Raw genomic sequence first — 288,358 nt, 5'->3', positions numbered from 1 at the left:
TCCAAATCCTTAAAGCAGATTCCATCCAGACTACTGCCTTATTACATCCACTTACAACTCATTTTGTAGCCTGTTTAAAAGGACACTGCGGCCATAGATCTTATATTACTTTCCTACTTTTTAAATAAAAAGAATTATAGCCTCATTGATGCCGTAATGGCGTCCTACAGCAGTGTAGCTTTTCCCTTCCTTCAACATATCCAAAACGTTTACCTTTTCGGCAATCGTTAACATCTTCCGTTGGCGCTTGGGCATGGCCCCTGAAACAGTAGCAGGAGCAGATCGTTTTGGAGCCATAATGAAGGGCTTGACTATGCACAAAGATAAAGACAAAAGAGCACAAAAGTTAACTCTTTCCACAGCGAAATACTTTGATGCTGAATGAGCGAGACGAGACTTCCTGGTTAACGCCGCAGAAACGAATTCAGCTCTCCGTCGCTGAGCCATTCAGCACACAGGAACTTAACTGCGTGCTCTGATTGGTTAGCTTCTCAGCCATCCGCCAGTAGTGTCCCTTGTATGAAATCAACTGGGCAAACCAACTGAGGAAGCATGTACAGGAAGTAAAAAGACCCATTGTCCGCAGAACCCGCAAAGCAGTGAAAAATCCGCGTTATATATTTAGGTATGCTTACATATAAAATCCGCGATAGAGTGAAGCCGCGAAAGTCGAAGCGCGATATAGCGAGGGATTACTGTATTAGCCCTTAAGTTCAGTGTTTTGTGAAAAGGCAATGGCAAAAGCACGGGGAAAATAGAAGAATTTCAGCGAATACCAAGTGGAGGCAACTATTTGTTGGTTTAAACAGTGGTATAAACAACAAAATGAAGTTGATCGAGTGACATAGTGTCAGAGAAACTCAAAAGCTCTAGTTCACAAAGTTGCACAGTGCCCGAAATAAAAAAGAAGTTGTCAGATATCAAAGTCGCCATGAAAAGGCGAGTTGTAGCTCACTGTCTGAGTGTCATATGAAAACTTATTATGGTACAGAGAAAAGAAAAAAAAAAAGGGACACAGTAATAAAAAAGCTCAAAATGCCAACTTTAATTTCGAAATTTCCACTTTAATTATGTAGCTTATTTTGTCATTAAAGTAGAACATCATGAACTTAATCTTTAGATCGTTTAATTTACTAGTTTCTCAGATACCATTGTAACTAAAGTAGCACATTAAATGCTTTGTTTTGTATGTGTTCTTCTATGTGCTGAATTTGTGTGAATCACTAGTTGCTTCTTAAACGGACTTTCTCTTCCTCCAACAGGACCCAGAATCCATTACATTTGTGCTATTACAGCTCTCTGAATAATTAAAATACTGAGATGTATACTTGATATAATTTTCATGATGATAGGAGTTAAAGCATGTTATTAAATATGGGAGCACAGTGGCATAGTGATAAGTGACGAGCTGGCGCCCTGTCCAGAGATTGTTCCTGCCTCCTGCAAGATGCTTGCTGCGCCGTGCATGACTTTCAATGAAATAATTTATTTCAGCAATACTGTCTCTTTTAAACATACTAACCTCCAATTCCTGTGCTTCCTTTTCTTTCTCCAAGTAACCAATCGCCACATAATCAGCTCTGTAATAGATTTTAAGCCATCTGTAAGCTAAAAACGCTGATTCTTCAAAACTTTTAAGGAACATTGAAATATCTTTGTAATACATGTTTAATTATTCTATCCATCTATCCTTCCAGTGTCACGCCAGCCCCAGCTAGAATAGATAGATAGATAGATAGATAGATAGATAGATAGATAGATAGATAGATAGATACTGTATTAATACAGCATGAGGCAGGAACAATCCTTGAACCAGCTAGCGCTGCAACACTGTGTCCTCACATGTTTAATTATTAACAATATAGATTATTTAAATGATGTTAACATTTTATCTGTATAATGTAATAAATATATTTTGCTGCATTTCATTTTACAAATGATATCATCATCATGTGTAAATATGCACTTTATAATATGACTGAGGTTGTGTAATATTATAACTGTATCACAAGTTTACAGTGAGGTGATTGTACTAAAAAGTATAAACAGTTCTGCAAGGAGCACTTGATGGACTGATTGAGTGCATTTATAGTTCTTGGGATGAAACTGTTTCTGAACCGCGATGTCCCTACAGGAAAGGCTCTGAAGCATTTGCTGTATGGGAGAAGTTCAATAGACAGTGCGCATGGCAGAGGCAGCATGTGCTTGATGGTGTATACTGATAATTCTCTTCTGATAAAGCCACGTCAGAGATGTGGATCTAAAAAAGAAAAGGGAAACTATACTTGAACAAAAGCACTGCTTTGACGCTGCGTACTACCAGTTTGAAAAACCAAGCAGAGAAATTGCATACAATAAGCATTTAGCTGGCATGAAAATGCGTGTGGCTTTACTCCAAATTTAGGTTTTATACATCACGATTTGAGTGCAGAAATGGGAGTACGCAACATTTTTGTGCATACGCACCTTTTATATATGAGGCCCCAGGACTGTATGCTGGGCTAAAAGATAAGTCAAATCAACTTTTGCTTCCAAGTATGTTTCTGAGAAATGCTTGGATCACTCAAGAACAAACTAGACAATTTAAATCTCAGGTTATCTGTACATAAATAAATTAGGGACTGGTGTATCTTAATTTTAACCAAGACCTAGCTGCATAACAACATTGTAGACTAAACTGTGAACTGTTATCATTTCAGTTATGGGCCTGTGAATGTTCATTAACAGCATCTGGTGTACTGAAATAAAGATTGTAGCAAAACAATTTCATCCGATTTTGAAACATCTAATAATAGAATATTTAAGAGTCTGCCAATCACTACTATTACCATTATTTATGTTGTTCTGGATACTAACGCCAGTGAGGTACTCAAAGAACTGGCTGACACTATGGGTGTACGGAAATAACTTCATCCTAAGGGGGCCTTTATATTGCATGATTTTAATCATGAAAAAGTAAAATCCAGATCTGGAGCCTAGAAAATTCTGTGCCTGAAGTTCTGAAAGGAGGCAGTCAAATTTTAGTTGAATCAGAGCTGTTGCAACTCCTCCGTGTTATGATTTACCTGCATTACACACTTTTCCTGCCTTTAATTTTTGTTTCTTTTCTCCTGATTTTGGGTTTTTGTTAAATGTAGATTTAGTTTCTGTGCTTCTTATTTTTATTTGAATAATAGTTTAGTATGTTGGTTTTGTTTTATGTATGTTCCTAGAACATTGCTATCCTGAAACTCTGTTGCCTGGACATGATGTCATGTTGCTAGGGAGCGTGTTCCAGAAGTCATGTATGACTAGCATGGTGCTTTAAATACTGCCACCACAGATGCATCTAAATCTGAGTTTACAGATAAACTAAACAAAAAACCCTTTGGGCTTGTGTGTTTGGGTTGTGTAGTAGTGTTAGATGTCCTGGTTCCTGGCTTTTGACTTCTATTTCTTACTTTGATTTTTGGCTTATGATTTTGATTAGGTGAAAAATATTCCTGATTCTTGGTTTCAACTTTCTAGTTTGTTTAATGTTTATTTTTAGGGTCACTTTCTTTATTTTTTTATTATATTTCATTTAAAGAAAATAACATTGCCTAAAATCAATTTGAACTTATTTAACAAATGGACTTCATAGTAAGCACACAAACACAAGAAAGCTAAAACTAAAAAAAACAAAATGAAAACAAAAAATATTAGAAAGTTAAAAAAAGAAAGCAACAAAACTGAATTCAATCCCCACCCAAAAGAAACAGAGGAGAGCAACACTGTGTTTTACAATCTGATTGCAGATGTTGATGCTTTGGAGGATATTCTGTAATACTGTAAAAACGCAGGGAGTGTAAGAGATGAAGAAAATCCTCGGCTTCACTGTGTTGTGAATAGCCTCTATACAATGATTGCTGGTGAGTGGCCCTAAAAAGGACCATTTGGCCTTTACAGTGCAGTTTCAGCGATACCAGCATCATGTACTCCGAACAGCTTTGTCTCTTTATTACCGCATGCACTCCACCTGGCTCCAACTCACTTTGCAGGTGATAGGCAACCCGCATGCAAGATTGTTTTCCCAGCTCTCTGGGAGCAGACCTAAGCCCAGGGTCCAAATCTGAGACTCAGCAGCAGCCAAGTATCCAGCCCGACTGGCTGTAGCAGCTTGGTAAGCCAGCTCCTTGGGCAGTCCACTTCCACCTGAGGGGCATATCACTCACAGGTCCAGATTCTGAGGTCACTGCAATACTAATGTCAGGATCTGTGGAGGTTGAGGGCTGGGGATCTTCAAGCTTTGAAAGTCATAATTGCAGATGCTTTAGTTAGAAATATTGTTATAGGAAGCTGTTTCTTACTTCTTTTTGCATCATCAAACAAATCTTGCAATGGTTGTAGGGATGTTGTTTTCCCTCAGGTAGGCGGGAGGCTACAGCAGGGCATGCTTACACATCACTCCATTTGTGTGGATTCAGCATAGTCCTCGGTGTGTGGTAAATTGAACCTTTGCTTTGTAGACCTTTCCGCAGATGCCAAACCTGTGGATACAAAAGGCTCACTGAACCTACTTTTTCCACATACAAAATTTGCATTCATGTTTATTTAAATTTTATGATGGACTACAAAATTTAAATGTGGCATGCTGTTTGTTATATCATCATTATTTGTAGATACTGTTGAAATGAAGATCCTGAGGGTAAATTTTTGTCACAGCTTATTTTAATTTTTTTTTCAAATTGTTCAGTCGCTATTAAAATGATTTAGGTATAATTCATAGTTGAGGGTCAAGCAGTATATTAGTAATAGTTGATCTTAGTTTCATGTACTGTATTTTTACATTTGTTAAATATAATTCAATTCCTCCAGCAGCACTACTTTATATTCCTTATGGGCACAAGGAGTAGGTGATTTTTGTTGATGGTTGCTGTGCCATTGCTAAGCTTTGTGACCAAACATGTGCAACATGTGACATCATTAACGCAATACTAAACAGGTCAGCATCTTACACTTCCTGGTTGTCCAAGATTTTTATTCATTAACAAAAAACAAAAAGAATCTCTCTTATTGTTAAGTTCTGAGTTAATGGTTACAACTATTCCCATTCTCTGACTACAAACTGTGTATTACTTTTTGGGCTCTGGTTACAATTTACTGTTCTCTTCTTTGGACACCTGTGTGAATTCTGATTTGTCCATGCCACCTCCTGATGCAATTCTCTCTCTAACTGATGTCACCTTGTGCAAGCAGTACAATTTTATGTCTCCCCTGAATTATGTATTACAGTATTAGGCTTCTCCTCCTCTGTGTTTGGCTATCTGGGTACAGCCAGAATTAAAGATCTCCTCCAACATTATTTCTGGTAAGATAAGGTGGTCGGGAAATAGATGATTATGCACTGCCATTTGAAGTTGTAATAGGGCACAACCATCTCAGGAATGCCTGATTGAGCAGGTGCAGCCTAATTCATCTTCTAATTGTCCATAGGAGGCAATATCTGTGGACTTCATTAGTGAGTTGCCGAATTCTTAGGCTAGGTTTACACTTAATGCAATGCAATATGTGCAGTTGCAGACACTACTGCTACAAAAGCATTGCACTGTTTATACTTGTGTTCGTAATTTATGTAAATCTGGATGATTCCACCAGGTTGCATTGCGAGATAGCAGGGATGCATCTATTCCAACATGCAACGGGCGTGAGACAGAAACAAACCCTGGACAGGGCATTACAAGGTGAATACAAGCACACACATACACTAGCGTCATTTTAGCATCACCAAATTCCCAAACCTGCATGTCTTTGGAAGGAAACTGGAGCAGACTGTGAAAACTCACCAGAAAAACACAAGGGACGTGACTCTCTGTGAGAGAGCAGAGCTATCGTTCCACCACTGTGCCACCCCCACACGTGTAATTATTAACAGTATTCATTATTTAAATGAAGTTAAGTATTTATCTATAAAATATAATATACATTCTTTAATGCATTTCATCATTTAATGTATTTCTTCAGAAGCATGTAGCGATTAACAATTGAGTCGGTTTTAAAATTACTTTTATGAAGTTCTGTTTTAATGACAAACTACGAGATTAAAGTGGAAATTTCGAGATTAAAGCCAAAATTTCCACTTTAATTACAAAACAGACCTTTTCACTGTGTCCCACTGTACATTCTGATGCTGTTGTGAAGATTTTAAAAAAATGCAAAGAAGATGGTATATGAGACCTTTAAAATGTATCACATCATTATCATGGGAAATGTAAATGCTTGAAAAACACCATGAATACATTTGTATGTCAGCATTTTGCATCATCACATCGAACAATTCATCAAACATTGAAGCACACACATTGATCCTGTAGAATCCGGAAAACGGCTTGCTGTCACATGTTGATAGTAAACAGAGACTCTGACATTATGTTCCAACTTGAATACACTGCATCCCTGCTTTTGTGCTGGTACTGCAACTCACGCATGCGTTGTGTTAATTTCTGTGGACGTGCTCAGAGGACGCGTCAAATGAATACTGGGAAGGCGTGGCAGCCATGATGTGTGCACGTGCATGTCCTGAGCATAAAGTGTAAACCAGCCCAGTGGGTTTTTTGTTATAGTAGATAATTTTTTTTACAGTAAATGTGCCCATTTCATAGTACTGTACTCTAGAAACTTCATTCTGCCAAAGAATTTACTAATACATTCTATGTAGTTGTAGTTCATTTTCATGGTCCCTCCTTCTCTATTGTATAAGATGAAGAATCTCAATTTGTATCTCGCTTCTGACATTTCTTTTGTAACAAGATGGGTCATGTGGTTAATTTAATGGCAAGTTATAATTTCAAGGAAAATGGACAGATAGAAAGAGTACAGTTCTGGTCAAAGCCTGCCTCCCCTCTCTGGTCCCTCTTATCTCTGCTATAATCCACTCTTCTCTCACTACAGGTAGTGTTCCTTCATCTTTTAAAACTGCCACAATAACCCCAATACTGAAAAATCCTGGTAATGATCTGACTAATTTCAGTAATTTTCATCCTATTTCTAATCTACCCTTCATTTCCAAAATTCTTGAAAAAGCAGTGGCTATTCAACTTCATTCTCATTTATCTCAAAATAATCTGAATGAACAGTTCCAGTCTGGTTTTCGTCCCCTCCACAGTACAGAAACGGCACTTATAATAAGGACTAATGACCTCCTTATGGCAGCTGATTCTGGTTTAATTACTGTTCTCATCCTCCTTGATCCGAGTGCAGCCTTTGACACTATTTGCAACACTACTCTTCTTAATAGATTACCTTCGATTGGCATTACCCACACTCCACTAGATTGGTTCAGATCTTATCTCTCTGGACACACTCAGTTCATTCAGCTTAAAACTTTCACATCCCAACTCACCGCTGTTACTTCAGGTGTGCCCCAGTGCTCTGTCATGGGACCCCTCCTTTTCATCATTTACCTCCTTTCCCTTGGTAATATCTTTTGTAAATATAACATTAGCTTCCACTGTTATGCTGATGAAACCCAACAATACCACACTAGCAGATCTACTGTTTCCTTTCCATTCTCCTCACTTATTGATTGCATAGCAGAAATCAAATCCTGGTTTTCTTCTAATTTTCTTAAATTAAATAGTGACAAAACAAAGGTTCTCTTCATTGGTACAAAATCAATATTATCACAAACTGACCATTTTTCCTTTGTTATTGATAATTCCTTTGTCTCCCTTTCCCCACAGGTTAAGAGTCTGGGTGTCATCCTTGACAGTACTTTATCCTTTCAGTCCCACATCAATAACATCTCCCGGTCTGCATATTTCCACTTGTGTAACATTAATCATATTCACCCCTCCTTCACTCCCCACGCCACTGCTATCTTTGTTCATAGCCTTGTCACTTCTCGTCTGAATTATTACAATTCCCTTTTCTTTGGTCTTTCTCGCACATATCTTTATAAGCTTAATCTGGCCCAGAATTCAGTTGCCCACATCCTTACTAGAACCCCCTCTATTCACCATATCACTCCCGTTTTGCAGCAACTTCACTGGCTTCCAGTTAAGTTCCAAATTCAATTCAAAATTCTCCTACTAACTTTTAAGACTATCCACAACCTTGCCCCTCCATATCTGTCTGACCTCCTCCATGTTGCCATTCCCTCCCGTACTCTGAGATCCTCTTCCTCCATCCACATGACTGTCCCCTTCATATGTCTTACTACTATGGGGAGCAGAGCATTCAGTTACTCTGCTCCCTAGCTCTGGAATTCACTACCATCTGAGCTTAGAAAAATTGAATAATTTTCACTTTTCAAATCTAAACTTAAAACTCATTTGTTTAAGACTGCTTCTTCTCTTTGACTACAATTGCTCTGTCTGATTTTAACTTTTATATTTAACTTTTGTTTATAATCTGTGTTTTTGTCTATTGTTCGGTGTCTTGGAATGTTTAGAAAGGCGCCTTTTAATAAATACAATGTATTATTATTATTATTATTATTATTATTATATCAGCATGTGAAGAGGTATTTATATTGTACCATACTGTACATTCTACTCTATCAGCCTGGATGAATGTGCTGCGAATGTCAGAGTTTGCATACAACCTGCTTTAACACAATTTCCAGTAAAGTGTTGCCTTTTGAGAGTCCCTTTTGAGTGTTACCAGCATTGACTGCTCAAGTTTCCTTCACTTACTGTGTATCTTCAGTATCCAATGTATTGGAATATGTACACAGGTTAAAGGTAGTCTGGGAGCTAATAAAGGAGAATTTGAAGGAAACCTTTGTCAAGTGATATGTGGTCCAAAATGTGTAGCATGCACCTAAGAGTCCCATCCTAAAAACTGGCTCATAGGTATAATACATGTGATTCAGAAAAGGGTGAGTGTTTTCTGGCCCATTTTTGGATCGACTCTATATTTCTTGAATTTCAAAATATTTTGGATTCATGACGTAGTAACCTTATATAATATTTGATTCATTGGAGGGTTTATGGTCCCAAGGATTGTTCTTGGGTTAAAGCAGATGTTGTACCAACCCTGCATTATTACAGATGTTACACTTGAGGAATCTAGGTAAACCTGATGGGCACATCTGGAATTCACACCTTTGTAGTGAGAGGGCTGTACTGATCTGATGGTTTTTTTTTTTTAATTTTTTACAATTTCTCCATGACCTTCAACAATAATTGAGATTTCTTTTTGAGTTTTAGAGGTTAGGGACACTGGTCGTCACATTGGGTTTTGAGTCAAATGCAGTTTTAGTGGTATATTTGTTCACCAGCTACACAGTTTTGTTTTTGTTATGGGCTCTGCAATTTTGAGCACCCATAGTTAGGTACACATTCTCCTCTGCCAGAGTTCGCTCCATGGGACTTTATCAGCGTAATGACTTACATGGTGGCACCACAGAGTGCTTACTGTCTATCTTTGTTGATATAACCGAAATGTTAGACCTTTAAAAGTATCTCTGGTTTTGAACTCTTTTCTGCCCCTCAGCTAAGATTTATGTTTAAATTGTTGACTTTGGCTTTATACATTGTAGAAGTTGTGTTTCTGACCTTTCTCTTTGTTACATGTTCAGGGTTGTGCTTACTAAATTATATCTTACAAGTCTGGACATTGGTGCAACCGACTGCAATCTGCCTTTCTCTGCATCATGTAAATGATCGTCAAGTCGGAGGCATGTAGGGTCAAAACAGAAGCTTTTATTTTCCTCTCCAAGAAACTTTCCAAAACAAAAGGAAAAAAAGGAACAGGGCATCACATAAGCGGCTTCTCCCCTATGCGCCCACAGTGTCCACTGTGCTTCTCGCCTTTTATTTACACTATAAACTCATTGCATATAAAACACAGAAATTACTCACATTTTCCAGAGAGAACTATTTACAATACACATAGCTTTATACAAAAAAAAAATCCTAATTTTATAATTAAATATTCTTAACAAAATAGCATACCTTTCCAAAACAAAAGGAAAAAAAGGAACAGGGTGTCACATAAGCAGCTTCTCCCCTATGCCTATTAAATAATAAATTAAGTCAATTACAAATTATTAATACAAAATAAATGAAATAAAAATAAAGAAAATCTTAGGGAGAACTGAAACCACAACCTACCCCACCAGCGTCCACCACGCTTCTGGCGGTAGAGCCAAGGAACATGGTACATGCATGTTGTGAGGTGTAACATCAATTACCGCCCATATTACAATAGATTATATTGTCAGTATGCTGTTAACTGTTTAAAAGGATCAAGTAATTTTGGGGACGTTCATAACTAAAACAAAGTGAAATTATAACTAACATACTACTCTTTGCTACATTGGCAAGAAATGATTTATGGTCCATCTTCTGATTTCATCGCTATTCAAAGCAAATACTGTCGTGTGCAGTCAATACATCATCTTGCTTTGAAATTTACACACTTGATTTATTTTACTTTTAAGAGAGTTACATTTTATTTTGTATGACAATTGTTTTCATTTTCAGCCACTTATACTTTGGTGGATTATAGTAATTATTCTCTGAATTTTTTTTTTTCCTTCTTTATAGGAAGTCAACCTCTGATTCAAAATTCAGGTAAAGTTTCTTCTAATCTTGCAATCTTGCACATTTGTAAAGTACTCCTCTTACTTTTATGACACTTGAAAAAATCTGTTGTCATCTTACCATGGGCTGACCTTCTCCAACCTTGGGAAAATGTAGCTACAATAAGTGTCCACTGGTGGTAGGCAATCTGACACAAACCGCAGACTCAGGTCAAACCTCCCCTTTCAAAATATTCCTATTTTGTTGCTTTGCAGCCTGAAATGAAAGATATAATAACAACAATAAAAAATAAAAAAACAAAACACACACACTTTGTGAAATATTGCTTTGATTACAGCCATGAGTCTGTTGGGATTATTCTCTACCAAATTTATTTGCCCACTCTTCTTTACAGAACTGTTTAAGCTCAGTCAGATTGGATGGTGAAAACTGATGGATTGCCATTAAGTCTGGGCTCTGACTAGGCCATGCAAGGACATTCACCTTTTGCTCCTTCAGCCACTGAAAGATCAACATTTCTGTGTGCTTTGGGTCATTTACTATGCTGGATGGTGACCCTTCTTCTCATTGACAACCTCCTAGTAGAGGGCTGCAGGTTTTCCTCAAGAATTTGCGGTATATTTCCCCATCCATTTTTCCTTCTGTATTGACAAGTGCCATAGTCCCTACTGCAGAGAAACAACCCCACAAAAGGATGCCACCACCTCCATGTTTTACTGAAGGTTTGGTGTGTTCTTAGAATGGTCAGCTGTACTGGCTTTCCATCAGATATATCTTTTGGCGTTGAGGCCAAATAGTTTGAATTTCATCTCATCTGACTATAACATATTTTTCCATTTGGCCTCAGAATCTTCAAGATGCATTTTAGCAAAGCTCAATTGAGACATAATGTGACCTTTCATGAGGAGTGGCTTTTCACTCACAACCCTCCCTTACAAGTCACATTTTTGGAGCATTTGTGACATTGTTGTTCCATGCACACAATGACCAATCTTTGCCAAAAACTCCAGTAACTGCTTCAAAGTTGCCATAGGCATCTTGGTAACTTCTCTGACCAGTTTCCTCCTTGCTCTTCCAGGCTCTTTGGAGGGATGGCCTGATCTGGGAAAGGTCCTTGAAGTACCAAACACTTTCCACTTCTTGATTATGGGCTTTATTGTGTTCCTAGAGATTGATAAAGCCTTTGATTTTTTTTTTGTATCTATCTCCTGACTTGTGCCTGTCCACAACTTTATCCCTGAGATCTTCTGACAGTGCTTTGCCACCCATAGTTGATTGTATGCTTTCAGTTGCACTTCCATGCACTGGAACACTCCAGGAATAGCTAATAACTAATCAGAATGATTGCAATTGATTGGTGTGCAATGAAGAAGGTGATTAGTTACACCTGATTGAGTTTACAAGTATTTTTAGGAGGGGACGATCCTTTAAAAATCTTGGTGATTCTGTTTTTTTAATTTATTTATTTTGTTCTGAATTGTTGCTGTTAAGTTGCATTGACTAAATAGATGGAAAAATGGAAAAATATTTTTTATTTGTGTCTTCATTTAGAAATATTAATATTTTGAAGGGGGTGATTCTTTTATATACCCACTGTAAATCGACCAATTGCAAGGTTTGCTTATTTATTATGGGAACGAACAACACACAATTTTAGAAAAGTTGGGAGAATAGTTAATTAGGAAAACAATTCCTCGAAGTCTGATATGCTAAACCAAACCAATGAAGCAAAATGAGTCACTTAGTGTGCTTTTCTTAACTCACTAAACTATGCAACAGCGAAGCCTTTTCACATAGTAAAGTAATTTCTTTCTCATCAATATTATTGTAAAGTGCCATTTGAAGAAGAAGCTAACACAGACAGGTGCTAACAGTTGTGTGATTTCATCAGTGAGTTTCCTCCTTAAAATGGGTAAATGTTAAACGATTCTTATTAATCCCTACTTAATAGTGCTGAGTAATAGATCTATGTGTATAGTGTCATAGTGTTCCTGGGATGTCTATTGTTTAGTCATTCTTTTTTATTTTGAAGCACTATTTTTTACCATTTATGCAATGCCACATGGTGTCTCTTTGGGCAAAAAACACTCAAAATGATAGCCTGATGTCTTTTCCCAAAGGTATAAATGATGGCCATGCAAATTATTCATTGTTCAAGCTGTTGGCTAAAAAACAAAAAACAAATTCTTCATGTCTTGTTAGATTCTTTTTTATTAGTTATCAGCTCTTGGATTCCTGGCCATCTCCTGAACTAAGTCTTAGCTGAATAAATTTCATTTAAATAAGCCTTGTTCTAAAATGAAGGCTCAGTGGGTTCCACTAGTGCAAATTGTGTCTCGTAATATTTAAGGAGACTGGAGAAACGTTTGTCAAGAACATCGGTCATGACTGAATTGACTTGGAGAACAGTGTAAAATTAACAGATTGAGTACCTGAGATTTTATGTGTGAAGCTAATGCAATATATGGCTAATTATGGGATAGCTAGAAAATGTAAAGTATATTACTGCAATTACAGGCTATCCTGTTGTTTGCTGCTTTATTTAGTTTTATTTAAATAAAAAATATAACAAAGACAGCCACAGTCTTTTCAGCAACTTAAAAAAGTACCACTTGAGCAGTATGAATGATCCATGCTTGTAATAATACATTGTACAAATAGGAAACATGGCTGGAATTAAGAAAGAGAGATTTGCCACTTGTTAACTATAGCAGACTAATTAAATATCAAAGTATGTTAAGGTGCTGAATATGTACATTACATAATTAATATACAGTTTTTGCAAATGCTATTGGCATTATTCAAGTTCATTTTATTCAGTTTCCCAGATTAACAGTAACTAATGGTTGCAGTAATAATTATGTATTATATACTTAATAGTAATGTGAGTGGTCTGAAACACACTTAGACTCCAATGAAGTTATATGGAAGAAGATACTTCAGAATGGTAACTGTAAAATATTTTTATTAATTTTTATTTTAACATCTTTCTATTATAAATAGAAATCCTGAGACGAGACTTTTTTGGAGATAATTTCAAGTCCTGCAAGAGATAATTTCAGGTCCCGCGAGACAAGACTTTTTGCCAAGAGATTTTGACAAGTCCTGCCCTCCTCTCAAACATTTACAACCACACCCACAGTCCAATCACTTCTCATTTGTGTGAATACTATTGTCAGACACAGTTCCTGTGTTCTCAGCTTCAAGCTGGGTTGGAAATAAAAGACAAAGAGTAGAAGACAAAGTAGAACATCGTAAAGAGGTTCAGAAACGTTGGCGCGATACACGTGCAGAGCAGGTTAGAGATTTTGAAAGTACTAAAATTCGAAAGTCTCAAAAAACTGATAGTAAAGATCACATTAGCACTAACAAACAGAAATTTTTAGTCGGTGAAATAACGGAACAGCAAAACGAGATTGAATATATGGACATAGGTGATATGACAGAAGTATGTAGATCTTGTTCGGCCTTAAACTTTAAGTCGGAAACTTGTAGATCATCTAATTTGTGTTGCCTTCATGGAAAAGTAGTTTTTATTCCCAAAGAAGAGGCGTATCCAAGAGAATTTAAAGATTTGTTGTTTGGTGAAAGTGAAATCTACATACGCGAGTGGCAAAGATGCGAAGTGGCTGGTGCATAGCGCCTGCCCGGGGGTTAACGAGTGAAGCGAACAGAGGGCAGAGCCCCCTAGTATATTTATATGTAAAAATATATTGTACTTTTATCAACTGAAAAGAAAGCTGCAGCTTCTGTCACTGGTGAGAGGCCCTAAACATTGAACTTCATTCAGATCATCAGAATGACTGATGGCTCAGTATGACTGCTGTCACAAAGATGAGACATACTCAGATGAAGGTTTGGGGCAGCCATCCATATATTCTGGTATCCTGGCTGCAAAAGTTGTTATTTCTCACAATAAACAGCATTGATGTGCATACCATTGAGTCCAAAACAAGACTGAGGGAAAAGGGAAAAAGGGCAGGCTTTTAAAGGGGAAGACAGGAAGTGAGGTCATAAGGATTGGGCACGTGTTCTTCAATCATTGGATCAAGCCTGGGCGTGACATCAGAGGGGCCGGAGCTGGTAAGGTCTACTTCCATTGGCTCGGTCCCGGAAGTGACGTCAAGAGAGCCAGGTGGAATCTCCCGGAATGGTCTACAGGAAGGGAGAAAAGAGTCAGTGCACTCTGCCACATCCCGGCATGCCTCAGAACTGCCTTCACTCAAGCCCTTTAGCTGCCTCACAAGCGCACGTGTGTGACAAGGCCCCCCCCTTAGCCCAAACCCGTTGGGTCGGGCGACCCTAACCGAGAGGTCGTGAACCCGAGAAAGAGCATCAGCGTTGGCATGGAGAGCACCTCGGCGATGAACGAGCGAAAACTTATACGGCTGTAGGTCAAGAAACCACCGGGTGACCCGCGGATTCGACTCCTTGTGCAGGGCCATCCACTGTAGAGGTGCATGGTCCGTGACAAGGGTGAATTCCCGGCCCAACAGGTAGTACCTAAGCTGAGTAATCGCCCATTTAATCGCCAAAGCCATCTCCACCTCTGCATACCTGGTATTCCGGTCCAACAGTTTCCGGCTCAGGAACATGATGGGGTGTTCCACACTATCAACACTTTGGCTCAGCACGGCCCCAGGCCTGTGTCCAAGCGTCCGCCTGGAGGATGAAAGGCAAAGAAAAGTTAGGTGCCATCAAAATAGGTGCGGACGTAAGGGCCTGCTTTAAGTCACCAAATGCAGCGCCTGTCTTCTCAGTCCATACCACAATGTTCGGGGCCCTCTTCTTTGTTAAATCAGTCAAGGGCGCCGCTCTCTCCGAAAACCGGGGTACAAACCGGCGGTAGTACCCGCTAACCGAAAGGCTTGGACCTGCCGCTTGGTTCATGGACGGGCCATTTCAGAATGGCATCAATTTTGGAGCACTGTGGCCTTACGGTACCCGACCCACCAGGTAGCCTAAATATTTGGCCTCGCTCAATCCAAAGAAGCATTTCTTGGGATTAATCCGGAGCCCGGCCTCACCAAGTGTCCGCAATACCGCTCGGACATGCTGTAGGTGTTCCCTCCATGTGCTGGAATAGATGACCACGTCATCCAGGTAGGCAGCACTGTATGAGTTATGAGGCCGAAGCACTTTGTCCACCAGACGCTGGAAGGTTGCTGGAGCCCCGTGTAACCCAAATGGAAGGACACGATACTGCCAGTGTCCGCTAGGGGTACTAAACGCGGTTTTTCCTTCAGGAGTCCGTTAAAGGAACCTGCCAGTACCCTTTGTCATGTCAAGTGTGGTCATATTGAGCCTGTCCAAGCCTCTCGAGGAGGATGTCCACTCGTGGCATTGGATAGGCATCAAATTGGGAGACTTGATTAAGCCGACGGAAGTCATTGCAGAACCTCCAACTCCCGTCAGGCTTACCGACGAGCACAATGGGGCTGGACCAGGGACTATAACTTTCCTCAATCACACCTAGTTCCAGCATGCGCTTGATCTCAAGCTCCACTTCAGCCCTTTTGCCTCGAGAAGACGATACAGGCGTTCTCGGACAATAACCCCGGGCTCTGTCACAATGTTGTGCTCAACCAGAGAGGTCCTTCCGGGGTTCTCACTGACTACCTCCCGAACGGCCCGGATAACTGTTTCCAGCTCCTGCCGTTGTCTGGGACTTAAGTCCGTACTGAAGTTAAGGCTGTGTGTGTGAGCGAAGAGTGAGGAGGGATCGGGGTCCCTGTCCTTCCACGGTTTCAGCAGGTTCACATGATAAACCCGGTCCTTTGGCCCGCATTGGGATTGACTCACCAAATAGTCGACCAGTCCCTTCCTCTCCTTAACTTCGTAGGGGCCTTGCCAATGGGCAAGCAACTTAGAGTGGGAGGTAGGCACTAGGACCATGACCCGATCTCTCGGTTGGAACTCCCAAAGAGACGTGCGCGGTTGTAGTAGGGCCTGTGCTGCTTGAGCCTCTTCCATGTGACTTTTAAAGAGAGGCGAATCTTTCCAAATCTATCACGTAACTGCGATATACTCTAATATGTTTGTAGAGGGAAGAGCCTCTTCTTCCCATCCTTATTTTAGAATATCTAATATGCCCCGAGGTTGTCGCCCATACAGTAATTCAAAAGGGGAGAACCCCGTGGAGGCTTGTGGGACTTCCTGATAGGCAAAAAGGACGAGGGGAAGGAGCTGATCCCAGTTCCTTCCATCCTCGCTGACCACCTTACACAGCATTTGTTTGAGAGTCTGATTAAACCTCTCCACTAATCCGTCGGTTTGAGGATGATACACCGCAGTCTTTAAATGCTTTATTTTCAGTAACTTGGCAGTCTCCTTGAACTTCTCCAAGGTGAAAGGTGTCCCTTGGTCTGTCAAGACTTCCTTGGGGATACCCACGTGCGCAAAGACCCCTAGTAATTCCCGTGCGATGGCTTTAGAGGTAGCTGAGCGCATCGGAACAGCTTCGGGGATTTTGTAGCATAATCCACGAGGACTAAAATGTACTTGTGTCCTCAGGCTGAGGGCTCTAGGGTCCGACCAAATCGACCCCAATTCTGTGGAAGGGAATGTCAATTAAGGGTATAGGAACAAGAGGAGCACGGTTCCTTTCTAGGAATTTGTCGCAGTTGACACTCCGGGCAGGAAGCGCAAAAGCAACAAACCTCCTCATTGATCCCTGGCCAGTTGAAACAGAGCTTGATCCGCTCCACGGTTTTCTCGATGCCCAAGTGGCCACCTACGAGGTGGGCGTGTGCTAGCTCGCAGACCTGCCGCCAGAAGGTACGTGGAATTAGAAGTAGCCTTCTCTCCTGCCCATCATGCATTGCTACACGATAAAGGTCATTGTCTAAGACAAAGTGAGGGCCCTGTGGCATCGACTGGTTAGTGCGCTGGCCATTGACAAGGACCACTGCATTTTTAGCAAACTTCAGGGAGTCATCATTCCATTGCTCCCTTCTAAAAGACGCCGGCGTCTCTTTAAATTGGAACCACAAAAGAAGAGTTTCCTCCCGTTCTGTCTCGGCGTCGGTGGATGACGGATCAGCACGCGACGGCCCGGGAGTTGCCACGTCACTCAGGGAAGCCGCTTCGTCTCTCTCTGCCGGCTGATTACACGGCGTGGAGGCAGCCTGAGACGGCTCATTCCCGTCTATAACGAGGCCCAAATTAATCCTGGGAGTGGTATGTGTCTCACAGCTTTTAATTTCAGGCCAGTCCCGCCCCAGTATCACTGGGTGTGGAGGATCAGGGAGGATTGCCACGGTTAATTACCGAACTGATCCTCCGTAGCTGATGACACAAGCGGCGGTCCTGTACCAGCGGGTTTCCCCGTGGACACAGGTTATACTGGCCTTAAGTTTCAACCACTGTTGCGGTAGCACAAATCGGCGGGCAACAATGGAAATGTTGCTGCCGGTATCGAACAGAGCAGACGTTTTGTACCCGTTAACGATCATCGCGCCTGTGTGTGGGACCGCCAACGGGTTTATCAGAGCACACCAACCCCTCCTCCCCTTCCACCTACATTCCACCTTATTCCCAAGCGGTTTGCGCGCCCGCGGCCCTGGGGACGCCGGCACAAGCTCTGGGTTGTACAGGGGGGGGGGCTAGGTTTTGGGACGTACCCCGGTTGAGTTCGGTCAAAGGACGGTTCAGCTCCCCTAGATTGTGAGGCCATCCTTTGTCTTTCTATGAGCTGTATGAGCTCTGCCATGTTTTTAAATTCTCTACCCCAGACCGGCTGGGTGAAGCCCCGGGGTAGTGTGTCCAGAAGCAGGTAGCAAGCCACCTGCTCTATTATTTGAGAGGGCTTCTGTTCCTGTGGCTGTAGCCACCGCCCTACCTTTGCCCTTAGGGACCAGGCTTGTTGATGGGTCGGCCGCTCTGGGTCGAGCCTCCAGTTTTTCAGGATACCCACCTGCCAGTCTGGGGCACCCCAGGTGGAAATTGGGGTTCTGGCTTCACAGGGATGTGGGCACTCTCCTCCGAGAGAGCATAAACAGCCCTCCTTGCCTCCCCCTTCCAAAGCAGCACGTCTTTGAGCCCCTCCCGAACACTCCCATGCCTGTCTAGGTTGCCTAGTGGAGCATGCCGGGAGTACAGCCTGTACCGGGCCACTTCGAAACACGGGACACCCTCCCCACCTAGAAACTCGGCCCCGGTACGCTCCCACCTGGATGGGTTGCAGGTCCCGTCCCTTTCTCTTCCAGGACTCCTCGATCCTGCCGACTACGCCAATGTCTCAAAGATGAGACATACTCAGATGAAGGTTTGGGGCAGCCACTCGTATATTCTGGTATCCTGGCTGCAAAAGTCGTTATTTCTCACAATAAACAGGACTGATGTGCATACCATTGAGTCCAAAACAAGACTGAGGGAAAAGGGAAAAAGGGCAGGCTTTTAAAGGGGAAGACAGTAAGTGAGGTCATAAGGATCGGGCACGTGTTCTTCAATCATTGGATCAAGCCCGGACGTGACATCAGAGGGGCCGGAGCTGGTAAGGTCTACTTCCATTGGCTCGGTCCCGAAGTGACGTCAAGAGAGCCAGGTAGAATCTCCCGGGAATGGTCTACAGGAAAGGGAGAAAAAGAGTCAGTGCAGTCTGCCACATCCTGGCATGCCTCAGAACTGCCTTCACTCAAGCCCTTTAGCTGCCTCCCATGCGCACGTGTGTGACACTGGACATACACATGAATGACATATAAAAGGTCTTTTCTGTATGTTGACACTATGAAGTAATTCACAGTTTACATAGTGCTGCTGGACCTGTCAGTTCTCTTATTTGAAATGAATGCAGTCTATTAAATCTTTCACCTTTGGTAAGTCAAAGAAGCATTATCTAGTATCTGTGACACTTTGGCTAAGGATGAATACATTTTATATAGTTTCACCTATCAGCAAATTAAAAAATACTCCCTGATTTCACAGATATCATTACGGCCAGAAAACACTATTAGAATAATCTCTTCCTGGAAATGTGACATTATTCACATTTGATTGGCCAGCTGTCTTCATAATGGATGGCTCTGCTCAAAGGCTTTCATTATGTATGTATCTGTATGCATATGTACTGTTTCCATTCTTTTTTACCATTAGGTTAAAATGGATTATTTTAGACCATAAATTAACAAAAAATTAACAAAACAAATACATTAAAGTTACACATTACAGGTACAATATAGAAAGAATGCTAGAGAAGCTTTTATCTGTGGCACCTCTGTACGAGAACCACCTTTTTCCACCCTCTCAAACATAAACAGTTTTTAATGTCTGGAAAACATTTGGGATTAAATCACTTAGAGATCTGTACATAGACAACATCTTTGCATCTTATCAACAATTACACTCCAAATTTAACTTTCCAGCAACACATTTCTTTCACTACCTTCAAATTCGAAACTTTGTTAAACAGAACTTGCCCAATTTTACTCACCTCCCACCATCCACTATGCTGGAAAATATATTGCTCAGTCTTGAGGACTCAAACAGCATCTCTGTAATATATAAATACATTTTGCAGTCCTTCCCTTTCAAAGGTCCAAGAGTACAGTGGAAAAAGAATCTCTCACTCAACATCTCCCCTTGAAATTGTTCAGTTTAAAATATTTTATCATTATTTTTAATGCAATGCCATTTTTAACTCTAGTTGGCAGTGCCATTTTGTCTCCATGGCTTTCTGTGTTGCTATGTTAGTTTATAGTCATGTGACCTGCATTTTGTTATATGTGACATTATTCCACCGTTGATAAAAAAAAACATGGCAGCACTGTTTCACAAGTATCATAACTAGTATTGGAATAATAAATAAAACTCTGCATTGTAGTTTCTTTGAATTTTGACTTTTTGAATCCTGATTTTTGATGCCTGATCATTTAGAGTCCTTGATAATGACTTTACCAGTGGTTTGGCAATTCTTTTATTATTTTCCCTCTTACCATTTCCTGGACCATTTTGGTTATTTCACATGTATCGTTTATTGCTAAATGGTGCTGTGCAGTCAGTCCTGCTTTTCCAAATGGTAGTTTAATTCATGACTGTTTTTTGAAAAATTATATAAATTACATTACTAACTGGGAAATGTCCAGATTTGAAATAGGCAATAAATAAAAATAGTAGTAAGTCAAGCAACCATCAGAACATGTTTAAAGTGTGGAAATCAAATAGCAATATCAAAACATGTAATCAGAATAATCATCCATAAGTCAATACCCTAATTCAAAGCAGTTATCATTTCCTTCACTAGCATGATCACTTGTTTAAGATTTTCAAATCAAAGATTGGACAAACTTTTGAGTGTTCTACAATCTTAGAGGAAGTGTAATAAAATCATAGGTCACAAATCCCATGTCAAGCAACATGTTGCTACAAACAAAATGACAGTACCCTTTACAATCAACCTCTGAATTGGCAATACTCATAGAAATAGAAGAAAAAAATGCATTGCAACAAACACACAAATGTACAAGAAAATCACAAATGAAATAGCAATACCAACACAACCACAAATAGTACAAATTAACAGCAAATATTTTTTTAACACAATCTTTCTCCAAGAAGTGAGCTTTGAATGTACACATCCAGCTTATTATGGAAATGTGAATCAAACTAGTGCAGCAAAGTATAAACATCTGTATCTCTAAATAGATCTCAGTAATAAGCTTCAGGTCCAATTCCCTTCCAATGAACCAAATGTAACAGTTGTGACAAGGATGAGACTTCAGACATTACAAAAGTTTGGGGCAACCACTCGTATATTATATTCCGGCTGCAAAAGTTTCAAAAAAGTTTGAACAGAGATGTTCACATGACTTGAGTCCAAAATAGAACTGATGAGGTGGAGGTAAGATGGCGGCTTTAAAGGCCCAGAGAGGAAGTGGCATCATCAAAAGTCCCAGAACTGGAAGTGACATCATCGGGGGTGAAACCGGAAGTGATGTCATCAATAGCACAGGAACCTGGTGGGATTTCCTGGGAACGGTCTGCAAGGAACTGAGAAAGACAGTTAGTACACCCTGCCGCCCCCTGGTCTCATATGGTATTACCAATACTTAAGCCCTTTAGGTGCCTCCTACTCGCACATGTGTGACACAGCATTAAACCTGTGCATTGATTGCCCAAAATCTATCTGTACTTCATATTTTTGTTCACCATTAACCACCACTGGAGATGAGGGAGATACAGATTTTTGTTAACTAGTGTCTGTATTTGATAGACATTGAGAAAGATGACCAGTATTGTAATATGTGCTGTTTATTAGCATGAGCATGGTGGTGTCATTTCTTACTGATATGTTGGTTGATCTTAGACTTGAAGGTTGTCATGAAATACAATATGTCATAACCTCATTGATCAATTAAAACATTCTCTTATGTCTGTCAAATAGAAGTTGTTCCTTTTAATTAGTATAAGTTAAATATCCAGGAGAGATCTCAGGGTCAGGGAAGGTAGATCCAGCCTCTGGAGTTTTTTTTTTTCTGTCCCCTGGGAACCTTACTCTTATTCGATGTTAATTAATGTTGATTTATTTTGTTTTATAATTGTGTCTTTCATTTTCTATTCTTTAATTTAAAGCACTTTGAGCTACTGTTTGTATGAAAATGTGCTATATAAATAAATGTTGTTGTTGTTGTTGTAGATTTAAACTTGTGTGGTGCAATCTTTTGAATCCTGGATGTAGAAAGAGCTGGTTCCTATAAGGCTAATGGGCAAGTAGAAAACAGAACCAAGGTTGTTGACATCTTGTTAGAATTGTAGGCAGTTCAAAAAATCTTTCATTTTTTTCTGCATTTGGCTGGCTTAACAGATGCAATAAAAACAAGGCTGTGCTTTTTAAGTGTTACATCAACCAACAGCACATGCAAGAGAAAATGAGGCAGCAGCTGCTTGATTGTGAGTTAGCTATCTATACAGACAGGATGAAAACCAGGCAGAAAAAAACTAGCAGGGATTTGCTGGCTGTGAATTTTAAAAATAAAAAGATAAGGCAATCTTAAGTCAGCTGATGGCACACGTGAGACATATCCCTTCATTACAGGCCAGCTATACAAATAACTGTCCTGTAATGAAGACCACCATTGAAAAGATTAACAACAGACATTGTCTTATGAGAAAACCAACCAAACTGAAATAAACATTCCTCTCCAGACTGAACAGCTTGCTTAGGTATGGCAGGCGAGGTATGGAACATGCGAGGATAGTCAACTCTAAATATAAAATGGACACCTGATACTGAGTAAGATAGCGGCAACTGGACAAGAACAAGATAGCTGCCACTGAGTATGATCCCAGCAACTTCAAAATACTGACAATATATATCTTAGTATTTCAAGTATGGCGCAGTGGTAGTGCTGCTGCTTTGTAGTAAGGAGACTGTGGAGCATTGTGGGTTCGCTTCCCTGTGTGGATAGCACTTTGAGTACTGAGAAAAGCGCTATATAAATGTAATGAATTATTATTAAGTATTATAAGAGTTAGCTCAGGTGTGCAATTTTTGCTGCTTTTTCTGTGCATTGCAAACATAGGTTTCTAAATAAAACGTTTTTCCTCTAATAATTCAAATTATAAATTATTGAACATCAACTTGAAATTTTATGCAAGATCAAGAAATAATCTTGCTTAAAGCTGTAAAAATAATGTAAGCATTTTGTGATTTCTAATGAGCGCAATTATTTATTAAAATAACGGATTAAAAATTAAAAAGTTATATTTTTATTAGCCTTGGTATAATGTCTAAATGACTACTTTAACAATAACTTTATGAACTTGAATATTTCCCCTTTTCTATAAAAAAAGTGTTTAAAGATGAAAAAAAGTATGCTCATCAAAATAAACATTTTTCACACTAATGGACATATGAAAGTTTAGCTACTGAAGGAGAGAATATGCAGATAATAAAATTTGGATATTCATGGCATGTGGTGTGTGGACTGTGGTCAACTATCAAGGTGTTCTTTAAGGAGTAGATGGTTTTTAGAATAAAAATGTTGCTACTAATATGAAAGCATTTGATGATGTCTCTTTCTTCAGTGATAAATATAATCTGACCTACTTTATAATCATGAAATGATGCTGCTTTTCTTGTTTTTAATAATATGTTTTCCTTATGTAATCATTAACTGCTAGAAGAAATAATAGAATTATTATACTTTTCATAGCAAATTTCCATTTAAATAAAATGTGACTGAATAATAATGGTCATCTGTTTTTTCTTGTTTTTTTCTTTTAGAATTAAAGGAAGTTCTAAGTAAGCCAGGTAAGATAATTTGGGATCTGTCCTGCATGCACCTGTCACTGTAGGTTTGACCCTGCCTTTATTTACACTTATTTAATTTATGCTTGTAATTTTTGTATATTGTTTGATGAAGGCAATCATAATTAACTGCTTGTAGCTTTTTTCACAAGCTACCCAATGATATCCAGGATTATGAATGAAATGCACAAGGCTTCCAAAGACAAAATTTATCTACTTATTTCAAATCCACAAGGAGGTAGCAATGAAAAAATAAAAATAGTAGCTGCTCAACTGCAGTGTACCCTACCTACAATTGTTCAAACCATTTTCCTTTCCTGTTCACACAAATTTCAGTTTGTTTTCCCCAAGTCTCACTTGTCTTTGTTTGCTACATTTTTTCATTATTCTGTGGTGGGCTGCAGCCATTATATTATCTGGCATTCTTTACCTGTATGGTACCACCCAAAGATTCCTTGAATGAATTAAAAAAAAAACAAGCAAAAGTAGCATTTTTCCCAATTCTCTGTAGTTGAGTGGGAGAGGTAAAGTAATTGAATGGTAAGAAAAACCAGTAAGTAACAAACCAAGAGGTTGTGATCAAGGAATTCTTCACACATAGACAATATTTATCAGAAAAATCTAGGACTCTTACTCAGGGATGTACAAAAGTCAGGACACATTTACACAAAGGACTCTCAGCCATGGAGTATGCCACGGTTATGATCAGTATTCTAGCAGCTATTTAAATGGAGCTATTTGAAAGGTGCTGCTGGCTGCAGAGATACAGCTGCTCTCAAACAGCAGCAAGCTGTTGGAAGAAGGAAAAAAAACTAGTTGCTGTGAGACAGAGATGGCAATGATGTTTTAAAAGACAACAAATATCACAAGAGGAGGAAAAAGCTGACAGACAATTGAAACTTAGGTTGGTGACTTAGCTGCATAGAGGATTAAGAAACTGAGGCAAAAAGGGCAAAGCATCACTTTCTGTAGAAACTGGCTCACTGATCAAATGTATCTAACTATAGGACAAGCCATTTAACACCAGATTATAACCCACTAGCTGGGAAGATTACTTCTTCTTCCTTCAGCTGCTCCCGTTAGGGGTGGGCACAGCGGATGATTTTCTTCCATATCGTCCTGTCTTCTGCATCTTGTTCTGTTACACCCACCACCTGCATGTCTTCTCTCAGCACATCCATAAACCTCCTCTTAGGCCTTCCTCTTTTCCTCTTGCCTGACAGCTGGGAAGATTACTACTGGGATTAAAATGACTGCAATCAAACAAATTGTTAGGAATGGCAAAAGTTAATCTAGAGTGCTTTGCACGTATTTGAGTCACCATTACTGATGACCAGAACACATCTCAGATACAGTCAAGAATGCCTATCAGTGTTTTTACTTACTTAGATTTCACCTTTTAGAGATGTCCAGTGGAATTAAGATTCACTAGTTTCTTTACATCCAGTACCACACCAGCTAATTTTACTACTGCAACACTGCAGAAGATGACAAAGGTGGATAAGAACATTGTGAACACACAGAACATATTTTATCTTACACAGCTAACTTGGAAATGCAAACTGTATTACTGAAATATGTCCTGCACGGTTTATTTTATCCCTCCTTTAGTAAGACTTTTGATCCACAAGTGACAAATGCATGTCCTTTTATATATGATAAAAGTATGAGATATATATATATATATATATATATATATATATATATATATATATATATATATATATATATATACGGTAAGCTTATACTTTATCAAATGTAAATTAATGGAATGACTTTTAAAAGAAAAGACTGATAGAATATTTGTGAACAGTTAACTAGCTTAGAGGTCTTGTTTCACTAATATGCTGAAATTAAAAAATGAAAATGGAGTGAAAATTAAAAAGATACAGTGTTATTTAAGCAGATTTTCAAAAAGCTCATAAGATTGATAGGATGAAGCATGAGAAGACAGATCACACTGAAATGTGGATGTTTAAATTGAATTGATAGCAAAGGCTTATTGTTCAAGGAACTGTTTCAGAATTAGCTATGTTAACAACAATAACAAAATAATTTATTTTAATAGCACATTTTCATACAAATGTTGTTGTTCAAAGTGCTTTACAAGATGAAGAAAGAAAAAAGAAAAATATAAAAATAAAATTAGGCAATGCTAATTTACAAAGAATAAAGTAAGGTCTGACAGCCAGGAGGACAGAAAAAACAAAACAAAACAAAACAAAAAAACTCCATACATCATTGTATCATTTTTGCTCATTTTTTTCTACATTTATCTGCACTTGTTTTGTCTTTTTTACCAACAACAACTCAATGTTGACCATTCATTCAATAAACATCTGACTTTTCTAATGCCTTGTGCCACGTCTTTGCTTTGGGGTACCTTGAGTACCATCCACTTATTAACACGAGCAGGCACTGACTTTTGCCAGTGTAAAAATTTTATTGAATGTTTGCCAGTGTAAAAATTTTATTGAATGCCTTATTTGTTGGAAGTGGCAATCCATCGACATAGGTAAAATGTGAAGATGCCTAGCAGACTGTTTTAGAGGTTCAAGACCTTACAAAGCCTGTTGTGGAGCATTTCACATCTCTTGATCGTTGCCACACTGATCTCTCTCTTTATGTTCTTTCACAGAGCTTCAAATACACTTTTCAAAGAAAAGCAGATAAAGCTAATCTTATTCTTGCCCTGTAATTACATTTTTCTCCAGGTCATAATGAATGATTAACTTTTAAAATGTTTTTCCTTCATCTTCCTCCCTTCATCTTCTGTAATGAAAGCATTTTCTCACCTACTCTTGCATTTTCTCTTATTCCCTTCTTCCTTATTATGTTAACAAGTCTTTCCTTTTCAATTGAACACCTAGTGAAGACTATACAACCTAAACATGCATTTTACCTTCTTTACTTTTCAGTATGGAAATGACTTGTAATGTTTTTTTCCATTGTAGTGTCTTTCTTTTTGTCTATCTCCTGCTGTAATTAGGGTGTGGTAAAGAATATCATAAAATACATGACACATTCTGGGCATATATCATTTTTGCAATTGATTTGATTCCTTTGCAAAGATTCAAAATGAAAATGCCATTAACATACTTGTGCTCCTAGAGACACAAACCCTTATCTGACTGCTGAGGGATGATGTAGCGTGTAAGGGTAGCAGTAATGCCTACCTTTTGTATTCGGTTGTCTTATGAAGGGACTGGCCAAAAGTCAAAGGCAAGGAACTGACACTCACATCTCCCCCATCTGCTAAGCAGGTAACACCTATTAGAGCTGTGGCATCACAGACACAAAGCAGGTAAAGCCAGCAATGCATATGCTTGGTTCAAGAAGAAGCCTTCTAAAGGCATAGCAATGCAGGTAGATTCACTGGATATCACCATCAAAGCCTCACAGACACTTCTGCTCCAATTGTGTCCATGCAGGAGACATCAGTAAAATAACGTGGGAGACATCTCTCTAGACAGGCACCATATGACCAAGTGGGCCTTCCCAATCTCAACACAAGACCATTTCTCAATTCTAAGAATCTCCCTTTGTGGTTTGAACATGAACAATGAAATTATGGTTTAATAAAAAAAATACCAGGAAGACGGTGTTCTCTGTAAGCAATGTGCATAATTTTAACTTGTCCTCCTCTGCAAATTAATCAACTTATGGAATTGATATAAGAATCAGTTTTGAAGCTATGTGCAATCTCGATTGTTAGACAAAAGACAATTACTCCATATCTTTTGAATAAACTTCATCTTCTTTTTAAACAAAAAAGGATCAAAATAATCAACTCAAACATTGGTGAAAGGTGGTCGGTCAAGTAACAAGCAATCATCTGGCAAATCTGTCATTTTTGGCTCACCTGCATTAGCACTATATCTTAATGTTGTGCAATTTGAAATGATTTTCCTGATAATTGAGTTAGCTTGAGACATTCAATATTTCTGAAACAACTGTGCAAGCATATAATTGAGCCCACATTGACTGATTGTCTTGTGGATGTGCTGCAATATAAGAGGGGCAAAATGTAAATGTTTATGGAGAATTGCAGGAAATTTAGCATCAGAGAATGACGTTTTCTTTAGAATATACCACAAGGGCCAATTTTCATGTTAGAAAATGATTTATTATAGCAACTGTGAATGTACAGGCATCTCCTCGTCTGCTCGCTGGCTCTGAAAGGAAAGAGTGCGTTACTAACTGCTGAACGGTGAACTTCATTGCACTGCAATTCACTTCACTTGGATTTAGTGCAGTTGCATTAAGGTGCTATTATTACAAATCTCTTATTGTTCCTGCAGCTTTGTGATCCTCTTAAATAAGATATTTAAGATATACAAATTGAAGCTTTGGGATAAAAAATGTTGCTACATTGTAGAGCATGTTGATAGGAGTTTTATGCTGAACAATTTGCTGACAAGTTCTTTTAGACAATGCAATATCTGATTCTAAATCAGTCATTGTATCTTTGAATGGTTTCAGAAAACATTTATGAGTTTCTTTTTATGATGTGTCCAGTCATCAAATTTCTACAACACTGAATCCAGTATATTCAAATTAGAGTTTCATCTTTTCCCCACAGACTGTTCGAGTTACCTTGTAAGCTTGCCTTTTTGTCCAGCATGTTTAACGTACCTGACTAACTTTTTTTTTACATTAGCCAGAAGCTGTGCAACTTTGGGCCCTTTCTTCATCACTGTTGGTGCAAAAGCACTTGAGAGAATCGTGTTACAAATGTAGACACTACAGTTTAATCTGGTGTAGCCACTGACGTGTTTAAGCCTCGCTCAATAACAGCCAATTCTGAAAACTCTTATGTTTTTCAAACAGTAAAGCAGGATTTTTTTTCACCTGTTTTAATCGTGCTTGCTTTGAATGTATCATCAATACAATGGATGGTTTTCTCTAAGTTTTTGGTCCAAATATTAGTTGTGGCAGCACACCTATAATTATTGACGGTCATTAGCATGTCATATACAATATCCTTTCTAGGTCTTTTTCTGCCATGATATAGTCATCAGATAGGACAATATCTCTTCAAGCTTCAGACATTCCAATTTTGGCTGCTGTGTCAACCAGGTACTGCTAAAATTGAATATAGCCCAGTTCAGATACTGTGTGGTAGGGCTTTATGCTTACAAACAAAATCTGCACATTTATCCAGTGCTTCCCTTTTAGTGGTAGCTGTTACTTGTGACAGGTTTGGCAAGAATGTCAGTTTAGTTTGACCTTTCGTTACTGCACACTGTTTTAAAACCAAGGTGTCTATCCACTGTATGTTAGCACATTTATTGCAGCAAGCAAACGGCAGTCGTTTGTTATTGCCATCGATAACAATTGAAAATGATTACCAAATGTCAGACCCCTTTACTGAGTTTAGCAGTCTTCTACTCTACTTTGTTAATGCTGTTTGCACCATTGTGGATGTAAGGCTGTCTCCGAGCTCTGCAATCTTGAGAATGCACACAAGACAGTATATATAGCATGTGTCCAAACTGCTTATATAATTGTATATACTGTATACCAGTATTTAACCCTAACTATGCACACAAATTATTTTATTGTAATCCTCAGAGACATGTTCCCAAACCAACCACCCATCATCTTATTAAGTAATAAGAAATAGGAAATAAGTCAATGTTTTAATAAAAAATAAGGAAATTAAGTATAAATGTTTTATAGTGAATTTCAAAAGTTACAAAACCTCAGGAAAAACAACATTCTGAGAATATATGTGGGTCAGACCTGTTTATGGTTCTGACCAAAAAAAACATATATCTCTGGCCCTATAAGAGTTAGGGACTTGGGGCTGCCCTTAATCATTGCATGTGCAGAAGATATGTGCAGAAATAGGACAAAAAACATGGTTTTGGAAAAGGTCACCATTTTGAAAGTTGGGGGTTCAGATGGGGGTCAGACTCCTTTATGGTTCTGACCAAAATACCAGAAATGAAGCACCTATTCCAGATTAAGATCCTTCTATCCTTTCTTTATATATATATATATATATATATAGTATATATATATATATATATATATATATATATTGTGCTAGAATAAACATCACAAATACAAAAATAAAGTTTTGGGGACCATCCCCGTATATTGTCATCCAGACAATATGAGAAAATGCAGTGATTCAAAGTCTTGAAAGTACAATGAATGAATTTACTGATACAAAATGCCGGTTATATAGCAGAACAAAACATGTGACAGGAAATGGTTGGCATTGCAGCAGGAACCGGAAACAATGTCATTCTGATCAGTCGGAAGTGAGGTGGTTTGTGGGTGCCGGAAGTGACGTCATAGAAGTTGGCCGGAAGTGACGTCATTGCAGCCATTTTGGAACCCGGAAGTTGCTGGATTATTTCTCTTTTTGTTTTCTGTTGATGAAAGAGAGTTCAGGTAAGCACCACGTGACAACCCCTTATCCCACGATGTTTTACTCACCTTTAGGCTCTTTGACTGCCTCCTAATCGCACATGTGTGACAATATATATATATATATATATATATATATATATAAACTGGTCAAAAAATTAAAGGAACACTTTGAAAACACATCAGATCTCAATGGGAAAAAGAAATCCTCCTGGATATCTATACTGATATAGACTGGGTAATGTGTTAGGAACGAAAGGATGCCACATCGTTTGATGGAAATGAAAATGATCAACCTACAGAGCCCTGAATTCAAAGACGCCCCAAAAATCTGAGTGAAAAATTATGTGGCAGGCTAGTCCATTTTGCCAAAATTTAATTGCAGCAACTCAAAATTGTACGCAGCACTTTGTATGGCCCCTGTGTTCTTGTATACATGCCTGACAACATCGGTGCATGCTTCTAATGAGATGACAGATGGTGTTGTGGGGGATCTCCTCCCAGATCTGGACCAGGGCATCACTGAGCTCCTGGACAATCTGAGGTGCAACCTGGTGGCATTGGATGGACCAAAACATAATGTCCCAGAGGTGTTCTATTGGATTTAGGTCAGGAAAGTGTGGTGGCCAGTCAATGGTATCAATTTCTTCATCCTCCAGGAACTGCCTGCATACTCTCACCACATGAGGCCAGGAATTGTCGTGCACCAGGAGCCACTGTACCAGCATAGGGTCTGACAATGGGTCCAAGGATTTCATCCTGATACCTAATGGTAGCCAAGGTGCCTTTGTCAAGCCTGTAGTGGTCTGTGTGACAATCATTAACCCACCACCAAACTGCTCATGCTGAATGATGTTACAGGCAGCATAATGTTCTCCATGGCTTCTCCAGACCCTTTCACTTCTGTCACGTGCTCAGGGTGAACCTTCTCTCATCTGTGAAAAGCACAGGGCACCAGTGGTGCATCTGCCAATTCTGGTATTCTATGGCGAATGCCAATCGAGCTGCATGCTGCTGGGCAGTGAGCTCAGGGCCCATTAGAGGACATGGGGCCCTTGGGTCACCCTCATGAAGTCTTTCTGGTTGTTTGGTCAGAGACATTCACACCAGTGGCCTGCTGGAGGTCATTTTGTAGGGCTCTGGCAGTGCTCATCCTGTTCCTCCTTGCCCAAAGGAGCAGATACTGGTCCTGCTGATGGGTTATGGACCTTCTATGGCCCTCTCCAGCTCTCCTAGAGTAACTGCTTGTCTCCTAGAATCTCCTCCATGCCTTTGAGACAGTGCAGGGAGACACAGGAAACCTTCTGGCAATGACACGTATTGATGTGCCATCTTGGAGAAGTTGGACTACCTGTGCAACCTCTGTAGGGTCCAGGTATTGCCTCATGCTACCAGTAGTGACACTGACTGTAGCCAAATGCAAAACTAGTGAAGAAACAGTCAGAAAAGATGAGGAGGAAAAAATGTCAGTGGCCTCCACCTGTTAAACCATTCCTGTTTTGGGGGTCATCTCATTGTTGCCCCTCTAGTGCATCTGTTGTTAATTTCATTAACACCACAGCAGCTGAAACTGATTAACAACCCCCTCTGCTACTTAACTGACCAGATTAATATCCCATAAGTTTCATTGACTTTATGCTATACTCTGATTAAAAAGTGTTCCTTTAATTCTTTTGAGCAGTATATATATATATATAGTACTAGCTAACATAGCTGAAATACCTGCCATTGCCCAGAAAGAAAATTTAGTGGGTTTTTTTTTTGATTTAAAAAAAACACTTTAAAAATGAAAATAAATTAACAAACAATAAAGACTCACTAATGTGCTTGTCTTGTGGTCTTGTATATATATTTTAATCCTGTTGATGCTCAGAACTGGCCAACTCCATTTAATTTCAAAAGCAACAGGGGCACTGTGGTGCTCAAACATAAAGAATGCTGGCAGTCACCTCCAGTTCGCCCTCTGGTGGTTGTTCCGAGTGTCAACTGGATTTTAACATGCAGACAAGACGGCAAGATCACCTCCCACCCTACCAGAAGGGGCGTGTTTAGGGTTGATTTCACCCTATTTTTCACTGTATTTTTAGTCAAACAATGAGAAACATGTATGACAAGTTTCATGTAAATCGTTCCAGCCATTCGGAAGTGATGCTGGAACATACATCCATACACATACATTGACTTTTATATATAGAGATAGATATATAAAATGAATGTATGTACTGTTTTAAATTTAATTTTAATTTTCCAGACTCTACCTCCTATCCACACACAGGTACCAACTGCCCGCAATACTGAAAGTTAGTCCCGCATCACATGCAATTGCACTGGGTCCCGTGAATCCCCCTGCGGTAATCCCATGTGAGTGCACACCTCTGCCTGGAGATTTCCTCCTAGATCTGGATCAGAGCATCGGTGAGCTCCTGGACAGCCTGTGGCACTACTTGGTATCATCTGATGCACCAATGTCCCAGAGGTTTTCAATTGGATTCAGGTCTTTGGAACATGTGAGCCAGTCAATGGCATGAATGTCTTCATCATCCAGGAACTGCCTACACATTCTGACCACATAAGGCTGGGCATTGTCCTGCACCAAGAGGAACCCAGGGCCCAGTGTAAAGTCTGATAATGGCTTTGAGGATCTCATCCCGGTACCTAACAGCAGTCATGGTACCATTGCCTAGCATATGAAGGTCTACCACCAAGGGTATACCCTCCCAGACCATCACTGACCCATGGCCAAACCGGTCTGGATAATGTTACAGGCTATATAATGTTCATCACGGTGTCACCAGACTCTTTCATGCTTGTCACTTGTGCTCAGGGTGAACCTGCTCTCGTTTGTGAAGAGAACGGGCACTAAGGGTGAAGGCAGCCAACTGTGGTATTCTCTGGCGAATGCAGGTTGAACTGCTTGATGATGGATTGTGAGCACAGGTTACTACTCGTTGGACCCTCATGCCCCCTTCCTAGAGGCTGTTTCTTGCAGTTTGGTCAGAAATATGCACACCAGTAGATCAGCTGGAGGTCATTTGGATGGCTCTGGCAGTGCCCCTCCTGTTTCTCCTCTCACAAAAGAGCAGATACTTAACCTGCTGCTGGGTTGATGCCCTTGTACAAATTTTCCAGCTCTCCTCATGTAACGGCCCGTCTTTTGGTATTTCCTCCGTGCTTTGAGACTTTGCTGGGAGACACAGCAAACCTTCTTATGATGGCACTTATGAATATGCCATCATGGAGGTGCTAGACTATCTGTGCAACCTGAATCAGCTGCAGGTACCACCTCAGGCTACCAGTAGTGATAAGGGTATTAGCAAAATGCAAAACTAGAGAAAAAACAGTCAAGAAGGATAAGGAGAGAGCAACTGTCTGTGGCCACCACCTGCAAAACCATTCTCTTTTTGGGGATTGTCTTGCTGTTGCCTCACCAGTGCAACTGTTGTCAAATTTTATTTGCAAAGCAGGTGAAGTTCATTCACAATCACTTATGCTTCTTAAGTGGACACATTGATATCCCTGAAGCTTACTTAACTTGATAATAGACTGCGATGATTAAGTGTTCCCTTCACCTTCTTGTGCACTGTATATAAATATTCTGTCATGCCTTCTAAACAGTACAGTATATGTTATCCTTGAGTGTCAGAAGTTAAATATACCACAGATAAACAAAATCAATGTCAAGCAACAGAGAAAGTGCTTATAACCGGTAACTGCAATACATTTCGACACAATTATTTTAGAGTTGTAAGCTAGGACTGATTTGGGAAGGGTGGTTTAAGATTTGTTTAGTGCAGCCCTTTAAATGGCTGCTTCACAAAAGAAGCAGGCAAGTAGAAAACAGAATCAAAGCAGCTGAAGTCTGGTTGGGATTGTTAGCAGCTCAAAAAACCGTCACTTTACTGTGAATATACTGGTTTCATTGACAATATAAAAACAAGGCAGCTACCAGCTAGCTGTAGTTTGGCTTAATATATGTAAGAAAAAAACAAAAATAAGGTGACCTGGACCTCAGCTGCCAGTACAGGTGAAGCAGATACATTGGATTTGGGTGAACACCACCAACTTCTGGCTGGATGGGTGACTGGGCAGACTGAAGACATCCAATATCTTAACTGGACAGCTTTGCCTAAAACTGCAGTAGGGCCACAGCTCGGTGAAGGATAGGTGGCTAACATGTGATTTTCTACTTTGGCATGTAACTTTACTACTTTTTCTACTGATGGCAAAATTTAGTTTCCATATGTGACTTTCCTCCAACAAGCATTTTTGCATTTTCTAATTAGAATCTTAATATTTATTAAAATAACAAGGAATGTCTTTATGTTTGTTTTCTTGTCATGTAAAGAGTTTTATTTCAGTGTTCAGATATTCAAATGACTTACTGAACAATGCTTTCTTTAATTTGAATATTTACCCTTTTTCAGATCATAATTGTACAAAGAGCTTAAAGCTACAAGAAGGTACGTATTTAAATATTTTCCATTCTTATTTATCTAAAGATGCTTGCTACTGAAATTAAAGCAGATAATAATAGCATGTTGTGTCTGGACTGATGTAAAGTCAATTCCCAAGGTGTTCTTAACATAATGAGCATTTTTAAAACAACATTTTCATTTACACCTGAAAATGTCTACATGAGTCAGAAATATGGTGGAAGTCACCTCCTGTACATCTTCTCAATTCAAACTGAACCAAGAAAGAAATGCAGAGATATGCAATAAATTTATGAGCTCTTCTGATGTAAGCTAGGGTTTAATACTCAAGAAGGTGTATTTCTGAATGGGGAGAGGCCAACGCTGTTGAACGACAGAGGGCACAGGCCCAAATGATGGAGTAAAACTAAATCATTGATATAACCTAACAGTTGGATCCAGTTGGAACAGACCAATTCTTAGAAAAATTAACAATTTGATTTTTGCATTTCGTATTTGGAACTTCTTTGGTTAGGATTGTCTTTTAGGTGTCTCCTTGTGTTTCTTTTGCTCCTTTGAGCTTTTCTTCATATATGTTTTTAATAAATATTTTATAAAGACTGTTTGCTTACCCTGTTTTGCAGAATCTTTGCAGGCCTCAATCTGTTTTGCTTTGGAAAACAACTTCATATCATAAAACTATGCTGTGCTGTTACCACCAGTTGCCCTCATGCCAAGCCCAGGTCTTTGACGTTTGTGTCGAGGCCTTTCTTTCCAAGTGTTTCTCAGTCATCCTTACTTATGGGTCCCCTGCAGTTTACAAGTTAAGGCCTGTGTGGTGATGTTGGGGTCCAGCTTTCTCAGAGCTGTGACCAAGCTAACCCCTTCTCCACTTGAGGATGTCCTCCACTGTAGGGCACTCCCGGGTTTTCTACCACAGCTCCACATTGCTCATGGTCTCTGGCCAGTGAATCCACAGGATATGACATAAGTCATAACTGATGAAGGTCTGCCACACTGCCACAGCACATAATTTATTATTTTTCTTTGAGATTTAAGTCATATCCCCACAAAAATCCAAATTCAAAGAATGAGTTTACTAAGTTGACTCATTTACATGGAAAATGTGACCTTAAACACCAGTATGCACATGCATGCTTCTTGTATTATCGTAGTATTTCCCTCTACTTACCCTTTACCTGTTTTCTCAAGGGTAAATGTTCTCGTCAAGTTCGTTATCGGGTTAGTCTACTGTTGCACTTTAAGATGAACACACACACATAGATAAACACACACACACAGAGACCCTAACCACAACAGTACCCTATGAATGACACACACACGCTGATTAACTCTTAGCAATTTAAACCACACAAATGCTATAGGAATAACAGCCTGTCATTCAACACTTCAAGAGACTTACTTATTTTTGGCACGAACAACATATGATATCTCAGACCTAAATATTACTTTTGGTCTACAAGAATAAATTTAAACATACAAAGACTCAGCACTCTTTACTATAGGTAATTTATCAGCCAAAAAAACCTTCTTTATCATATTGTCCCTAACTATTGAGTGGCGCCCTCACTCTCAGCCTTATAAACCCCACAGCACAGAAATAATGGCAAAAATCCAGCTGTCACCAGGTGCTCAAAGAAATATAATTTATTACTTCGATCACTCTAGACATTAAGACAAAGCATAGAACGTTAAAAGCAGCATGGTATTTATTACAAGAATAAGAAAAATACCACTGGAACAAAGAATAATAGAAAAATAGGTACTGATAGGAAAGTCTGAATATATATAGTCTTTAGAAAAAGCTTACGAAAAAAAGGTAGAGATGACAAGGATGAATGTCCCAGGGAGGCATTTGATTTAGCAATCAATGTTCATGATGCCTTTCTGACGACCAGTGCCATCTTCGTGAGTTCCTCTTCTTCTTCTGTGCTTTCTTCTTCTCCTTTGCTTTTTCTCTGTCTCAAACCAAGGCATATTTATTATGAAATGTCATGCCTTGGTTTCACAACACATGCATCTGATTGGCTGGCTGTCAATATGATGGATGAATTTTGCTCCCCAGGTAATAAAGTTCTTTGATATTGCCTCAGTTTTTCCTTTCCCAGGCCGTAAACCGAATTGATGTCCCAGCTGTCCATCCGTAAAGTAATCAATAGCCTGAGGTATCAGCTCAGCATCCTTTCCCAGGCTGTAAACCAAATTATCGCTAAGCTATGAACAACTGTTATAAAAGTGTGGTATAAGGAAGAAAACCTGCTTTAATTTGTCTTAGTTCATCTGTTGTCTTGTCTCGAACAAAATATAATGGAAACCAAAATGTATTTGAATGTATGAATTCTCTTGTGGCCATACAAAAAGAAAAAAAGAAAAATAAATCAAGAAACTAAGCATTGCACATTGGTGTTGGTTTAGCATGTATGTTTAACCCGCAGGCCCACAGCATTTTGGAGATTTTTTTTTGTTGTTGTTGAAAAGATGTATGTACTGTGCATATAAACCGGGGTAATTTGGCTTGATATTGTCTGGGCATAGGTGTCTACAGAGAGATGCTGTAAGGGTCTCTGAAACCAGCAATGGGCTGTTAACTCTTTGGGAGCTCAGTTCTCATGTTATTAATGCTTAAATACTTTAACTTTGGCAAAAAGAGAGTCATTTAAAATAGCTTGTTTTAATGATAATGACTTTGTACTTTACAGTAGGCATAGCTGTAAGAAGCCTTTGGGAAAACAGTAATTGTTATAATGTGATCACTTTGTTAACTTTTTTAAGTTCCTGGTTACCTTTAAAAGTACATGTGTGATGTATTTTGGGGTTTAGGACTATGGAGGATTCATTTCCACCATTTAAATTTACTATAACCTTTGTTTTAATTGGGTTAATTTTTATTTTTACGTCTTTCCACTGCACTGTTTTTTGTCGTCTGTGAGTGCCACCTTGGTAGGGTACGATTACTGGCATTTGCTATGAAGGGACAATGAGAGCATGTGACGAGTGACATCACTGTTGCAATTGTACCAAGGTCATTCATTTCACAGCATTTTGTTTTCATTTTGCGGTTTAATAATATAGGATTGGTACATACTGTATTGCTCAACTAGGGTTTGGTGATTGACTTTCTTAGTTGAAATACTAAAAGAGCACTTGACAACGTTTCATGACTTCATGATTTGGGTTTGCAACATTTAGTTTCTCTGATTTTTGACCAAAACCTGTTTAATTGCTATTTACATATGTTGCCAACTACTTTTGGAATTTTTCTTTCTGTTTTATAATGTCTATAGTTATTTTTTTCTGATATCTGCTAGTCAAACAAAGATACAATTCCTGGTATTCCTGGTGAGAATATTTGCTTTCCTCTTTCAGGCCGTTAGAATTCCTTGCAATTGAGGAGACAGCCCACATTTTGATGTAATGACATTAAATGCTAATGTCCAGGATTTGTGTCATTTCAATGTTCAGTCCCTTTCACATAACTAAATCTAACATGTGGCATCCCTTATGTGTTTCATTGGTGATATGTTCACAGAGATCACATCTAGCTTAGTATTTATAGTTAGATGGTCATGAGAACTGCATTACCTAATGTTTTCAGAGAGGACAATGGTGTTGAATCTGTTGGAGTGCAGGTTATTTCATCTGAAGATCTGTCTTTACCTGATGCAATCCCAGATGTTCACAAAATTGATGTCGTTCCTCCTACCAGAAGGATATCAGCCAATTGTTCAGGGCTAGAAGTCTGCTGAAGGCTTGGACAATTTTTTAAACATCAGTCAGGATATGGAAAAGACAATCTTTCAACAATCAATCACTGTTTCTGACTGGCAGTAGAAAATATTATTATTATTATTTTAATAATATTAAAATATTCTTTTACCTCAGTAAGCATCACTTTTGTCCCAAAAATCCTACTCCTGTACTTCTCAAAGACTGACAATATTCTCCTTCTAATATATATAAAAACAGGCATTAGGGAAGCCAACAGAAAAGTTTTACAGTCAGGGCTGGGTTAACCATTAAGCAAAATAAGCATGTCCTTAGGGCATCAAGGGAAGGGGGGCACCACAGAAATTTTACATTGCTAAATTTACCACAGACCTTATCGTGCTAAACTGTAGCAGTTGAACCAGGTTCCACAATAAGGAGATCACACATTAAATTAATAAAATTACATACATATACGAGGTGTGGCAGAAAAGTAATGAGACTGATTTTTTATTTACCAAAGTTTTATTTTTTCAAACATCAATGTTATCCCCTTCAAAGTAGTTCCCTTGGGCAGCTACACACCGATGGAGACGTTGTTCCCACTGTTGGTAGCAGCGCTGGAAGTCTTCAATTGGTATGGTCTTCAGCATGTCCGTTACACTCTTTTGGATGTTTTCTAAAGTCCCGAAATGAATTTTTCAGTTTAGGAAAAAGGAAAAGGTCACACGAACTGAGGTCAGGTGAATAAGGGGGCTGGGGAACCACAGGAATGCCTTTTGAGGTCAAAAATTCTGTTATGGAGAGGGCAGTTTTTCGGCACCATTTTGGCACAGACCTTTCGCATGTGCAAATGTTCAGTCAAAATTTGATGAACGGTAAATCTGTTCAAATTTGATTGTTCACTCAACATTCTTAATGTTAAACGACGGTCTGATCTCACAAGAGCGTTCACACGTTCAATGTTTTCATTGGTTTTCGAAGTTGAAGTCCTCCCTGAACGGTGTTCATCTTCAACGTGTTTTCTGCCTTCCAAAAATGATTTGTGCCAGCGAAAAACTTGAGCTTGGGATAAAGAATGTTCCCCATAGGCCTGTTTTAACTTTTCAAACGTTACACTTGCCGTTTAATGGCACAACGTTGCTCCAAATTCCGCTGTTCCATTTTGCGTGATGCACAACCAAAAACACAACTTCGCTAATAGCAGTCTTAACGGAAGGAGTTGAAACTCGCACTGAGCTATGGGAGGGTACTGATACCGTGCTCTATCAAGGACAACAGCGCAGCATTGCCAGATCGCTTGCAGTGTTGCCAGTCTCATTACTTTTCTGCCACACGTCGTTTATATATATATATATATATATATATATATATATATATATATATATATACATATTGTAAGAAAGGTACTATTGTGCCTGACCTGACACAGATTTGACATGGGATGCGTGTATAAAATAAAGAATCTTTTATTTTTCTTCAGCTGGAGGGTACATCTTCCCCATAATCCCTCCAGCTACAACACAGTCCCAAGCACCAAAACAACACTGTAACACTCCTTTCTCTATTCCACCACCAGCACCACCACCACCTCCACTTGTCCACAAACTTTGTCCTCCTCCTTCCGACTTTGGCTGTTAAGTGGTGGTTGCTGGCTCCTTTTATGGCCCACCCGGAAGTGCTCCAGGTGCTTGATCACCGGTTGCACTCTCAGGTGGGGCTGAAGATAAGTTAGGGTTAGGGTTGCTCCCTGGAGCCACCCCAGATCCCAACATGGATGTGAAGGACTCCAACCCAGGGGGGTGGCCATCCTGTGTCCAGTGGGAGGTACTGCACCCTCCAGGGCTGCTCTTCCTGAATACCCATCGAAGGGGTGTCCTGGCTGGGCATATATATACTGTAATGATATATATATATATTAATCCTGGGAATACAACATAATTAGAATGTGGGGGGCACCAAAATCTTATAAGTACTTAGAACCTCTAAAGGTCTTAATCTGCCCCTGAGTCAGATAGTGAAAAGTTTATGTTGTGAACAATGAAGTCTTGATAAGAAGAATATCTCAACAATTTGCCGGCAGGGTAATGGAAGCAGAGAGCCTCAGATTAGTTGTCAGTTGTTAGGTCAAGCTGAATAGATGGAAGTGGCCTAGGCCTGGACATCAGGCTGAAGTGCTGATCTTCCTACACTTTATTGTGGATGTGAGCAGGAGTAAATCTGACAAAATGTTGTCAGCTCCCTTCTGAAGAAATCTTCATGGGCTGATTACAGGTGAGCTTTCTGTTTCCCAAGTTCAGTCATAAGTAACAGTATATCTGCTGGTATAGACATGGGTTCAACAGCAATTTAGGTGGACACATATAACCTGGAGTTTTTTTTTTTAATATTTATTTAGTTTTCCTTTGTGTTTTCCTCTATGTGGTTATTTATGTGTAATAAATGTACCATTATTAGTTCCTTTTTGATTCCTTGATATTATTTTGGAAGTGGATGATTTCCCATAAGACCCCTTCTTCTATCAAAACAAATGTAGCTATTTCAGTAGGCACAGTACAAACAACTGACATTTAATTTTAATATTCAATCATTCTGGAACAAAAAAAGAAGACTGTGAAACAGAAACAATGCTCCTTTTCCTTTTTAAATAACAACATAATAATAATTTACAGATATCTGAAATAGTTTTATTTTTTATTCTAATCAATAGCTATTTAAGTAAAATATAAATGAAAGATAATGAACAACTGTTTGTTAAAATTGTGAATTAAATAGGTAAGATAATTTTGGCCTGTTTTCTGTTTGGCCACTGAATCTGTTACTGCAGGTTTGAGCTTGTATTATCTATGCATTTTTAAATTAATTGGATTGTCCACATATCAGTTCAATTTAAAGTATATTCAACATAAAAATTAAAAGGACAGAACCATATTACTTGTCTATAAATGCTTATTGTCTAATGTATACAGTTCAGAACTGTGTTTACTCACATGAAAAATGGTAGTCATATCTTTTGGAAAGTACATGTCTTGTGCCGGCGGCATGGTGGTGCAGTGGGTAGCGCTGCTGCCTCACAGTTAGGAGACCGAGTTTACCTCCGGGTCCTCCCTGCGTGCAGTTTGCATGTTCTCCCCGTGTCTGCATGGGTTTCCTCCCACAGTCCAAAGACATGCAGGTTAGGTGCATTGGCAATTCTAAATTGTCCCTAGTGTGTCAGTGTATGTGTGTGTGCCCTGTGGTGGGCTAGCACCCTGCCCAGGTTTTGTTTCCTGCCTTGCACACTGTGTTGGCTGGGATTGGCTCCAGCAGACCCCTGTGACCCTGTAGTTAGGATATAGTGGGTTGGATAATGGATGGATAGATGTCTGGTGCCGTCCATGATGAAGAATAAAAGATGCTAGACCTCCAAGTTCAAAATTAATGTGACAGCAAGGGAAAAAGTTATATACTCTGGTCCAGGATGTTTTATCTACTCATTAGGCAGCTTGTTTACTCCATTTTTGTTTTTATTTTACATAAATTTAAGGCTGCTTTCCCTTTTTCATTGAGAATATACTATTTGTTTTCTACACTTTTGTCCTGTTCCAATACATTTTATTTTCAAAAAGCAAAATATTATAATGGTATTCAACTCAATCAAATAAATAATAGTAATATAACAGATACAAATACCATGTTTCCCCAAAAATAAGTCCTGGTCTTATATTAATTTTTGCTCCAAAAGATGCACTAGGGCTTATTTTCAGAGGATATCTTATATTTATTCATGTACAACAATATACATTTATCCAAATAAGTCATGTCATCTTCTCGAATATCGTCATAACTCTCCACATTCAAAGCCTGAAATCCAGCTTGAATTTTTTTCTACTCTAGCCACTTAGGATCCTCCAGGCTCATTGTGTGTGCTTCGATGTTTGATGAATGGTTCAATGTGGTGAAGCAAAATGCCGACATACAAATGTATTTATGTCGCTTTTATATTCAAGTGTCACATATTCCCTAAAGTAATGACATTTTAAAAGTCTCACATCTTCTTTGCCGTCCATGTACAGCGGTGTATTTGAACCATGGAGAAAAAAAAATAAGGACTGTGGCAGTAGGGGGCGCTAGTGCTCCCTTGAATCCTCAGGTACCATGCTAGACACTGGATACAAGTCCAAGACTTTTTATTATTTATCAATACTGTGCACAAAGCACACTCCACACTACTCATATATCAAAACCACAATAATATTCTCTCTCCTCCTCGCCCAGACACTTCGCCCCATCTACCTCCCAGCTCAGCTCAGTGTCTGGACTGGCCCGTAGTCCTTTTATAGCCCCTGACCCGGAGGTGTTCCTGCCTAATTACTCCACAGTTCCTTATTACTTCCGGGTCAGGGTAAACAGTCCTTTTCTTCAATCCGGGAGCACGTTGTTCCTTCCTGCCACGTGACCGTGACGTACTCCCGGGTTATAGGGCACACAGAGCCCACGAGCCCCCCTACAGTGACTCCTGGTGGCCCCCAAGGCATCCAGCAGGGCTGTGTAAAAACACTACATAGTCCATAAGGCCCTGCTGGAACTCAGGGCACGATCCTGCTGTCGGGAGAGCTCCTCCTGGCGGCCTGGGGGTGAGGGCCGGAACACGAAGCCGGAAGTCCTCCACAATCCACCCCCCTTAGCGACGACTTCTGGGCGGGCGTCCAGCCCAGCGTGGGATGTCCTCCTCCAGGAGGGGCGTCAGCCAGACCCTGGCTGCGTTGTCCCTGTCCCCCAGCGAACCTTGGGGGAACAGTGTATCTCCTGTCCCCCCGGGGACAATGGCGCCACTTGTGGCCCGGCCAACGGCAGTTGTAACACCGGCGATGTCCTCCTGGTTGTTTCCCTCTGCGAGACCAGAAACACCTTGGGAATTCCGTCCGTGTCACCCCCGCCCCTTTCTCTGCCAAGGGGGGCATTACAGCCGCTTGGCTGCTCTCAGCCCTTCTCTCTGTTATGTCGGGAGACCCACATTTTCTTAATCTGGGGCATCTTTGCTGTTTGCACACCCGTTGTCCTACATTTACCAGGAGGCGGCGTCATTAGCACCGCATCGCTCCAATGAACAGCACTGTTCATCTGCACCAGCACGATCGGCGCACCCCCCGGCCCTCCTGTCACCGGCGTTACCTCGCACTTAAGACCGGTCGGGTCCTGGAGCTCTGCACTGCTCCAGAAAGCCACGTCACATGCATGCCCCGGGCTGTTTGCTTTGTTCCCCAACCATTCGGTCATCGTGCCACACTCTTCTGTCTGGCACACGGTGCTTTGACAACCGCTACTTATTACCTGCGGTGCCAGATCGCACTGTGTCCCCTTATATCCTACGATACGGGTCAGACTCACCTGCAGTCCCGCATCGATCACCTCTGGAGCTTCCTGGCCCAGCCGCTGCACGAAGTCCCTCAGACCATTCAACGGTGCTGCAGCCGTCGCTCACAATTCCTCCACATGTTTCTTCAGCTCCTGTAAATCCTGTAAGAATTGGTGTAGGGGCTTGAGGTATTTCTCGAGACCCTGCAAATCCATACAGTTAGTTAATATGGCCAGTGGTACTTGCACTTCCGCGTTTTCCTTACCTTCCGGCCGGGAACCAATGAACACGTCCCTCCCTGGCACGTGTTCAGCTGGGTCGCGCAAAGGCTCTTGGGTCTTGGAGTCCACCGAGGATCAGGAGGCCATAACCGGCCGACTGCACTCCTCCTGTCCTTTTGTAGCGGAGAAGCGTTCGGTCACGTCCCGCTCCTTGCTAACTTTTACTTGTGTTGGCGCTGCTTCGCTCGCCATCCCCTTCCCTTTCAGGAGGCTCATGTCCGTTGGGGAATGTGCGACCTCATCAGAGGACCCAAAGTGACCTTCTCCGTCCCGGCGTCCGCCGCGCGAGGTCACGCGGTTTTTGTCCGCGAATGGGGTCGTCGCTTGCCGACAGCTAGCCTGACTTGCCTTCTGGGAATCGCGGCCATCTTGCCGAGGTATGAGGCAGGCATCCGATGCACCGCTTGCTTTCTGGAAGTGGGCTTCTGCAAAACAGGAATAGTAACACCCCCGACACTTCGGGCGTTTTCCCGGCACCTACCTCCAGACTCGGCAGCGGTCTCCCCAGTCTGATTAGGGAGTCTGGCGCGCTCGATGGCTGACCACGTTCCTGATCTCGAGCTCTTTCAGCCTTTATCAGTGCCTGGTCCTCCTCGCTTCCAGTCAGGTAAGCCCAGGTCATTTCAGCCTCGGTCATGTTCTGTACCCTGCTGGTACTGACCTTCTTTTTCCCGGACTTCTTCCCCATCACGGTCCGAAGTAGCAGAAGTCTCACCGACGCAGCGCTCTCCGTAGGGGTTGGTGTTTGCACCTCCGTGCTTTGAAGCATGGCCTTCCTAGGGTTGTGTACCCACACAATATTTGTTTGAAATGCAGGTCCCCTGCCAACAGACGGCCAGAGAATCCTGACGACTATGCCAGTGTGGCAGTAGGGGGCGCTAGTGCTCCCTTGAACCCTCAGGTACCACGCTAGACACTGGATACAAGTCCAGGACTTTTTATTATTTATCAATACTGTGCACAAAGCACACTCCACACTACTCATATATCAAAACCACAATAATATTCTCTCTCCTCCTCGCCCAGACACTTCGCCTCTACCTCCCAGCTCAGCTCAGTGTCTGGACTGGCCCGTAGTCCTTTTATAGCCCCTGACCCGGAGGTGTTCCTGCCTAATTAGTCCACAGTTCCTTATTACTTCCGGGTCAGGGTAAACAGTCTTTTTCTTCAACCCGGGAGCACATCGTTCCTTCCTGTCATGTGACCGTGACGTACTCCCGGGTTATAGGGCACACAAGAGCCCACGAGCCCCCCTACAGCAACTCCCGGTGGCTCTCAAGGTATCCAGCAGGGCTGTGTAAAAACACTACATAGTCCATAAGGCCCTGCTGGAACTCGGGGCACGATCCTGCTGTCGGGAGAGCTCCTCCTGGTGGCTTGGGGGTGAGGGCCGGAACACGAAGCCGGCAGTCCTCCACAGGACAAAATGAAAACGTCTATTTTGTGATTAAAGTGGAAATTTTGGATCTAAACTCAAAATGTCCACTTTAATCTCGTAGTTTACTTTATCATTAAAGTAGACCGTCATAAACGTCATCTTAAAACCGACCCAGTTGTTAATCAATTAGGCGCTTCTGGGGCTTCCTCCTGACCTGACAGCAGCAGCAAGCAGCAATAGATCGCTGCACAGAACACATTAAATTTACCTCGTCCAGGAATTTTGTTTCTGTCTTGCGCCCGATGCTTGCTGGAATGGGCGCATCCCCGAATTGATGAATGCAATCATTAAACATCCTTTTCAGAGATTTTGTGGCAAGGTGTCCTCAGAATTTAATGGATGTTTTAGGCACACATGTCACATTGCGTGAAGTATAAACCTGGCCATAGGCACCTTACATTTCCTCCTATTTCAGCTATGTTAGCTAGTATGTATATATATATATATATATATATATATATATATATATATATATATATATTGTGAGCTGGAGGGCTGATCGCACACCAGATAGATATAACATAGGATATTACATATCCTTGGACGGAAAAGATGGCTTGTTGATCCCGGTGAAATTGGGGGGAAGAGAAATCTCAGCATTGTTAGACTCGGGAAGTAACCTTTGTATTGTGAAACGAGACTGTCTTAATGAACAATGCCTTAGAGACTGTGAGACTGTAAAAATACGCTGTGTACATGGTGATGTTAAAGATTATCAGACTTTACTTCTTCCTTTAACTTATAGGGGTCGCCACTTTAAGGTTTGGTCTGCCATTTCAGACTCGTGCCCTTGGCCATTACTCATAGGGACGGAGAAATGCCCTTTTTACGAAACTGATTAATAAATGTAAGGGACCAGTAGTCCAGTCCACTAATGAACTTAGTGGGGGGGGGAGAAGAAGAAGAAAACCAAGACGAAGAACTGGTAGCGGCCGGGGAAAATCTAGAGCCCTACTTAGATATTGAACCCGATCTCTCCAGCGAGACGGAGGAGGTCACCCCCGACAATCTTCCAGAATGGGCTGGTCCTTCTACATCTTCCCAGATTGCAAACGCCTCCGAACACAAACCGAAAGTTAACGAACAATCAGATTTTGTTCGTTTGCAGCATACTGATAGCTCATTAGAATATGAATTTAAACAGGCTCGCCTGCTAATGACTCTTATTACCAAAAGCGTAATTCCGGGGGTGTAAAACCTCACACTTTATAGAAAAGGACGGTTGCCTTTTCAGAGTGATCTCAGATCATTTGGAGGGGTAATTTATTGAACAACTGGTGGTACCTGAAGCACATAGGGAAACTGTTTTGCATCTGGCACATTCACACATCTTGGGGGGGCACCTCGGTGCCGACAAAACTAGAGACCGGTTATCAAAATGATTTTATTGGCTTAATATGGGAAAAATAGGTTTTGTACTTCATGTCCAGACTGCCAGATCGTCTCTGCTTATAAGCCTCCTCGGGCTCCCCTTTGTCCTATGCCCATATTGGAAGTTCCCTTTCAGCGTGTGGGATTAGATATTGTGGGACCATTACCTAAGACTAAGGATGGGTACCAATATTTGCTGGTGTTGGTTGATTATGACACGATATCCAGAAATGATTGCGCTGAAAAGGCCAACTCTTCAACTGTAGCCAAAGCACTATGTGAAACTTTTACTCGTATTGGTATCCCTAGAGAAATCTTAACTGATCAAGGCACACCTTTCACTTCTCGCGTGATGAAACAATTGTGTGACAGCTTTGCTATTAAGAAATTGAGTACTACTGTTTACCATCCTCAAACGAATGGTTTAACCGGCGATTTAACAAAACATTGAAACAGATGATCAGGCGAGTTGCTCATAATGATCCCACAACATGGAACACTGTCCTACCTTTTGTTTTGTACGCGGTGCGAGAATCACCACAGGCGTCCACTGGCTTGAGTCCCTTGAAGTTGTTATTGGCAGGCGGCGCGCAGGCATCCTGGATGTGGTGCGTGAGGAATGGATAGGAACGAGAGAGCAGCTAAGGTCCAAGCTTTGCAGATCGACTAATTTCGTTGCAAGACAGAATTTCTATGCTTTCCTCTATTGCTGTGGAACACCAACAACGAGAACAGGAAACTCAGAAGCGTCTTTACGATAGGCGCAGTAAGCTCCGTGAGTTCAAACCTGGCGATCGTGTTTTGGTACTGGTTCCCTCGGATCCACACAAATTCTTAGCTAAATGGCAGGGCCCGCCATTATTGAGGAGCGTATGAGTCCCGTAAATTACAAGGTTAGAATACCAGGCCGGCGCAAACCATTCCAGATTTTACACATTAACCTCTTGAAGGAATGGCACGACCGACAAAAGGTTAACACTTCCTTGGCTGCTGTTTCTCAGACCGATGTTACCATTGGTAACGATCTTACTGACACGCAAAAGACAGAACTGTTATCTTTGATAGAACGGAACACTGATGTCTTTTCAGATTTACCAGGCAAGACTAACATTACAAAACATAAAATTACCACTGAACCTGATGTTCGCATACAGATGCGGCCGTTCGGATACGGAAGCGCGAAATATTGTGTGAAGAGGTAAAAAGATGCTGACACTGGGTGTAATTCGTGAAAGTAAAGTGACTGGTGCAGCCCAGTCGTATTAGTCCCAAAGCAAGACGGTTCGGTTCGGTTCTGTATCGATTTCAGGCTTGAATAAGGTCTCTAAATTGATGCTTATCCCATGCCCGTGTCGATGAACTGTTGGAAAAACTGGGTCAGGCGAGCTATATCTCCACGCTAGATCTCACGAAAGGCTATTGGCAGGTGCCTTTAGAGGCTAGCAGTTGTGAGAAAAGGCATTTGCGACTCCTGACGGACTCTATGAATTTACAAGACTCCGTTTGGTCTTCACGGGCACCTCTAACTTTTCAGCATGATGGATCAGATCCTCGTCCTCACTCTGAATATGCTGGGGCATATCTTGGATGTGATTTTTAGCAATGATTGGAAAACACACTTAGAGCGGCTTCAAGCCGTTCTTGAAAGCTTGAACAGGCTGGCCTTACTGCTAACCCTAAGAAATGTAAACTAGGCATGTCCGAGACTCATTACTTAGGCTATTCTATGGGCAAGGGTTTACTTAGGCCACAATTAAGGAAAATAGAAGAAATGCTTGCTTATCCGAGACCTGGTACACAGAAACAAGTCCGCGCCTTTCTGGGGCTTGCTGGTTACTACAGAAAATTCATTCCAAATTTTGCACATAGAGCTGCTCCTCTTACAGAACTTACTAGAGGCAGAAAAACCGACCTATCTTGTGGACAGAAAATTGCAACGTTCTTTCAACAATTTAAAAAGCATAGTCTTCTTACCCGGTTCTAAGGAACCCGGATTTCACAAAAGATTTTATCTTGCAAACAGACGCAAGTGCATTTGGTGTGGGCAGTCCTGTCACAATTTTTGATGGAGAAGAACATCCAATCACATATTTGAGTAGGAAATTACTTCCTAGGGAGCGTAATTATTCTACAATTGAGAAAGAATGCTTGGCAATTAGGTGGGCTGTGGAAGCGCTTCGCTATTACTTGTGGGGACGAAACTTCACTTTGGTAACTGATCATGCTCCACTCCAGTGGTTGTACCGACAGAAAGATACAAACTCTCGTCTAATGAGATGGTTTCTGGGTTTACAACCTTACAGTTTCACAGTAAAGCACCGACCAGGTTCTGAACACGTCAACGCAGATGTATTATCACGACTACATGAACATGAACTTGGTACAGAGAGTCACTTGATTCACACGAATGTGAATAAAGCTGAGGGGGAGGGTGTGAGCTGGAGGGCTGATCGCACCCCAAATAGAGACAAACGCCCCGGGAAAACCACAAAACCTGAAACACTGACTCACATTGCTCCTTATCCTTGCACTATAACGCGTAATACAAGCCTCGCGCGGTACTCCGCCGACTTAAAAGCCGTGCGCAGCCTGTCAGTTTGGAATTGATTGTTTGCTTTTATCTCTCTCTGCTCCTAGCGGAACTGTCATCTCTGACTTGTCATGGAGCACGTTTAAGCTCATGTGTTTGCAGTGTTTGAATAAAAATCCTTCTTGTTTCTACGACCTCCTGTGTCTCTGTGCAAATCTGTGACCCAAGCGTGACAATATATATATATATATATATATATATATATATATATATATATATATATATATATATATACATAAAGGAGTCTGACCCCCATTTGTTTCTTGCAGTTTGGTCAGACATGTGCACACCAGTAGATCAGCTGGAGGTCATTTGGAGGGCTCTGGCAGTGCTTCTCCTGTTTCTTCTCTCACAAAGGAGCAGATACTGAACCTGCTGCTGGGTTGATGCCCTTGTACAGATTGTCCAGCTCTCCTCATGTAACGACCCATCTCTTGGTATTTCCTTCATGCGTTTAGACTTCTTATGATGGCACTTATGAATATGCCATCCTGGAGGTGCTAGACTATCTGTACAACCTGAATCAGCTGCAGGTACCATCCCATGCTACCAGTAGTGACAAGGGTATTAGCCAAATGCAAAACTAGAGAAAAATCAGTCAAGAAGGATAAGGAGAGAGCAACTCTGTGGCCACCACCTGCAAAACCATTCTCTTTTTAGGGATTGTCTAGCTGTTGCCTCACCAGTGCACCTGCTGTCACATTTCATTTGCAAAATAGGTGAAGTTCATTCACAATCGCTTATGCTTCTTAAGTGGACACATTGATATCCCTGAAGCTTAATTAACCTGATTAGACTGTGATGATTAAGTGTTCCCTTAATTTTCTTGTGCACTGTATATAAACATTCTGTCATGCCTTCTAAATAGTATATGTTATCCTTGAGTGTCAGAAGTTAAATATACCACAGATAAACAAAATCATGGTCAAGCAACAGAGCAAGTGGTTATAACTGGTAACTGCAATACATTTTAACATAATTATTTTAGAGTTGTAAGCTGGGACTGATTTGGGAAGGGTGGTTTCAGACTTGTTTAGTGCAGCCCTTTAAAACAGCTGCTTCACAAAAGAAGCAGGCAAGTAGAAAACAGAATCAAAGCAGCTGAAGTCTGGTTGTGATTGCTAGCAGCTCAAAAAAGTCACATTACTGTGAATATACTGGTTTCATTGACAATATAAAAACAAGGCATCTACCTGCTAGCTGTAGTTTGGCTGAATATACATTAGAAAAAAACCAAAAATAAGGCAACCTGGACCTCAGCTGCCAATACAGGTGAAGCAAATACCTTGGGTTTTGTTGAACACCACCACCTTCTGGCTGGATGGGTGACTGGGCAGACTGAAGACATCCAGTATCCTACTAGAAAAACAGCTAGACAAAAATAAGCCGACCTCACCAGACTGGACAGCTTTGCCTAAAACTGCAGTAGGGCCACAGCTCAGTGAGGGATGGGTGGCTAACACGGTGCAGGAAAGTCTCAGATGTACACGAAATGGACAACCACTGCGCAATCTGACAAAGCCAACTGGAAGTATGTGTTCAGCACCCTCTAAAAATTGGTGATTTGCTGCTTTGGCATGTAACTTTACTACTTTTTCTATTGATGGCAAAATTTAGTTTCCATATGTGACTTTCCTCCAACAATTCAAAGTTGTTGTTTACTTAAAGTCAAGTTGAAATTTTTACAGCAGTTCTAAAACGACATCCTGCCAAAATGTTTTACATTAATGTAAGCATTTTCTAATTAGAATCTACTATTTAATATTTATTAAAATAACAAAGAATGTCTTTATGTTTGTTTTCTGGTCATGTAAAGAGTTGGAAGGAAAAGGGTTTAGTTTTATTTCAGTGTTCAGATATTCAAATGACTTACTGAACAATAACTTTAATTTGAATATTTACCCTTTTTCAGATTATAAATGTACAAAGTGCTTAAACCTACAAGAAGGTACGTATTTAAATATTTTCCATTCTTTTTTATCTAAAGATGCTTGCTACTGAAATTAAAGCAGATAATAATAGCATGGTGTGTCTGGACTGTGGCACTGATGTAAAGTCGACTCCCAAGGTGTTCTTAACATAATGAGCATTTTTAAAATAACATTTTCATTTACACCTGAAAATGTCTACATAAGTCAGAAATGTGGTCAGTGGAGTCACCTGTGCATCTTCTCAATTCAAACTGAACCAAGAAAGAAATGCAGAGATATGCAATAAATTTGAGAGCTCTTCTGATGTAAGCTAGGGTTTAATACTCAAGAAGGTGTATTTCTGAATGGGGAGAGGCCAACGCTGTTGAACGACAGAGGGCACAGGCCCAAACAATGAAGCAAAACTAAATCATTGGTGTAACCTAAAAGTTGGATCCAGTTGGAACAGACCAATTCTTAGAAAAATTAGCAGTTTGATTTTTGTATTTCGTATTTGGAACTTCTTTGGTTAGGATTGTCTTTTAGGTGTCTCCTTGTGTTTCTTTTGCTCCTTTGAACTTTACTTCATATATGTTTTTAATAAATCTTTTATAAAGACTGTTTGCTTACCTTGTTTATACAAGCAAAAGATTAGAGGTCATCTTTCCTGTTTTGGGGCTTTTATTATATATTTTAAGACTTTTAAGTTTATTGTGAGGCCACCACTGGATCTGTGATTAGACCCCTTTAGGTTATGCCTTTTGCCAGACAGGAAAAGGAGGCCTGGTCTGACCTGTGAGGCGTTTTGCAGAACCTTTGCAGGCTTCAGTCTATTTTACTTTGGAAAACAACTCCATATCATAAAACTATGCTGTGCTGTTACCTCCAGTTGCCCTCATGCCATGTCCAGTTCTTTGACATGTGTAGAGGCCTTTGTTTCCAGGTGTTTCTCAGTCATCCTTACTTATGGGTCCCTGTAGTTTACAAGTTAGGGCCTGCCTGGTGATGTTGGGGTCCAGTTTTCTCAGAGTTGTGACCAAGCTAAACCCTTCTCCACTTGAGGATGTCCTCCACTGTAGGACGCTCCTGGGTTTTCTACCACAGCTCCACATTGCTCATGGTCTCTGGCCAGTGAATCCACAGAATATGACGTAAGCAGTAACTGACCTTTTGTTGTTTTCAGTGTCTCTGCTCCATATAACAGCACAGACTTGACATCTGTGTTGATTAAACAAAGATTGGTGTCTGGGCCAAACCCCCTGGAGTTCCAAATGCTTTTCATTTGGATAAATGCTTGCCTTGCTGATCCAGGTCTTTACATTTGCATCTATTCCACTTTTTGTGTCTACCACACTGCCACTGCACATAATTTATTATTTTTCCTAGACATTTAAGTCATAGCCCCACATAAATCCAAATTCAAAGAATGAGTTTACTAAGCTGACTCATTTACATGGAAAATGTGACCTTAAACACCAGTATGCACATGCATGCTTCTGAATTCTCTTGTAGCCAAAAAAAAAGAAAAGAAGAAAAAGAAATCAGGAAACTAAGCATTGCACATTGGTGTTGGTTTAGCATGTATGTTTAACCCACAGGCCCACAGTATTTTGGAGATTTTTTTTGTTGTTGTTGAAAAGTTGTATGTACTGTGCATATAAACTGGGGTCATTTTGGCTTGATATTGTCTGGGCATTGGTGTCTACAGAGAGATGCTGTGAGGGTCTTTGAATCCAGCAAGGGCTATTAACTCTCTGGGATCTCCGTTCTCATGTCATTAATGCTTAAATACTTTAACTTTAGCAAAAAGAGATTCCTTTAAAATAGCTTGTTTTAATGATAATGACTTTGTACTTTGCAGAAGGTATAGCTGTAAGAAGCCTTTGGGAAAACAGTAATTGTTATAATGTGATCACTTTGTTAACTTTTTTAAGTTAGTGGTTACCTTTACAAGTACATGTGTGATGTATTTTGGGGTTTAGGACTATGGAGGATTCATTTCCACCATTTAAATTTACTTTAACCTTTGTTTTAATTGGGTTAATTTTTATTTTTACGTCTTTCCACTGCACTGTTTTTTGTCGTCTGTGGGTGCCACCTTGGTAGGGTACGATTACTGGCATTTGCTATGAAGGGACAATGAGAGTATATGACGAGTGACATCACTGTTGCAATTGTACCAAGGTCATTCATTTCACAGCATTTTGTTTTCATTTTGCGGTTTAATAATATAGGATTGGTACATACTGTATTGCTCAACTAGGGTTTGGTGATTGACTTTCTTAGTTGAAATATTAAAAGAGCACTTGACAACGTTTCATGACTTCATGATTTGGGTTTGCAACATTTAGTTTCTCTGATTTTTGACCAAAACCTGTTTAATTGCTATGTTTCATCCGTCTGATCCTTTACATACATTGCCAACTACTTTTGGAATTTTTCTTTCTGTTTTATAATGTCTATAGTTATTTTTTTCTGATATCTGCTAGTCAAACAAAGATACAATTCCTGGTATTCCTGGTGAGAATATTTGCTTTCCTCTTTCAGGCCGTTAGAATTCCTTGCAATTGAGGAGACGGTCCACATTTTGAAGTAATGACATTAAATGCTAATGTCCAGGATTTGTGTCATTTCAATGTTCAGTCCCTTTCACATAACTAAATCTAACATGTGGCATCCCTTATGTGTTTAATTGGTGATATGTTCACAGAGATCACATCTAGCTTAGTATTTATAGTTAGATGGTCATGAGAACTGCTTTACCTAATGTTTTCAGAGAGGACAATGGTGTTGAACCTGTTGAGGTGCAGGCTATTTAATCTGAAGAAGATCTGTTTTTTCCTGATGCAATCCCAGCTGTTCACAAAATTGATGCCATTCCTCCTACCAGAAGGATGTCATCCATCTGTTCAGGGCTAGAAGTCTGCTGAAAGCTTTGCCAATTTTTTAAACATCAGTCAGGATTTGGAAATGACAGTCTTTCAACAATCAATCACTGTCTCTGACTGGCAGTAGAAAATATTATTTATCCAAGTAAACATCACTTTTGTCCTAAAAATCCTGCTCCTGTACTTCTCAAAGACTGACAACATTCTCCTTCTAATATCTAAAAAAACAGGCACTAGGGAAGCCAACACAAATGCTTTGCAGTCAGGGCTAGATTAACCATTAAGCAAAATAAGTATGCCCTTAGGGCATCAAGGGAAGGGGGGCACCACAGAAATTTTACATTGCTAAATTTAACACGGACTTTATGGTGCTAAAGTCCAAGGTGCAGTTGAATCAGGTACCACAAAAAGGGGATCGCACATTAAGTGAAAAAAATTACATACATATATACAGTATACACTGTAATGATATACTGTATATTAATCCTGGGAATACAACAAAATTATAATCTGTGGGGCACCAAAATCTTCTAAGTGCTCATGGCCTGTAAAGGTCTTAATCTGGCCCTGAGTCAGATAGTGAAAAGTTTATGTGGTGAACAATGAAGTCTTGATAAGAAGAATATCTCAACAATTTGCTGGCAGGGTAAAGGAAGCAGAGAGCCTCAGATTAGTTGTCAGTTTTTACGTCAATAAATATTTATTTAGTTTTCCTTTTGTGTTTTCCTATATGTGGTTATTTATGTATTATAAATGTACTATTATTAGTTCCTTTTTGATTCCTTGATATTATTTTGGAAGTAGATGATTGCCCATAAGAGCCCTTCTTCTATCAAAACAAATATAGCTATTTCAGTAGGCACAGTACAAACAACTGACATTTAATTTTAATATTCAATCATTCTGGAACAAAAAAAAAAAAAGACTGCGAAACAGAAACAATGCTCCTTTTCTTTTTTAATAATAAAATAATAATAATTAACAGATATCTGAAATAATTTTTATTTTTATTCTAATCAATAGCTATTAAAGTAAAACATAAATGAAAGATAATGAACATGTTTTGTTTTGTTTTGTTTTTTCAGAATTGTTTAAAATTGTGAATGAAGTAGGTAAGATCATTTTGGCCTGTTTTCTGTTTTGCCCCGAATCTGTTACTGCAGGTTTGACCCTGTATTATATATGCATGTTTAAATTAATGGGATTGTCCACCTATCTGTTTAATTTGAAGTATATTCAACATAAAAATTTAAAGGACGTAACCATCTTATTTGCCTATACATGTGTATTGTCTAATGTACACAGTTCAGAACTGTGTTTACTCACATGAAAAATGGTAGTCATATCTTTTGGAAAGTACATGTGTGGTGTCATCCATGAAGTGCTGGACCTTCAAGTTCAAAATTAATGTGATAGAAAGGTGGGAAAAAGTTATATACTCTGGTCCAGGATGTCTTATCTACTCATTAGGCAGCTTGTTTACTCCATTTTATTTTTTATTTTACATAAACTTAAGACTGCTTTCCCCTTTCACTGAGAATATAGCATTTTTTTTCCACACTTTTGCTCCTATACATTTTATTTTCAAAAAATAAAATATTATAACGGCATTCAACTCAATCAAATAAATAATAGTAATATAACAGATACAAATATTTAGTTTGAAATGAATATGGGGAAAATAAAGGAGAAATAGAAATACAAAGAAAAAAAGAACAATTCAAAGCATAAGAAAGTCAATCACAGGCCATGTATGCTAAATTAATATTAATGAATTCTTAATATGTTCTAAAAATTTTGGGCATATCCTCTAAGACAGGATTTGACTTTTTCTATTTGATAAATTTGAGATCACATAGAACATTGCTTACCCACTAAATTATAGAAGGTGGGTTGGGAGTCTTTCAGTTGAGCAAGATAAGTCTGTATGCTAGTAGTGTGGTATTAGCTATTACAATCAATTTCTCACAATGCTCCTCATTTTGTCTAGGAATACACCAACTATTGCCATTAATGGATTAGGAATGATTGTGATACTAAGGCTATTTGAGAAGTGTGTAAAGATTTTTGTCCAAAATTATGTCAATTTGATGCATTTCCAAAAGAGATGGTCTTATGATGCAGGAGCTAGAAGAAGCACTCTCAGGTTGACCCTTGCCCTGGGTACATTTCACACAATTTAAAATAAGATAAATGTGATTGATGGAAGATTTTCAGTTAAATTATAGAATTTTTAGCACATATAGAACTAGAGTGCATTCTCTGTATGGCTGAGTTCCACTTCTTTTCTGAGATGCTGATTGTAAACTCCCTTTCACACTGTTCCCTAGGATCTTTGATGGGTAGGTTCCTCAAAATATTTTTATATATTGTTAAAATGCTCCCTGAGTCTTCATTAAGACTAACCAGAAAGGTATAAGGGGTTAATATGGGTGCAAGATGTGCAAAATTGGGTAGGATTCTTTTAACAAAATTTATAATTTGCATACTTTATTAAAAATGTGTGTAACTGGTAAGCTAAATTTGAAGGATAAGAGTTCATAAGACACAAATATATTGTCTATATAAAGAAAATGATGTCCCAAGGGTGTGAGAGGCAGAGGGAAAATTGCTACTAGGATTAAAAAGACAAAAATTTAAATTTCTTGGAGTAAATATCACCATACTCAAAAGGGCTTACCAACACCTTTTCCTCTTTAGTTATCTGAAGAAATTCTACAGGCCAGGAATAATACAAGAACAAGTTACCAGTTTTTGCACCTACTTTGTTGTTTCATCCACTAGTGTTGATGTTACAAACCAAATATTTTCTAAATGGAAATAGGAAAGTCTGCCATATTTTAGAACCACTTACTTTATCCCCAATGAAAGTAGACACCCATTTAAAATAACATTAATATATTGTAAAATTTCTCTTGCATACATAGGAAAGCCGTCACACCTTTTGCAAATAATATGTCTCTACAGTATTTAAGTTATACTCATCACCATCTCTAGGATCAAGTCAACTTCCTTTTATTGTTCTAACATTACATTTTGGTACATGTGCATATCGCTGCAATTTGCTTGTGTTTATTTATAATGCTTTTAAAGCAAACAATGCTAAATGTTTTACTGATTTTATTTTGGCTTATTCCTTGCAAGTTTCTCATTTCTTTTATGGTTTTTATTCATTACCTTACATGAACGTTCAATAGGAATGCAGTGTCTTAGACTTTTTCTAAATAATATGTCTCTACAGTATTTAAGTTATACTTATCCCCATCTTTAGGATTCAGTCAACTTCCTTTAATTGCGCTAAAATTACATTTACATATAGCTGTTATTTGTTTGATTTACTTCTAACTCTTTTAGAATTAAAGTGAGCAATGCTTAATGTATTACTGATTTTATTTTGGCTTATTCCTTGCAAGCTTGTCATTTCAAAGTTATCTTGTAAACTTTTACAGTTATTATTCTTTACCATTCATGAACTTCCAATAGGAATGCAGTGTCCAATAGATAAATTGTTAAGTTAAACTTGATCTTGACTTTTTTTTCTCTTCTAATCCTTCTTAGAGGAAAAGGGAATCATTCTTAACTCAGGTATGGTTTGACATTCTGCTTTTAACAGTTTGTAGTGACTGCTAATGACATTCCTGCTGAACTAATATTTCACTCTCTTTTAACCAGTGTGGGATTCATATCTGGAAAATAAAGGTAAACTGAGCAATTTTGAACAATATACAGTATTATCTTTTAATTATGATTTGTGTATAAAATAAGTGTTTCTAACTGATTTCTATAATTGCTTTACTTTACAGTGTATTTTTCTGTCTTTCGTTTGTACATTTATTTCCTGGATTTTGCTCCATTCTCTTTACAGCTGACATAAGCCTGCCCGAAGCAGAACACCTTGACATTTTGCAGTCTGCAGATTCATTACATGTTAGGTTGTCACAAAATACACAAGGACAAGACAACTGGCCCTGCATTACAGGCACTGCCTTGTCACCTGGAAGGAGTCACTACTGGGAAGTGGAAGTTGGTGAGAAAAGCAGCTGGGCGATTGGAGTGGCATCTGAGAGCAAAAGAGAAAGCAAATGCATTCCTGATACTCCAGAAGGTGGATTTTGGATCATTCGGCTGTGTAAGGGAAAGAGCCTTGAAGCTGTCTCCAATAAAGTCATTAAACTTCAAAAAGAAAAACCCAGGAAAGTGGGAGTGTACCGGAATGGGAATTACGTGTCCTTTTACAATACAGAGGTCAAACAACGCATTCAAAGATTTGAGATTAAACAGTCTCAAACATTATATCCTGTTTTCAGTCCAGGATTACATGACAGAGGTCCTCTGATCATCAAAAAAAGAGTATAACACAGAGTTGATTAACTTATGAATCTGTTCCTCAGTTTCAGATATTACAATTAATTTAAGCTCTTAAAGGTTGTCAGCCTACGGTAAGGGCCCACTAGTGCACACATCCACACTTGCAATCCACTCATCAGTGTAGAACTGCTAATTAACTAAAATGAATATCTTTTGGAAATGGCAAGGAAAAAAAAATATCCTGAAGAAAGGACATGTAGACATGAAGAGAACATGCAGGCTCCACACACACAGTGATTAGACACACGTAGTTTCCAAACAGAGGATGCTGAATCTGTGAGGCGAAATCTTGTTGCCTCATTTTCAGATAAGCTCTTTAATATTCAGTGGGCATTTGTTTTCATTGTGAAATTAAGTCTATCGAAGCAGTTTTTTTTATTAGACAAACATTTTTTTTATGTAAAGTAAATCTAACACGGTTTATAATTTATGATATTTAATGTTTTTTGGTAACATCTCTAGTAATAATCTGCAGTTTTCATACCAAAGCAGGTTTGAGGCTTATAATATTCATGGATATGAGATTACTTTGAATAATATTTAACAAATATCAACATAGAGTGGTTTTGAATATAATTCTTAATGTTTATTTGCACATACAGTATATACATTTTTATGCCAATGTAAATTCTATAAGACATTATATTTAGAAATCTCTCTATGTGATCTAAGCCTATTCAAGAATAAGAATGCTCTCTAAGAATAAGTTGAACAAAATTAAATTAAAATCATTATTTAGTATTTAGTGTCATCTGATATTTTAGATTAAATTGGCTGTTTCAGTTGATAAGAAGATTTGGTTAGGTTTCTATAGGCATTGCTTAAAATGATCATTTTATCTGCTAAAGTAATGATTCCCTATACTCGGTATATCAAGTTGTCCTTGTTATTCAGAAATATTTGTTTGTTGTAAGGTTTTCCTCTTATTTAGTGCCATAAAGATAGGGCCCTATATTAACTTGTATATAAATAATGTTTTTCATTTTACTATCCCTGTCTAATTTTGTTTTTGAGATAAAGAAATAAAATACCACTAGATATTTCAGACATTAACATCAGTCATGTACCTTGACACCTTTGCTTGTTCATAATTTCAACTAATACCAATGAGGTTAGATAATATCAATATCATATTTTATAGTGCATTCTGAGAAAAAAATTATATGCATAACTATGCAATGAATTTAATTTGGTCGCTTCAGTGCTCATCAAGAAATATTCAGCCATCAGTTTGATGATTTTAACTGTACATAAAGCATCTTTGTAGCACTGCTACAGTAGATTTTATCTTTCCATAACGTCCCTATATACTTTACATCAATGAATCTTTATGAGGTCAGCCTCATTATAAAATTATTTATCTGGAATTCAGAAGAGCCACACATCAAAAATGAGACACGCACACACAGATCCAAAGCACAAAGTGGCCCTGCATTATATAATTTTCAGTTTTACTACTGGGCTGCTACTATAAAGCAGAATAAAATATACAATACCATTTTAGAAATTGGCAGAAATTCAAAAATATACACTGGCTTTATTTGCATTGGAACTGTTCCACCTTTGCTTTGCATGGGTGGCGCAGCGGTAGCGCTGCTGCCTCGCAGTTTGGAGACCTGGGTTCGCTTCCCGGGTCCTCCCTGTGTGGAGTTTGCATGTTCTCCTCGTGTCTCTGCGGGATTCCTCCCACAGTCCAAAGACATGCAGGTTAGGTGCATTGGTGATCCTAAATTGTCGTGTATGTGTGTTTCCTGCCTTGTGCCCTGTGTTGACTGCGATTGATTCCAGCAGACCCCCGTGACCCTGTTTTTGGATTCAGCAGGTTGGAAAATGGATGGATCTTCTTTGCATGGTGTTCAGTGCTGCAGTCAATACAAATAATACCCAATAATTACTAAAAATGCAAAAATAATGTAGGAGACATTTTGGGACAGAGACACTCTCATCCAATAAGAGCCTTTTTCAATGCTTCCTAACATTCTCAGTATTTAACTTATGGAAACACTGAGACACTATACAAACCTGTACATTGAAAATGTATTTACACCTGTTCAACAATTCAACACAAAATGTTATCTTTCATCTGCATGCATTGTTTTTCCTATATGCAAATTAGATATTTTGTTAAAGGCAATCCACTAATTTTTTGTACCTCACTCCCATATCTATTCCTGAGGAGATAGTGGCTAGTTGGGATAAAGATCCAGACAGCAACTCTAAAGTTAAGTAAATAAGGAATTTATCCTTTAATAATAATACAAAAAATTTTAACTCATTTTGAAGCGTGTTATTATTGTTTTTGAAATATCATAGTGCAGCATGAGCTTTAGGTAGCTTTATATGAGAAATCGGGAAATGTTTATATGTTAAAGCACTTGCATTATAAATGTAAATATATTTTCTATTTTATAGTTGGTAATTCGACCACTAATTATTTGATGATTTTATCTTGATCTTTCTATCTTTAACAAGATACTGTATTTGAAGCATGTGAGTGCTTTGGTTGCAAAAGTGATTCTAAAATTGTAATTAGTTAGTCATTTCGCTTAATTTTTTCAAATAAAACTTGAAAAAAATCTCCATTAAAATTTTTCAGATTGTATAAGCATTCAGTAATGATATAAAGAGAACTGTATCCATAACAGATTAGAGCGGTAGGGTGCTTTTATAGATTGATGATACAGATTTCAATATCATTTTGTATTATTCAACATGTTTTTTGTAACCTGTACTACTATTATATTAAATTAATCATGTTTTCTTAAATACTCTTGTCTTTTTTTGATTAAGCAGTGTCACAATAACGAGACATAAACAGAGAAAGGTTTGGGGCAGTCACCCGTATAATATGGTATCCCGGCTGCAAAAGTCGTTTTAATCAAATAATGTGCACTGAAGTGCATACAACTGAGTCCAGAACAAGACTGAGAGAAAAAGGAAAAAGGGCAGGCTTTTAAAGGGGAAGACAGGAAGTAAGGTCATAAGGATAGGACGTGACATCACAGGGACTGGAGCCGGTAAGGTCAACTTCCATTGGCTCGGTCCCGGAAGTGACGTCAAAAGAGCCAGGTGGAATCTCCCGGGAATGGTCTACAGAAAAGGAAGAAAAAGAGTCAGTGCACTCTGCCACATCCCGGCATGCCTCAGAACTGCCTTCACTCAAGCCCTTTAGCTGCCTCCCATGCGCACGTGTGTGACAGCTGTCACACCTGACTGCTAGCATCACTCAATGATAACATACAAAGGACTTATGGATTATAATGGTGTATTGACTGGAATTCCTTTTTTTGCCATTTCAAAATTTAAAAAAATCATAAAAGACCAAAGCAAGAAACACAAAGGTTTATTTTTTGGTTGTAAACATTGAGCAGTATCTTTCCTTTTTCATGGAGTTGAAACTTTTCACTTTTTCTACAGTATCAATTATAATTATATTATTTATTGCAGTGGAAATTATAAATGTTCTGTCAACCTCACAGATGTGCAAACAGAGTTGAAACTGTAAGTAATCATTTCTTGCAGAGTACACAATTACTTGGGTGTGAATAATAGACTCAGGGTGTTACTGTTTGTCTTAGTTTTGTCAATGCCTTTAAAATTTGTTGTTCATTGTTAGTTATTCTTGTGATTATCTCTTGCAAATATGATGTGCAGTGCCAAATGGATTTTGCCAGTTTTTCTGTCTTTAACATGGAACTCTTACTCATTCATCCAGGGCAAGAATTAGACATGGTGAGACCCGGGGCCGGCTCTACGCTGGGGCAAGGGGGGCAATGCCCCCTTAATCAAACGTCCTGCCCCCTTAAATTAAACTTTTAGAAGCTGAGAGAGAAAAATAATAGATTACCCACAAACTGAATATGGACAAGATGTACTACAGTAGCTGAAAAATCCACTGGAAAAGGCACAAATGAGATGATAGGTTTCACTTCTTGTTCGCTCTTTCCCTCCGTGCTCTGTTTGTCCGCAGCTCACACAGCACTCGCAGAGATCCTCCACTCACCCTCCCCCCAGCTAAACATCCAATCACTGTTTAGTATGCAAATGACCCGGTGTCAGGTTTCTCAGTAGGCAGGGCTGCGCAACAGCGGCAGGCTTTGAGGAAGCAGCAAATCTCTGTCGTCAAAATCATAGCGACTTGTGAGATAATTAACAACAACTAAAAAATACATCTATATTTGTACAGTCAATGGGGGACTAGTCCATTGTTCTTCTCACAGTTTCAGTCTGGTAGAGAAGAGCCTGTCTGCTGCATAGTGCAGACTGGAGGACCTGTGTCTGTCTGTCAGACCCCGACACAAAGCCCCGCCCCAGCTTTCAACTCTGCACTCAACAGTTTTCTCGTTTCATATACTGATGAAATCACAGCGATTTTAGTAAAGCTTAATTACTTTCCTCCCCAGCTTCCAGCAGTTCACAAAGGGAAAGTTAATGCTGTGAGATGCATCCTTTTTCCCAAGCTTTTAAAAAGTGTGACGCTGCTCCTGGCTGTACCAATAGCAGTAGCAATGATCAGAGACAGCAACTAGCATGTCTACTCCTGTGGCATCAACAGGCACTGCTTCTCCTGTACCTCTGCCAACAATTGCTGCCCCAAAGCAACCCGCTCAGCTACCCAGTGAGATAAATGGTAATACACCATCCCAGCCAATACTGGGTAGTTACCCCAAACGTGTATTTGGTGGTACAACATTAAGATCGTTCAATCCTGCCTGGTACCACACACGACCATGGCTGGAGTACTCTGTTGTGCGGGACGCATGCTTCTGTTCCCCTGTCGGAAATATGGCAGCACAGTTAATGAAAGGGATGTAGTTTTTACCTTAACTGGTTTTAACAGCTGGAAAGCAGCACTTGATCGAGACAAGGGGCTACAGAGGCATGTGTCCAGCCACAGCCATGTGCATGCTTCAACCATCTGGACTGAGCATAAAAGCAGAGAGGCCACAGGGGGACTGTGGATTCAATGTTGGTTGGTAAAACACAACCTGAAAAAAAACATTATTATGTCAAGAGTATTGGTAGTGCTATAAGGTTTCTCTGTGTAAATGAGTTGGGGCTCAGTGGGACTGCAGAAACCTTGAGACATGATGCAACGGGTAATGATGATGACATTGCTTCAGGTATTTTTCTAAAACTGATGGAATATACCTTAGAGAAGGATGAGAAGCTAGCAAGCATTGCTAAGGGTGTCCCAAAAAATGCAAAATACACATCTAAGGATATCCAAAATGAAATTATCCAAACACTGGCTGACATGGTGCTTGGAAAGGTCAGGAAAAATATGAAAGTGCTGATTCTGCAGGGTTTTGCCTCAAAAGTGATGGGACCAGGGATAGGTGCAATGAGGAAAATTTGTCTGTGATAATACGGTTTGTCAGAAATTCCATGCCAGAGGAGCATCTTATTGGGTTGCTCGACTTGCAACAACTTGATGCAGAGTACATCACCTGTGAGATACTGTTACACCTTTCTGTTGCTGGCTACAGTGCTGACAGTATACTTAACCAGTGTTATGATGGGGTTAGAGGTGGTGTACAAGCTCTGCTCCAAAAGAAGCTTGACAGATATGTCCCATACATCCATTGCTACAACCAACAACTGCACTTAGTGGTTCTGCATGCCATGCAGAGTGAGCCATGTGCAAAAAGATTTTTTTAGCCTACCTAGTTCACTCCACAACTTTTTTCACCACCACTATGTGCTCAATAAACATGATGCACCTTGTCTAAAAAGGCTGCTTGAGACTAGATGGACAAGCCACTATAAGGTGAGGTGACAAGGTGCACTGTGGACAATCAAGAATAAATCCTTAGTATCCTATCTGAGATGACAGAGGATAATGATGCTGCAGTTGACCTGTGCACCGAGGCATGAGGCCTGCTATGCCAAATTAAGAGGCATCACATCTTTGAGATTGGAAAGTTCCCAGTGCGGGTGCTTGGTGTCTTGAAACCAGCAAATGCTATTCTACAGTCTCAATCAGTTGATCTGTGCAGTGCTTCTGAGGTTGTTAGTGCAGCACGGGACTCCTTAAAAAAACATCTGTGAGGATGACTGTTGGGGAGTGTCATCTCCTGCTGAGGATGAGTCACATCCAACAAAGAGAAGGAGAACAATGAGCAAACACCGGGGCAAAGTGTTGTGCTCTCAACTTTGGGCCATACAGACTCTGGTGACCCTACCATTTCCCCCCATCAGTCTCTGAAAAGATCCCTGCTCAACATCCTTGACAGGGCCATTTCTAGTCTTGCACCCAAATCTAGTGCATTTCTAGATCCCACCCTGTTGCACCCTCTGGCTGTGATGGCTGGCACTGTAGGAGATGTTGTAAGTCTGAAAATTGAAGTTCTTGTGGCAAAACAGATGCTGCTCAAAAAATGTTCAAAGGAAACAGACCTGTCCACTGTGTGTAAACTCCTGCAGGAGTACAAGGAAGCCTCTAAATTGCATAAATTGTGTGTAACAGCCCTGGTCATTGTTGTGTCTTCAGCATCGTGTGAGAGCTCCTTCTCCACTTAGTCACGGGTCCTAAGCCCCTATCGTCGCACCATGTTACATAAAAGAAAGAGGAATTTGGTGATTTTGGCCCATGAGAAGTCCATAACAAATAACTTGAATATGGATGAATTTGTAAGAGTTTTTTGCAAAAGGAAACAGGAGACTGTTGTTGTAGAGTGGATTGAGGAGAAAGGAGAGCGGAGCTGTTCAGTTGCAAATAGAGAGTTCAGTTGCTTGCAAAACAAACAAGCTTAAAACAAGACAAAAAAAGAAGAAAAAGTTCAAATGTTCTGTTCTAAATCTGTTGTGTTCTACAAATTAGTTTGAGAATTGTAGGAAAAGACATGGTGATTTTTTTTTTTTAATTACTATGCCAACCCTTTTTAGTTTTGTAAATATTGGCTATATTGAGAGGTCTTATTTTATTCTTACTTTATTTTGCAAATTTATTTGAGAATTAGGCCATCCAATTAAGATAATTTTTATGTTGTTGGTTGTAAAGATCTGGATGGATATTTTATTTTATTCTTTATTTTATTTTTTTACTTTTCAAGACTTGGTGAATTGATTTTGTTTTTATAACTTGGCCTACCCTTTTTAGTTTTGTTAGTATTGGCAATAGTGAGAAGTGTTATTGCTGGCTTCGAATATAATTGATATAGGCCATAAAATTAAGGTAAATGTCATGTTTTTAGTTGTTATAATCTGATAAGGAATATTTTATTTTACTTTTTGTTGTTTTATTTTTCAGTTTTCCTCCTGAGGGATTGCCACCTTATTGTGGTCAGGGGGTTTGCGTGCCTCAGTGACCCTAAGAGCTACACCAGCAGAAGCTTAGCCTTCAGGTGGGACACCCAAGTTGGACCGGTCTTAGGGTAGAGGCCTGACAAAGTGCAATCCAATTACATGACAAAAACAGTTATCCAGAGCACCCCCACCCCTTTCCCGCCTCCATCGTCACCATGTGCCCCCTTCACATTTCTGTCTGCCCCCTCATATATGCTTGTCTAGAACCGGCCCAGGTGAGACCCTAAACTGCGGGAAGCTGTATAGACCTTATTTGGCACGGCTTTATAGCCATTATTGTCACGTGCACAGAGTTTAGTGAAATTCTTACTTGCCTGTGCTAATCAACATGCAATATCTCACCATTTTCCTGCACCATGATTAGTGAGTAGACATACCTTACCTAGAAGCCTTTATCTTAAAACTTATGTCCTCCTTACCAAAATAATCTTAGAAAAACATATTATTCATTAACACACTAACTAAATAAGTAAATAATAGTCTCCAGTGAGAGAAAAGTGTATTTTATACCACTTTATGTAATTTTGGAGAAATGTGAGGCTGCATTAGCATTCTTTGGTGTGTTCTGTGCTACTAACACAATGTCTACTCCTATACAATGCTTTTGGAACTTTGGTGTCTGGAAATGTCTTCAACTTACAGACTGATGGGGCAAAACATTTGCCAGTTACTCTAATGGACTACTAAACATAGCAAAACCATCTCAAACAAACTTAATGCAATTCAGAGTCGCAGAAGAGCCAGAGGCTATAGTGACAGCACTGGGCACAAAGTCAGCCATGAACCATAGAACAGAGCTGTGTAACACCTCAAGCTGACATCTTTTTCTTTTTTCATTTCAGACAAATTATTGAAAAAGAATGAATTCAATGATGCCTGCTTACCATTCTCACCATAGATACATTAAAGAGCCTTGAACCTTATTCACTCTAAATCATAGTTGCAACCAATTAGAACATTGTTTCATTGTAGTGGCCATTTTCAACATGAAAGTACCCCTGCAAACATAAAGAAACATAAATAGGTAGTGACATTAAAAACAAAGCAACAAAAATAATGAAAACAATTAATATTATTTTTTAAAGAAAGAAAACATGCAAATATTACTAAAACATAATATAAATTTAATCTGTATGTGATTGTTGAAAGTAATCCTTCATCATCTCCTTTTGGGGTAATACATGCATAATGGGCATTTTCTTGTGATAAATTATACTATTCTGTTAGAAATCCATCATACAAAATCTAACATTCCTACTACAGAACAAACAGAAAATATTATCCCATATGATTTAAATTAGAAAAAAATGAATTTGCTTTATGAGGCACATCTGTCAGGCCTGTCAGTGTTTTTCTCCACTAATTGAGCAGCACTGCTGTCAGACTTTGGCTGTTTCAGTATATTTGAACAATTACTTTATTTAGACTCTTCTATTTTCATTTGCTCTGTGTAATGATCTTTTGAAAAAATGACAAGTTTACAGACTTTAGCAAAACAAAAGTCGATATGGTTTCAAGGGCAGATTAAAATAATAGTCTAAAGACAGGCAAAGATAGTTATGCAAAGAACCAAAATTCAAAATAAAAAAAAAGGTCCAAAGTCCTTTCCTTAGTCAAAACCAAACAGAAAACTAAAAGTTTTTTTATTTTTTGTAAATGAAGGTTTGGTAGAATTTTTCAGTATCTTGCATTGTTTGTGCAAAGTTTGGAAATGAGTCGATATGCATGCCATTTTTAATAGAAACAGTGCAGTGAATTCAAAAGGTCACAAATCAACAATTCCCAATAGTTTAATTGCCAAAAACAATGGGGAAGCTTCATTATGAAATATACCACAAAATGGTGGTACACATGAAAGATGCCAAAAAAAATGTCAACACTACAATGTCACAAAAATAACAAAGAAGAAAAATAACAACACAAATAGCAATGATTCAAAAATGACAAAAAACAAATCCATACAACACCACTTAGCGTGTTTGTGGTACTCTGATGCCAACAGTGACTTTTACACTTGTGTAGCAAGTCCTTGCAGCTTGCATCTGGTAAATGAACCCTTGCGGCCTGAGAGTTTAAGTTGTTTAAACGGTGAATAAGTGGGCAGAGACAGGTCAATGGTACTGATCTTCTAAATAATGTTGTGGCAGTGATGTAACTTGCCTGACTCCCAGGAAGCCAACCCTAGTACTGAAGCACAGTGTTTTGATGGCAGCAGCATAAACATAGTGACACCCAGAAGACCCAAAACTGAGTTACAGAAACAATAAACTATGATGATTAAACGAAATAATATACTAGAAAACAAATGTATTCATAAATAAAGAATTGTTGCAGAATATGTTCAAGAACACAAAAATATACTAGAATGTTGAAAAAAGTTCTTTAAATTAAGAAAAAAGGTAACAAAGAAATAACAGATCATCAAAAACATTCTTGTTTTTTTCATACTGGTGATGCTACCGTGTTTCCCTGAAAATAAGCCGTAGCATGATTTTCAGGCTGCTCTGTAATATAAGCCCTACACCAAAAATAAGCCCAAGTCAAGTTCGGTAGCTGAAAAGGAACGCGCCTATATACTTCACGTGATGTGACACATGTGTCCGAAACATCCATTAAATTCTGAGGATACCTTGCTGCAATATCTCTGAAAAGGATGTTTAATGATTAGATCCATCAATTTGGGGATGCGCCAATTCCAGCAAACACTGGCGTAAGACAGAAACAAAATCCTTGGACGGGGCATCAGTCATCGCAAGCTGAACACAAGCACAAACATACACTAACGTCATTGTAGCTTCACCAAATCCCCAAACCTTCATGTCTTTGGATGGAAAACTGAGCCCACTGTGGAAACCCACCAGGAAAAACATGCAAACTCCAGGCAGGGATCACAAGGGACGTGACTCCCTGCGAGAAAATAAGCCCTAGTACATCTTTTGGAATAAAAATTAATATAAGACCCTGTGTTATTTTCAGGGAAACATGGTATTTTGCATTTCTGATACTGCTGTTTTGTTGCTCTCATTCCAAGATGATTGCCATGTTGTTTATGGTTGTTAAGCCCATTGATGGACATGTGACACAGAGGTCACATGGCAGATTGTGCTGTTGCTTTCTGCCTATTTATGATAGTGAAATGCTTGACTTAGTCATCTGAGCATGGACCAAACCTTCTCAAACAAAGCCAAAATCTAGATTTTTGTCATATCTTAACTTGGGTTCCTCTCCTTTCTGAGGTTCAAATTATTGTTTTATGTCTGCTTTTGATTCTTTTGTTTATGCTAATGTTACGTTTTGTAGCTGTTGCAGAATCGGTGTGTATATATATATATATATATATATATATATATATATATATATATACATATATATATATAAATTATATATATACTAGCAAAATACCCACGCTTCGCAGCAGAAAAGTAGTGTGTTAAAGAAGTTACGGAAAAGAAAAGGAAACATTTTAAAAATAACGTAACATGATTGTCAATGTAATTGTTTTGTGACTGTTATGAGTGTTACTGTCATCAAGGATTTGATTATCATTATTTGTGTCAATCAGGTTCGTATTTGGAGGATGTGTTGTGTTCAAGTTACATTCCGTGTTTGTCTAGTCTATGCCTGACCATCTCATCTTCGTTGTCAACCGTTGTAAAGATAACAGGTTTCATTCATCGAAGTGACCACTACCGGTACTCGTGAATCTAAGATGTTCAACAGGCATTCCCAGTATTAAGTTGTGGATTTGCCTGCGAATATTTAGTGGCAGCGTGTCTATGAACGTAAAAAAGGAGTTTGTGCCAAAAACTATTCTATCCCTGACCATCTCATCTTCATTTACATAAGCACAGTCCTCCACCAGAAATTTTGACTCCGTTACAAAGTGATCAAAAGTCTCCTTTATACCCTGCGTCCTCTCAGTAAACTTGTATCTCGCAAATATCGTATTCGGCATGACGAACGCCAGTGACAGCTTGTCTATGAGCTTTGCTATGACCTGAGGTAAAGCTGGCAGCTGACCAGTAGAAATAACCGGCAGTGAGAAATTAAAGTCGATCGATCAGCGGGTGGTGGAAACTTAAAGCCTACAGTCTCTTAGTGATTCAGTTGAACACGGAAAGCGTCGAAGCACCTATAAAAACGGCAAAGATGACTTCAACACTTAACGTAAGTTCTATCTGCTCTCTGCCCGTCGAGAGCACGTTTATATGTTGTGTGTCCTGCAGTATATACAGTTCAGGTTTTCCGGCCGACAGTGTAGATAGCTTCACCTGCCAAAAGTGTTTAGTTAATTTAGAGTTGGTCAGGAAAATACGCGAATTGGAAGACCGTGTTAGGAATCTGATAGCGATTAGGCAAACCGAAAATTGGATCGACTCGGTTTGCTTAGACAATTTTGATTCGGCTTCAGTCTTTCCAGGTCCCACTGTAGTCAGTGCGCGGCCGAAATCAGCAGCACCAATTCAGCCACAGGGCGAGTGGGTAACAGTAAGACAGGGGTCTAAGAATCGAAAATTTAGTCCCCTGGCACCCAGGTCACCAATTAGGACCCAGAACAGATTCTCAGCTCTCCGCAGCGTGCCTGTGGAAACTGAGAATAATAAAGTGCTCATAATTGGAGATTCCATAGCGCGGAATGTTAGAATTCCAAACTATGTTAAACCAGCAGTTAATGTTAAGTGCCTCGCAGGGGCCAAGATTTCTGGCATAGAGGCCGCATTGGACCGTGTCGCTGACGATGAAGTATCTACCTTATTGCTGCATGTCGGCACTAATGATATTTATTTACAGCAATCTGAGGTATTAAAGCGGAACTTCATCTCTCTATGCAACAAAGCTAAAAGAAAATGTCAGAATTTAATTGTATCTGGTCCCTTACCAAAATTATATAGAGGGGATGTGATTTATAGCAGATTGCATTCCTTTCACTGCTGGCTAGAAACCTGGGGCCTCATGTATAACGCTGTGCATAGAACTCGCACTATAACATGGCGTAAGCACAAAAGCCGAAATGTGCTTACGCACAGAAAAATCCAGATGCAGGAATCTGTGCGTACTCCAACTTCCACGTTCTTCCGCTACATAAATCCCAATCAGCGTGAAAACTAACGCTCGTGCACGCACTTTATGTAATTCCCCAACTCCTCCCAGAATTACGCCTCTTTGAATATGCAAATGAATATAAATCGCCCTTAAACTCAGCCTTCTGTGAAAAGACAATGGGAAAAGCACGGGGGAAAATATAAGAATTTCAGCGAATACCAAATGGAGGCAAAGGAAAAACATACTATTTGTTCAAATAAACCGTGGTATAATCAACAAAAGTTAGTTGATCGAGTGACATAGCGTGTTGGAGCAACTTGAAAGCTCACGTTCACAAAATCGCACAGTGCCGGAAATAAAAAAGAAGTCACATATCAAAGTGCGTGAAAAGCCGAGTTGTAGCCCACTGTCTGAGTGTCATATGAAAGCTTATTAGGGTACAGAGAAAAAAAGGCACACAGTAGGAAAAGGGAAAAAGCACGACATGTCAACTTCAATCTCGACATTTCCACTTTAATCACGTAGTTTATTTTGTCATTAAAGTAGAACATCATTAAACTTCATCTTAAAATAGTTTAATTAACCAGTTTTTCAAATCACATCGTAATTAAAGTAGCACGTTAAATGCTTTGTTTTGTATTTGATCTTCTATGTGCCTATGTGTGTGAATCCATTATATTCGTGATATTACAGCTCTCTGAATAACTAAAATACTGAGATGCATACGTGATATCATTTTCATGATGAGAGGAGTTAAAGCACGTTATTAAACATGTGTTTCACTTCAATGAAATAATTTATTGCAGCAGTACTCAGGGGCGGCTCTAGGCTTGTGGTGGCACTGGGCAGAGGAAGAATCGGTGGCTCCTTAGCCGCCAATGTCAGTAAGGTAGCTTATGCACGGTGGATGGCCACGTCCGTTGCAGACACTGCAGAGCCGCCTCGTGCTCATGACACAAGCATTTAACTTTTGCCGAAATTTGTCGCTGTGTTTTTAGCTGTGTTGTTATTTTCTCTTTCTGTGTTATATTCAATATATATTGCGTAGCCGTCCTCCAGTCAGTGCTTTTCTTTCCCCAAGTAACCGATCGCCACACAATCAGCCCTGTAATAGAAGTTAAGCCATCTGTAAGCTTAGCGCCAATTCTTCAAAACGCTTAAGGAACATTGAAATATCTTGTAGTACATGTTTAATTATTCTATCATAACTGACACTCCCAGTGAAGAATATAGATTATTTAAATGAAGTTAAAGTTTTATCTGTATAATTTAATTAACATATTTTGCTGCATTTCACCTTAAAAATGATATCATCATCATATGTAAATACGCGCTTTATAACGTGGCTCAGGTTGTGCGATATTATAACTATAGTGCAAGTTTACAGTGGGGTGAGCAACTCCTAATGGGAGGAGCTGAAAGAAGAAGAACAAGAAGAAGAAAAAGAAGAAGAAGAAAAAGAATTGAGAGTAACAACACTAAAGCAGTTATGGTATTTGGAATACTATGGCTGTTCCCTGGACCATTATATTGTTACAAGTTAATTACAATCAGATGCGTTACACTAATAAACAATATGTGGTTAGTTTCAGTGTATTTATAAAGCCGCGTCAGGAAAATAATGAGTAACCACACAGGAACAGTACCATTGCTTTGACGCTGGGTGCCACCAGTCTGCACAACCGAGCGGAGAACTTGTGTAAGACAAGGCATGAGGTACCGTGGAAAAGTGTGTGGCTTTACGCCAAGTGTAGGTTTTATACATCGATTTGAACGTGGAAAAATTCTTACGCAACATTTCTGTGCGTACGCACCATTTATACATGAGGCCCCTGGTGTGTAAATAAAAGCATAGCATTTGTAAACAATTGGGATGATTTTTGGGAAAGGCCTGGATTTTTCAGAAGAGATGGTCTTCATCCTAACTGGAGGGGATCTTATGTATTATCCCAAAATATGGCAGCAAAACTGCCTGGTTGACTGATTAGAGCACCATCCAGGCCGCAGTCATGTGATCTTAAATCACAGGCTGTTGTTTATCCCACCTGTTATTTTCCTGAAGCTGTTACCCATAATCGCTGTTGTGGGGCATCCAGTAAATTTAGTCTTGATACAAACCTTAAATTAATTGATAACCAAAAAATAAGCTGTATAATTAGACCAAGGGATAAAACCAGACCCTCCACCAGGGGCATCTGTAATAAATAGAAATTTACTTCAAATTAAAACAAAAAATATATCAGCAGTTCAGAAAGAACCATGCAGTTTTAAATGCTGTTTATTGAACATTCACTCTCTTGGCACTAAAGCTGTTTTGGTAAATAACATTATATTAAGTACAAAATCTGATCTGTGTCTTCTTACTGAAACCTGGCTTAGTAAATGTGACACTGTTCCCCTAGCAGAGGCGTCACCAGATGGATACTCGTTCCTTCATAAGTCTAGAGATTCTGGTGAGGAGGAGGCCTTGGAATAATTCATTGTAACAAAATGCAAATCACTTCTAAAAATTTAGGCAACTTTACATCCTTTGAGGCATTCATTTTAAATATTAAAACAGATTCCAACACAATTATAGTGCTAGTCTACAGACCACCAGGGCCATATTCATTGTTCATGACTGAATTTAGCAACCTTCTATCTGATTTGGCTATAAATTATGATCACGTAGTTCTGATGGGGGATTTTAATGTACACATTGATGTGGAAACTTTTAGCAAATGTTTTACTTATTTGTTAAATTCAGTAGGATTTTGTCAGATTGTCAAAGGTCCAACTCATAATAATAACCACACATTAGATTTAATTATAACTTACAAAGTTGAAATTCAAAATTTAAATATTACTCCATTAAATGTAGTTATTTCCGATCACTTCTTAATTACATGTGATTTAGTTCTGCCCATGCCAATGCACTCACAGATTAAAACAAAGACAGTGCGACATCTAGATTGTAATTCTGCTTCAAAATTTATAGATACCTTGAGTAAGTCGAGTGTAATTGTGGAAAACCATTTAGATCAGTTAACATCAAATGTAAATGTGGAAAACAATTTAGATCAGCTAACATCACATTATAATGTGACCTTGAGAGATGCTCTGGACACAGTGGCTCCCCTAAAACAAAAGTGATCAAAGCAAATAGAAACTCTCCCTGGTTTAATGAAAATACTGAGCTCTTAAATTAGAGTGTGAAAACTGGGCGCAGATGGAGAACAACAAAGCTACATGTCTTTCAAATTGCATGGACAGAGAGTGTTAATAAATATAAAAAAGCCCTCTTTAAAGCTCGCTCAGAATACTATTCTACATTAATAGATAGCAATAATAAAAATCCTCGGGTACTGTTTAGAACAGTGGCTAAATTAACAAATGGGAATTCAGATCAACAGTGCAAAATACCAACAGATATTAGCAGTACAGACTTTATGAACTTCTTCAATGAGAAAATTAAAAATATAATGAAATACTAGCTTAGCAGACCCTGCCGCACATTGCATTCAGCACTTTAATAATTTTAATCCTGTAACTGAGCAGGAAGTCTTAACTTTAATTACTAAAATGAAGCCCACTACTTGTTCCCTAGATCCAGTGCCAACAAAACTAGTAAAAAGTGCAATGGATGTTCTTGCAGCCTATTCTAAACATTATCAATAGTTCATTACTGCATGGCACCGTACCTGATGCACTAAAAGTGTCAGTCATTAAACCTTTACTTAAAAAGTCAGACCTAGACCCACACATACTAAATAATTATAGGCCTATTTCAAATTTACCATTTCTCTCTAAAATACTAGAAAAGTAGTCGCCAGTCAGCTTCAGTCACACCTTACGCATTACAATTTATTTGTGAAATTCCAGTCTGGTTTTCGCACTGGTCATAGTACAGAAACTGCACTAACACGGGTTGTAAATGACATTCTGATATCCTCTGATGAAGGAAACTCCACTGTAATTATGTTGTTGGACTTAAGTGCAGCATTTGACACCATTGACCATTCTATTTTACTGCACAGGCTAGAAAACGATGTTGGGCTTACAGGCCGTGCTCGCTTGGTTTAGTTCTTATTTATCAAATCGATTCCAATATGTACAGAAATGTGCTGACAGTACTCCATCATTATACACAGAAGTTCAATATGGTGTCCCACAGGGCTCAGTACTGGGACCTTTACTGTTTTCACTTTACATGCTTCCACTGGGATCTCTCATTAGGAAACATAATGTTAATTTTCACTCGTATGCAGATGACACCCAGTTATACCTTTCATTTAAATCAAATGAAGTTTCTCCGATGTTGTCTTTAATTAGTTGTGTTAGTGAATTAAAGGAATGGATGAATGAGAACTACTTGTCTTTAAATACAGATAAAACAGAGATGTTAATTGTTGGAGGGAATGACTCTGATCACAGCAATATTTTGTCATCATTTATTCATAATTACCAGACCCTACGAAAAAACTCGGAAACCACACAACCCCATCTGACACGGCTCTTTTCACATAAAGACACGCTATAGCTCTGCAATGTACTTGTGACTGCATTCTCGTACCAATGTTTGCGAAATGAAGTGTCTGCGTGCACTTTTCGTGGCATTACACATGTATTTTTTGAGCATGCTCAAACACAGGAACATATGTTGGTGTAAAAGTATAACAAAACAAGTGCACTTTTATTCAAGACTACCTGTATAACCGAAGAAAAAAGAAAGCAAGTTACAGTAGGCGATTGATACGACAGCTTGCATGGTGCAATGCTAAGAAGTGCTGATTTTCATTCCGTGCTATATAAATTCATCACATTCATATATTAACAGTTCCCACACACCCAAGGACCGTCCTTCCTACATTTACGACACGTGTACTTATTGCAGTGTACACACCTCTCTGTGCTATGGTACACCTGACACTGTACTTTCTTCCCTGGGGGAAGGTCCCACATCAGAGAATTTCCAGTTCCTGCATAAATTCACACCCGATCTGACGTTGTTCGTTTTCAAATAATATTGCATTAGTGCGATGATGTTTTCACATATATTGTCTCTTTCTTTCAGGTGTGTAATAGAAACCACAGCATAGAGAGAAGTGGGTACATTGGTTCTTACAGGAAAAGGCGATGGAAAAAGTGCACTTGAATAAAAGTGCACTTTTGTTATACTTTTACACCAACATATGTTCCTGTGTTTGAGCGACACGGGCAGATGGGGAGTGTCTGATGATTGCATATAACGCCGAAGTTACAGCTCTTTACCATGCCCTCCTCTGCATGCCCTGGAGTACAAAGAAACAGCATGCAGCAACATGCGGGGACTGGCAGGAACACTCAATAAAACTGAATAAAAAGAAAATCAAGTGACGGTGAGATACGAAGAAGGCAGCTTCGCCAGCGTTTGTGTGTCAGAACCCTTTGTGCGTTAGTTTGCATCGTGGTACACTGCAGAGCTATAGAGCGTCAGATGGGGTTGTATGGATTGATTCTGAATGCGACTGAGAGAATGAAAAGTGAATAAAAAAACAACAAAGCTAACCTTTATAAGGATCATAAATTACACCGGCTGTTACAGACTGAAATCAAATGTATGTTTTTATTCTAAAATAGTAAGACTAAGAGCAGTTTACTTCTCAAAACAGAGAGGTGCAGGTTCAAACTCATGACCTTTTGATTCCCAGTTGGCAGCTGATTCTATTGCACCACGGAGTCAGTCATAATAAATGGGTGTCAATGTCACATGTTAAGGCAGCTTTTTGTTTCTGCAGTTATATTTTGAATAAAATCGCAATTGTTCTGTTATATTTGTACCTTTTGTGAAAATGTTTCTTTGATATTTGGACTTCAGGCTTCATACATTATATAGTTTATGCCTACATTTTGTCATCTACTACTAGAATACAAAAACGTTTCTGTTTTAACAATGTGTTTACACAGATTACTGTAGAAACGGAATAGACATGAAATGTGTGTGTTCCAAATAACGATCTATTATTTCCACTCTAAAATTCCACTTTACTCCCAGATACTCAATCAAGGCATGAGCTGGGAGAAGTTCGTGTACGTTCTAAATTGGTGGGGGGATGGAACAGCCGGCTGCTTCTAACTTCTCTTTATCAGCACATTTAGAGGACAAAGGACGCTGGTGGAGAGGTGTGAAGGGATTTAAGAAGCGATTTAAGGTGAGACGGATTTACGAGTTTTTTCGTAGGCTCTGGTAATTCTAGTGTTAACTCAGTTGGAATCCCAATTAATTTTACTGAATCAGCCCGCAATCTAGGAGTTATCTTTGATTCTAGAATGTCCTTTAAAGCACATATTACAAAGTTGTCCAAAACATGTTTCCTCCATCTTAAAAATGTTAGGAAATTAAGGTGCTTTCAGGATTCTGAGAAATTAATTCATGCATTTATCTCTAGTAGGATTGACTACTGCAATGCGGTGTTCACTGGCTGTTCAAACTGTTCTTTAAACAGCCTCCAGTTAATCCAAAATGCGACTGCAAGAATTATTACAAGAACAAGAAAATATGAACACATAACTCCAATTCTTAAATCATTACACTGGCTCCCGGTTAAGTTTAGGGCAGATTTCAAAATCCTTCTTTTAACATATAAAGCATTAAATGGCCAAGGCTTACTTGTCTGAACTTATCATGACTTACAAACCTGAGCGCACATTAAGATCTCAAGATGCCGGTCTGTTTATGATTCCAAGGATTAATAAAATAACAGTGGGAGGTTGAGCTTTTAGTTACGGGACCCCTAAACTGTGGAATGGTCTTCCTTCTTCTATAAGAGATGCCCCTTCGGTCCCAGCCTTTAAATCCCAGCTGAAGACTCACTACTTCAGTTTAGTATATCCTGACTAGAGCTGCTGATTAACTGTACATACTGCATCTCTGTTGTTAGTCATTAGCACTAAAACATAAGTAACATGATAGTTATAATTGAATACTAACCCATACCTATTCTGTTTCTGTTCTCTGTACTCAAATGTGGCAGTTGGTGCCACAGCCCACCTGCCAAGTTGTTTGCCTGCCTATGGTAAAGTCATCCCTGATGTAGGATCACAAGAATCATGGGAAAGAGGGGTCATTTCATCGGAATGGCTGGCCAAGCAACGTTTCAGCCGTGGAATGGCCAAACAGGGGAGGCAGCTTGATGGATGAGGTCTCCAGGACTAAAAATATCCAAATCTTATTATGTGATATCATCTACTGTTAAATTCTGCTCCATTACTTCTAAAATTTTTATTTTTATGCAGTATTAAGGATTTGTTCTGTTCTGTGTATTGTATTGTATTGACCCCCTTCTTTTGACACCCACTGCACGCCCAACCTACCTGTAATGGGGTCTCTCTTTGAACTGCCTTTCCCAAGGTTTCTTCCATTTTTCCCTACAAGGTTTTTTTTGGGAGTTTTTTCTTGTCTTCTCAGAGAGTCAAGGCTGGGGGGCTGTCAAGAGGCAGGGCCTGTTAAAGCCCATTGCTGCACTTCCTGTGTGATTTTGGGCTATACAAAAATAAACTGTATTAATTTAAAGTTAAGCTTTACACCTTGCTTTCCTATTCGTTTGCATAAGCACAGTCCTTCACCAGCAATTTTAACTCCGTTACAGCAATTTAACTCTGTTACAAAGTGATCAAAAGTCTTGTTTATACCCTGAATCTTCTCATTAAACTTGTATCTCGTGAATATCGTATTTGTAGTAGGCATGACAAACGCCAGCGGCAGCGTGTCTATGAACTTAATTTAAACTTAAGGTTTACACCATGCTTTGTTTCCGCAGTAGCTGCACTTATGAATATGCTTGTATGCGTCACTCGCTTCATATTCTTTTGCTGCCTTCTCAATTGTGTAATGCATTTTTTGTTCAGCGCTCTTTGGAGCCCTTGCTTGTTCTCTGCGTACTGCGTTCACAGTCAGTTCATGTGAGCCGCTTGGAGTACATGCATCGAAGGTTCTCCGCTCTGCTTGTGCTATCTTGTGTGATCTTGCGATGTCCACGGCTTTATTTAATGTTAGCTAAGACCTGGCACTTAAAAGTTTCTCTCGCACTTTCGCTGAGTTTGTGCCAAACACTAGTCTATCCCTGACCATCTCATCTTCGTTTGCATAAGCACTGACCTTCACCTGCGAATATTTAGCGGCAGCGTGTCTATTGGATTGCTGCTGACTGACGGCCTTATATGGGCAGGCACTCAATTACATGGGTGGCGTGACGATGAGGGACGCAACTCTTTCTCACACAGCGATGGTGCTGCAGGCTATGGCCATATACATGTACGTAAGTAGGTTCCAGTTATGACTGTTACGCGTAAAATTTCGAAATGAAACCTGCCTAACTTTGTAAGTAAACTGCAAGGAATAAGCCTGCCAAATTTCAGCCTTCTACCTACACGGGAAGTTGGAGAATTAGTGATGAGTCAGTGAGTCAGTGAGGGCTTTCCCTTTCATTAGTATAGATATATATATATACAGTAATCCCTCCTCGATCGCAGGGGTTGCGTTACATAACCCCCCGCGATAGGTGAAAATCCGCGAAGTAGAAACCATATGTTTTTATGGTTATTTTTATATATTTTAAGCCCTTATAAACTCTCCCACACTGTTAACATTAGAGCCCTCCAGACATGAAATAACACCCTTTAGTCAAAAGTTTAAACTGTGCCCCATGACAAGACAAAGATGACAGTTCTTTCTCACAATTAAAAGAATGCAAACATATCTTCTCTTCAAAGGAGCGCCGTCAGCAGCAGAGAATGTCAGTGAGAGAGCGCAAGAGAAAAGCAAACAATCAAAAAATCAATACGTGCTGTTGAGCTTTTAAGTATGCACACCGCGATAAAGTAGCTGCAAAGAAGGGAGCAATGTGAAGATAGTCTTTCAACATTTTTTAGAGTAGTGTCCGTATCTTCTAGGCAAACAGCCTCTGTGCAAACAGCCCCTCTGCTCACACCCCTCCGTCAGGCGCAGAGAAAGTCAGAGAGTGAGAGAAAAGCAAACAATCAAGCACCGCTCGGGAAGCACATCGAATATCATTGAGGAGTTTTATTTAATACGTAATACATGCTCTGATTGGGTAGCTTGTAAGCCATCCACCAATAGCGTCCCTTGTATGAAATCAACTGGGCAAACAAACTGAGGAAGCATGCACTTTTAATTAAAAGGCCAATTGCCTGCAGAAATCCGCGAACCAGCAAAAAATCTGTGATATATATTTAGATATGCTTACATTTAAAATCCGTGATGGAGTGAAGCCGCGAAAGTCGAAGCGCGATATAGCGAGGGATCACTGTATATGTATATATATATATGTGTGTGTAAATTTGATACTTTAGTTTGTAGAAAATATTTTTTTTTCTAAATCTAATTTTATTTATTTTTGATCTCGTTTCATTTGTACATAAGTATACAAAGTTAGTCTGAACGGAAGGGCACCGTGGTCGCGTGATAAGGTTCATTAGTGGAGTGGAAATGCACATAGTGACACACTTAATGGATTCAGAGCCAAAGAAAGGTGTTTGTTTTAATAAGATAGACATGACTGCAGTATCAGAGAGACTGTAATGACTCCTGAATTTCTGGCCAGAAGGCACACATGGTATATTTTAATTTTCTTTTTCCTAAACCTGTGTAACTCATTTATTGTTTAATTTACTTGCTTTATTTTATTTTAGTTTTTCATGGTGTTTGAGAGCTGTAAAAAAAGAGAGAGAGAGCAAATAAATACTCTTCAAACAGCAGTCGAAGCGTGGTCTCATCTGTACCAGGAGAAAACTTTCAGGAGCAGCTAGACTTTTGTTTCTATGCGCATTATTCTTTATGTTAGATTTTACTGCAAGCTGCCTATGTTGTGTTCCATGTGTTTTGTGGGTGGTTCCCCAAAAGGCATGGCCACCTGTCAATCACAACCAGGAATTAATTGCCCTCTACTCTATAAATCTGGAGGGTATCCCACAGTTCTTGGAGGTTGATTTTGAATGCTCCCGAGACTGGTGAGTTTACTTGTGTTTTGCTGTGTTATTGTGACTGCGGATTTCTTTTTAACTTTATGCTCTGTTTTTTGACTTTGCCTTTAGATTGTGTTTTTTGAACATTATTCACCTTGTATTACCTAGGCTGGCAACTCATGACACCTCATGACAGGTTCAACATGAGTCTCACCCCTAAGTATAATTTTTGTGTATCTTTTGTACTTAACCATTGCATTTTTCTCTGAGTCATAAAATTTTAGTTTGAATTTTGTTAATTTCAGGATCAAGAGATAAAAACACAGTTAAAAATTAAACCAATCTGTCAAAATCAAATACCATAAGCAAGTTTGTTAATCAGGAAAAAAAAATAACAACAAAAATTATACACAAACATCATTTTTATCCAATTCCATATATCAGGAAGTGTACGGAGCTGACCTTTAAACTTTATAACTCTAATGACCCTGGACGTCATCTATAGCAACTACTACAGTATGTACAAAATGGCAACGTCAAAGCTCAAATAAAAAGGTGCTGAAGCAAAATGATAAATATTTTTTACTTTTCAAACGAATGCCATTTTTAAATTCCTCAATGTTCAAAGCCTCAAAACAGATGTGTACTTTATATTGTGATAAAAGGATCCCAAAATGACACAAAAACATAAAAAAAACAAATCATAACACTAGGGTACTATAAAAAGGAGCATATTGTAATTAGATTTGTTATTTTTTACTTTTTAGTTTTTTTACATGTCTTCAGAATGTTATTTTGGTATTTAATCTTCTGGATTTTGCTATTCAGAAAACTTTTACAAATTCCTTCTAAGAATTTGTCCATCCTCTATGTGAACAGTGCAAAATACCTTTTTGAGTCCAGGTATTTAAATATTGCATTTTTACCAACCAGATAAAACAAATCAGTCTCATGCTTTTGCCAAGGCTTCTCAGGTACAGCAAATAAATAAATACATAAATAAATAAATGACTAGAAATAAAAACACAACAGCAGGATTTTGCCAGTTTGGCTCTTTTGTCAAGCTACCAATAAACTTAATCTGTTGTTCATCAGACATACAGCCAACTCAATAATTGTTTCAAGGTGCTTGCTTCATTGGCAAACTTTACAAAGTTAAAGCAATTAATCAACATCAAAATTCATGTTTGTAAAATGCAGAGCATATTTCTCTATCTATTAGTGACAAAAGAAAAGGTTGATTTTCAAAAAGGATTTCTCACTGCTGTGCGAAGTGACAGGTAAAATAATCTGAAAAGTGATCTGAATGTTTTTAATTTCACAATCTGCTGTACATAAGGTGTTTAGGTAAAGTTTTTTTTAACCATTTCAATTTCAGGTTTTTGAATTATATACAATAAATGCAAAGAAAACCATCAGCACATCACAACTTACATCAGACCACATGTGCAGCCTGAAGTGTGTGCTGCTGTATCATTGAGCTGCACATCACTTGTGAACAGGCTGAAATTCTCTTAAACATTCCATCTGTCTTATACTCTGTCGATCCTGTGAAAGCAGCTTTGGAAGTTGCCTGACACTCTTGCGATATCATGTACATTCAGAGTGGTATGGTAAGAAATTTTAATAAGGTCACACCCTCAACCAGAAGTTGTTTCCTATTCCCAAGAGACTTTGCTTTCTGCCATACTGGTTTACCTAAGCCTGTTTGTTTGTTTATTGTTGTTAATTGTTTGTTACACTGAATAAAATATAAAATACTGGAATTTACCAGTCTCTCATCTCTAGCCATCTGACCGTGAATCCTGAATTTGGCTTTCTGTTGGCTAAACCCTGCAAATTAGCACATTTACAGAGGTCCTGAAACCCCTGTTTTACAGATATCATAGTTTATCCTTTGAGCAAAATCATAACTGTGTTTGTTTTACTTTCACTAGAATTGGACACTATCATGCTATTCTTTGCTATTTCTGAAGAGCTGTTACTAAAGTGCTACTTAATCTAACAGTCCTTTTCTACTCATCCTGCTGCCACAATACAGTGTTAACAGCCAAACTGGGGGTGATGGTGTGTGTTTTGAATATTCAGTTGTCCTGTCTAGTGGCAGCAATATCTTTATCAAAAATAGAAAATACTTATGCATATATTTTTGTGGCCTAAAATCTAGGCTAGTATGTGCACAAGTCTAACTCCACCTGTGAAGTCTTGCTTGGTACTGCAAATCAGTTAACCCAATGCGGCTATACTCACTTTCCTCTACTTGCAGAAATGCTCATCATGCCCACCTGAGAATGTCCATAACTTGCACTGGTACTCTTCTTATTCTAAGTACACAAAGACAGCATTTCGGCAGTAGCTGCTGCTGGCACATCTTTGGATTCTGTGGTCTCATGGAGACAAAAAGCCAAAGAAAGAGCTGTGCACCATTTCAGGTACCAGTTAAAGTATTATGGTATGCTGAAAAATGGGTGGACATAACTCGAAGGATGAGAACTGAAACCAGGGAATAATAATAGAGAGTGATTGAATACTAGTCTCTCTCTCTCTCTCTCTCTCGCTTTCTCGTTTGGATCAATAAGAATGAAGAGCAGTCAGGAGCTTATGATTAAGAGAGCGGAAATGGAAATATCCAAAATCTGTTTCCAGCTCTTAAAGTTTTGAAATACTGGTGGTGTTCACAGAGAGTGGAGTTTACAACAAGTTCTGCACCCTTTGCATTCAGCAGAAAAAAAAGTGTGCAAACAGAAGCAATAAAGGACCATAAAGAATTTTAAATGTTCACACCATTAAATAGCACTGTATCAAATCTACAATATTAGAAGAGTAAATAAGGTGCAAGGTCTGGAAGAAAGGAAAAGTGAGGGGTGTAAGAAAAGTTAGGACAAAGGTGGTTGTACTTTTTCACATGGTACTCCATGAACCAGGCAATAGAGCAAATATTGTATCATTTTTACTGGACAGCTGAAATGTTTCTCCCAGAGTACTGAGTTCAAATCCAGACATGAGCAGTGTGTTCCTCACACTTCCCAAAGACCTGCATTTTAGGTTAATATTTCATTGTGACGTAATTTTTCAAACACATTTAATCCCATTTTGAGTCATAGGGATGCTGAAGCCCATTTCGGCAGTAATGGGTCCAAGTCTGAAAGCATCCACAAACAGGGGCGTCCCAAACGAGAGCTTGGGGTGGTTTACCCCTCCCTCAATCTTGTAGGATTCAGTTTGATTTGGGAAAATGGAGGTGGCTAAGATTGCTTACAATTCCCTTCCCCCAGGTGTATCCAAAATATCTGCAACAGCAACAAAAAAATGTCTTCATTTTTATCTGTGTTAGAATATATCTTGTTATTTAGCTTCAGTTCACCAAGCTTTGTGTACTCGTAGTTATACAATCCACAGAACTAAGTCGACTGCTAGGAACAAGTGGCTTTAAGCTCACCTAATCAAATGCAAAAAACATTAGTTCAGAACCAACCCCATTAATGAATGATTAATTAACCAAGTAACAAATCCAAGCATTCTGCTCAACAAGTCGGAGTTTGCATTTGAGTTTTGCAATGTGAACCATAACAATTGCCTGAGTTTTGATGCATGGGTTCCCATTTAGTGTGTGAGGAAAACAAGCACTTAGCCAGCTGATCAAAAACAAGGCTCTTTTAGCAGACGGGGAGAAGATAAGTGGAAGGTATCAGTACAGTAAGATTATGCTCTGAAAGTAATGAAAAATATTGATAAATGAATTTAAGTTAAATAGAGAGACAGAGAGGACGCAGGCGTTGTTTGTTCGCCGCTTCTCTGCCTCTGATTTAGTGGTGTTTGTTGGTATTGCTGAGTTAGTGTTTGTCTTAAAATTGCTTTAAATCCGCGGCTGTGTTTCGGTGTTCGACAGGCTGGTTAACCTTACTACCTTGCCACACAAACGGTTTGGGCCAAGACGGCAAATATCAGCTGGATAGCCACTGCTGGAGCTGTGAAATGACGTCTGGGAGCATTTTAAAATACTCTATCTCTCAGCTGCTGAGCTTCAATCGGTGGCTACCTCCGCCTTGTCTTCGAACCATTGAAAAGCTCGGACTTCTACGTCGGCCTCGCTACATCCATAGAAGTTCCCGCAGAAAGTTTTCTACCGCCAGCGTGATGCCGCTTCGATTCCCTCCGTCTGGTCGTCGGCTGTACATCACGCACCAGCGGACGTCATCTGAGCACTGGCGCATCTGGACTATGTAGCAGCTACCCTCCCTCCTTCCTCTGAGAGCCTCTAGTGCTGGGCGAAATGGAAATCACGGAGTGGATCACAGTGTCTTGCGGAGTTTAAAGAGACTCACATCTAAAGAACTGCCCTCCGCTACAATGGAACTATTTAATACTCAATCTCTCACTAATAAATCCCTCCTTATTTGTGATCATATTCTGGACATTTTGACTTTGCCTTTAGATTGTGTTTTTTGAACATTATTCACCTTGTATTACCTAGGCTGGCAACTCATGACACCTCATGACAGGTTCAACATGAGTCTCACCCCTAAGTATAATTTTTGTGTATCTTTTGTACTTAACCATTGCATTTTTCTCTGAGTCATAAAATTTTAGTTTGAATTTTGTTAATTTCAGGATCAAGAGATAAAAACACAGTTAAAAATTAAACCAATCTGTCAAAATCAAATACCATAAGCAAGTTTGTTAATCAGGAAAAAAAAACAACAAAAATTATACACAAACATCATTTTTATCCAATTCCATATATCAGGAAGTGTACGGAGCTGACCTTTAAACTTTATAACTCTAATGACCCTGGACGTCATCTATAGCAACTACTACAGTATGTACAAAATGGCAACGTCAAAGCTCAAATAAAAAGGTGCTGAAGCAAAATGATAAATATTTTTTACTTTTCAAACGAATGCCATTTTTAAATTCCTCAATGTTCAAAGCCTCAAAACAGATGTGTACTTTATATTGTGATAAAAGGATCCCAAAATGACACAAAAAAACATAAAAAAAACAAATCATAACACTAGGGTACTATAAAAAGGAGCATATTGTAATTAGATTTGTTATTTTTTACTTTTTAGTTTTTTTACATGTCTTCAGAATGTTATTTTGGTATTTAATCTTCTGGATTTTGCTATTCAGAAAACTTTTACAAATTCCTTCTAAGAATTTGTCCATCCTCTATGTGAACAGTGCAAAATACCTTTTTGAGTCCAGGTATTTAAATATTGCATTTTTACCAACCAGATGAAACAAATCAGTCTCATGCTTTTGCCAAGGCTTCTCAGGTACAGCAAATAAATAAATACATAAATAAATAAATGACTAGAAATAAAAACACAACAGCAGGATTTTGCCAGTTTGGCTCTTTTGTCAAGCTACCAATAAACTTAATCTGTTGTTCATCAGACAGCCAACTCAATAATTGTTTCAAGGTGCTTGCTTCATTGGCAAACTTTACAAAGTTAAAGCAATTAATCAACATCAAAATTCATGTTTGTAAAATGCAGAACATATTTCTCTATCTATCAGTGACAAAAAGAAAAGTTTGATTTTCAAAAAGGATTTCTCACTGCTGTGCGAAGTGACAGGTAAAATAATCTGAAAAGTGATCTGAATGTTTTTAATTTCACAATCTGCTGTACATAAGGTGTTTAGGTAAAGTTTTTTTTAACCATTTCAATTTCAGGTTTTTGAATTATATACAATAAATGCAAAGAAAACCATCAGCACATCACAACTTACATCAGACCACATGTGCAGCCTGAAGTGTGTGCTGCTGTATCATTTGTGCTGCACATCACTTGTGAACAGGCTGAAATTCTCTTAAACATTCCATCTGTCTTATACTCTGTCGATCCTGTGAAAGCAGCTTTGGAAGTTGCCCGACACTCTTGCGATATCATGTACATTCAGAAGTGGTATGGTAAGAAATTTTAATAAGGTCACACCCTCAACCAGAAGTTGTTTCCTATTCCCAAGAGACTTTGCTTTCTGCCATACTGGTTTACCTAAGCCTGTTTGTTTGTTTATTGTTGTTAATTGTTTGTTACACTGAATAAAATATAAAATACTGGAATTTACCAGTCTCTCATCTCTAGCCATCTGACCGTGAATCCTGAATTTGGCTTTCTGTTGGCTAAACCCTGCAAATTAGCACATTTACAGAGGTCCTGAAACCCCTGTTTTACAGATATCATAGTTTATCCTTTGAGCAAAATCATAACTGTGTTTGTTTTACTTTCACTAGAATTGGACACTATCATGCTATTCTTCACTATTTCTGAAGAGCTGTTACTAAAGTGCTACTTAATCTAACAGTCCTTTTCTACTCATCCTGCTGCCACAATACAGTGTTAACAGCCAAACTGGGGGTGATGGTGTGTGTTTTGAATATTCAGTTGTCCTGTCTAGTGGCAGCAATATCTTTATCAAAAATAGAAAATACTTATGCATATATTTTTGTGGCCTAAAATCTAGGCCAGTATGTGCACAAGTCTAACTCCACCTGTCAAGTCTTGCTTGGTACTGCAAATCAGTTAACCCAGTACGGCTATACTCACTTTCCTCTACTTGCAGAAATGCTCATCATGCCCACCTGAGAATGTCCATAACTTGCACAGGTACTCTTCTTATTCCCAGTACACAAAGACAGCATTTCGGCAGTAGCTGCTGCTGGCACATCTTTGGATTCTGTGGTCTCATGGAGACAAAAAGCCAAAGAAAGAGCTGTGCACCATTTCAGGTGCCAGTTAAAGTATTATGGTATGCTGAAAAATGGGTGGACATAACTCGAAGGATGAGAACTGAAACCAGGGAATAATAATAGAGAGTGATTGAATACTAGTCTCTCTCTCTCTCTCTCGCTTTCTCGTTTGGATCAATAAGAATGAAGAGCAGTCAGGAGCTTATGATTAAGAGAGACGGAAATGGAAATATCCAAAAATCTGTTTCCAGCTCTTAAAGTTTTGAAATACTGGTGGTGTTCACAGAGAGTGGAGTTTACAACAAGTTCTGCACCCTTTGCATTCAGCAGAAAAAAAAGTGTGCAAACAGAAGCAATAAAGGACCATAAAGAATTTTAAATGTTCACACCATTAAATAGCACTGTATCAAATCTACAATATTAGAAGAGTAAATAAGGTGCAAGGTCTGGAAGAAAGGAAAAGTGAGGGGTGTAAGAAAAGTTAGGACAAAGGTGGTTGTACTTTTTCACATGGTACTCCATGAACCAGGCAATAGAGCAAATATTGTATCATTTTTACTGGACAGCTGAAATGTTTCTCCCAGAGTACTGAGTTCAAATCCAGACATGAGCAGTGTGTTCCTCTCACTTCCCAAAGACCTGCATTTTAGGTTAATATTTCATTGTGACGTAATTTTTTCAAACACATTTAATCCCATTTTGAGTCATAGGGATGCTGAAGCCCATTTCGGCAGTAATGGGTCCAAGTCTGAAAGCATCCACAAACAGGGGCGTCCCAAACGAGAGCTTGGGGTGGTTTACCCCTCCCTCAATCTTGTAGGATTCAGTTTGATTTGGGAAAATGGAGGTGGCTAAGATTGCTTACAATTCCCTTCCCCCAGGTGTATCCAAAATATCTGCAACAGCAACAAAAAAATGTCTTCATTTTTATCTGTGTTAGAATATATCTTGTTATTTAGCTTCAGTTCACCAAGCTTTGTGTACTCGTAGTTATACAATCCACAGAACTAAGTCGACTGCTAGGAACAAGTGGCCTTAAGCTCACCTAATCAAATGCAAAAAAACATTAGTTCAGAACCAACCCCATTAATGAATGATTAATTAACCAAGTAACAAATCCAAGCATTCTGCTCAACTCTTGAGCACTTGCTCAACAAGTCGGGAGTTTGCATTTGAGTTTTGCAATGTGAACCATAACAATTGCCTGAGTTTTGATGCATGGGTTCCCATTTAGTGTGTGAGGAAAACAAGCACTTAGCCAGCTGATCAAAAACAAGGCTCTTTTAGCAGACGGGGAGAAGATAAGTGGAAGGTATCAGTACAGTAAGATTATGCTCTGAAAGTAATGAAAAAATATTGATAAATATTTTAAAAATAAAATGACACTTGAATGGGTGTGACAAACGGGGCTTACATTTGCCTTATAGCATTATGCAGTTTGGGCTTTACATTATCTTCATGTCGAATCCATTTGCCTTTTATATATATGGCATGAATTCTGATTCAATACATCATTCTCTATTTCATGTGGTGCTTCTTAACATGAAATTTTCATCACAAGATGTGTTACACAGTAACAGATCATAACAATGGTAATACTACTGTATAATAAAACGGTAAGGTCTGTGTGTTCAGTCCCCCTGAGCAATCTAATTGGTCAGTCTGGCTTTGGCGATGTTTATAATTCCAAATCAAATAATTCAAATACAGTTCACTGTAGTTAATCTAATAATAGCCAAATTAGTTACTTTAACAGAATTGAAATTAGGTTATCAACACTTTTATGTATTCCTTCAAACCTATTTTAATTGATAACTGAAAAACAGACAGGTTTGTTAATCCAAATTACTTAATGTTAAATACACAAAATTTATTTGTGTTGATTGCATACTCTCATATTAAGCAGTAACCTCCTACCTATTAAATAAACATAAAACACAGTTTAGATTTTAGAAACTTTATTTCCACAAATCCAGCCAGTCCTGACCTGCTTATCAAGGGCAAGGTAGCAGGGCAGCTGAAGCCAATCCCAGCAATCATTGGACGCAAGGCAGGAACAACACATGGACAGGGCTCCAGCCCATCACAGGGTGAACAGACACATGGGCCAGTTTAGCAATGGCAATTCACCTAACATCCATGTCTTTGGACAGTGGGAGATGAACACAGAGAAAACATGCAAACTCTGCACCAGAAGCAAGTCCAGGTCTCCCTATTTTGAGGTAGCAACACTACTACTGGGCTCTCCCTCCATTTCTACAAATAATTAAATAAAATTACTGAGTAACAAATTACACCAAAAAATAAAATTCATATATTACATAGTAATACATATGTATAGCAGGCTCTTGAGTTGTAGTGTGTTTGTTAGATCTGCCAAATTTAGGAAGACAAATATGCCAAGGCCAGTTTTATAACCACAACTATCTTTACAAAAACTGTTTATCCTTCTCTGATGCTGTATAAATGCATGGAGATCAGCAACAATCCTTGAAATATTGTTACTAAAAGTGGTCCCCTTAATAGAAATTGGACATATTTATGCTAAAAGGCATTTCTTTCTAAGAACAAATACTGAAAAATTATACAAACATTCTAGAAAATATCCCAAAAATAGCTCCCCACCAAAGCTAATTTTTTCCTTTGAAAAATTAAAAACAAATCACTTGATTATGGAGAATCTGTCCACTTGGCTGCGTAGAATTCTAACATGAATGGCGATTCTATGATAATAATATTAATTTGCAGATACAGAATTATAACTATCAATCAAACAAACCAGCCACATTATCAGAGACTTTGAATCAAACATCCAGTGACAGAACAGATTATTTAGTATAAGGCTGAACGTATGTGTGCTCTGGATTAACCTGCATGTTGTTAGCCATGGAGCAATGAAAAATGATCCAAGAAGAGAATTACAGGAAGATATAGCAAAATGGATAAGACAGCATTTTTATGACCAAGAATTAGAAGGATTTTTGAAGGGCTTCAGTTGTGATACCAGATCAACACACGGAGCAACACACCATCAAAGAGAACTAAATGTGCAAAGCATAGCCACAAAAGGCCTCGGACAGAACACATGCAGCACAAAAACAAAAGAAGAAACTGCTGAAGTTTGGGCTGATATCAGATAAGTACATTACATATATATTTCTACAGAGGTACACAGTTGTGTCCAATCAGAAGCCTTATGAAAGCTGGTCTGTCCCATATAAAATAAGTTGGGAATGCTAGTTACTATCTTATTTCCCTACAAACAAGTTCAACAAAGTTTAGCGTACCAATGCATTCAACACTGATTTTTTAAGTAATTCCATCCATCCATCCATTTTCTAACCCGCTGAACGAATAGGGTATCGGAGCCAATCCCAGCCAACACAGGGCACAAGGCAGGAACCAATCCTGGGCAGGGTGCCAACCTACCGCAGGACACACACAAACACACCCACACACACAATCAACAAGGGCCAATTCAGAATCAATCCACCTAACCTACATGTCTTTGGATTGTAGGAAACCGTGCCAGGAGGAAACCCACGAGACACGAGGAGAACATGCAATGCATTCAACACTGATTTTTTAAGTAATTGTAGCAACTAATTGAAACATTTGAAATATTTAAAAAAGTAATAATTTGGATAAAATGCAGCTTTGTTTTGTGTCTTTATGAAGTCATGAGGAACCTTCATTGCATTGTTTTTCTTTGTCTACGAATCCATCACATGCAACTATAGCCTTAGATTAAACTTTATTTAAATGGAATTACAGAAAAGTAACATTGGAAGTTTTTTATTTTGCAACACCCAAACTAAATGGAAAGCCCCGGCCACACTCTTAAAAATAAAGGTCCCAAAACCCTTCTTCAGCGCAATGCTATCCACATGAAGGTTCCAGAAAGAAACATTACTTAGTTGGATATGTAACAGGCTCCATACAGTATACCAATGGCTCACGATTTTAAAAGGAACCTTACTGCACACATACAATAACCCGTGCTAAATCCAGATTATTTTAGTGTATTGATAAGTAGCCTATTATGCATTAAAGATTTCTTTTCCTTTTTTTCTGCATATAAGGAAGTTTTTAAAGTACAAATAACCAACTTCATATGCAACAATGGCTTGCCAGAAAGAACTGGTGCTTTGTCAGGCAATGGTCCTGGAACCACACAACCCAGTAAAGAACCCTAAAGTGCCACTAAAGAACTGTTATTTTTAAGAGTTCACAGACGCTACTTCAGTTTTCATTTTTCTTGACCCTGGTCAAAGAAGTCTACAACTTTCTCATTTTTATTTTGCATCCTTACACTTGTAGTTTGTTTTAAGGTTTAATGCTTCAGGACGCAGTGCTCGTGAATAGAAATAAAAATACGCACTATTGGTCCTAGCCTCACTGCCACTGAGATACCATGACAGAAGTTTTCATTCGCTTTACATTTTGGTGTATGTCCAGACGAAAGTGTGTGTGAATATTTGTTTGTTTAAATACTTACCGACCTATTTACAGTACGTGTTTATTTATTTAAAGGGCTTCTGTAAAACGCCACATTTCCCCCTGGGGTCCAATCAAGCTCTTTATGTGTCTAGCTTGCGTGTCATAACGAACTTGGCTGCAGCTGCTTCGGCGGTAACTTGACTGCTGCACAGTAAGCATGCGTTTGAATGGGAAAGTGAAAGTCAAATGACACCAGAGTATACCTAACTGGCGTTGTTGTGTCGACTGATCCGATTTTTAAAATAGCTAGGTTAAATATATGTGTGAAGACGAGGCGGATTCAGCTACTGACCCGTAAAATACTGCCTAGACATCCAGAAGGACGTAAGTCGATTACGCAATTTGTTTTCTCCTGCGATTAATAATGTAAACTGAGCACGTTTCTTTGATTATAGGGTCATATGGTGAGAGAGAATGCTGTTTGGAAAGGTCAAAGTTAATCGACATATTTAAAATGTACAACTCGCCTAACTCTATTTGGGCTTGGGTAAAATGTATTAGGTTTTGTAAATATGCATAACGTAACATACTTAATCCTGAATAATTGTTTTGTCTTTGATTTTATTAACATGAAAAGTAACTATATGTAACTAACTAACTGTATATTTGAAACGTGTTTCGATGTAATCATTTAGGATTTGTTGCAGCATTCAAAACGCGTCTCATCAACTGGTGTTGTAATGCCAATAACCGTTTTTCATTTCAGTTAGCTTTACTCAGACTGCCACTCTCTGAAGATCGATTGGCTAAGTCTAAATATGCACTCTAGACCACTGATTATTACTGTCTGAATGGGGCGCAACCAAAAACAAGCTAATGATGCAACGTAGGGGATAGGTGGTTGTGCTCGCTTGCTTTATATTAAACTAGCCACGGTACCTGTAGAAGATAGGTAATAATAATTTTTTAAATAGTTAATTACTCCTGCCCTACGTGAACTTTCAGTGCCTTTTCTCCGTATTGGCGTGTGTCCAAACTTCTCTTTATCGGCGCTCCCTTTCTCGACTGTGTTCCCTCACAGCCTGCTTCTCAGACTCTAGCAATTATTTTGAAGGAGCCCTACTTACCGCCTGTACGTTTTTATACTTTCCATGTAAGGCGTCTCGTTTTCTTGCGTGTGCTATGCTTCACACTCGCCAAACTGACCAATCGGATTACTCAGGAGGACTGGACACACAAACCTTTGTGTTTTATTATGCAGTACAAGTCGTATAGTAGAAGTAGATAGAGCGATACAATGCTCTATTCTAATCTAACCACTATTTCGCATAGCGCTGTGCCATAATATTTTCAGTGCATTATATATTGTAACGATCTGGGAAAGAAATTGCTGCTAGGCAGTGTTTTCTAAATAGTTAAAAGAAAAAAAGGGGCTGGCAGAGACACAACTGCCACTCTTAATAAAACGGCCTCTGAGGTGCTGGGGCGCAGGGACTTTGGAAAAAAAAAAAGTGTGTTTTAACTCGTGTGTGGGTTGGGTTTTTGAGTAGAGTGTTGTTTGTCCTGACTACAGTACGTTTGTTTTCGGCTTGTTGAAGTCAGAAGAAAAGTGAATAAAAAACACAAAGATTTGATAATTAATTACCACCACTTGCCTTAGAGATTCATTTTCCCGTCTGGGAAGGGATATTACAATGTTATTTACCATGTGTCTCATTACTGCAATGTCAGAATCCTAATTATTTTCTTGTTTTTAGAGTTTCAATGTAATTAATCTCGTAAACTAGTGCGGGCTCGAGGAGACTGCGATCAAAATGACTCTTGCCATATACATTATAAGATTTAACGTACAGAGAATTAACGGATATCTATGCATGTCAAAACAACGCTGTACTGTATACTTTTTGCTTTTAGGATAATAAACTACAGAGAGGAGAAAGTTAAGTAAAATGTACAAGAGCACAGGGTTAGATTTAGCTTTATATCGTGAACACACTGCCATGATTGTAACTGCTTTTTATTTAAATAGGGAGAGATTGTGTTTGAATAATGTTTTATTTCCTTAATAAAAATTGTAAAATGAAGTTTCCTATCGCATATTTGCATCTGTGAATGTGAAATGTTCATAAAAATGTTTTTCATTATTCTTCATAGTGACCAAATATAATATTTCTAAATTAAAGTCCATCCATCCATTTTCTAACCCGCTGAATCCAAATGCAGGGTCAAGGGGGTCTGCTGGAGCCAATCCCAGCCAACACAGGGCACAAGGCAGGAACCAATCCTGGGCAGGGTACCAACCCACCACAGGACACACACCCACACGCCAGGGCCAATTTAGAATCACCAATCCACCTAACCTGCATGTCTTTGGATTGTGGGAGGAAAGAGTGCCCGGAGGAAACCCACACAGACACGGGAGAACATGCAAACTCCACGCAGGGAGGACCCGGGAAGCGAACCCGGGTCTCCTAACTGCGAGGCAGCAGTGCTACCACTGTGCCACCGTGCCGCCCCTAAATGAAAGTGAAAAACCTAATAAAATATTGTCAGCGAAGGTGTTGATGTATTTTCAAAGTGAATAATTGCAATGAAGAGTAGTTTCTGGTTGCAATTTATCATAAACAACATTTAATGCCAGTGTCACTTTTGTATTTCTGCATGAAGTTCAAGTTCAAGCACTTTACTGTCATTGTGTAACACAACGAAATTACTTTTTGACAACGAAATTACTTTTTGTGACAGTCCCAAGGTGCAGTTAAAGAAAAGTCAGATAATTCAAATATGTCATATACAGTGTTAAGTGATCAAGTAACCAGAGCAAATTATTATTGCTCAAAGTACAGGATCATAAATTGTTATTGCACCTGTTAATGAATAGTACATTACATATTCTATATTGTATTACATTAGTATATTGCACATGTTCAATTAAAAATGATATCAGAATGAGATTCAGAGTTCAGTAAGTTTATGGCAGATGGTAAAAAGCTATTTTTAGTCTGTGCGTACACGGATTGACCTAAAGCATCTTCCTGATGGGAGGAGCTCAAAGAAAGAATTTCCAGGATGAGTTTTGTCCTTGAGAATGTTTTTGGCCCTTCTCACACAGCGAGTCTTATACGTGAGTTTGAGTGATGGCAGTTCAGTCCCAATAATGGCCTCTTCTGTTTTTACGACCCGCTGCAGGACTTCTTTAGCAGCCTTGGTGCAACTGTTGTACCTGCAGGCCATCATGCTCTCCTTAGCTTCCTGAAAAAATAGAGGCGTTGTTGTGCTTTGTCTGTTGTAGCCAAGTTGTTGTCAGCCCAGGACAGGTCCTAAAGTCCAGAATAACTTCTTTGGTCTTTTTGGTATTTAAGACCAGGTTGTTGGCATTGCACCATTCTGTCAGATTCTGAACCTCTTCTCTATATGCAGCTTCACTATTGTCTGTTACAAGCCCAATGAAAGTTGTATCATCTGCAAATTTAACAATAATGTTTGATTGGTGGATGGGTTGACAGTCATGGGTGAAGAGTGCATAGAGAAGGGGACTTAGTACACATCCTTGCAGCACACCAGTGCTCAGGGTAAGGGTGGAGGATGTGTGTTTGCCCATCCTGACAGACTGGGAGGCGGTTGGTGAGAAAATCCAGTAACCAGTTGCATATGGACGGTGCTAGTCCTAGTGCATAGAGTTTTTGGATCAGCTGGTTGGGTATGATGGTATTAAATGCAGAGGTGTAGTCAATGAAGAGCATCCTAACATAGGTGTTGGGCTTTTCCAAGTGCGAGAGAGCAGCATGTAGAGCCACACAGATGGTGTCCTCAGTTGATCTGTTTGACCGATAGTCAAACTGGTGTTGGTCTAGATCAGCTGGAATGGAGGCTTTGATGTGGGTGATTACCAGTCGTTCAAAGCACTTTGCAATGACAGGGGTGAGAGCAACTGGTCGATAGTCATTAAGAGAGGTTATCCTTGGTTTTTTGGGAACAGGTACAATGGTTGTGGATTTCAAGTCTTTAACAGTCTTTAACAAGGTTAAACTTATGAATTATCTTTAAAGATAGTCATATGAAAAAGTTTGGGAACCCCTCTTAATTCTTTGGATTTTTGTTTATCATTGGCTGAGCTTTCAAAGTAGCAACTTCCCTTTAATATAAGCACATGCCTTATGGAAAAAGTAGTATTTCAGCAGTGACATTAAGTTTATTGGATTAACAAAAAATATGCAATATGCATCATAACAAAATTAGACAGGTGCATAACTTTGGGCACCCTAACAGAGATATGACATCGATACTTAGTTGAGCCTCCTCTTCCAAATATAACAGCCTCTAGACGCCCCCAATAGCCTTTGATGAGTGTCTGGATTCTGGATGGAGGTATTTTTGGCCATTCTTCCATACAAAATCTCTCCAGTTCAGTTAAAGTTGATGGCTGCTGAGCATGGACAGCCTGTTTCAAATCATCCCATAGATTTTCGCTGATATTCAAGTCAGGGGACTGTGGTGGCCATTCCAGAACATTGTACTTCTCCCTCTGCATGAATGCCTTTGTAGATTTCGAACTGTGTTTTGGGTCATTGTCTTGTTAAAATATCAAACCGTGTGTAACTTCAACTTTGTGACTGATACTTGAACATTATCCTGAAGAATTTGTTGATATTGGGTTGAATTCATCCGACTTTCAACTTTAAAAAGGGCCCCAGTCCCTGAATTAGCCACACAGCCCCACAGCATGATGGAACCTCCACCCAATTTGACCGTAGGTAGCAGGTGTTTTTCTTGGAATGCTGTGTTCTTATTCCACCATCCAAAGCGTTTTCCATTATGACCACATAACTCAATTTTTGCCTCATCAGTCCAAAGCACTTTCTTCCAAAATGAATCTGACTCGTCTAAATGAGCATTTGCAAACAACAAGCAACTCTGTTTGTGGTGTGAGTGCAGAAAGGGATTCTTTCTCATCATCCTGCCATACATATGTTCTTTGTGCAAATTGCACTGAATTGCAGAACGATGTACAGATGCACCATCTGCAGCGAGATGTTCTGGCAGGTCTTTGGAGGTGATCTGTGGGATGTCTGTAACCATTCTAACAATCCTGCGCATATGCCGCTCCTTTAATTTTCTTGGCCTGCCAGACCTGCTGGTTTAACAGCAACTGTGCCTGTGGCCTTCCATTTCCAGATTCCATTCCTTATAGTTGAAACTGACAGTTTAAACCTCTGAGATAGCTTTTTGTAGCCTTCCCCTAATCCATGATACTGAACAATCTTTGTTTTCAGATCTTTTGAGAGTTGCTTTGAGGATCCCATGCTGTCACTCTTAAGAGGAGAGTCAAAGGGAAGCACAACTTGCAATTGACCACCTTAAATACCTTTTCTCATGATTGGACACACCTGTCTATGAAGTTCAAGGCTTAATGAGCTAATCCAACCAATTTGGTTTTGCAAGTAATCAGTGTTGAGAAGTTACATGCATTCAAATCAGCAAAATTACAAGGGGACCTAGTTTTTCACATTTGATTTAATCTCATACAACTAAATACTGCTTCACTAAAAATCTTTGTTCAAAAAACACCCCAGTACTCAGATGTTCCTAGCAAATGAAAGACATACTACTGTTATTTTATTTGTTCAAAGTAGAGTAAATTATTATGCAGGCTGAGAGGGGTTCCCAAACTTTTTCATATGACTTTATTTGTTGTATTATTCAGAAAAAATGCTATATTAACCAAACTCTTCCAATTTATGTTTTGGAGTAAATTGTTCTAAGAAGAATGTATTGAAGGGAGAGAAAAGGTATTCTTAAGAAATAAGGCTCCTTTTTGATCATTCTTTCCACCAGAAGCTGAAAAACAAATTCCACCAACAGCAGAATTAGTTTGATAAGAAAGGGACACTGAGGTTGGGTGCATTGTGGCCTCCCTTTCTAAAGAAAAGACAGGTCAGATGGAACAGTGCCAAAGACCATTGCAAATTCTCTGGGAGTTACAGGTATATTGTATCTTGATAAGAACTCTCTGCACTGTAACTGTAAAAGAGGCCTTGTTTATTAAATTGAACTGATTCACCTGCAATACACTATTCATTAACCAATGTTCACAAAATAAAGACATTTCTGAATAGACTATTACTGTTGGTCCAAATAAAGCATATTTGTGGAGAAAACATATGCTTGTATATACAAACCGGATTCCAAAAAAGTTGGGACACTAAACAAATTGTGAATAAAAACTGAATGCAATGATGTGGAGATGGCAAATGTCAATATTTTATTTGTAATAGAACGTAGATGACAGATCAAAGGTTTAATCCGAGTAAATGTATCATTTTAAAGGAAAAATATGTTGATTCAAAATTTCACGGTGTCAACAAATCCCAAAAAAGTTGGGACAAGTAGCAATAAGAGGCTGGAAAAAGTAAATTTGAGCATAACAAAGAGCCGGAAGACCAATTAACACTAATTAGGTCAATTGGCAACATGATTGGGTATAAAAAGAGCTTCTCAGAGTGGCAGTGTCTCTCAGAAGCCAAGATGGGTAGAGGATCACCAATTCTCACAATGTTGCGCAGAAAGATAGTGGAGCAATATCAGAAAGGTGTTACCCAGCGAAAAATTGCAAAGACTTTGCATCTATCATCATCAACTGTGCATAACATCATCTGAAGATTCAGAGAATCTGGAACAATCTCTGTGCGTAAGGGTCAAGGCCGTAAAACCATACTGGATGCTTGTGATCTCCGGGCCCTTAAACGACACTGCACCACAACCAGGAATGCTACTGTAAAGGAAATCACAGACTGGGCTCAGGAATACTTCCAGAAACCATTGTCAGTGAACTCAATCCACCGTTCCATCCGGCGTTGCCAGCTGAAACTCTACAGTGCAAAGAAGAAGCCATTTCTAAGCAAGATCCACAAGCTCAGGCGTTTTCACTGGGCCAGGGATCATTTAAAATGGAGTGTGGCAAAATGGAAGACTGTTCTGTGGTCAGACGAGTCACGATTCAAAGTTCTTTTTGGAAATCTGGGACGCCATGTCATCCGGACCAAAGAGGACAAGGACAACCCAAGTTGTTATCAATGCTCAGTTCAGAAGCCTGCATCTCTGATTGTATGGGGTTGCATGAGTGCGTGTGGCATGGGCAGCTTGCATGTCTGGAAAGGCACCATTAATGCAGAAAAATATATTCAGGTTCTAGAACAACATATGCTCCCATCCAGATGTCATCTCTTTCAGGGAAGACCCTGCATTTTTCAACAAGATAATGCCAGACCACATTCTGCATCAATCACAACATCATGGCTGCGTAGGAGAAGGATCCGGTACTGAAATGGCCAGTCTGCAGTCCAGATCTTTCACCTATAGAGAACATTTGGCGCATCATAAAGAGGAAGGTGCGACAAAGAAGGCCCAAGACGATTGAACAGTTAGAGGCCTGTATTAGACAAGAATGGGAGAGCATTCCTATTTCTAAACTTGAGCAACTGGTCTCCTCGGTCCCCAGACGTCTGTTGAGTGTTGTAAGAAGAAGGGGAGATGCCACACAGTGGTGAAAATGGCCTTGTCCCAACTTTTTTGGGATTTGTTGACACCATGAATTCTGAATCAACATATTTTTCCCTTAAAATGATACATTTTGTCAGTTTAAACTTTTGTTCCGTGATTTATGTTCTATTCTGAATAAAATATTAGAAGTTGGCACCTCCACATCATTGCATTCAGTTTTTATTCACGATTTGTATAGTGTCCCAACTTTTTTGGAATCCGGTTTGTAAAAGCCCATACCAAAAAGGTCTATTGTAATACTATATTTACACATTAAGATAAAATTAACACCTCCAAGGTGTGAGAAGACATATTGAGGGATTGCAGTATTCACAATATGTCTATGCCAATTTATTTTGAAAGTGGTGTAATGAGAATTGAAGTAAAAAAAAATAGTATCTTCAATACAAACATGGAATTACAGTTTTTTTTTGTATAATGAGTCTTATTTTTCCACAATAAATCAGATAGTGTTCTATTAAGTGAATTACAAATTGAGCAATCATCATACAGTGATTGAGCAGCATATGAGAAGTTAGACAGGACCACTGGCTTGGTAAACAGAAATATGCCCTTCCTTTTCCTTGTATATGCCTTGGGATTTCTCCAGGTATATCAGTTTTTCTTTCCACTATGTGTTTCTTTGACTGGCAGCCCTACAGTATGCTGACTGTGTCCTGCTGTCTAGTAATACCCTGCTTTGTGGCTTGTGATCACGTGGTCCAACCAAAAGGGAAAATGTATTCTTTTGCGGCAAGACAGCCTGCTGTAGTTTGTCACTGTTCCTGCAACAACCAAAACATCTGTTTCTGTAAAATATAAAATAAACTAAGCAAAATACAAGATATATTTTTGTAAAGGTGGGAACTACATTAGACAATGCTTGAAGCCCAGTTTGATTTAGAGTTGAGGTGCATTCACACACTTACCAGTACTACAGTGTGTATGTGCTCTTTGTGTTTTTTCAGTCTGTTCCTGTGTGCCTGCTGTGGACAGCCGGTGTTTCACTGGTTTATCACAATTCTTCACATAATTTATAGATAATATAACTGACTGTATATTTTAATGTTTTAAAAATAATAAACAATGTCTTACTCATATCAACAGGATAAAATACATAAACTAGTATGTTTTAGTAATTAACACAATGTCTTTAATCATGTGTTTAAACCATGATTTTGATTGAATTTAAAGTTCACATAATTAACTATGGCAAATTATCATTCAAAAAAGTACAAAGACATTATCTATCTATCTATCTATCTATCTATCTATCTATCTATCTATCTATCTATCTATCTATCTATCTATTGTCACACACGCGCGCATGGGAGGCAGCTAAAGGGCTTGAGTGAAGGCAGTTCGAGGCATGCCGGGTGTGGCAGAGTGCACTGACTCTTTTCTCCCTTGCCTGTAGACCATCCCCGGGGATTTCACCTGGATCACCTGACATCACTTCCGGGACTGAGCCAATGGAAGTCGGCCACACCAGCTCCAGTCCCTCTGATGTCACCTCCGCTCTGAGCCAATGGTGGAAGACCACGTGCGGATCCATACGACCTCACTTCCTGTCTCCCCCTTTAAAACCTGCCCCTTTTTCCTTTGTTTCTTCAGTCTTGTTTTGGACTCGGTTGTGTGCACTTCAGTGCTCTGTATCTTTGTTAAAGAAAACGACTTTTGCAGCCAGGATACCACAATATACGGGTGGCTGCCCCAACTCTTTATCTGTCAATGTCTCGTTCTTGTGACAGTGGCGTAGTCGGCAGGATGGAGAAGTCCCGAGGAGAAGGGGACAGGACCTGCAATATACCCAGGTGGGAGCGTGCGGGCCGAGTATTCAGGCGGGAGGGTGCCCGTGGTTCGGCGTGACCGGTGCGGGCTCCGCCCGCACTCATAACTAGCCCATCTGGAGTGGCCAGGAGTGTGCGGGTGGGGCTCACAGAATTGGGCTGCCCTGGAGGGGGAGGCAAAGGGACTCAGTATGCTCTCTTGGGGAGAGTGCCTGCCTCCCTCGAAACCAAAGCCCCATTTACCACCTAGGGGTGCCCCAGACTGGCAGGTGAATAAAATAAAAAATGGAGGTTGGACCCTGAGCGCCAACCAACAAACAAGCCTGGTCCTTATGGGCAATGGTAGGGCATTGGCTACGGCCATTTGAAAACACGCCCTACCAAATAATAGAGCAGGTAGCTTGCTATCTGCTCCTGGAAGCGCTTCCCGTGGCTTCAACCAGCCGGTTTGGGGCGGCGGTTCAAGAACATGCTGAGCTCATAGAGCTTATGGAGACGCAGAGGGCGGCCTCACACTCTGGGGAGCAGAACCGTCCTCATGTCAAACTCAGCCGGGTATGTTCCAAGACCTAGCCCCACCCTGTACAATCCGGAGCCAGATTGGCGTCCGGGCGCGGCGCGCAAACCGCTTGGAGGCAAGGAGGAATGCAGGTGGAGGGTGAGGAGGGTTGGTGTGCTCTGGCTAATCCGTTGGCGGTCCCACATACTGGCGTGGTGATCGCCAACGGACACAAGACCACAGGTTTGTTCGACCGCAGCAACATTTCATTGTTGCCCGCCGCTTTGTGCAACCGCAACAGTGGCTAAATTTAAGACCGGTATAACCTGTGTCCACGGAGACATCCGCTGGTACAGGTCCGCCGCTGTGTCATCAGTTACGGAGGGTCAGTTCAGTAAGCTCACCGTAGCGTCCTACCTGATCCTCCACACCCGGTGATACTAGGGCGGACTGGTCTAAAATCAAAAGCGGTGAGACACATACCACTCCGGGTTAATTTGGGCCTCGTTATGGACGGAGATAACCCGTCTCAAGCTGCCTCCACGCCGTGTAATCAGCCGGCAGAGAGAGACGAAGCAGTCGCCCTGACTGACGTGGCAACTCCGGCCGCCGCTGGCTAACACGCCATCCACCAACGCCGCGCGGAGCGGGAGGAAACCACGCCCATTGAGGTCGACGCTGACCCTCTCTCCGTGTTGCGGTTCCAATTTAAAGAAACGCCGGCTTCTTTTAGAAGGGAGCAATGGAATGATGACTCCCTGAAGTTTGTAAAAAATGCAGTGGTCCTTGTCAATGGCCAGCGCACTAATCAGTCGATGCCACAGGGCCCCTACTTTGTGCTAGATAATGACCTCCTTTACCGTGTAGCAATGCATGACGGGCAGGAGACGAGGCTGCTGCTAGTGCCGCGCACCTTCCGCGGCAGGTCTGTGAGCTAGCACACGCCCACCTCCTAGGTGGCCACCTGGGCACCGAAAAAACTCTGGAGCGGATCAAGCTCCGTTTCTACTGGCCAGGAATTAATGAGGAGGTTCGCCGCTTTGGCGCTTCCTGCCCGGAGTGTCAACTGCGACAAATTCCTAGGAGGGACCGTGCTCCTCTCATTCCTATTCCACTGATTGACGTTCCCTTCCACAGAATCGGGGTCGACCTGGTGGGACCCTGGAGCCCTCAGCCCGAGGACACAAGTACATTTTAGTCCTCGTGGATTACGCTACACGATACCCGAAGCTGTTCCGTTGCGCCAGCTACCTCTAAAGCCATCGCACGGAATTACTAGGGGTATTGCGTGGGGATCCCCAAAGAAGTCTTGACAGACCAGGGGACCCCCTTCACCTCGGAAACGTTCAAGGAGACTGCCAGATTACTGAAAATAAAGCATTTAAAGACCTCGGTGTATCATCCTCAAACCGACGGATTAGTAGAGAGGTTTAATCAAACTCTCAAGCAAATGCTGCGTAAGGTGGTCAGCGAGGATGGAAGGAACTGGGATCAGCTCCTCCCCTCGTCCTTTTTGCCTATCGGAAGTCCCACAAGCCTCCACGGGTTCTCCCCTTTGAACTACTATACGGGCGACAACCTCGGGCATATTAGATATTTTGAAAGAAGGCTGGGAAGAAGAGGCTCTTCCCTCCACAAACATACTGGATATATCGCGCAGTTACGCGATAGATTTGGAAAAATTCGCCTGTCCTTAAAAGTCACATGGAGGAGGCTCAAGCAGCACAGGCCGGTACTACAACCGCTGCACGCCTCTTGGGAGTTCCGCCCGGAGATCGGGTCATGGTCCTAGTGCCTACCTCCCACTCTAAATTGCTTGCCCACTGGCAGGGCCCCTCTGGTTAAGGAGAGGAAGGGACTGGTCGACTATTTGGTGAGTCAACCCAATCGCCGGCCAAAGGAGCGGGTTTATCATGTGAACCTGCTGAAACCGTGGAAGGACAGGGACCCCGATCCCTCCTCCGGCCAGCCCGCTCACTCTTGCGCCACACACACGACCTTAACCGGCACGGACTTAAGTCCCAGACAGCGGCAGGAGCTGGAAACAGTTATCCGGACCGTCGGGAGGTAGTCAGTGAGAACCCGGAAGGACCTCTCTGATTGAGCACAACATCGTGACAGAGCCGGGGTTGTTGTCCGAGAACGCCGTGATCGTCTTCCCGAGGCAAAAAGGCTGAAGTGGAGCTTGAGATCAAGCGCATGCTGGAGCTAGGTGTGATTGAGGAAAGTTATAGTCCCTGGTCCAGCCCCATTGTGCTCGTCGGTAAGCCTGGCGGAAGTTGGAGGTTCTGCAATGACTTCCGTCGGCTTAATCAAGTCTCCCAATTTGATGCTTATCCAATGCCACGCGTGGGCGACCTCCTCGAGAGGCTTGGACAGGCTCAATACCTGACCACACTTGACATGACGAAAGGGTACTGGCAGGTTCCTTTAACGGACTCAGCGAAGGAAAAACGCGTTTAGTACCCCTAGCGGACACTGGCAGTATCGTGTCCTTCCATTTGGGTTACACGGGCTCCAGCAACCTTTCAGCGTCTGGTGGACAAAGTGCTTCGCCTCATAACTCATACAGTGCTGCCTACCTGGATGACGTGGTCATCTATTCCAGCACATGGAAGGAACACCTACAGCATGTCCAAGCGGTATTACGGACACTTGGTGAGGCGGGCTCGGATTAATCCCAAGAAATGCTTCTTGGATTAAGCGAAGCCAAATATTTAGGCTACCTGGTGGGTCGGGTACCGTAAGGCCACAGTGCTCCAAAATTGATGCCATTCTGAAATGGCCCGTCCATGAACCAAGCGGCAAGTCCAAGCCTTTCGGTTAGCGGGTACTACCGCCGGTTTGTACCCGGTTTTCGGAGAGAGCGCGCCTTGACTGATTTAACAAAGAAGAGGGCCCGAACATTGTGGTATGGACTGAAAAACAAGCGCTGCATTTGGTGACTTAAAGCAGGCCCTTACGTCCACACCTGTTTTGATGGCACCTAACTTTTCTTTGCCTTTCATCCTCCAGACGGACGCTTCGGACACAGGCCTGGGCGCCGTGCTGAGCCAAAGCGTCGATGGTGTGGAGCACCCCATCATGTTCCTGAGCGGAAACTGTTGGACCGGGAGACCAGGTATGCTGCGGTGGAGAGGGAGGCTCTGGCGATTAAATGGGCGATTACTCAGCTGAGGTACTACCTGTTGGGCGGAATTCACCCTTGTCACGGACCATGCACCCTACAGTGGATGGCCCTCCACAAGGAGTCGAATCCGCGGGTCACCCGGTGGTTTCTTGACCTGCAGCCGTACAAGTTTTCGCTCGTTCATCGCCGGGCGCTCCACGCCAACGCTGATGCTTTCGGGTTCACGACCTCTCGGTTAGTCGCCCGACCCGTCGGGTCTGGGCTAAGGGGGCCTTGTCACACACGCGCATGGGAGGCAGCTAAAGGGCTTGAGTGAAGGCAGTTCGAGGCATGCCGGGTGTGGCAGAGTGCACTGACTCTTTTCTCCCTTGCCTGTAGACCATCCCGGGGATTTCACCTGGATCACCTGACATCACTTCGGGACTGAGCCAATGGAAGTCGGCCACACCAGCTCCAGTCCCTCTGATGTCACCTCCGCTCTGAGCCAATGGTGGAAGACCATACGACCTCACTTCCTGTCTCCCCCTTTAAAACCCTGCCCCTTTTCCTTTGTTTCTTCAGTCTTGTTTTGGACTCGGTTGTGTGCACTTCAGTGCTCTGTATTTTGTTAAAAGAAAACGACTTTTGCAGCCAGGATACCACAATATACGGGTGGCTGCCCCAACTCTTTATCTGTCAATGTCTCGTTCTTGTGACACTATCTATCTATCTATCTATCTATTCATTTTAAGTGTGGAGATGAGTCTTTCATATGTAACCCCCTTTGTTTGCTGGTGCCAAACTCTCTTTTCTTTCTAAATCAGAGAACAAAAAGGCAAAATAAATTAATGAAAAATTGCTTGTGTGTTTGACGTATTAGAGTATATTAGTTATTAATTTTACACTGAAAATACCTATACAATCTATACTGCCATTATAAAGATGCATTAATAACAAGTTTCACAGTCTGTCTTTCAAATATCAACTCTTTGGTATCCTTTTTTGCTTTTGCCACTTTTTTTATCTCTTCTTCTTGTATACATGTGTCTTTTTTCTTCCCAGTTTCCTTTCCTGCTTTCTCTTTTCTGCATAATCCCTTGCTGTACTTCTGATATTTCTCTGCAGCATCTTCGTTAACTCTGTTTATCTTCTATTGCTGTTCTGCATTTACCATTATACCATTCATTTCTACCTCTTTCCATTCTCATTGTCCCTAATTTAATCTCTACAACTTCAACCTTAAAACTGGCATGAAATACTTGCGATTTCCTTTTTTTTGTAGTCAGGTTATTATTCTCCAGCTGTTCAATCATCTTCATAGACACTTCACTACCATAAGCCATCACCTTATCTTTATTCTTAACTCATCAAAATTGTACTTCTTATTTGTTCTTCTTTTTTGTGGTGGTAGTCAGAATTACAAACAGCTCTTTTGTACCTACAGACACTGTACGTATCCAAAGCACTTTTTTTTTTATCTATCACAATATGGTGGATCTGGTTTTGTGTCTCCCCATCTGAAGGCACCCATGGTTCATTATAAATATGCTTTCTGGGAATGGATGTACTTTTAAATATCAGCTTTCTACTTAAGGCGAGTTTTAAAAAAATACAGGAAAGGGATCTTGAGTCTATATATTATGTGTATTTAAATACTCCTGTTATACTGCATGGTGACTTGACTTGTAATGGCAGTGTTCTCTCTAAGTTATTTTTTTTCTGAAATGTATTACCTGCGTTTTATATGCAATACAAATAGTAAAAAAGTATTTTTCTTTTGTCTTAACATATACTAATAAAAGCATTAATTTGTTTGCTATTAAATACACTGCACAGGTTTATGAAGTGTGAAACAAAATTGGCCATAACCTCTTATGGCAAATGCTGTAAAGTGTAATTCTTATATTAACTAACCAAAAACCTTATAACCAAATAGGGTGGCAATAGTAACAATTCTTTGCATTTATATAGCGCTTTTCTCACTACTCAAAGCACTCAGCAATTGCAGGTTAAAGGCCTTACTCAAGGCCCCAACAGAGCAGAGTCCCTATTGGCAATTACGGGATTTGAACCGACTACCTTTCGATTGCTATTGCAGATCCCTAGCCTCAGAGCCACCACTCCACCACTGATGGTCCGCACTGGTGGTCCAGTAGTTATTGAAATCACCTGACAGCTCCAGTAGGCTAGGTTAGATAAGCCCTGTCTATGAGTCTGTATATTTTTCTCATGCTTGCCTGGGTATTCCTTCCAAAGACATTCAGAATATGTAAATTGGCCCAGTATGAGAGCGTTGCCATGTGATAGACTAGCACTTCCTCTTGGGTTGCTTATCACCTTGTGCTCGATGCTCCTGGAATAGGCACCAGCTCCCTACAACTTTGACATAGGTAAGTGGGTTAGAAAATGGATGGATGAATTATATGAAAATAATGACATTTTTGGCTGTAGTTGACATATTTACATAATGTCTCCTTGACATAGAGAGATTTGACTTGGAAAATGGATGGTACAGTATATGAAATTATTAATAGGAGTGCACCATATGTGCAGCATATGATTTAAAGTGTGGGTTGAACATGACAACAGATTATAGTTATGTTATCTTCAATTTTATATTCTAAAAATCTTCCTTCCAGTTTGTAAAAGAAAAAGAATGATCTTAAAGTACCAGACTATGATGCAAGGTAGATTTAAGTAAAGGTGGGAAAGGGTCTCTGTCTATGGCTGTAGGTGCCACAAAATATTCTCCAAGAAAGATGCAATTTATGGCCCTGAAAAAATGGTTCTTTATCTTTGTGCAATTGTGTAGAAACATTATGTGGTTCTGTGGACTGGAATGAAAGTCTGGGCTGGCTGACATTATGCTTCAGACCTTCTTGCTTCGAAGGCCTTAGTTAGAGTGACTCCCATGTTGATGCATAGTGACATTTTTTATGAAAATGTTACGTTCATGTAGCTTGATGTAGACACAAAGTAACACCATGGCTCAATCAAATTGAAGAGAATACTGGAGTATAACGCATGTTTTAGAGGCAGATGGATAGTCTGCTTAAACTAATAATAATAAGATTGAAAAACAAAACAGCTTGCCAAGTTGCATGATACATTTTTAGCATGGAAAACAAATATATTTTTAAACTATAGTAATTGAAGGAAAGAAATGACATTGGAAGTATATCAGTGCTCATTTTTACAGGGGTTGTACAAATAAAAGTAAATCATGCATGCATGTATGTATGTGTATATATCTATATATTGTGGCAGATTGCCGGGGTCGTTACCTGGCCGGGATGCCTGGAGGAACCAGAAAGAGACATGTATAGCTTCCGGGTCATGAGAGGGCAACCGCCCTGGATAAAAAGAGGACCACGGGAAAGGGACAAAAAGATTTTAACCCGTTGGGACCCGTGGCCACCGCCAGGGGTCGCCTTAAGCCTCATCAGACCTGGAGAATTGTCACTTCCACCACACCAGGCAAGATGGCGGATGAACCTGCTCGGAATGTTCTATGCAACAACCTTCTTCATTAAGTAATAATGTTTGTGTTTTTGTTTGTGTTGTCAGCACAGTGAGTTGCAATGTACAGGAGTCTGAGCATGTGTGGTTGCATTCCCAAAATGAAGATTCTGACAATCCAACACAGTATAATAGCTGGCTTTTTGGTTCATCTGTTTATTTGTGCTTGCTGGACAGGTGAGTAAAATAAGGTAGGAGGAAATAAGATGACCTGAGCTTTTAAGTGTAAATATCTTTTGCGCGAAGAACTGAATTGTTTCTCTGATTGTACAGACAGTTTACTTTGAAATTACTAATATATTACACTGAGACAAGAACACAGAACACTGTAGTTAGTATACTTAATTATGAAGAGTATGTGTAAAATAATGACACATTCATCAAAACATGAAGTTATGAAATATGTAATCAGTATTTATTTACTGGAATGGACTATTGTTTTACATTTGATGATTCTATTATTAAAATAAAATGATTGCCCATTCAATAAATAATGTTTATTTTACAGATGCATTTGAGATTACAATTCCACAAGCTACTGTATCATCCAGTATTGGCCACTCAGTTGTGTTGCCTTGCCACCTGTCCCAACCAGATGATTTTAAACAAATGGAAGTGAGATGGCATGAAGTAAAAGATGGAATTCCTGTGATCATATACTATAGAGGAAACTTGGCGAACAGTGCTACAAGCCCAGTATACAAGGGAAGGGTCAGACTCTTCTTAGAGAAAGTATCGGAAGGGAATTTATCCCTTGAACTGACCAATGTGAAATTTTCAGACATGAAGAAGTACAGGTGCTCTGTCATATCCTCTGATCTCAAATACACAGCTGGTGTGACAGAGCTTCAAGTGACAGGTGAGAAAGAGATTTCATTCATTATTATATATTTATTTCTCCAATCATAATTTTAATCATTTTTAATTTGGTGCTGTGATTTTTTGCTTCTGTTGAATGAAAGTTTCAGTGACGTAAGGTGGAAGATTACAAGTGCCATTTTATTAAAGAGTGGTCTCTGATTTACGTACTTCCACAATTTTATGCATAAGAATATTTATTTTATGTAATCAGCTGGAAGGAGTTTCTGCAACTGCCTTTTTAGCAATGATAGACTGATACTATTTATTTTATATTAAGAATATATAGGTAAAATTCCGTTTTTTGTTGTAATGAGATTCTGTATTTGTTACTATAGTGCTTTCTTTAACTTGCGCCCAGGCATTTGCAATCATTTCAATAGCTTCTTTCGCGTTAATTTTAATCTCCTCCTGCCTACAAGTTATGCTGACAAGAATTTTTCTCAGCATTTCCTTGCGATAATACACTTTCAGGGTGCAAATGATGCCCAAATCCAATGGCTGAAGCACTGCTGTGCAATTGGGTGGGAGGAATTCAACGTAAACATTATCTAAATGTGAAAGTATGTTGTGGGCAGCACAGTTATCAATCAGGAGCTGAATAATTTTTTTCTTCTTCATATTGTGAGGTTTCTGAACTCTTTTGAGACCCCCACCCCCACTCCCACTCCCCACCCAACAGGAACGACACACTGAAGTGTGTCCCGAAGCGTTATTGCAGCATCTGTGGAAGACAATTAAAGATCGGGGTCACGCTATAAGTACCTGTCTTACACCCCAAAACATGAGGCTGAGTCTCAGTACTTTAGCAAAACCAGCTTTATTCAGTGTGATCTGCCACTATACACAGACACAGCATTCAGGCAGGGTCGTGGCAAGATCAGTGATCAAGTAATCCTGTTACCTGCATTTACAATGTTCCATGCATCACCCATTGATATCTTTTCTGTTTGCTTTGGCGGAGAGACGCAGCATAGTTTTGAGCCTGCTGTTGCGCCGGCAACAGATAAACAGTCTTCCATAGACGCGGAGATCAGACTTCGGGACACTCTTTGGCGTGCTATCTAGTTGGGGGAGGTCCCAAGAGAGTTTACAAACCTCACATTTTCTTGAATGAATGCCGCATTAATAGGAATGTTTCTTGAACGAGCATCACTGAACCACATAAAAACTGCTTCTTCAACGTGTTCAAATTCAGCAGTTCACATACGTTTGCAAACCGAGATTTTTCTTCTTTTTTTGCTCTGCCTTTCAAGAAAGTTGACAGCGGCGATGGCGAAATTCCGAATTCACTGGCAACGTCTTTTTTCTTTTTTCCGCAATCGAGAGCTGCAAAAATGTAAAGTTTTTTTTTTTCTAATATAAACTGTTATTGTTTTTTCATGTCTACTGTTTCTATAGGAGGGTAACAATGAGTTAAATTCCAATGGATGATTTTCAAATGTTGACGAGCAATAAGCAAAGGTGCAAAAAGAAAAAAAAACAGTACAAGGAAAGTTTGAAGAAAGAAAAAAAATTACAATGTTTTTGTTTGGGGGATCGTTGTGCACAACTGAGCTGCGGCCACAGAATTAGCTGCTCTGTGGATGATTCATTAAGGCATTTCAAGGTCTTTTGGGCACTTTGTTGTAATGAAAGTATCTGCTGATTGTACTTCATAGTAACAAGATTTCTATAGACTCGCATCATATGGGGAAAATGTCGGGATCATAAAAATACTTCGCTGTAATGAAAATTTAGTTGTAAAGATATTTGTTGTGACAGAATTTTACCGGTATTTATATTAGCTTTAGACTTAAAATCACAGTTTGGAACATTACCTCTATTTATATCTTCCAGTTTTTGTCAGTGGCATAGCTGCCTGATGTTAGTAGTAGGTGACAGTTGAGAAAGTGTGAAAGAAGGAGTAAAAATCCTAAAGTTACTTTAGAAGAACACTGTAGAACAGGGAAGTAGTGATTCTGTATTAGGTTTGTAATCCTCTTAACTTTGCAATTGCTGTAAGAATGGTAATAATAACTAGTTTAGAAAATTACTAGGGGGTCGTGCCTCCCTGGCCACCTCTGACAGCCTAACTCACCCTCAAAAGTTTGCTTCGCTCACTAATGGACCACGATTATATTCCAACATGGTCAAAACTCTGACCTTGAGATTTACTTAAAGTTATAGCAAATGCTAAAACTATTGGAAATTATCATCTCTGCAAGATGAATGGGAATCAACTTTTTGAAGTATGGCCAGTATCTAACCTAATACATGGAAGGAATAGGACTTCTCCTGCATGATCACATTGCTGTCTTAACAGCATCATATGCCCTCGGGCAAAGTATTGTGCTGTGGCCCCTGTTTTGACCTCAAAACAGAAACATACATAGGTATTAGAAACATCATGGACCCCTATGCTCCTGGGGCCCCCCAGCCAGTGCCCATACGTTAAGATGGCCCTAATCATGTCATGATTCTGCTGGCAATTGAATGTTTATGCAGTTTTACAGTTTGTAAGTGTGCACCATTACATAGGCTTTCTTTGTCGAGTGCTAACACACAACTGAACTTATGCTGTTCTTAGCGGAGTTAATGTATATAAGGTATTTTGTTTGATGTATATGCTCATTAAATTGGTTTTATTGATATAAGAGTGTCATTGTTGTACTGTATTCTCTTAATACAGACAAAAAAAATATACTAAATGATGTATACTATATAACGTATGATTTTGAAGAGAAATGAGTGTTGCATGAAAACGTCACATGATTTCACTAATCTTTTTATATTAAATTTAGAAAATGTAAAATGATGAATTATGGTTGGCTTAATATGCAAATTGCTTTCTATAATCTTGAAAATGTTTATTAATGTCCTCAGTAACTTTCATACCTCTAGGCATGTCATCAAACTACCTAAAGATTTTTGGCCTGTAGTCTTTTGACTGCTCAGCTTAGAAATCTTGGTGACCAAGGTAGTAACAGTAATTTATTTTTTTAGATTTGGCATAATCTTACACAAGAGAACAGTTAAACAGGAAAGAAATTATTTGAGAAAGCTGCTTTCTGGGGTCTCCTTGACATGTCAGTCACCACCATCACCTTGTAGGTCTTGAGCAAGAGTAAGGAATTTTAGCTTGAGCTGTTCTGCACTCCATCTTTGCTGTTGTGGCTATATTCTGCTTAGGAGGTGTATTTCAAAACAATTGCATAAGTACAATGTTATTTTTGGATGCCTAATCCAATTCTGAAATTAATCTTTTGTTTCACTTTCATTTTGATATTATTTGAATATTTGAATATTTCCTTGTTTTTCTGACACCATTTTGTTTTTTACAGGCAACACCATTTTGTGATACTGTTGTTACAGTGTCACCATATTCATGTATTTAGAGGTTGTCACACATCATGTCAGTAGTGCAATGTTTGTGCCATTTCCTTTCTCTTTATCTGAGTTTTATGCATAATCACTGTGCAGTCTTAGCATCAAGATAGCACACAGTTTCCTGTTATTGTATTCTTTAGCAAATTTGGATTTTGTTTTGGTTTGATGATAGATTGGATGGATTTAGTGGTTTAAGAACTTTGTGTGTTTTCTGACTTATGATTAATCTTCTGATCCTCAAGTCAAATTATTTCCACCATTTTTAGCAGAACATTTGTAATATTTGTTATATTTTCCAATAGCATTTACTTTTTTATGTTTCACATTATCATTATTGTATTTACATTTTAGGTAAAATCCATTTAACTGATTGACTTGCAGGTATTGGTCAATAAGTACTTGCAAGATTACTCTTGCACTTGGGGCCTACTGTTTCATTAAAGATGACAGGAAAGGTTATTGTCATAACTTCAGGGTTTTTAATGTGCCTATTTTACAGGTTTTGCAATAATTTGGAGTTTGTTTTTTTTTTACTTGTTAGCTTCCCAAAGATCTTAATAATTCTAAGGATTTGGCATGTTCTCCTTTGACTATATATTTTGTTATGCCTCGGCAAACATATTTATGTTGTTTTTGATTTTCTGACTTTATGGCTACACTATCTCTTCTTCCAGTCCAAAATCTCAACTTGCCATACTTTTGTAGGGTTTCGTAGATTTAAGTTATCTTGGGATTATTGCTGTGAAAAATAACATTATTTGCACCTTATCATAATACATTAAACAGTAAAACAAGCTACTAGTGTGATAGATAGTACTGTACCAATCCAATCAGATAAATTTGCCAGAGAGTGGGCAGATTTTTGTACGACTGTTAAATCAAAATGTCAGTAAACCTTGCACAACATAGTATGAACTCATAATGCTAATCATTTTGCAAATGCCGCTTATGGTCATATTCTGTAGATATACGTACCATTTCTAATCAAATTAATGAATTTAAGAACAATACATTTTAATAGGGACACCATGGAGACACTCTGCCGATCTTTGCTGAATTACAGTTTCATTATACTTGGGTCAAATTCCATGTGTCCATATTTCATGTGTTTGCAAGACGTTTCGTTTCCTCCCTTAACTTCAGCTCTTCCCACATCTTAAAGATGTGCTAGTTAGTTTAAGAATTGTTTAAAATTATCCCAGTATACGCATATGGGCATGTGAGTGTACTGTATCCTGTCTAATGTAACATTAGACTAGAATTATCTAAATTTCATCAACAGTATTGACTACAAATTATGACTATAACATGTTAAACCCTGAGTCAAGTATATTTTATTTGTGTATTTTGATATATATATATATATATATGTTTTAGTCTTATACACGTTATTATAGAAAACTGAATCCTTTTACACTTAAGAGTCCAGAACTCTGATTATATCAGAAACATCATTAGAAAGTAAATCATCTCATTTGTCTTCTATTATTTTTCCTACCAACTAACTAGAGTACAGATACACCACTACAAATTAAAAAAGAAAAAAATGTTGCATATCTCACAATGAATATCTGCCATAATTTTTTCTTCCTTTTTAGCTACTGGTTCTAAACCAGTCATATCTCTCAGACAAACTGAACCTGAAGGGGCCCAGCTAACTTGTGAAACTTCTGGGTGGTACCCAGAGCCCAAGTTAATGTGGCAAGATGTCAACAGTGAAGACCTAACTGCTAACTCTGAAACTTCAGCAAAACGTGACAGTGGGGATCTGTTTACAGTGACAAGCCACCTGAGACTAGCTGACAGATCTTCTGAAGGTATTTCGTGCATTGTTAAACTTGATGAGGGACTCGAAGAGAAGAAGACTATTTACAAAGGTAAGGAAGTTTTTGGTGTTAGTTTAGAAATTGTGCTATGAAATTCACGTACTCCAGTCACCTTCCCATTATAATAAAGCAGACTTGAGACATAAAAAGGTTTGGGGATGGCCACCCCATATATTCAGATATATGCAAAAAAATAAACACGTCTTTAAAGGAGTCCACAACAGAACTGACTAACATTCTGATGGCTGTTCTATTTATATGGAGTAGATAGGAAGAGGCGGGATATCATGAACCTGGACCGGAAGTGATGTCACCAAGAGGAGAGTTTTGGGAGGCAGAAGTGATATCATCAGGAGACTGGATTTGTAGTCTTACTGGAGCAGGGGGTTATTTGGCTGGTCTACAGAGGGATAAATGGAGAAAGCTTCAGACAACAGTGCCAACCTCTGGTTTGGCTGAGAAATGACATTATTTGAGCCCATAAACCATATACACACTTATGTAAAACCATATACAACATAACTACATAGTTCCATCCTTCTTTTACTGAATTTGTTTAATCCAGTTTAGAGTTGTTGGAGGGTAGAGCTATTTCAGCAGAATAAGGTGAAAAGCATTGCACAAATCCATCTCAGCCTCTCACTGTTGTGATTATTTCCACAACTTGTAAAAACCATCCCAGAGCTCAAAAAATCATCAGTTGATTCATATTCAAATTAAGAATATAATAATAAATGGATTAATAACACCAAAATGAATTAAACACCAATACATTAAAAGATAAACTAAACAGAATAATATAGAAAACAAGCCAAAAAGAAGAAAATATGAATAAAAAACTCTTAAAACATCATAAAAACAAAAGAAAAAATGTAACTGTAACTCAAAAAGAAGAAACTCATAAAGAACAAAGATTGAAAGGAAACCAAATGAGAAATCTAAAACTCAAAAGTGACCAATCCTTGAAATGCAAAAGTCTAAATTTGAATGCCAATTTCAGAAAAACAAACTGAAAGCTAGTGAAAAGTTGAAGTCTAAACTACAAGAAACTCAAAAGAACAAAGAGCTGAGACCTAATTGATCACACATGGTCAGGGACTTTGAAAGGACTGACTAAACAAAGAAATGGGAATGGAGTAAAATGACAAGTATAAATAATCATGAATGCAGGGCACTGCAGCAGTCCTAACATCTGTATACATTAAGGTATAATTTCAGAGTTATTTCTGTAAGCAATTGTTTGTATCATGGACTGTGATTTGTTTAATTTACTGTGTCTCTCTCATTATTCTGCAGAAAAGGACCAGTATCTTGACTATAAGTTATTACTTTTGATTCTGGCAGGAGCCATTTTACTAGTTGCATTCTTGTGCGTTATATTCATGAAGTATCGCTCAAAAGGTAATTTATTCTGTTATTCTTCTCTAATTTAAGTGTTTAATTATGCTTAAGAAGCCATAATTGTTTAGGTAGAAATGTGTAATTATTTAAAATAAGGGTGGATTCCCCAATTACCAACTTTTATTTTTCAATCTGTTTTAGTATAAAACATTGCCATTCATCTGTTAGATGTCAGAGTATATGCAAAAATGTATTAATAAATGTGAAGAGGTTGTAGAACAAAATGTGCTGTCATAGTTATGTAGATTTTGCATTTTACAGACATTTCTGGCAAGATTATATATAGTAGGTACTTACTTTTTATATCAATCATTATCTCAGTCTGATGAGGATCAAGAATACTCAGTAATTTCATAGCTTGTTGTGTGGTTACAGTTGTCGTATACATAAAACACAAGCTTTCCTTCTAACAAAACAGATTACTATACATTCTATGTAAATGATATAATTAATATTTGATGGGTTATAGTGGTATTATTAAAACAGACCATGAAACCCATAGAGGAAAGCCTGTGAAATAAGCCAGTGCAAGTAAGTATACAGTTCTGCTATGGATAGACTGTGATATGAGAGTAAAATGATCTCCATTGGTTTGGTTATTAGAAAGCAAGATGGCAGACTTGGTTAACAATGACAAGAAGATAGATGCAGAGAGAATAAACCAGTGGAAAGTTTTCTAGCATCACAAAGACACTGAATTTATCTCTTGTTTTAGGCAATCAAAATACCATTAAAGAGCAAAAAGCTTCAAAGACTCCAAAGAAGACGACTAACGTATTATTTTCTGGTATGTTTTTTTTCTTTTTTTGATCATCTGCTCCTATTTTCTCATTAGAAAACATGCTTACACTCTCTTCATACTATACTTTGTAGAAAATATAGTGACAATAAACAAAGTATTAACATAAAATTAAAACCCTGTAGTAAAAATGATGCAATTAAGAATCAGATGTACCGTATACAGTTATTCACTTGATGACACATCATACTTTTTAGTTTGCATCTGAGAGACTGTATAAAGACGCCCTCCGTCAGATCAGAATCAAGAATATTTAGTATAATAAAATGTTACTCATTTGAAGACATTGTGAAGCCACTAGTTTAATGTTACCTAATTAGATTAAATTATATAAACTCTTTATTAATCCCAAGGGGAATTTCAGAGTGTCCACCCAAAATGCCATAAGTGGCTAATAAAGGATTTTAGTACTTTCTTATACTTTAGATAATGTAATACTGTACCTCATACATAACATTACTAAAGCATTTATAATTTTCTTGGGATTTAGACAATAAAACACAATACAATCTTATAAGTGGTTAATATAGGATTTTAGTATTGTTATACTATAGATAATGCAATATATTATACATTATATTATTAAAGGATTTATTATTTTCTTATATTGCAAATAATAAAACACCTCTCATATTATGTCAGTTTAAAATAATATCTTTATCTGTTATTATTTCCTCATTTGTTGCCAGAATCAGATATGTTAAGATGCCTTCCAAAGTTAGCTGCTGAAATAGATCAACTAGAGTTTACTCTCATAGTTGGATGTGGATGAGATAGATATTATTGTGCAATGCTCTTCAATCAGAAAGCACATTGAATATTTTTTCATTGTGATGAACTTTTCTCAAAACTTATAAACAATAAGCAATGAAAAAATGAGAGAATATTATAAGGCAGCAAGAAATTCTGTGTGCTTAGTGTTGACATGAGACATGAGTAGCTAGTTTGCAGAGAATAGACGCTCCAAATCAACTGGGTTACATAGCAGCAAGTTAAAATTTAAAGAATCTCACATAGATCCGCAGGAATAAGCAGCATATGCAGTTATGATGGTGTGCTAGCCATTTATATTTGAACAGAATGGTTTTGAAAATACAGGAGAGCCGACGTAATGTATAGTATATGAACAAAACTTTTCCTGAATTTTCTTCTTTTGCCACAAATCTGTAATTTGCACCGTTGCAGACATTGTTGAGATTCTTCCAGTTAAGCAAGATAAGTGTATGTGCTAAGACTGTGGTATCAGCAATTGCAATCAATTTGTCTTTCTCTAATTTAAGCCCATCTGGGAGTACACCAAACACAGCTGTTAATTGGTTAGGAGTGATTGTGACCCCAGGGATGTCTGATAAGCAGTCAAAGATTTTTGTTAAAATTATGTTAATTTGGTACACCCTAATTCAGTTGTTTTGGACTTTTATTTCCATTTACATGTATTAGAAGTCACACTTCTTTTCTTCCTTTTGTGTGTTTGCTTCTAAAACAGATGCAGAAGATGATGAAAAGGAATACATCCAAAAGAAAGGTACACATTAGGATTTACTTCCATTGTATGTTTCAGTTTTGTTTTAAAATATAATATGCAGGTGTACACATTATTTTTAGTAAAAACACATTTCTGATTGTAAACAATTTTAAATCTTGCCTTATTGGTAAATTATTTATTAAGTTGCTCATTGCAAAGGTTCCACATCTGTTGGTTAGGCTGTAGCATAACCCAGAAATACTTCCCAGCTACAGCTTCGGGACACTGGAATGTACTTACAGATATTACATAAAAGGAGCTGCCTGCCTCTATTCCAGTATCTATAGTTGGGAGGAGGAAGAGGACGAAGTTTACTGGGAGTAGCAGAAGAGGCAGGGAGAGGAAGAAGAGACTTGCAGAGTGTTTTATTATTGTGTGCTTTGGAACTGTGTTTGTGGTGTGAGAAACTCTTATAAGTAAGAGTTTCCCACAAATGAAAGCCTTTATTTACTGCAATTGTGTACGGACCTGTGTTGTGTCGGGTGTTGGGGAGCTGGAACGCTCTCTGGTGGCCATTTATTTATTTATATATATTTATATTTATCAGGGCTTCGAAATGATTAAAAAAATAAGTAATTATTCACAAAAATATATGTAATTTATCGCCATTATTCACATCTAATATTAAAAAATGTAATTATAAAATTAATGCATAAATCATGAAGTAAATGCATACTGAATCATAAAAATAATGTAAAATCAACACAAAGGAGTTTAAAAAAAGAATACCATTGGTTAAACTTAAACAATGACCTTAAACCTTAACTCTTAACAAAATACTACTTGAGCAAGTATAATCTTGAATTTGTTTGCCTTTCTGAAAGGCAAGTTGAAAAGAAAGCAATAAGAAAATGAAGCCAATGTATTAATTCTAAAATTGGCATAACATACGAGACACAGACACGCATTGTAGAAATGGTGTAATGCCCCTGGGTCCTGACCTGACAGAGACACCCTCCCCAGGTGGTCGAGACCTGTCTGAAGAGGACAGGACGATCTGGAGGAGCTGATGTAAAAGCAGCTCTGTGATTACCATTTGCAGACACAGCACTTAAAGTGCACTTTAGCAACCAGGAGACGTGTCAGGGGTCCAGATGGCTGAGTGTGTGTTTGTGAGTGACTCCCGAAGAGATGAGGGACAGTGGGCATAGGAGTTGCCTCTGACAGAATGAAGCAGCTGGGAAATGCGTCAGATCTGGGGTGGGGGCATGGGGCATTGAACGTTATGTCATGATCGTGACTGAGAAAATAAGAGTGAAAAAAAAAAGCTAACTTTTACAAGTTCTATGAATTTACACCGGCAGTTACAGACTCTAATGAAATGTATGTTTTTATTGTATAATAGTAACAATAAGAGCAGCTCACTACTCAAAACAGTAAACTTGCAGGGAGCTGGTTTCAAACTCCCGACCTTTGGATTATAAATCGACAGCTCTAACCACTACACCACGGAAGCTGTTGTATTGTAGTTGCCCTTTTTATGGAAGTGTTTATTTGATATTTGGACATCAGCCTTTATATATTATATAGTTCATGTGTACATTTTGTCATTTATTATTAAAGCATGAAAAAGGTTTCTGTTTTAACGATTTGTTTACATAGATTGTTTAGCCACAAAATGCACATCAAGTTATTTCCCCTTACAATTCTGAGTAGTTCACTCCCAGATAATCAATCAAGGCAGGAACTGGGAGAACTTTTTGGCCGTTCTGAGGTGATGGGGGGGATGGTATAAGGCTGGTTGCTGCTTGGGCTTATTGACACATTTAGAAGACAAAAGAGGCTGACGGAGTGGTGCGAAGGGATTTAAGGTGGGCCCGGAATTACGAGTTTTTTCGTTGGCTCTGGTAATTCTAGTGTTAATGCTTTTTTAATTCAGGAATGAAATCCAGATCTGAGGAGTTCTGTGAGAGCGGGTGTAATTCTATTTATGAATTTTTACATTTATTTTTAAATATTACAATACAAGTTTCTAAAGAGATGGAAAGTTTTCTAGCATCACAAAGACACTGAATTTATCTCTCGTTTTAGGCAATCAAAATACCATTAAAGAGCAAAAAGCTTCAAAGTGTCCAAAGAAGACGACTAACGTATTATTTTCTGGTATGATTTTTTTTTTCGTTTTTTGATCATCTGCTCCCATTTTCTCATTAGAAAACATGCTTACACTCTCTTCATACTACACTTTGTAGAGAATAAAGTGAAAATAAACAAAGTATTAACATCAAATTAAAACCCTGTAGTAAAAATGATGCAATTAAGAATAAGATGTACCGTATACAGTTATTCACTTGATGACACATCATACTTTTTAGTTTGCATCTGAGAGACTGTATAAAGACGCCCTCAGTCAGATCAGAATAAAGAATATTTAGTTTAATAAAATGTTACTCATTTGAAGACATTGTGAAGCCATTAGTTTAATGTTACCTAATTAGATTAAATTATATAAACTCTTTATTAATCCCAAGGGGAATTTCAGAGTGTCCACCCAAAATGCCATAAGTGGCATTTAGATAATTTAATACTGTACCTCATACATAACATTACTAAAGCATTTATAATTTTCTTGGCTTTTAGATAATAAAACACAATACAATTTTATAATTGGTTAATATAGGATTTTAGTATTGTTATACTATAGATAATGCAATACATTATACATTATATTATTAAAGGATTTATTATTTTCTTATATTGCAAATAATAAAACACCTCTCATATTATGTCAGTTTAAAATAATATCTTTATCTGTTATTATTTCCTCATTTGTTGCCAGAATCAGATATGTTAAGATGCCTTCCAAAGTTAGCTGCTGAAATAGATCAACTAGAGTTTACTCTCATAGTTGGATGTGGATGAGATAGATATTATTGTGCAATGCTCTTCAATCAGAAAGCACATTGAATATTTTTTCATTGTGATGAACTTTTCTCAAAACATATAAACAATAAGTAATGAAAAAATGAGAGAATATTATAAGGCAGCAAGAAAGTCTATGTGCTTAGTGTTGAGTAGCTAGTTTGCAGAGAATAGACGCTCCAAATCAACTGCAAATCAACTGGGTTACATAGCAGCAAGTTAAAATTTAAAGAATCTTACATAGATCCGCAGGGATAAGCAGCATATGCAGTTATGATGGTGTGCTAGCCATTTATATTTGAACAGAATGGTTTTGAAAATACAGGAGAGCCGACATAATGTATAGTATATGAACAAAACTTTTCCTGAATTTTCTTCTTTTGCCACAAATCTGCAATTTGCACCGTTGCAGAGAAAAGATGTTTAGATATTTTATAGTACTGATGATGAAAAACTCCATCAATTGTCTGTCACTTTTTGTAAAAGGAGCTCCTGTTGAAAATTTCATCAGATAGTTTGTTCTTTTTTGACTAATTACACTTTTGCATCATTTTTCACTGTATTACAGTGCATTTTAATTGTAGGAAAAGTACCACTTTAAAACCACCAAGGGTGCTTTAACTCTTCTAGGGATAAAGCATTGATATGCAACAATGAAGCAAGTTATTCCCTTTGGTCCCATTCTCCATTAATTTCATCTCTCTCTTTTTCCAACAGGGTTAGTTCCCCTGTCAAAACCCTATATCATTTGAGACAATGATATAAAAGCAGGTGCACCTTTTATGTTAATGCACTTTATGTGGTTAGCCCTCAAAGGTTCCTTTACTGGAAAAAAAAAGTAACACTGCAGTAAGACTTCAACGGATTGCTTTGCCTATTTCTGTATAGCAGTGAAATATTTCCCTATAACAAAACCTTGTTGAACACTCTTATGATGGCTTCTTATTTCAGTACAACAATATGAAATATGAGGTTGTCATTATGTAAGAACATAACCTGAACTGGTGTTACTATTGGCATTTTTTTAAATTTTATTTGAAGAAAATAACATTGCATACAATCAAGTCGAACTTATACAACAAATGACTTCATAGTGAGCACACAAATGCAAGAAAGGTAAAACTAGAAAAACAAAAGTGAAAAGTGAAAAAAAATCAGATAGTTAAAATAGGAAAGCAACAAACCAGAATCCAAGCCCCACTCGAAAGAAAGAGAGGAGAACCAACAGCATGGGCAGTATAAGAAAAAAAACGTCCTTTTGTCCCTATGTAAGCGCTAATTCTAAAATTGTATTAATTGAATCTTGCCATATTTTAAAAAAAGTTTTGAACAGATCTTCTAAGTGCAAATTAGATTTTTTCCAATTTCAAGTAATACAGAAAATCAATTTGCCACTGACTTATAAAAGGTTGCTTGAGATTCTTCCAGTTAAGCAAGATAAGTGTATGTGCTAAGACTGTGGTATCAGCAATTGCAATCAATTTGTCTTTCTCTAATTTAAGCCCATCTGGGAGTACACCAAACACAGCTGTTAATTGGTTAGGAGTGATTGTGACCCCAGGGCTGTCTGATAAGCAGTCAAAGATTTTTGTTAAAATTATGTTAATTTGGTACACCCTAATTCAGTTGTTTTGGACTTTTATTTCCATTTACATGTATTAGAAGTCACACTTCTTTTCTTCCTTATTGTGTGTTTGCTTCTAAAACAGATGCAGAAGATGATGAAAAGGAATACATTCAAAATAAAGGTACAGATCAAATTTCAGATCAAAGATGGCAGTGATAAAGTCATGTGGTAATAGAGTAAGATATTTTTGTTTTTCTTATTTATGTTCTACTTGTTTGCTATTTTTGTTCATTCCTTCATTGTTTTCTCTAATAAAACTGCTGTTTTTGAATATTTTGGCCTCTTTGACATTACTTTGTGTAAGTGAGTTTTTACAATAGTGTTCCCAATTTATGATTATATTAAAAAATACTTAAAGACAAAACATTAAATATTTATTAAATGTTTTTGTTTATCAGGTTATAAGCCTCAAACAAAGAAGAGACAGACAGAAGAGAAGTTAAATGTTTGTAAGTGTTCATAAATTTTATTTTCAGTTACTGTAATGTCAGCAGTAATTTTGATGTTCTTGTTTTTAAAATATAACATTATGCATAAATTCCTTAAGTTTAAAAAAGTATTCCCAAATAGTATTTTAAGTATATGCAGCTGAGTTGTTTTTCTGTCATGTAAAGATGCAATCAAGAGATTATTATAGAGATGTTTTAAATTCAGTATATCTACAATAATTTATTATTTTCTATGGTGAAACATATTTCCTCAGTTTATTACTGAGGAAAAAACTACTTGTTAAACTACTTGTTAAAACTACTTGTTTATTTGCTAAGTTATAAAAAAGACAGTAGTAATATGCAAATCACATAAATATTATGAAGTAACACTATTTGTTTTGCATTAACAGCTACCAAGTCCTCTTTCAGGAAGGCTCATGATTCAGAGAACGATAACGGTGATAAAATTTATAGCGGTGAGTTATCTTAATGTATTTCATTAGAAAACATTTGGGAGTTATTCTTTCATTACTGTTAAAAACAATGCAGTTATTCTGTACATGCTTCTTCTACGGTGACCCTGAAGTGCAATGCACAAAAACAAATTAGATTATGCAAAAACAAATCAGGAAACACAAACACAAATCAGAAAATGCAAAAACAAGCTGAATATGAAAAAACAAATCAGAAAATGCAAAAACAAATGAAAACACAAAAAAAAAAAACGGAATATGCAAAAACAAATCAGATAAAGAAAAAGCAAATTAAATACACAAAAGAAAATCAAAATATGCAAAAACAAATTGGAAACACAAAATGGTCTGTGTACTTTTTGGTATTTGAAATTTTGTTTCAGAAAATATCATTTAAAAAAGAAAAAGAGACACTTATTTGATTTTCAACTTAAAAGGAAAAAATGTTTTTTCACCTATCAGAAAAGAAAATGCAAGAAACGAGAATGAGAAAAAGCCCTTTATGTATTTTGTCTGAACCGGATGTTTTTGTAGGTCAAGTAAGCTGTGGGCTGTTCCACGAAGCGCGCTAACCTCAAAATCCAGGCTTATTTCTATAATCCCGGCTTAATTTCTCCAAATTCGGTTCCACGAACGAGGCTAACCTGAAGCTCCGCTTAATTACTATGCCAACATATGCTCTTGGACAAGCCTGCTCTGTGGCAGGTTAGTTGTGAAGCTTAGCTTAGCTTGATGAATATGATTGGACAAGCCATGTGATGTCACAGCACGACATTCTGCGGGGCTGGGATTATTCTGCTGCTGTTCTCTCCCTCTTTCGCACACATCGACCCTCCAATATAAAATTATTACAGATTACATGCAGGCGATTCTAATTACTTAGAAAGTATAAAATGACAAGGAGTGCATTGAAGGCTTTTACATGAATAACCATGGCGTGCCCATTTATTCATAATCCAGTTGATGAGGGAGCGAGGCTCATTCGTAGAGCTTTAAGGCAACAGGTTCCACAATTACTTTGGCCCAGGATAGATCCGTTGCATTTTGGATGATTATTTATCTGGCTATAGATTTAGTAGACACAGTATTGCATATTTGTGTCAGTTATTGGAACCTTACATTTCTAAAAACACACATCGCTCTAAAGCCCTTACGGTTGCACAGTCTTTGTGTATCGCTTTGTGTTATTTTGCCAGTGGTTCATTTCTGTACAGTGTGGGGGATGCTGAACATTTAAGCAAAGCTACAGTGTGCCGTGAAATCAGGAAGGTTTGCGTTGCATTAAAGTCCTTTTAAATATATTCATTACCTTTCCTGGCCACCGAGGAATTCTTGCCATTAAGGAAACTTTCTTTGGAATTAATGGTGCTTAATCTTTAAACATCTACTCATTTACAGCACATAAATCATTACCTGATAAGTAACTGAATTTAATTTGTCAGGCTTTCCTAACGTCATTGGAGCCATTGACTGTACACACGTGAGGATAAAGGCTCCAGCAGGTCCAACAGAGCCTGATTACATAAACCGCAAATCATATCACAGTATTAATGTACAGGTAAGTACTGATAATATCTCACATTTATATACAAGAGGTGAAAGTGTAGTCGTCCAACATTAGCAATGTATGTCATTACCATTTCCTAAAATGTTTCAGATGGTATGCACTGCTGAACATCTAATTTCAAACATTGTGGCAAAATGGCCAGGATCAGTACATGATGCCAGAATTTTTCATGAGTCTTCACTGGCTCAAAGCCTCAGACAAGACAAGTCAACTAAAATTCACAAATATACTATAGTTTATTATACTACAGTCTAATGTGTCTACTTTCCATTATAGGAATTTTTCCTGGTGTGCTGCTTGGTGACAGAGGATACCCATGTCTACCGTTTCTTCTCACACCATATACAGATCCTGCAACACAAGCAGAAAGACATTTCAACCATGCCCATTGTAAGACAAGGGCACGCATTGAAATGACATTTGGACAGTTAAAATCCAGGTTTAACTGCCTGCGGCATCTCCGAGTTACACCAGACAGAGCGTGTGACATTGTAGTAGCCTGTGCAGTTTTGCATAATGTGGCAATACTGCAGCAGGAGCGTATGCCAATAATGACGCATTCTTCACTTGCTGCCAGGACCTTTTCGTTCCACTCATGTTGCTCCTGAAACCAAGCATTATTAATAATTATATTAATAATTACAATTATATATCACTTTTTATCCAGGATGAACCCATATAATTAACATGCTGTCCTGTTTATCAATGTGTTAAAATAACCTTAAAGTACCTTACAACTGGTAACAAAATGCATATGTAAAAGGAAATTTTAATGACTATACATTTTGAAGGCTTGAAACTGTTCTCATTTAGTTGTTAAATAGTTTGACATCCTTAACACAAAAGTTACTAAAATCATGTTCTTACGCATTTAACTTGTCAGCTATTTTCTGCCATGCAGCCTCACGAGCTTTGATAATACAGCTTGTGTTCCCCTTTCTAGTTATTATAGCTTTGTAGTCCTCATAGGCTTGTAATAAAATTCTTGCTCCCTGTAAAAAACGCAGCTCTTTCCTTAGTTTCCATTCTTACTTATCCAGCATCGATTAACAAGGCTGCCTTTTATATCGTGTGGAAGCGCACGAGCCTTGCTTATCAAGCTTGGCTTGAATTAGTGGAGATTAAATACACCTGAATTTTGTTCGTGGAACTCAATGAGCCTGAAGTGAACTGTTAGGCTAACTCAAGCGAGGCTATTACAAATAATCCTCGATTTTATAAGCTCGCTTCGTGGAATAGCCCCCTGGTCAGGTAATGCTCCACTTGCAGCAAACACTGGTCACTGGTGTGTAGACTGGTTTGCAAAGCTTGTATTTTTACCTGAAAGATGAGACTCAGTTTTTCTGCAGTTATGTCCTCGTCCCAGAGTGTCACTCTTTTACTGTTCCGAAAAACAATGTAATGGTCCATCCTCTGCTAATGCCAGTGTAACTTCAAGGCTGTCAATCGATGTGTTGTGAGGAGGACTGTTCGCACGTGTCGTCAAAACTTGCACAGAAGAAGAAGTACTTCCGGTTTCAGACAACAAAAATGTGTCTGTTTTGTTGTTTTTGAGCTATTACACTTTCATTATTTTAATCACAAATAAATCCAGAAGAGTATGTGTAATTATAAGTTAATGACTGCTATTTGTCACCATAGAATTAAAAATACCTTATTTTCTTTCATTTTATTCTTTAATCAAAATCTGAAAATTCCCTTTATTTTCATTTGTTTGTAAAACAAAATTTCAAATACAAAAAAGTACACCGACCAAAAATAAATTGAATGTGCAAAAACAAATGAGAAAATGCAAAAACAAATCAGAAAACGCAAAACACAAATTAAATACACAAAATAAAAATCAGTAACAACAAATGCAAATGGAGCAGCACACAAACTAAACAAAGACTGCACAAACAAATTGAGAAACATGAAAACAGCAGGGCATAACCCAAATCAAGGGAGAGAAAAACAGTGAAAACTAAAGTTCATCATCAGCTTTTCAACGTGTGGTGTGGTGGAAGCAAGAATGCTGTAAGGTAAAAAAGATCTCTTAGCTTTTGTACGTATTTTTATATAAACTGTACTTTGGCAGAAATTATAACGCTTGCGTAAGTTTGAGCACTCTCTGCCAGAGCAGTGTTTAAAGTATTACATATTTCAGTATTTTAATTGGTAGTAAAGCTATAATTTAATGCCAACATCACTCTGCATTGAAAAACTTTTTCTATTGGCATCTTTTTATTGCAAAGTATACAGGCTACCGACATGTTTTATTTAATTTGTGGAATGTAGTGTTTGCATGACAAGATGTATTCCTAGTATTATTAACATTTCATGTCAACACTGTTGTACAGTCATGGCCAAATCTTTGAGAATGATACAAATATTAATTTTCACAAAGTTTGCTGCCTCAGTTTTTATGATGCCAATTTGTATAATACTCCAGAATGTTATGAAGAGTGATCAGATGAATTGCAATTAATTGCAAAATCCCTCTTTGCCATGAAAATTAACTTAAAAAACAATTTCCACTGCTGTTGCAAAGAAGAGTTCAGGGCGCCCAAGAAAGTCCAGCAAGCTCTAGGACCATCTACTAAAGTTGACTCAGCTACGGAATTAGGGCACCACCACTGCAGAGCTTGCTCAGGAATGGCAGCAAGCAGGTATGAGTGCATCTGCACGCACAGTGAGGCGAAGACATTGGAGGATGGCCTGGTGTCAAGAAGGGCAGCAAAGAAGCCACTTCTCTCCAAGAAAAACATCAGGGACAGACTAATATTCTGTAAAACGTGCAGGGATTGGAATGCTGAGGACTGGGGTAAAGTCATTTTCTCTAATGAATCCCCTTTCCAATTGTTTGGGGCATCCGGAAAAAAGATTGTCTAGAGAAGAAAAAGCAAGCAGTATCATCAGTCCTGTGTCATACAAACAGTAAAGCATCTTGATACCATTCATGCGTGGATGTTTCTCAGCCAAGGAAGTGAGGTCACTCACAATTTTGCCTAAGAGCACAGCCATAAATAAAGAATGGTACCAAAATATCCTACGAGAGCAACTTCTCTCAACCATCCAAGAACAGTTTGCTGATGAACAATGCCTTTTCCAGCATGATGGTGCACCATAGCATAAGTCAAAAGTGATAACTGAATGGCTGAGGGAACAAAACATTGAAATGTTGGGTCAATGGCCAGGAAACTCCCAAGACCTTAATCCCATTGAGAACTTGTGGTCAATCCTCAAGAGGCAGGTGGACAAACAAAAACCCACAAATTCTGACAAACTCCAAGCATTGATTATGCAAGAATGGGCTCCCGTTATTCAGGATTTTGCCCAGAAGTTAACTGACAGCATGCCAGGGCGAATCGCAGAGGAATTAAAAAAGAAAGGCCAACATTGCAAATATTGACCCTTGGCATAAACTTAATTTAATTATTAATAAAAGCCTTTGAAACTTATGAAATGCTTGTAATTATACTTCAGTATACCATATAAACATCTGACAAAAAGATCTAAAAACACTGAAGCAGAAAACCTTTTGAAAACCAATATTTGTGTCATTCTCAAAACCTTTGGCCATGACTGTAGTATTAGGTGACAAACCAAATGCATTGTAATGACTTGAGGGTGTGAGAGAAGGAGAAATTGAATCATCGACTTCTGGATGTGGCTGTGAAAAATTTCTGTTAGCTTCTTCAGCTCATACATGCCATCTGGCTTCGTATCAGTTTGCTCGCCCAGGGTCTGAGGCAACCCATTCACCACACTTTCCCCTAGTTCCGTGAGCCAACCCAAGGCCAGAGTCCATATATGATGCTTACTTGAGGCTAAGCATCATAACCGATGAGCTTTAGCTGCCGGTAAAAGCTGGGTCAAAAGTGAGGTGTCTGCACCCCCTTGTACCCATTGTAGCTGCCGGAGTGTAAGGCGAGTTCAAGCACGGGTAAAATGCATGCCGAAAGAAATCTCTCAGTCCAAAAGTTAGTTTTAAAAATATTTAGCAAATATATTCGAAGCAAATAATCCACACAAGAATAAAGATAAAAGTTGTTGCACACTAAGAATAAAATGCAAAAAAAAGGAAAAAATGTGTCTTCTCTAAACTTAGCTTTTCTTGTAAAACTTTAGTTGTTTCAATACTTAAAGATTCTTAACTTCTTCTTTATGCTTTAAACGTACGATGCAGCACTTTCAATTAAGTGCTTTGTCTTACATGTTTCTTAGCACACAAAACATGCATACAAGGTACGCAAGCCTCAAAAGGCACGAGAGGCATGGTTTAAAACCATGTGCCCTCTACACCTTACACATGGCAAGGGTGATCACAAACTGAGAATAATGTTTAGTCAGAGAAGCTAGAAATAGCTAGAATATACCAATTCAGTTCAACTTATGGGGGTTATAGAAACCTCCCATAGATTATGCACTATCATTTAGTAAAACATTTATGAATCTTATGTAACTAGGAAATGGCTTTTACACCCGCTATTCATGAGGTTGTTTTTATAGACGGCTTCATCGATTATTTCCACTTCCTCAGTCAGTGCACGTCCACTGGAGGAGCATTTGGACTGGGGGCACTATAGTATTGTCATTACTGTGTGTTATTTGTGGATGAAATAGAAAACTATTTTAATTTGTGGAGTCTCTCATAAAAGTTTGTTGTAAGAGCACTGTTGATCATTTCAGTCCCAGATCCAGTGTGATTCAGGTACTTTGCTCTATACTTAGTTATATTTCACTTTCAGTATTTGATATCACAATATTTAGAAAGCAAGTATAAAAAGAGACAAGCATTCCTTTAGTGTATGACAATTTTATGTTAAATCCCAAAGTCTTTCATGTCTGTCTTCATATTTTAGTCTGGTCACTCTTTGAAATGTTACCACAAATGCCAGCAAAGCTAGAGGTTAAATAGAAAAGCAAAAAAAAGAAGTGAGGCAGCAGTATGTCAAGAATCAATTACTGGGTCTTAAGGGGTGGTGTGCTGTGGTGAATGTCTATTGTCTATTTAGCTGCTTTTTAATGATTAGAAATAAAATTTTTGCATACCTGCCAGAGATCCATTTAAAGTATTAGGCACACAACTTTGTCAGTCCTGTACTGATTGTTAGAAAATCATAACATAATGATGAGAGTGGGACGGAAAGCAAAAATTCACCTGAGTGTGAGTGTTGCAGGACATACATAACCAACAAAAGCAGTTGTCTGTGACACAAGCGACAATTGATCTTTTTAACATGATTTGTTAGTTGGCTGATTTTAGACCAAATTTTTATATCTGAGGCATCAAATTTGTGCTGCTATGCTTGCAGTATTATGCAAGATTTCTACTGGATATAAACCCATTTACTGGTGAAACCCCAGTTGGCTCTGCCACTGCTTTGGTTGAGAGTGCTCAAAGTTATGCAAATGCTATCTTTTCTGATAAAGTATATAAAATACCTACAAAAGATAAGAGATCTCTTTTACTTTTCAACATTCTCGCTTTCAACACACCACTCATTGAAAAGCTGGAATTGAATCATGATGTATTTGTAGCTCTCACTGTTTTTTCCGTCTTGATTTGAGTTATACATTGCTCTTTTTGTTTTCATGCTCCTCAGTTTGTATGTGCAGTCGTTGTATTGTTTGCCTGCTGCTCCATTTGCATTTGTTGTTTCCGATTTGTTTTTGCATATTAAATTTGTTTTGGCATTTTCTGATTTGTTTTGCGTATTCAGTTTGTTTTTGCATTTTGTGGTTTGTGCTTGTGTTTCCAATTTATTTTTGTGTTTTCTGATTAGTTTTTGAGCATTGCACTTCAGGGCCACAGTATTCTTCACTTTATACTCTGAAAAAATACTACAGTTAAACGTAATAACTTTGCTACATTGCTCCTCACTTCCGGACATTGTACAAGCAGCAGCCTTTTTACAGAAGTTCCGTATTTCTCACTGTTATTGTTTTTTTTCTGAACTGATTTACAACTTACTAGTCTTATTTGAAATTCAAATTGATCTAGCTACAGGCTTCTCCTTAATATTAACTATTAGATATCGGATAAATGGATTTTAAATGGATTTAAATTTACTGACTAACTGCAGTGCATGCAAACCCAGGCACCGGCGTGTCATGCCTGTACTTCAAATGGGCTGCGAACTTGGATGGAGTCATGAAGAGGACCTGAAGGCTGCCTAATGTCTACAACACCTGAAACTGTATAAGAAACTAAAAAAATGAAAGCAGGGTGTATTAAATATGCACATAATCAGCTACTTACACTGCGATTGCAAGTGCCTAAGCAGCTTAGCTACACTTTAACCGCAGGAGCTGTGTGTCAACATACAGCGAGGGGGGATGCCACCGGGAGAGATGAGCAAAACGAAAAGGTTTTAGAACTGGTCTACCATTCATTGTAATGGGAAATGTTTGATCGCTGTCAAATAAAGTGAATGAACTGTCTGCACTTATAGTGCACCATGGAGCATACAAGCATAGTGGCATTTTATGCTTTATGGAAAAGTGGCTTAAATCTGATAGACCGTTTTAATGTGGATGGATTTCATCTTATTTTAGCAGACAGAGACCCAGTGTGGTGTAGAATAAAGACAGGAAGGGGACTGGTCATCTATGTGAATTAAGAATGGTGTAAAAGGAAGCATATCACAGTTAAAAATACAGTTTGTAACTTAGACATTGAAATTCTGGCTGTCTGAATTCGTCCACATTATTTATCCAGGGAGATAAATTACATAATCCTTATTAATATTTATATTCCTCCCTCCATAACTGGGGACCTAGCAATGGATATGATTCATTCTGTCATCAGCACTTTAATGATAACTTACTCTGACCCAGCAGTTATAATATTTGGTGATTTCAACCATATAACTTACGAACAAACAATGCCAAATTTCCATCAGCATGTTACACTCCAGGAAATAACAAGTTGGATCTGCTTTACTCAAATATTAAAGATTACTTTAAATGTAATCTATTGGCTCCGTTAGGCAAATCTGACCACAACCTAATTCATCTTGCTCCCAGCTACAAGCCTGTTACCAGACGACAACCTGTTACCACCAGAACAGTGAGGAAGTGGGGCCTGGAGGCTGAAATTAATCTGAATGCCTGCTTCCAAATGACAGACTTGGAAATGATGTGTGAGTCACCTGGGGACAATATTGAGGGTCTCTGTCATTGCATCACAGACTATATTAACTTCTGTGTCGACACAGTGGTATACACAAAGATGGCGAATTGTTTTCCAAACAACAAGTACTGGATAACTAAGGAACTAAAAGGTCTCCTGAATGAGAAAAAGAGGGCATTCAAATTTGGTGACAAGGTGGCTCTGAAGGACATGCAGCGTGCGCTAAAGAAAAATGCTTAGTGAAGGAAAGGAAATTAAAATAGAAAACAAACTCATACAGAATAACATGAAGGATGTCTGGAATGGAGTTGGTATAATTACAGGACTCAAGCAATCCAGGGCTGAGGTGCTAGAAGGGAATGTGGATAAAGCTAACATCCTGAACCAGTTTCTAATAGATTTTCACACCCTTCTTCCAATATTCAGTCTCCCCACACCATATCTACTACATCAACAACTCCTACCACGTCAACTGAAATGGCCAGTAACAAGTCCACCTCTGACCATCAGTATGGACTGTCCATAACTGAAGAACAAGTAAGGAGATCACTGAGGAATTTACATACAGGAAAAGCTGCAGGACCAGATGGAGTCAGGCCTCAAGTTTTTAAGGCCTATTCTGACCAACTTAGTCCTGTCCACTGTCACCTGTTCAGTCTGTCCCTAAGGCTTCAGAAAGTGCCACTGCTGTGAAAAACATCCTGCATTGTCCCTGTACAAAAGAAGGTAGATGTCTCTTCAACTAATGACTACAGACCAGGGGCACTGACCTCTCACATCATGAAGACCTTTGAGAGACTGGTCCTGGACTATATGAGTCCTCTTGTGGTAGACCGCCTGGACCCTCTGCAGTTTGCCTGTTGGACAAAGATTGGAGTGGAGGATGCAATTATCTTTCTGCTCATGGGGTGTATTGTTATATAGCAAAGAGTACAGGTGGAAAATTGTCTGCATCTTAACATCAAAAATTGTCTGCATCTTAACATCAACAAAACCAAAGAACTGGTTATTGATTTTTGCCACACCAAAGAGCATCTATGTCTGGTCTATATTCAAGGAGTGGATATAAAGGTGGCCCATTTCTACAAGTACTTAGGGGTCCATTTTAATGACAGGTTAGACTAGTCTTGGAACACAGATGAACTATATAAGAAGGCGCAGAGCAGGCTCTTTTTGCTCAGGAGTCTGCATTCAATGTGGGAAGTGACATCCTTCATATCTTCTACAAATCTGTGATGCCCAGTGCAATATTCTATGCTGTGGTTTGCTTGACTGGTAACATCACTTCAAGAGAAGCCCACAAAATCAGTAAGCTAATTAAAAGGGCAAGTTCAGTTATAGGATGCAATCTGGACCCCCTGGAGGTAGTAGCAAAGGTTAGAAGTAAAACAAAACTGAGTGCCATTATGAATAATGCTGTACATCCTCTTTATGACACACTAACACTGTGGACTTTTAGCAGACAAATTATTCAGCAGAAATGTGTCAAGAAACGTTGCTGGGGCTCCTTTATACCAACAGCAATACATCTGGATAATGCCTCACTCTTTTTACATTTTTTGGTTTATAGTATTCCAATGTGTGTCCAAAGTATGTATGTATATTTATTATTTAAATACTTACTTATTTATCTGCCTATTTATGTATTTATTTATTTAAAGAATAAATGGCTTATGTAAAAAGCTAAATTTCCCCTTGGGAAATATCTATCTATCTATCTGTAGGACTTTCTGTTAAAGCATTTATTATAGTATATAGTGAAGCACCTTGGTGCACTAAGGATTTATCTGATTGTTGAAGACATTTATTGAATCAAATATAAATTTCATAATAATTTTTCATTATATCAAGTAGTTTATACTCACAAATGAGGTGAGAAATGCTGTTATTACGGAAAATAGAAGACACACATGTATTTTAAGGAATACATATAATGTTTTTGGCAGAAAAGGAAAAAATCAAACCCTGGGGTTTGGGTGTAGATGATGCCACTAGATAAGAAAAAAAGAAACAAAAATGGGATAGGACAACACAATTCAGTTTATTATAATATAGTTTAGTTCCCATTTTCTGGAAAGTTGTACAAGTTTACAAAAAAGTAAAACCCATTTGTACATTATTGAACACAAAGTCAATATGCAATTTTTATAGGGAAAATTATTTGTAACACATTATTAAAACTAATTATTAAATGTTCAGTAGTTCATATATTAAAGAAATACTCCATAAAAAATATTTTGTATATATTACTTAAAAAATGTTCAATTTCGTCTTGAGTAGAGAAAACAAAGTTTCTGATATAGTATGAGTCAATGGTGAACAACACTGGTCAACAGCAAATTATATCAAAAAGTCATAAAAAATTTTACTTCACTTGTGTCAAATAATATACTATATAATAGTGTCATCCAGTCAAAAGCTGACAATATCCCAAATACATGTACAGTATTTGTATTGAATTATTGGTAAATAAACAACTTCTAGGAAAATGCTTTCATGAAAAAAAAAAAACAGAACACACTTACATTTGAATTGAGAACCTGCCTCCTTGCCTCATTGATTGGTCAGGAATTGTTTTATTTTTGTGTGGTCCTATGGTGACCCTGTTTTCCCCTTTTATACTCATTTTATTGTGTAGACCTTAATAAAATGTCCAAAATCCCATACACTTATCACTCTGTGATCATATAATTTAGCACTTCTTCCTGCGTTCCCTTCTACATCTTCAACCTCAGGCAATTAGACAGAATAAAGAAACAGGTGGGAGTTAAGTTACCTATTTAATTCTACACTATTGATAAAATGCCCATAAATACAGTATTAAGGAAGCAGAATATTATGGGACTATTTGCAAAACCTACCCTTACAGCCTAAGCAGAACTGTTTCTTACGTCTATTGGCAGCTCTCAGCTTATCTCCAGCCTAGCTTGCTTTGCTACCACATGGCCTTTGAATGGAGTAATGAAACAGGCTATTTGCATGTATCAATATGGCTGCCGAAAAGGAGTTGTCTTAATCATGGTCTTCTCTTCATGGCCAATGGTGAGAGATAGGTAAAGTCAAGGTGACCAACTTTATACCATTCTTACCACAAAACACAAGCCACTGAGGCATCGTAGTACAGAATGTCCACCGATTCAAAACCAATCATAAACAGCCATACTGCAGACCAATAGAATTAGTTTATCTGTCCTTTCCAGTTACCAATGAAAGCATTTGGGTACAAATTGTTCCCCTGTTGCTTTGTTTAGTCAGTTTATGGCCTTCCTGCATTGGATGGCTCATGGGCTTCAAGTCCAACACAGTCACCATTGCCAAACTGATCTAATACTCCACCCCCACCCGCCATAAGTTTCACATCCTGAGTCAGTTTTAAAGCCTGGGGGGGTTGGTTAGGTAAATATCAAAGTTCTGTTGCTCTCATCAATAAAGTAAAACTTGTCTTCTGAAACACTAATATTACATTTCCTTATCTATCTTATAAATAAAGTCATACAAAATATTTATCAACTAGATAACATCAGCATGCTAGAAATCACTCCACCACAGGAGTCTAGCCAAGTAACAGTTTATTTCATGAGCTTCACTTCATGTGATAACATCAAAATGAGTGTACTGAGAGATATGTAAAACTAATGATTAAAAGTTAAGGACAAGTGAGTGAAAACCTTATCAGTTAGAGAATATGCCTTGTACTTCTGCATAGGCAGATACTTCAACAAGCAAAAGGTCAAATCACCCTTGCAGTTTCATAGACTACAACAAATGTTGCATCTGTCCTTCCTGATGACATACTTGACATCATTCATTTAGAATGAATACAGTATCAGAAAACAAGTTGCATGGTCCATGTACCATTGGGAAAGGTTAAGGAAGTTTGTCTCATTCATTCTTAATATATCATCAATCTAAATTTTACATCTTGCATGATAACTTTTCCAATCTAATATGTAAATACATGTCTCTCTATTTTAACTCTTATTGTTGCTTACAAGGAATTGTTTTCCTAAATTGTTCTTATTGTGGTGTTTCAGAATTTTTTTAATTGCTGTGTATAATTGTTTCTGTATTTTGTAACAGGATTACGTTCTCAGACAGCAACCCACTATGAGTTACTATTTTTTCAAGTTTCATATTTAAGTACATAATTCCTTTGTAAAGACTATGGAAACCAGGCACCCTTCTAGCCACATTATAATTTTTATCCAAAAAGGTACTAGTAAAGTGTTCATTCAATTTGCACCTACTTTAAATAAATGCATGTTCTTTTGTTTTCTTGATTTTAAAGAGGATGAAGATGAAAGCTCTTCAGAGGTTTCACAGTCTCAGCGATTAAAAAAAGGTGATAACTGTTTTTTCTTTTCTTTTTCTTTGACACTTTGGGTACTTATAATGCAGATGTGCCATAAATTAACACTTATAATGCATTATTCCAGGTTTAAATTTCCCTTCAATTACAGATAAATTTATTATATTTATTCCGATGTGAAAGTGCAACAAATGGCACTCTGCTATGCAGTAGAGCCCCAAAAGCCTCAGAAGTGACTGCTGATCAATGCATACATGGTTACACATTTAATACAAAGCCTTAATAAGTTATCTTTAAGTTTTAATGTACAGAATGAATTTGATAAGATTTATGATTCACAGTTACTTTAAAATAAATTGACTCATATATTACAATTTCAATGGCGCATCTCTGTACTTTGAATATTAATAGTATTGGTCGTTTTTAACACTTTTATTTCCAGTGGCAATAAGGATTTTATTGATCTCAAAAATAAAAAAATTAAAACCAAAGGTTTACATCAATAAAAGGTATTGAAAAGTGCTTTGTTGCTTGCATTAGTTACTGTAGGTGTGAAGTCATAAAACTTTGTTCTGTAAAGATGGCACTACCCAGCAAATAAATCAAAATCAATACTGTTTATAAATATAATAGATAGATCTTTATTGTCATTGTCACTTTTATACTGTAAAAGAACAACGAAATTGAAGGTGCTGTCGACTCAGTGTAAGGCATAAGAGTTAAAAACCAAGAAAAGGAATAGTAATAAAAGTACATTACAAATATATACAAATTACACTTATCATATATATGAATTGCACTGGTTAAATGTACAAATTTTACTGGTTGACTTAAGGTCTATATTGCACATTTAGAGAATGATATGGAGCAGTTTTATTCTGACTTCAGGGCCATGATTGCATTTATATAAAAACTGTTTTTAAGGCAGTTTGTCCTGGTTTTCATTGCTCTGTATCTGTTGCCCGATGGCAAAAACTGGAAGAGGCAATGACCAGGATGTGATGAATCCTGTAAAATGTCTATTGCTTTTTTGTGGCATCGGGAGATGTTGATTTCTTCCAGAGTGGGGAGATTATAGCCAATTGTCCTCTCAGCTGTCCTGTTGACCCTGTGGAGCACTTTCCTTTATGAGTAAGTGCAGCTGCCATGCCACACACACAGTCCATACGTGAGCACACTCTCGATGGAACAGTGATAAAAGGCGAGGATCAGATCTCTGGGGAGATGGTTCTTTCTGAAGATTCTCAGACAATACAGTCTCTGTTGCACCTTCTTCAGCAGCTCCTTGGTGTTTACGCTCCAGGTCAGGTCATCCTCCAGCTCAATGCCCAGAAACCTGAACACTGCTACCCTCTTACAATGCAACGATATAGCGTCCAAGTGCACTGGGGCAGAAATATCAAGAATCCTCGCACCTTACACTACAATGCGCTACACTACATAGACTAACAATAAAGAATGGCGACTAATATCAATAAATATCAAACAGCTAGTTGCCTATATCTTCTCATATGGCATTGACTGTGTTACGGTATGGCTGGCTGACTGATGAGCCAAGAGTTGGTTGCTGAAGTTAGTGGAGTTCTCTTTGGAAATCTGTTGTCATCAGTGTCCTGTGTGGTTGTTCATATGAGTCCGGTTGTGTACTGCAGCACTTCAGCCTCCTGCTGAAGGATCTTGCAGTCCACTATAATACAGTTGCAGCACATGACTGGGATACAGCTAGCCAGTGAGCTCTGACCTGTTAGCTCTAGATGTTAGTAACCAGCCAGGGGGACAGATTGACCTTTTTCAGTCTCCTTAAAAACAGAAGGTGATCCTTAGGCTTTTAAATGTGAAGAACTCCATGAGTTCTCTGACTCTCCTGTAGTCCATAATTAGTTGATCCTGAGGGGCAGATTATTGTTAATTTTAACATAATTTTGTAAATGGTGTCATGCATTCCTGGTAAATATACAGAAAAATGTTGCTAAAAAGTTAGAGTGAATAGCGTCAAAATCCTCTGCTGAAAAGGCTCCACTCACAGAGTTTCTTCTTAAAAACCCGTCCCCAATTTCCCCCAGTCAGTGCACTTTAACAGTTCAGGGATGAAGTGACACATTTCTACTCATGTTTTAGAAATGTACATAATTAACTATGGAAAGACAAAGAGAGAAAAAGAACCGAACAAAATACTTGACATCGAGAGAAAATAGATATGTAAGATTGCCGTTATCACTTCTGTAGCTCAATACTTGAAGTTTAATTATTAATTCATATGCATATAGTATATATGTAGTATAGTATTCTTTGAAGTCTAATTTAATTTTTCCCATTTTATGGCATAATCATTTTCTCTACAAACATATCATTAAGGGAAGCTGCATTTATAAAGTCTAAAATTGGCCTACAGTTGCCATAAAAATAATTATATATTTTGAAGGCAATGTATTCATTCACATCTTTAGATTACCCATATACTGTATCAGAAAATATTTTTATTTTTGTGATGTGCTGCCATTTTGAGGAAGGCACTTAATTTTTTTCTGCATACATAACAGTCTCTCGACCACAGGGGAGTAGTTATGGGTAGTAACGGAAATTGTATTTTTCATTTCATTTTCTCATCCAGGTATGCAGATTTTAGGAGAAAACTAAATAGCGACAGACATGTGATGTACAGTGGAACCTTGGTTCACGAATGTCTCGGAACACGTACAAATCGGTTACGACTAAAAAATTCGCCAAAATTTTGCATTTGTTTATGACCACAGACTCGGTATACGAACAAGCCAGTTTCCCTTTCAGTTTGTGCGTGCCGATGATTTCCGCACGTGTTCAGTCTCTCCCTGTGCAGCGAGAGAGCGAGAGCGACACACACACACACAGGCGCGCGTGCGGGAGAGAGAGACACACACACACACAGGTGCACGAGAGACACACACACACACATGTGCGCAAGAGAGACACACACACACACACACACGCATGCACGCACACACACACACACACACACACACGCACGCACACACACACACACACACACACGCACACACACACACGAGTGCACGAGACAGAGAGACGGCTGGATGCATAAGGCTTGTTTTTAAAGAGACAGATCTGAGCATTGTTTTAACCTTGTTGCATTTAATGAAGACTTTTTTCTATTGGATTTTAACCTCCACTTCACCTCTGTTTACACTGATCGGACCATAGCGTGCATTGTTGCAATGTTACTTTTCTTGGTGTTTTTTTAAATTACGTATTTTTCAAATGTTCATTTTTTTCCCTGTGCTTAAAACTCATTAATAAAAGTGTTTTTAGCAAGCGGTTCGTAGTGCTACAGTGCGAACTCTTGCAGTGTTAGTTTTCTCTGTTGTGCAAGGTTTTCTCAGTGTTATTCAGTGTTTTTACATTTAGTTTACTATTAGCTGTGCATTATATGGTATAATTAACTATATTTGTGCTTAAAAATATTAAAAAAAATATATTTACATACAGTTCGTACGGTCTGGAATGGATTCATTATATTTACATACAATCCTATGGGGAAAATTACTTCGGTTCACGACCAAATCGGTTTACGACCAAAGTTTTGGAAAACAAGCGTGACTTTTAGTCATGGGGCGAGTCAGACTTACTTACTGCAGCTGATCTCATTGGTGGACTTGTCATACTGCATACCAACATTCCAGCACAGTCCTACTCAGCCCTTTTTGTGACAGCCAGTAGTGTGCTACCTGACAGAGCTAGCATCATATGAAGAGTTAACAGTGTGGTGAGTTCAGGTGCAATCTCTGCCCTTTTCATTTCCATTCTGCATGACTGAATTCTATGCATTGTACTTCAGAATGAGCATTCAATGCTTGTCAACTGTCATGGACATATAGTCCACTCCTACAACTATAAATAAAACCAAAACTGTTTGATATTTTCAAGGACCAATTGGAGTGAGTCACTGGGTATGTCACATCGCAATGGGCTTCTCAAGAGTGTGTAGCCGACTCCCTCTGATTCGCTATGATTATGTAATTGAAAGCTATATTTGAAAATCTGTAATTGGGTAATTTGTGTAATGGGATATGGCCTTAACATAAAAACTTTATAATGGCAGATGCTATGAGTCAAGAATGTTCAGGTATATTAATTAATATCTTTAGAATGCACATTCAGTATATCAGAAAAGTGCCTTTTGTTTTCATAAACATACCTATGAACCACAAAAATTTAACATGTTCCTGAAACCAGAACTTGTAATGCTTTGAAACGGTTGTAACTTGTAAGTTTGCATGCTACAGTTGTAAAAAAAAAATAGTTTTGTCTTCACACTTTAACTTACCTTTTAATTTTCTTTTCTTTAGGATTCCTTTTATCCTTATCTGAAACAATGATTTCATTCTTCGGATTTCAACATGTAGAAGGTACTCTATAGCTTTCCTTTCTTTTTTTCCTGGATGGCTCTAATAAAGTACAGAAAAGTAATACTTACATATCTTTAAATTTAACTTTGCTAGTATGTAGAAAATGCTTTTACATGATGAATGAAGTAAAAAAAGAATTTTAATAAAACCTTTCTTTTTGACATTTATTGACTCTAGAAGTTGAACTAGAATGAGCAGGTTTACTGATAGATAAATTTATATCAAGTGAAACTAAATTGAAATTCTTAATTGTAAGGCTGTTTAAGTTCATTGAAAATGCAGTAGGAATTACAACAGTTTAACTGTTGATTTTTAAAACCAATTTTGTTGATGTGTAAAGTATAAAGCATAAATTGCTTTCCTTTTTACCTTACAGAACTTTTTCAGAATGTACACTGTGATAGTAAAATTGCAAGTATTTTTAATCCCTAAGATAATTAATTCTATGGCAGTAGATTGATTAGTTACAGTATAGGATTTGCAAAAACTACAGTGGTCCTACTAATATTATGATACTGGCATCTTTGTTAATTTTTTTTTTTAAATAATACAATTTTCAATGAGCTTTTGTATTCTTCTTTTGTGTTTGTGAACTTTCAGTTTCACTTTTGCTGTGTAGATGCATTTATTTTTTCTTTATCATTATTGTTTTTTTGTTTAGCACAAAATCGTCCTGTTTTTAGTGGGCACCTCCACTTTGTCCTCCCTTTGTCAAAACATGATTGTCCCCTGGTAGGTGCACAGTACCGGAAGTAGCGTTATGTGACATCATCACATTGACCATATACGGTGGGATGCAAAAGTTTGTGCAACCTTGTTAATAGTCATTATTTTCCTGTATAAATCGTTGGTTGTTTTACGATAAAAAATTTCAGTTAAATATATCATATAGGAGACACACACAGTGATATTTGAGAAGTGAAATGAAGTTTATTGGATTTACAGAAAGTGTGTAATAATTGTTCAAACAAAATCAGGCAGGTGCATAAATTTGGGCACCACAAAAAAGAAATGAAATCAATATTTAGTAGATCTGCCTTTTGCAGAAATTACAGCCTCTAAACGGTTCCTGTAGGTTCCAATGAGAGTCTGTATTGTGGTTGAAGGTATTTTGGACCATTCCTCTTTACAAAACATCTCTAGTTCATTCAGGTTTGATGGCTTCCAAGCATGGGCAGCTCTCTTTAACTCACACCACAGATTTTCAGCTTCAGCTTTGTCACTGATTCCTGGACATTGGTCTCCAGAATCTGCTGATACTGAGTGGAATCCATGCGTCCCTCAACTTTGACAAGATTCCCAGTCCCTGCACTGGCCACACAGCCCCACAGCATGATGGAACCACCACCATATTTTACTGTAGGTAGCAGGTGTTTTCTTGGAATGCTGTGTTCTTTTCCTCCATGCATGCCCCTTGTTATGCCCAAATAACTCAATTTTAGTTTCATCAGTCCACAGCACCTTATTCCAAAATGAAGCTGGCTTGTCCAAATGTGCTTGAGCATACCTCAAGCGGCTCTGTTTGTGCTGTGGGTGGAGAAAAGGCTTCCTCTGCATCACTCTCGCATACAGCATCTCCTTGTGTAAAGTGCGCCGAATGGTTGAACGATGCACAGTGACTCCATCTGCTGCAAGATGATGTTGTAGGTCTTTGGTGCTGGTCTGTGGGTTGACTCTGACTGTTCTCACCATTTGTCGCTTCTGTCTATCTGAAATCTTTCTTGGTCTGCCACTTCGAGCCTTAACTTGAACTGAGCCTGTGGTCTTCCATTTCCTCAATATGTTCCTAACTGTGGAAACAGACAGCTTAAATCTCAGGGACAGCTTTCTGTATCCTTCCCCTAAACCATGATGGTGAACAATCTTTGTCTTCAGGTCATTTGAGAGTTGTTTTGTGACCCCATGTTGCTACTCTTCAGAGAAAATTAAAGGAGGAGGGAAACTTACAATTGACTCCCTTAAATACTCTTTCTCATTATAGGATTCACCTGTGTATGTAGGTCAGGGGTCACTGAGCTTACCAAGCCAATTTGAGTTCCAATAATTAGTTCTAAAAGTTTTGGAATCAATAAAATGACAACGGTGCCCAAATTTATGCACCTGCCTGATTTTGTTTGAACAATTATTGCACACTTTCTGTAAATCCAATAAACTTCATTTCACTTCTCAAATATCACTGTGTGTGTCTCCTATATGATATATTTAACTGACATTTTTTATCGTAACAACCAACGATTTATACCGAAAATAATGACTATTAACAAGGTTGCCCAAACTTTTGCATCCCACTGTAAACTACATGTCAACATCATGAGACAATGGCTGTCCAAGTATTTGGATACATTGCTGAAACCACTCAAGAGGGCTTTTTCTTTTAGTTACTGGTGTTTTTGCCTGCTTGCTTTAGATTCTTGACCATTATTTTTGATCATGTTTTGGGCTTTATCGCACATTATTTTGGCTTTCAGGTAATGACCCTCACTGTTATTTAGGATTCCATCTTTTGGTCCTATTTTACTTTGCTCTTGTGACCTGCAGTATCCATCTAGCAGACAGAACAAATAATATTTTACAGGTTTTATTATTTACATTAAGGTTGAAAAAATAATATTTTAACATAATGTATTCATGTTGTAGCTTATAGAAATTGAATATCCTTTTGTACTGAGTGTATTTGTAGCATGATGAGCATAGCAGAGCATGGTGATTGCAGCACTGACAGTAATGCTGATGGCAGACATTCATCATTACTGCAGGGGTTGTTTGTTGCTGCTGTGGGTTTTCCTTTTAATAATTACTCCTGACATAGTTCCTTTGGATATTCTTTATTCAACAAATATAAGAGAGCACTGACAAGTGAACACACCAGTTCACTATGAACTCCTAAACCCGGCGGACATGCCATCCCATCACAAGTCAGCATTTGACAAGTCCATTGGGGGAGATTCCATCATTGTTGTTGAAGTCACTATGGTGGTCCATGTTGGTAAGGCTATGAGGGGGTTGAGATCCAAACAGAGATGTTGAAAGCAATCAAGTTTTATTGGGATGGTGTGGTTAATGTGTCTATTCAATGTTGAATGGAAGGATGGTAAAGTACCCTTTTACTGGCAGACTGATGTGGTAGTCCCTATATTTCAGAAAGGTAGCCAGAGACTGTGCTCCAACTACAGAGGGATCGCACTCCTCAGCCTCCCAGGGAAGGCCTATGCTGGGGTTCTGGACTCCTGGAAAGAATTTCAAGGCACAGTCAAGGTTGTGAGGGTGTCTAGTTGTGGAGGCTAAGGCTAAGATGATGTTGTCCTGTTTTCTTCATCTGACTGAGACCTTTGGCCCACATTCAAGTGATTTACTGTTGTGTGTGAAGTGGCAGGGATGAGGATCAGCACTTCCAAGTCTGAGGTCATGGTTCTATGTTGGTAACGAATTGACTACCACATTGTATTATTTAAGGACCATTCACATTGCTTTACTGCTTTACCAGAACATTCCTAAACTGCTTTAAATGTTTTTTCCCCATTATTTTCAATGACACTATTCACACCTAAGCATTTTAGAAGCAACTACATGCAACAGTTTTTAAGAGTTTTAGGCCAATCACTTGTTTCATTGACATCAATGGTAATGCTCATAAAATGCTGGTAAAAGAAAGCAAAGAGTGTTTGGGAAACTAAAAAAAATGCAAGTGTCATTGTGAATGCGAGTGATTTTGTTATCTATTGACGGTGAGATAGGTAAAGTGTGCACATACTCAAGTGACAAGAATTCAACAAAATTTACAAGTATACATTGTGGAAAAAGGCACTATATCAGCGCCGACCCGACACAAACTGACACCGGAGGCACGTAAAAATAAAACAAAAATTTATTTTTTCTTCAGCCATGGGGCACGTCTTCCCTGTGTCCCACAGACCCTACACAGTCCCCAAAACACAAAAAGAAAATTTCAAACCACACTCTTCTTCCTCCACTCCTCCCAGGCAGCTTAGTCCTCCTCCTCCCGACTCTGGCGCCTCGAGTAGTGGCTGCGGCCTTCTCTTTTAGCCCACCCGGAAGTGCTCCAGGTGATGATTGACCTAATTCAGACTGCACTTCCTGGTGTGGCTGCATCACCACCCACATGAGCTCAGGAAGCCGTGCAGCTCCCCCTGGCAGTGGCCACGGAGCCCAACAGGGCTGAGCTCCGATGTTCCCTGATTGTGACCCTGATGCAACCTAGGGGGGCTGCCAGCAAGTGTTCTGGGAAAAGTAATAAGCCTCCCATGGCTGCTCTCCCGGATTCAGTGCCAAAGCGGCATCCTGGCCAGGCATTGGTCATGGCTATCCGCCACTACATTTAGTTTTAATCATGTTAAAGTTCATTACAGATGTTTTAACATATAGGCAGAGCTGACACTCCTTCCTTACAGTGCCAACTATATGGGGTTTGCATGTTCACACCTCTTGTATTTGTACATCAATTGCTTTTAGCGAGTGTGTTTAACTGTGTAGTATTACCTGTTTTAATAATGAATACTGAAAACATGTCAGTAACACTTTTCAATTGTGAAAATATATTTTGTTCATTCTGTAGTAAATAGCACCCATCCCCTATTTCCATAACCCAATCTGAGCCCCATGCTGAAAAACCATATCACACTGTTTCAAAATATGTTTAGCAAACAACTGAATTAAAACTAAACAGGTACTTTAATAGGTATCTTTTGCTGGATTGCAAGCAGCACACTCTTTTCTGCTTGGCTGTGGAATTGAACCCTGAGAAAGATTGGTACATCGTTCAGCACATTTGTTTTTTGCTTTATTAAAACTAGTGCTGCTGTGATGACCACTGCCACCCTGTGACCCTAAACCGGGCCAATTAAATTTTACTCTCAGCACATGCAGGACTTGAACCCGGACACAGACAGACGGACATCGTTGTGGCACCCAACACACTCATTATTATGTACACTATTTACAATTTGTTTTACGTGCACCCCCAGTGCCTCCAGCACCGATCCCCCAAAGTCCGGGCCTTACAGTCACAATGCCTCTTCTCCTGGCCGCCTCCAGTCCTCTCTCCAGCTCTGTCCACTTCCACCCGACTTCCGCTCTCGACTGAAGGGATGGGCTCCAGCTGCTTCCCGGCACTCCTCCGCAGACACGCCCCAGTGTGGCCGAAGTGCCGGCTGCGCACCCGGAAGCCGTCCGGGTGTCCCCTGTCGTCTTCCCCCCAGCACTTCCTGGTGTGGCGGAAGTGCTGGGGTCCAGGGTTGTTCAGGCACCGGGGCGCCGCCTGGCGGTGGCCACGGGTCCCTACAGGGCTGGGCTTCCAAGCCCTTTACCCGTGGGCCCCAACATAACCAGGGCAGACGCCCCCTCGCGGTCTGGAGGAGGTACAAGCCCTTCTCCGGTCTTCCTGGGCCAGGGCTATATATGTTCAATTCTTTTGAGTTGATTACTGCTGTATAAGATAATTCCCTCTTCACTAACCATTACTAGACAACCAGATGATGTTGCAGTGACAGCAGCGAGCAATTTTTTTTTTTGGTGCAAGGTGAAATAACATTTCTTTTTGTTTGTTTGTTTCCCACATATCACTGTTTACGTGCATACGTGTTTATTGACACCCATGTGTAATCCTGGACTTTTTCAGGATGCTGCCTGTTACATAGAAAGCCCAGAAATGTCCTAGTGACTCCCTTTGCTGCAAAACAGGTAGAACCCAATATGTGCAGTCACAACACTAATGACACTTGCTCTTCAGCACTGTGATCGCCAGACACTAAAGTCATAGAAGTCATTACAATGCCTGGAAAATGCCTATAAAAGCCTTAAAATGCTTGCACGACACATGCAAAAAGCCATTAAAAAGTTTGAAAAACTAAACAAACTCTGGAAATGTACAGCGTGTATAGGCCCTAAAGCTATTTTTAATACGTCACTCTGTTCTGACAAAGGTTCTTACATGTTTGTTCTGTATAGATTGTTGTTTATTTGCACTGCAAGAAAGACGATTCCTTTTAAAATGCAGTTATTTTAGATTGCTCAGTTTGAACATCTTTATGGTTTCAGTGTTTCGGCCTTTAGATTTTTTTGGTGCATCTAGGACTAAGGTACTTCTGTTCCTCTAATGATTTGTTTAAAATGAAACTCTGATTAAAATTCAGTGGCCATCTCTGTATCATGGTACCACCAACATCAGGAAAAGCAATACTTAGTTTCTTCATCAAGCTTTTCTTTTCTTCTTCAGTATTCTCTACTCTTTCTGGTTTTGTCTCGTTTTAGATGGCTTATTTGATTGATGTGTTATAAAGGTTTCATTCTTAAAACAGTACACATGGTAAAAACATAGTTTTTAATACGTTATTAGCACTGTTGACAGCAAATATTTTACTGTTGTCTCATGTACTTGTTATGTATATTTATCTTTAGAAGTAAATCATAAATTAATAAACAATTTTCTTGAATGAGATATATTTTCTGTCCACAATAAATTTAGACCTTTTTACCTATTTAAAATAATTTAATTCTTACAAATTGGAAAAGAACTTGGTTGTATAATCAGAAAAGCAACATAATAAAGTGGAGACAGAAGTTCAAGAAAAAGTGATAGGCAAGATTTGTAAATTAAAGTGACATCTCTGATATTTTTTTTTTAATCTTTTTAGCTGATGTGTTATTTGACACTGAAACAGCACATCCCATGATTGAAGTTTCTGATAATGGTAAAGAGGCATACATTGGACATGGTAATGATACTGGAGATGGAAATCACTTTAACCGTTTGTTTTGCATTCTTGGCAAAGATGGATTCTCATCAGGAAAGCACTACTGGGATGTAATGGTCAAAAATAAGAAATCCTGGGATTTAGGTGTTGCAACAGAAGGGGCTGAAAGACAAGGAAGACCCCATCTAATCCCTGAAAATGGTTACTGGATCATCTCACTTCGAAATACTGAAGACTTAATAGCTCAAACTAATCCTCCTAAAACTTTGATTATCGAGGAGCAGCCTAAGAAAGTTAGAGTTTCAATAGACTACAAAAAAGGGGAAATTTCTTTTACTGATGCCAACAGTGGATTTTGTTTTCACACTTTTAGTGATATTGTATTTAAAGATAAGCTCTATCCATTCTTTAGTCCATGTGGATATGATAATATATGTTACAGTAAGGAGCCAATGATTATTTGCTCCCCTTAGTGATTGTTGTATTCAAGCTTATTTGATTCAGTTTGGCACAGTGGCAGGGTTCATATCCAGGATGCTCCCTGCATGGAGTGTACATGTCTTGCCCATGTCTGGCTGGGCTTTCTATGGGTGCTCTGTTCTCTTCCCTAACTTGTAAAGGTGAATTGGCATTGTCAAATTGGCCCTGATGTGTGTGTGTGTGTGTGCGTGTGTGCCTGTGTGTGTGTGTGTGTGTTCACTTTGCGATGGACTGATGCTCTTTCCGAGTATTATTCCTGCCTTGTGCTCAATGTTTGCTGGTAAAGGCTAATGCTGCCCTGCAACCCTGCTCAGGATAAATGGGTTAAGAAGATGGATGAATAGATGATTCTATCTCCTTTTTATCACTCTGAATGTACAGTAATTGTTTAGTTTTCAGCAGATTTCAACTATTTTTTATATAGTTTTATTTACTTCTATTCAGGCACAGTATATTGACTATTAGTGTTTTTATAAAGATTGTATAGTTTTTACATACCTTGTACTTAGTTGTTGTCTAAAAACTACTTGTTAAGATTTGCAGTTAATATACTTGTTCCTTTATGTGACTACTAGCATTTAAAGTCTTACTTTGTATAGCCATAAAACATTCTGACATTATATCAATAATACAATCTTACTTAGTATATATTTAATTAAAATGCTTTTCTTTTTCAGTCCTAACTAACTTTTCTAGTGTAGGGTCACCGAAATATGAGTGTGTTTAAAATCTCCTTTGTGAGTCAACAGTTTCAAGTGGCGTCTTGCTGAAATATGTTTTATTAATTGTATGTTGCAAGGTCCAAAGTAAAATTCACATTAAAAGCTTCTATATCGGCATCCATCCTATGGAAGAAATGTAGCAATTATACTGATTAAAGCTGATAATATTGATGATTTCTATACAACCTGTTTGCCTTTGATTTTTCTGTCTTGTAACGGTGCTGGTACGTTACATTAACCTGTGGATGGCATGAGTGATAAGTTACCGGCAGTATGAGATGGCATTCCATCACTCAAATTAAGCTGACATCCTGGATCTGAATTGTGAGTTGCAGTATCTGTATAGGAAGAAAGACAACCCACAGTCTGTTACTTAGGCAGCTCCACCACTGCTTCTTCATCCACTAAGGTCAATTGCCCTCGGTATACGGCCACCGGTAGAGCTTCAGAAAGGATCAGTTTGAATCATCTGATGGGGCTAAGGAATTTGTGTCAGATTACACTGGTCTACAAAAAAATATTTTTTGTTTGCTTCTGGGAACTTCAGAGCATCTCTTTATTAAGTTGAACTTGCAACTTGCAAAAAATTCTCTACACCCTCATGCTGTCATTACAAGACTGCACTGTTAACCCCAAACAAGATGTTTCCATGGAATAATGTTACTTGTGCCAAATTCTTTTCATTATTTTAGCATGATGCAAAAAGAACCTGGATTTGTCCGAAAAATCAACTTTTTTTCCCAGGATCACCTACCTATCATAGTGTTTTGCTTTTCACATCATTCTGAGTAAACCCTTTAAACAACAGTGAAGGAAACAAAGATGACAACAGCTGTTTAGGAGATGGAAGAGCCAGCATGCCTAGCGCCAACTATCATGCCATCTTTAAAGTCACCAAGGTCACTTGTTTTGCCAACACCAATGCTCAAATAAATAGCAATGTAAGCTTTTGATATATGACCTATTGGATTTGTGTGAAGGTGGGGGTGTATCTTATAAATTTCAACTGACTGTATGTGAAATAATTCCAAAAATGTGCATCCTAGATTTGTTTGATTGTAAAGAGTATACCTTGCAACTGGAGTGTAAATGTATTGAAAATTATGCGTGTAATTAATATTTTATGCTGACATAATTTAATCATCATTTTATTACAATATGTGTATTTTATTTTAACTATATATAATTAAGGATGGCATGGTAGCACAGTGGTAGTGGAGCTGGAATGGCCTCCTGCTGCCCTGTGACTCTTCCCTAGATAATCGAGTCAGGAAAATGAGTGGAAAGGTGGATATATTATAATGTATATGTGCACAAATCACTGCCTTTGTCAATTAGGAAGACTACTTTAAAACAAAAAATGTATGTATTAATGAATGTAGTAAAACAAAACAACCCAGTGAATACGTTGATATCCTGCTCAGTACAGCCCTGAGTTATTGCATAAACAGGTAATTAATGGTTATCAGTGTTGGGGGCTTGCTTAGCTGTCATAAGCCATATACTTGAATTGTGTAGGGGTATGTACATATTTGAGTGCAGTGACTCAACTGTTTACACAGCTCAATGATGCTGATCAACAAAACAAATAATTCTATATTACAAGAAATTATTAGTAGTTCACAGTAAAAAGGAGAAACTAAAAAATTAAAAGTTACAAGTCTAACCAGCCTGCTGAAGTAAAACATGATGTCAATGAAGATATTGGATGGTTCAGTTATGGCCCATTCATATGGAGAAGTTACATTAACAAGGGTGAATTTGGATGTGGGGCAGTTGTGCTGTCTTTTATTTTTTAATGTAACTGAATAGGGGGCGGCACGGTGGTGCAGTGGGTAGCGCTGCTGCCTCGCATTTAGGAGACCCTGGTTTGCTTCCCGGGTCCTCCCTGCGTGGAGTCTGCATGTTCTCACCGTGTCAGGGTGGGTTTCCTCCCACAGTCCAAAGACATGCAGGTTAGGTGCTTTGGCAAACCTAAATTGTCCCGTGTGTGTGCTTGGTGTGTGGGTGTGTGTGCGTGCCCTGCGGTGGGCTGGTACCCTGCCCGGGGTTTGTTTCCTGCATTGCACCCTGTGTTAGCTGGGATTGGCTCCAGCAGACCCCCGTGACCCTGTGTTAGGATTTTTTTTTCTCCCCAAATAATAAAAACCATCATTTAAAAACTGTATTTTGTGTTTACTTGTGTTATATTTGACTAATGGTTAAATGTGTTTGATGATCAGAAACATTTTTTGTGACAAACATGCAAAAGAATAAGAAATCAGGTAGGGAGCAAATAGTTTTTCACACCACTGTATATTTTAATGTTCTCAAAGTTTTATCGTTATGTTCGGACTATTGTAAGGTTCTGTTTGTACGACTGTTTTTTATTGTTGAAATTTTATGTATTGTCAAAATTTAATAAGAGGATTATTATTAGTAGTAGTATGTGTGAATTATTTTTTTGCTTTTTTATATTGTTTGTATTGTTTGGTCGTTAAAGTCGTTACACTGTCATGATACTATTCTAGATTTTAAACTAGAATATTGCTTACTGTTGTTTTTGAGGTGAACAAATCAGTGATTCAAAGATTCAAATCATGGTTTTGAACTGAAGGAAATGGATCGAAGTAAAAAAATCGTTTTACACAACACTACATCATATACATAGAGAAAGAGAGCGGAGAGCCCCTAATTTATCATGTGACATAAACACGTAATTTAATTGGCTGTTTTCTGGAGCCCCTGAGCTGTGAAAGTCTGCAGGCGGACTCTGCTATTCAGAGCATGGCGGCATAGCTGGTAGAGCAGTTGTAAGACAGCTCAGTAAACCAGCATTAAACTTACTGTTAATGAGTACAGTTTGCACTGGATGCAGTCAGCTTCTTGGTATTTCAAAATGTCGCCTGCTACTTTGATTAGTATTTCTAAATTAACGCGTATATGTTTGCATTAATTTTGCGTCTTAATTGTGAAGAATGCATATCTAAACAATCCACAAACATTATGACAAAACATAAACAATGGTATTTTAATTTTCGTTTTCCATATTGCAGTGTCAGCGTCATATTTAATGAGCCAATTGGAAGCTGACTTTTGAGCTGAACAGTTTCACTTTCCTTTTTAATGGACTGTAAGTGTAAACGTTCGTTAACTAACTTTTTTTAAGTACTAAAACGAAAATAAACTTTCGTGTTTTTTTTGGATAATATCAATTTATTTATAATAAATGGTGCGGGCGATTTCGGGTTGCGGTATTGGATTAGGAGATAATGGACGGGCTGGCTGGTCGGGTCGTGTAACCTTCTACTGTATTTGTCCAAGGACTCTTCTCTCCCACCCTATTGCTTAAAGGATTTTTGTAACATAATATTAATAGCAAATAAATTGATACGCATGAGGCCAAAGCAACATGAGCAGAGCGTTGATTAAGTCGCATTACTGGACTGGTTTTGTGTGGCAGATTTAAGAGCTTTTTACCGTGTAGTATTTTAAAGCCTGCATTTATTTAGTGCATGCGGATGGATGAAAAGTATTTGGCTCTGTAATGTGAAATTATTCTTTGTTTGAACAGCTGTCTGTAATCGTAGTGACAATATCACATAACATTATGAAAACAATGCAGCAGTATTATTAATAATGTAACATGTACAGGGCATAGTGCAATTCTTACGTGTTTGTCTGGCTAGCATGATGTAAACTCATTACTTACTTCTGCACACTGGTGGGAGAGTGAGAATGCTAGACTGACATTAATACTTGTAGTCTCTCTGAAATGCACTTCTATGATACATAAAGAACAGCATTACCTGTCCTTTATTTAGCTGTGTGTAGTGTGCCACTGTAGTGTACATTTTAGTGTACATGATGAGTGTCATTTTTGGAAATGTTTCGAGAGAGAGATCTCTACAGGTATTTTATAGTTATGCTAATGTATATGTAAATATATATGTAGAGTATGTACTGCATTTATAGATCCTTTTAAAAATACAATTATTATATAATTGTTATCCTCTGTACTTCTCATTATATTTTATTCCCTTAACTTTATATACTCTTGTTAACTGTATGAACTGTTTCTGCTTTGGCAAACCAGGGTGATTATTGTCCTGCTAGTAAAACTTCTTTGAATTGAAAGCAAGCAAGAAAGTTGTGCATGTTTGTTAGTACATTTTGGAAGTTTTGATATTAATAAAAATGGCCCTTTCTGGCAAGATACAGTCATCAGCCTTCCTTAACTCATGCTTACAATAGCACATACAACCTCTTTTTATAAATATTTTCTGATTAAAAAACAAGTACACGTTATTTAAAATGTGGATTTCTGTTACAGATTTGACTCCTGTGGTTTATTTTGAAGAAGAACATGATGAATTCCTGTGACATAAGGTATAAGTATTTTATTTTAAACATTAAACAATAATGACATCACACTGGAACAGTCAGTAAACTAAATTAAACTAACCCTTTAAACTGCATATATATTTAATTTATTTTTAATGTTTTAAATTTTAAACTGCCCCATAGCTCTAATAGGTACCCTTTGCTTTGAGAGACAGCTTTTGTTCACTCAAATGATCAATTACAGCCCATTAATAGTGAGCCCAGGATAAAATGTGTTTCACAATGGAGGAAGGAAAATTAAGTAATTTGAAATTAAATAAAAACTAGTGAAAAAAAGAAAGTCTACTGAGCATTTACAGCATTAGTTGTGGGCAAATAGCATACTACTTATATAAACTGGGCTTTGTGATCTGACGCAGGTCACTTTGTGCTGCACTCACCTGCTATTAGGGAATTCCTCACCATCAAGTCACCTTTGTTATAGCATAGTTTATAGGAACAAATGCTTACTGAGCACAGCACTTTTGTTGCCACTTTTGTTGCCATATAGTTTCTGATTCACAGCACAGTGGGTTTAATTCTTGGCATGTTGGATGTGGATGTGAAGTTTGTATGTTCTCTGTGTGTCTATTAAATTCAAGCAATATTGTGTTGTGGTTAAAGTACTATACTTTATATCCTAGTGCTGAATTTCAATTTTGTCTCTGGCTCACTGACCTTAACCTGGCTGTGCTCAAACTAAAAACAGAAAAAGTGAAATATTTTATACTTTCTTTATAATTCCGAAGCACCTTGGGATGGTAATTCACAAAATGATGTTTTTTTAAATAAAGATTGTTTTATTCTGTAATCAAGCACTACTTTTAAAATGAAAATAAATAGTATATTAAAGGCTTAATCTTTGCAGCAGGAAATAGTTGGATGTTTGGTGGTTGTTGTGTCTCTTTTTATTCTTTCATACTTGTAATTTCAATCCTGTTTAATGAAATCTATGATTTAATCAGGCATAAGCACTATAAGCAGGTAGTGAGAGGTGCACAAGAACATAAGTGTCACAAAGGTTGTTACTACAGTGCCCTGATTATAAAAGGGCTTCTTTAAACATTCTTGGGTAAATACTTTATGATCCCAGTATTTTTTTCATTTTTAGACTTTTTATCTCAGTAGATGTTCACTTTCTAATATCTCAGGTTAATTTAGATTCTCCTTGATATTTCTTTGCATGTTCTCATTTTAGTTTTATGAAAAGTATTGCTGTTTTTGAAGCATTGTTCTTCTTTTTGTATGTTCATATTGTACCTCTTATTGAACCAAACTAATCAGTAAATGAATCGATATGTTTTTCAAAGCAACACAAATACGACCAGTTCTTCTTATTTATCAGTGGAAGAGGGCACAGTGCTTCATGCTTCCATTTCACAGATTTACTATCCTGGGTTTGAATCTCATGCCATGTTGTTGTGCATGTGGAGTTTTCATGTTTATCCCGTGTATGTGTGAGTTTCCTCCAGATACTTTCACTTTCCTTCTACATTCCCTAAACATGTAGTTTTGGTCAATCGATGTTTCAAAATTGGCCATATAAGAATGTGGCTTTGCATGGGCCTTGCAATATCCAGGACAACAAAAACAACATTTATTTATATAGCATGTTTTCATACAAATGATGTAGCTCAAAGTGCTTTACAAGATGAAGAAAGAAAAAAGAAAAAAATCTAAGAATAAAATTAGGCAATACTAATTAACAAAGAATAAAGTAAGGTCCGATGACCAGGGAGGACTCAAAAAACAAAAAAAAAAAAAAAAACTCCAAGACGACTGGAGAAAAAAAATCTGCAGGGTTTCCGAGGCCACGAGTCCACCAATCACCCACTGGGCATTCTACCTAACATAAATGATCTAAATCAGTCCTCATGGTTTTCAGGCTTCACATGGAAGAATTAGATAATGACATGTCATGTGGACATCTGGCCTTCAGTCCAGTGTAGGGACTGCATGGTGCTTTGATCAAGTGGTGGTGGCACAAGTCGCCACCACAGAAAAACGGAAAATGAACAGCAGAGAAAGTTGGAGTTAGTACGGATTTTGGAGCCATAATAAAAATGATAATTAAATGCATATAAAAAATATCAGGGTTACACTAAAATGAAGCCACGAGGAAGCCATATTAAAATAATGGGTTTTAGCAGTTTTTTCAAGTGCTCCACTGTATTAGCCTGGCAAATTTCTATTGGTAAGCTATTCCAGATTTTAGGTGCATAACAACAGGAGGCCGCCTCATCACTTCTTCTAAGTTTTGATCTTGGAATTATAAGCAGACGATCATTTGAAGATCTAAGGTTATGTTTTGGAGTGTAAGGTGAGAGGCATTCTGAAATATAAGATGGAAAAAGGTTATTTAAGGCTCTGTAAACCATAAGCAGTATTTTAAAGTCAATTCTAAAAGGAATGGGTAACCAATGTAGTGACATCAGAACTGGAGAGATTGTGCTCGGATTTTCTTTTCCTAGTTAAGATTCTAGGACCTGCATTCCACACCATTTGCAACCAATTGATGTATTTTTTGGGTGGTCCTGAGAGGAATGTGTTACAGTAGTCTAGTCAACTAAAGACAAAAGCAGATTTTCAGCATCTTGCAGAGTTATAAGAGATCTAACTTTTGCTGTATTTCTTAAGTGAAAAAATACTGTCCTGGTAATTTAACATATGTGATTAATGTGTGATTTAAGACTTTGGTCAGAGTCAATAATTACCCCTAAATTTTTTACCTCTGTCTTGACTTTTAAGCCTAATGCATCAAGTTTATTTCTAATACCCTTACTATATCCATTTTTGCCAATCAGTAAGATTTTCGATTCCTCCTTATTTAGTTTGAGAAAATTACTCATCATTCTCATCCACTCAGAAACACAAGTAAGACATTGGGTCAGTGAACCAAGAGAGTCGGGGTCATCAGACGCTATTGATAAATACAGTTGTGTGTCATCAGCATAGTTGTGGTAGCTCACATAATGCTTTGAGATAATCTGACCTGATGGAAGCATGTAGATTGAAAAGAGCGGTGGACCCAGGATAGATCCTTGTGGAACACCATATAGAATATCATGTGTCTTTGAAGTATAATTACCACAACTAAAAAATAAGTTTCTACCCGTTAAGTTAGACTCGAACCAATTTAAGACTTTGCCAGAATGTCCCAGCCACTGACTAAGGCAATTTATAAGAATTTTGTGATCAATGGTATCAAATGCAGCACTCGGATCTAGGAGGATGAGAACAGATAAACAGCCTCTGTCTGCATTTACCCACAGGTCATTTACTACTTTAAGAAGTGCAGTTTCTATACTATGATTTGTTCTCAGTTTGTTTTTAAATATATTTTGACACTGTTTAAATTTAAAAAGAATTATTTTAAACATATTACCCATGTTCATTCCTTGTGTAGATATGTAATGTTTGGTTAGAACAAATAAAAATGTAACAAAACAAAAGTTACATTTTCAATGTATTTTGTTAGTAACATTTTGAGCATGGGTGATGTATTTGACAAGTGTTTTGCGGTCATGTGATTTTTGGGAGTGTTCTTACATGGAGTTACTGCCAAAGTCTGTGTGTGAGCAATGTGAGCTTCACTGTGACCACTAGCTTGGTGGCCTCTGAAAAGATGATCCTATTATGATGGACATTCCTGACTAGGATGGTTAGTGCTTTATTTTCCAGATGGGAGGCGGACATACCAGCAGAGGCAGTTGCTTTTTAATTTCCCATTTCAGAAGCCAGTATATCATAAAGAAAGAGGGAGACTGCTTCACAGGAGCCATATATTCCCTCAGCACATTGGGCGGTGGAATCCCTCTGACGTAGCTAATATTTGGTCACCTTCAGAGCTACCTGGGAGTTGCTGCTGAAGTGGAAAGACCTGTCATGGACCTTAGAGCCTGCTAGAGGGAGATACTAAGAGAAGATTCCTCTGTCAGGTAGCGGTTTAGGCCAGACCTGCAAGTTCTTCCTGGCAACAGCAATGGTGTGTCAGAAGCACTCTTGGGTCCAGTTTAAGATCGACTTGCCTGGCACACACATATATATATACTTTTTGTGTCTTTGCTGGTATTGTGTTTTTGTTTTTGTTCTAAGGAAACATTCAAATCAGATTTTCATCGCACTATGTAAACTGTATGTTCTATGTACACATCCCTAAATTCAACTTAAACATTGACTTACAAATTTCCATCTGTGAGAGGAAAAACTACAGTGATGAAATAATTAATTTGTAAGACAATATTCCTCAAATAGTTTTACTATTAGACTTTATTCTCTGTCTCTTATGGGCCATAATGTGTACTTGCAAAAAATTCTCTACACCCTCGTACTGTCATTATCAGACTGCACTATTGACCCCAATCAAGATGGCTCCATGGAATAACGTTGGTTGTGCCAAATTCTTTTCATTATTTTAGCATGGTGGAAAAAGAACCTGGATTTGTCTAAAAAATCAACTTCTTTTCCCAGGATCACCTACCCCTCATAGTATTTTGCTTTTCACATCATTCTGAGTAAACCCTGTCATAGGCGCTGTATGTACGCCCAACCCAACACAGATTGGACACGGAGGCACACGTATAAAATAAATAAACTTTTATTTTCTTCAGCTGGAGGGCACGTCTTCCCCATGTCCCCCAGCCACAACACAGTCCTAAGCACAATATGGCAATACCAAAACCGCTCCTTCTGTGCCCCACCATTCCTCCCACGCAACCTTGTCCTCCTCCACCCGACTCTGGCCACTGAGTGGTGGTTGCTGGCTCCTTTTATTGGGCACCCGGAAGTGCTGCAGGTGTTTGATTGCTGACATCCGGCTGAACTTCCAGGTGTGGCGAAACTAGTGCCCAGTAGTGTCTAGCAGCTCCTGCTGCAGCACCCCCCGATGGCGCCTGCGGAACCCAACAGGGCTGCACCAAACTCCAACTCCCGTGAAGCCCTGTGGGAGTCCGAGGCACCCCTGCAACCCAGGGAGGCTGCCACCTAGCATCCATGGGGAGTTACTGGGTTTCCCATCCTTGCTCCCTTGGAACATATGCTGCAGGGGCATCCTGGTCGGGCATGGACCCCGGCCGCCTGCCACAACCCTTTAAATGACAGTGAAGGAAACACAGATGACAACAGCTATTTAGGAGTTGGAAGAGCCAGCATGCCTAGCGCCATCTATCATGCCATGTTTAAAGGCACCAAGGTTACTTGTTTTGCCTACGCCAATGCTCAAATAAATAGCACCGTAAGCTTTTGATATATGACCTATTAGATTTGTGTGAAGGTGGGGGTGTATCTTATAAATTTCAACTGACTGTATGTGAAATAATTCCTAAAATTAGTATCCTAGATTTGCTTGCTTGCTTGTAAAGAGTATACCTTGCAACTGGAGTGTAAATGTATTGAAAATTATGTGTTTAATTAATATTTTATGCTGGCATAATTTAATCATCTTTTTATTACAATATGTGTATTTTATTTTAACTATATATAATTAAGGATGGCATGGTAGCACAGTGGTAGTGGTGCTGCATAGCAGTAATAAGACCAGGGTTCATGTCCTCTCTGCATGGAGTTTGCATGTTCTCCCTGTGTCAGTGTGGCCGGAATGGCCTCCTGCTGCCCTGTGACTCTTCCCTAGATAATCGAGTCAGGAAAATGAGTGGAAAGGTGGATATATTATAATGTATATGTGCACAAATCACTGCAACTAAGAAATTAAAAGTTACAAGTCTAACCAGCCTGCTGATGTAAAATATGATGTCAATGAAGATATTGGATGGTGCAGTTATGGCCCATTCATTTTCGAGAAGTTACATTAACAAGGGTGAATTTGGATCTGGGGCAGTTGTGCTGTCTTTTATCTTTGAATGTAACTGAATAGTGTTTGGTAAACATATGCTTAAAAAGTTGGATTTTTAAATGTGAAAGTGTAAAATAAATTGTTCTTTAAAGGTTACTTAACTTTACAAACCTTTCATTGAGTTATTATATTTAGTCCATTTATTTGAATATAACATTGCAGGGAGACAGGACCTGTCACAGTAGCATTGGCACAAGGCAGGATCCAACCCTTGATGCATGGCAGAGCAAATTAACACACACAACAACATTTAATGTAATCAGGAGAAATAAAGAGTTGCCAGACAGTCTAATCTTTACTGTATGTACTGTAAAAAAGTAATTCCAAATAAAAGCCTATACTCAGTATGCAGCAGTTTTTGAACCAAATCTAAAAGAATTTAGTGGTCATAATTTGAAAGTGTTTGGTTGTCTTTTTTGACAGTTTATGCATAACGTTTACTACACACAATAAAATACAACAATCATATTCCACTTTCTAATACTAAATGGACACTCCACTTATGGTGATTTCTTTGCTTGCTGCAAAAACATACACCTCCAGCAACCTTTAAAAGACCGTTATGTTTAGAATAATTCTTCATCTTGCTTGATAATTTTCAATATAATGCTGTTTGCTGAGGTAGAGCATATAATCAATCACTGGATGCAACAATGGCACCAACCTTTGAAAAAAAGCCATACTTTTATTAAGTTCCAAATATATAATGGGCATTCCTGTTTGGAGCTGGGGAAGGAGACAGTTCAACTGCAGAGCCAGAGAACCATACGTCACTGCAGGTCTATGCCAGCAGTTCTGGACCATCACTTATAGGATGGAATTTAAGATTGGGGGTTGGTGTGGTTAATGTTTACGGTAAATGGTTAAGGTTAGGGATTAGTTAATATTAGAAGTTAGTTTTCTTAAGGTTAGGGTTTGATGTGGTTAGTTTGTCAATGAATTTGATTTCTTACGAGCTATAAACATCTATTACCATACTGCTGGTCTAGGCATGAGGTGATGTCACTTCCACCCTGAAACTGCTGGCACAGAACTTGTGGTGACTATGGTGCTGTTGCTCTGCAGGTCAATATTAGCAAAGGAAGAAGAGGCCCGCAGCCAGGTACTCATGGTAGGCGGTGCCCCTTGTGACTGGCTAGTTAGCACTGACTATTCTTATTGACCCGAAGAACAATGCCACATCATGGCTGCTTTCACTCTCATATAATTTTACTACATTTTATAATGCATTCCGTGTCTTGCAACAGTCTGGGACTATCATTAACTTCTCCTAAATGGCTGCTATGCTGTCTTCGGAAAATTGCCAATCAGTAAACTGTAAACAGTAAAAACGGTCATGATGACAACTAGCCAAATAAATTTCATTAAGCACCTCTCATTGAACATTTCACTCCACCAGGGTGACTATGACTGTCTCAGTACACTGACATTAATGAACCTGTATGCCCCATACTGATCTGGAGAACCATTGCAAGTTTGTTCACATACTGAACTGTGGAACAAACTGCTGACAAGTGACTTGCAGTACATTGAATCTCAATTCAGTTTACTGATGATATACTGTATTTATGTATGTAAGGAAGCTGATCCTAATGAGATGTGGGAGACCTTCTGTGACAAGACCCTGAAGGTTGCTGAGGGTTGTGTTGGTGTTACTGGTGTTCCCAGAAGGAGATGTTTCACTTCGCAGGGCACCCTGGATATCATCAAGAGGAGTCGCAGCACACGGCTCGATGGCAACTCTGGTCTGTACCGGGAACTGAGAAGGATGGCTGCGAGGGCTCTGAGGGTAGATAAAGAGGCGTTTGTTAGGGGAATCTGTGAGCAAGTGACACACCATCTGTGATCTAGTGACCCACGTCCTGCTTACAGAGGAATCAAAGCATTACGCACATCTGAATCTGTTCCTCGGAGAGTTGCAGTCAGGGCAGCTGATGGAACGGTCCTTATGGATGACACTGCAGTTGTGACCCGCTGGGCTGGCTACTTTGAGCAGTTGTTCAAAGCTGATCCTCTGGCTAGGACGTTGGATATATCTGGATCCACAGTTCTTGAGGCTGATCCTCCAATTAGCTGTAAACCACCTAATCTCACTGAGATTGCACAGGAGGTGAACCAGCTGAGGGAGGGAAAGGCTGCAGGGATCTGTAGTATCCGAGGTGAACTTCTCCAGGCACGTGGTAAGGCTGTCCTACTGGCATTGCAAGCAATCTTTGCTTCCATTTGGGAGACTGGCATCATCCCAACTGACTGGAAAATGTGACTTGTCGTCCCTATCTGGAAAGGGAAGGGTGATTGTCTGGATTGCAGCAACAACAGAGTAATAACACTGTTCTCGGTGCCGGGTAAGGTCCTTGCTAGGGTCGTCCTCAATAGGATCCGTGATCACTTGCTCACCTGCCAGTGACCGGAACAGTCTGGTTTTATGCCCAAGTAGTCTACCATCGACCGCATCCTGGCACTGAGGGTTCTCATGTAGAGCAAACATGAAAATAGGCAGAGTTTGTTTGCAGCCTTTGTCAATTTTCGCAAATTGTTCGACTCAGTTGATCGAGCTGCCCTGTGGAACATCTTGAGGGTTCACGGGATCCCCTCAAGGTTGCTGGATATCATGGCTGGCCTGTACACTGGTGCTGTGAGTGCTGTGCAGAGTGGATGCAGGATCTCTGCATTTTTCCCAGTTGATTCTGGGGTTCATCAGGGGTTGTGTTCTGCTCCTACTCTGTTCAATGCTTGTATGGACCGGGTGTTGGGCAAGGTCATGGGGTCCAGCAGCTGTGGGGCATCTGTTGGTGAAGAAAGATTGGGAGAGCATGGGGGGTCATGAGTTCGCTGGAAAGGGGTGTGTGGCACTCCAGATATCTATGCAAAAGGATGAAGGTCCAAGTCTTTAGAGTCCTGGTGCTTCCTGTCTTGCTATATGGTTGCGAGACATGGATGCTATCCAGTGACCTGAGATGAAGCCCGGACTCTTTTGGTACAGTGTCTCTCCGGAAGATCCTTGGGTACCGTTGGTTTGACTTTGTCTCGAATGAGCGGTTGCTCATGGAGTCCTGAATGAGGCACATTACCTGCATTGTGAGGGAGCGTCAGTTACGGCACTACGGCCATATGGTGTGTTTCCCCAAGGTTGATCCGGCTCGTAAGATCCTCATTGTTGGGGACCCGAGTGGCTGGACCAGGCCAAGGGGTCGCCCATGTAACACCTGGCTGTGGCAGATAGAGGGTCATTTCCGGAGGGTGGGACTGGACTGCATGTCTGCCTGGGGGGTTGCAAGTTCCCAAGTTGTTGTAGTGGATGCGGCAAAGCACTGTACCAGTGCATGCTCCCCAACTTGACTTGACTTGACTTGACTTGGTGGTTGTTGTGTTTCTTTTTATTCTTTCATACTTGTGATTTCAATCCAGTTTAATTAAATCTATGAGTAATCAGGCATAAGCACAATTATAAGGTAGTGAGAGGTGCACAAGAACATAAGTGACACAAAGGTTGGTACTACAATGCTCTAATTGTAAAAGCACTTCTTTAAACATTCTTGGGTAAATACTTTATGATCCCAGTCATTTTTTCATTTTAAGTCTTTTTATCTCAGTAGCTGTTCACTTTCTAACATCTCAGGTTAATTTAGATTCTCCTTGATATTTCTTCACATGTGTTAATTTTAGTTTTATGAAAAGTATTGTTTTTAAAGCATTGTTCTACTTGTTGTATGTTCATATTGTACCTCGTATTGAACCAAACTAATCACTAAATGTGTACTATTCTCGTCTTTGGTGTTTGAACCAGAAAGTAAACAGCAGCCAAACTGTACTTCACAAAAGATTCATAGAGTCAAGAGATAGCGCCTTGCTCCAATTTTATTTCGATTTTATGAAGTCAGAGTGAAACTGAAAAGAAATAAATTACAAATAATTACCGATATTAATAAACAATATATCTTTGCTATATGCTTATTTAATTAACTTAAAATAATACTTACAGATAGAGATGGGAAAATGATACCGAAGCTTCTGTCAGTCAATCTGAAGCGCAGTGAGTTGAATCATGGTGTCGGAGCTTGTGTCAAAACACCGCTGTCACGTGACCCGTGGCATTTGAAGCTTCGAATGTCATCAGTGCTTCACTGTGTGCTTTATTAGTTTCATGCCGTTTTGTCAGTTTGACAGCTTTGGCGTTAAGTTAACAGGTAGCCTATATGAAGTGCATCGTTCTCATTCAACAATGTTGGGTTGTGAGGTGAGAGAGATTTGGAGAGCTTTGGTGACAGATAACGACTAACAGGGGAAAACAGCGTTCAGAAGTTAAATAGTACAAATGGACAAGGACCTTAGCCACTGGCATAGCAATGGATTGTGCAGATTGTGCAAAGCACCAGGGCCTATGAGCTGGTATAAGTTTTTAAAAATTTAATAACTCATCTAAAACAGCGGTTTCACAGTCTCAATGCAGTGGCTTCAACATTTAATGTGCTGCTTTCCTGATCTTCCACAGCTCCTTCCATGTTGATCCATATTCTCTCATTGATTTTATTCACTACCTGCCTATTCATTTACACTACTGATTCTTCCTCACACTGCTCAGGTCAGAAATCACCATAAGAGGTCATCTCTGCTTGTTTTTCCGCAACTCAATAAGTCAGTCCAAGCCAAGTTCCTTCCACAGACTCACCGGCAGCCATACACCCTGGCCAATGGCCTTTAGCAAAGAAGAAACAGTTCTCTGCTGCTTATAGGTATTTGCTTTCTGTTTCCAGCTTTCTATGGTCTGCACCAGAATAAACCATGCAATGCTTTGGCACATGAAAAAATGAAGACAAGATGAAAATATACACTCCCTTAGCATGTGGCTGCAGTGCAGTGCCTAAAACTTTGCAGGTACAAGTCAGGAGCTTCAGTTAATGTTCACATTAAATAAACCACCATCATGGGGAAGAAATGCGATCTGAGTGATTTCAACAGTGGCATGATTACTGGTGTTAAACAAGCTGGTTAGAGTATTTCTGTAACTGCTGATATCCTAGCATTTTCACATACAACACCAATAGGAGCAGTTCTGCAGATGGAAATACTTTGATGATGTGAGAGGTCAGAGAAAAATTGGCAGATTGGTCTGATCTGACAGAAAGGCTTTGGTAACTCAGATCACCACTCTGTAAAACTGTGATGAGCAGAAAAGCATCTCAGAATGCACAAAACGTCAAGCCTTGAGGTCGATTGGATACAACAGCAGAAGGCCACGTTGGATTCCATCCCTGTCAGCTAAGAGCAAAAAATTTAGGGTGCAGTGAGTAAACATGCTCACCAAAACTGGACAGTTGAAGACTGTAAAAATTCGCAATTTCTGCCGATTTTCTGAGAGAGAAGAGGGCTCCGAATAATGTGGTAATGACTGATAAGACAGCAGCGACATTTAGTGACTTGAAACAGGCCCTCACGTCAGCACCTGGCTTGAAAGCTCCTAACTTTCCTCTGCCTTTCATTCTTTAGACGGACGCTTCAGACACAGGCTTGAGTGGCGTGCTGAGCCAAAATGTCGATGGTGTTGAACACCCCATCATGTTCCTAAGCTAGAAACTGCTGGAACGAGAGGCCAGGTTTGCAGCGGTGGAAAGGGAGGCTTTGGCAATCAAATAGGCGATTACAAAGCTGAGGTACTAGCTCTTGGGCCAGGAGTTCACCCATCTCACGGATCATGTGCCTCTACAGTGGATGGCCCTACACAAGGATGCAAATCCTGGATCACCTGGTGGTTTCTTGCCAGACCAGGGGGAGGCGATATGCTTTGACCCTTCCTCTCACTTCCCTGCAGACCAGTTCTGGGCAATTCCGCCTGGCCATGATGACATCATTTCCAGTTCTGCCTCCGCAGATGATGTCACTTCTGGTTCCGACTCCAATTACGTCATTTTCTCTGGTCTGCCTTAAAACCGGCATCTTTTACACTCCTAATAAATTCTGTTTTGGACTTGACCCTCACCCCAAACCTTTTTCTTTGATTCCTTTTCTTGTCTTGTACTTCCATAAATAAATCATAATGCACAAATAAACGTTCAGACAATTACAGATGTATTATGGACATTCAGTGGTAAAAAAGAAGTACATACATATATAAGTAAAATTAACTTGTAAAGTGCTCACACAGTATTATGATCTTCTGATTTGTAATAAATGTTGCAAATATTTTTTATTACAAAGAAAAGTGTAATATTCAGATAAGGTGTCACTAGTTCAATAAGAATTTTTTCAGAGCTCCAACTTTCTTCATTTTTAAAAAGAAAAAAATGGTAAGTACAAAAAAAAAGCACACTATTCTTAAAATATACAGTACTATGATTTGTTGCTTTCATTGGATAAATCCAGGAAAATAACAGAATTATTTTACAGATTGAACAATATAAGCCATTTAACTAGGGCAAAGTTATTAAGTTCAATTAGTGAGATTTATTTTTTTCTTTCCAGCTACTACAGATACTACTATCCTCGTAATTTCTTCTCAACTAGCATGCTGTGTTTCAAGATCTGTTGGTACAAATATCCATCAGCTGGTTTTTCAGCGAACAAAAATGAAGGTAAAAACTTTTGTTATAAATTATTTTTCCTTCTCATTTCCTGTTCTAAACAATATGCTGCTCTCCAAAACACTAATTTGTTCTAACGTTGGATTAGTAATTTAATGATAAGGTTTGGATCAAATTTACTACTTTTAAATCTGAGGACATAGTATTCTCTCAGAAAAAAGTTGCTTGTTTTCTGCATTTTAGGGGTCAGCAGCTTACTCAAGTGGAGATCAAATACATCATACTGTAGTCTGGTTCACAAAATGAGTTGTTGTGAGAACCTGATTAAATTTTGTGTAAAATGTACATGTAAGTAATATGAGTAATTCAAACTCAGATGACTGTGTTTGATCTAACACTAGCCAAATTAGTAGCTTTGACTTTACTTTTTTTTTAAACCATAATAACAGAACAAAATTCAGATTTGTTGGTTGCATACACTCACATTGCATAGTAATTTTATGTGAATTACGTAAGTCCAAATCACAAACTTTTGTTTTTTGAAACTCTATTTCGATTTATTACTTAAAACTGGCAAATCATCTGATCTATAGATAACCAAAATGCCCATTCACATAATTATTAAACAAGGCTGCCAAATAACCAGTTACACCAGATAATGTCCTTAATATATTACACACCCACCCTTTATTGTACAGAGAGGAAAGCATGTTCTTTTTATGTAGCATATGCAATAGCTTTTCCAGAATTTTAAACTTCCAAAAAACATTTTAATACAAATATTTAGCACCTAAAGTACTGTTGTGTATGATTTTTATCTTTCCCTAAAAGATAAATGGCTGAAAATCACCAAAATCTGCAGTATGTTTACAAAAAGGTGGTCACTTAGTGCAAATTAACTAAAGTTATGCTAATAAAGCATTTTTACCAAGGAAAATAACTGAAACTGTACAAACATTCTACATTATATCTAAAAAATAGTCATCTGTCTAAGCCCCCTTGTATTGGAAAACTGTGAGCATGTTCATTTTAGTTAAATCAACTAAAAGTAACTGAGTAACAGCAAATATTCTTTGTAGGCTTTGAAGCATGTTCATTTTGAGTCAAATGAACCTGATGGCAACATAAAAATATTTGTGAGTGGTGCTGGTATTTAAAGGAATGAAATTCATTAATATACATAAATTATACTTTTAAATATAACACACAAAGAAGTTATTTGTAGTTGAAATGGGATAGGTCAAATTTTGAAAACTGTTAATTTTGAGTGAATTCAATTTAATTTAGCTATGTAATGGGAACATATACCAATAATAATTTTTTGGAGTAGAAGGTTTATTGCTATATTGACACATGAATCGGTGCAGTAGTGACAGTTTTGCAGATGATGCTATGATTAAGCTGGAGCTAAATACTTGGTTTGAGAAATGTGTTCAATTCTTTTTCTGTTAAATGTAGTTCACCAACATTAACGAGGGTTTCAGCACTTTTTCATCACTTGACTAATCTAGTCTGTGATTGTGGAGTCATTATGTGCACTTCTGGTCATTTTAAAAAACCATATACCATGGCCATAAACATTTGTTCCTTGATTGACCCCTCAAAATCTACATATACAGTATGCTTTAACATGGTTTAATTGGTCAGACCCATGGGTAAAGTGGCGACTGGCTTTGCATTTTCTGGCTGTGTTGACAGGACTAATAACCTTTTATTTGTTTATCAATGTTGCTGTAGATTTGAGGCCCACATACAATTTTCTTCATTCTTGCAACACAAGGGTGTCCAGTATAATACTAATCAAACATGATGCAGCTTAGGTTGCACAATAACTCTCATGTCCCATATTGAACAAATTATTATATAGTCAATTCATAGCACCTATTAAGAATGGGGCACAATTTATCTTTTTTAGCAATGACTGTTGCCTAACTTATTTAGTCACCAGTTTTACTACTATAGACAAAATTATATCAGCTTGTATGATCTAAAAACATCAATGGTAGTGCCTTCCTCTTGCTGTTATGACACACCTTTACTGTATCTACATTGCACCTCTTATTCTCTTAGGCTTGTTGGTGTTGGGATGCTGTTGCAGGTGGCAACCCAGACAATGATGCTGAAAAAGTGCTTCCAAATCCTCTTATTTATAAAGTGCCTTGGTGATTGATTGTACAAGAATTAGCTGAAATTGGACAACTGAAAATTTATATACTGCTCAAATAATTAAAAGGAACACCTTTTAATCAGAGTATAGCATCAAGTCTTTGAAACTTTTGGGATATTGACCTGGTCAGTTAAGAAGCAGAGACAGTTGTTAATCAGTTTCAGCTGCTTTGGTGTTAATGAAATTAACAATGGGTGCACTAGAGGGGCAAAAATGAGACGACCCCCAAAACAGGAATGGTGTAACAGGCGGAGGCCACTGACATTTTTCCCTCCTTATTTTTTCTGACTGTTTTTTTCACTACAGTAGTTTTGCATTTGGCTAGTTACTTTGGCAGTTACTGTAGGTGAGCTGGATAGGGCCATTGAAGGTCCTTAACCCATCAGCAGAAGTGGTATTTGCTCCTTTGGGCAAGGAGGAACAGGATGAGCACTGCCAGAGCCCTACAAAATGACCTCCAGCAGACCACTGGTGTGAATGTTTGTCTCACTGCCCGGCACCATGGAGCTTAATTGGCATTTGCCATAGAATACCAGAATTGGCAGGTCCACCACTGGCACCCTGTGCTTTTCACAGATGAGAGCAGGCTTACCCTGAGAAACATGTGACAGATGTGAAAGGGTCTGGAGAAGCTGTGGAGAACGTTATGTAACATCGTTCAGCATGACCGGTTTGGTGGTGGGTCAGTGATAGTCTGTGGAGGCATATACACATGGGATATGGGATGCACAGACCTCTACAGGCTAGACAACGGCAACTTGACTGCCATTAGGAATCAGGATGAAATCCTTGGACCCATTGTCAGACCCTATGCTGGGGCAGTGGGTCCTGGGTTCCTCCTGGTGCATGTCAATGCCCGGCCTCATGTAGCGAGAGTATGCAGGCAGTTCCTGAAAGATGAAAGAATTGATACCATTGACTGGCCCCCACACTCGCCTGACCTCAATCCAATAGAAGACCTCTGGGACATTATGTTTCGGTCCATCCGACGCTGCCAGGTTGCACCTCAGACTGTCTAGGAGCTCAGCGATGCCCTGGTCCAGATCTGGGAGGAGTTCCCCCAGGACACCATCCATTGTCTCATTAGGAGCATGCATAAAAGCACGTGGGGGCTATACAAACTACTGAGAATAATTTTGAGTTACTGCAATGAAATTTTGGCAAAATGGAGTAGCCTACCGCTTCATTTTTTCTCTTTGATTTTTGGGGTGTCTTTGAATTCAGTCCTCTGCAGGTTGATAATTTTTATTTCTATCAAACGATGTGGCATTCTTTCGTTCCTAACACATTACCCAGTCCATATCAGTATAGATATCCAGCATGATTTTTTCCCATTGAGATCTGGTGTGTTTTCATAGTGTTCCTTTAATTTTTTTGAGTAGTTTATATAGCCATCCATCCATCATTCAACCCGCTATATTCCAACTACAGGGTCATGTTGGGTCTGGTGGATCCAATCCCAGCCAACACAGGCCGCAAGGCAGAAACAAATCCCGGGCAGGGCGCCAGCCCACCGCGGGCAGTTTATATATATATACAGGTAAAATTCCATTACAACGAAGTGCCTGGGACCTAAAAAATATTTTGTAGTAATGAGATTCTGTATTTATCGCTATAGTGCTTTCTTTAACTTGCGTCCCAGCGTTTGCTATCATTTCAATAGCTTTTTTCACATTCATTTTATCTCCTCTTGTGTACAAGTTATGTTGATGAGAATTTTTCTTAGCATGTCCTTGGGATAATGCACTTTCAGTGTGCGAATGATGCCCAAATCCAATGGCTGAAGCACTGACGTGCAATTGGGTGGGAGGAATTGCTGTTGCCCCCGCAACGGATAAACAGTCTTCCACAGACACGGTGATCGCATTTCGGGACGTTCTTTGGTGTGTCGTCCCATTGGGGGAGGTTCTAAGAGAGCTTAGAAACTTCACAATAGTGACTTTGCTTTTTCTTGAATGAGTGGCGTACTAATAGGAATGGTTCTTGAATGAGCATCACTGAACCACATAAAAAATGCTTTTTTGATGTCTTCAAATGCCAGAATTTTTCATACATTTGAAACCCGAGACTTTTCTTTTTTTTTTTTTGCTCGACCTAGTGTCGATGGCGAAATTCCAAATTCACTGGCAATGTCTTTTTTCTTTTTGCCGAAATTGAGAGGCGCAAAAAATTTCAAGTTTTTTTTCTAATGTGAACTCTTGTAGTTTTTCCGTGTTTGCCATTTCTGTAGGAGGGTGACAATAATTTAAATTCCAATAGATGTTTTTCAAATGTTGATGAGCAATAAACAAAATGTATCACTGAAAACCACAGAAAACAAACACAGCAAAAATACAGTATGAGGAAAGTTCGAAGAAAGGAAAAAAAATGACAGTGTTTCTGTTTGGGGATCGTTGTGCACAATTGAGCTGCGACCACAGGGATGCCTGGAAGGACCGGAAGGTGGCATTGATAGCTTCTGAGACACAAGGGGGCAACTGCCCTGGGTTAGGAGAGGACCATAGGAGAGGAGCAAGTCGGTTCCAACCCGCCTGGGGCGCCTCAAGCCTCAAGGAACCTGGGATACATTTACTTCCACTACACTCTTCAAGATGGAGGAAGAGCCTTCCAAGGATGCCCGGAGTGCTTCCGGTGCAAAGGGCAGCACTTCCGCCACACCAGAAAGTGCTGCTGGATGGACGTCATCAGACACCTGGAGCACATCCGTGCGGGAATAAAAGGGGCCGCCTTACTACAATCGGGGAGCTTGAATCAGGAGTGGGAGCAGGACAAAGCTCCCAGGAGGAGACGAAAGGCAGGCAAGGACTGAGAGAGAGAAGCCTGAAACAGTGGTGATTAGTGCTGAGTGCACTGTGTTGTATTTGGGACTGTGGTCCTATATTTATTGGTGTTCAATTAACGTGTGCATTTGATAAAGATGTGGTTTCTGACTGGTGGTGTTCGGGCAAGTCTCGCAATATATATATATATATATAACATTCTATTGAATTCATTAAAAGCAATTGACATTCAATACAAATGATTCAAACTTGACAAAACTAAGTTCAAGTCAAATCAACCCCCACCTATGAGAATGACAGCTAGGTCAGCAGACAGAGTAAAACTTTAAGAGTAGGAATAAAATAAAAATAAAAAGGGAAGAAAATCCTTTTCCCCAATTTAAATGCTTATTCTAAAATGTTATTGATGAGATCCTGCCAGGTTTTGTTATGCACAGATCCTTTGAGTGAGAATTAGATTTTTTCCAATTTCAAATAGTATATAACATCAGTTACCCTCTGAATTAAAAGAGGTGAGTTAGGATTCTTCCACTTGAGAAAGATAAGTCTACGTTCTAATAGTTAAGTAAAGGCATTTACAGTTTATTTGTCCTTGTCCTAATTTGGAGGTAGAGAAAGAATTGAATTGATGGAAAGTTAAATTTGGAGTGTAGTTGGTCTGTAGGATTTGAAGATATTATCTACTGAATGTACAAATCTTTAAGTGATTTAATCCTGTATGTTTTCCAAACATTAAGAGCTGTGTACATTTGAGAGGGTGGTTATTGGCAGAGGTGCCAGAGATAAAAGGTTCTCTATCTAAAAATACTTCCTACATTGGTTCCATATTCTGAGTAAATGAAGCACAATTGGGTTGTCAGTATATTGACAATAACTTTTAGTTCCTGGAGTACAAAGCAAGGAATATAAAAAAAAAGTACTGCTGTTTTTATTTCTATTGTGGACCAAGCCTGTGTCTGTTCATCTATTTGTGTCAATGACCAGGTTTTTATAGCTTGTATGTTTGCTGCACAGTAATAAAATTGAAAGTTAGGTAGAGCCATGCCACCTTCTGCCTTAGGTATTGCAGGGTCGCCCTTTGGATATGTGGATGTTTTGAATTAACAATAAATGAGGTTATGATTGAATCTAACTTCTTAAAAATGATTTATTGATGTACTGTATATTGGAAAGCTTTGAAATATTTAAAGAAGCCTAGGAAGGATATTCATCTTGACAGTGTTAATTCTTCCAGCTAAAGTGAGATGAAGAGTAGACCATCTATGTAAGAAACAATATTAAAACCAAATCCACTTCTAAGCAGGTTTGAGTTAGTGATGTGCTAAGTTTAACCATATTTTGTTTAGAGCACAAAATTCCAGTTATCTTTAAGTTTAGCATTGTTAGTTTGTATTAATCTTGCAGAAGCAGAACATTTCAAATCTAAGACTGATCTCAGGTTTTTAGAAATAGCAGAATATAGACTTTAAAGCCTAGGAAGAGGGTCACTCAGAAGCAACAAGCTTTTCACCAAGAAGAAAACTGTAGTCAGATGCTGTAATTGACCCCCACGGCTTCCTGTATAGAGCAACTACTATTCATGTATTACAATTTTTGTTATAACTGATACAATGGAGTATTACATCACTGTCAAAAATGAAAAGATTCCTTTAATTATAATTATTTTTTTAAACTTCAAATTAAAATTCTTATGATTGTTGTGAGGGAAATACAATGATGTAGTACTAAGCGCTTTGACTCATATTTCCAGGAATCTACATTCAGTTCTGAGTACAGAGACAGCACATTTACCTTGTGTTTATAGGTATTTTCTTTTGAATTGGTCTTGAATGAATGTCAATGTATGCCTGTGTGTAATGTCATAGACTGTCTTTCCATAAAAAGGAATAGAACAGTAATTTTATCTTTGAGTTACTCTATGAATCATATTTTTTATTGCTCTGACAAGTCTTTTTAGTTGTATACCATTAGCGTGTATCAGAAGATCAACAGAAGCTTGTGACATATGTGTTGTATTTTTTCCATCTAGGCAAATGGTGTCTGCAGAAAATAAGAAAATATTTCTTGGAAGGAATTTTCAATTATAGAATGGCATTAAGGTATGTGAACAAACAGTTGAGAAATGTGCCAAGGACTGAATCCTAATACAATTTGGAGTTTTGCTTGATATACATAGTCATTAACACTGAGATTAGTTTATTTTGGACATATATAGTTGGTTCACTGTTTTAACAATATTGTGCTCCTCTAAAAACATCAGATAATAAATAGAAGACTTTTTTGTATGTTCATGCTATACCTTGGATATTACTGAGTTATCTAGTAAATAAAGATAGGCTAATTCATGTAAAACTCTGACTTCTACTGAGATGTTGTCCATGAATCTGTCAGAGGTGATGCTACTGCCCATTAATAACAAAAGTAGCATCCAAAAAGAAATTTCCTGACTTGAAAGCAACTGATTTAGTGATCAGCTCCAGAATGGATCATGTATGGCCAGTTAAAAGCTGAACTGTAAAATCAGAACTTATAATTATAATGTAGTTTAGATTTAATTTTGCTTCATGGTATTTTATGTTCCTTTTTGAAAAGTTTCTTTACTTTTAAGGGTTTTCATTCAATTGAAACAATTTTTACTGTTATTTTTGTGTAAAAAATTATTTCTAAACATTTTTTTTTTGTTTTTCCCTGATGCCATGCTGTTTTTTTACTCATTGTTATATTGTAATTACAACTGTACTATGCTCAGTCATATGTGAATCTGACATTATCAATGCAACGACTTTCTCTCTATCTGAGATTACGGATACATCCTTAAAGACTTAGGTGCTATTGTAATTAGTCTCTCTCAAGTTTAAGAACTTCTGCAAATAACTTTGATCAAGATTTTGGGTTTCATTTTGAGTTTGGCTGTTTTCCTGGTTAGAATCTTTTGCATGAACTTGACTGTGTCTCATCTTCTGGTCTTTTCTCATAAAATGCTGTTGGTACAATAATAATCAATAGCTGATTACACAGTTGATCCTGGAGTTGTAATTTTTTGTGTTGTTCCAGGAGGCAGCAGCTAGACCGAATAATTCAAGTTGTGCATGCCATTCGTTTTAGACATTGGGTAAATTATTTCCTACTTGTGTCAGTATTTTGCTAAAATCTAAAAGTATAGCAATCAAAACAAAATTCAAAATGTATGAAACCTGTGTAATTCCAATTATGATGTATGGCTCTGAATGCTGATGCCTGAAGAAAAATACGAATGCAGGAAGGAAGTTGTAGAAATGAACTGGCTACCAGAATACAGAATGATGACATATGAAACACGCTGCAGCAGACAGAAACATTAAGCGATCGAATTTGGAAAACGACGACTCCTGTGGTATGAAAATGTTGCCAGATTGAAAGGAAGAAGGTTGCCACAAAGAATTATGCACTGCCACATCAAAGGGAAAAGAACAAGAGGAAGACAACAGAAATGCGGGAGGAATAACATTAAGGAGGACTTTGAAAAACACAACCTTAGTATTAGACAGTGAATCTGACCACAAAAAGAAAAGAATTGAGACAGCTTGTGACCTCATTGTCAGAAACAAACTGATGGAAGATTAAGAAGAAAGATTCAAAAGACTGTGATACTGAAGCCAAAGCCTTAGCTGCAAAAAGCCTTTGAATATTCTTCCTGTTTAACAAAATTTTGACTACAACTGTTGACATGAATTTCCTATTCCAGTGGTGAAACTTCATCCTGAATTTGAAGAGTTGTTGAGTTCCTATAGTTCCTAAAGTGACTTTGCTATCCCCAATTGCATTCAATAAAAGTAAATGACTTCAGGTTATAAAATATATTGAAAAGTGTATTGATGGAAGTTAATACAGTAACATTACATTCAAAAAGAAGTATGCTCTCCAAAACCCATCACTGTCAAACATCTATTGTCACACAACACATAAGTAAATTGACTAACCCTTGGCATTTGAAGCTAGAAATTTCTGACATTCCCTATTTAAAGAACAGATGTATTTTCCAAAGCCAATTAATATAATATTGCTCATTTTACATGCTGCGGGGAACAGCCCGGACACAGAAAGGTAGACATAAGTGGTTTCAACCTACACACGTTTATTTACAATATTTACACAGTGAAACACACAACCCAGTGCCGCAGCACCAATCACCCTCAATCCAAGCCCTTTCCTCAATGCCTCTCTTCACTGCCTCCACTCCTCTCCTCCAAGCTCCGTCCTCTTCCACCCGTCTCTCGCCCCTGACTGGAGGTGAGGTGAGGCTCGTCGCTGCCACACCTGAATGCCCCTTTTATTCTCACCCGGACATGCTCCAGGTGCTTCCCGACAACCTTCCGCCGGCCATCCCAGGTGTGGCGGAAGTGCCGGCTGTGCACCTGGAAGCACTCCAGGTGTCCCTGGTCTTCTTCTCCCCAACACTTCTGGCTGTGGTGGGAGTGCTGAGGGCCAGGGCTCCTCAGGCATCCGGGCGCCCCCTGGTGGTGACCACGGGCCCCTATAAGGTTGAGCTTCTAAGCTCTGTTCCCGTGGTCCCCAAAGCCACCAGGGCGGTTGCCCCCTCACGGTCTGGAGGAGGTGTAAGCCCTCCTCCGGTCCTTCTGGGCGTCCCGCTGGATACCACCCCAGCCACTTGCCACAATGCGTAGAACCTTTTTATTTTTTTAATTAAATTGGTACAGGTAAATACATGACCTCATACTCTAGAAAGCTCTTAGTGCTATCAATTCAGTACCATTAGCTTTTCAGCACAGTTCATAATGACTTTGCATTGCCCAAATTACAGTATATTACATCATCTCTATATATATAAACAGAGATACGAACAGTAAAAAAAACTAATAATGATAACATAAAATACATTTGTCCACTGGTCTGTGCTATACATTTGTTTTCTGTATGATTCCAATAATTTTGATATTTTTTATGCTCAAAATGGCTGAATTAGCATATTTGTTGTTCAAATACAAAGGAGAAATGTGAGGTGTGGCAAAGATGTACTCATATATTTGTAAATCTGACTCTGAAGGAGTCAGTGCATCACCAGCAATGATCCTCAGCACTCGTCACTGCATATAAAATCCAACGTCTGTCTGTATGTCTGTATGCTTTTCACAAGAGAACTACTTAACGGGTTTAAATCAGTTTTTTTTCTATAATTTGCTTGAACATTCTGGATGATTTTGCAACTTCTCTAATTGCGCTAAGTATCATTGTTTACTTGCGGTACCGATTTATTTGAGCGAATCCGAGAGAGACGCAGCAGGCCGTGGAAAAGAGGAAGAGGGACGTGGCCCTCCTCACTGACATGCCAGCTTTGGAGCATACCTTATTTCTGCTTAAATAGCAAACGAGAACTATTTAAGATAGATAGATAGATAAATAGATAGCTAGATAGATACTTTATTAATCCCCAAGGGGAAATTCACATACTCCAGCAGCAGCATACTGATAAAAACAATATTAATTAAAGAGCAATAAAAGCACAGTGCAAGTTAAAAAATGCAAGGTGGAGAGTGTGAGGCAGGTATAACATAACATAACATAATCTTGTATAATGTTAACGTTTACCCCCCCCCGGGTGGAATTAAAGAGTCGCATAGTGTGGGGGAGGAACGATCTCCTCAATCTGTCAGTGGAGCAGGACAGTGACAGCAGTCTGTCACTGGAGCTGCTCCTCTGTCTGGAGATGATACTTTTCAGTGGATGCATTGGATTCTTCATGAATGTCCGGAGCCTGCTCAGCACCCGTCGCTCTGCCACAGATGTCAAACTGTCCAGCTCCATGCAGGTTTTTTTCTGTAATTTGCTTGAACTTTCCAGTTGATTTTGTGACTTCTCTCATCACACTAAGTATCATAGTTTGCTTGAAGGAGAGATTTATTTGTGCTAATCCAAGACAGAAGCTGCGGGCTGAGGGTAGGGGGAAGCGTAACATCAGGAGTGAGGACTCAGGCGGGGCCCTCCTCACTCATTTGCCAGCCACCGTTCGAATCGGTCTACCTCTGGCCATGTTTTGGAGCATACCTTGCCTCTGTTTAACTAGAAATACCTGTTTGTTTATTCATTTTTAAAGTTTGTCCTGTTTCACTACTATGTGGGCGGAGCCACGGGGGATGGCCAGCCTTTTATAAATATATGAATTATATACAAAATTATTTTTCCTTTCATTTAAGATTTACTATGCTTCTTTTATAAAAAATATCTTAAATTCAAAAGCTAGTTGTCATTTTTTGTATTATGTTGGCTCTTACAGATACCTTCATTTAAAAGATTAACTTTTTACCTGGAGTGTGTCTTTTTGTTATTATTTAGTTTGATTACTACTGATGATGTTTTGATTTTGTAAAAGCATATATAAATATACATTTTTTTAACAATTTTGCCAAAATAACTTTGAATTAGAAAAATATCAATTGTTTTTTTAAACAGGTTACATTTTAATTACAGTAAAAAGAATACTTAATAATTGTACCAAAAGTGAGTTTACTAGTAATTGGTTAAGATGAAACTCAATCAAGTAGGTTATAGAGATTTATTAGATTTGCAAAATTTTTTTGTATCAGTAGAATGCTCTTAATCTTTATTTACAGATCAGTGAAAAACTCAGTTCACATGTTTGAGTTCTTTTCTTCAATCAGTTTAACTAATATTTTATTGACATAATTATAAGAGTATGGTCAGCAGGAGGCGCTGCAACTCCCCATACTCCCAATACACCATCTCAGACACAAGCTTACTATTTACAAAGGGTTTTATTTTGGCGTGAAACTCTTACATAGAATAGTTTCCCATACCACAACCAAAGCAGTCAGAAATACTCTTCTTCATCTCTCTGTCTCTGTCTCCTTGGCTCCTATTACAAGCCGACTTTGGCTTTCCAATCGAAGAGGTGCTGTTCCTTTTATGTAACACCCAGAACCACTTCTAGTGTCTCAATACTGTGGCTTTGAGGCACTTCCAGGTGAAGTTGGAGCCTTGACACAGCAGGGCTTGCCAGTCCCCTCAGTGCCCCCTGGTTGCACTCAACAGGGTTAAAATGACAAACTCCAATTCCCAAGATGCCATGTGGGAATCCATGGTGATGCACAACCCAGGGGAGCTGGCATTTAGCATTCTGGGGGAGACAATGCCCTGAGCAAACTCTGTCCTTCCACGCTGTGGGCGTCCCGGCCCAGTAAGGTTCTCAGTACAGCTCCAGCCAGGTTGCCTGTCCTCATGTGGCACCCTTTACAAGAGTTAGTTTCAAAAGTATTTTTGTCAGTTTGATAACGTTTCTTCTGTTAAACTGTCTGAAGCTGTGTTATTCTTTTTCCTTTTCTTAAGGTACATGTTTTAGAGAGATACATCACTCTTAATCCCTTCTTTTGAACACTCATCCGAGCTAACTGCATATTGTTCCGTGCCATCATTAATTTATGCATTAGTTGTCCTCTCTTCTGAATTTTAATGAGGTCATGTTTCACTAATTTCTGGACATTGCAGGTTAACTGAACACTTGATATTTCTTAGTATTGATCCAAGAAATGTTTGCTTATTTTACTGCTGTTTCAGGTAGCTTGCTATCCTTACAAGGACTACTCATACACTGCATTGCTTTTATCAGACTTGAGTCCTGTTTGTGTAACTGTGACAGCTTCCTTGTTTTTATTGGCTCTTCCTTTGGTGGGAGCTGATGTTGCTCATTCAAATAATGAAATGTCAGGTCATATTGACATAACATACTGTTCTTCTTCCCTGCTTTATTCTGCTGATGTTCTGCCATTACAATATTCTGAAGTCTATAAATGATCAAAAGTTTTCATGCAAGTCTTTTGCAACCAGTAATCATTTGCAGTAGACCTTTGCCTTCAACTTCTTTGAATGTTTTCACTGATTTGCCTGTGTTTATTTCATATATTCCAAAAAATAAATTAAATGATAGTATGATTAAATGATAAATTACTTTTGGGTGTGTTTACTGGTGGTATTTGAGGGAGACATTGTTTATAACAGTAAATGTTTTGTATATTATGAATTTTACTAAATTATGTGCATAATTGTATTCTTGTGATATTTGGATATCTATTGCAGTTATTTTGAGAAATTTAAGTAAAGATGAACATTGTTTTCCTTAAACTTTGGGTACATTGCTATTGTGTTGGGGAACAAGAGATCAAATATCATAAAGTATGTAAGGATAAGAAAGTGAATGGTAAAGATAATCTGTGTGAATGCTGGATGTGTAGACACCATATTAATGAACTTGAAGCCCTGCTCACTGTTTACCAAAATGGAGGGCAGGGGTTACATACATGATGTGTTTTACCTATTGAGGATTTTCTTTTTTATTATTGACGTGCACGATCCTTATGAATGAGGCATGCTGCCTTTTGACACTATGTACAACATGTTCTGTTCCTTTCATTTGTTAAAATAACATGGTTGTTTTATGATGTAGAACTAACTGATAATTTATCTCTTTATTAAATATGTAAATCTTCTTTTTTAATATTACCTTATAGGCTATGCACATTACCTTGTAGGCTGTGCACTCCTCCTTATTTCTTGGACATGGATATCTGCATTTGGTTCTGCCCTTATATGTTCTGTTACAAGATTTGTCAGTGTCTCGGTAAATTCCCGGCAGATTACAAAAATAAAGGTATACATTTTAAATGTAGTATTACAAGTGGATTTCACTCTAATTTCTGTCCTACAAATTCTGTTCTTTTATTGGAGATTCATTCTGTACCTTTTGATTTTACCATTAAATTTCTTTACAGTGGAATCACAAACAAAAAGCGTGGATGTTTCATGGGCCACATGGTGGATGTATTTTCCAGCATTAAGATTATCTGGTGAGTTAAATCATTGATCTTACTGGTCCCTAAAAGAACTTTTTTGTTTTGTGTTATTTGATTTGTTTTGCAGTGGATCTCCTTTAACTGTTGTAAAAATTACTTATTTGTACTATGAAGGATATTCTTGCTTATAAGAGAGCTGTGCATGTGGCTGAGTTAGCAGAGTGCAGGGAAAATAAGTCTGTGCAGAGAGATCTACACTGTCAGCAAGAGAACACGTCTATGGGGTTCAGGATGTTCAGCTGTGCTAGACTCTGTCATGTGTGCCCCAAATGTGAAACAGGAAAATTGAGTCTGACCCCTTAGATAGGAACTGGAGGAAATCTGAGTGCTGAGTGAAAAAGTGAGTGATGACAAGACCATTAGACCATTTTTGGCTGTGAAGGTCTGCACTGAAAAACCAGATCCCTGTACTGGACTTTTCACTACTCATTTGAATTTTATAATTTTATATTTTATAAATATCTGCTTGGGCCTGAATGTAGTTGACAACATCAATCATATTCTCCATTATGTGGTTTAATGTTTTCAATCATATTCTCCTTTATGTGGTTTAATGTTTGGAATTTTGTAAATAATTCTTTTTGATGCTCTATGCCAGGGGTGCCCAATGCGTCGATTGCGATTAACCGGTAGATCGCAAAGGTAGTTCAGGTAGATCGCGTTGCATTCAAAAAAAAATTTTTTTAAACTTTAGTCTATCATATATCCTCCCTATGGCATTTGCCACTTGATTGACATACAGGGTGGCCAGTCTGAGATCTCTTTTCTTCTAACACACTGGTCATCCCACGCATACTATCAAACGCGCGAGCTACTGCAGAACTCCGGCTATCTAAGTGATCTAGTTAGCCTTCCAATTTATATCGACTAAAGAAGGGATTTTAAAAAAATGTTGGGTATGGGCTGGATGTGGAATTGTTAGAGGATTTTTTTCTGTCACAATGTCACAATCGAATTGCGTTTGTCTGATCTGTCAATCTGTCATTGCTATTCCAAAGAAGGAAAATGTGGAAAGGCACTTTCGAACTGTTCATAAAAACTACGAAACTGACTTCCTTCCGAAAAGCGATCTGAGAAAAAGAAAGGAGAGGGAACTAAAATCACAGTTAACCGGACAGCCGTCATATTTCACTCGGCTGAATTCAAAAGCAAAAGTTGCGGGTGAGTCACTCGATCATTAAGCATAAGAGGTGTGCTGCCTCCTTGACTGCATTATTCGGCTCTGCTTATTTATGTGAGTAAACCTTTTCACACATGACGATTATTAAATCCAAATACTGTAGTGACCATAAATGTATTGAATTGTTATTGTGCCATAAAGGTTATTCAGTTATGCAAGGTATGACAACATATATTTTATGTATAAAGTATACTCAGTGTGTATATATCATTTTTAAAGTAGGTAGACAATTTCAACCTGGTCATTTTAAAAGTAGCTCGCAAGCCGAAAACGTGTGGGCACCCCTGCTCTATGTAATGCTATGAAAAAATGTCGTCACTACCCAATATACTGCCTTTGCTTTTGTTTTTTTTACTAATGAACTGGAATAAGTGGAGTCAGGTTACTTGAAAGAAGGTAAAAAAAAATGGGAAACAGATAAGTGACTTTTGTAGCCTGTAAATCATTCCATTGTGTACAATTAAATTCTTCCTAGTTGTTGTGAACATTGGACCCTTGAAATTCAAAAGCAGATTTCAAATATAAAATTTGGTTTCAAAAACTCAAACATGTCCTTGAAACAAAAAAGTAGGTCTTGACTTAGGAACATAAAGCAAGTCTGAGCTATACAATCAACTTCAAAGTAACAAGCATCCTTTTTCATTTCAGATTAGTTAAAGGCACTTCCCTTTTGGAAAAATGTGGTTCAGACTTCCAGCATTACCTTGATATTCCCAGAAATGTTTGAATCAATTCAATATTATAATGATACTTTTATTTATTTCTGTCTAGGTATGGGCTACACAAAAAATTTACAAACTCAGCAGGAACCCCCTGGAAGCTTTGCAGCCAAGGTGAAATGCTTTAATGAAGGTATGTATCAATAGATAGATAGACAGTGCAGCTTGCATTTTTCCTTTGTACCTTCCCTGCACATTTTATTGATAATTTTTCTGTATTTTCAAATATTTGAAGAAATTGATTTATTTTTTGAGTTGGTACGGACACTTCCATTTGCCTCCTTAAATTCTTTATGGTTCAGCTTTAAACATGCCTGCAGCCCATAATGAACAATTATATCCATGGCTGCTTCAAACCACCAGCATCCTCAGTAGAGCTCATCACCAGATATAATGCACATTTTTATCAGGGCATTCTTTGAGTGGTGGGTCCATAATGGTGATCGGAAGCCATGTTCTGGTTATTTGGCTTCCTGACTGGCTGCTCAAAACAGATCCACAGACAGTTAAACAGTTTTCTGAAGCTAATTGGAGACAGCAGGAAGTCACTAACCAAACATATCAAGAATTTCAGTCTGACAGCTTCATCCCACTTAATATCTTGCCAAGATAGGGCCATAGACCCATAGGTCTAATTTGTTCATTCATCTTGTGAGTGAGGGGCAACTGTACGAGCTTGTTTAGATTCCTCCTCTACAGCTTGTATCTCCTTCTCTATCATGCCCCTTCAAGGTGCTTTGTTTGACCCCTTTCATCTTTGTGACTTGGTGAGGCCCAGGTCTTGGTAGTTGACATAAAATAGTAACCATGTGTAAGAGATAAACCTTGGCACTGACAGACACGAACTCCCGATGTACATAAACATGCACTGTTTATTAGACACCACACACAATGCTGTGCAAAAACCACAAACCCAGTCCTTTTTCTCTACCCTTCTTCTGCCACCTCTACTCCACTCCTCACAGCTCTGTCCTCTTCCACTCGACTCCGGCTCCTTGAGTGCAGGCTGCACACTCCTCTCATAGCTTCAGGTGGTAATTAGCCTAATTAGGCTGCACTTCCGGGTGTGGCTGCATCACAGCCCAAACGGGCTCATTAAGTCGTTTCGCTCCCCCTGGCAGTGGCTATGGAGTATGAGTTTCTGTGTTCCACGATTGTGGCCCCAATAAAGCCCAGGGGGGCTACTCTCTTGCACCCAGGGAAACATAGTGCCCCTCTCCCATCCGTCCTTCTTCCAGGCATCCCAGTGAAGCAAGATCCCTGGTCGTCTGCCACACTGCCCCTCCCCCAGATGAAGCCCATAGGGCAAAGTGGCCAATCACGTGAGGGCTGTTCTATGATAGGTTGGGGCGCCGGCATATCCCAGGTCACAGTTCCGCCCTGAAAAAGAGAAAGAAGACAAGGGCGGGGAGACACGGCCACGATGCCATCCAATGTCATCCTCAGTAATAATATACAGATAATGTCTCCACTTATGACCTCAGTGTTGGCAGTTAAAGCACTGGTGCTTCCCTCCATGTCCCTGTGCCCTCCGGACATGGAAACCTGACGGGTATCTTTGTTCCACCTCATCCCCAGCCAGGCTTGGGGCTTCTCTCTGCACCCATAGAAAATGGCTGTCACCTGCAGGTGGGCACACAGGCCCACACTGCACCTTGTCAGGAGACTCGGCCCTTTCTTTCCGAGTCTTCCTCTTTTCGCTCTGGGGCACCCTGACAGTCTGGGTCACCTTATGGAATAAAGAGAGACCCCGTGCCATCTGCACCCCTGTGGACTTCAGCGAGGTTGCCGTCGGCCTGTGGGGCAGTGTGCTTTTGCAACCGGCACTCACTAGCTAGCTCCTCGCACATCCCTCCACCGGATCTGCCCCCATGGCACGATCGGCCACCTGCACTGCATCCACTGTAGGAGGCGTGGCTACTCTGTGACCAGAACAATACAATACCAGCACCCATTCACTCAGCACTCCTCTTTCATTTATGGTACAGGTTCCAGTTACCTGTACCGCCACGTCCCTCTGGCTGGAGAACCCAGCATCAACCTCTATAAGCACTCCAACACCTTCTTCCAGGGTGTGCACGCTTTTTCCTCCAGCGCCTCGATGGCCTCCTGGAGAACACAAAAAATCTGGAAGAATGACCGAACGGGCTGAAAGGCCTCCTCCAGCTCCTATATGGCCGCAAGCACATCTATTAAACCAGCTGGCATGGGACTCGCGTTCCGCTTGCCCTTACCTGCCAGCCATGAGCCACACAGATGCTGCGCCTCATTTGCAGACTCGGTCGGATTCTTCTCCAGAGAGGGGCAGAGGTTCACCACCCATGTCTGCCTTACGCTACCAGCAGAAGGCTGGCACACATCCTCCACCTTCTTACTGCGTCACGAGGGATATCCAGGCACTTCCCTGCTGCCAGTTCCATCAGGCCATTCCCCATGGGGTGGGACTCCAGGCGCTTTGTTATTTAGCCAGGTTTCCGTTATTGCTATAATATCATAATTGTGCTCTGCTACATACAACTCCAACTCACTTACCTTATTTTTGATACTTCTAGCATTAAGGCAAGCTATTTTTAATGTGTTAATCCTTCTATCTTTACGTGTTTGCTTAAAATTTACATTACTATGCATTTTTATTTCTACACCATTGTTTGTTCTTCCATGTATAGATCTAAATCTGGCCTGTCCTAAACTCCCTGCCCCCCCATTCCCTAGTTTAAACAATCCTCGACATTCACAAACCGTGATCTTCTCTGCAACAGCAGGCTCTCATCCTCCTTGGACTTTACCCCACCGTTGGCTCTGGGATGGTGTCTCCCCCTATGAAGTAAGCACCCGGAAAACTGCGACTCACGCCCCTGAGCAATCCTTCCCAGAGTCCAGTACCTACCTCTGGAAAACCTTCTTCCAGAGGTAGTTTCCATGGCCTGGCCTCTTCTTCAGGCATGCTGGTCCTCTCGTCAACGATGGGCTTCTTCAGACCGCCTGCTGTCCGTAGGCCGCACCTGGCCATCTTCATACCCATCGGGGAGGTGCGGTGCCTTTACGGGCCTAGTGCAACTAACAAAAAGCCGCTTGTGCAAAGTGTGTGTCGCGGGAGTGCGCATTTCACACTGCTGCAATGGTGTGTGCTTTGCGCTGCTGTGTCAGGCTGCTCCACAAATTATTTACTGGGTCTCGGCCTTGCACCAGGCAGAGAGTCCCATCTGGGATGCCATTTAAGAGATCAGCCTTGGCACAGACAGACACGGGCTCAGGGGGGCTGCTGTCTTTGCACCCAGGGAAAGACAGTGCCCCTCTCCCGATCCGTCCTTCTTCTAGGCTTCCCGGTGGGGCAAGTTTCCTGGTCGTCTGCCACACATGTCTTTGTGCTTTAGTCTAACTTGTACATCCTCTACACCTTTCATGGCTATCCATTTACAAACAGTTCTTGTAATGATTCCAGTCTTCCTTACTTTTATTTTGGAGGAGTCTGTGAGTTTCCAAGAGCCTTGCTTTAGTGATCTTATACTCTTCAACAACTGATTTAATTAAGAGCTTTAAGTGGTTGGAGTGACTGTAAAGTTCAATCTGCATAAAGCTGGGAAGGATCTATAGTCAATTACACAGATGTGTGATCCAAAACATGTGTGTCAGCTAGGCCAACTACGCCACCTAGTGATAATACAATGAGCACTAGGACTCCACTACATCAAAATATTTTCTTATTTGCTTCTAACCAGATTCTTTTTCAGGTTCCACACACTATGGATTCCCATGTGCAATCTTGGGGGAAAAAAATATTAAAAAAAACAAAGACTGGCAAAAATGTCCAACACTCTTTGAGGCTGAAACTGCTACAGTTACTTCTGCTTCTTCCACACTGGCATCAGGTTCACCAATCTGTGAAGAGAAAAACCATCTCCTTGAGGAACTTGAAAGAGCCCACCATACCCAAGGAACCTTCCACCACTATCTGTGGTCAGGTTCCTACTTCATGAGGCACGTCACTTAAATTAGAAGCTGCCAGGCAGGTTTCACTGAAATTCTTCTCCAGCCAGGTTCCACTTCAGTCCGCTCCACCACCTAGTGCCTAGGCATAGCACAAGAAAATGTCCAAGCCTCCTGAATTCTTGGTAAACCAGGGTCCAACCCATTGTAGGTCACCTTGTCAACCAGAGTCCTTTTCTCAATAAAAACTCAATTTAGGTCACACAAAAGTATCTAGTTTCAGTATGAGTTAAGGTATAAAATCTTAATAGCTAAAACATTAAGTTGAAAACTAAAACAGTATAAAAACTCAAGCACTCCAGCAGCACTCCAAATTCTCTATACTTCTCAATCCGTCAGCCTCATTGTCTGGTCTCCTTTTCCATCCTCCTGCTCAGATGTTATTTATTACCTTAACCCATCAAGAATTAATCAATTAATTAACTAATTAAATAAAAAATACCACTTAGAGATAAAAGAACACGCAATACGGTTAACTGTGTATTAAAGAAAAAATCTATTGTAAAACAAACATGAATACTCTTAGTACAAAATGAATAATTCAAAACAATTGACAAACCATGAATCACTCAATTTACACACAAAAAACTTACTCAGTCTGGTGACCGATGCTTGTTTACAGTCCTCTCCATGCTCTCTATGAGATTGAGATCAGAATGTCATAAACCATCAACAATCACAGTATTCTTGGCAGAGGAGCTAACTGATAAATCCAAACCCTGTATTTCCCTGATAAGTCTGATGAGCCATTCAGTTTCAGATTTTGCTCAATTTGAACCTTGATTTGTTCAGTGCTTGTCTTATTGTACTGAGATGCATCACACCATTTTCCCAGGTATTTAATAGGTTTGGCACCCATCAATGGAACATCTTCCCCTAGGATTTTTAGGCAAACCAGTTGTTTTGGATTTCTTTGTGTTGCATTAAACAACGGGCCCACATTACTACCTTATCTATAGCTTCCAAGTTCTGTCATACTTAAATTAAAAACAGCATTTTATGCATGGTTTGGATAAATCTGAAGTAGGCAAGATTGCAAATTTAAGAGTGGCTATCAAAATCTGGTAAATTGTTTTTCCAAAATACAGTACATCCTTGCAGACCTGAAATATTACATCTGAAAACAGCTGAAAAGAAATAAAACTTACCATATGTACATGTGGTCTTTTAGTCTTTTAACATATTGTAAAACATACAAGCAACCAATAATAAAACATTTTCATGATGCCTTCTTAGATTGTGGATTCTCCAAGGCCATATATATATATATATATATATATATATATATATATATATATATATATATACACTGTGTGCACAATTATTAGGCAAGTGAGTATTTTGACCATATCATCATTTTTAATGCGTATATTCCAACTCCAAGCTGTATTAACTTGAATGCTTATTGGATTTAAGCACGTCAGGTGATGTGTATTTGTGTAATGAGGGAGGGTGTGGCCTAAGGAGATCAACACCCTATATCAAGGTGTGCAGAATTATTAGGCAGCTAGTTTTCCTCAGGCAAAATGGGCCAAAAAGAGATTTAACTGACTCTGAAAAGTCAAAATTGTAAAAAGTCTTTCAGAGGGATGCAGCACTTTTGAAATTGCTAAGATATTGGTGTGTGATCACAGAACCATCAAACATTTTGTTGCAAATAGTCAACAGGGTCGCAAGAAACGTGTTGAGAACAAAAGACGCAAATTAGCTGCCAAAGATTTGAGAAGAATCAAACGTGAAGCTACCAGGAACCCATTATCCTCCAGTACTTTCATATTCCAGAGCTGCAACCTACCTGGAGTGCCCAGAAGTACAAGGTGTTCAGTGCTCAAAGACATGGCCAAGGTAAGGAGGGCTGAAACCCAACCACCACTGAACAAGAAACATAAGTTGAAACGTCAAAACTGGGCCAAGAAATATCTGAAGACAGATTTTTTCAAAGGTTTTATGGACCGATGAGATGAGAGTGACTCTTGATGGACCAGATGGATGGACCTGTGGATCAGTAATGGGCACAGAGCTCCACTCCAACGTGGAGGTGGGGTACTGGTATGAGCTGGTATTTTTAAAGATGAGCTAGTTGGACCTTTTGCATTGAAGATGAACTCAAAATCAACTCCCAAACCTACTGCCAGTTTTTCAAGACACTTTCTTCAAACAGTGATACAGGAAAAGACCATGATTTTTATGCAGGCCAATGCTCCATCACTTGCATCAAGTTCTCACTGCGTGGCCAGCCAGTAAAGGCCTTAAAGATGAAGGAATAATGACATGGCCCCTTCCTCATCTGACCTAAACCCTATCGAGAACTTGTGGGCACTTCTTAAACGCTAGATTTACGGGGAGAAAAACAATACACCTCTCTGAAGAGTGTCTGGGAGGCTGTAGTCACTGCTCCACAAAAGCTGATCGTCAACAGATCAAGAAACTGACAGACTCCATGAATGGAAAGGCTTATGACTGTTATTGGAAAGAAGGGTGGCTATATTGGTCATTGATTGATTGATTTATTTTTTTGAAATGTCAGAGATGTTTATTTGTAAATTTTGAGGTGTTTGTTTATTATTCTCACTATAACAGATGAAAATAAACAAGTGAGATGGGAAAATTTTCATTTTTCCTTTAGTTGCATAATAAATCTGCACACTAATAGTTGCCTAATAATTGTGCACATATGTATTCCCCTGATGATGTTCACACTCACATTTCCGTTGTGAAACATTCAGGTTTCAGGTTTATTAACATTTTGGATTGACTGATAGCACTGTGTTTGTTCCATATTAAAATTAATCCTCAAAAATACAACTTGCCTAATAATTCTGCACTCCCTGTATATATATATATATATATATATATATATATATATATATATATAAACGGCTTTCTTTGTGAATATTAAAGGCTCAATTCCCTTTGAAAAGCATTAATGAATGCTCTAAAGCCTTGCTACTCAATCCATGGGTGTTGTTGCTGCAGATTTTATTCTAATTTCTGTAACAGTTACCGGAGCTCCTATTTCAACTAAATATTATATACTACTACTTCCCTGTTTACACATTTAGTACTTTACCCAGGAACTTATAGTAGAAGTTACTCATTTATTTTGGCAAATGAAATATATTTGACTTGGTTTCCTTACTCATACCATTTTGATCTTTAAGGCATAGCTTTTCAATAAGTATATAGATGAATGAGTGACAAATGTGGTTGGTTTTCCTTTAGCATTCATTATCATTAGGTTGGCTGTCATTTTTTTTTTCTTAATTGCCACTATTTAAAAAAATTCATACCTATTGTTTCCAAATGGGGATGTACGTAATATAGGTGAACTGGTCAGCACTGTTACTTCGTGAACCTTAATTCCCAGCCTAATCAGTATCTATGTCAATTGTTTATTTATTTCATGTGATGTTCAGGTTAGGGCTCAGCGATAAGGAAAAAAATGTTATCACAATTTTTCAGTCGATATTGAAACATATCAAAATATAAATCAAATCACTATTTTTGCCAAGTTTAAAGGTTCCTTTTTACTAGTGAGATATGAAGATATCATGAGGTTAATTTTGCTTTAAATATTATTTATTTTCTGTCAGAAGCTGAACATGACAAATGTACTGTAGAACATTATACATCTGTATTTAAAGTGGCATAGCTAGGATTTTTTTCTTCTGGGGTGGTTTTTGAGTTTGCTACCACTCCCCTTAAAAAATAAAACATAATACATATTATACAAAAAATGAAAATGACAATAATTTTAATTATTCAAACAGTAAATCTACAATACTACTTTTCTTGCTTTTATGTTGGGAAATAGTTGATGACATTATTGATGTCGATTTTGTTCATCAGTTGGTGGTCTATGGAAAGTATGGCAACGTTTCTTAAATGCAAAGTACTCATTGCAGATCTTAAGTAATTTTTTTTTTTTTTTTTTATAAATTTCAGCTTGGAGATGTCTCTCATAGCTAGCAACACTAATAGCAATGGATGAAGAACTACCTGAGCTGCTCTCATTATCATTGGCTTTTAGTGTTGTCTGACAAAACATGGATGGAATGTGTACTAATTCTATCATGTGTTATCCAGCATTTCTCAACCTTCAAGTATTTGCGACCCGAGTTTTCATAACTGTTTTAATCGCGCCCCCCCTAACGTTTTTTTTTTAAAGGAGCCCACTAATACCAATTAGTTCTTTTTTAATTAATGATATATCATAGATGCATATTTTATTATACACACTTAACTTTTATTGACATTTATCTAACTGTCTATTTATTTTTCTAGTATCAGAATGTAGTTTAAGTTAATTTGTTTTGGTTTCAATAGATGTATTTTTCATATTTTTGATTCTTGTTTTCTTTTTTTCACATCTTCGTGCCCCCCTTTTTGTTACTTCGTGACCTCCTAGGGGGGCCCGCTCCACAGTTTGAGAACTACTGTGTTATACCATGACTTTTGGCATGTCTTATATTTCTATCAAGGAAAAGTTATTTCACAATAATTATATTTACCGTTTTATCACCCTGCCCTAGTTCAGGTTAGGTTAATTGGCAGTTCACAATTGTCCCTCTGAGCATGTAAAATGGCCCTGTGATGGGATGACATCAATCCTTCAGATGTTTTTTATTTTGCATACAGTGCTGCAACAGTAGAATCCAAACTCCTTGCCACTGAACCGGATTAAGTTGGTATGATGATGCAATGCTATCATTCTAACTGAATACCTTGTTCACATTGTTGTAGTCTCCTTATGTAGAAGAAAATGCTTTTGTGTTTTGAAGCAATATGGCATCATAATTTGTGGCAATTTTAAATGAACTTGGAATGAATCATCTTTGAATCATGGTAAAAACATGTAGAGCAGCTAATAATTATTTGTAATCCACAAGCATCTCTACATCTGTGTCAATGTTTTGAAATGATTCTAAATTTTAAGACATCACACAGCCCTAGTATGCAGGTGATTATTTTCATTAGGCAAATGTAGAAAAAAACACTGATAACTATGGAAATGCGAACAAGTCTTTAGAGAGAGAAATATTTCTTGTATTCCCTAAAACCTTTAAACCTCCTCAAAAGCAATTTTTAATGAGTTTTGCATTTCATAATTGTGAAATCATCAGCAAAATTATTTTTAGTGTCAGTATCGCTGAACTATGAGCAAACTGAATTTTTCCTATTTTGCACATTACTACTCATAATTACCTTTGTCCACAACATTCCATCTTAATTATTAGATGTAGAAAAGTTTAACCCCGTTTGGTGTTTTAACACATTTTGTTACAATGATTATTGATCACATCTATTAATTCCTTTTGTATGCAGAACTATTTTTGTATTGAAAATATTATCTGCTTTGACAAGACTATAGCATACCTCTGCCCTTGCAGGTATTTTATTTGGATCCAAATATCTTAACTAAGTTGAGGCGGAAAGAAACGTGTATTCAAATTCTCTCCTATTTAAATTACCTCTCCTCCTCCTTTTAGATTGTGCTTGCTTTTGTATAAATTATACTAATCTCCAGGTCAAGGATTTTGCCAGGTTTCGGCCACTGCTACAATACAGTATAACATCATATGTATTTGCAGCTATATATAACTCCAGCTTAACAGTTTTATTTTTATCATATTAGGAGGCATCAAATGAATTGCTATTATTCTGAAATATTATCCAGTATTGTATGTATATTATATTATGAGGGTAATTCAAAAAGTAAAAATGGTTTGAAAATTATGTGGTAACAGCTGTGGACAGAAGCAATACAACACATTTGTGATGGCTTATGGGTATTTTGATGATGCACAGTGCAGTGCTCTGCCATTAGTCTAGGTTAAGGATTGCACCCTTGCTGAGCATCGAGCTGTATTGAGACTTCTTTGGCCAGAGGAAGTTAAACCTGCTGAAATTCAACAAAAGATTTTGGATCAGCACAATAGTGAAAACAGCATGAAAGTTTATGCATGGGTAGAAAGATTCAAAGCAGGAATAACAGGTGTACAGTAACTGATGAATCTTGATTTGGTCAACCATTAACACATACACAAGCCCATGTTGATATGGCAAGTGCATTCATCAGAGAAGAACAATGGATGATGTTGTCTGCTGTTGCTGTACATTTTGATATCAGCTATGGATCCGTACTTGCCATAGTGTATGATGACTTGGGGTATCATAAAGTTTGTACAAGATGAGTACCTAAACAGCTAGTGATCTGCACAAGCATCAGCTTGAAAACTGCAACACAATTACTGAAATGTTATGAAGAAGATATGGGTGTTTTAGAACAGATTGTCACTGTAGATGAGACATGAATCCATCACTGTCAGCCAGAAACCATACAACAGAAACACCTATCTTATCCAGTAAAGAACAAATTCAAATGACAGCCCTCCAAAAGAAAATCATGACCTTTTTTGAGATATGAAGGTCCTATTCTGGTATATTTTCAGGAACATGGACAATCAGTCTCTGCAAAATACTGTGCTTTGCTTACAGAAAAACTGAAACCAGCAATTTGCAGCAAAAGAAGAAGAACAGTCCTACTTCTCCATGACAATGCATGCTCCCATCCGTGTATAGGACAAAAAGTTTTTCCCATATTTTCTCCATTCAGTGTGACAGTTATTTGTGAGTAATTAATAGCCTCTGTCTTCTGCACAGTGAAACAGAATATTACATACCTTGAAGTATTTTTGTTAATTACTACGTATTTTCAGTTTCAGTGAATTTAGAAGAAGAAAATGAAGTTTTGAAGAAAGGTATGTATGCAAATTCCATTACCATCAGCTGCTTGAATCTAAGCAAACATCAAACAGAGGGAAAAAGTTAAAAAGGAGAAAGGAAAAAAAACAGATTTTATTTTTACCATTATATAATGGTCATTAACTCCAAGAAACGTACAAGTAGGTATAGAGCAACAATATAAACATTTTCATATATATTTTCTTAACATTGGAGGACATACAGTATGGCTTAAATGATTTGCTTAGTGTCATGCAGTGCAGTCCAATGCCTTGATAATTTATGCAAAAAATATAATCAATGGCTCAGCCCACTATAACAGACCCATCAATAAATGTGTTCATGCATCGTATGTATCCAGAAATTGTGCAAACCAGCTTATTCCAGTACAAGGTCAAAGTGAGCCATTGTGTACTATTTCAGTAACAATAAGTGCAAGATAGAAAACAAGTTGGAATGGAAGCTTTGATAGTGTGAACTTTAGAGTTTTAAGATGGGTGTAAAATGGTTCAGGGCAACTACTCATAAGATGCTTTGAAACACTTGGATCTTTGGTACAGATCATTTACAACACAAGCAAATGCAGAAGTCTAAATGTTAAGCTTAAGCCTTATAGCATTAAGTAATCGGACACACTGCAAAGCATTATAAAGTAAAATAATACTGAATGATACTAAAACTGAAGAATTAGCATAAACTGAGGAGGCAAGAAAAAATAATTCAAAAAGAGCTGGATAATCCTAAGAACTGGACAAAGTCTTAGAAAATAAAACTTAATGTAGAAAATTGCATAGATCTAAATGTACACAAAAGGAATATTAATTCTACAAATAAGATGGGACACAATGTCTTGAAGGAAGCAAACCCTGGAAATAATGTTTATGTTGAATACATTTCTGATTGTCTCAGCAATGTGAAGAAATGATTAGAAAGGCAAATGAAGTATTGTCCTTTAAGAAGGCCCTTCATTTCCTGGTCTGTAACATGTTAAAAGCCTTGCTTTACTTTAGTTCTACAAAATAGTGGCTGACTTACCATGGAAAAGGTGCTCAAAGGAAACAACTTGATTGACCCTTATTTTGAAGTACTTGTGACATTCATTCATACTAAAAAAATGTAAATGTTATTCCTTCCAAATTTCATTTCCTTGACTCCTGTGTTTTTGCTTCATTTTGCTAAAATCACAATATCATTGACATATGTCTATGAATTATGTGAAACCTAACTATATCTGTTTGGGTTACATTTACAAATTATAGAGAACAAAAAGAACTGTATGGTATGTGCTTCCATTTTTCTTTTCTATTCAGTGATTGTTAAAAGAAAGTAGTAGTCTTTGGTCTGAGTAGATTAAACACAATATCAGTGGTCTTGAAATATATTTTTTAATTATTGCACTAAATAGTTTTTAGCTTTAAAAAATAGGGATGAAGAAAATACAAATTAGAATACAGGTAAATGCACGTTTTTACTCAGTAGTAGATATCAATCTGAAAAAAGATCTTAAAGGAAAGTTATAAATGAAAGCAACAAAAACAACTATACTTTAGTATTTATAATACCTTTCTATGATACTGTGGAAGCTCAGCCCCCGGACACAGACAGACAGACACCAGAATGTCCACAACACACACTTTTATTATTCAACAGTACCACAATGCCTTATTACCAACAGTCTCGTCTCTTTCTCTGTCTCTCTCTCTCTTTCTTCGTCCCCCTCCTCACAAGCTCTGTCTCCTTCCTCCCAACTCGGGCTCGTCTGCTGGAGGGAGGTAACCCCTTTTTTAACTACCTGGAAGGGCTCCAGGTGCTCTGTCCAACTACACTTCCTGGTGTGGCAGAAGTGTCAGGTGAGCAGCCGGAAGCACTCAAGGTGCCCCTGGGATTTCTTCTGGCAGCATTTCCTGGCGTGGCGGAAGTGCTACATTCCAGGGTACTAAAAATGTCCGGGCGCCCCCTGGTGGTTGCCCCATCCTCCCACAGAGTTCAGCTTCCCAGCTCCGTGACCTCCATGCAGTCCAGGGAGGCTGCTTTCCTGTGCTCTGGGGAAAGTACTGTCCAATTTCCGGTCCCCTTCTTCTTCCGGCGTCCCGGTGGGGCAACGTCCTTGGGCATCTGTGACAATACTAACCAACCCAAGACTCTTTACAAGTACAGAGTAAAAAGTGTGTTAAATAACTTGTTGACTTGTTGAGGGTGAGTCAGAGTTGAAATCTGAGCTGACAAACTTAAGTTTTATACCTTAACTAATAGGACAAACTGTATAGCATTTTATGCTAAAATAATAGTAGGTAATACTAAAATTGAAAGGACAGCAGAACGAAGAAGAAAGCAAAAAGCACACGGACAATTGTAAAATGAAGCTTAATGCAAAAAAAGTTCAAAGGCCCCCATGTAGGCAAAAGGAATGTAAATTATAAATAGAAGGTGGAAGACACATGAAGCAACCTCTCCAAATGGATTTTGGAGTTTATGTTGCTGAAACACTCTGATTGTATAAGCAACGTGCAGAAGCAATTAAAAGGTAAATAAAATGTTAGCTTATATTGTAAAAACTATTGAAGGGACATTGTATTTCAACTCCATATTGCGTTAAAGAGGCTGCATCTGGAAAACAGTGAGCAGGTCTAATTGCCACACTACAGAGCAACCAAGTGTATCCCATATCTGTAGGACACGAGGAATCTACATATCCTGATATATAACATTTTTGAAGCCTTTCTCTTCACAGCAATAACACAACCATGTCCACACTTAGAATTTTGTTTTGATTTGTATGTTTTATACTTTGCCCCATCCACTTAAAATATGCATTACTTAATATGCCTTGCATCACCCAGTTTTATCTCTGATACAGCAACATGAAACTTCTTATATTCCTCTGTAGACCATCATGGTTAGTAATCAGGAAAGCAATTTGAACAAAATATAATTTGCATCAATATTTAGTGTTTGGCTTCAAAAAAGAATTTACAAAGAAAATGGCATTTTTCTTACTGCAAAATACAAACCATTTACACAAGATGAAAGATCTTTATTTCCTGTCTGAAAGTGTTTCCCACAATCAACATCCTGTGGTGCCCAATTTGCCAATTATGATGATAACCTTGTCAATCACAATCCTAAAGATGCCTCAGAGACAGAAATGTGCATGCACCTTGCAAATTTCTTTCCTCATGAATTAACAAATAAAAAAGGGTGGTTGCTAGATAACGGGAGATTTTAAAGGGCTAAAAGCGGCTTTTGATATACTAAGTTCTCCCGTTGAGAAAACACTGTAATGTGTATGATAGTGTCTCTTTGTGTAAAAGACTTTCCAGTACGTCACATTTTTTTAAACTTACTGCACCTCCTTGGTGATGTGAAAGAGAGGCATGAATGGAATTAATTTTATAGATATGCAATTATGCAGAAAAATATGGAAGTGTGAACAAGTCTTTTTAGAACAATATTTCTTGTTTTGTATCCCCCAAAAACCTTAAAACCTCCTCCAAAACAATTGTTAATGAGTTTCGCATTTTACAATTGTGAAATCACAAAATTAATTTTAGTGACAATTTCACCAGGCTGTGTACAAACTGAAACTTTGTTTTGTGCACCAACGCTTATGAACCAGTAACCTCTGTACACCAAAATCCATTTTCATTATTACAGAGTATTAATTGTAGAAATGCTTCTTCTCTCTGGTGTTTAAACACATCTGGTTAAAATAATTATTGATTACATCTATTAACTGTTCCATGATACAGAAGTATTTTTGTATTGACAGCACTATCCACATTAGGAGGGCTATAGCATACTACAGTCCTTGCAGCTTTTTATTTGGAGCCAAATATCATAACTAAGATGAGACTGAAAGAAACTTATATTCATTTTCACTCTTATGTAAAAGACCACTTCTCTCCTTTTAGATTCTTCTTGCTTTTTCCTAAATAATAGTAATCCCCAGGGCAAGGATTTAGCCAGGTTTCTGTCACTGCTACAAATTAATATCAAATATATTTGCAGCTATATATAACTCTAGTTCTGTAGTATTATTCTGACCTTATTTGGAGGCATTTCTGCAAAAAACTACTTTCTGAATTGATTATGTTTATTACTAGCAACCTAGTTTACTTTTCGTCATTAATAAACTTAACACGCCCATAACGACTGCATTTTCAACTTTTAAAATTTGTTCAAACTTTTTCCAGTTCTTTATGAGTGAGATTACTTCTCTAAACTTTTAGTCTCATAAGTCTAGTTTTGGTAAAGTTATTAAATTATCATTTATTACTCAATCAAGCTCGATAATAATAATAATAATAATAATAATAATAATAATAATAATAATTTCCATAGTTTTTCTGCTTTTTATCTTGCTGATATTGTTCAAATTAGTGAGGTGATTAAAAGTTGCAAGTTAACGTTATTCCCATGAACTCCATTCAAAAATAAAATATTTCTCCATTCTGTTTCCTTTATGTGTTTTTAAACTTGTATACTTGTAATTTCACTTATTTTAAAAAAGCAGGCCATAATCCCAAATCCTTGATCCTGGGATTTCTCAATTTCCAAGTCTCAAATGCATTTACATGATGTGTTTGATTTATTCCATTTGAGTTTTTGCTTCAGTCGCAGTGAAATGGAAGACGAAAATACTGCCTTTTATGAATTTTATATCATTATTGCAGACATATAAATAGTTACCAAAAATAGTTCTTCTCAAAACCACTTTGAGTTCTTTTTTCACTTCTAACATTTACCTTCCTGTATTTCTTTTGCAGAAAATGTAAAACTACGCAATGCATTTGGTAAGCATTTTATTTTCATACCTTGTATTCATTACACTTTTTTAATTGTGTGTTTGTTATGTTTACAGACAGTACAGGGCAGAAGTAGCATGTTAAGTGTTTTGTATTTCTTCTAAATTAAGCATTACATGAATAACCAACCGACAGTCCGGAAAATGAATAACAACTTTTGTAGTTGTAGTTGTAATATTCCATCAAGTTTTTAGGGTTTGTGTTCTTCCCAAAAATAAATAAATAAATATATAATGTTGTTTTTTCAGTTTTGTATTTTTTTATTTACTGTATTTGTTTCATATGTGGCTTTTTAAGTTTTAAATGAATTGCTATTATTCTGAAATATTATCAAGTATTATGTATTTGTTATATTATGAAGCTAAATTATAAAGTAGAAGTGATTTGAAAATTATATGGTAACTGCAATGGGTAGAAGCTGACACTACAACATTTTTGCAATTGCTTATGGGTAGTTTGATCACACAGAGCACAGTGCTTGGCTATTATTCCAGAAGAAGCCAAGGTCAAATGAACATGCATGCTCTGCTGCAGGATTGCACCATTGTTGAACAACAATCTGTAGTGTGGTTTCTTTGGGCAGAAGGTTTTAAACTGGATGAAATTCACCAAACAATATTGGCTTAGTATGAAAGTGAAAACAGCATGACTAAAAGAAAAGTATATGAATGGGTAGAAAGATTTAAAGCAGGAAGAATAAGTGAAATTCATGAATCTCAATCTTGTTGACCATCAACATCGTGCATAGAAGCCCACATCTTCATAGTGCATGCCTTCATCAGAGACAAATGGTGGATTACGTTTTCCACTATTTCTGCACATTTGGGTATCAGCTATGGATCTGCACATGCCATACATAGTACATAATGACTTCAGGTACCATAAATGTTATGCAAGATAGGTACCCAAACAGCTTTCTTATCTGCACAAACTACAGCATGTGTAGATTTCCACCCAGTTATTGAAATGTTATCAAGAAGATCTGTGTGTTTTGCAGTAGATTGTAACCAGATATGAGACATGAGTCCATCACAGTGATCTGGAAAGCCAGAGACTAAGTATATAGTGGAAACACCCATCTTCTCCATTAAAGAAGAAATTCATACAACAGCTCTCTGCCAAGAAAATCATAATGACCTTCTTTTAGGACATTAAGGGTCCTATTCTGGTGTATTTTCAGGACCATGGGCAACCAATGACCAGTACAATGTACTGTGCTATGCTTAGAGAGAAACTGAAACTTGCAACTTGCAGCAAAGAGGAGAGCTGTCAAAAACAGTCAGTGTAACAGAATACCACAGAAGTTGAAATATTTTTTTTAATTACTACATATTTTCACTTTTAGATAAATTAGAAGAAGAAAATACAGCTTTGAAAAAAGGTATGTATGCATCACCATCAGCTACTTTAACTTAAGCAAACATCTATAAGAGGGACGATAAAATGAAACAAAATGAAAACACAGATTGTTTTTAATATACCGCCATCCTATAATGATCGTCAGCTCCAAGCAACTTACAGGCACAGAGCAACATTATAATCATTTACATATGTGTTTTCTTAACACTGAAGAACAAAATGGTTTAAGTACCATGCTTAGTGCCATACAGTGCAACCCAGTATCTTGATAATTTGTGCACACTGCAAAAAATGTAATCAATGGCTCAGTCCACTGTAACAGGCCCAGCAATCAATATATTAATAAATTCAATGTATCTAGAAAATAAGTCAACTCACTTATTCCATTAAAGGTTTAAAGTGAGTCATTGTCTATTTCAGTAGCGATATGTGCCAGAAAATTAATGAATGTTTTAAAAATTGTTTTTAGTTCTAGTTGTAATATTCAAGCAAGGTTTTTGGGGATTTTGTTCATCCCATCCTGGAGATCTCATTATTATTCGTTCTGTTTTTATAATGTTATTTTGTTTCAAATTAATTATTATGATTCTGAAATGTTGTCCATTTCACCTTGTTGGGTGCCTTCTTTGTCAAGTGTGTGAGAGGTGTGGCCTTCCCTGAGAAGAGGGGAACAAACTGCTGGTAGTGGCCTGCTATTCCGAGGAACGCCTGTGTCTTAACTTGTGACTGGGGCTAGTCCTGTATGGTGGCAACTTTGGAGCACTAAGGTTTGATAGTCCACCACCCACCACGTAGCCTAAATACTTAGCTTCGATCAAATCAAAGTAGATATTTTGGGGTTGATCCAGAGGCTTGTGTTGTGGCTGGTTCTGTGGACATAAGAAACATGTTGTAAGTGTTCTGCCCACCATGTGCTGGAATAATCATGTCATCCAAATATGCAGCACTATCAGTCTTACTGGGCCGTAGCAGTCCATCCACCAGACATTGGAAAGTCACGGGAGCCCTGTGTAGCCCAAAGGGTAAAACACAATACTGTCAGTGCCTGCTGGGGTGCTGAATATAGTATTTTCCTTTGCCAATAGCTCTTCATCGTTTCAAGGGTAGACAGGTACCAGTGTTATCCAGGAGGCTGTCAACCTTCCACATGGGATAGGCATTGAAGCAGGAGACTTGGTTGAACCAGAGGAAGTTATTACAAAATAGCCAACTTCCATCTGGCTTTGGGACCAATATGATCAGGCTGGACCATGTGCTGTGACTGACCTCATTTACCATGAATACCATGATGTATTTCCAACTCAGCCTCTGCCCTCTTCACCTTTGAGAAGAATATGTCCTTTTGTGATTTACCAACCCTGGCTCTATCATGATCTCATGGGCAATCAGCTCTGTACAGCCTGGCCTGGGGTCCATGACTCTGGTGAAGGAGTCAATGACAGTTCCCAACTCTGCTGTGGGCTGAGAGTGTCCCCAAAGTTTAGCTGGCTGGTGTCTACTAACAGTGATAGTGCGGGAGTGGCAGCTGTGTTGCATGGATCACAATCAATCCATAGCTTTAGGAGGTTGGCATGATACATGCACTCCCTGGGATGTCAGTTAGGCTAGAAGACTAGATTGTCCACGAGCCCCTTGCACTCTCGGACTTCATAAATCCAAGAGGTTGAAGAGGGATATAGGGATTAGGACTGTAACCCAAACTGAACTTGTAGAGGTGGGATTCATGGTTGTAGAGTTGGGCCTGCACTTACTGTGCACTTTTGAGGTATTCCTTTACCTAGGGGTGGAGCTGTGTGAACTGTTTGTACAGGCCACTGATGTAATCTGATATGTTTCATGTGGAAGGGGCTTGGCTGCCGGCCGTATAACAGATAAAAAGGGAAAAAAGGCAAATAAGATGAGGGGAAGTAGTTGGTCCCAGTCTTTCTTGTTCTGCTTGGATTACCTTCCTCAGCATCTGTTTCAGTGTCTATTTAAAACACTCAACCAGGCCATATGTTTGGGGATGGTAGATGGATGTCTTGAGGTGTTTTTGTCCATAGCAGTTTGGCAACTTCCTTGAAGGTATATGACGTGAAGGGCATCCCTTCATCCATCAGAACTTCTTTAGAGATGCTGACTTGCAAAAAGACCCCTACAAGTTCCTGGGTGATTGCTGGTCTGTTAGAACTTCCTTAGGGATGTCGATGCACAGACAGACCCCCAATAGTTCCAGGGTGATCATTTTAGAATCAGACACCCTTAGGGGTATAGTCTGTGGGAACCATGTGGCATAATCCACCAGGACTCGGAACTTGATCTGCAACAGCGGGAACCTCCTCATGCACACCTGGCCAAAACAAACGTGCAGTGAACCACTCTAATATATTTTTTGTGTTTAAGTGTGCTCCCAACAGGTGAGCATGGGTAATCTGTCAGCCAATACAACAGATCATTTTCAAGGACAAAGCAAGGCAAAGGGACCATCAACTGACAGGTTGTATATGTATGAAGACAAACATATTTCTAGCATGTTTCAAAGAATTGTCCTTTCACTGCTCATGCTTGAAGGATGTTGACAGGGAATGGAATCAAAGCTGCAGTGCGACAACTGGGTCAGGGACAGCCAGTATTTATGACCCCTAGCCGAGGGCTCTAGGGTCCCACCAGGTTGACCCTGATACGTTCAAAGGGGACATTAATCAGGGGTAAAGGGACTAAAGGAGCCTGATCCCTCCTAGGAATCTGCCATAATTGACACACCGGACAGGACATGCAGAAGCGGCGGACCTCCTCATTAATCCCAGGCCAAAGAAATTGAAACTTGATCTTCTCTAAAGTTTTTTTGGGGCCCAAATTGGCTTCCAGGAGGTATGAGTAATTTCACAGACTTGTCGCCAGTAAGTCATTGGGACTAAGAGCAGGAACCTCACCTCTCCCTTGTTTTTGGCCACCCGATATAAAAGATTATTATTCAAGACAAAGTGGGGACCTTGTGGCATAGGATGTGTTGTGCACTAGCCATCTACTAAAACCACTGCATTTTTTGCAAATTGAAACTGCAGACGGCAGGGGATTTTCAGGTCGGTCCTCATTCTCAGGTGCCCATAATAGGTCTCCACTGTGTTCCCTTCTGAACCAGGCCCTCATCTGTAGGTTCTCTGCCTACAATCCCAGGTTCTCTTTAGGGAGAACTGGGTTGGAACATGCTCCAGATCTCCCAGACACATACCATCAGACCCCAGCTCAGCAACACGAGAACAGTACTCTCCTACCTGATAGGTCTTTAGTTGGTTGGCACGAGAGTGTGTTGATACTTTAGTTTGGTTTGGCTGCCGGTTCCACAAGGAGGCCATCCTGCCGGCTATGCAACTGTAAAAGAATAAGTCTCAACACAGAAAAATGGTTTGGGGCAGCCACCCATATATTATCCCTGGCTGCAAAAGGATTTATTTAAATAAGAAGTTGATGTCTTCAGGCTGAGTTCCAGGATTGAACTGATCAGGTTTTGGGTGGTGGAGTCTTTATATGCCGGCAACTGGAAGTGATGTCATCTGGCCGGAATCGGAAGTGACGTCCTAAGGAATAAAAATGATGCTGTTATGTCTAACAGAAAACCGTGTGTTCACAAATTTCTAAATGAATATCTGTGCAATTGTATCAATAACATTTGTGCAACAAAATCAGTACACCTCTAACATAACAGTGAATTCAGAACATCCCTGGTAAATCATTAATAAATGAAATTAGTGAAACCAGCAAAGGAAAAATGTGATAAACACCAGGGGCCTCAAGCATAACAGCGTGCATAGAATTCACACTAAAACATGGCGTACGGACAAAACTGTGAATGTTCATACGCACAATAAAATCCAGATGCATAAATCTGTGCGAACGGCAACTTCCACGTTCTTCCGCTACATAAATCCCAGTCAGCGTGAAAAGTAATGCACATGCACATGCCTGCTGCCACTCCCCAACTCCTCCCAGAATTACGCCCCTTTGAATATGCAAATCAATAGAAATAGCCCTTCAGCTCAGTGTTCTGTGAAAAGGCAATGGCAAAAGCATGGGGGAAAACAGAAGAATTTCAGTGAATACCATGTGGAGGCAAGGAAAAATGTACTATTTGTTGGTTTTCAACAAAAGGAAGTTGATCGAGTGACATAGAGTGTCGGAGAAACTCGAAAGCTCAAGTTCACAAAGTCACACAGTGCCCGAAATAAAAAACAAGTCAGATATTGCAGTGAAAAAGTGAGTCGTAGCTCACTGTCTGAGTGACATATGAAGGCTTATTAGGGTACAGAGAAAAAAAAAATAGGGACAGAGAGGGAGGTAGTTTATTTTGTCATTAAAGTAGAACATCATAAACATCATCTTAAAATTGTTTAACTTACTAGTTTTTCAAATCTCTTCGTAACTAAAGTAGCACGTTAAATGCTTTGTTTTATATTTGTTTTTCTATGTGCTCTATGTGTATGAATCACTACATGCTTCTTAAACGGGCTTTCTCTTCCTCCAGCAGGACACAGAATCCTTTACATTCGTGATATTACAGCTCTCTGAATAATTAAAATACTGAGATGTATATTTGATATCATTTTCATGATGATAAAAGTTAAAGCACGTTATTAAACATGGGAACACGGTGGCGCAGCAATAGTGACGAGCTTGCACCCTGTTCAGAGATTGTTCCTGCCTCCTGTTTGCTGTGCCATGTGCAACCTTCGATGAAATAATTTATTGCAGCAGTACTGTCTCTTTCAAACGTGCTAACCTCCAATTCCTGTCCTTCCTTTTCTTTCTCCAAATAACCATTTGCCACACAATCAGCTCTGTACTAGATGTTAAGCCATCTGTAAGCTTAGAATGCCGTTTCTTCAAAACATTTAACGAACAATGAAATATCTTTGTAGTACATGTTTAATTATTCTATCTACCTATCCATCCAGTGTCGTGCCAGCTCCAGCAAGAATACAGCGTGAGGCAGGAACAATCCCTGAACTAGGTAGCGCTGCGACACTGTGTCCTCAAAAGTTTAATTATTAACAATATATATTATTTAAATGATGTTAACACTTTATCTGTATAATGTAATAAACATATTTTGCTGCATTTCATCTTTAAAATGATATCGTTATCATATGTAAATACGCGCTTTATAAAGTGGCTCAGGTTGTGCGATATTATAACTGTATCGTAAGTTTACAGTGAAGTAATTGTACTAATAAGCACAAACAGTTCTACAAGGAGCACTTGAAGGACTGATTGAGTGCGTTTATAGTTCTTGGGATGAAACTGTTTTGAACCGTGAGGTCCCTACAGGAAAGGCTCTGAAGCGTTTGTCATATGAGAGCAGTTCAATAGACAGCATGGCTGAAGCAGCATGTGCTTGATGTTGTATACTGATCATTCTCTTTCTGATCAGCTGCTTTAGAGCTGTGATTCCCCACTCAGATACAGTGATATAAATACTCTGAATGGTGCAGTGAGAGTAATATGGAAAAAGATGATCTGCTGTGGACACCCTTAACAGGAGCATCTGAAAGAAGAAGAAGAAGAAGAAGGTGCAGTGAGAGTAACAGTGCTATAGCAGCTATGGTATTTGGAATAGTTTGGCCATTCCGTGGACCGTTATATTGTTACAGGTTAATTACAATCAGATGCCTTAAACTAATAAACAATATGCGGTTAATTTCTGTGTATCTGATAAAGCCGCGTCAGGGATGTGGATCTAAAAAAGAAAGGGAAGCCACACAGGAAGAGTAGCACTGCTTTGACGCTGGGTGCTGCCAGTTTACAAAAACCAAGTGGAGAACCTGCGTATGCCAAGTATTTAGCTGGCGTGAAAATGTGCATGGCTTTACATCATGTTTAGGTTTTATACAACGCGATTTGAGCATGGAAATGTGAGTACACAACATTTTTGTGCATACGCACCATTTATACATAAGGTCCCAGCTCATTTAAAAAACAAATAAACCAATAAATAACAGAAGACCTCAAATGTCGGCATTGAGGTTTTATTAAAATCATCCCAAAGGCATGCACATTAGGATGATTAGTAACTCTGAACTGACCCAGTTTTAATGAGTGTATGAAGGCATGTCTAACTGTATACTACGTTGGCCTGGTGCTCCATTCAGGATTGATTCCAGCAGACTTGATAAAATATCTGGGATGAGCTCAAATTCTTGAAAAATGTATACAGGATTGTTGGTTAAAAAGGTTTCAGTATGCAAAAAGTGGCCAGTTATTACCAGAAATTCCTGCATCTTCTTTACGTTTGCCATTAGATAGATAGATAGATAGATAGATAGATAGATAGATAGATAGATAGATAGATAGATAGATAGATAGATAGATAGATAGATAGATAGATAGATAGATAGATAGATAGATACTTTATTAATCCCAAGGGGATATTCATATACTCCAGCAGCAGCATACTGATAAAAAACAATATTAAATTAAAGATTGATAAAAATGCAGGTATAACAGACAATAACTTTGTATAATATTAACATTTACCCCCCCGGGTAGAATTGAAGAGTCTCATAGTGTGGTCGAGGAACGATCTCCTCAGTCTGTCGCTGAAGCTGCTCCTCTGTCTGGAGATGATACTGTTCAGTGGATGCAGTGGATTCTCCATGATCGACAGGAGCCTGCTCAAAGCTCGTCTTTGGTTGAAGACAAATACGAAATTACTCCTATGGTATTTATAATATAATATCCAAATTCCACTTACTCAAATTGAGTGTCACAGTAGGCTGGAGGCCTAAAACCTACAGAGAAAGATAGGAAATAGCCCTGGACAAGGTAATCCAATATTACCAATTCTACTTAATGTATTCAAATAGGTTGTCAAATGATGCCAGCCTGTTTATTACATTTTCACCAGAAGGGCATAAGAAAGACTAGGACTTTTCTAAGGGGTAAAAGGATGTAAGGTCTAGTAGCTAGTGGATGCAAACTGAAAACAATTTCATACTGCTTATAAAGGAAAGCTTAAACTCTTGAGATATAATCATAAAATTAGCACTATATGCTTTATATTATACATTTTTCATATACAATGCTATTTGAGATGTTAGCACCAGTTGAACAATGTGAGAGACATTATAGTGTAGAGTCATAGTCCTGCTTGGGAGCCATATTTTGGTGTGCTACAATTAACACCAGTTTCTGGCTGCTTGGATAACCACCTACAATGACTGAAACCTAGAGCATGTGATGGATTGAAAGGATCCTTAACCAATGCTAAATGATACGGTAAAAGATGTACAATTCAGGTGTACAGGCAACTGAACAAACACCAAAGTTTCATTCTGTTAAAATAATGACCAAAAGAGAAACCATAGATATTACATTTCTTTTTCTTTTTTGTTTCTGTGATGTCTATTAATACTACTATCAATGTTGCCTACAATATTGGATGTTAATTGTATTGTTGATGTAGGGAACCACAACTGCCAAGACACAAATTAATAAATAAATAAAGCAAACAAATGTAGATAAGTAGCCAAAGGCAGTAAAACACCTGTGGTCCAGAGCCTCCAAAATCTTTACATGCATTTATTCTATAATACAGTGGAATTTCTTCTACAGTACAGTGGAAGAGTACACCATACATCATTAATAAACTAAAAAAAAAGGTGTCTGAGGGTCTGAAATCCCTCCCTTTTCATGGGAGATAATATTTTTCAACTATAAATAACAGTGAATATTATCTTGCAGATGATAAAACTCACCTTCCCCTAAAGGAGAGAATGCCAGCGTGGTTAGAAGTTGTTTGCATTTTTTCAGTGGGAGCCCTGCTGGTCTTCAGTTACAAGAAAGGTATGCACTTTAAAGAACTGCTTGACTACTAATCTTTTTTACTACTCTCCATAGACCTTTCTTTATCAGGAGGATCTGTTTTCGTGTTTGTTTTGCACATAAAATCTTATAATGCTGGTCATTTTGCCACACTAAGCACACTAAGATTTGAAAAAGTCTTTTGGCATGTATTTATTTATTTAAAGTTAAAACCTTTGTTTCAGTTTTGTGCTCTATTTCAGTTTTAATGAGTCTATAAACCTTTTCCAAATGAAGCATGTAAATAAAGCCTGCATTTATTTTTGTAAACTATAGACAATATGCAACCTCCTAATGTTTAAAAGTCACAACCATAAATAGAATATGGTTTTGCAGAAATTAATTGTGATACATTTTTAGTCATATTGAGACACCTTTTGTTCACTTGGAGTTTGGGATGCTACCTATCGTGATAATTATTGAATTTGTGACAAGGAATAAAGTGAAACTGAAGTCTTGGTACACTAAAAATGTTCTGGGTGCTCATATTTTAATAGACATTATCTATAGCACAAGAGCATCAGACTCCAAACCAGAAAGTGGTTAATCACATAGGATCCACAGCTCATGAAGAGAAGCATTTGATTTTCTTCTTATCATGCTTTTATTAACTGCCAAGCAGACTCAATGCCCCTTGAAGAAGTATGCCTTCTTGTTAATTTGAATACCCTGTTCCTCAAAAAAAGAAACTTGTGTCTACACACAACCCCACATTTGCAACATGCAGACATGGTGAAGAGAATGAGTTTTATTCAAGGTATCCTTTTGTTAGCTCTACATGAATCATGTGCAAGGCTTTTAGTCTTTGCATAAACACCTTAGGTTTGCAAACATAAGCCATATTAACTGTTGGTAGGTCACTTTGTCTTTGTACTGCTATTATGCAGATTTTCTTTTTAGGGAATACCAATACCAATATAGCATGGCAGAAAATTGTTTTATGGTATTTCTAAATATAGTGCAGCAGGGCAGTGGAGTATTTAGCACTGTTTCCTCATGGATTCAACATCCTTGGTTTGAATTTCATACCCATTCATTGTCTGAGCAGAGTTTAGACACTTTCCCTGTGACTCCATGGGTATTTCTCTAGGTACTCTGGTTTTACTCTCACAACCTTAAAAGATACACATATTAGTCTATTCCAGTTTACTACTGCATAAGTGGGCCCTGCAGTGGGCTGGTGCCTCATCCAGGGTTTTATCCTGTTCCCAACAAAGATATGTGATGTCATCATACTTCAAACTTTTCTTTTAGAAGAATACTGTATCTCCTGCTTTGCGCCAACTACATTTTTAGTTACTGTCTCTGTTTTTTTTTTATTTGGCTTTTGCTTGATTTCATGGTTTCTGATTTCTGCTCAGAAAACAAAAACTTTTCCTCAGTGCCTACCGACTATTGACGTGTTATTTTGAATAGCATAAATATTGGGAGGATTTGTGGTAAAATAACAAAATAATATTGAATGGAAAAATACAACTCACAACAAACTACATAAAGGACACTGTGATGTTATGGGTGTGATATAAGAATATGTATACCACAGAGGCATAGTTATGGACAAGCAAATAGCAAATTTAAACGTCAACCAAAACAAAGATTAGAGAGGAATACAAAATGCTAAAAGTGACATTAAAACATGTCTTATTTCCCTAACATCCTGAGGCATAAAACTTTCCTTTCAGAAGCCTACACACTCTTTTTGATTAAGCAAGGACTTATTAGTGAGAAAGTAATGTGAGAACTGGAAAAGTGTTGATAGCATTAACCCAGAACGGTATGCTTCTAGCAGAAAAGAGAACAGCACAGATACACAATGTCAGGCACGAATTTTTGTACTATAGTAGAAGCTGATATTTTTTTACCTTTTTGGCCGCAGTTCAAAGCTTATCATAATTTCCAGCAGTCATTGTTAGCTATGTGTCATCTCATTTTGTTAAGTAGTGTTAGCAACAAAAAACTGCATACTGTTGGATCATCCTTTTTCAAAGCTATTTAACCCAATCTATATTTATGGGGCAAAGTGTATCTCTACAACATTAGCCATAAGACACAAATGCCAAAGACAAGGCACCAGTCGATCTCAAGGCCTGTTTACACATTTGTGACTCAACCTGTGTATCTTTGGGGATGTGAAAAGAAAACTCGAGTATTATGAGGTGAACTAACCTGGAAAATAAAAAGAATATGGAAACTCATCAGGGACAACATCTAGGCATGGGTTTCAAATCCAGCTAGAAGCAGTGCTAATTTTGTGTTCACACAAATAAGAACATATACAACAACATTTTTACATTTTAAAGATAATAACTAATATAAAATTAAACTGTAAAACAAAGTTTTTTTTAAAAAAAACCTTTTAGGCTACTGTAGGTCTCAGTGTAGTTTTTTTCCCTATTATTATTGGTGGAAACCTGCATTTTAAACAGCACAGGTTGCTACTAGATGCATACAAGATCTTAAATTGTCCTGAGACTAGAAGAACAGGGACTAATGGTAGGAAGGAACACCACTGAGTTAGATTCAACATTAGACTACTTACAGGATAAGTTGTATTCCAGCATCATTTGGCATAGCATATACTTGCGTGGAGGTCATTAGAGAACCACCTTAGAAGTACCTTATTTCATTACAAGGCAGCACAGCAGGCAGAGATCTTATTTATGGCCTCCCACTGCCCAGTGTAGAAGAAAGACTACCTTGAACTTGTCTATCCATTTAAATGTTAGGAATTGGATATATAGAAGCCTGCAGGGTCATCACTTAGAGCTCTAGATATATAGCCACCAAGCCCCTGCACTGCACACATGAACACAAAAGTGGTCCATGTGTTTGCCTCACAAGGGATTCCATGATGGCTGAATATAGTATGGTCAGTCTGAGCTTGAACTTGAGAATGTTGTATTTGACAAGGGCTCAACAGATGGGGGACGAGAGAGAGAGAGAGAGAGAGAGAGAGAGAGAGAGAGAGAGAGAGATGGTGTATTTTGGGGAATAATTCTTTTGTGATTTGGTACGTTAAATGAACAGTAACTCCAAAGGCTGCATAATCAGCAAGACCTGTTTAGGCAGGCCTAGAGTGTTAAAGTTATTATTTTTTCTTTTTACAAAAGAGATTTATTTCTACTCATTTTGTTTATTTCTCCTCACTTTTATGTCATTATACTTGTTATATATTATAAACTGTATATAATATTTTTCAGATGTTCACCCCCAACCTCTGTCCTCATCTTTGATACTTCATTAAGTCTTATCTGTGAAATTAAGACAGAAATTATCAGGTTGCAACCCACTGACATTATGTCTAACAGTACATTTAGCCCCAGCATGGCACAGTTACAAATCAGTCAGCATCTCAAAGTATTAAGGTTAAGACCTGGCAAAGTGCTTTCTCTTTTATATTTCCATTATCTCCCAGTGTTTATGTTGATTTTCTCTGCATTAGTTATGGTGTGTGAGTGAATGTGCCTAATTATAGACTGATGCTACATGCTATGTGTGCTCCTCAGCACTTGGTCCCGTTCCCCCAGAAACTGTCCTGAAATAAGTGGGTTCACAAAATGGATCAATAAGTTTGTGTTATTCTTTCTAAAAGCCATCCTGACAGCATCACATAGATGACTGGAGTCAACCCGATCGATCAAAGAGAAATCCTAAATCCAACAGTGAACCAAACATGTCTCTGAGATGGTGGTTATATCTATTGTTTGTTAAACACTGCTACCTTAAAGTAACTACTTATTTTTGAAATGTAAGTAGAGTACATTTTCCAAATCAACTTTTCCCCAGGCAATTACTTAATGCACAACTATAGTACAATGCATTTGTGTTAGGTTTCTACAATGTCTAATCCTGGAAAGTTTAAAGTAGATTTATAACTGGTGTGTTCTCATTTCTTTTCTTCCAGGCATATTTAGCATTAAAGGACAGAGCAACAATGGTTTAGTAATTATTTGGATTTTACCTACACTTCCTTTGGCTGCCCTCCTGTATTGCCTAAGAGGTGCACATTTTTTATAAATCCTGTGAATTCTCACTGCTCAGATTTTTACACCTGCACATGGCACAAAACAAGAAATTCAATGATAGCCATTAGTGTTGTGATGATATTTTGCAAAGAAAAATATTTCAATACCCAGTTCTATCAATATTTTTCTTTTTCCACATTTATTAGGAACTACTCACGCCAGCGCTGTTAAATATAACCTCAGGTGTCATGACACCCTAAAGATTTTAGTCTCAAATTTCAGTAAACTAGAAAATTGACACCCAACCTGTAATGTCAAATGGACCTAGGCATACAGGTTCCTACTTTGAGTAGGTCACTTTCAACAACCTTTGAAATATATTCTTTTGTCAGTGTCATATATTCTACTGAATTTCTCATTTTCATTTTTCATTCCATTTTTCCTGTTGAGGGATGCAGTTGTACCCCACTAAGCTAGACCGACCAGGCCTCCCTATCCCCCACTAATTTCTCTTGCTCTTCTTGGGAAATATCCAGATGAAACCAGAACAGTCAAAAGATATAATCCCTCCAATGTGTCATTGGTCTGCTCCTAGGTCTTTTCATGGTGGGGTGTGCCTTGTAATAACACCTGTATTTTTGTATTTTTTCAGCATAAATTCAGTCATTTTCTTTTTAATGAACTCTTTCTGTGGTGTATCCTGTCCTAATTTTATCCAAATACTAACAATTAATGACAAACATATCAAACACTAGAGTAAGCTACACAGAAGGCTGTCAGGCATCTGTTTTAGTGTTACTCACTTTGTGTGCTTATTGTTAAATGTCATAAATAATCAAAAAACAAAAGATTTAAAAACACTAAAAAGCAAAAAAATAATTTCTGCTTATTAAAAAACAGATTAAAATTTGTGAACTTGCTAGTCCATGGCTTTTGGAACACAACCATTGAATTCCCTTTACTGTGAACATTTTTAATGTGAAATCAGATTTATGAAAACTGTGACAAACACTAGTATTTTGGAAAATTATAAAAAGTACAACATAAAAATACAGAAGAATTACCCTACTGATGCTTTACTCACCTCCCCAAATCACTGTACCCCATGAGAGAGTGAAATATATGAGCTTTAGGCCTCTCTCAGGATGGTGGAGAAATTGGGAGAGGAATATTGTATTCACCTCAGACAAACCATAAAACCCCATAAAAGGGAACTTTTTAATGTTATCTTGAGGAGCACAAATAATATAATGGCAGAAAGCTCAAGGAACTATAGACTATAAAAACAGGATTTCCAGAAAGATTGAGAGATGGAGCTGGGAGCCCACCAGTGAAAGTCCAAAGCATGTTTAGCCACAATAGTACCTAAAGGTAAAATTCACTTCTAGAGATACATCAGAAAAATGCAGAAGAAATTTACTAGAACAAAAATGTTTGGCAAACGAAGGATGTTAGTGGCCAGAGATGAAGAAATATTTGTCATTATGAGTCCAATATCAAAAGACCAGTGACAGTCATGAAACACATGGAGAAAGAAGCCATAAGCATTTTAAGAGTGTCGTGGCGAAAAATTCATCATCAGAAGGCTTTTTACTTAAAAATAAAGGCTATTAGGACTCGAGATAGGCAGACAGAGTTTTAAGGCTTTATTGCAATAAATCAACCACATGGACTCAACCCAATTCGGCCGAATGAGATTGAGCCCTGATCATTACAGCCATTGAAGTTTTTATAACAATTTCTTATTTTGGCTCATTCAATTAGCTCATTCTGCACCTGGTGTTACTATCCATTATTCCTCTTGGTGTCTGTTTGGCCTATTTTGATTGGTCTAAGACTAGGTGGATGGTTTCCTCCCAGCCTTTTCTCTGACCCCCTTCTTACTCCTGTCTGGCCAGACCTTGAGATTCCATGGGAACCCTTATTATCTCCTTACTTTTCCTATTACTGGCCCCCTTATGGAATTTGTAATCTGTCTATGCTGTTCCATTTTCTCTAACTGGCCAAGGCTTCAATTCCATATATTCGTTTCCTCTCTTAAGCCTTCCAAACTTTTTACAATAGTGACCTGAAGCTTAAGCTTTAATTAAAAAGAAGTATAGTATGTGCTTTCATTTGATCATTGCTTGGTATGCTTGATTTGTCTTAATTTCTACACTAAAGTTAATTGCTAATATATCCTTATAGTATTTTTGCTAATGCCTGCATTTACTAAGATTTTCTCTTCATGCATTAGGTCAGCGTGACCCTGCTTATAGTAAAAGCCTTTTGTTGCCTTTCTGCTGATTCAGCAGTCCAGCTGCTCTCAGAGGCCTCTTCTCTATGTTATCTCTTCCTAGCCTTGAATTACAGGTGTTCTCAAACTCTTATCCTGTCCAAAACTGGTCTTGGTGTATCAATTAGCTGTTCTTTTCTTTACTTTGGAAATTTTAATGTAAGCCTATAAAATAATGCAATATAACTGATTTTTAGTTAAATATTTGCTAGACCTATCATATTTGCTTCAATATTCTAATTTATGCTTAATCTAATGTTTTAGAAGCTTTTAATTACTTTTTATGGCTCTATATGCTAATTTGCTATTCTCTTATGCTAATAAAAATTTTTCCTTCTACAAGAGCAACACTGATGGAGAGATCTTGGAGAAATGGCCTCAGAGAGCAGTTTATACAATTAAAATGTGCAATTAAGTAAGCAGAGGTTTGGGATTTTATCATCAGGATGTCATGTTTCTAAAAGTGGTATTCCATGCCAGCATGGACATTTTCCCTGCTCATGAGTTTAGACATATATTAAGTTTCAACTCACCCAGTTCAACTATAGCTTCATGTCAACAAGGGAATAGAAACATGGACTGTTCATCTGAATCCAAATTATTGCTTTTAAAAGATTAATTTTATCTTATGATATAAATTAGTTATAAGTTACTTTAATAACTGAGTTAGCTTGACTTACTGTCATTTGTAAAGCCCTGGTCTATATACACCTAGAAAGCAATAATAAATTGTCACTTTGACCAGGAACTTCAGAGGTTAATGCTTTTAAACTAGCATGTGTTCTATAATGAAACGTCGGGGGCTCAGCAGTCATCTTAGCGTATGTTACATAAATAAGGTTTCATATGTAACCTCAGAGGCTTGGTGCCATTCTTAAATTTTTGTTTGAGAATATACCCTCAGAGGCTAGTTAAAATAATGTCTATTACATGTAATTCATATTTTCTAATTATTAAAGCATACTTACCAAATGTGAATATTAAGAATTCCAGCATAGGTCCACAGTAAAAGGGGCCACACCTTTTCATCATTAATTAGCAGGCAGATAATCAGTGCAATAATTAACAATTTAATAATAGCAAATTCAAATGAATATAAAGGCAAAATAATGGATACTAGAAATGCTTTTTTAAAACATAACCCTTTATTATAATAATCAAAACAAATGCAAAGCTGAAAACACAATAATTCACATTTCAACATTAAGGAATAGTTAGAGGGGGCATGCTGTGATCTCACATCCTCAGAAGCGGTTCATGTGAATGCTCCATCCACATAAAGATCACCCACCAAACATGCAGCAGTCTACTGACTGGTGGCTTAACAAGGATCTATCCAATCACTGTACACATCCACAGGCTTTGAGAGATAAGTTATGGGTGTCTTTAATTCTTTAAAGCAAATGTTACAGGAGATAATCTCTGTTTTTCTTGTACATTCCATTCTGACTGCCATCACCGGACTTCTTGTGGTTACAAAAGGGGCACGTAAACTGGGTATCCAGATTGCCAGTCATCTTTTTAGGTGGTGGCTTCCTTTTTGACTTCTTGCAAGCTACTGCAGGGAATCAAAACTTCAGACGCATACAGTATAGACAGCAATATGGAAGTTAAAAATACTTAAATTCTCTTTGGTATTTTGAAGCTTCTCCTTATATATCATGAAAAGCCAAGTTAGTTAGAGATCAAGGTCATCCAATGAGTTAATGTGTAGCAATGAAATCTTCAAATGTTCCATTTACTGCCAAATGATACAAACAAAAGGATGAAGAGGCAGACCCTTTAGATACCACGAAACCCACAGTTTCACTTTGGGAGAACACACCTAGAACATCCTTCATTCATTTGCATAATTATGCAAAGATTTTGTAGAAACATAATAACAGAAACATACCTTTCTGAAAATAGCCCTGAAAATTTCACCATAACATTAGCATTAACTTAAGACTAAACATGGCTATGAAGATATTACACATGATATACATTCTTCAGTTAATTCCAATGAACTGTTAAAACATACGACTGACTGAATGTCCATTTGATGAAGTGATGGAAGACATTTGAGAGCTGTGCTTTTCGGAAAAGCCCATTTGCAGAAGTAATTTTTTTTGTTTGATTTTATTGATTTTAAATAACATTCCATACAAATAAATCAAGTTTTACAAAAATAAATTCAAAACAAATCCCTGAGAAGGAGAGCTAGGCCAGCAGAGTAAAATTTTAAGCTAGTAAAAATAAGTAAATACTGTAGGTAAATTAATAAATGAAGATAAATGAAGTAAAAGAGGGGAGGGAACCTGCTTCCTCAATTTAAATGCTTATTGTAAAATGTTATTAATTAGGTTCTGCCAAGTTTTGAAAAATTTTGTACAGATTATTTAATTTCTTCCAGTTTCAAATAGTATATAACATTAGCTAATCAATGACTTAGAATAGGAGAGTCAGGATTCTTCCAGCTGAGCAAGATATGTTTACGTGCCAGTAGTGTAGTAAAGGCAATTACAGTTTGTTTGTCTTTCTCCACTTTAAGCCCATCTGGGAGTACACCAAACAGCTGTTAGTGGATTAGGAGTGACTGTGACACCAAGGCTGTCTGAGAGGCATTTAAAGATTTTGGTCCAGAATGATGTTAATTTGGTGCAGGCCCAAAACATGTGGCCCAGTGAGGCCGGAACTTGATTGCAGCATTCGCAGGTTGGATCTTTCCCTGGAAACATTTTGGACAATTTTAAAAAAGAGAGATGCGCTGGGTATATAATTTTTAGTTGAATAATTCTATGATTTGCGCATATGGAGCTTGAGTGAATTCTATGCATTTCTACCTTCCACTCCTTTTCTGAGATGTTTAGTGAGAGATACTTTTCCCACTGTACTCTGGAATATTTGAAAGGGAGGGACTGTAAAACATTTGTATATATTACGGAGATGCTGTCCGAGCCCTCAAGACTGATCAATATTTTTTCCGGCATAGAAGTAGGTGGGAGATGAGGAAAATTGGGCAGGTTATGTTTAACAAAGTTTCAAATTTGATGATAGTGAAAGAAATGTGCTGCTGGAAAGTTAAATTTGGAGTGTAGTTGTTCGTAGGATGCAAAGACGTTGTCTATGTACAGATCTCTAAGTGACTTAATCCCGAATGTTTTCCAGAAATTAAAAACTGCATATGTTTGAGAGGGTTGAAAAAGGTTGTTCTCGTGCAGGTGGTCGTGTAGACCTATGCTGAAATTCTTAATATTCTTTAAAATTAATGTTTTTTTTTATATTACGAGGTACATATGATTCTTTATGTCAACAATTCTTTAAATAGTTATATACCAATATTTACCAGTTTGAAGTATATTCTTGTACTTCACTTTAACCTGTTAACTGTTTTATGCTACATTTTTACCATTTGAAGAACACAAAAAAGAACATGGTAAGCATTTCAATTTCATTTTCTATTCACTCGTTAAGTGTACAGAAGATAATTCTCATTATAATGGCCACAAAAAATATATTTTCTTTATTGTAGAGAAATCAACGGAAAAAATTACTTACCTGAAAAGAGGTAAGCATATATATATATATCACTGTCACAGGTCTAGCTTTATCTCATGTTGCTGGCAGTTATACAATCAAATCAGACCTTAAATAAATAGACACAGTGTTACCTGGTTTTTGTGGCAAACGTCAAAGGTTGTGTATGCCCCAAATTGTAAAATTAAAGTGTTCTAGATATTTAACTTCCCTTGTAAGATTCTTGACATCAAAGCACTTTGACAGCTGTAAGACTTACTGATTTGCTTGTGCTACATTTGCAGAATGTGATGAACAAAGAAGTCAGAATGGTAAGCATTAAGTTTAAATTTTTATTTTGTGTTTGATTTCCAGTACTTTTGTAGAGTACTGCACAATTTGTCAATGAGAACAGTTCATTGTCTCAGTTCAAAATTCTGCTTGCTTATACAGTACTTACATGGGTCATAATTTCCTTGGGAAAGTAGAAAAATAGCAGCTAATAAAGGTCACAGATACGCTCATTAAGGTATACTTCTCATTATAAGCAGTGTCTGTCAAAGAGCAAGGAAGGCAGCAGTAAGCAAATGGAAATGTTAAGCAACAGAATGAAAAAAAAGTGATTGAAGATCATTTTGGTAGTTCTGCAAGAGCCAAAGAAGTGGGACTATGATGTGGAAAGCTTTCAAGTTAGGATCCAAACAATTTTTATTAGCAAAGGTGGAGAGGTCTTAAATAAGTCACTACTGTCCTGCAAACTTTCCCTTTCACTCTTGCTGATACTCGTCTGTCACAAATTACACCTGAAACTCTTCACCCATTCCACCCTTCCTGCACTCTCTTTCTCACCTGTTTTATACAATCCCCATTACTCTGTACTGTTAATCCCAAGTATTTAAAGTCATCCACCTTCGGCAACTCTACTCCTGGCATCCTCACCGTTCTACTGACCTCCCTCTCATTTACACACATGTATTCTGTCTTGTTCCTACTGACTTTCATTCCTCTCCTCTCTAGAGCATATCTCCAACTCTCCAGGGTCTCTTCAACCTGCTCCCTACTATCGCTACAGATCACAATGTCATCAGCAAACATCATAGTCCACGGCGACTCCTGTCTAATCTCGTCTGTCAACCTGTCCATCACCATTGCAAATAAGAAATGGCTCAGAGCTGATCCCTGAATAATCCCAGCTCCAACTTGAATGCATCCGTCACTCCTACCGCAGACCTCACCATTGCCACTCTTCCCTCGTACATATCCTGTACAACTCTTACATACTTCTCTGCCATTCCCGACTTCCTCATACAATACCACAGCTCCTCTTAAGGCACCCTATCATATGCTTTCTCCAGGTCCACAAAGATGCAATGCAACTCCTTCTGGCCTTCTCTATACTTCTCTTTCAACATCCTCACAGAAAAAATTACATCTCTGGTGCTCTTTCTTGGCATGAAACCATACTGCTGCTCACTAATCATCACCTTACTTCTTAACCTTCCTTAATCTTCCACTACTCTTTCCGATAACTTCATCCTGTGACTCATCAATTTTATCCCCCTGTAGTTACTACAGTTCTGCACATCCCCCTTATTCTTAAATATCAGAACCAATACACTTCTTCACTCCTCAGGCATTCCCTCACTTTCAATGATTTCATTAAACAGTCTGGTTAAAAACTCTCTCTCTTGTTCTCTTCATTAATCAGCCATCTCAAAGTACTCTTTCCATCTGCTCAACACACTCCTCAATTGTGAGTACATTTCCATCTTTATCCTTTATCACCTGTGACAAATAGGGTGCTCTATCTCGATCAAACGTCAGACACCAAGTAAAAGTCCAAATGTTGACTTTATTTATACGCAACAGTGCACAAAGCACCCTCCTCTCCACTATACTCATTAAATTAATCACAAATACAACAAATCAATCCTCCACACTCCCAGGCGCGTTGCCACTCTTCCACCCTGCTCAGCTCGCCGTCTGGGAGCTGTCACAGTCCTTTTATAGCCCCTGACCTGGAAGTGTTCCAATCCCCAATCCATGTGATTCCTTATCACTTCCAGGTCAGATAAAAAGTCCTTTTCTTCACCCCGGAAGCACGTCATTTCCCTTGTCCATGTGACTCGGATGTACTTCCAGGGCGTTGGGTAAATAAGCATCGTTCCTCCCTGCAGCGTCTCCTAAAGGCCCCCATGGTATCCAGCAGGGCTGTGGATACAGACTCCAATGTCCATGATGCCCTGCTGGTCTTCAGTGCACCTCCATGCTGCAGGGAGAGCTCCAACTGGCGGCTTGGGGGTATTGGCCAGGATAAACGGCTGGCCATACACCACACACCCTAACCTACTGCACATTTTTCCCAGCTGTGTCCCTCTGTCCAGCCAATCAGTACAGGTCCTTTTCTCCCTCCTTAATGTCCAAACTCTCATACAACTCATTATACACCTTTTCTTTAACCTTCACTACCTCTCTCTTCAACTTGTGTCTGATCTTCTTGGACTCTTGTCTACTATCTGCATCTCTCTGACTATCCCACTTTTTCTTCACCATCCTCTTCCTCTTTATATTCTCCTGTACTTTCCCATTCCATCCTCCTTCCTCTGTCCAGATGTCATGCCAAGCACCCTTCTTGCTGTCACCCTTACTACATCTGCTGCAGTTGTCCAACTGTCTGGTAACTAACTCTTCACTGCCTTTCAGTGCCTGTCCCCCCCTCCCTAAACTCAACCTTGCAGTCTTCCTTTTTCAACTTCCACCATTGGATCTTTGGCTCTGCCCTCACTCTCTTCCTCTTCTCGATCTCCAGCATCATCCTACAGACCACCATCCTATGCTGTGTGATAATCGTCTTCTTGAATAAAAAAGAAATGTCACAGAAACAAAGTTTTGGGGACCGCCCACATATATTGTCCATAGGACAAGAAGAAACCATAAAAAAAAGTTGTTTAGTTTGATCAAAAGCGATTGTACACTCACATAAAGGATTATTAGGAACACCTGTTCAATTTCTCGTTAATGCAATTATCTAATCAACTAATCACATGGCAGTTGCTTCAGTGCATTTAGGGGTGTGGTCCTGGTCAAGATAATCTCCTGAAATCCAAACTGAATGTCAAAATGGGAAAGAAAGGTGATTTAAGCAATTTTGAGCGTGGAATGGTTGTTGGTGCCAGACGGGCCGGTCTGAGTATTTCACAATCTGCTCAGTTACTGGGATTTTTACGCACAACCATTTCCTGGGTTTACAAAGAATGGTGTGAAAAGGGAAAAACATCCAGTATGCAGCAGTCCTGTGGGCAAAAATGCCTTGTTGATGCTAGAGGTCAGAGGAGAATGGGCCGACTGATTCAAGCTAATAGAAGAGCAACTTTGACTGAAATAACCACTCGTTACAACCGAGATATGCAGCAAAGCATTTGTGAAGCCACAACACAAACAACCTTGAGGCGGATGGGCTACAACAGCAGAAGACCCCACCGGGTACCACTCATCTCCACTACAAATAGGAAAAAGAGGCTACAATTTGCACAAGCTTACCAAAATTGGACAGTTGAAGACTGGAAAAATGTTGCCTGGTCTGATGAGTCTCAATTTCTGTTGAGACATTCAAATGGTAGAGTCAGAATTTGGCGTAAACAGAATGAGAACATTGATCCATCATGCCTTTTTACCACTGTGCAGGCTGGTAGTGGTGGTGTAATGGTGTGGGGGATGTTTCCTTGGCACACTTTAGAACCCCTTAGTGCCAAATGGGCATCGTTTAAATGCCATGGGCTACCTGAGCATTGTTTCTGACCATGTCCATCCCTTCACGACCACCATTTACCCATCCTCTGATGGCTACTTCCAGCAGGATAATGCACCATATCACAAAGCTCGAATCATTTCAAATTGGTTTCTTGAACATGACAATGAGTTCACTGTACTAAAATGGACCCCACAGTCACCAGATCTCAAACCAATAGAACATCTTTGGGATGTGGTGGAATGGGAGCTTCGTGCCCTGGATGTGCATCTCACAAATCTCCATCAACTGCAAGATGCTATCCTATCAATATGGGCCAACATTTCTAAAGAATGCTTTCAGCACCTTGTTGAATCAATGCCACGTAGAATTAAGGCAGTTCTGAAGGTGAAAGGGGGTCAAACACCGTATTAGTATGGTGTTCCTAATAATCCTTTAGGTGAGTGTATATAGCAGGCAATAAATGGTACATGACAAGATGGCGTTTATATACAGAAAACAAAATGGAGACAGGAAATGGTTGGCAGGAAATGACGTCAATGCTGTGAGACGGAACCAACATCATCAACAGAGGACCAGAAAGTGATGTCATCAGGGGGCACCAGAAGTGACGTCTTGGTGGCCATTTTGGAACCCGGAAATCCAATCTTTATTTTTCTTCGGATTTCCTTCTGAGAAGAACGAAAGAATCAGGTTAGTATCATGTGACAACCCCTTGTCTCGCGATGTTTCACTCACCTTTAGGCTTTCTGACTGCATCCTAAGCGCATGTGTGTGACAGCTGCTTAACTACACTTTCCCCTGCCACTACTCTGCAGTCTTCAATCTCCTTCAAATTGACTCTTCTGCATAGAATATAATCTACATGAGTGCATCTTCTTCTACTCTTGTATGTCACCCTATGTTCCTCCCTCTTCTTAAAATACATATTTACCACAGCCATGTCCATCTTTTTCACAAAATCCACTATCATCTGACCTTTCTCATTCCTCTTCTTGACACCATACCTGCCCATCACCTCCTTGTCTCCTCAGTTCTCTTCACCAACATTTCCATTGAAATCTGCTCCAGTCACCACTTTCTGTCCATTGAGTATACTGTTCATCACTTCTTCCAACTCACACCAAAAATCTTCTTTTTCATCCATCGCACACCCAACTTGCAGGGCATATGCACTAACAACATTCATCATCACACCTCCAATTTCCAGCTTCATAATCATTATTCTGTTTGATGCTTTTTTCACCTCCAAAATACTCTTGACATACTGTTCCTTCAGAATAACCCACACCCCATTTCTCCTCCCATCTGTACCATGATAGAACAATTTTACTCCCCTTCCATTTGGTCTCTTGCATGCACAATATATCACAATAACCTTCCTTCTGTCCATCATATCTGCTACCTCTCTTTTCTTACCAGTCATACTGCCAACTTTCAAAGTTCCTAACCTCAGTTCCACTATCTTTACCTCCCTCCTCTCCTCCTGCCTCTGGACACATCTCCCTCCTCCTCCTCTTCTCCTTCTTCGGCTAACAGTAACCCAATATCTGCCAGCACCTATTTGGGTAACAGTACTGGCAGTACTCGGGGCACGACCGATCCGGTATGGAAATTTGTATTGTTGTCCACATATTGATTTGGCAAAATTTTACACCAGATACCTTTTCTGACGTAACCCTCCCCATTTATCTGGGCTTGGGACCGGCACAAAGAAACACATTAGTTTGTGCATCCCCTTCGGCTGGGTTTGGAACTATAGTTCCAAAAAATGGTATTGCTTATGCCAAAAACACACAAAGCAGAAGCATATTGTGCATTTGGTCTTTGCAAGGTGCTTAAAATTAACTCAAGCTTTTGTTTTTTAGCCAACTAGACTATTGTAGGGCACTACCTTTAGGTAAGAAAATATATACATTTACTTCAGTTTGTTCAAAATACAGCAGCCAGAAACCTTAACCAAAAAAATACATTTTGGTCACATTTCTTCAATGTTCACATCATTGCCTTGGATGCTTGTGTATTTTAGTAGGGATTTTAAAATGCCCTTAGATATTTGTAAGGCTCCGTACAAGCAACATTAATACATTCTGAAATGCCTGTGCTGACACATCACCAGCTGTAGTTCTTGTTTTCCCTCTCTTATTTACAGTAGCCATGCGACTATAGCATCTGAAATTAAACCAAATTTTGTCTTTTTCTGTTATAGCTATTAGAGATTTAAAAATTGCCTGTAATCAAGAGTAACTTAATTAATGCTTAATTTCATTTTTAATTTACTTATTTGTATTTGTTATCTTTGTTATTTCTCTTTTTATTCTTTAAAACACTTTAAGCAACACATTTGGTATGAAAGTGCTATAAAAATATATATTGTTGTAGAAGAAGAACAGTATTGTCACAAAGCTGAGACTCATAGAAAGATCACCAGGCAAGCTGCTCTTCTGCATCCAGAAAGGACATCTCTGGGCAAATCAGCGATGCTAGAAGGGATGCTGTGAGTCTTCCGACGAATGAGATAAAGCAAGAATTGCAATGCAAAAGATATTCCCACTGACTAATTCAGAGCTGGTAGTGAGGGCCTTGTATGCATATTGAATACAGGCAAACGCAAAAAACATATTATTCCTGGGAGGTTATCCATTTCCTCATATTTGAAGACTTCAGAAAAGTGCAAATTTAGAGTATTCGTGATTTCACTGTCTATAAATTTTAATTCCCTTTACTATTAATGATACTCTTCACCTCCATTTTGACTGTTCTCTTAATACTAAAATACTGTAGAAAGCAGCCCAGACACAGACAGGCAGACACTGATGGTATACACCGAAGCACACATTTATTCATTTTCCTATTTACAAGCGTATCAAACAACCCAGTGCCCCAGCACCAATCACCCTTTGTCCAGGCATCTTTTCCCAATGCCTCTCCTTCTGACCGCCTCCACTCTTCTCCTCCAGGCTTCGTCCTCTTCCACCCGACTCCAGCTGATGAATGTAGGGAGGCGGCCCCTTTTATGTTCACCCGGGTGCCCATCTATATAAACTTCCACCAGCATTTCCTGGTGTGGCGGAAGTGCTGGTTGAGCACCCGGAAGCACTCCGGGTGTCCCTGGTAATCCTTCCACTAGCACTTCTGGGTGTGAGTGCTGACGTCCAGGGCTCTTCAGGCATCTGGGCGCCCCCTGACAGTTACCACGGGCCCCTATAGGGTTGAGCTTCCATGCTCTGTTCCCATGGTCCCCATACCAACCAGGGCAGCTGCCCACTTGTGGTCCGGAGGAGGCGTAGTCCCTCTTCTGGTCCTTCTGGGCGTCCCGGCTGTCATCTTTTGCCTTATCAGCTATATTCCCTTCCAGCTGCCTTTTATCTTCCCTAATACCATTCTTACTGGTTGCAATCATACTCTAATATACCATACCATATTTATTTGATGAGCGCTTAAAAACACAGCATTACAACTGACCGAAGCGCTGTACAGTTACAACAAGCAGGACTAAAAGCAAAATATTAAAAACAAACATTAAGAGAGAATTAAAACAGAGATACTAAAAACAGGTCAGGGGACCAAATAAAATAGAGAAAATAGCAAAAGGCAAGTGGAAAATGAAACAGGTTAAGAATTAAAAGCCAATGTGAAGAAGTGCGTTTTTAAGCGAGATTTGAATGTGGCGACTGAAGCGGCTTGCCTAACCACTAAGGGCAGGGAGTTCCAGAGCCTGGGTGAACAGATGGAGAAAGCCCTATTACCACGAGCTTTAAAACGTGCCTTGGGAACGGTTAGGAGCAGCTGATCTGCGGATCTAAGAACACGAGGGGGATTGTGACAATGGAGCAAGACACTCAAATAGGTGGGGGCTAGACCGTTTAATGCCTTATAGGTGAGGAGGAGAATCTTAAAATCGATTCTGAATCTAACCGACAGCCAGTGTAGGGTTTTTAAAATCGGTGAAATGTGTTGGATTCTGCTACTTCCAGTTAGAAGCCTTGCAGCCGCATTTTGAGCCAGTTGGAGTCTAGAAAGAGTGGCTTTACTGATACCAAAAGGCAGGAATTAGAGTAGTCAAGCCGGGACGTAATGAATGCATGGATTACTGATTCTAGGAGGTGGTTAGACAGAATAGGCTTGAGTTTGGCGATTCGCCTTAGATGGAAAAAGCAGGATTTTACTGTGCTGTTGACTTGAGCATCCATTTTCAGGAACGTATCCATTTTGATTCCAAGATTGGAGACAGACGAAGTTACTGGAATGGGAAGAGAAACGAGGCCAAGGGGAGCCTGTTTGCAGTCGGGACTAAAAACAATGACCTCGGTTTTTGAATCGTTCAGGTGAAGGAAGTTTCCAGCCAGCCAGTCCTTAATGTCAGCTAGGCAGTCGAGGAGAGGTTTGGTGGAGTCAGTTGGCTTGAGGGAGAAATAAATTTGGCAGTCGTCAGCATATAGGTGATATGAAATTGCATGTTTTCTAAAAATTGCACCTAAAGGCAGGATGTAGATTGAAAAAAGTAGTGGCCCTAAAATGGAACCCTGGGGGACCCCACACGGGAGTGGGACTGATTCAGATGAAAAATCGTCTAGTATGACTCTGAGAGTCCTGTTGCAGAAATATGACCTGAACCAGTGACGCCATGTGGGGTCATATGCTATACAGCTATCCATCCATCCAGTATCCAACCCGCTATATCCTAACTACAGGGTCATGGGGGTCTGCTGGAGCAAATACCAGCCAACACATGGCGCAAGGCAGGAAACAAACCCCGGGCAAGGCGCCAACCCACTGGAGGCTATACAGCTAGCTTTAGAGCTATTACTCTTATACGCCTTATATGGCTATTTTTTATTTTACAGCTTTTTTTTTCAACTCCTTATTAGCCCACTGTGGAGTTTTCTTTAGTTTCTTACTCATTTCAAATTTAGGTATGTACCGGTTTTGCATTATGCAAAACATTTTAATCCCGTTACACTGTTCCTTGACTGTCTCCACACTTAAAAGCTTATCCCAGTTTATCTCTTTTAGACTTTGCTGCATCTGCTTAAAATTAGCCTTTCCATAGTTAAAAAGTTTTGGCCTTTGCATTCACACTTTGCCAAAACACTGAAGACTGTTTTATATTATGGTCACTTGATCTTAGTGATTCAATCTCCTCTACACCCTCAATTCTGCCCTGGTTATTGCATAATACTAAATCTAGACAGGCTTCACCCCGCATTGATGCCTATCATACTGTATTAAAACCTTACTGGTTACATCTAAAAACTCCTGTTCCTGCAAGGTTAGCCTGGTTAGTACTTGGATAGTTAAACTTGCCCATGACTATAATATCCACCTGTAAACTTGCCTTTTAACATTACCAAAAATATGTACATGGAAATTACTGTCTGCACTGGGGAGTCTATAACACACTCCTAAAATAAAGCATCTATCTTTTCAGATGATTCCAGACATCCTCACAAAGATGTTACTCTTCATCCAGCTAAAGAATACATGCATTTAAATTCTGAGAAAAATGCGTACCATCTGTTATATTCATCCTCTACTTTTTTAATTAGCCGGATTTCTGTTAATTCTATAATATCATAATTATGCTCAGATACATACAAGTCCAACTCACTTGTTTTATTTTTGATATTTCTAGCATTAATGTGATTTATTTTTAATATGTTACTTATTTTAATTTTTGCTGTTAAATTTTGGGATAGAATTTGTAAATATGTTAATCTGTTTTTACACCTTTTATATCCTATCATGACCTGTCCTAAGGTCACTGCAGAACCTCTCTCTCATTCCCTAGTTTAAATAATTCTTGACTAACTTACTCACAAACCTTCCACATCACAATGGTGCCCCTCCAGTTCAAATGTAATTGGTTATGGTGCAACAGTTCCCATTTGTTCCAAAAGGAATCCCAATGCCCCATAAGCCTATACTCTTCTACCCTACACCAAGATTTGAGCCACACATTAACCTTTCAAATCTGCTCAGTCTTCCCTGGATTGGCACCTGGAACAGAAAGAACTTTGTGGGAGACTACTTCGTCTGGTTTGCTCCTCAGCCTGGCACTTAACGCTTTAAATTTGGATTGCAGAATTGACAGCTTGCCCTTATGTATACATTTGTTCCAGTGACTTCTGGATTCACCAGCCACTTTGATCAAGAGCCCATCTGCCCTTCCAGGGAGGTCTCCTACCTGTGCACCCTGAAGACAACACATTGTGTGAGACTCTCTGTCTCTGGAGCAAACAAGGGCTTCAGTTCCCCAAAAACTGAGTCCCCTGCAATCACAACCTCTCACTTAGTGGGGACTGGTTTTGAGGTGGCCTGTTGAGGCTCCTCATGCCTGCCTACCACCTTAGAGTTTTCAGACTCACTGTCTACCTCTTCAAAGACCTGAAAACAGTTTGACTCTTCCAATTCTGAGGTTGATGCCCAGCGACAGTGTGCACCCTTTGCCTTGTGCATTTGTTCTACTGTGATCCTGGTTCCATTCCTCCATTCAAAAGAGTGGAACAGAGACTGTATAAATATTCCACTCCCTTATTACATCCTGGGTGTACCCTTAATATAGTTCATGTAGAAGACTCACCATATCTGCATGTGCAACATTAAAAATTTAAGAGGTCTTTGTGAAAGATGACAAATTCTTATTCAGAGTTCAACAGAAGTTTCTGAATTTTCCTATGTTCTTGTCCTGGTGGCAAGAGGCAGTGGAGGGCAGACTATTCTTATGCCACCTAATAGGAACAATCCAGAGTAAGCCACCTAATAAGGTTATTGGCACTAGGATCCAGGAGCAAAAGAAACTTTCTTCACCATATTATTAACCCCGTTTGGTTAGAAATCTTAGACCCAAAGAAGGCACAAACAATAATGCTGTAGCAGCCCGATCAAACCCTTTACAACATTTATTTAAAACATTCAAATGATTAAAAACCATCAGGCAAAACCTCCCTTTACTTCTCTTTTCTGTGTAACTGTGTTGTCCCAAAAACAACAATTACCCCTGGAGTCTTTAGCCTGACTCTTCAGTCATCAGAGATTCCTGAAGACCCACTATGATGTTCCGGGTGTCCACTCGAAAATTGTTCTTCTCTCCAGGATAAAACTGCAACATAAAGTGAAGGAAGCATCTAAATGGCTGAATCAAAGCCGCCAGTACTCAATCGAATGAAATGTCATTTTGGCACTGTCCATGAATTTAATTTCCATGAATTTGATGCTGTCCAGAATTTAATAATACTTCACTTTTAGACTTGCAGCTTCATTCTTCTGCAAGAGAAACCACAAAAGTTTCACTTCACAGATCACTTGGTATCAACCCTCTGCTATAGCCAATCCCACCTCTTCTACAATGTCCTGCAACCATTTATCTCTATATTTTTTCTTCTATTCTTTTCCTTTCATTTCCTCTCATTGAACCAAATCTGACAACCTTCCATCTTCACTTCTGACCCAAATAATCCCTCCTTTTCTTTGTTAACTGCACTTCAATCTTGTCCCCGCCCAATTAAATACAATTACAAAACGCATCAATTAAACAGTGCAGGACAAGTGAAAGCAATTAAATAAGTCCTCAATCAAAGCAAAAAAATAAAGCATAGCACAAAGTGCAATTCTACCTAATCAAACAATTAAATATACTTTTAAAATTAAAAAAAGAATTCTCTGTACTTTATAATGACACTTGTACTTATTGACCCTGAATTAGGTTAGGTTATAAGTGGGTCGAAGAAAATATATAGAACCCTATTGAAGATGCTCTGAAGTCATCTGTAAACCCAAAGATGGCTAAAGAAACACAGAAGATGATAAATGACTAGTTTCATTGTACTGTGCAAAAATAAAGCAAACAAGTAAAAGGAAAACAAATAACCTACACTTCAATTGGCCTTTGTAAACTGTATGGCCAGATATAGATCCAATAAGCTATAAAGATGAATTTGCCTATTGAAAGGAGATTAGGCTCCTGTCAGAGTGGAACCAGGACAATAACCTCTTTCTGAATTTCAGGAATGCTAAGGGGATGATAATTGATTACAGGAAACAGCAGATAAATCACACACCCATTTACATTGGGGGTTACCATCATCAGTTAGGTGGACCATGGCAGTCATCAAAAAGGCTCATCAGTGACTTTACTTTCTCACATGTTTGGGGAAACCCTGAATGTCTCCAGCAGGCTTCATCAACTTTTATAAAGATACTCTAGAGCCATTCTGACAGGTTGCATTGTGTGCTGGTATGGCAGCAGTTCAGCTAATGATCACAAGGAATTGCAGAGGGTGGTGAAAACAGTGCAGATCATCATTGGGAGACAGATACTATCTCTATAGGATTTGGTAAGTGCTGTCTGGGAAAAGCAAAACGAATCATAATGGATCCCACTCACCCTGCGGGGATGTTTTCCCCCCTCATTCCATCAGGCAAGCACTTTAAAACTATTAACACTAGACAGAATGTTGAGTTTTAAGAACAGTTTCTACCTGCAGATAATAAGACTACTCAGTCGTGACACACAATAAACTGTAATCAACTGAGCAAATCAAGTTCCACATCTTCTGTGATTCTAGTGTACATAATGTTGTGTTTAGTGTTACTCACTTTGATTATTATTATTAGATTTAAGCTTTTCTATTCTGATGTTTTATATTGATTTTGTTGTTACATAAAGCATGTGCTAATTGAACCATGTCATCAGACTTGTATAAAACATTGCTGCACAGTTAAACTAGTGTCTAAGTTTAGGTTTAAAAATGACGGAAATATTTTTTTTTTTTGAGTGTTGTTTTGATTTGGATTTTCTAGTTTGGAAAATAGTTTTATTCACAATTACAAATTATGAAATATATGGTATAGAGATCTATTTATATATATATATATATATATATATATATATATATATATATACACAGGGTGGTCCAGATCTAATTATGCAGATCCAGATCGTGTGGATGATTTTAATTTATGCAGGGACGATTCCAGTTTGGTGGGAAGGCGATTCTTTATATCGTCAGTTCGCACACTTCTCGATGGTTCGGAATTTTTCGGGTGATTTTCTATGTAATAAACTTAATAAGTTATAGCGTAATGAAAATTGCATAATTAGATCTGGACCACCCTGTATATATTTGTGACTGTTTCACTGGCTCTATTCAATTGTGCAGTATTTCAATTATGTTTTTCAGTTTTGTGTAGAATATATAGTGCATCTGGAAAGTATTCACAGCTCATCACTTTTTCCACATTTTGTTATGTTACAGCCTTATTCCAAAATGGATTAAATTCATGTTTTTCCTCAGAATTCTACACACAACACCCCATTATGACAATGTGAAAAAAGTTTACTTGTGGTTTTTGCAAATTTATTAAAAATAAAAAAAACTGAGAAATCACATGTACATAAGTATTTACAGCCTTTGCTCAATACTTTGTCGCAGCACCTTTTGGAAGCGTCGGTGCACAGCCATTTTAAGATCTCTCCAGAGATGTTCAATCGGATTCAAGTCTGGGTTCTGGCTGGGCCACTCAAGGACATTCACAGATTTGTCCTGAAGCCACTCCTTTGATATCTTGGCTGTGTGCTTAGGGTCGTTGTCCTGCTGAAAGATGAACCGTCGACTCAGTCTGAGATTAAGAGCGCTCGGGAGCAGGTTTTCATCCAGGATGTCCCTGTACATTGCTGCAGTCATCTTTCCATTTATCCTGACTAGTCTCCCAGTTCCTGCCACTGAAAAACATCCCCACATCATGATGCTGCCAACACCATACTTCACTGTAGGGATGGTATTGGCCTGGTGATGAGCGGTGCCTGGTTTCCTCCAAACGTGACACCTGGCATTCACACCAAAGAGTTCAATCTTTGTCTCATCAGACCAGAGAATTTTGTTTCTCATGATCTGAGAGTCCTTCAGGTGCCTTTTGGCAAACTCCAGGCGGGCTGCCATGTGCCTTTTACTAAGGAGTGGCTTCCGTCTGGCCACTCTACCATACAGGCCTGATTGGTGGATTGCTGCAGAGATGGTTGTCCTTCTGGAAGGTTCTCCTCTCTCCACAGAGGACCTCTGGAGCTCTTACAGAGTGACCATCGGGTTCTTGGTCACCTCCCTGACTAAGGCCCTTCTCCCTACTGATCGTTCAGTTTAGATGGCTGGCCAGCTCTAGGAAGACTCCTGGTGGTTTCGAACGTCATCCATTTACGGATGATGGAGGCCACTGTGCTCATTGGGACCTTCAAAACAACAGAAATGTTTCTGTAACCTTCCCCAGATTTGTGCCTCGAGACAATCCTGTCTCGGAGGTCTACAGATAATTCCTTTGACTTCATGCTTGTATTGTGCTCTGACATGAACTGTCAACTGTGGGACCTTATATAGACAGGAGTGTGCCTTTCCAACTCATGTCCAATCAACTGAATTTACCACAGGTGGACTCCAATTAAGCTGCAGAAACATCTCAAGGATGATCAGGGGAAACAGGATGCATCTGAGCTCAATTTTGGACTTCATGGCAAAGGCTGTAAATACTTATGTACATGTGCTTTCTCAATTTTTTCATTTTTAATAAATTTGCAAAAATCTCAAGTAAACTTTTTTCACGTTGTCATTATGGGGTGTTGTGTATAGAATTCTGAGGAAAAAAATTAATTTAATCCATTTTGGAATAAGGCTGTAACATAACAAAATGTGGAAAAAGTGATGCACTTTGAATACTTTCTGGGTGCACTGTATATATTTTTGGCATTGTTTTAGCAGCTATTGTATAAATCCTAGGCCTGACTCAGGCATGTTCCTGAATGAGATTGTATTTTATTCCTTAATTAAGGCATGCTTCTCCTTTTATGAATGTTTGCTATTGATCTGTACTTGGTTCTGACAAAATGAGTTCTAATATTTGTCACATGAAAAAAGAACACAATCATTTCGGCAGGCTTTTTTTTTTTGACCTACCAGTCCCAATCATGATGTTTTCACTCTGTTGTTGCACCTTAGCACAGGATAACTAACCTTTCTGCTCTGCTCTTTGCATATCTAAAGCTTGTTCAGACCATATCACCATTTAACTAACAGTGCTTTTATTATATTTCCAGTTCATCATTCAGTCCATGTGGTGCACTCCCTGTCGTTGGTTAACTTTGCACTTTCTTGTTAGCAACTGAAATGTATTGTTTTTATTTTGATATTTCTAAATTACATTAAGTAAATGAGTGCAATAAGGAAAGAATAACATTATTAATCATATAGAACTAGCTACAAAATAAAGTTCTTCCACATTTTATATAAGAAAAGTAATTTAATATCATTCTTTTGAAGCATATTATAACCTTCTGTATTTGTTTTTTCTAAAAATATGGAACAGAATTAGCATAATATAAAGTATTTCATTTTTCTTCAGTTCATTGTGTACATTTTCAGTACGTAATTATAAAAATAATCACTGTTAACATAATATCTGTTTATAAAGAATTTTATTAAAGAAAAGGTTAAGTTAAACATACAAAATAGTAAGTATAGCCATTTCAGTTTTATATTCATTGTTTACATTTGCAGTATGTAATTATTATAGATATACTTTGTACATACTTAAAATATTTATCTCCCTGTATTTTTAGACAAATTACAAGAAGAAAAGGCTACCTTAAAAAGAGGTAAATATTCCTAGATAAATTTTTGTGTCAAAAAGTAATATGTTCAGTTTTAAAATATAATTTTTTGAAAGCTAGTACCTTAAAATATGATAATCAAAATAGACAAAATGATTTTTCAGCCACTGAAAACATGCAACTGTTTTTTAAAAAAAAAAAAATAAATGTGTAATATCACACACTTGGAGAGAAATAACAATAATAATGTGCTGTTTGTGTATAGTCTAATAAAGTATAAGAACAGTAAAGAAGTAGTGGTATCTTCCGAAGTGTTTTTAACATTTACCAAACAACAGATTATAATGCTACTCAGAGGTGAATTAAGGAACAGGGTAGCACAGACTGTACCTAAGGGGTAGTAGTTGGCACAAGTATTGTTTAAAGCTAACCTGTTTGCTCCTATTGGTCCATACAAACAAGAAGTAACTTGTGGTTTGGTGCAGAGGGTTTGCATTTCATATTTCATTTGGTGGATTAGCAGATGCAAGGTGTAGGTTTATAGTGGTTAGCTTCAAAAGTGCAATTAAAAAACATGATTGTGAGGCACATAACAAAAAATACAGAGGTGAAAAGAGCAGCATAAATAGAAAATACTGAGAAAAAGGTCTAAATTGATGGGTTATTTCAAGTTTGCTTAGACAAACCTCAATCCCAAATTAATGGCTAATATAGCAGCAAGTTCTTGAAAAACCAGAGCAGATAGATTCACTGCAGTCATCTTTTAGCAGTGCACAGACCATTAAATCTTGTGATTATTGGTCCTATTTAAAAAAAAAAGCAAACGGTGCCATACGGTCATCATTAGCCCCTGCAGATCTTGATGTTGTTGCATATTGTTAGTTTCAAAGCAAGCAGGCAAATGATTCTGGTTGCCAGATTACAGAAAACCTGTAACATTGCAGGATGTGGTAGTACGTGTGTGCTCCCAGAATACAGAAACCTCTAAATATACTAATAAAAGGCAAAGCCCTCACTGAATAACTCACTCATCACTAATTCTCCAACTTCCCATGTAGTTAGAAGGCTGAAATTTGGCAGGCTCATTTCTTACAGCTTACTTACAAAAGTTAAGCAGGTTTCATTTCAAAATTCTACGCGTAACGGTCATAACGGTCAACAACATCCGCCATGTTGAACTTTCTTATTTATGGCCCTATCTTCACGAAATTTGGTAGGCGGCTTCCCTGCGCTAACCGAAACCAATGTACGTACTTATTTCAGTGGTATGACGCCAATATCGGCCGCCATATTGAACTTTTCAACGGTCTTTGTTACTTATGGGCCCATCTTCAAGAAATTTGGTACGTAGGTTCCCAATGCTAACTGATTCCTACTTACATACATATATACGTCCATAGCCTGCAGCTTGGTAACCGTGTGAGGCGGCGTTGGGTCCCACATTCTATATTTAAGGCCATCCGTTGCACCAGTCTCTACATTCCCTTCCTTGCTACGCCACGGGATTCACATCTCCCTGCTGATAGCTACAGCCTTTTAATTTAATCCACAGCTTCTCCGCTGTTTTATTGTTCATTTATTATGATTACAGTTATTGTGTAGGTATTTTAGACTTACTTTACATTGTTCAGGTACCCATTTCCTTTATCAATCCAACCGTACCCCCATTAACATGTCTATCAAGGTGATCACCATCGATCAAAGAACTGTCACTTACTGAGTGGTTTCCATGCCCGGAGATGGCACCTGCCTTTTACATTCTCTTTGTTACATATTGCACGGCCGTATCAGGCACACTCTTGATATCTGGAGGAACATTCTGTCTTTATGTATTGAATGACTGGGACAGGTTCAAGGTGTGGACTCATGACGGTACAGGAGATAATTATACTACACAGGAGCACTATAAGAGTGAAATGCTTAAGCCCTTCACCTATGGATCTTCATGTGAGTTGATGGCTGCCGCTGAATTGTTCAGTTGTTGCTTTCAAGTGTACCGAAATGGCCAAATATTTTACACCTTTCGACAACCGCCAATGCCTCTTAAACATCTTAGATTCACACGTGACGATTTCAGTAGTGGACACTTTGATGTTTATGAATGTTTAAACTCTCAAAAGCTGGATGTGAAGTTATCGATGAAACCGGTTGTATACTTACAACGCTTGACAGATGTCGAATGTCTCTTCAACACAAGTCCTACAAATACTGCCGTAATTGAAACAAACCATGAAACTCAAACCGATTATGACAGCAGCAATCCAAGCTGTGAGATTTGAAACAAGATTACTTTTCACATGGCCAACTGTACGTTGCATGTTCAAGAGTAAGCTCAGCGCACAGCTTGGTCATATTACAACTGGAGGGCCGAACTCACAATGTGGTATACAAAGAGATCCTTAACAAATAATTATTGGTATATTTTCCCTCAGTTTAAAAAGGTTTAATTTTCTTCTTAATAAAAATTTTAAGGCAGTACTTCGCCGCTGCGAAGCACAGATATTTTGCTAGTATATAATATAATACACTACCGTGGCTGTCCATTTGTCTGTCCAGGATTTTAAATCACCTGTAGCTTGCAAACCGTTTGGCCTATAGACCTGAAATTTGGTACACATATACTACATGACCTCTACTGCCCACTTTTGGGGTGATGATTTTTATTACTCTTTTTATTTTTATTTTATTGTAGAATCAAATCTCTACGGTGCATAGCAAGGCGGCCAAGTGGCGCATATGTACCGGCGCCGTTCTCATCCCTACCACCTTTCTTCCTGTACCTCCTCATATCTTAAATCATTCTTGAGGAATCTTAAGTGAAAAACTAAGAAAAACGTACTTAGTAATTGCAACACAAAAGGTGACGTAATCAGTTTTAATGCAAAAAGATGGCGGCAGAAGAAGAGAAGGGCCGCTAAAGTGAAGAAAGCAAGAGCTGCTCACGAAGCAGCTAGCGCATCAACCTCTGAGCAAACAAATGCTAAACATAAAGAGAAAATTATAGGTCAAGTGTATTCACTGCATGTTATTGTTCAGTACGCCGTTGCCGATATAAATATATATTGTACCTCCTCCAGACCGCGAGGGGGCGTCCGTCCTGGTTACGCTGGTGGCCTCGGGTAGAGGGCATGGAAGCCGAGCCCTGTAGGGGCCCGTGGTCACCACCAGGCAGCGCCCCACTTCCAGACCATCATCTGCCACATCCGGCCGAGGCAGGAGCCCGGCCGGGACGCCCAGGAGGACCAGAGGAGGGCCTGTACCTCCACAAGACCACGAGGGGGTGTCCGCCCAGGTTATGTTGGTGGACTCGGGTAAGGGGCATGGAAGCCCAGCCCTGTAGGGGCCCGTGGCCACCACCAGGCGGCACCCCGCTGCCTGAACAGCCCTGGAGCCCAGCACTTCCGCCACACCAGGAAGTGCTGGGGGGAAGATGACAGGGGACACCCGGACGGCTTCCGGGTGCGCAGCCGGCACTTCCGCCACACAAGGGCATGTCAGCGGAGGATGCCGGGAAGCAGCTGGAGCCCATCCGGGTTCCCATAAAAGGGGCCGCCTCCCAGCAGTTGAGACGAGAGTTGTGAGGAAGGAAGACGGAGCTAGAGCGAGGACGAGAGGCGGCCAGGAGAAAGGCACAAAGACTGGAAGAGTGTGGCCTGGACATTGGGGAATCGGTGCTGGAGGCACTGGGGTGTGTGAGTGCACGTAATTGAAAACTGTAAATATTGTAAATAAACAGTGTGTGGTGAAACTATGATGTCCGTCTGTCTGTGTCCGGGCCAGCATTCACAATATATAAATATATATATATATATATATATATATATAAAGTGGAGCTGACCCGGACACAGACAGGCGGACATGTTGTTTTTCAACCACCACACGTTTATTAACAACTATTTACAATAATAATAAATGGTCACTCAGACCCAGTTCGTGCACAATACCCCAAAGTCACATTCCTGGCCACAATATGCCTTTCTTCGGGCCACCTCCACTCTCCTCTCTTGCCTTGTCCTGCCTCCACCCGACTCCAGCTCTGAATGAATGGAGACGGCCCCTTTTAAACAGTCCCCGGATGGGCCTCAGGTGTTCCTGGCATTCCTCCTCTGGCCACGCCCCAGCGTGGCAGAAGTGCCGGCTGTCCTCTCGGCAGCTCTCCAGGTGCCGTCCTAAATCTTCACCCCAGCACTTCCTGGTGGTGACCACGGGCCCCTACAGGGTGGAGCTTCCATGCCCTGTGCCCGTGGCCCCCAGAGCAACCAGGGTGGGCTCTGACCCTCTTCCGGTCCTTCACGGCATCCCGGCCGGGTCGTTGCCCCTTGCATCCCTGACAATATATATAGTGAAGCCCAGGACTCATACAGCTATACCAACCTGATACAGACAGGGAGAGAGACATGTTTTCCATACAACACCCAGTTTATTTGCATAAATCCAGCACACACAGGAAACCAGCACCAACAGTCCCTTTTTCCACCAGTTCTTCCTCCACTCCTCTTCAGGCTTTATCCTTTTCCTCCCGCCTAACTCTGGCCATTGACTTCTGGAGACCAGCCCCTTTTTATGGGACACCCAGAAGGACTCTAGATGCCCAATGAGCTTATTCTGGCCGCACTTCCGGGTGTAGCGGAAGTGTGGTCAAATAGAGCCCTAAAAATGTCCATGTGCCCCTTGCAAGCCAAAGGGGCTGCCTTCTGTCAGTCCATGTGAAAAACATTCTTAAAAATACACTCTCCCCCGGTCCTTCTATTCTCTGGGCATCCGCAACAATATATATAAAAGAACAAAATGTGCTGCTTATTCTTTAAATAATTTATTAGCGATATAAAAGAAAGCATGTGGTGTTTAAAAGCCCTAACTGAACAGGAATCCAAATGGTAGACTTGTGTGTAGCATGTAAAAGTATACTTCACCCTTCTGACTCTGTCCCATTACTTTTAATTAAATCCCAATAGATTCAAACACTATACTTCACTAAACTGTCTTCACCAGAGTGAACATAAAAACATGTAGAAAATGTTATTCTGGCTAACCAAGTTCTTAATTGTAAAAGAGAGCCAAAATTATGAAAATAGAAAGTGTTTAAGGCTCTAATAATTCCTGTCTAACATAAAGGACAAAATAGTAAAAAGGCAGCCCATTATGGAGCTTGCATAACCTTCTTTAAGCCTAAGTCTGCTCACTCAGCATGTGTACCTAACTGTTTTAATTATGTCCTAAAGAGTTAAAAACACAGTATTGGAAAGAAAAAAGGCAAATCACCTTAAATAAACAAGGAAAAGCAAAAGGTGTTAAAAAATAATAAAGATAATTAGTATACTATAGAAGCAGAGATGAAAAAGGTGCTGAAAATTTTTAAGAAGTCAAATTAAAAAAGTAGTCTGGCAGTTCTAAAAGCTCATAAGAGCTGACTGTCTTACCATGTTCCAAACCTTCATTACATAGGGTCTGAAAATATGACTGTGTTCCCTTGCTGTCTTTATTTGGCCAAAGCCTTGGAAGATTACCGGATGAAAGCTATGGGAAATTGACAAGAGGAGAACATATGCACAATTATCTGCCACACCTTACATAAACAAAAGAAAAAACCCACAAAATTATCATTCAGAAAAATAAAAACATAATTTTGTTAAATTCTCCACTCAAAAATTTACAATTTTTAATGTTACTTAGCCCATGTAGTTTGCAATACCGACGAAATTTTTTAATTCATGTTTCCATACAGAATTGAATGAAAAAAGTTTGATATAATAGAAACCAATAATGATCAATGCTGTGGCAAACAATGAAAAATTACCATTAGGATGATTATGATGTGTGCTGATTATTATCTTGGAAATATATACTGTAGTTGACAATATTTTAGGAAAAAAGTGTGTGTTTGCACCTTGTATACAACTGGAAAACTGACATGTGGATTATTTAACACGAGTAACATGAGATTTTCTTTCATAGATGTTTTTCACATCGTTTGCTGTTGTACAGCATTTATCACGGTTAGCTTTTCTTACATCATTAATTGATTCTTCTCCATTCCACATGAAAACATGATAGTAAAATTTTTATTCGGCCACCACTAAAAAGTAAATAGGGTAAGTTAAATATAAAAATTATATAATTTTTTGGGTGGAGTATTCCTTTAATGATCTGAATAAGTATGTTAATAAATGGATGAATTATTATATGCCATTCAGTGCATGTCCTGCAGTTGTTACATACTTTAGGTGCCTTTTGTCAGATTTATTTGGTTATATTTTAAAACTCTAGTGCATTGTCATACTTTGTATATCCATTGCTTCTTCAAAAAGATACACTTGAATAAGCTAAAACTATCCTACTGCCCACACACCTGAGTTGCTCTCTTGACTACAATAGTCCTTGTACAGCAAGCATCAGTATGTTTTTTTCCTAATAAATTATTGTGTGTTGTGTAATTTTTTAAATGTACAATACATTGGGTATTTTCCCATTTGGGAGAGTTATTTGTTAAGCAGATGTATTTTTCCATGAAGTTATCTTAAATGTCTGTCTGATATGTTAACACCCCAATGTTTGGCCACCCCAAGGAGGCCAAAGAACATGAGCAGTGACGCAGACAGGAGGTTCAATAGGTTTGTTTTTTTTACTTCATGATGAGGATAAGGAGTACACTTTTAAAAATCTGACCAGCAGTTATTAAACGTTTTGTGTGTTGTCAGAAGCAACAAAAAGAACAATAAGTTATTGTGTCAAAAGAGTGAATATACCCTTTGAAGTGAATAAAAACTCTGTAACTAAACTTCTGTTTCATTTTCAGAACTAAATGAACTGGAACAGGAATTTGGTAAGGATTGAAGATTTGTAATACATCAACTCTTCTTGTACTTTAATAGCTCTTTAGTTACATACTGTAAATGTTGATAGGCTGACCTAGCCATCACTATGCTCCAAAAGTCAAAGTCAAGACCACTCATTCAGTAATTTAAAATATTTCCAAATTACATAATATGGGTTTATTAAAAATAAACATAACATAAAATTCTCAGATCAGCTCAATGCAGTTCAGACTCACTAAGGTCCAGAACCAGTCTTGGCAGCATTAGGCACAAAGCAGAAACCAGCCCTGGGTGAGGTGCCAGAATATTGTAGTTATTCATAATATTGTTAGAGATTTCCAATGTGAGTTATATCTTTTAAAGAAATGAACAGGTATAGTAAGATGTGAGAATATAACTTTACATGTTTTATTTCACAATTGGAATCAGGCAATTGTATATTTAAGGAACTGATGTTTTTTACAATTAAATTTGTTCACTTGTGTTTGATCCCATGTCATGCAAATCCTGATTCACGCTGCTGTGCAATATTAAATCTTTAGTACCAGATATACCATATCACTTTTAACACAACTCAGATATATTTGATCTTTTAAAGAAAACATTTTAGCTGAGTTGAGTTATGTAAAGAGAGATGTTTCAAAGTGATTGAAGAACTTCTTCAGATGCTGACGTGGTTTTCATGGTACCATAAGGAGGCATCAGTTGGTGAAGAAAGATTCACTGATCTTGACTTTGCTGACAATGCTGTAATATTCATGGAGTCAATGGAGGCTTTGATCCCAGCTCTCGAGAGACTGATTGAGGAATCTGAATGTCTGGGCTTGCAAGTGTCTCGGATAAAAACCAAGATTCAGGCTTTTAATGACCTCTTAGTCACAGCCATCAGCAGTGTGTCTGTCTGAGGAGAGAGTGTCAACCTTGTCAAGAGGTTTACTTACCTCAGCACTGACATTCATGTCTCTGGTAACTCTTCCTATGAAGACATCAGGTGGATTAGGAGAGCATAGTGGGGGTGATGAGGTCACTGGAAAGGGATTTGTGGTGCTTCCGATATCTATGCAAAATGACAAAGGTCCAAGTCTTTAGACTCCTGGTGCTTCCTGTCTTGCTATATGGTTGTGAGATATGGACTCTATCTAGTGACCTGAGATGAAGACTGGACTCCTTCGGTACTGTGTCTCTTCTGAGAATCCTTGGGTAATGTACCGCTGGTTTGACTTTGTATTGATTGAGTGGTTGCCCATGGAGTCCCGAATGAGGTACAATACCTACATTGTGATGGAGCGTCAGTTACAGCACTACGGCCATGTGGCATGATTTCCAGAAAGTGAACCAGCTTACAGGATCCTCATTGTTGACACGTGGCTGCAGTAGATAGAGGGTTATTTCCAGAGGGTGGGACTGGAGGGTGTCTGCCTGGTGGGTTGCCAACCAGGATCCCGAGCTGTTTTGTCATGTGCTGGGTGCAGCAACGAGCGGTACCAGTACATGCTTCCCAAACCTGACCTGATAAGGAATGCTATAGCTTCATTCTATATAAGTGATGTCTTTGAGTTAGATTTATAAAACCTGTGTATGAACTAAGTAAGGCCTGACATGTACATATGTAACTCTCTATGAAAAAATTGGGATTTATAAAAGAAAACTTGACAGGAGACCTTGTGTATATTTACAGCAACTCTGACCCATCCATTTGCAACAATTCGGAGAAAGTGGAAAATGATGACATCCTCAACAGAGTAGGGGAATGCAGGCAAACCAGCTAAATGAGGACTCACACACATAATAATTAGTATCACCAAACCATTATTATAATGTTCGTTGATATCAGAAACACATTAAACCTCAAAAGTAATGAAAATGATGTATAAAGTCTATTTTAGTTTCCTTTGTAGAGGACAACACTGTGAATGTGCACTGAAGAACTACCTTTGGTTTTCCTCAGCTTACATCGGCTGTCTGTTGTCACTTCTCCAGATTAGAAACCAATGCAGCCCCTCTTGTCAATAATTGCATTAAATAAAAACACGGGTGTCATTCACTCTTTGTGTACACAATGCTATACAGTAAATATCATATTCTAAAGCTTATTCATTTGACACAACATGGCCTATTTGGAATTGCTTGAAGACTTAGCAAATTGTCATATACAAAGGGAACAAGATTTTAGGGACTACCATATTTTTTTGACCATGATGAAGACTGACTTATGAGTCGATTTAGGCTTTCAAGAGACATTCGCTTGGAACTATGTGTTGAATTGGGCCTGGCATTAGAAAGACAGATAGTGTAATGTTAGGCTTTACCTGTTCATATACAGGTTTTAACGATGGTTGACTTTCTGGAAAAAGGCACCTACTAGACAGTGCTGGCTGATAAGTCATTAATTTCTCAGCCAAGCTTCACCTCCATCATGCTTGCTGTGCCAGAAGAATATTAACTGATGAGGAGCTACATTCAGTATTCATATGGTGTTGGTATACATGACATTATAAAAACCCAATTTACAGTCTAGTTTTCCTAATGTAACTGTGGCAGTAGGCTGTAACGCATATTGTATTAAGGGCACCTACAGAAAATGAAACTGCTTTTGTTAACCATAATTAGTGACATTTCATTAACATAAAGGTCTCCTCTAATGCCAAGATGAGAACTGACAAACTTTTGATTGGTGTCCTGGGTCATCCCATGATTTATTTATTTTCAGGCAAAGTGGCATTGGCAGACAATACGAGTATAAACATTGTCATTAAAAATCAATCAACTGTAAATAATGCACAAATGTGGTTATTTCACATAAAGGCATAAGTGAAGTGTTTTACCTGATTCCCCTGCAGCTATTGCCAGTGATTCTGTAGTTTTACGATATTTTTCAGTTTTAGTTTTTATTTAGTTTGTTTTTCCCATTTTCCAATTTTCTTTCTTTTGGTTAATTTAGTTATAGTTTTTTGCCATTGCCTAATTTAAATTATGGTTAGTTTTTCTTGCTTTTTATTTTAGTTTTTTTTAGAAATTATTCTAATTTTAGTTTTATGTTCATTTTTGTTTTTATTTAGTTTTGGCTTATCAGTTTTGCATTACTCATCGAAAATACTTACAGAAACAGTTTTGCAAGTGTATAAACGCAGTTTTCTTTACTGTTGTTAAATTATATATCATTCATGTTGTACTAATCAAATTAACATATACAAATTCACTATCTGTAACAGAATTCATTGTCAAAAATGCAGAATCAAATAATAAGTGTGCTCTGATGTTATTTGTTACTTTAATCTGCAACAAGTTTAATGGTTAATTTTGAACACATTTTTTTATTTTTGAGATTCCCTTTGCAAGGAGTAAGGTCACAGCACACATACACTCTTATTTTATATTTATTCTGAAGTTTCTTGACAGTGAACTATACAGTATGTTATCTACCCTTTGAAAGTGTATTTTTTACATAATAACACTATTTGTGTTAATAACTGTGTTAATACCAATAATGACAGAAATAAAGATAAATGTTTTTCCACATATAAAATGCATTTCTACAAGCATACAATTTACATTATATACTGAATGTCTGTTATAGTAAAATGTAATTTCATTACATTAATAAGCATCATACAAAACCTGGGGAGCTCCCTATGTGCCTAAGCTGAGAGGATTTAATTTAACAACACATATAGGAATCAACATATTTTTACAAATGAGTGTTTAATGACCCACTTCTAACATCTACCTATTAAGTAGTACCTGAAGTTATGCACATTAGGTCTATATACAAATGGGGAGAACATGCAAAAACATACAGACACGGACCAGGTTAGCAATCAAATCTTAATTAATAGAACTTAATAATAATAATAATAATAATAATAATGCATTTTATGTGGCATGTTTTGAATGCTCAAAGCACTTCACAAATAGTCAAAGGAATGCAAAAGAAATAAAAGCAACAGCAATATTTATTTATATAGCACTTTCTCATACAAATGATGTAGCTCAAAGTGCTTTACAAAATGAAGAAAAGTATCTAAAAAATAAAAATATAAAAATAAGATTAGACAATACTAAATAACAAGGAATAAAGTAAGGTCCGATTGCTGGGCAGACAGAAAAAACAAAAAAATCTGCCAGAGTTCTGAGGCCATGAGACTGCCCAGCCCCCACTGGGCAGCAAAAAGCAAACATGACATTAATAATAACAACAACATTTATTTATATAGCACATTTTCATACAAATAATGTAGCTCAAAGTGCTTTATATGATGAAGAAAAGAGAAATAAAAGACAAAGTAAGAATTATAATAAGACAACACTGATTAACATAGAATAAGGGTAAGGTCCGCTGGCCAGGGAGGACACAAAAAAAAAAAAGCTCCAGACAGATGAAGAGAAAAAATAAAATCTGCAGGGGTTCCAGGCCACGGGATCGCCCAGTCCCCTCTGGGCATTCTACCTAACACAAATGAAACAGTCGTCTTTGTATCTTAGGGTTCTCATGAAAGGACTTGATGATGGTGGTCATGTAAATTTCTGGCTTTTAAACCATCAATGTAGGACATCGCGGTGCTTTGATTAGGTGGTGATGGTGCAAATCGGCACCACAGAAAACCAAGAAAAGAAACTGAAGAGAGAGCAGGGGTCAGTACGGATTTTATGAATAGTTATTATAATGTATTGAATATACAGAGTATCAGGATTAAATGAAGGTGAAGTTATCAGAAAGCCATGTTAAAGTAATGTGTATTTAGCAGTTTTTTTAAAGTGCTCCACCGTATCGGCCTGGCGAATTCCTATTGGCAGGCTATTCCAGATTTTAGGTGCATAACAGCAGAAGGCCACCTCACCACTTCTTTTAAGTTTTGCTCTTGGAATTCTAAGCAGACACTCATTTGATGATCTAAGGTTACAATTTGGTATACATGGTGTCAGACACTACAATACATAAGATGGAGTGAGATTATTTAAGGCTTTGTACACCATAAGCAGTATTTTAAATTCAATTCTGAATGACACAGGTAACCAGTGTAGTGACATCAACACTGGAGAAATGTGCTCAGATTTTCTTTTCCTAGTTAGGATTCTAGCAGCTGCATTCTGCACTAGTTGCAAACGATTTATGTCTTTTTTTGGGTAATCCTGAGAGGAGTGCGTAACAAGTAATGCAGGATAGATGCTATAAACTCACTTCAGAGTGGGAAAGCAGCAGGCCCTGATGGCTACCCTGCTGAATTTTATAAGGAATTCTACTCTCAGCTAGCTCCCCTTCTATTAGCAACATTTACAGAAGCTAGAGACAATACAATTATATCTCAAACTTTTTGTCAAGCATTAATTGCTGTCTTTCTAAAACAAAATAAGAACTTATTACAATGTGCATCATACAGACCAATTTCACTTTTGAATAATAATGTTAAGATACTCTTGAAAGTCTATAGAAGGATGGAGAAAGTGCTCCCTTCTGTAATATCACAAGACCAAACTGGATTTATTAAAGGCAGACACTTAGCTTCCAATCTTCAATGCCTGTTTCATGTGATATATTCACCCACAAAGTCAAACATTCCAAAGATAATATTGTCATTAGATGCAGAAAAAGCATTTGATATGGTTGAATGGAACTACCTTTTCACTACATTGGAGAAATTTGTGTTTGGCCCAAACATTAGCACATAGATCAAACTACTGTATACCAGTCCAGAAGCTTCAGTCTAAATTAACAACATTAATTCAGACTACTTTAAACTAGAATGTGGTACCAGACATGGATGCCCCTTGTCACCACTGCTTTTTGCAATTACCATTGAGCCACTGGCAATTCACTTGTCGAAATGCTTATGAGATAAAGGGGATTATCAGAGGACTGGAGAAGAAAGTTTCTCTTTATGCAGATGATATGGTACTGTATATATCAGATCCACAAAATACCGTGCCTGCAGTTCTAACAGCACTAATAGATTTTCAAAAGATTTCTGGTCTCAGAATCAATAAGAATAAAAGTGTGCTCTTCCCCGTGAATTCTCAAGCATACAATATTAGATTGGACACCTTCTCTTTTATCATCGCAGATCAGTTTAAATACCTAGGGGTAAACATCATAAGTAAATACAAAGCTCTTTATCAAAATTTTGCCGTCTGTATTGAAAAAATGAAGTAAGACTACATAGGTGGTCAACCCTTCATCTCACTTTAGCTGGAAGAATTAACATTGTTAAGATTAATATCCTTCCTAAGCGTCTCTCTTTATTTCAAAACATTCCAATATACATCAATAAATAATTTTTATGAAATTAGATTCAACCATAATGCCATTTATTTGAAATTCAAAACATCCACATATCCAAAGGGTGACCCTACAAAGACCTAAGGCAGAAGGCAGCATGACTCCAGCTAACTTCAATTTTATTACTGGGCAGCATATATACAAGCTATTAAAAAACGACATGGACACAAATAGATGAACAGACACAGGCTTAGTCCAGAATAGAAACAAAATCCCGCAGTACTTCTTTATATTTCTTTATAATTCCAGATGGGCTTAAAGTGGAGAAGGACAAACTGTAATTGCCTTTACTACACTACTGGCACATAGACTTATCTTGCTCAACTGGAAGAATCCTAACTCACTTATTCTAAGTCAGTGGGTAACTGATGTTATATACCAGGGGTCCCCAACACATTGCTCGCAAATTACCGGTAGCTTGCCACCTCTTTCCAAGTAGCTCGCCAAAGGGTTAATGAATCCTACATAAATTTGAAAACTTGATTAGTCATATTAGGGGTGGGCGATCTTTCCAAAAAATCATATCACAATCCACAATCTGAATTGCAACCTGTCTTTTCAATGCGGCATTCACTCAAGAGAATATCTGGATTCAAACTCATCAAGACCTAAAGTTGAATTCAATTGTTGTCTCGTTCGCTAGCTAAGCCAAGTTAAGGCACACGCCCCAAAGCTGGAGAGTGAGTGAGGAAGGCACCTCCCCCCTCGGCCCGTTGCGTAGATCTCAGATTTGTGCAAATAAATCGATACTGCAAGCGAACTATAATAAATAGCAAAATGAGTGAAGTTGCAAAATCAACTGGAGTGTTGAAGCAAATTATAGAAAAAAACCCAATCTAAATTCATTAAGTAGTTCACTCGTGAAAAGCGGATAGACATATAGACAGAGAGACATTGGATTTTGTATATTATATATTAGTAAACCTTCACAATAATGTGCAGTTGAAGCATTTTCAGAATTTCTGGAGCTTAGTAGAGTCAGATAACTATAAGAATCTTCACCAAGCAGCTCTGAAAATGTCTGCTCTGTTTGGGTCTCCATACCTCTGTGAGTCTGACATGAATGCCAGGAATGTCATGAAATCAAAGTTCAGAACAAGACTGACAGATGAACATTTAAATGACTCCATAAGAGTGAACTTAAGTGGCTACACTCCACTATACACCTGCCTCTGTCATTGACTTCACACAGTGCCAGTCATCTGACTAAGAAACATATCACACATGCAACTGGACATGTGAATACTCTTGTGAAGTGAAACAGTGACATGTAACAAAATGACAAATGAATAAGTAATATCTGTGTATTTGGAATTGCATTGTTTTGTTTTGACAGCATTCATGTTTTAATTCAATAGTGTGAGATACACTAGAAAATGCATGCAGACATACACAATGCACTTGCAGGTGAACTAAATGTTTTTCGTGATCTTTTAATGCAAAATGTGAGTTATGGACACCAACATTTTGTAAATGTTCAGGTAAAACAAGCTTATTCAGTTTGTTTGGGTTGAAATAAGCTATGAGAATAAACTTTAGAAAACATGAGTAGCTCTCAGCCATTTTCATTTTAAAAAAGTAGCTCTCAGGGGAAAAAAGGTTGGAGACCCCTGTTTATATACTATTTGAAACTGGAAAAAATCCAATTTGCACTTAGAGGATCTGTACAAAACTTTTTTAAAACCTGGCAGGATCTAATCAATAACATTTTAGAATAAGCATTTAAATTGAGGAGGCAAGTTCTCTCCCCTCTTTTACTCCATTTATCTTTATTCATTTATCAATTTACCTGTGTACTTATTTTTGCTTGCTTAAAGTTTTGCTCTGCTGGCCTAGCTCTCTTTCTTATAGGGGTGGGGGCTGATTTGTTTTGAATCCATTTTTGTATAACGTGATTTATTTGTATGGAATGTTATTTAAAATTAATAAAATCGAAAAAAAAAATAAACATAAAAATAATGCAGGATTGAATGTAATATCAAACATATCAAATATTTGAAAATCAAAGTTTTGAATTAGATTAGAAACAAGCAGTAAAAAAAGATGAAAGCCTTGAACAGATAACACAAATTTTGTACGCTTACATGTAGGAATATAAATATAGTTGTTACAATCACTGGCAGCAACGTTACATAAAGAAAGTTTGTTACACAACATCCGTCTCCAAAGTTTAATTTAATATAGAGTAGATCTGGTACATTACTCTTGTTAAAATAAACTGAGCATGGTGGCATACTTCAAAATTAAGATTACTAATGAGCTCCCAAGTACAGCATGTCACAATCCCTTGTTAAAAAACGTTTACAACACTGAAACATTCTAAATATATTATGATTATTGCAGTCTATTCTTTTGCTATCAATGAAATATTTAACATAGAGAAGTTCATCATGATAGTGTAGCAGGAATGCACATTACAACACTACACTATGCACACTGAAATATCAGTACTAATAACTAATGATTAAAACTAAATACATATCAATCAGTCAATCAACATTTATTTATATAGCACATATTCATACAAAAAAATGTAGCTCAAAGTGCTTTACAAAATGAATAGAAAAATAGAAGACACAATAAAAAATAAACATAAGTCAACATTAATTAACATAGGATAAGTAAGGTCCGATGGCCAGGGTGGACAGAAAAAACAAAAAAAAAACTACAAAAGCTGGAGAAAAAAAAATAAAATCTGTAGAGGTTCCAGACCACGAGACCGCCCAGTCCCCTCTGGGCAATCTACCTAACATAAGTCAAACAGTCCTCTTTGTATTTAGGGTTTTTATGGAAGGACCTGATGATGATGGTCACGTAGACTTCTGGCTTTCAGTCTATCAATGTTGGTGCATCAATATGTGTAACATCAGCTAGTGTTGAGATTGCATGCCACGCATCTGCTTAATCTGTTACTGCAAAGGTACAGTACTGTCAATAAACAAGCAATACTTGTGGGAAGTAAAATTAAATGGCTAAACTTACTATCTTCTTTGGTGTAAAAATGTAGCCTGTTGGGGGCCTTGCTTAAATTGAGATGCCAGGCTTACCTGTGCCAGTATCACCAACGAGAATAAGGACAAATCAAACTTGGTGACCAAGGCAATTACAGTAAGTGTCATGTCTTGAGCCTGTCATTGTGCACTAGAGCTTTTAAACAAATAGCACAAATAAGCATTAGAAAGGAAGCCCCTTGTCATTTTTGATATATATGTATATTGTAAAATTATAAAGAGTAACATATATTAATAGAGGTGGGTTGGCACCCTGCCCAGGATTGGTTCCTGCCTTGTGCCCTGTGTTCGCTGGGATTGGCTCCAGCAGACCCCCGTGACCCTGTATTCGGATTCAGCGGGTTAGAAAATGGATGGATGGATGGATATATTAATAGATTTAATTGCATACCTTAATAACTGCATTCTACCTTTTTAATATTTTATAATAGTCTATATTGCACTTTTTCCCACTAGTAAAATATTAAAAATATGAAATATTCTTTAATTGAGGATATGCCAGTAAAATAGAAACAAGCATTATGAAATTTGTCCAGTCAGTACTCATTCTGATGATTTTCCTACAGATGTTTTGTGGTTCGATTCAATGCCTAAAAAGTCTGTTTATTTTCAACAACCCTGTTGGATCATCCATGGCATGTATATTCCTTCAGATTGCCTTTAACAAATAGTAAAGTCAGCAAAGATTCTTTGCATTTCCTGAATACTAAAGAATTGCAAAAAACTGCTTCATTATGTCATTAGTTCAAGCCGAAGTCAGCTTGACGCAACAAATGACCGACCAGTGTGCAAACTGTTTGCATCAGTTTTACATTTATTGACGAGTATACTATTGAAAATGTACTGTATTTATTCAAAGTCATATACAGTATGTTATTTAAGCTTCCCAAATATCACCACCACTATAGATTACAGGTGTGTGTGAATAACGACATTGCCAAGCTATTTAAAGACTGAATATGTAAGCTACTGCTACTAATACTTGTTTTAAGTGTTTCAAGCATGACGTTCACAAGCTAATACATTTACATTTTTTTAAGTGTGAATAATGCATTTATTGTTTAATTATGCAATGCACAAATTCAGAACTGTAATATAAGTGGCTTTTGATCTGCTATTGCCTCACAGCCTCAGTAGCTTTCTTAATAGCAGATGTATTTCTTTTTTGTGTTATTATTTACCAACTATTATTTCTTGATCAACTGCTGAAAATACTGTTGCTGTCTGTGTTGTTGACATTTAAATAAAACTCTCATGTATTGTCGAAGCCCATCTTGAGTTAACAAGAAACACTTCTTGTTTGTGGAACCAAGTGAGCCTCAATGGGAAATAGAGGCTTCTTCAAAATAGATTTACTGAACTAAGTCTTGAATTCATAAGTTTGCTTCATGGAATACCCCCAGATCAACAAATAAATCATAAATAAATAGTAAATAAGTAGTTGATAAACAATAGATAAACAGTAACCAGGGCTCTCTCTTAAGTCATATTTCAAACATAGAATGGGCTGCCCAATGTTCACTTAGTCCCAAACTGCAAGGACCCACAGTTTGCCAGCTAGTAACAATGGAGAATTGCTTAGTTCAACTGCAAGGCCTAACTCTTTCTCCACAGCCTTAGTTCCTGGCTTTAAATATCTGCCACAACCCACCCTAAGATATTCCTGGGTCCTTGTGTTTTTTGGATACACAAAAATACATAAGATTGATTAGCATAGTCATGTATTAATTGCCATGTGCATTTTCCAATTTTTTGGTGTACACACGTTTTAATCCTGAAATTCAGAGTTTTATAAATGAGACATTTGGTGCTCAGTTATTTATGGAAAATCTTTGAATTAGATATGAGTTGAGCTTGGAAGATTGATGTTGTAGGACAATAACCAACCCGGAATTTTATTTTCTGTCCAGTTTAAGCCATCAGTGATTAGTTATTTTACCTATTTGGATGGAGTTACAAGTAAATGGAAAGAGGAAGAAGAAGAAAAACAAAAACATTAAAAAGGACAAACCCTTATGAAAGTCTCCCTTACAATTTAATATGAGGATAAGCTCTTCATTTTTGCATTGAGACATCTCAAGGACAGGCATACACAGACATCTTTATATATAATACACTACCTTGGCTGTTCATTTGTCTGTCCAGGATTTTAAGTCACCTGTAGCACGCAAACCTTTTGAACTATTGGTGGCTCTGAGGCTAGGGATCTACACTGGCAATCGGAAGGTTGCCGGTATGAATCTCAAAAAGGGACTCTGCTCTGTTGGACCCTTGAGCAAGGCCCTTAACCTACAATTGCTGAGTGCTTTGAGTAGTGAGAAAAGTGCTATATAAATGCAAAGAATTATTATTGACCTGAAATTTGGTACACATATACTACGTGATGCCTACTATTCACTTTCAGGGTGATGATTGATCTCCAAGGTTATTCCTCTTTTTATTTTTATTTTATTGTAGAATCAACTGTTGGCAGCTGGCAGCAGGGCGCCGTTCTCATTCTCTACTACCTTTGCTGTCACTTCCCCTACCTCTTCATATCTTAAATATTTCTTGAGGCAGATTGAAGGCTTAAGTGCCAGCTTAAGTGAAAAATTAAAGAAAACATACTAAGTATGTTAATAATATATATAATATACTATTTACGAGGGGCAAAAAAAATAGTGCATACACAACAACAAAAAACCAAGTGCACCAAAACCCAATCACCTTCACCAAAATAAATCTAAACTAGGAGATAGCTATAATATATTTATAAGAAACTCACAAAAAATAAGGCACAAGCTGCTGTTTGGGAAACTAAATGAAACAAGTTATTGCAACCACATCACCAAGTCTAAAGACCCCCTTACGTGGCAAGAAGTGCCTGTTATAGTCTGTGCACGAGTATTCACCCAATCCCGCGACATGTTGCTCCCTTTAACTGCACAGGTGCTCCTCTCAGCCTTTGCAACGCTTGTAATAAATAGGGTTAGCGGTCTTGCATGTGTGCACGAGCGCGAACCAGAGCATATCCCAACGCGCGCCCTCAGAGGAGCCGATACGCACAACCAAAGTATTTCTTTTCTTGGGAATTGCCCCATTCGCCCCTAGAAAGATGCTTGCCTTTATGACAGGGTACGCGCAGCGTCCTACAGCAGGCCTGACCTGAAGGTGCGCCTGGCCCGTCGCCGGCATCCCGCTGTGTGAACCTGTCGGACAAAGTTAAAATGACCGCGAAAGCGCACCCTGCACTTAATGCCTAACACAGGTAAGTGCCTTAATTATTGTTTTTAAAAGCTCACTTTACCCTGTTCATAGGACTTTTACATTAAAGTGGTAATGACTGGTAGGCGGATTAACACAGTTGGTTGCTTTAATTTAGTTAATACAGGGTGTTTTCTTTACCCAGTACTTGTCTGGTAAAACACTCTATTAGTCCCAAGTAGTGTTACTACCCAAATCTTCTTACAATGTAAAATAAAATCCTTCTTCACCTCGATTTTATGATTAGGATAGTGACCAAATGTTCTGATAATGAGAACATCAGGTATGACTGAGTGTTCTTGCTGACAGGACAGCTCTGCAATTGTCAAGAACCCTGATGCAGACTCACTGTTAGCAAAAACCCCAAAGGATTTGCTGTAGTGATTTGAGCTTCTAGTGAGGATGCCACCTACAGTGGATACCTATCCTGTGGGACAGAGCCGCAGTACACAATTAATTTAGATAAACTGACTTTAATTTGGCAAAATAATTGTTATTCTTGACTGGTTACATGAAAACTTTATTCAAATCCATCAACTATTTTTTAGGAAGTCACTGAGCACTGGAGAGATTCCGAAGGACTGGAAAATGGCAAATATCATCCCACTATATAAAAAGGGTGACAGGGCAGATCCAAGCAACTATAGGCCAGTAAGCTTAACATGCATCACAGGAAAATTAATGGAAGGAATTATTAAGGATAAGATTGAGCAACACATGTCAAGGACAGGAGTTATTCTGAACAGTCAGCATGGGTTCAGAAGAGGGAGGTTGTGTTTTACTAACATGTTGGAATTTTATGAGGTTGCAACAAAAGGATACGATCAAAGTGGAGCTAATATGATATTATTTATCTGGACTTTCAGAAAGCATTTGATAAAGTGCCACATGAGAGGTTGGACATCAAATTAAAAGACGTGGGAGTTCAGGGTGATGTTTTTAGATGGGTGCAGAATTGGCTCAGACACAGGAAGCAGAGGGTGATGGTGCAATGAACCTCATCAGAACTGGCCGATGTTAAGAATGGTGTTCCACAGGGGTCAGTGCTGGGGCCGCTGCTACAGTATTTTTAATATATACAAATGATTTAGATAGGAATATAAGTAACAAGCTGATTAGCAGATAATTTTCTGTAATATCATTACAGAAGGACTTGGATAGCATACAGGCTTGGGCAGATTTGTGGCAGATGAAATTTAATGTCAGTAAATGTAAAGTATTACACATAGGAAGTAAAGATATTAGGTTTGAATACACAATAGGCGGTCGGAAAATCGAGAATACACCTTATGAGAAGGATTTAGGAGTCATAGTGGACTCTAAGCTATCAACTTCCCAACAGTGTTCAGAAGCCATTAAGAAGGCTAACAGAATGTTAGGATATATAGCACGATCTGTGGAGTACAAGTCCAAGGAGGTTATGCTCAACCTTTATAATGCACTGGTGAGGACTCATCTTGAGTACTGTGTGCAGTTTTGGTCTCCAGGCTACAAAAAGGACATAGCAGCGCTAGAAAAGGTCCAGAGAAGAGCAACTAGACTGATTCCAGGGCTACAGGGGTTGAATTATGAGGGAAGATTAAAAGAGCTGAGCCTTTACAGTTTAAGCAAAAAAAGATTAAGAGGTGACATGATTGAAGTGTTTAAAATTATGAAGGGAATTAGTACAGTGGATCAAGACTGTTATTTTAAAATGAGTTCATCAAGAACACGGGGACACAGTTGGAAACTTGTTAAGGGTAAATTTCGCACAAACATTAAGAAGTTTTTCTTAACACAAAGAACGATAGACACTTGGAATAAGCTACCAAGTAGTGTGGTAGACAGTAAGACGTTAGGGACTTTCAAAACTCGACTTAATGTTATCTTGGAGGAAACAAGTGGATAGGACTGGCGAGCTTTGTTGGGCTGAATGGCCTGTTCTCGTCTAGAGTGTTCTAATGTTCTAACTATGGTATGTAATTGATTATCTCTGTTTTTATCTTCCCAATCTATATCCATTTTCAAAAATACAAAATATACAGCTTTTCACACCAACAATTACCACTTACCTTACTTCCAGGGAAATTTTAATTCATGAATGAAAATAAATGTCTTTCAGTCTTCAATATGTTATGTCACTTTTTTCCATTCTTTCCATAGATTTGCTCGGAGTTGTTCCTGAAAAAGGTATGAAATGGCAATTTAATTATAGTCCCACACAAACTTTACCAAGCATTTTAAAATCCTATTCTCTCTTTCTGTTTACCAGTATGGAATAAAATACGTCAAATGGAAGGTAAATAATCAGAATCAATTAATAAGTTTAATTTTTGATCAAATGTGTAGTGTTTGCCTGTAAGCTTTGATTTTAATTTCATGTATGTGGCTGTATAAACCCCTTATAATAACTAATACATTCATTTTCATTGATCTTCACAACTGTCTTTGCAGCTGGCTTTGTTCTCAACCATAATTCAAGACACCCTGACGTTCTTGTGGATTCTGATGCATCTCAAGTGAGATTTGGGGGAAACACACAGGGGCCAGACAGATGGTACTGTGTTACAGGAAGTCTGGAGCTAAGTCGGAATCACTACTGGGAGGTGGAGGTTGGTGAAAAGAGCAGCTGGGCAATTGGAGTGGTAACCAAAGAAATCAAAGAGAAGAACATCATTCCTGAAAGCACAGATGATGAATTCTGGATCATCCGTTTATGTAGAGGGAAGAAGTTAGAAGCTGTTCAATCCAGTACTGTCACTGAGTTACAAAAAACTCCAAAGAAAGTCGGGGTGTACCTGAAAGGAAATCTGTTGTCCTTTTATGATGTGGAGACCAGACAACGCATCCACAACTTTCACATAGAATGCTCTGGACCACTGTTTTCTGCCTTCAGTCCAGGTTCTCGTGACAAAGGACCCCTGATATTAAAAACAAAAGGTTTCTGCCTGAAGGAATGATTAAAGTATTTTTGTTCCTTTAAAAGATGTTAGTCATTAATCAGCAACCAATGAATTTTTTAATTAAAATTTGCCAGTAAATTAAAAATTGTGATAATCCTCTGTTTCCAGTAAGATGACAGATTTTCAGTTATTTATTCTTTTAAAATACAATTAATTTCAGTAGATTGTAGCAGCTAATGTATAGATCAAAATTCTACAACAATATGTTGAACTTTTATCTCTACCAGAGACATTACTGCTAAACTATTAACATATGAAAGAGTAATTCTCAAGATAAATCAGTCCTTGTAAAATAGCTTTTGCTAAGCTTTCATGAAGCATAAATGAAAAAAAAGAATCTTCTTGACAGTAACATTCACAGACAGATTGTGGGTTTGCTCTAAACCTTTCCTCGACCTGTGCAAGACATGAATCAATAAAGTTCAAAACTGTATACTCTGTTCATCTCTAAGTTTTAATATCTATGCAAGCTACCTTAGCCACAGGTTTTGGCTATGGCAACATCTCCAAATCTATTGGACTTCTGTTGAAAATGTATTTTCATATGAGGTGTTAAAAGCACTGGAAAAATCAAACAAAATTATCCTGACTGTGGTGCTGACTTTGTCCAAGTGTGACTAGGCTGTATGGAGCATGTAGAGCATAGCATACTCCACACCAGTGTGTCTGATAGGCAACTGCAGAAGATCAAGATGTCAATACAGGTCAAGTCAGCTTGGGGCACCCAATACACGATGCAACAACTCGGGATCCCGGTTGGCAACTGGACCAGGCAGACACACGGACCAGTCCCACCCTCCGGAAATGACCCTCTATCTGCTGCAGCCAGGTATTACATGGGCGACCCCTTGGCCTGGTCCAGCCACTCGGGTCCCCAACAATGAAAATCTTACGAGCTGGATCACCCTCAAGGAAATGCACCACATGGCCATAGTGCCGTACCTGATGCTCCCTCACAATGCAGGTAATGTGCCTCATTCGGGAAACAATACAATTCAATTTATTTTTGTATAGCCCAAAATCACACAAGAAGTGCCGCAATGGGCTTTAACAGGCCCTGCCTTTTGACAGCCCCCAGCCTTGTCTCTCTTAGAAGACAAGGAAAAACTTCTAAAAAAAAACCCTAGTAGGGAAAAAATGGATGAAGCCTTGGGAAAGGCAATTCAAAGAGGGACCCCTTGCCAGGTAGGTTGGGTGTGCAGTGGGTGTCAAAAAGAAGGAGGTAAATACAATACAATATACAGAACAGAGCACAAGTAATCCTCAATGCAATATAATAGTAAAATAAAAATATTACAGGTACAGAGCAGAATTTAACAGTAGATGATATCACATAATACAATTTGGACCTCAGCCATCAAGCTGCCTCCCCCTATTGGCCATTCCACATCTGAAACAGCGCTGGGCCACTCATTACAATGAAAAGATCCCTCTACCCGACAATTTCTGCAATCCTCCATTAGAGATGACTTTACCTTAGGCAGGCACTCAGTCCGTAAATGCATGGAGAGAACTGTACATCTGTACAGTTTTTAGACTTCAACCTGAATAAATTTAGATGGACTGGCATTGCTAAAGTGGCCTCAGTGTGTGTGTTCAAATTGCGAACAACCTGCCTTAGTGTTGTTTCTCCCCTTGAACTTTTTTGCAAAATAAAGAAATAACCTTCCATATAGTAAGAGAATATAAGTGATTGTAATTGTGCCTTTTTTCAGTTATTTTTGTCTATGAGCAGTTGTTCAAAGCTGATCCTCCAGCTAGGAAGTTGGATATCTCTTGGTTCACAGTTCTTGAGGCTGATCTTCCAATTAGCTTTGAACCACCCAATCACGCTGAGATTGCACAGGTGATGAACCAGCTAAGGTTGGAGAGGCTGCAGGGATCTGTGGTATCTGGGGTGAACTTCTCTAGGCTGGTGGTAAGGCTGTCCTCCCGACATTGCAAGCAATCTTTGCTTCCATTTAGGAGACTGCCATCATCCCAACTGACTGGAAAACGGGACTTGTTGTCTCTATCTGGAAAGGCAAGGGTGATCGCTTGAATTGCAGGTACAGGGGGATAACACTGCTCTCAGTGCCAGGTAAAGTCCTTGCTAGGGTCATCCTCAATAGGATCCGTGATCATTTGCTCACCTACCAGCAACTGGAACAGTCTGGTTTTACGACCAAGAAGTCTACCATTGACCGCATCCTGGCACTGAGGGTTCTCATGGAGCACGCAGCCTTTGTCGGGTTTTGGAAAGCGTTCAACTCAGTTGATCAAGGTGCTCTGTGGGACATCCTGATGGATTCGTGAGATCCTCTTGAGGTTGCTGGATATCATGGTCGGCCTGTACACTGGTACTTTGAGTGCTGTACAGAGCAGAGGCAGAACCTCTGCGTTTTTCCCAGTTGATTCTGGAGTTCATCAGGGGTGTGTACTTGCTCCTACACTGTTCAATCCTTGTATGGACTGAGTGTTGGGCAAGGTCGTGGGGTCTAGCGGCTATGGGGCATCTGTTAGTGAAGAAAGATTCACGGATCTTGTGATCATTGCGGAGTCAATGGAGGCTCTGATTGGGGTGCTCAAGAGACTGAGCGAGGAGTTGAGTGAGGAATCTGAGTGTCTGGGCTTGTGAGTGTCCTGGATAAAAACCAAGATCCAGGCCTTTAATGACCTCTTGGGCATAGCCATCAGCAGTGCGTCTGTTTGAGGAGGGAGTGTAGACCTTGTTGAGTGGTTTATTTACCTTGGCAGTGACAGTCTGGTGACTCTTCCTTTGAAGTTAGTAGATGGATTGGGAGAGCATGATGGGGGGTCATGAGGTCGCTAGAAAGGGGCGTGTGGCACTCCCGATATCTATGCAAAAGGATGAAAGTCCAAGTCTTTAGAGTCCTGGTGCTTCCTGTCTTGCAGTATGGTTGTGAGACATGGACTCTATCCAGCGACCTGAAACGAAGACTGGACTACTTTGGTACTGCCTCTCTGGAAAATACTTGGGTACCATTGGTTTGACTTTGTGTCGAATGAGCAGTTGCTCATGGAGTCCCGAATGAAGCACATTACCTGCATTGTGAAGGAGGATCAGTTACGGCACTGGCTGCGGCATGCCATGTGGCGTGTTTCCCTGAGGGTGATCCAGCTCGTAAGATCCTCATTGTTGGGGACCAGAGTGGCTGGACCAGGCCAAGGGGTCGCCCATGTAACACCTGGTTGCGGCAGACAGAGGGTAGTTTCTGGAGGGTGGGACTGGACCACGTGTGTGCCTGGGGGGTTGCCTACCAGGATCCTGAGTTGTTTCATCGTGTAGTGGGTGCGGCAATGCACTGTACCAGTTCATGCACCCCAGCTTGACTTGACTTGTTGTCTACAGAACAGAATCACTTCTAAGAATCGACATTTAATCTCAGTAACGGCACTTGGCGATGACTTTCCAAAATGAACCTATGCCCATGGAGCTAAAAGAGACCTGCAAAGGAAGACAAAAAGGGTAGTTGGTAGCTCACAGCTGATCTTTTAAAATTGATGGATCTGACAATAATGTTTTGCATTTGATTTTTTATCTTCTTAAAACAATTTGAGTATGCTGTTTTTAAATATGTGTAACCTCAAGATGCAGTTTAATACTCAATAACATTTTTGGATTAGAAAATGGATGTATTTGATAAGTTTTATGATTATACTTTATAATTGGACTGTGGTATCCATGAGCTTTGTTATAAAATCAAGAAATGGCTAGTTATTTGTCAGTATTTATAAAGTCTGCTTCACTTTAGAACACAATGTCATGCAGCAAACTAATATATACCATAATCATGAAGAAATAATTTTAACTTGAGAAATACTGCACTTATTCTTTATGGTATCTTTACCCTAAGTTATAGCCTTTTTTATTGCTAGTTCAATTATAAACAGGAATTTTCACACTCTGTTCTTATAAATAGTACAAGGTAGACATGACTCATTGGACACACACGTGTATCTTTGAACTTGTCATTACTAGTGTTAGTTATTCTTTCCCCCCTTCCTGTCAGTTGTAATCAACATGTCGGAGCAGGAGGTACACGGTAGTGGTTCGCAGCACATTATTATTCAATTTTTGACAAATGAAGGAGTCATTCCATTTCAGATTCATTCAAGACTTAAAAAAAAGTTTGGGGACGAGTGTCTCTCTCTCTCAGTCTAGTGTGTATAATTGATGCAAGTCATTCAGAGAGGGATTATCGTGTCTTCGATCCACTTAAGGAATTTTTAGAAGGGAAGAAATTCAAGCCAAATGAGGAGGTTATTGACGCTGTGCAAGAATGGGTCAACATGCAGTCAAAAGACTTCTACTCTTTGGGGATTAGGGGCTTCCTGAGTGATGGAACAAATGTATTGCAGTGGCAGAAGACTATATAGAAATATAGTGTGTAAGTCATTTCATTGTATTCAATAAATAAAGCATACCTTATAAAATCTTATTTATATTTGAATGCCCCTCGTATATTCCATTATACCAGGGTAATAAGATTATACTATTCAGCCAAACTGAATCTCTGATTATCTGCTATTATCTGCTGCAATATGCATTTAATGTAGCAAACATACATGTGAACTTGGTGAATAGCTTGAAATGTGAATAAAGTAGGACAAAAAAAAATTTGCTTTGAAAATTGCAGTGATAAGCAAGAAGAAACAACAGTTTCAGCTATGCTGACCTTGTTGGATGAATAGAATAAAAATGAATTTAATAAAAAGCAATATACACTTTAATTGTTTAAGAAGACCTTAAATATAAACATATATACAGAGATATGTACGTGTGTGTACAAAATATATAAACTTTCTCAACAGCTTATAATAAAAGGTAGTAAAATGAAATGAAAGCATATGTAAATGTGAAAATACATAAGGAATTAAGCACTATATACTGCATCAGTGGTATGGAGTGTTGTTTCATCTATACTAATAAAAGGCAAAGCCCTCACTGACTGACTGACTGACTGACTGACTGACTGACTGACTCACTCACTCACTCACTCACTCACTCACTCACTCACTCACTCACTCATCACTAATTCTCCAACTTCCCATGTAGGTGGAAGGCTGAAATTTGGCAGGCTCATTCCTTACAGCTTACTTACAAAAGTTAGGGAGGTTTCATTTCAAAATTCTACGCATAACGGTCATAACTGGAACCTATTTTCATCCATATACTGTATACGGCCATAGCCTGCAGCTCGGTCGCCGTGTGAGGCGGAGTTGCGTCTTGCATCATCACGCCTCCCATGTAATTGAGTGCCTGCCCATATAAGGTAAATATTCGGGGGTGAAGGACTGTGCTTAGCATTATTCATAAGTGCAGATACTGCGGAAACCCTCCCTCAGTGAAAGTGCGAGAGAAATTTTTAAGTGCCTGGTCTGAGCTAAAATTAAATAAAGCCGTGGATATCACAAGATCGCACAAGATATTCACGAGATACAAGTTTAATGAGAAGACACAGGGTATAAAGCCTCGATGCTAAAGACCTGCCGAAGTCATGGAGAACATGGAAGGACGAGTTCACATTATACACAAAACTTGCAATGCCGGAGGCAGAGGAAAACACTAAGGTCAGACTTACGTCACACCATGGTATGTTTAGCATAAGTTAATACCGGGAATGCCTGTTAAACATCTTACATTCACGAGTAGCGATTTGTGTCAGATTATTCCATTATCTTATTGGAGAGAGTGGCAGAGAATTGTGTCAGGCGCTGACCGGTCATGTAAGACCTGATGAGTTAACCATGAGCTTGAGTGGTGGGCCATCAGGGCCTGCAAGGCCTTCTCTGCTGGCCTAAAAAAATATCTGAATCACAAACTGGTGTTAATTATATTTTGTCCATGAATACTTATTAAATAATTCCAAATAGTCTGTCCGCTTCCTTTCATAGCTTTTCCGATGGTTGTGCTGCTTCCAGACATGTATTTTCGTATTAAAGCATTTAACCATCACATTTCAGCCATCATTTGTTGCCAGGCAGAGAGGCCTTCACAATCCGTTCTGCAGGCCCTCTAACACAGAATAAATGTCAATTAAACTGTTGCTTCAACCAATCAGAATTTGAGTTGGTGTCAGTAGGGCCCTCTAGCAGGCGTATGGCAATGTCACCGTATTCAGACCCATTGATTGGATAGAAGCCGATATGAGGAACTCTACGAGGCCACTGAACGCACCGCAGCGCTCGGCGCAAGATCCTCACGCACTACCGCCAACTCCATGGCAGGATTCTGAACAATATTATTTGCCAGACACAGACCAGATTTCAAGACCACGAAAAACTGATGTTTGTCACGCTCCTTGACCCCCAGAAGTTTCGGGAATACAAGAAAAATTTCCCGCATGCAGCCTTCTCCAGTTTAACACAAGAGCCACGAAGCGGTTTTTGATCTGTCTCGCTAAAAACAGAACTGACTGTAATGTATGCCATGGATGATTTTGCAGGAAAATCTCCCACTGATCTCCTTGACTTCCTTCATCGGAAAAATCTGAATGAGAGCATGGGGCAGCTGTACTCATTGGTATATTTGGTGGTGACCATTCCCGTGTACACTGCTTCTGTCGAGCAGACATTTTCAGCCCTAAAGCGAATTAAAACTTATGCCAGAACTACGACAGGGCAGGTTCGACTTTCAGCATTAGCTTCGATGGCGATAGAAAGGGACTTTTTGATGGAACTGAAATGCACGGATAATCTGTACGACAGAGTAATTGAACTGTTTTTGAGGAAAGAGAGGAGGATTTTGTTTACAAATAATCTGAATTTTTGGTGAGTAAAATGTTGCGATTTTCCAAAATAATATTGCAAGTTTATGAGTTATTATTGATGTTTTTTATGTGTGTTGCAGCTGTAGCTGCAGTAGAAAGTAACGTGTTCACCCCTGCTTTGTCTATTCAATAAAGGCATTTATTGTGGCTACAGGAGTTATCTATCTGCGATGCAGCGGCTCTTTATACTGTATTTCTGCATATTAAGAAGGTTTTTATAACCATAAATTAGTTTTTGAGGGGCGGGTTGATTCAGACGGAGCACTACTGAAAGCCTAGGTGTGAAATGCACGATCTGCCACTGGACCAGATGATACGTAAATTTGAAGAACGTTACAACCCGAAAATAAACGAAACTGCAGAGAGGTTCAGATTATACTTCTCCCAGTGCGTCTCTCTAAATCCTCCGTGCAGGAACATTATCATAAGGCTTAACAATCTTATTGTTACACCTTCTACGTGCACCGAACTGTCCTTATTACGAAGACTTCTTTGCTTTACCATTGGCTGCTTCTTTCCATTCACCTTCCTAGCTCTTTATTTAAACAGCTTTTCTCCTCACTTTTCTGCTCCTTCGCTGTCTTCTCCCTCTTCGATCAAAATATGCGCCTCCTTGCCTTTTTTCAGTCAGCTCCCCTTACGTCACACCATGGTACGTTTAGCATAAGTTAATACCGGGAATGCCTGTTAAACATCTTACATTCACGAGTAGCGATTTGCGTAGTGAACACTTCGATGAATGAAACCTGTTATCTTTACAACGGTTGACAAACACGGACTGTAACTTCAAAACAACACGTCCTCCAAATACGAACCTGATTGAAAGAAATAATGGTAATCAAATCCTTGATGACAGTAACACTCATAACAGTGACAAAACAATTACATTGACAATCAAGTTATGTAATTTTTAAAATGTTTCCTTTTCTTTTTCATAACTTCTTTAACACACTACTTCTCCGCTGCGAAGCGCGGGTATTTTGCTAGTTGTTAATATATTTAATTACTGCTGTACTGTCTGTCCAAAACACAATGTTTAAGTGGCAGCTGTAGTTCTTTGTGTTCTTTGTTCTATGTGTTCTGCTAAAATTGCTGCCGTTAATTCCAATCGTGGGATGGTTATGGGTTTTAGTGGCACAACTCTAGCTTTTCCAATGACAAAGACACAATGAAGTTGTTTGCTACTGTTCTGTTGAACGAAGTATGAGACTGTACCATACTCTACTTCACTAGCATCAGAGAAATGATGCAGCTGAGCAGAAACAGCTTCACCAAAGCATGCCATCTTGAAAAATTTGTCGAGTCCAAATTCACATAGCAGATGAGATCTTCCATCCATCTGGACCACTGCTGAGCGAGGTGTTCTGGCACAGTGTCATCCCAACCTATTCTCATGCTGCATAATTCTTGTAAAATGCTTCTTGCAGGCAAAATCACTGGGGCCAAGATTCCTAGTGGATCATATATAGAGCTCACCAATGACAGTAAACCTCTTCTGGTTAGGGACTTTGTGTTGATGTCAACTTTAAACTTAAAGCATTCAGACTGGATACACCACTGTACCCCTAGTGCTCTTTCAATAGGAAGTAAATCTTGATCAAGATCAAGGTCTTTTATTTCCTTTGCCCTATCATCTTCAGGGATGTTTTTTAACACAACTGGTTGTTGTTAACCCATCTTGATAATTTAAAGCCTCCTGTCAAACAGATAGACTGTGATATATCAGACTGTGATATAGAGATACGGCATGTCCCACAGATTCAACTGATTTTAAGCAATCATCAACATAAAAATTGTGCAAAACTGTGCCTACTGCTGTATCATCAAATAAATGCCTATTGTCCTTGGCACATCGCCTGAGAGCATAACTAGCATAGCTTGGTGAAGAGGTGGTTCCAAACAAATGCAGTTGCATCCTACAGTATATTCTTTCAAAATCCGATTAATGTGACCATTTGACCACCATAAGAATTGGAGTAAATTAGCATCCTCTGAAGGAACATTAACCTGGTGGAACATGGCTTCCACATCAGCCATTAATAATAATAATACATTTTATTTATATAGCACCTTTCCCATGCTCAAGACACTGACAGAATATAACAAAGAACGGCAGGGTATACAGTATATAACATTGTACAAACCAAATAAATAAATAAAGAAGATTAAGACAGTAAATTCAGAGAAAGCCTAACAGACAACATAATTAATGGTGTGGCACACAAATACAGGTTACATGAGCATCTTGACAGAGACGTAAACTGAGAGAAGGGTAATAAAGTCAAGTAGAGCTAAAGTGCAACAGATTCCTGGCGAAACCTTGTAATAGCACCAATCAGTGTGTTAGTAAGGTCTGGACCATGAAGAAGTTGGTCATTTAGTGTGGTCCCTTGAAATGAAGCCACACAATCAAATACCACATGAATCTTGTGTTTCTTGGGATGGTATGTGGAATGTACCACACCTTTCCATCTTTGCGACTATGGTCTTTATCTGGAACTTTTACTGCATAGATTTAATAATCATATCATTCATGAAGGTGAGATAGTCTACTGTACATGAAATGAAGAATTTGTAATTAATTTCCTTTTCACATTTAATGGATGTTGCTCAGCTAATGTGCAATTGTTAGGCATAATTACTTCTGCATTAATTAATGGTAAGCCAATACAATAGTGTCTATTTATTAACTGAGATGACTGAGACACTCTGTGCATAAACAGGAGATCTGCCTTTGACATATACAGTTGTTCTTTTAGGCCATCTTCTGGAAAGTCATATTTAAATTGCTGACTCCACAATTCTTCAAGTCTGGCCACAGATATTCGATTTGACAATACATGTCTTATTCCATATTTTGTTCCATTGCTGCTGCCCTCTCTCAGTGGTCCATTCATTGTCCACCCTAATGCAGTCCTCTACACTGCGGATTACCTCCTTTGGTTATAATGTCTTTGGTATGTTTGTACCAGTTAGCAGTCCTATTTCTGTACTGATGCATTAGATTTCCACTCTTCTTAGATGATGCCATTTGACTATATCAATTTGCTGTGGGATGTTATGTTTCTTCACTGGAATTCGTTTTTGGGAGAAAACTTCTTTGAGACCAATGAAGTTGTTATTATTGAGACTTCTCACCTCCAGATCTGTTATTATGCTACTCTGAACAACCTTTTGCTGTCCCATAGTGATCAACAGAATTCTAACTTTTTGTCCATAAATGTTTAGTTCATTCATAAGCTCTTTTATGCAGAAAAAGGTATTTCTACCTGGATCTAAGAATGCATATGAAGTTACCTTGTCTGCGTCCCCGGGCCCCTGTGGCGGCACATGCTTTACTTCCTGCATCCACAAATCTACTGGTCACTGTTGTCTCAGTTTCCTCTCAATCCTCTTCCTTATGTGTTGCTTTATCTTTAATTTTCTGTGCAACAGTATAGGGTGTATCAGTGAACAGAGTTAACAACATAATTTCTCTTCACAGTATTAACTCATATGTCCAGGCTTCCAGCAACTGAAGCAGAAGGCCCTTGCTTCTGAGAAAATCCAGCTTTTCTTTATGAGATGATTTCTAAAATTGTTTACACTGGTCCATTATATGCTTACCTTGACAAAAAAGGCAAGGGTTATTAAACACAACATTTGGAGTGATTTGACTCTTTTGCTTGAGTTTAAACCTGTGCCAACAACCTTGTAGCCACTCACTTGTGTTGCAGCGATGATAAAGTTTCTTTCATTCCCCTTTTCTCTGACTTGATGTCTAATGGAGACTTTGTTTGCCCCTTAAGTCCCCAAACAATGGGTGTGATACAATTTTACATAGTTTATTAACAAACTCAACAATCACTTTAAATGTAGTCCTGCGCTTTTGTTTTTCTTAGATACTGTATATCACAGACCACATTCCTCCCCTTTTCTCTCAACTTATATGGTAACTTAGAAACAATTGCATGCATATTAACAGCATTGTCCATCTCTTCCTTATATTCCATATCTGTCATTGCACTACTGGAACTAGTTAAAAAAAGGGCATACGAATTAAGTGCATCACTGTCTTCTGATTTAATGGTAGGCCAATTTAAGGATTTATCTATGTATGCAACAGAGATTTTATATTCATCTCCAAAATGCTCTTTCAGGAGTCTCTTGGCCTCACAATAACCCTGCTATGGATCTATGTGAAAAAAACATCTCACTCATAATCTCTGGGCTGGCTACTAGTGTATTGCTCCATAAAGTACAGCAAACAAAGCCTCTGAATTCGCAGAGCCTTCCAACTGTCCAGCAGCACCAATATGTGGCCCAGGACTTTCTGCATCCCCTCTCACTGTGTTATTAGGCTGACAAGCCCTAATTCAAACAGGCGGTAAATAAAGTTCATCATACAGTATGAATCCTGCTGTTCACTTTTAACTGTGCCAGAAGCAAACCTTTTCTCTGCATCACTATGTATGTGATGCTGTGTGTAACTCTTCATATTTTTACAAAATCTTAAGTTGTGCATCAGTAGCAGCAAGAGCAACCTGCAGTTCAAGTTGTTCTCTTTCAGCCTTAAGTTTAATTTCCTGCTCCTCTAATGTCTGCCATTTCTTCAGTGCTTCTGCCTTTGCTAACAATGCAGCCTTTTCTAGCTCTGCCATGAAGCACGCAGAGGAATCCACAGATGCTGCAGAATACACAGAACTTGTTTTAGACTTTCTAGATGATACCACTGATATGCTGTCTCTAAGACAGACTTTTTCACTATTTTTCTTGCTTCTTCTATGTGTTGTAATACCTCATTAATCCAAATATTAACTTCCTTCATAAATTCATTGAATGAAATTGCTTTGAGCTAAAACCAATATTGCTGATCTTTATTCATTTCATCCTCTGACACAGCCTGATGTAGTAGTCTGTTAATAGAGGTATTTAAGTCATGAAATCCTTCAAAAAGCTCTTTAAACTCTGCTAACAGTCTGGTTTTGACCACATCTATATTACCATCATCATCCATTAAATTAAGCATTTCATTCCTTTTTCCTGTAAGCTGACCCAATTTAAACCTTATTGAGCCTATTTGCCTTTTTAAAGCCTCCTCCATAGACTTGGCTGTTAATTTTACTTGTCGTTTTCCCCATGACTGAATCCTTTTCTTGTTCCATATTTCCCCTTCTTATATACTTTGTAAATCACAACAGGGTTTCTAATGTCTCTTATTAATACAATAGCAAGTTAAGTCTGTTAAAATGTTCTTTACTCCACTTATTTCCTTCACTAATATTACAGGCAAGTTGGAATACACTTACAAGGGTGCTGGATTGATTTTTTTTTCTTCAACGAACGTTTCTTGACCTTTTAATCCACTCATGTATTTCACATGGAGACGTGTTTTCATGCAATTGAAGGTGCGAAACAAATTGTGGCTATAGCAGGAACTTACACATGTCCAGTCCTTGGTGTTTCACATTAATTCACTCCATTGTTTAATAAATAAACAATCAGCATTTATTTGTTATATTATATAACTTTACAGTCAAAAATGAAACTCAACACAGACACTATAAGAGAACTGTATGTTTCCAAAGCCCTATTAATCCACGCACAAACTTATAATAACTTCCTAGTTCCCATAACTCCCGCCACCCAGCACCCCTTCATAAAGTAACAATACCCCATTAGAACTAAATAATTGTCTACCCTTATTCTTAATATACAAACTAATCTTGAACTACAAATAAATTGAACATATTTTCAAATTAACTGAACATAAAAATGTTAATACAGAACTTGGTTCATACATTTCCTGTCATTGAGGTAAAAGTCAATGATTTGAGTGTTTGATTTGCTTTTTTCTTTTTCTAGAAAAGGGCCATGTTTCATTTGCAGATGCCGACCACAGGCACTAAGTTAATTTTATTAAATATATTTATATATATATATATATATATATATATATATATATATATATATATATATATATATATATATATATATATAGGCAGGTGGCTGGGGCCCATGCCCGGCCAGGACACCCCAACAGCATATCTTCAGGGGAGCACGGATGGGAAACCCAGTATCTCCCCCTGGACGCTAGATGGCAGCCTCCTTGGGTTGCAGCTGTGCCTCTGACTCCTGCAGGACTTCATGGGGGTTGGAGTGTTGTGTAGCCCTGTTGGGTTCCGCAGGTGCTGCCAGGAGGTGCTGCAGCAGGAGTTGCTGGACCCCTCTGGGCACTGGTTTCGCCACACCTGGGTTCCCAATAAAGGGAGCCATCAACCACCACTCAGTGGCCAGAGTCGGGTGGATGAGGATGAGGTTGCCTGGGAGTAGTGGTGGTGCAGAGGAAGAGTGGTTTGCTTTTGTGTATTGTGCTTGGGACTGTGTTGTGGCTGGGGGACACGGGGAAGATGTGGCCTCCAGCTGAAGAAAAATAAATTTGTGTTTTGTTTTTACGTGTGCCTACGTGTCCATCTGTGTCAGGTCGGGTGCTTATATAACGCCTTTATATATGTATATAAGGTTTTTAGAGCTTGTATATTTGCTGCCCAGTAATAAAACTGAATTCCAAATAAACTAGGTTATCATTGAATCTAACTTCTTAAAAAATGATTTATTGATGTATATTAGATTGTTTTGAAATAGAAAAAGAAGCTAAGGAAGAATATTCATCTTGACAGTATTAATTCTTCCAGCCAAAGTGAGATGAAAGTAGATCATCTATGTAAGTCTTGCTTAATTTATTCCATGCAGAAAGCAAAATTTTGTTGATAAAGAGCTTTATGTTTACTTCTGATGTTTACCCCTAGGTATTTAAACTGATCTGTGATGATAAAAAGGAAAGTGTTCAATCTAATATTGTGTGCTTGAGAGATCACTGGAAAAAGCACGCTTTTATTCAAATTAATTCTGAGACCAGAAATCTTTTGAAATTCTGTTAGTGCTGTTAGGACTGCGGGAACAGTATTTTGTGATCTGATATATACAGTACCATATCATCTGCATATAGTGAAATTTTCTTTTTCAAGTCCTTCTCTGATAATCCCATTTATCTCATAAGCATTTTAACAGTGAACTGCTAAATGGCAACTGCCAAAAGCATTGGCGACAAAGGGCATCATTGTATAGTACCACGTTCTAGTTTGAAGGAGTCTGAAATAAAGTTGTTAATACAAACTGAAGCTTCTGGATTGGTATGCAGTAGTTTGATCCATGCACAAATGTTCGGGCCAAACCCAAATTTCTCTAATGTGGTGAAAAGGTAGTTCCATTCAACCATATTAAATGCTTTTTCTGCATCTAACGATAATAATATCTCTGGGGTGTTAGACTTTGTGGGTGAATATATTACATTAAACAGGCATTGAAGATTGGATGCTAAGTGTCTGTCTTTAATAAATCCATTTTGGTCTTGTGATATTACTGAAGGAAGCACTTTCTCAATCCTTCTAGCTAGGACTTTGGAAAGTATCTTAACATCGTTATCAAGGAGTAAGATTGGTCTGTATGATGCACATTGTCCTTATTTTGCTTAGGAAAGACGGTAATTAATGTTTGGTGAAAAGTTTGAGATGAAATTTTATTATCTCTAACTAATATACTTAAAAAAAGTGAGGCAAATTTCTTAAATTGCTTAATAGATATTATCTTTTGTTTGTCTAAAGCAATGTAAAAATTTGCATTATTGAAAGTTGCTCCCTCTGTGCCTTACTTCCATAAACTGTCTTTCATTTATTTTGGAACTGAACTAACACATTGATTCCGATTTTAAACTTAACTTTAAAAATGTTTTGTTTGGGTAGATGCAATAATTACAAATGCATTTTTTTAGTGATTTTAAACCCTTTAATCGTTACATACGATTTCTTGTATTAGGTAGTTTGCGAGCACCAGCAGGTTGCAGCACTGCATGCACTTGATGCTTACAGGGTGACAAAGCTGGAATTCTTCATCTTCCTAACACATAAGCAGTTGTAATTTGCTTCACGCTCAGCAGATGTCACTTCTCCTCTTTTTTCTCTGTGCCATGTCACCTTCTTCATCAGTTTGTTGTCAGAAAGACACAAAACCCTGATAACTGTACAGGGTTACTGTCAGCCACATTGTTTGTTTCACATCATAAGCTTTCAATTAAGACCAAGATTGCAGTTCTAGATCATGTAGTTCTGTATATCTAATGCCTTTATCAAACAAACACTATATCTTCTGCCATACCTCTACAATGATTGTCTTTCTCATTTGCTACATTCTGAAATTGGAATGAAAACGTTTGTATAAATTGGAATGAAAACGTTTACATAAATGAATGAAAATTTGTTTGTATAAACAAATTAAACTCTTTCACTAGGATAGATTTACCTGATTTACAAAAAATAATATCTTAATTAAAACCCTCCACCTGCGTCCTTGACCCGATACCAACAAATTATTTCAAAGAAGTATCGGGCGTGCTAATTGATAATGTTCTTGATATAGTAAATTCGTCATTAGATACGGGGGTCTTCCCAGACTGTCTTAAGACTGCTGTAGTAAACCCCTTCTTAAGAAACATAATCTCGACCCCTCGGCTCTTGAAAATTTTAGACCCATCTTTAACCTGCCTTTCTTAAGTAAAGTTCTAGAGAAGGCAGTCATTATGCAGTTAAATGACCACCTCAATAAACATGCTATTCTTGATAAATTTCAGTCAGGTTTTAGAACAAATCACAGTACAGAAACTGCACTCGTTAAAGTAGTAAATGACTTGCAAGTGAATGCAGACAGAGGCCATTTATCTGTTCTCATCCTCTTAGATCTGAGTGCCGCATTTGACACCATTGATCACAACATTCTTAGAAATCGCCTTAGTCAATGGGCGGGCCTCTCTGGCAGTGTCTTAAATTGGTTTGAATCCTACCTGACAGGGAGAAAATATTTTGTTAGTTGTGGGAATTACAACTCGAAGACACATGATATCCGATATGGTGTTCCACAAGGCTCTATCCTGGGTCCGCTGTTATTCTCAATCTACATGCTGATTCTATTGATTCACTAACAAAATGTCTGACTTGTATCTCAGAATGGATGAATAGTAACTTTTTCAAGTTAAATAAAGAGAAAACTGAAATCTTAGTGATTGGCAATAATGGATACAATGAGGCTATTAGAAATAAACTGGATACATTAGAATTAAAAGTCAAGACGGAGGTAAAAAGCTTAGGGGTGATTGTTGACTGTAATCTGAATTTTAAACCGCATATTAATCAGATCACTAGGACAGCATTTTTTACTTAAGAAACATAAGTAAAGTTAGACCTCTTATATCACTGAAAGATGCTGAGAAATTAGTTCACGCGTTTGTTTTCAGTCGACTAGATTACTGTAAAGCACTCCTCTCAGAACTACCCAAAAAAGACATAAATCGTTTGCAACGAGTGCAAAATGCAGCTGCTAGAATCCTAACTAGGAAAAGAAAATCTGAGCACATCTCTCCAGTATTGATGTCACTACACTGGCTACCTGTGTCATTCAGGATTGACTTTAAAATTCTGCTTATGGTTTACAAAGCCTTAAATAATCTCGCCCCATCTTATATATCGGAATGTCTGACACGTTATATTCCAAATCGTAGCCTTAGATCTTCAAATGAGTGTCTCCTTAGAATTCAAAGAGCAAAACGTAAAAGAAGTGGTGAGGCGGCCTTCTGCTGTTATGCACCTAAAATCTGGAATAGCCTGCCAATAGGAATTCACCAGGCAAATACAGTGGAGCACTTTAAAACACTGCTGAAATCCCATTACTTTAACATGGCCTTTTTATAACTTCATTTTAACTTAATCCTGATACTCTGTATGTTCAATTCATCATAATAACTATTCATGGTGGCTCTAAAATCCGTACTGACCCCTACTCTCTCTTCTGTTTCTTTTTCCGGTTTCTTTGTGGTGACGGCCTGCTCCACCTCCACCTACTCAAAGCATCATGATGCTCCAACAATGATGGATGGATCAAAAGCCAGAAGTCTACGTGACCATCATCATCAAGTCCTTCCGTGAGAACCCTAAATCCAAAGAGGACTGTTTCATTTATGTTAGGTAGAATGCCCAGAGGGGACTGGGCAGTCTAATGGTCTGGAATCCCTACAGATTTTATTTTTTCTCAAACCGTCTGGAGTTTTTGTTTTTTCTGTCCCCCCTGGCCATTGGACCTTGCTCTTATTCTATGTTAATTAATGTTGACTGATTTTATTTTCTTACTGTGTCTTTTATTTTTCTATTCTTCATTATGTAAAGCACTTTGAGCTACTTTTTGTATGAAAATGTGCTATATAAATAAATGTTGTTGTTGTTGTAGATGCCCAGTTGTAGCAGTGGAAACTTGCTCTTAATAAAAGTACTTTATGCAAAAAATAGACAAAAAAGCATTTAGCTCGACACAGTGTAAGAATAAGCATTTAAAAAAAACACCCTTCTTACTGACTTCCACACATTGAAACAAACCATCTAGATGTGAGCAAATCAAAGTGAAGACAGGCAAATGTCAGCCACAAATAGCAAGGTAAACTTTAATTTAAAATAGAAAAAAAAAAACTTCCCTAGAAGAGTACACTGGCTAAATGAAATAAACTGTTACAAAAGATACCTTATTAATCAAGTACGGAAGCCAGAAAGATTATTATAATTTCAGTAAAATACAAGGACTGGGATATGGATGGGACTGTGCTGAGGATAAATGGGTTATTTCTATTTCTAACAAGACATTTTATTTCAATATGATTTTTGTGTACATAGTCATTAAAAAGGTATTTAAGAGATGAGTCTCCAACAAGAAACAGAACATAAAATTCAATGACCTGTTTATGTACAGCCACATTCCATGTCCAAATGTAAGACAAGTTCAGAACTTCAGTGGACAAGCAATGGTAAAGAAGACGATGTGAAGTGGCAAAGCAATATCTTAAGCAGTATTAGAAAGATCAGTTAACAGTTTGCTTTTCTTGATTATTAGAGGTCCTCTGTCACTTGAACCAGGACTGAAAACAGGAAAAAGATGCTCAGAGTATTGCATCTGAAAGGTGTAGATTTTTTTTGTATTCTCTGCATTATAAAAGGACAAGTAATTTTCTCCAAGGAATACCCCAACTTTTTTAGGTTTTTCTTGAAGATCAGTGACAGTGTTGGAAAGAGCTTCAAACTTCTTCCCCCTGCATAAACGGACGAGCCAGAGTCCATCACCTGGGGTTTCAGGAATAATCTTCATCTTTTTAATTTCTGTGGTTACTACTCCAATTGCCCAGCTGCTTTTCTCACCAACTTCCACCTCCCAGTAGTGATTCCTTGTTGGTAGCCCCTCAGCGATGGTAACGCAATACCACCTGTCAGATCCTCATGCATTTCCTACGAATCTTACTTGTAAGGCATCAACATCTACAGAAACATCAGGGTGTGCTGAGTCACAGTCCAGAAAAATATTGACTGCAGGGAAATTCAGGCAAACATAAAAGATAAATGTTAAAAGTCATTGTTTTATATTGTATTAAAGATTAATATTCACATATATTTATACTATATTTAACACTTACCTTCCATTTCTTGCATTTTCCTCCAATCTGGCAAAAATAAAAAGAAAGTAAGACTTGAGAAGAGTTTTCAAAATCAACAAACTATCATTAACAAATCACATATCTTACCTTCCTCAGGGACGATCCCCCGTTTTTCTATGGATGAAGAAAAAAAATAAATATAACATTAGATTAGGTGAATATGTTTTTAGTTTTCTTCATTGATTCTTTTTAACTTTCTTTATTGTTTCATTTTATAATCTTAAGGGAATTTTGTAAAATAAGTGTAGAAATGTATATACCTACCACAAATATAAGTACCCAAGAGCCAGTCTGCTTAAAAATCTCCTGTCTATCTGCATCAAGAGTATCTACAGTAGTCCAAAGTCATCGTTAAATTTCAAACTCCACCCCCAACCCTGCAGTTTATGTCGACTTGCTTTCATAATCTTATATTTTTGTTGCTATATAAATTTTCATGACAATAAGGGAAGGTTATATTTCATGGCTGACAACTGGGAACTATTAGAGAGTGCTGAGGCGGAACACTTCCCATTTCTGCTTATTCCTATCATGGCCGTCACCAGAGCATAAACAATGTAAAAGATAGGAAGAAACAAACCATACCCTAATAAAAATGCATTCACGCATGCATAATAAAAATATATATTAGAACAGGCAACTATCAATATTCTACGCAGTTCAGGCTATTTCTTTGCCATTGAGGGTCTACATTGTTCACATATGCTGGATTTACTGCACCTACAAACTCACTTCAAATAATCTGTCCACAAACTTGCTTTTATTGCTTTTTTACATGATCCATTATATAAATTATATAATTAAGATGATGATATATAAATAAAGGTACATTTAAGTTATTCTATTGCAGTCTCCTGACTCACTTCTCCTAACCTAAATGCTTTACATGACTCATTGATATCTGGTATCTTCACTATTTTATAATAAAGCTACAGTCATCTTCATGGCACTATATTGTTCACAGCAGTAGCTGGGGACACTTTCCTCTTATTTTATGGAACATTTGTTCAAATGGTATAGTATTTTCTGTCCACCCTGGCCATCGGACCTTACTCCTTTTCTATGTTAACTAATGTTGTCTTATTTTAATTTCTTATTTTGTCTTTTATTTTTCTTTTTTCAGTATGTAAAGAACTTTGAGCTACTTTTTGTATGAAAATGTGCTATATAAATAAATGTTGTTGTTGTTGTTATTATCATCATTAACAACATTTTAAAATGTTTTATTTTTAAGTGTGTAACACAAAAAATACAGTTAAGTTGAAAATTATAAGAAAATGATTAAAAAAATATATTAAGAAAATAAAGAAAGAAAGAAAAGAAAAGAAAAAAAATAAAGAAAGAAAAAAAAAATAAATAAAAAGAAAATAAAAACATGGAAATCTATAACTGGAAATCAAAACTGAGTACTCAAGATGAGGCCTCACCAGTGCATTATAAAGGTTGAGCAGAACCTCCTGTGACTTGTACTCCACAGATCGTGCTATATAACCTGACATTCTGTTAGCCTTCTTAATGGCTTCTGAACACTGTTTGGAAGTTGATAGCTTGGAGTCCACTATGACTCCTAAATCCTTCTCATAAGGTGTACTCTCGATTTTTCGACCGCCCATTGTGTATTCAAACCTAATATTTTTACTTCCTATGTGTAATACTTTACATTTACTGACATTAAATTTCATCTGCCACAAATCTGCCCAAGCCTGTATGCTATCCAAGTCCTTCTGTAATGATATAACGGATTCCAAATTATCTGCTAATCCACCTATCTTGGTATCATCTGCAAACTCAACCAGCTTGTTACTTATATTCCAATCTAAATCATTAATATAAATTAAAAATAGCAATGGCCCTAGCACTGACCCTTGTGAAACACCACTCTTAACAGTGGCCAGTTCTGATGAGGTTCCTCGCACCATCACCCTCTGCTTCCTGTGTCTGAGCCAATTCTGCACCCATCTAAAAACATCACCCTGAACTCCCACTTGTTTTAATTTGATGCCCAACCTCTCATGTGGCACATTATCAAATGCTTTCTGAAAGTCCAGATAAATAATATCATATTAGCTCCACTTTGATCGTATCCTTTTGTTGCCTCCTCATAGAATTCCAGCATGTTGGTAAAACACAACCTCCCTCTTCTGAACCCATGTTGACTGTTCAGAATAACTCCTGTCCTTGCCAGATGTTGCTCAATGTTATCCTTAATAATTCCTTCCATTAATTTTCCTGTGATGCATGTTAAGCTTACTGGCCTATAGTTGCTTTTTTTTTGCATTATCTTGGTTTGTCACCACTCACAGCCAATCCTAGTGATGCAGCCTAGATGACAAGGTTGTTAGTCATTGTTTGTAGCACCAGGCCATCCTCAGCAAGCATGGCTATGTCATCAGCAGAGTCGAGGTCAGTCATCTGATCTTGCTCACCCCACTGCATACAAAATTCGGACATATCCATAACGGTAATAAACAAGAAAGGTGAAAGAATGCAACCAGTTTGACTCCAATAAATATTCTGAAACATTCTTTGTAGCCTGTGTGGTTTTGATGCAGCAAACTTGGGTCTGCATGCATTGCTTGGAATATGTTTATAAACTTTTTGGGATACCCTACTGTTTCAGTATTCTGCAATTAAAAAAAAGAGATGTATCGTTTTCATATTTTTAGGTCTTGATTTTGCTGGCATACAAAGCTTGTGCTGTCTCCTGTCCTCCTTTTTGATGTTCAAGATTATACTTGATTAATTTCAAATTTTTTAATCGTCATCAGATGCTCCAAGATATTTTGTTTTTTGCAGTAATGAAGCAGCCAGGAATTACATTTTATTGTTTATTTCCTCTTTAATAGTTTTTTTTTTCTATTTTGCTGTGCTTTTTTCTACACTAAAACAATGTTGAATGTTTGTGTTTGAGAGGCTAAAGTGAGTTTCATAGCTACTTAAACTGAAAATGTGAGTACCTCTTGACATGAAAAAATATAACAGAGATACAGTGGAAAAATTTGTTGGTGCCCTTACAGCTCACTGGAAAAATGCAGTATTCCTCCTGAAAAGTAATTAAATGAAAAACAACTGTCCTGGTAGTACCTGCATGACTTTGATATGTCATCAAGTAAAGCAAAGCAAATGTGAAAAGAAAGCAAGTATTGCTTATTCTATGAAGATATTTTAAAATGGCCTGGACACATTTCTTGGCACCCCTAGAAAAGATAATAAATAATGGATTAGAGTATTATGTTCAAACTAACTGTTTTCTTTAATTAGTATCACACATGTCTCCAATTTAAATGGAGAAAAGTAGTCACTCTGCTCTTTGGTATCACATTGTAACCCACTCAGAACATGGACCAGAGAAAACAAAGGAGAGAGTTGCTGGAAGAGATGAGAAAGAAAACTATAGACAAGCCTGTTAAAGGCAAAGGCTAGAAAACCATCTCCAAGCAGCTTGAAGTTCCAGTGACCACAGGTTTCAAATAATACTAAGATGTTTAAGGTCCATGGGACTGTAGCTAACGTATCTGTACATGGCTACAAGAGGAAAATTAACCCCAAATTGGGCAAAAGACTAGTAAAAATGGTAGATAAAAAACCAAGGATAACTTCTAAGGACAAACGAGCTGAACTCCAAGATCAATGTCCATCAGTGTCTGATTGCACCATCTGTTGCTTTTTGACTTACAGTGGGCTCAATAGAAGAAGACCCAGGAGGATCGCACTGTTGAAAGAAAAACATAAAAAAGCCAGGCTGGAATTAACTAAAATGCACACTGCCAAGCCACTATGCTTCTGGGGGAATGTCCTCTGGATAGATGACGGAAAACTCAAATGACAAGTCACATTAGCTCTATGTCCACAGATGAAAAATTAAGCTTTCAAAGAAAAGGACCCCATACCTACTGTGAAGCATGGAAGAGGCTTGGTTATTTTTTGGGGATGCTTTGCTGCATCTTATATGGGGTGCCTTGCGTCTGTGAGGGAAACAATGAGATCTCAACACTATCAAGACATTCTGGAGTGAAACATACTCCTCAGTATCAGAAAGGTCTGTCTCAGTCGGAGGTCATTGATCCTCCAACAGGATAATGACCCAAAAAACACAGCTAAAAGCACCTTAGAATGGCTAAGAACATATCATTGGTCTATACTATTCATTGGTCTATTACTTCATTTTAATCGTAATTTAACTTAATCCTGATACTCTGTTCAATTCATCATAACAACTATTCATGGTGGCTCTAAAATCGGTACTGACCCCTACTCTCTTTTCTGTTTCTTTTCCGGTTTCTTTGTGGTGGTGGCCTGCCACCTCCACCTACTCAAAGCTTCATGATGCTCCAACAATGATGGACGGATTAAAAGGAAGAAGTCTACGTGACCATCATCATCATCAAGCCCTTCCGTGAGAATCCTAAAGCCAAAGAGGACTGTTTCATTTATGTTAGGTAGAATGCCCAGAGGGGACTGGGCGGTATCATGGTCTGGAATCCCTACAGATTTTATTTTTCTCCAGCCGTCTGGAGTTTTTTTGTTTTTTCTGTCCCCCCTGGCCATTGAACCTTACTCTTATTCGATGTTAATGTTGATTTATTTTTTATAATTATGTCTTTCATTTTTCTATTCTTTAATATGTAAAGCACTTTGAGCTACTGTTTGTATGAAAATGTGCTATATAAATAAATAAATGTTGTTGTTATACTGAAGTGGCCTTCTATGAGCCCTGATCTGAATCCTATCAAACATCTATGGAAAGTACTGAAACAAGCAGTCTGGAGAAGGGACCTTTAAACATGATGCAGCTGGAACAGTTTGCTCAGGAAGAGTGGGCCAAACTACCTGTTGACAGGTGCAGCTATCTCATTGACAGCTTCTGGAATCGCTTGTTTGGATTGATTGCTTTTAACAGTAGTGCAACAAAATATTAGGTTAAAGGTCACATTATATTTTTCCATGCCATTTTTATTTCTGGTATTATTTTAAACATTCTATTGAAACAAAGCTCTAAAGTAAAGTCTGATTTTTCTTAAAAGCAGAATAATGGGTGACAATTGTGGGATCTTCATTTTCATGAAGAGATACCAACAAATGTATCCATGTCTGTACTATTAAATTGAATTATATCTCAAGACCCAATTTCCATTCCTGGAATTTAGGATGCCTTAATCCATTCCAGTCTTCTATGGTACTTGTTGGCATTGCCCTCAACTCTCATTCTTCACCTAACAGATGGTAAGCAAAATGGTGGTGCGCACAAATTTTAGACTGTGCTACATGGGCAACAGGCTTCTGCTTGTGAATACCATTCCCTGGCTTGGCTACAGGATTTGGTCATGGTGCACCTTTTCTAAATGAAGTTCTCCAGTTTTTCATTAGACCTTTAAGGTGTTGTCATTTATGGATGATATAGATGATTATTTGTCTGTTTCATCCAAAAACATCAACTTTGCATTGGAACCTGTTTCAGGAGCACGTATCTCTAACTATGAGGATCCTTCAGACACATAAACCCACTTCAAGTGTGCCACTCCCACAATTCTAGCAAAGGACTAAACAAAACAAATAAATGAAATCCTTACCAAGCTGTTGTCTTAAATCTTTCTTTTCTGGAAAAAGTGGAAAGAAAATAATTAGTCATATATTTTAATTAAAATAATTAGAAAGTAATTGAAACATCTTTTGCTAAATATATACATGAAAACAGTCCTACCTAATCATTTAGGTGTAGTCTATTTTACCCATTTCATTGTCAGAGAAATTATTGAAATAAAAGTTACATAAATGTTTGCTTTGTGCGATACGGTGAAATTTTATTTGTTTTACTTCAGAGTTTTAAGGTTTCTGTGCTGGTTTTAGATTCTGTAAATAATATCAGAGTTCAGTGAAAAAATGTGTCTTTCAGTATTATTGCACTTTTTTTACAATAAATATTAATAAATATCACTAAAATTGAATATAATGTATATTAGAGACAAAAAAAACTGAGCCATGGAAAAAAGATATTTTCATATTTAATCCATTCATTTAATCCAACAACACAAGTGCTAAAGAATACCCTGTCAGAAATAGCTGGAAGGCTGGAAACTTTCCAGAAGATGGTGCCAGGATGGTTAGCATGGTGGTGTAGTGGTTAGCTCCTCTACCTGTCAATTCTAAAGTCATCATTCAAATTTCTGCCTGTACACTAACTGTACGGCATCTGCATGGGTTTTCCTCCCATTTCAAAAAATGTGCATGTTACGTTAACTGCCGAGTTTAATTTGGCCCCAGTATGTGGGTTCTGTGACAGATTGTCACCCTGTCAAGGGCTCGTTCCTGCTTAGTGGATAGAACTTCTGGGATATGCACTGAAACCTGAGTTGTATTATTTGGTGTGTCAAGGCCCCAGCTGGGATGCCTCTATTCTGGAAGGACCTCTCCCAGAATGCTAGAGGGTAGCCCCCCTGGCTTCCAGCAGTGCCACAGGTTTGGAGTATGGAAGCTCAACTCTGTGGCCACTGCCAGGGGGCACCTTGAGAATTACTGAGCCCTTGGTTGCAGCATTTTTGCCACACCCAGAAGTGCTGCCGGAAGAAGGTCATCAAGTACCTGCAGCACTTCCGGGTACACTATAAAGGAAGCCAGATGCCACTACTCTGGGAGCCAGAGTCAGGAGGAAGAGGACAAAGTTTGCCAATGGGGGAATTGGAGGCAGAGCGAAGGAAGGAAGGAAGGAAATAAATAAATAAATGTGAATAAACGTGTGCTGTGTGGCAAGCATGTGCTTGCATTTCTCTGTGTCGGGGTTTTGTCGGCTGGAGCATCCTCTGATGGCCAGAATGGGATTAAGAATGTTACGGTCTTCTTACATTGGGCTTTGAAAGTTTGATTAAATTTAGTCATCCTGTAAAGAAAGACATTGTTTGGATTACTTTTCTTCTAATTTAAAGATGATCAGGCCAAATGGTGGAGCTATCCACTTAACAATTTTTAGGTTGCAGCTGAATCCTACTGAATTTTTTTACATGAAACATAAGTATTTATTACTCACCTTTTTTTAGATTTTGATTTTCTATAATTAGACTGTCTGAAAGAAAAAAAAACTGTTTTGGTTTTTCAGAAACATGTATAGTAAATCATTTATTTCATAGTGTGATGGACGGTCTGTGTTTCAGTCTGGCCAGGAAGTCCCTCAACAAAAGAAGACAGCCTTTTTAGGGCACTACATTCCCCGGGACGCTAGATGGCAGCTCGCCCGGATGGAAATGGTTCCTTGGATTCCCGCAGGGCAGCACGGGACATGGAGTCCATCTCTTCAGCCCTGTTGGGTGCCACCAGGGGGAGTTCACCAAGAACCTGTTGACTTTTATAATTACACCACCCCGGAAGTACTTTGGGGTCACGAGGACGGAAGCCGGTAGTAAATCCGGGACACTTGATGAAGAAAAATGTGGTGTTGACCCGGAGAAGAAATACTTCCTTGTCATGGACTTTAAGAGGACTTTGGGAAACCCCAGCAGACCGAGTTGGAGTTGGGTTGGAGTGTGACGGAGCTGCTGGGAGTGGAGGATTGTGATTACTGTGTTTATTATTGATTATTGATTGAGAATTGTGGATTGTGTGGTGTTTTGTGCACTATATTTGAAGAATATTATTATTAAAATCTTCTAGTGCTTTTACACGTGTGTCTGGGCCGTCTGTTTGGTGGGTTCAACGGGGCAACAGCACCTCTAGCGTCCACAATAGGTATAATTAAAAAAAGAGACGTATTGTTTTCATATTTCTTGGTCTTGATTTTTCTGTCATACAAAGCTTGTGCTGTTTCCTGTCCTCCTTTTTGATGTTCGAGATTGTAGTTGATTCATTTCAAATTTAATTTAATCGTCAGAAGACGTTCCAAACTGTTTTGTTTTCTGCAGTCATGAAGCAGCTAGGAATTACATTTTATTGTTTTTTCCTCTTTAAAAGTTTTTTTTTTTCTATTTTGCTGTGCTTTTTTCTACACTAAAACAATGTTGAACGTTTGTGTTTGAGAGGCTAAAGTGGGTTTCATTGCTACTTAAACTGAATACGTGAGTACCTCTTGACAAGAAAAAATATAACAGAAATACAGATGTGGACAAATTTATTGGTGCCATTACAGCTCACTGAAAGAGTGCTGTAATACTCCTGAAAAGTAATTAAATGAAAAACAACTGTCCTGTGTGTACCTGCATGCCTTTGATATGTCATTGAGTAAAGCAAAGCAAGTGTGAAAAGAAAGCAAGTATTGCTTATTCTATAACTATTTTAAAATGGCCTGGACACAATTGTTGGTACCCCTAGAAAGGATAATAAATAATTGGATCTGAGTGTTTTGTTTTTCAAACTAAATGTTTTTATTTAATTAGTATCACACATATCTCCAATTTAAATGGAGACAATTAGTCACTCTGCTGTTTGGAATCATCATATGACCCTCACTGAATGGTAGACAAAAAAACAAGGATATTTCAATAAGATACGAGCTGAACTCCAAAGTCAAGGTCCATCATTCTCTGATTGCACTGTTGTTTTTTGTCTGACCATGGCTCAATGGAAGAAGACCCAGGAGGATTCCACTGTTGAAACAAAAATATAAAAAGCCAGACTGGAATATGCCAAAATGCCTATTGCCAATCCATAATGCTTCTGGGACAATGTCCTTTGGAAAAATTAGATAAAACTGGAGCTTCAATAATGAAGTTTTCAAAGAAAAGAACACCATACCAACTGCCAAACATGAAAGAGGCTCAGTCATGTTTTGTGTGTGCTTTGCTGCATTTACCACAGGACGTCTTCTGTCTGTGTAGGGAAAATGCAATCTGAAGATTATCAATAGATTCTGGAGTGAAACATACTGCCCAGGGTCAGAAAGCTCTGTCATACTTGCAGGTCATGGATCCTCCAACACGATAATGACCCAAAACACACATTCAATTGTACCAGAGAATGGCCAAGAACAAAACATTGGACTATTGCGAAGTGGCCTTTAATGATTTGAATCATATCAAACATCTATGGAAAAAACTGAATCATGCAGTAAGGAGAAGAGACCCTTCAAACCTGACACAGTTGGAGCAGTTTGCTGAGGAAGAGTGGGAAAAACAATCTACAGACAGGTGTAGATGTCTCACTGAGAGCTACAGGGATTACTTGTTTGCATTGATTCTCATTTATAGGTTTTACAACAAAATATTAGGTGAAGGTTCTCATCATTTTTGTCCACGCCATTTCCAATTATATTATTATTTGAACTATTTTACTAATTCAAACCTCTAAAGCAAAGTCTGATTATTGTTAAATACAAAATAAACAATGATGGCTGACAGATACTTTTGCCAGTTTCAAGTTATTTCAGAGACAATTGCGGGATCTTCTTTTTTCATGCAGGGACACTGGCAAATTTGTCCACGTCTTCGTTATTTAATTGAACTAGGCTCTAGGAACCAGTTATCATCACCAACTTTTAGGATGCCTTAATCCATCCCATTCTTCTGGGGCTCTTGCTGGCATTGCACTCAACTCTCACTCTGCAACTTACAGGATGTAAGCAAAATGGAGGTGCACACAGCTTTTTAAGACTGTGTCAATCTCTGCTACATGGGTGACAAGTTTTTGCTTGTGAATACCAATCCCTGATTTGGCAGCATTTGGTCATATGGTGCACTTGTTCTGAATAAAGTTCTCCAATTTTTTATTAGACCTTTAATGAGGGTCTTTTATGGTTGACTCGTTGTCTTATCCAAAGGCATCAATTTTCTACAGTTAACTCTTTTTAAAGCACATACTCTATCTTGCTCTATATGGACCCTTCAGGTACATAACCCATTTGAAGCACACTAAGGTCACAATCCTAGCCGAGGACTAAACAAAAAAACAAATGAAATCCTCACTTTGACTTTGTTTTAAATCTTCACATTCTAGAAAGAGAGCACAGAAAATAATTAATTATAAATCTTTTTAGTAATTATAAGTACAACCTAACTGACACATCTTTTTCTAAATATACACATGCAAGCAGTCCCTAACTATTCATTTTGGCCCAGTCCATTTTACCCATTTCATATTCACAGAAATAATTAAAATAAAACTTAAATATAAATCTACATTGTCCCTGTTTACTTGTTTTTGTTCAGAGTTTAGATTTGGTAAACAATTTCACACTTTAGTGAAAAAAGTATTTTTCCATTCTGTGCTTTTCAGCACTATTGCACATTATTTTTTACAATAAATACAAATTCATTTTCACAAAACACTTAATGTAATGTATATTAAATAGAAAGAAACCCTGAACAACAGAAAAAAAAAGATTATATCATATTCAATCCATCCATTCAGACTGCTTAATCCAGCAATTTGGATGCTTGGGAATACCCTAGTAGAAAAAGCGGGAAGGCTGGAAACCATCCAGAAGATGATGCCAGAAAGGTTAGCATGGTGATGTAGTGATTAGCTGTGCTACCTGCCGATTCTCATTCATATCCCAGCCTGGGCACTGACTGTGTGGATTATGCACATTCTTCCCATATCTGCATGGATTTTCATCCCATATTCAACAAACATGCATGTTACATTAATTGCAGAGTCTAATTTGGCCCCAATGTGTGTGGGTTCTGTGACAAACTAGCACCCTTTTGAGGACTGGTTCCAGCTTAGTGGCCAGTGCTGCTGGAATAAACTCTGAAGCCTGAATCTGATTATATGGGTTAAGGATTTGTATAATCTTCTCAGACTGGGCTTTGTATTTTTCATTAAATGTAGTATTCCTGTAAATAAAGACAATGTTTAAATATTTCTTCTCCTAATTTTAAGACTAACATGCCAAATGCTGGAGCTTTCCACTCAACAAATTTAGTTTGCAATCCAAGTTTATTGAATTTTTTTATATGAAACATAAACATTTATTACTCACCTATTTCTTTATTTTGTTTTTCTATATTTACATTGTCTGAAAGAAAGAAACAATTGTGGTAAATTGTACAATGTTCCAAGACCCAATTTCCATTTCCACATTTTAGGATACCTGCTTCTGTCCCATTCTTCTCTGGCACCTCCTGGCACTGCCCTCAGGTCTGTCTATGCACCTTACAGGTGTTCAGCAAAATGGTGGATGCACACAGCTTTTCAGGCTGAGCCCATCTCTGCTACATAGGTCACAGGTTTTTGCTGGTGAACACCAATCACTGACTTGGATTCAGGACTTGGTCTTGGTGTACCTGTTCTGGATCAAGTTCTCCTGGATTTTATTAAACCTTTAATGAGGGTCTTTAATGGATGACTATTTGTCTGTCTAATCCAAATACACCAACTTTCCAAAGGCAACCTCTTTCAGGAGCACATTTCTCCAACTATAAGGATCCATCAGAGCACATAAACCCACATTAAACATGCTAAGGTCACAATTCTGATAGAGAACTAAACAAAACAAGCAACTGAAATCCTTACTTAGACGTTGTCTTAACTCTTCATATGCTAGAAATAGAGGATAGAAAATAATTAGTAATGTATCTGAATTATTATAATTATAACCAATCTGACGCATCTTTTGCTAAATATATACATACAAACAGTCCTCCTATTCATTTAGGTGTAGTCCACTTTACCCATTTCATTGTCACAGAAATTACAAAAACACAATTATGTAAAACTCTGCTTTGTGCAAGACATTCAAACTTTATTTGTTTAACTTCAAAGTTTTAAGGTTTCTAAGTTGGATTTAGATTTTGTAAATTGGTGAAAAATGTATTTTTCAATTCTTTACTTTTCAGTATTATTGCACAATTTTTTATAATAAATATTAGTAAATCTCACTAAAGATGTAATATTAGATAAAAAATACTGAAAAATGAAAAAAAAATTCAACTCATCTACTCAATTTAATCCAGTGACATGTATCCTGGAGAATTCCCTGGCAGAAATTTTTAGATGGCAGGACACCATTTATGAAATGGTACCGGAATGGTTTGTAAGGTAGTGTAGTGATTAGTTCTGCTGTCTGCAAGTTCTAGAGTCCTTATTCATATTCCATACCTGGACGCTGGCTGTGTGGAGTACACGTATTCTCCCCATGCCTGCATGGGCTTTCCTCCCATTTCAAAAAACATGCATAGTAGATAATTGCTGAACTTGGCCCCAGTGTGTGTGGGTTGTGTGACAGAATGTCAGCCTGTCGAGGTCCAGCTCCTGCTTAGTGACCAGTGCTGCTGGGATTGGCTCTAAATCCTGAATTGGATTACGTGGGTAAAAGATTTTTAACAGTTTTCTTCAATTGGGCTTTGTAGTTTGGAATAAATGTAGTCTTCCTTTAAGGAAAGGCATTGTTGCATTTCTTCTTCTTCTAATTTAAAGACCATCAAGCCACATGATGCAGCATTCCACTTAACAACTGTAGCTTGCAATCCAAATTAATTGACATTTTTTACATAAATTATAAGCATTTATTACTCACCTTTATTTAGCTTTTGTTTTTCAATAGTTGCAGTGTCTGAAAGAAAATAAGAGGTTTTGGTACTTCAGAAACATAAATTATTTGATTCAAAGGGATTATTTAAAAATAAGAGTTTTATCATTATCATATTTATAGGTTTTGATTTTACTGGCGTACAAAGCTTGTGCTGCCTCATGTCCTTCTTTTAGATGACTGAGATTGTACTTGATTCATTCCAATTTAAGTTAATTATCAGCAGATGCTCCAAGTTTTACTTTTTGCAGTCATGAAGCAGATCCAATTTGTATAGTTTTTTTTTTGTTGTGCTTTTTTCTTCACTAAAACAACTAAAATTGAAAATGTGAATACCGCTTGACAAGAAAAAGATAATAGAAATACAGATGTGGACAAATTTGTTAGTGCCTTTACAGCTCACTTAAATGTGCTGTATGCCTCCTGAAATGTGATTAAATGAAAATCAATTGTCCCGTGTATACCTGCATGCCTTTAATATGTCATTGAGTAAAGCAAAGCAAATGTGAAAAAAGATCAAGTACTGCTTATTCTGCAAAGATGTGTTATCATGGCTGGGACACATTTGTTGGTACCCCTAGAAAAGATCATAAATAATTGAATTAGAGTGATTTTACAAACTAGGCGTTTTCTGTAATTCGTTTCATATATCCTCAATCATGCAACCAGTCATTAAGCCTATTTAAATGGAAAAAAGTGGTCCCTCCACTATTTGGTATCATCATGTGTCCCACACTGAACATTGACCGGAGAAAGCAAATGAGACATTTTTCTGAGGTGATTAGAAAGAAAAATTCAGACAAGCATCTTAAAGACAAATGCAATAAGACCATCTCCAAGTAGCCTGACGTTGCTGTGACAAAAGTTGCAAATATTATTAAGATGTTTAAGGTCTATGGGACTGTTGCCGACCTCCCTGGACATGATCACAAGAGGACATTCAGCCCAGAATGGGCAGAAAGATAAGAAGAATAGTAAACAAAAAGCCAAAGATAATTTCTAAAGACATATAAGCTGAACTCCAAGGCCAAGGTCCATCAGTGTCTGATTGCACCAACTGTCGTTTTTTGATTGACAGTGGGCTCAATGGAAGAAGAACCAAAAGTACTCCGCTGTTGTTCTAAGAAAAACTTAAAAAAGCCAGGATGGAATTTGCTAAAATGAACATTGACAAGCCACAATGCTTCTGGGAGAATGTCCTTTCAAAGAAAAGAACACTGTACCTACTGTGAAACATGAAGGAGGCTCATTTATGTTTTACTGCATCTGTCATAGTGTATCTTTCTGCAGTGAAACATACTGCCCCTGTGTCAGAAAGCTCTGTCTCAGTCACAGGTTATGAATCCTACAACAGGATAATGACCCAAAGCACACAGATAAAAGCACCCAAGAATGGCTAAGAACAAAACATCGGATTATTCTTAAGTAGCCTTCTGTGAGCACTGATCTGAATCTTATCGAACATCTATACAAAGAACTGGAATATGCAGTCTGGAGAATGAACCCTTCAAACCTGACACAACTGGAGCAGTTTACTCAGGAACAGTGGGCCGAACAATCTGTCATCAGGTGCAGAAGGCTCACTGAGAGCTCCGGGTATAACTTGTTTGCAGTGAGGGCCAATAAATGTTATACAACAAATAATTAGGTTAAGGGTCCACACCATTCTCATTTGTGTTATCATTTGAAATATTCCATTGAGTCAAAATGTATAGAAAAGTAGATTTTTGCTCATTATGGAGCAAAAAAAATGATGGGTGACAATTTATTTTGTCAGTTTCAAGTTATTTTAGAGATAATTATGAGTTCTTCTTTTTTCATAGAAGGGAAAACTTCTACATTAGTAAATTCTACTATGTCATAATGGCCCAAATTCCATTCCGAATGTTTAATATGCCTTGATCAGTGTCATTCTTTTATGGAGCCTGCTGCCATTGACCTCAGCTCTTACTCTTCAATTTACAGGTGTTTAACAAAATGCTGGATGCACACAGAATTTTTAGGCTGACCTCATCTCTGCTTTGCTGCATCTTATATGGGGTGCCTTGCGTCTGTGAGGGAAACAATGAGATCTCAACACTATCAAGACATTCTGGAGTGAAATATACTCCTCAGTATCAGAAAGGTCTGTCTCAGTTGGAGGTCATTGATCCTCCAACAGGATAATGACCCAAATAACACAGCTAAAAGCACCTTAGAATGGCTAAGAACATATAACAACAACAACAACATTTATTTATATAGCACATTTTCATACAAACAGTAGCTCAAAGTGCTTTATATATTAAAGAATAGAAAAATGAAAGACACAATTATAAAACAAAATAAATCAACATTAACATTGAATAAGAGTAAGGTTTAATGGCCAGGGGGGACAGAAAAAATAAAAAAACTACAGACGGCTGGAGAAAAACTAAAATCTGTAGGGATTCCAGACCATGATACCGCCCAGTCCCCTCTGGGCATTCTACCTAACATAAATGAAACAGTCCTCTTTGGATTTAGGATTCTCACGGAAGGGCTTGATGATGATGATGGTCACGTAGACTTCATTGATATAGATATCATTGGTCTATACTGAAGTGGCCTTCTATGAGCCCTGATCTGAATCCTATCAAACATCTATGGAAAGTACTGAAACAAGCAGTCTGGAGAAGGGACCTTTAAACATGATGCAGCTGGAACAGTTTGCTCAGGAAGAGTGGGCCAAACTACCTGTTGACAGGTGCAGCTATCTCATTGACAGCTTCTGGAATCGCTTGTTTGGATTGATTGCTTTTAACAGTAGTGCAACAAAATATTAGGTTAAAGGTCACATTATATTTTTCCATGCCATTTTTATTTCTGGTATTATTTTAAACATTCTATTGAAACAAAGCTCTAAAGTAAAGTCTGATTTTTCTTAAAAGCAGAATAATGGGTGACAATTGTGGGATCTTCATTTTCATGAAGAGATACCAACAAATGTATCCATGTCTGTACTATTAAATTGAATTATATCTCAAGACCCAATTTCCATTCCTGGAATTTAGGATGCCTTAATCCATTCCAGTCTTCTATGGTACTTGTTGGCATTGCCCTCAACTCTCATTCTTCACCTAACAGATGGTAAGCAAAATGGTGGTGCGCACAAATTTTAGACTGTGCTACATGGGCAACAGGCTTCTGCTTGTGAATACCATTCCCTGGCTTGGCTACAGGATTTGGTCATGGTGCACCTTTTCTAAATGAAGTTCTCCAGTTTTTCATTAGACCTTTAAGGTGTTGTCATTTATGGATGATATAGATGATTATTTGTCTGTTTCATCCAAAAACATCAACTTTGCATTGGAACCTGTTTCAGGAGCACGTATCTCTAACTATGAGGATCCTTCAGACACATAAACCCACTTCAAGTGTGCCACTCCCACAATTCTAGCAAAGGACTAAACAAAACAAATAAATGAAATCCTTACCAAGCTGTTGTCTTAAATCTTTCTTTTCTGGAAAAAGTGGAAAGAAAATAATTAGTCATATATTTTAATTAAAATAATTAGAAAGTAATTGAAACATCTTTTGCTAAATATATACATGAAAACAGTCCTACCTAATCATTTAGGTGTAGTCTATTTTACCCATTTCATTGTCAGAGAAATTATTGAAATAAAAGTTACATAAATGTTTGCTTTGTGCGATACGGTGAAATTTTATTTGTTTTACTTCAGAGTTTTAAGGTTTCTGTGCTGGTTTTAGATTCTGTAAATAATATCAGAGTTCAGTGAAAAAATGTGTCTTTCAGTATTATTGCACTTTTTTTACAATAAATATTAATAAATATCACTAAAATTGAATATAATGTATATTAGAGACAAAAAAAAACTGAGCCATGGAAAAAAGATATTTTCATATTCAATCCATTCATTTAATCCAACAACACAAGTGCTAGAGAATACCCTGTCAGAAATAGCTGGAAGGCTGGAAACTTTCCAGAAGATGGTGCCAGGATGGTTAGCATGGTGATGTAGTGGTTAGCTCCTCTACCTGTCAATTCTAAAGTCATCATTCAAATTTCTGCCTGTACACTAACTGTACGGCATCTGCATGGGTTTTCCTTCCATTTCAAAAAATGTGCATGTTACGTTAACTGCCGAGTTTAATTTGGCCCCAGTATGTGGGTTCTGTGACAGATTGTCACCCTGTCAAGGGCTCGTTCCTGCTTAGTGGATAGAACTTCTGGGATATG

General features: G+C 38.5%; 3 protein-coding genes, 1 long non-coding RNA gene and 1 pseudogene across 10 annotated transcripts in view; 3 read left to right on the top strand and 2 right to left on the bottom strand.

The window, feature by feature from the left end:
• Positions 1–59,788, top strand: part of LOC120525025 (erythroid membrane-associated protein-like) — a 103,903-nt gene extending 44,115 nt beyond the window's left edge. For both annotated transcript variants that reach the window (XM_039746972.1, XM_039746963.1), the window contains 8 exons: positions 10,512–10,538; positions 23,731–23,757; positions 34,560–34,595; positions 51,204–51,239; positions 55,175–55,201; positions 57,648–57,674; positions 57,762–57,788; positions 57,955–59,788. In XM_039746972.1, the coding sequence (XP_039602906.1) occupies positions 10,512–10,538; positions 23,731–23,757; positions 34,560–34,595; positions 51,204–51,239; positions 55,175–55,201; positions 57,648–57,674; positions 57,762–57,788; positions 57,955–58,445 (698 nt within the window). In that variant the 3' untranslated portion in view covers positions 58,446–59,788. The remainder of the gene's footprint in view (positions 1–10,511; positions 10,539–23,730; positions 23,758–34,559; positions 34,596–51,203; positions 51,240–55,174; positions 55,202–57,647; positions 57,675–57,761; positions 57,789–57,954) is intronic.
• Positions 59,789–92,060: 32,272 nt separating this feature from the next.
• LOC120524983 (butyrophilin subfamily 3 member A1-like) lies at positions 92,061–148,995 on the top strand. 4 transcript variants are annotated; one of them, XM_039746916.1, is made up of 15 exons: positions 92,061–92,271; positions 108,092–108,301; positions 108,392–108,520; positions 108,852–109,202; positions 114,169–114,447; positions 115,693–115,797; positions 116,513–116,584; positions 118,083–118,121; positions 120,153–120,224; positions 122,693–122,731; positions 123,009–123,059; positions 123,452–123,517; positions 136,487–136,540; positions 140,848–140,907; positions 147,558–148,995. In XM_039746916.1, exons 3-15 carry the CDS (start codon positions 108,406–108,408, stop codon positions 148,088–148,090), a joined length of 1,836 nt encoding a protein of 611 aa, XP_039602850.1. In that variant the 5' UTR covers positions 92,061–92,271; positions 108,092–108,301; positions 108,392–108,405; the 3' UTR covers positions 148,091–148,995. The 4 variants fall into 4 exon arrangements, with proteins under 4 accessions (XP_039602850.1, XP_039602843.1, XP_039602836.1 ...); XM_039746909.1 differs by lacking the exon at positions 108,092–108,301 and having other exon boundaries at positions 108,397–108,520; XM_039746902.1 differs by lacking the exon at positions 108,092–108,301.
• A 2,588-nt stretch (positions 148,996–151,583) lies between these two features.
• LOC120525009 (erythroid membrane-associated protein-like) lies at positions 151,584–253,785 on the top strand. 3 transcript variants are annotated; one of them, XM_039746934.1, is made up of 19 exons: positions 151,586–151,931; positions 153,132–153,187; positions 165,492–165,601; positions 172,527–172,596; positions 179,017–179,156; positions 179,278–179,352; positions 181,310–181,390; positions 191,964–192,005; positions 196,755–196,781; positions 198,139–198,174; positions 205,869–205,970; positions 209,893–209,988; positions 215,740–215,775; positions 216,029–216,055; positions 231,077–231,112; positions 237,864–237,890; positions 252,553–252,579; positions 252,662–252,688; positions 252,844–253,785. In XM_039746934.1, the coding sequence occupies exons 2-19, from the start codon at positions 153,165–153,167 to the stop codon at positions 253,347–253,349; spliced, it is 1,488 nt and encodes a 495-aa protein (XP_039602868.1). In that variant the 5' UTR covers positions 151,586–151,931; positions 153,132–153,164; the 3' UTR covers positions 253,350–253,785. The 3 variants fall into 3 exon arrangements, with proteins under 3 accessions (XP_039602875.1, XP_039602883.1, XP_039602868.1); XM_039746941.1 differs by lacking the exon at positions 252,662–252,688 and having other exon boundaries at positions 151,584–151,931; XM_039746949.1 differs by lacking the exon at positions 209,893–209,988 and having other exon boundaries at positions 151,585–151,931.
• Positions 213,535–214,318, bottom strand: LOC120517333 (annotated as a pseudogene).
• Positions 253,786–270,622: 16,837 nt separating the features above from the next.
• Positions 270,623–279,229, bottom strand: LOC120524978. The gene is made up of 5 exons (XR_005632876.1): positions 278,707–279,229; positions 277,256–277,282; positions 271,773–271,799; positions 271,665–271,691; positions 270,623–271,557 (listed from the first exon to the last, which is right to left on the bottom strand). It is a non-coding gene; the product is annotated as an uncharacterized LOC120524978 (long non-coding RNA).
• Between the last annotated feature and the right edge of the window lie 9,129 nt (positions 279,230–288,358).

This window comes from Polypterus senegalus, chromosome 1 (assembly GCF_016835505.1).
Source record: "Polypterus senegalus isolate Bchr_013 chromosome 1, ASM1683550v1, whole genome shotgun sequence".
Classification (NCBI taxonomy): Eukaryota; Metazoa; Chordata; class Cladistia; order Polypteriformes; family Polypteridae; genus Polypterus; species Polypterus senegalus.
This window is presented reverse-complemented; position numbering and strand designations above follow the sequence as displayed.

What these genes read in the sequence shown, in the direction of transcription:
- LOC120525009 (XM_039746934.1), top strand. Translation starts at nt 153,165, where the DNA reads ATGATGAATTCCTGTGACATAAG. An exon ending in AAAACTACGCAATGCATTTG is followed by an intron (nt 196,782 to 198,138) that starts GTAAGCATTTTA and finishes TTTCACTTTTAG; the next exon opens with ATAAATTAGAAGAAGAAAAT. An exon ending in AAATACAGCTTTGAAAAAAG is followed by an intron (nt 198,175 to 205,868) that starts GTATGTATGCAT and finishes ATTATCTTGCAG; the next exon opens with ATGATAAAACTCACCTTCCC.
- LOC120524983 (XM_039746909.1), top strand. Translation starts at nt 108,406, where the DNA reads ATGTACAGGAGTCTGAGCATGTGTGGTTGCATTCCCAAAATGAAGATT. An exon ending in GTCTCAGCGATTAAAAAAAG is followed by an intron (nt 136,541 to 140,847) that starts GTGATAACTGTT and finishes TCTTTTCTTTAG; the next exon opens with GATTCCTTTTATCCTTATCT. An exon ending in CGGATTTCAACATGTAGAAG is followed by an intron (nt 140,908 to 147,557) that starts GTACTCTATAGC and finishes TAATCTTTTTAG; the next exon opens with CTGATGTGTTATTTGACACT.